General features: G+C 48.7%; 69 protein-coding genes and 4 non-coding genes across 73 annotated transcripts in view; 32 read left to right on the top strand and 41 right to left on the bottom strand.

The window, feature by feature from the left end:
- Window positions 1-2,631: 2,631 nt before the first annotated feature.
- Window positions 2,632-3,787, bottom strand: FMAN_00322 (uncharacterized protein; the record flags this gene model as incomplete). The annotated part of the gene is made up of 2 exons (XM_041822160.1): window positions 2,632-2,866; window positions 2,925-3,787. The coding sequence occupies 2 exons, from the start codon at window positions 3,785-3,787 to the stop codon at window positions 2,632-2,634; spliced, it is 1,098 nt and encodes a 365-aa protein (XP_041687867.1).
- Window positions 3,788-12,536: 8,749 nt separating this feature from the next.
- FMAN_00321 (uncharacterized protein) lies at window positions 12,537-14,351 on the bottom strand (the record flags this gene model as incomplete). Its single annotated transcript, XM_041822159.1, has 3 exons — window positions 12,537-12,652; window positions 12,715-14,091; window positions 14,189-14,351. 3 exons carry the CDS (start codon window positions 14,349-14,351, stop codon window positions 12,537-12,539), a joined length of 1,656 nt encoding a protein of 551 aa, XP_041687866.1.
- Window positions 14,352-15,007: 656 nt separating this feature from the next.
- Window positions 15,008-16,338, top strand: FMAN_00320 (uncharacterized protein; the record flags this gene model as incomplete). Its single annotated transcript, XM_041822158.1, has 3 exons — window positions 15,008-15,643; window positions 15,692-15,888; window positions 15,939-16,338. The coding sequence occupies 3 exons, from the start codon at window positions 15,008-15,010 to the stop codon at window positions 16,336-16,338; spliced, it is 1,233 nt and encodes a 410-aa protein (XP_041687865.1).
- Window positions 16,339-16,975: 637 nt separating this feature from the next.
- FMAN_00319 (uncharacterized protein) lies at window positions 16,976-20,026 on the top strand (the record flags this gene model as incomplete). The annotated part of the gene is made up of 2 exons (XM_041822154.1): window positions 16,976-17,309; window positions 17,364-20,026. The coding sequence occupies 2 exons, from the start codon at window positions 16,976-16,978 to the stop codon at window positions 20,024-20,026; spliced, it is 2,997 nt and encodes a 998-aa protein (XP_041687864.1).
- A 779-nt stretch (window positions 20,027-20,805) lies between these two features.
- FMAN_00318 (uncharacterized protein) lies at window positions 20,806-21,925 on the top strand (the record flags this gene model as incomplete). Its single annotated transcript, XM_041822153.1, has 3 exons — window positions 20,806-21,070; window positions 21,121-21,682; window positions 21,730-21,925. The coding sequence occupies 3 exons, from the start codon at window positions 20,806-20,808 to the stop codon at window positions 21,923-21,925; spliced, it is 1,023 nt and encodes a 340-aa protein (XP_041687863.1).
- A 377-nt stretch (window positions 21,926-22,302) lies between these two features.
- On the bottom strand, window positions 22,303-26,216 carry FMAN_00317 (uncharacterized protein; the record flags this gene model as incomplete). The annotated part of the gene is made up of 3 exons (XM_041822152.1): window positions 22,303-22,822; window positions 22,871-23,191; window positions 23,242-26,216. 3 exons carry the CDS (start codon window positions 26,214-26,216, stop codon window positions 22,303-22,305), a joined length of 3,816 nt encoding a protein of 1,271 aa, XP_041687862.1.
- Window positions 26,217-27,169: 953 nt separating this feature from the next.
- On the top strand, window positions 27,170-28,774 carry FMAN_00316 (uncharacterized protein; the record flags this gene model as incomplete). Its single annotated transcript, XM_041822151.1, has 1 exon — window positions 27,170-28,774. One exon carries the CDS (start codon window positions 27,170-27,172, stop codon window positions 28,772-28,774), a length of 1,605 nt encoding a protein of 534 aa, XP_041687861.1.
- Window positions 28,775-28,869: 95 nt separating this feature from the next.
- Window positions 28,870-30,676, bottom strand: FMAN_00315 (uncharacterized protein; the record flags this gene model as incomplete). Its single annotated transcript, XM_041822150.1, has 3 exons — window positions 28,870-29,937; window positions 29,982-30,303; window positions 30,348-30,676. 3 exons carry the CDS (start codon window positions 30,674-30,676, stop codon window positions 28,870-28,872), a joined length of 1,719 nt encoding a protein of 572 aa, XP_041687860.1.
- Window positions 30,677-31,224: 548 nt separating this feature from the next.
- tRNA lies at window positions 31,225-31,306 on the bottom strand. Its single transcript has one exon. It is a non-coding gene; the product is annotated as a tRNA-Ser (tRNA).
- A 4,058-nt stretch (window positions 31,307-35,364) lies between these two features.
- Window positions 35,365-35,763, bottom strand: FMAN_16204 (uncharacterized protein; the record flags this gene model as incomplete). Its single annotated transcript, XM_041822149.1, has 2 exons — window positions 35,365-35,581; window positions 35,645-35,763. 2 exons carry the CDS (start codon window positions 35,761-35,763, stop codon window positions 35,365-35,367), a joined length of 336 nt encoding a protein of 111 aa, XP_041687859.1.
- A 4,674-nt stretch (window positions 35,764-40,437) lies between these two features.
- Window positions 40,438-40,731, bottom strand: FMAN_00314 (uncharacterized protein; the record flags this gene model as incomplete). Its single annotated transcript, XM_041822148.1, has 2 exons — window positions 40,438-40,491; window positions 40,546-40,731. The coding sequence occupies 2 exons, from the start codon at window positions 40,729-40,731 to the stop codon at window positions 40,438-40,440; spliced, it is 240 nt and encodes a 79-aa protein (XP_041687858.1).
- Window positions 40,732-48,114: 7,383 nt separating this feature from the next.
- Window positions 48,115-48,781, bottom strand: FMAN_00313 (uncharacterized protein; the record flags this gene model as incomplete). The annotated part of the gene is made up of 2 exons (XM_041822147.1): window positions 48,115-48,696; window positions 48,749-48,781. The coding sequence occupies 2 exons, from the start codon at window positions 48,779-48,781 to the stop codon at window positions 48,115-48,117; spliced, it is 615 nt and encodes a 204-aa protein (XP_041687857.1).
- A 1,338-nt stretch (window positions 48,782-50,119) lies between these two features.
- Window positions 50,120-51,250, top strand: FMAN_00312 (uncharacterized protein; the record flags this gene model as incomplete). The annotated part of the gene is made up of 1 exon (XM_041822146.1): window positions 50,120-51,250. One exon carries the CDS (start codon window positions 50,120-50,122, stop codon window positions 51,248-51,250), a length of 1,131 nt encoding a protein of 376 aa, XP_041687856.1.
- Window positions 51,251-51,531: 281 nt separating this feature from the next.
- On the bottom strand, window positions 51,532-52,927 carry FMAN_00311 (uncharacterized protein; the record flags this gene model as incomplete). The annotated part of the gene is made up of 2 exons (XM_041822145.1): window positions 51,532-51,971; window positions 52,021-52,927. The coding sequence occupies 2 exons, from the start codon at window positions 52,925-52,927 to the stop codon at window positions 51,532-51,534; spliced, it is 1,347 nt and encodes a 448-aa protein (XP_041687855.1).
- Window positions 52,928-54,085: 1,158 nt separating this feature from the next.
- FMAN_00310 (uncharacterized protein) lies at window positions 54,086-55,216 on the bottom strand (the record flags this gene model as incomplete). Its single annotated transcript, XM_041822143.1, has 4 exons — window positions 54,086-54,228; window positions 54,278-54,391; window positions 54,439-54,634; window positions 54,680-55,216. 4 exons carry the CDS (start codon window positions 55,214-55,216, stop codon window positions 54,086-54,088), a joined length of 990 nt encoding a protein of 329 aa, XP_041687854.1.
- An 856-nt stretch (window positions 55,217-56,072) lies between these two features.
- FMAN_00309 (uncharacterized protein) lies at window positions 56,073-58,303 on the bottom strand (the record flags this gene model as incomplete). The annotated part of the gene is made up of 2 exons (XM_041822142.1): window positions 56,073-58,041; window positions 58,092-58,303. 2 exons carry the CDS (start codon window positions 58,301-58,303, stop codon window positions 56,073-56,075), a joined length of 2,181 nt encoding a protein of 726 aa, XP_041687853.1.
- Window positions 58,304-59,454: 1,151 nt separating this feature from the next.
- FMAN_00308 (uncharacterized protein) lies at window positions 59,455-59,734 on the top strand (the record flags this gene model as incomplete). Its single annotated transcript, XM_041822141.1, has 2 exons — window positions 59,455-59,514; window positions 59,657-59,734. 2 exons carry the CDS (start codon window positions 59,455-59,457, stop codon window positions 59,732-59,734), a joined length of 138 nt encoding a protein of 45 aa, XP_041687852.1.
- A 921-nt stretch (window positions 59,735-60,655) lies between these two features.
- Window positions 60,656-62,677, bottom strand: FMAN_00307 (uncharacterized protein; the record flags this gene model as incomplete). The annotated part of the gene is made up of 1 exon (XM_041822140.1): window positions 60,656-62,677. One exon carries the CDS (start codon window positions 62,675-62,677, stop codon window positions 60,656-60,658), a length of 2,022 nt encoding a protein of 673 aa, XP_041687851.1.
- Window positions 62,678-68,910: 6,233 nt separating this feature from the next.
- FMAN_00306 (uncharacterized protein) lies at window positions 68,911-69,211 on the top strand (the record flags this gene model as incomplete). Its single annotated transcript, XM_041822139.1, has 2 exons — window positions 68,911-68,933; window positions 68,989-69,211. The coding sequence occupies 2 exons, from the start codon at window positions 68,911-68,913 to the stop codon at window positions 69,209-69,211; spliced, it is 246 nt and encodes an 81-aa protein (XP_041687850.1).
- Window positions 69,212-69,728: 517 nt separating this feature from the next.
- Window positions 69,729-75,995, top strand: FMAN_00305 (uncharacterized protein; the record flags this gene model as incomplete). Its single annotated transcript, XM_041822138.1, has 1 exon — window positions 69,729-75,995. One exon carries the CDS (start codon window positions 69,729-69,731, stop codon window positions 75,993-75,995), a length of 6,267 nt encoding a protein of 2,088 aa, XP_041687849.1.
- Window positions 75,996-77,528: 1,533 nt separating this feature from the next.
- Window positions 77,529-78,825, top strand: FMAN_00304 (putative mitochondrial phosphate transport protein MIR1; the record flags this gene model as incomplete). Its single annotated transcript, XM_041822137.1, has 4 exons — window positions 77,529-77,689; window positions 77,901-78,320; window positions 78,382-78,727; window positions 78,787-78,825. 4 exons carry the CDS (start codon window positions 77,529-77,531, stop codon window positions 78,823-78,825), a joined length of 966 nt encoding a protein of 321 aa, XP_041687848.1.
- Window positions 78,826-80,092: 1,267 nt separating this feature from the next.
- Window positions 80,093-82,427, top strand: FMAN_00303 (uncharacterized protein; the record flags this gene model as incomplete). The annotated part of the gene is made up of 3 exons (XM_041822136.1): window positions 80,093-80,139; window positions 80,199-80,234; window positions 80,288-82,427. 3 exons carry the CDS (start codon window positions 80,093-80,095, stop codon window positions 82,425-82,427), a joined length of 2,223 nt encoding a protein of 740 aa, XP_041687847.1.
- Window positions 82,428-83,906: 1,479 nt separating this feature from the next.
- On the bottom strand, window positions 83,907-84,512 carry FMAN_00302 (uncharacterized protein; the record flags this gene model as incomplete). Its single annotated transcript, XM_041822135.1, has 2 exons — window positions 83,907-84,311; window positions 84,369-84,512. 2 exons carry the CDS (start codon window positions 84,510-84,512, stop codon window positions 83,907-83,909), a joined length of 549 nt encoding a protein of 182 aa, XP_041687846.1.
- A 2,543-nt stretch (window positions 84,513-87,055) lies between these two features.
- On the top strand, window positions 87,056-88,599 carry FMAN_00301 (uncharacterized protein; the record flags this gene model as incomplete). The annotated part of the gene is made up of 4 exons (XM_041822134.1): window positions 87,056-87,288; window positions 87,341-87,558; window positions 87,605-87,832; window positions 87,881-88,599. The coding sequence occupies 4 exons, from the start codon at window positions 87,056-87,058 to the stop codon at window positions 88,597-88,599; spliced, it is 1,398 nt and encodes a 465-aa protein (XP_041687845.1).
- A 101-nt stretch (window positions 88,600-88,700) lies between these two features.
- tRNA lies at window positions 88,701-88,782 on the bottom strand. The gene is given in 2 exon segments: window positions 88,701-88,735; window positions 88,747-88,782. It is a non-coding gene; the product is annotated as a tRNA-Gly (tRNA).
- Window positions 88,783-91,085: 2,303 nt separating this feature from the next.
- FMAN_00300 (uncharacterized protein) lies at window positions 91,086-92,915 on the top strand (the record flags this gene model as incomplete). The annotated part of the gene is made up of 3 exons (XM_041822132.1): window positions 91,086-91,550; window positions 91,604-92,669; window positions 92,722-92,915. 3 exons carry the CDS (start codon window positions 91,086-91,088, stop codon window positions 92,913-92,915), a joined length of 1,725 nt encoding a protein of 574 aa, XP_041687844.1.
- A 507-nt stretch (window positions 92,916-93,422) lies between these two features.
- FMAN_00299 (uncharacterized protein) lies at window positions 93,423-97,105 on the bottom strand (the record flags this gene model as incomplete). Its single annotated transcript, XM_041822131.1, has 3 exons — window positions 93,423-96,054; window positions 96,106-96,423; window positions 96,474-97,105. 3 exons carry the CDS (start codon window positions 97,103-97,105, stop codon window positions 93,423-93,425), a joined length of 3,582 nt encoding a protein of 1,193 aa, XP_041687843.1.
- A 2,127-nt stretch (window positions 97,106-99,232) lies between these two features.
- FMAN_00298 (putative flavin-containing monooxygenase) lies at window positions 99,233-101,263 on the top strand (the record flags this gene model as incomplete). The annotated part of the gene is made up of 5 exons (XM_041822130.1): window positions 99,233-99,397; window positions 99,449-99,928; window positions 99,975-100,215; window positions 100,269-101,048; window positions 101,103-101,263. The coding sequence occupies 5 exons, from the start codon at window positions 99,233-99,235 to the stop codon at window positions 101,261-101,263; spliced, it is 1,827 nt and encodes a 608-aa protein (XP_041687842.1).
- Window positions 101,264-101,816: 553 nt separating this feature from the next.
- FMAN_00297 (putative translation initiation factor 3 (eIF-3) zeta subunit) lies at window positions 101,817-103,594 on the top strand (the record flags this gene model as incomplete). Its single annotated transcript, XM_041822129.1, has 2 exons — window positions 101,817-101,905; window positions 101,959-103,594. The coding sequence occupies 2 exons, from the start codon at window positions 101,817-101,819 to the stop codon at window positions 103,592-103,594; spliced, it is 1,725 nt and encodes a 574-aa protein (XP_041687841.1).
- Window positions 103,595-104,667: 1,073 nt separating this feature from the next.
- FMAN_00296 (uncharacterized protein) lies at window positions 104,668-105,161 on the bottom strand (the record flags this gene model as incomplete). The annotated part of the gene is made up of 2 exons (XM_041822128.1): window positions 104,668-105,054; window positions 105,105-105,161. The coding sequence occupies 2 exons, from the start codon at window positions 105,159-105,161 to the stop codon at window positions 104,668-104,670; spliced, it is 444 nt and encodes a 147-aa protein (XP_041687840.1).
- Window positions 105,162-114,880: 9,719 nt separating this feature from the next.
- Window positions 114,881-115,635, bottom strand: FMAN_00295 (putative Arp2/3 complex subunit ARC18; the record flags this gene model as incomplete). The annotated part of the gene is made up of 3 exons (XM_041822127.1): window positions 114,881-115,057; window positions 115,120-115,515; window positions 115,630-115,635. The coding sequence occupies 3 exons, from the start codon at window positions 115,633-115,635 to the stop codon at window positions 114,881-114,883; spliced, it is 579 nt and encodes a 192-aa protein (XP_041687839.1).
- Window positions 115,636-116,668: 1,033 nt separating this feature from the next.
- FMAN_00294 (uncharacterized protein) lies at window positions 116,669-118,039 on the top strand (the record flags this gene model as incomplete). The annotated part of the gene is made up of 1 exon (XM_041822126.1): window positions 116,669-118,039. The coding sequence occupies one exon, from the start codon at window positions 116,669-116,671 to the stop codon at window positions 118,037-118,039; it is 1,371 nt and encodes a 456-aa protein (XP_041687838.1).
- Window positions 118,040-120,032: 1,993 nt separating this feature from the next.
- Window positions 120,033-121,787, top strand: FMAN_00293 (putative triacylglycerol lipase V precursor; the record flags this gene model as incomplete). The annotated part of the gene is made up of 1 exon (XM_041822125.1): window positions 120,033-121,787. One exon carries the CDS (start codon window positions 120,033-120,035, stop codon window positions 121,785-121,787), a length of 1,755 nt encoding a protein of 584 aa, XP_041687837.1.
- A 792-nt stretch (window positions 121,788-122,579) lies between these two features.
- Window positions 122,580-122,670, bottom strand: tRNA. Its single transcript is given in 2 exon segments — window positions 122,580-122,615; window positions 122,635-122,670. It is a non-coding gene; the product is annotated as a tRNA-Pro (tRNA).
- A 368-nt stretch (window positions 122,671-123,038) lies between these two features.
- Window positions 123,039-126,437, bottom strand: FMAN_00292 (uncharacterized protein; the record flags this gene model as incomplete). Its single annotated transcript, XM_041822124.1, has 4 exons — window positions 123,039-123,648; window positions 123,693-125,621; window positions 125,677-125,844; window positions 126,199-126,437. 4 exons carry the CDS (start codon window positions 126,435-126,437, stop codon window positions 123,039-123,041), a joined length of 2,946 nt encoding a protein of 981 aa, XP_041687836.1.
- Window positions 126,438-127,439: 1,002 nt separating this feature from the next.
- FMAN_00291 (uncharacterized protein) lies at window positions 127,440-130,478 on the bottom strand (the record flags this gene model as incomplete). The annotated part of the gene is made up of 1 exon (XM_041822123.1): window positions 127,440-130,478. One exon carries the CDS (start codon window positions 130,476-130,478, stop codon window positions 127,440-127,442), a length of 3,039 nt encoding a protein of 1,012 aa, XP_041687835.1.
- A 2,029-nt stretch (window positions 130,479-132,507) lies between these two features.
- On the bottom strand, window positions 132,508-135,521 carry FMAN_00290 (putative protein-tyrosine-phosphatase; the record flags this gene model as incomplete). The annotated part of the gene is made up of 2 exons (XM_041822121.1): window positions 132,508-133,533; window positions 133,587-135,521. 2 exons carry the CDS (start codon window positions 135,519-135,521, stop codon window positions 132,508-132,510), a joined length of 2,961 nt encoding a protein of 986 aa, XP_041687834.1.
- Window positions 135,522-140,016: 4,495 nt separating this feature from the next.
- FMAN_00289 (uncharacterized protein) lies at window positions 140,017-140,306 on the top strand (the record flags this gene model as incomplete). Its single annotated transcript, XM_041822120.1, has 2 exons — window positions 140,017-140,145; window positions 140,220-140,306. The coding sequence occupies 2 exons, from the start codon at window positions 140,017-140,019 to the stop codon at window positions 140,304-140,306; spliced, it is 216 nt and encodes a 71-aa protein (XP_041687833.1).
- A 1,910-nt stretch (window positions 140,307-142,216) lies between these two features.
- On the bottom strand, window positions 142,217-142,792 carry FMAN_00288 (uncharacterized protein; the record flags this gene model as incomplete). The annotated part of the gene is made up of 1 exon (XM_041822119.1): window positions 142,217-142,792. The coding sequence occupies one exon, from the start codon at window positions 142,790-142,792 to the stop codon at window positions 142,217-142,219; it is 576 nt and encodes a 191-aa protein (XP_041687832.1).
- Window positions 142,793-144,001: 1,209 nt separating this feature from the next.
- On the bottom strand, window positions 144,002-145,225 carry FMAN_00287 (putative 26S protease subunit RPT6; the record flags this gene model as incomplete). The annotated part of the gene is made up of 2 exons (XM_041822118.1): window positions 144,002-144,936; window positions 144,991-145,225. 2 exons carry the CDS (start codon window positions 145,223-145,225, stop codon window positions 144,002-144,004), a joined length of 1,170 nt encoding a protein of 389 aa, XP_041687831.1.
- A 1,774-nt stretch (window positions 145,226-146,999) lies between these two features.
- Window positions 147,000-150,456, top strand: FMAN_00286 (uncharacterized protein; the record flags this gene model as incomplete). The annotated part of the gene is made up of 3 exons (XM_041822117.1): window positions 147,000-147,186; window positions 147,250-149,978; window positions 150,028-150,456. 3 exons carry the CDS (start codon window positions 147,000-147,002, stop codon window positions 150,454-150,456), a joined length of 3,345 nt encoding a protein of 1,114 aa, XP_041687830.1.
- Window positions 150,457-150,914: 458 nt separating this feature from the next.
- On the bottom strand, window positions 150,915-152,042 carry FMAN_00285 (putative pectin lyase precursor; the record flags this gene model as incomplete). Its single annotated transcript, XM_041822116.1, has 1 exon — window positions 150,915-152,042. One exon carries the CDS (start codon window positions 152,040-152,042, stop codon window positions 150,915-150,917), a length of 1,128 nt encoding a protein of 375 aa, XP_041687829.1.
- A 1,462-nt stretch (window positions 152,043-153,504) lies between these two features.
- FMAN_00284 (uncharacterized protein) lies at window positions 153,505-154,941 on the top strand (the record flags this gene model as incomplete). Its single annotated transcript, XM_041822115.1, has 1 exon — window positions 153,505-154,941. One exon carries the CDS (start codon window positions 153,505-153,507, stop codon window positions 154,939-154,941), a length of 1,437 nt encoding a protein of 478 aa, XP_041687828.1.
- A 1,244-nt stretch (window positions 154,942-156,185) lies between these two features.
- On the top strand, window positions 156,186-157,190 carry FMAN_00283 (uncharacterized protein; the record flags this gene model as incomplete). Its single annotated transcript, XM_041822114.1, has 1 exon — window positions 156,186-157,190. The coding sequence occupies one exon, from the start codon at window positions 156,186-156,188 to the stop codon at window positions 157,188-157,190; it is 1,005 nt and encodes a 334-aa protein (XP_041687827.1).
- Window positions 157,191-158,093: 903 nt separating this feature from the next.
- On the top strand, window positions 158,094-158,513 carry FMAN_00282 (uncharacterized protein; the record flags this gene model as incomplete). Its single annotated transcript, XM_041822113.1, has 1 exon — window positions 158,094-158,513. The coding sequence occupies one exon, from the start codon at window positions 158,094-158,096 to the stop codon at window positions 158,511-158,513; it is 420 nt and encodes a 139-aa protein (XP_041687826.1).
- A 1,164-nt stretch (window positions 158,514-159,677) lies between these two features.
- FMAN_00281 (uncharacterized protein) lies at window positions 159,678-161,063 on the top strand (the record flags this gene model as incomplete). The annotated part of the gene is made up of 1 exon (XM_041822112.1): window positions 159,678-161,063. One exon carries the CDS (start codon window positions 159,678-159,680, stop codon window positions 161,061-161,063), a length of 1,386 nt encoding a protein of 461 aa, XP_041687825.1.
- Window positions 161,064-161,936: 873 nt separating this feature from the next.
- Window positions 161,937-163,619, top strand: FMAN_00280 (uncharacterized protein; the record flags this gene model as incomplete). Its single annotated transcript, XM_041822110.1, has 1 exon — window positions 161,937-163,619. The coding sequence occupies one exon, from the start codon at window positions 161,937-161,939 to the stop codon at window positions 163,617-163,619; it is 1,683 nt and encodes a 560-aa protein (XP_041687824.1).
- Window positions 163,620-164,386: 767 nt separating this feature from the next.
- FMAN_00279 (uncharacterized protein) lies at window positions 164,387-165,805 on the top strand (the record flags this gene model as incomplete). The annotated part of the gene is made up of 6 exons (XM_041822109.1): window positions 164,387-164,524; window positions 164,625-164,677; window positions 164,735-164,986; window positions 165,036-165,468; window positions 165,526-165,610; window positions 165,660-165,805. 6 exons carry the CDS (start codon window positions 164,387-164,389, stop codon window positions 165,803-165,805), a joined length of 1,107 nt encoding a protein of 368 aa, XP_041687823.1.
- A 1,556-nt stretch (window positions 165,806-167,361) lies between these two features.
- On the bottom strand, window positions 167,362-168,204 carry FMAN_00278 (uncharacterized protein; the record flags this gene model as incomplete). Its single annotated transcript, XM_041822108.1, has 1 exon — window positions 167,362-168,204. The coding sequence occupies one exon, from the start codon at window positions 168,202-168,204 to the stop codon at window positions 167,362-167,364; it is 843 nt and encodes a 280-aa protein (XP_041687822.1).
- Window positions 168,205-175,752: 7,548 nt separating this feature from the next.
- Window positions 175,753-179,022, bottom strand: FMAN_00277 (uncharacterized protein; the record flags this gene model as incomplete). The annotated part of the gene is made up of 7 exons (XM_041822107.1): window positions 175,753-177,096; window positions 177,142-177,477; window positions 177,522-177,755; window positions 177,802-178,449; window positions 178,500-178,619; window positions 178,673-178,924; window positions 179,011-179,022. The coding sequence occupies 7 exons, from the start codon at window positions 179,020-179,022 to the stop codon at window positions 175,753-175,755; spliced, it is 2,946 nt and encodes a 981-aa protein (XP_041687821.1).
- Window positions 179,023-180,307: 1,285 nt separating this feature from the next.
- On the bottom strand, window positions 180,308-180,778 carry FMAN_00276 (uncharacterized protein; the record flags this gene model as incomplete). The annotated part of the gene is made up of 2 exons (XM_041822106.1): window positions 180,308-180,395; window positions 180,516-180,778. The coding sequence occupies 2 exons, from the start codon at window positions 180,776-180,778 to the stop codon at window positions 180,308-180,310; spliced, it is 351 nt and encodes a 116-aa protein (XP_041687820.1).
- Window positions 180,779-182,239: 1,461 nt separating this feature from the next.
- FMAN_00275 (uncharacterized protein) lies at window positions 182,240-182,692 on the bottom strand (the record flags this gene model as incomplete). Its single annotated transcript, XM_041822105.1, has 1 exon — window positions 182,240-182,692. One exon carries the CDS (start codon window positions 182,690-182,692, stop codon window positions 182,240-182,242), a length of 453 nt encoding a protein of 150 aa, XP_041687819.1.
- A 919-nt stretch (window positions 182,693-183,611) lies between these two features.
- On the top strand, window positions 183,612-184,027 carry FMAN_00274 (uncharacterized protein; the record flags this gene model as incomplete). The annotated part of the gene is made up of 3 exons (XM_041822104.1): window positions 183,612-183,674; window positions 183,728-183,736; window positions 183,797-184,027. 3 exons carry the CDS (start codon window positions 183,612-183,614, stop codon window positions 184,025-184,027), a joined length of 303 nt encoding a protein of 100 aa, XP_041687818.1.
- Window positions 184,028-184,441: 414 nt separating this feature from the next.
- Window positions 184,442-185,697, bottom strand: FMAN_00273 (uncharacterized protein; the record flags this gene model as incomplete). Its single annotated transcript, XM_041822103.1, has 2 exons — window positions 184,442-185,562; window positions 185,664-185,697. 2 exons carry the CDS (start codon window positions 185,695-185,697, stop codon window positions 184,442-184,444), a joined length of 1,155 nt encoding a protein of 384 aa, XP_041687817.1.
- Window positions 185,698-186,433: 736 nt separating this feature from the next.
- Window positions 186,434-189,117, top strand: FMAN_00272 (related to dna mismatch repair homologue (hpms2); the record flags this gene model as incomplete). The annotated part of the gene is made up of 3 exons (XM_041822102.1): window positions 186,434-186,665; window positions 186,719-188,854; window positions 188,906-189,117. 3 exons carry the CDS (start codon window positions 186,434-186,436, stop codon window positions 189,115-189,117), a joined length of 2,580 nt encoding a protein of 859 aa, XP_041687816.1.
- A 464-nt stretch (window positions 189,118-189,581) lies between these two features.
- On the bottom strand, window positions 189,582-190,597 carry FMAN_00271 (uncharacterized protein; the record flags this gene model as incomplete). Its single annotated transcript, XM_041822101.1, has 2 exons — window positions 189,582-189,729; window positions 189,813-190,597. The coding sequence occupies 2 exons, from the start codon at window positions 190,595-190,597 to the stop codon at window positions 189,582-189,584; spliced, it is 933 nt and encodes a 310-aa protein (XP_041687815.1).
- A 1,676-nt stretch (window positions 190,598-192,273) lies between these two features.
- On the bottom strand, window positions 192,274-192,345 carry tRNA. Its single transcript has one exon. It is a non-coding gene; the product is annotated as a tRNA-Asp (tRNA).
- A 2,823-nt stretch (window positions 192,346-195,168) lies between these two features.
- On the bottom strand, window positions 195,169-196,858 carry FMAN_00270 (uncharacterized protein; the record flags this gene model as incomplete). The annotated part of the gene is made up of 4 exons (XM_041822099.1): window positions 195,169-195,429; window positions 195,481-196,511; window positions 196,566-196,693; window positions 196,743-196,858. 4 exons carry the CDS (start codon window positions 196,856-196,858, stop codon window positions 195,169-195,171), a joined length of 1,536 nt encoding a protein of 511 aa, XP_041687814.1.
- Window positions 196,859-198,380: 1,522 nt separating this feature from the next.
- Window positions 198,381-199,450, bottom strand: FMAN_00269 (uncharacterized protein; the record flags this gene model as incomplete). Its single annotated transcript, XM_041822098.1, has 3 exons — window positions 198,381-198,965; window positions 199,105-199,308; window positions 199,367-199,450. The coding sequence occupies 3 exons, from the start codon at window positions 199,448-199,450 to the stop codon at window positions 198,381-198,383; spliced, it is 873 nt and encodes a 290-aa protein (XP_041687813.1).
- Window positions 199,451-200,517: 1,067 nt separating this feature from the next.
- Window positions 200,518-203,028, bottom strand: FMAN_00268 (uncharacterized protein; the record flags this gene model as incomplete). The annotated part of the gene is made up of 1 exon (XM_041822097.1): window positions 200,518-203,028. One exon carries the CDS (start codon window positions 203,026-203,028, stop codon window positions 200,518-200,520), a length of 2,511 nt encoding a protein of 836 aa, XP_041687812.1.
- A 1,493-nt stretch (window positions 203,029-204,521) lies between these two features.
- Window positions 204,522-205,641, bottom strand: FMAN_00267 (uncharacterized protein; the record flags this gene model as incomplete). Its single annotated transcript, XM_041822096.1, has 2 exons — window positions 204,522-205,075; window positions 205,122-205,641. 2 exons carry the CDS (start codon window positions 205,639-205,641, stop codon window positions 204,522-204,524), a joined length of 1,074 nt encoding a protein of 357 aa, XP_041687811.1.
- Window positions 205,642-206,546: 905 nt separating this feature from the next.
- On the bottom strand, window positions 206,547-207,643 carry FMAN_00266 (putative cellulase precursor; the record flags this gene model as incomplete). Its single annotated transcript, XM_041822095.1, has 3 exons — window positions 206,547-207,222; window positions 207,272-207,408; window positions 207,455-207,643. The coding sequence occupies 3 exons, from the start codon at window positions 207,641-207,643 to the stop codon at window positions 206,547-206,549; spliced, it is 1,002 nt and encodes a 333-aa protein (XP_041687810.1).
- An 857-nt stretch (window positions 207,644-208,500) lies between these two features.
- On the top strand, window positions 208,501-208,925 carry FMAN_00265 (putative ribosomal protein S19, mitochondrial; the record flags this gene model as incomplete). Its single annotated transcript, XM_041822094.1, has 4 exons — window positions 208,501-208,543; window positions 208,595-208,610; window positions 208,660-208,842; window positions 208,892-208,925. 4 exons carry the CDS (start codon window positions 208,501-208,503, stop codon window positions 208,923-208,925), a joined length of 276 nt encoding a protein of 91 aa, XP_041687809.1.
- Window positions 208,926-209,149: 224 nt separating this feature from the next.
- On the bottom strand, window positions 209,150-209,761 carry FMAN_00264 (uncharacterized protein; the record flags this gene model as incomplete). The annotated part of the gene is made up of 2 exons (XM_041822093.1): window positions 209,150-209,554; window positions 209,600-209,761. 2 exons carry the CDS (start codon window positions 209,759-209,761, stop codon window positions 209,150-209,152), a joined length of 567 nt encoding a protein of 188 aa, XP_041687808.1.
- A 612-nt stretch (window positions 209,762-210,373) lies between these two features.
- FMAN_00263 (putative ERD2-ER lumen protein-retaining receptor) lies at window positions 210,374-211,184 on the bottom strand (the record flags this gene model as incomplete). The annotated part of the gene is made up of 4 exons (XM_041822092.1): window positions 210,374-210,867; window positions 210,917-210,983; window positions 211,036-211,094; window positions 211,157-211,184. The coding sequence occupies 4 exons, from the start codon at window positions 211,182-211,184 to the stop codon at window positions 210,374-210,376; spliced, it is 648 nt and encodes a 215-aa protein (XP_041687807.1).
- Window positions 211,185-213,340: 2,156 nt separating this feature from the next.
- FMAN_00262 (uncharacterized protein) lies at window positions 213,341-214,141 on the top strand (the record flags this gene model as incomplete). The annotated part of the gene is made up of 2 exons (XM_041822091.1): window positions 213,341-213,887; window positions 213,942-214,141. The coding sequence occupies 2 exons, from the start codon at window positions 213,341-213,343 to the stop codon at window positions 214,139-214,141; spliced, it is 747 nt and encodes a 248-aa protein (XP_041687806.1).
- Window positions 214,142-218,690: 4,549 nt separating this feature from the next.
- FMAN_00261 (uncharacterized protein) lies at window positions 218,691-219,533 on the top strand (the record flags this gene model as incomplete). Its single annotated transcript, XM_041822090.1, has 1 exon — window positions 218,691-219,533. One exon carries the CDS (start codon window positions 218,691-218,693, stop codon window positions 219,531-219,533), a length of 843 nt encoding a protein of 280 aa, XP_041687805.1.
- Window positions 219,534-220,334: 801 nt separating this feature from the next.
- FMAN_00260 (putative histone H2A F/Z family member HTZ1) lies at window positions 220,335-221,194 on the bottom strand (the record flags this gene model as incomplete). Its single annotated transcript, XM_041822088.1, has 3 exons — window positions 220,335-220,523; window positions 220,579-220,710; window positions 221,084-221,194. 3 exons carry the CDS (start codon window positions 221,192-221,194, stop codon window positions 220,335-220,337), a joined length of 432 nt encoding a protein of 143 aa, XP_041687804.1.
- Window positions 221,195-222,708: 1,514 nt separating this feature from the next.
- FMAN_00259 (uncharacterized protein) lies at window positions 222,709-224,406 on the top strand (the record flags this gene model as incomplete). The annotated part of the gene is made up of 1 exon (XM_041822087.1): window positions 222,709-224,406. The coding sequence occupies one exon, from the start codon at window positions 222,709-222,711 to the stop codon at window positions 224,404-224,406; it is 1,698 nt and encodes a 565-aa protein (XP_041687803.1).
- Window positions 224,407-232,269: 7,863 nt separating this feature from the next.
- Window positions 232,270-234,241, top strand: FMAN_00258 (uncharacterized protein; the record flags this gene model as incomplete). Its single annotated transcript, XM_041822086.1, has 3 exons — window positions 232,270-232,623; window positions 232,671-234,129; window positions 234,180-234,241. The coding sequence occupies 3 exons, from the start codon at window positions 232,270-232,272 to the stop codon at window positions 234,239-234,241; spliced, it is 1,875 nt and encodes a 624-aa protein (XP_041687802.1).
- A 1,667-nt stretch (window positions 234,242-235,908) lies between these two features.
- FMAN_00257 (related to NADPH quinone oxidoreductase homolog PIG3) lies at window positions 235,909-237,047 on the top strand (the record flags this gene model as incomplete). Its single annotated transcript, XM_041822085.1, has 2 exons — window positions 235,909-236,059; window positions 236,110-237,047. 2 exons carry the CDS (start codon window positions 235,909-235,911, stop codon window positions 237,045-237,047), a joined length of 1,089 nt encoding a protein of 362 aa, XP_041687801.1.
- A 350-nt stretch (window positions 237,048-237,397) lies between these two features.
- On the bottom strand, window positions 237,398-238,524 carry FMAN_00256 (uncharacterized protein; the record flags this gene model as incomplete). The annotated part of the gene is made up of 3 exons (XM_041822084.1): window positions 237,398-238,142; window positions 238,212-238,440; window positions 238,488-238,524. 3 exons carry the CDS (start codon window positions 238,522-238,524, stop codon window positions 237,398-237,400), a joined length of 1,011 nt encoding a protein of 336 aa, XP_041687800.1.
- A 2,500-nt stretch (window positions 238,525-241,024) lies between these two features.
- The window catches only part of FMAN_00255 (uncharacterized protein), a gene marked incomplete at both ends in the record, with an annotated part of 4,823 nt that continues 3,753 nt past the window's right edge, over window positions 241,025-242,094 (bottom strand). The window contains 2 exons of the mRNA XM_041822083.1: window positions 241,025-241,240; window positions 241,291-242,094. The exon at window positions 241,291-242,094 is cut by the window's right edge and continues 3,753 nt beyond it. Of these exons, the coding sequence (XP_041687799.1) occupies window positions 241,025-241,240; window positions 241,291-242,094 (1,020 nt within the window). The remainder of the gene's footprint in view (window positions 241,241-241,290) is intronic.

The following is a 242,094-nucleotide window of genomic DNA, read 5'->3' as shown; positions in this document are numbered from 1 at the left end:
GCCACGGGCTGTTATCCACTGACATCGTATATAGTGAATCACCATATGAACCACGACCCAAGAGACACCACTAGACTCTCGAGATAATGGAGACACCCTGACGCCCCATGCAAGTGACCCCTAAACGCCTCAGTCAGTACATACAGTACATACTGTATTGGGAATCCCCTTCCCCTTGTCGGCACGGACTCGATCATGTTCAGCCTCATACAATGATCGACATTGATATCAGATCATATCATGGTCCCCTGTCTCTGTGCGAAATGTGAATGTGTGCATGTCATCATAATTCCCCAATTCTGTCTCCTCCCTACCCATCTCGTCCCAAACTAGTTGTACTTGTAAGGCGATTCTCACTAAAGACATGGCCGTAAACTGCCTGACCCAAGCCGCGATGGATGAAACTGGCTGCATACCTCTCCCTGAAGAAGACTGTTCCTCCCTCACTAATTTTATGTATTGGAACTATTTATGCAACCCTCCTGATGCTAAACAACCCCTTTGACACTCGGAAACTCTAATATTTTCTCCTTGAGGGTGTTGTTCTCTTCCGATGGTCTGCCTGTAAGTGTTGGCATTATCTCCTCTAGTAGAGTCTTCCTCTCCACCACGGCCCGCGTAGTCTACAATGGGCCCCGGTCGAGTCCAAGAGAGCTCTTTTCCAAATGAGGAAATACCTGTATCCGCAGCTTTTGTTGAACTAACGTTAAATAGTAATCTACTCCGCTGCGGATCGTGTCCAATGGCCTTTGCCTATTACATGTCGTTGATGTTAGCATTCCTCGAGTCGGGAGGCAAAGACGGTTGACATTCCCTCTGCTAATATTGCAAATCAGAAACCGTTTGACATGTGTCTTTGTGCCACCCGCAATCTGAATCTTAATATTGTTAGATCCAGACTCTCAAAAAGTCTCTGGCCGGACCTAAAAGCTCCAATCACATCATCCTGCTCCCGTCTCAGCCACTACCGTTTGAGCCTCTTGTTAGCTCAGAAATATCATATATCACATCCGACGTCCATCGGAGTGTCCGCCGAGACCCCCAGAGGAACACACCACACCAATGCCTTGTCGACCCGTCTTTCTGTCTCTCTCATGTATGTACAGCACATCAAATCTGCCAGACCCAGAGCAACGGGTGCTGCTACGCCGTATCTTGCCATCTCATCTCACCCATCTCATCCTAATCTAGCAGAAGCAATGAGCCTGTGTATGTACCTTGACTCTGCTGGGACTAGGGTGCCAGGGTGACTCGCGGATCGGCAGGCTGTCCTACCCCGAGATCTGAGACATTATGGAGCTGTCTATCGGAAGCCAAACCACCCATCCCAACCCATCCACAGTCTCTTTCGCTCAACTGTTCGCTCTACCTGCCAGTCCGTGAAATGCTCTAATTCCGCTCTCTCGCTCTGCGCTCGGGCCAAGAGGTCCCGGAAACTCCAAGGCCTGCTGAAGCTGAAGTTTTCTCTGTCGGATGCTGTCTTTGTCATATCTGATATCTTTTGGTTTCCTGCTTTTCTGGGTATAGGCCACCTGAAAGTCTGCTTCTAAAGACAAACTACATATCCCCAAGCCAATCAATCAACACGTGAATGCCTCCCATCCTTGCCCTGCACTATGTAATGCAATCTCCAGCTTTCTCTGTCTTGTCTCTCCACGAACAGGCACCACTATGTCCAGGCCAGCAGTGTTCCCAGGGCCAGCTCAAAAAAAGGAATTGCTAATTGATATGTCACTTGCACGGAGATCATTATGGAGAGAGTCATGACGAAGGTGTTCATTTGAGAGAATTTCTTGTTTCATTATTTGCTGCTCCAATCCTATGTCCGCCACCATATTGTCCCAGCCATTCCTTGTCTAGAATGTGGAGGGTAATAGAAGAGAAAAGAATAGCTAACCAAAGAGTAAAGTGAGAACGAATTCGACAAAATTCCTCAACACCGAGTAAAAGTAAAAGAACAAAGTAAAGCAGAAAGCCTCCCCCCCAAGAGTAGAAACGCCCTTGCACCTTTGAAGTGGACCTGGTTGTGTGACAACAACTCCATAATGCAAAATGCCACCCAAGTAAAAGTAAAGTCAAGAAGTCAAGTCAAGTCAGGTAATCCTTTTCCGCGTCTTCTCTTCAGACATAGTAATCATACAGACCATTACACCCTCGTGTTTCCTGTAATTTCGTTTGCTTTCCAAAAGAGCTCACTTGCTTGAGTCTCTAATGCAGCGGCGTAGACCAGATGACGGTCTGGCTGCAGGATTGCTGCAATTCCTTTCTTTTTCCAGCTCCGCCTTTTCCGTATATGATGATAGTGTGTAGATGCGAATGTGTGTGGACGAGACAGACAGAATATGTAAGTAGTGGTTTTTTTTTTTTAGGTATGTGTGTCTGAATGTGTGTGTGTGTATCTCCCCAATCAAGTTGAGCGAGTGCGCGGGTCTTGGTCTTGTTCTGCGTGTCTCATATAAGTGGCGCCCTTTTGGGACTCGACTCTTCCCTCGTCTCGTTATTCCACCAGTGGCGACTGACGGAGTTCTCAGGTAAGGTACCCGGGCCAAGATATGTCCATCAGTAAAAGTAAAGGTAAGGTAAAAGCAAAAGTAGGTAATGCCAAGCAGTCAATGGCTGTGGAGGCTCAGCTTAGTATTCTGAGCCCCGCTTGTCAGCAATCTTGGACTTTGAGGGCGCTCTTCGCTTCCTGCTTCGCTCCTCTTGCTCAATGACAGGGACTGCAGCAGGGATGAACTCAACTCCGCGGTTGCGGCTGTTGGGTCGTGCGTGAAGCTTGCGGTGGTTGTTGAGGTTATCTTGGCGGTTGAACTGGTCCTTTCCACAGAACTCGCATGAGAAACGGTTAGGTCCTTCGCCGTGGAAACTGCATATTGTCAGTGGAAATGTTCATTTTTTTTTTATGATTCTCAGTAAATACTCACGTTTGCTTGTGACGCTTGAGATGCTCGTTTCGTCGGAAGGCCTTGTGGCAACCAGGGTAGTCACACTTGCACATGGCTCTTCGGACAACATCAACTTGAGCAGAATCAGGCTTGATCGATCGCTTCCTCGATGATCGAATCTGAGCTCGCTGAAGTTCAGCACTCTTCTGTTGGATCTCATGCACCATCAACTTCCTTTGAGCACGCATGCGGTTGGGGGAGTTGGGGTCATGAATGTGGTAACCAAGAGGTGACTGAGAGTGGCGGTCCATATCAAAAGTGTCAAAGTCACTTGAGAGCTGTCTGTTGGGGAAGAACGAGATGGGGCTATCGTTGGCACAAGACCATGATGAGCCGGTCTCGGCAGCCTCAGAGCCAGAGATGCTTTGGGTTGGTGTCATCATGAAAGAGGCGGGGCCCATTGAGGCATCAGGAGAGTATGAATACATGCCAAAGGAGTTTGATGGCGTTAATGAGCCCATTGATCCGTGATGTGCCATGTTCATGTCCATCATGTGCTCGTACTCGAAGCCGAGTTGCTCTCGCTTCATGGGGGTGTTGGGGAGAGAGTCGGAGAATGAGATGTGCTCAGGCTCAGGCTTGACAGGGCCAAACATGAACTTGCCCATTGCTGATGAGGGAGGGGTCAGCTCTGCCCCCCGGTGGGAGACAGAGTTGTAGGGGCCATCAAAATCCATGTTGCCGAATTCATGAGGTGTTGATCGTCGAGATGTAGGAGTGAATGGGTCGTAGGCTGATGAGGCGGAGGAGAAGCTGGTGGTGGTGGAAGGGCAGGACATGGGCTGACTGCAGAGGCTGAAGGAGTCGTCCATGTCGAACCGGTAATCCGACTCGAACTGCATCTTGAATATATGAGAGCAAAGAGTGTTAAAGAGAGAATAGATGGGGAAGGGAGGAGATGTATGTGAATATGTCTTGAGTTGACCTTGAATGAAGGGTGAGAGTGTTCAAGGTTGGTCTCAAGAGGCTGTGAAGAACAATCAAGAGTTGAGCGAAGTTGTTCAGTTGTCTGGTGAGTGAGTCTGATCGGGAATGTTTTTTCATCTCTCGAGGACGGACGCCCTTGAAGATATAGAGATGAGGTGGAATGAGGTAGGCAGCATCGAGCTGTGGGTCCTGAGACAGTCAAGCTGTTAACTCAACCACCCGTAGATCCTTGAACACAGCCGGTGCAGCTAGTAGGGAACCCGCGAGACACAGCTATGATCCAATACCCCCAGGGCAAGAATGCGAACAAGGGTGTTCAAGAGAACTCGAGCAGCTCAGATCGAGATCGTTGCTTGAAGAGGAACAGTCCAGGTAGGGCGACGGGAGAGGCGTGATAGATCCACAGTTGAACGAGTGGGTTTATTGCTCGCATAGAGTGAGTGCAATGTTTTGGATGAAGTTGTGTCAGTTATGATCAAGCGTCCCTGGGGATGTTTCGCTCGGCCCTCAACGCCCTCAGCTGGACTAGTTGCCGACTAGTTATACAGCAGCAAGAGGAAGTGACCAATACAGACTTGGAACTTGATCCGAGAAGTTGAGTTTATGAAATTGAAGAAAGAAGAAATACTACACTGGCATTGAGTAATGCAGGACTCGGAGAATAGGGACAAATTGAAGAACCAGAACAAAGGCACGTATAATAGCAGTCGAGAATATGCTTGAACCAAGGGTCGGCATATGGGGGGTGCGGTATGGACTAGGATGGGTGGGCGTGGGATTAGACCGCGTCCCTGACTCTGGGGCGGTTCCTCGCTCGAAGCCACAACTTTATAGACACCCCTGCAGCCGCCGAACCATGACCATGCTGCGGATCCCAGGGAAAATAAAAGAAAAAGGGTGTGGGTGTGTGATCATGCATCGACTCCAACTCTCACTCTCCCATTACCTGAAAGTCTCGAGGCGAAGTTGAGTGAGTGACTATATCGGACCCTGCATGAGTGCACGAACATAACCCCCGGGGTGAGAAAAGGTGTCACTGACTGGACTGACTGACACCAGCCCTCCATGTCCATGTCCATCTCCATAATCTATCCATCTCGCACATGGGCCACAGGACAGGGCTTACCTGTCAATGTCAATGTCCATGTCAAGGCGAGTATGGGTAAGCCACGCCCAGAGCGTGGGAGTTCTCTCTGAGGTAATTGTGTGGGTGCCCCAGATCTAGTGTAAGGATGTACGGATGTACGTACTTCCACATCGTCCCGGCCGGTCTCTTCTCACTCAGAAAACTGTTAGCTTTCTTGCCTCCGACAGTTATGGATATCATCACTAGGAATGATCAGGGCCTGGAATGGGAGAGAGTGGAAATGTCGCTCAGAAAGGCCGTCAAGTGAGACAGTGTCGGGTCGAGGGGACCCGAGCCAAGACCATCAGAAGGTTCATGTTCCTGAGCGTGCCTGGATGTGTTACCTCTTGGGCGAAACATGCCCCATCCGAAAGGTCTTTTTGGTTTCCCCATATCTCGACTCCCTTGAGACTGAACATACAGTAGTGTCGAGACAGTTCAAGACAAGACAAGACAAGAGAGCGGAACGATTTAGTGAGATATCTCTCACTCGAGAGTCAAAGTGAAGATGTGGGTCAGCAGGAGAGAAGGTTTAGCAAAGGAGTAGAGTGATTGAAGGTAATCTGGCCCTATTTGTGAAAAGTAATCACAGGCGTGGTGCAGGTCTCACCCAAAACGAAAGGGACCTGCGGGTGTTCCTGGCGATGGATGGGGCATCACTGCAAGAACACGGGAACTGTGTGCTCGTATCCGCACACTACGGATAGAGTTGAGTGCAGAGAGTGAGTGAGTGGGTGAGTGAGTGACTGTAAGGAGTAGACTGTAGGAGTAGGTCGAGTAGAGTTTCTTCGTGGACCCTGATCCGATAAACGTCTCAGAGTGTTGGTTTTTTTCGGCTGATGCTGACTCTGCAAACCAACGACAACATGGTCTGGCCATACTGTGCCTACCTAACTAGGTACCTACAAACAGGAGGAAAACTCCATCAGAGGAGGGCTTCTTGTGATGTCATTGGACGGGAAGAAGAAGAAGAAGCTCTGTTGGCCTGCACATCCACCCACTCCAACCATCGGAAGGTCTGCTGCGGATGCAACTCCAACTGCACTGTAGAGCTGCAGAGTCGCATTGCAGCTTTACAAGGATGGCATCGGCAATTGTTAAAGGTGTAAAGGTGCCGGGTGCTGGGTAACTCAGCCATGCCAGGCCACACCAGACCCAAAGAAGAATGTAACGTCAGAGCGGCTAAACTCAAATCTCCGTCATGATGGGAAAGGGCTCGAGTTTGACCTCGAGAAAATGGAGATATCGGACGGTAGCGGAGCAACCACGGTATCTATCCTTACAGTCCATATGCATAGAATACAAATTAAGTTCCCATTGACAGGTGAGCGTGGTCAGTCAACCTGGTTAGGGCCCCTGCTTCGCCTATCGTAACAGGAAAGGAAATGCCTTGCCTTGCCTTGCCTTGCCTTGCCTGTCAAGTTTGCGCACTAAAACTACCTATTCTATTGTAGCCGCGCACGGTTCTCAATATGACAAAAGAGACAAGAGAGACTTGCCAAACTGACAGACGCAGACACAGACACAGTCACAGTCAAGAGAATGGAACAAAGGGCATCCGTTTCGCTTACAAGTGAGGAGCCTCGGTTGACCCTGAAAACTGAAAAACAGGGCCGAACTCAACCGAATTCAACTGGCTCTATTGATAGAGTTGAAACTCCTTGATCGAAGGAGTTGTTCAAGGAGAGGTAATATCGTCAATAGTGTGAGGCTGCCCTCGAATTCTTCATTTCAATGTCTCCGAGTTTATTATCCGTCGGCCATTGAATTATTCCTGCTGAGGAGGGGTCAAATCGAGTCCAGTTGGGTTGAGTGACCCCTCTTACTACCCCATCTTAGCTCTACTTGGCTCATCAAGCCAAACCGAGGCGCACTATACTCTTGCTCCCTTAGGAGGTAGCCCCAGTAAAAACGCGACCTGGACGCGTTCCCAGGCGTGATAAGGGAAGCTGGGACACTGAAGTCATAACAAAGGGAAGGGAAACAGCCCGGCCTGTTCAGTTAGTGCATCGCGCAACTCTCTGGTGCAAGCACTAACGCGAGGCTCGGGACGGTAGCTGCGGGGCCCGCGCCCACTATCGCTCGCTACAACAGGTACCTTACAGTGATTGCCCAGATAGAGGGCACCTCAGATAAGAGCGCACTGCCTTAAGCCAGTGTCAGCTCTCAAAGCGTCCCTAGTGCCGGGCGATCTTCCCGGGGAGCGACCCAGCGATCCTCCCAAGAAATCAAATCTAGGAACGGAGAGGAGGACAGGGGCCTCTCAGTGGAGGGAGCCATTGGAGGGAGAGGCTGTTTGGCGCTGGCGCTGGCGTTGGCGTTGGCGCTGGTGTTCGTTCACAGATCTGACTTTTTCTTCTTCTAATCCCCACTGTAAATCAGTCCAGGTTAGACCAGACCTATCGGTGCGGTAGCATTACACGCCCCCCATCTTGCAATGTAATGCACTCACACATACACTGCTGAAGGCTGGTAAGACACCTGAGATGGGCTGGGCAGGGTTTTTCAGTTTGGTGATATATCGTTTTTTTTTTCTCTCTCTTTCGTTTCTTTCTGTTCTGCTCTCACTTTGGAAAATGTGCAGTAATTCAACCTAACGCAGGTAAGGTACCTAGTCGAAATGGATGATGTGAGCCCGAGTTACTAACGCGATACGCAATGCCTCGGGTCCCTTGTTTGCTAAACGAACGGAAGATGCCAGAGTAAGGTACTGTCCATAAGATTTCACCATCATTGCCCTTGCAGTGTCTGAAGCGGATGTAAGTAGAGTCTCGGCCATAATGAGAGACAGAGTGTTCATCATCATTTCTACTATACATATGCATCCCATGTTAAGAAAACGGTGCAGTATTGGACAGTGAACGAATAGTGCGTGCAGCTCGTAGCATCATCTCATCTCATCTCATTTACACCTTGTACAGGGCCATTTCAACTGGATACCCGACATCTGCAGTTCTTTCGTCATACGGCATCGTAAGTTACTTTTTTCGTCCTGTCTCTTTGCCAGGCCCTGCCCTGTCCTGCCCTGTCCTGAGCTGAACTGGGCTGGTCATACCGAGCAGCGTAGCATCTCATACGGGCCCCCGACGGGAATCCGAGAGCTCCCATGTTCCTATCCACTTCTTCCCGTGCCTAGCCTCTGTCTAACTCAGGCCCAGGGGCCAAGAGAGCGAGAGTCTGAAAGAGGGGAGCACTTTAGGCATGCGTACCAGGTTTTCCCCTGCTTCCCGTCTCCGCTGACTCAAGAGCTGAAGAGTCGAGACCCGTGATCTGACAAACAAAGAGCTCCTCCTCAGCTTACATACACAGATGGGAATGGGTCACGGAAGAGGCCCCTCCCCCCGCCGAGGAAAGGCCAAGCCCGTTATCCCAAAGGTAGATCCATCCCCGGCCCGGCTTTCCAGCGCCGTTGCTCCCGTAAAGTATACGAGCTCCCCCAAAGTGAAAAAAGAATACTATGTGCTGTGCCAAGATGCTAGTATATGTGAAGGATTTTCGTACTGTCTCGTGTGACGAGAGAATGAGAATGCTGAATTCCCCTCATGGTAGACCGTGGAGCAGATCTGCTGTTGGAGCTTCTTCTTCATTTCTCATAATGGCATCATAGATTTATAACCTCATAGTCTCACCTGAGCTGCGGGCATGCTTCCGCAGGTTGTCCTACCAATCAGAGTCTTGAGTGTCATATCAAGCGCCACAAGTCCCAGCAGCTGTCGAGACCTTGTGTTGGGGCTCTTAAGTGATCTATCATAAAATGCTGCCCACTCTGCATACTCCATAGAGGATGGTCTAATCAGACAAAAAGTGGTCTTGCGCAGTAGAGTCCTTCTCCGCGCACTCGTCGGCGTCCCTCTGGGCTAGTGCCCTTGATGTACAGTTGGATCGCTGGGTTGGTAATGCCATATGCGAACACTAGGAGGCCCAATTGGGTGCATGAGGTTCCCTTGTGTAGAGCTCTTTGCGGGCACTGGGCCCAGGAATTGCCGAATTGACTTGGGGACTATCACTATCACCAACTTATCAACCTGTCAACTTGCCTTGGCCGCATCCCTTGACTCCCGTATCGAGTAGACGATGTTACATCTGCAGCCCATTTGGTGTTTGTCTCCCTCTGTTTACGGCAATCATACGCTATTGTCCTTACTCTCCCTGGTTGGCAATCTATCTATCAGGCTAGTTATCAGACGATTGTAGCAGTATACCACGCACACTACTGTACCTCGATCCATAAGGAGAATAACGCTTCGTGTCTTGGCTGACTGACTCCTGTAGCCATGTCAAGATTGCCTGCTGTGGCTATTATTGTGTGGCTTTTGGAGGCTGCAACAAGGTAATTCAACTGGCAGTGGATTAATAACGCCAACATATTTTGTCAGTACTGAGAAATGATTGACGGGCCCGTACTCTTGCCGACGGCAAATTGGTAAAGTCCACATCTGGTTCTCACTGTGACGAGCCCGTGGGCGAGCGAACCCACTCTCAACTCATCCAATACAATGCTTGGGGGAGACCGGCAGCGTTGGTTGGAGTGAGGGACTCGGCCGGCCGGGGTCTACGGCTTCTGGGCCACTGGGCCACGGGTCCCGAAGCTGTCAGTCTCCGCTGACATAGTTACGTTAGCTTCTGTAAACTAGGTATTGGTATTCTGCCCTACATTGATCTATGTGAAGAATGTCATCCAAACTCGGTGGTATATGTTAGTGCTCTCTATTTGGATAGCTCTCAGTCCCTTGACTATTCGTGGTCCACTTCCCTCGGTTCTCTGCCCAGCCTATATATCATACCAGGTGAGCCCAGGCCCCATGAGATCGCCGATGCACTCGACTTTTCACGATGCGAGACCGAAATGCCATAGGGCACTGCACGTTTTTTCTTTTTTGTTTCCTTGGGGTGCTCTGTGCTTCCCCCCCAGATCGAAGTTACACCGCAGCCGCTGTTACACCCGCCGTGAATCTCCCGCCAGCTAGGTTTGTGATCTGACGGACGGCAGGCGGGAGAAGATCACCATACTGGGGATAGTCAGGGGTCTGGAAAGCCAGATTTCAGGGCCTGCTCCCTGTAGCAGTTCCTGTTCCTGTTCCATTTGGAGATTCTGTGGTCTCCCGAAACCTTGGCCCTGCGTCATCTGCAGAATCTGCGGCTGCATCTGCGTCTGTATCTGCAACATGAGAGGCACATCCGGGTATAATTAGTTGGCCCTGATACTGATACTGAGACAGAGACCGAGATTGAGACTCTTACACAGCATAAAGCAAGCAAGGTACGGAGGTTTTCCCCCGCCACAAACCAATTTGCGTTACTCCGTATTCTGATTTTATTCCCTGACTCTCTCCCTCAGAATACTACCATTTGCCAACAGGTGTCATTGACTCTCTGTCGCTACCGTTTCTCGCCTCTTGACGAGACGGTCATGCTTACGGTGACATTCGCATATCAATAGCACCGGAATGCAGGCTCAAAACGACCGTTTTGACCGTTGGTAGCGCGTGGCATTGCTTAACAAACCTACGTCGGACCGGCAGCTAGTGGACGGTAACGCAGCCTCAAAATAACATGGACCTTTTTTTTTCTCACGGTGAATGGCACAACAATTGCATTGCCCTTGACTGTTGTTTTGGCGGCAAAGCTATTATCCACTGGCCAGAACTCGTGGATTCGCGGGAAGCCAGTAATAGAGTTTCGCCCAGAACCGGAGCCGTGGTTACGCTTGGCTGTATTAGTTCACTATCCACGACTTCCATTCCCTAAATGGAGTTTAGCTACCCGCAAGCCTAGTAAATGTGTAAATCGCTCTCGCTAAATGGATTGACAGTTTCCGCGGAGCCCCTCGATTTCACGATGTTGACATTTGCGATTTTGACTTATGCAGCTCATGACTCTTGGCCATGGCCTTTCAAACACTAATCCTCGATATTTCATGTTCTAGAATGCGCCTCCTTCATTTCACGCGATCGATCGATCAGTAGGAGATTTATTCTACCAATGAGGCTATAGAATATGTAGGGTAACCTAGGGCTTAGAATGGTTTCAAGACTTACTTACTACCTTACACTTCGTAGGGCGTATGTTAAAACAGATAAATCTCTTCTAGGCTAAATCGTCCCATACGTTTGGGCTTGTGTCAGTAGCTTACCAGACTTTTGTCATCAGTGACCTCGTTGGTGACATAATATTGTTTAACTTACTCAGTATGTGCTATGTCAGTCTCCGCGCCACGACACCTGACACGGCTCGAGATAAGACAAGACGAGACGAGGCCAGACCATCCAGATCCAGACTCGACTCGAGACCATTGAGAGACCATGGGATTCTGCAGTTGAAGAGCGAAATAAGCATATCTGACGTCTTTCGGACAATAAACAAACATGGGGAAGTTTGTAAATTGGATGGGAATACCATCAAACGTGGCTGTCAAAAGAGTGGCAGATTCTATCTATAGCAAAAGCCGTTATGAAGCCACTTTGTTTTGTTTCAACATGGCAATCTAAACAATCACAGCCCTGTATGAAGATCCACGAAACTCAATCTATGCATATTGGACCCTACTTTTTCTTTACTTTCTTAGTCAACAACAGCCTCTGCTTCAGCTTTCGATCTCAGTATATTCTCTCGATCTTCGGCGGGTGCGGCATACTACCTGACTTTACGACAAGCTGTCACTCTCCAGCCATAAAGAGGATACGCGGTCAGCCGGTCGCTTCCCACGCCCGCAGAGTGGACATTGCGATAGTCTTACGTTTAGAATGTCACTGCAAGGCTGGAGTACCCGTCTGTCGTGGTTCGGTTCCGAATTCCCTAGATAGGCCCACGCGCGCTTACGCGTAGAAGGGAAGCGAACCAACAACAGTGACACCTTGTTCGGTCAGCTACATCGTCAAAGCGCGGACAGAGAAAGAGACAGGGACGATATCTGAACACGCCCTCGATGAGTTAAGTGAAGTGACTTAATTAGGGTGACAGTGCATTAGTTTCGTCCCGTCTTACGATCGTCGATCTTATCCCCAACCTCGACAGCGCTTCACATCTAGGTTAGTTAGTGCTGTTGCTATCGAGAAAGAGATATCCCAAAGTTCTTGGTAAGAAACATCCCAAAGTGCAAAAGTCGTACGATTTCCCGATCGACAATGCTCTCCTTGCAGAGCTGCTGCTGTCCGGATGAACGTGAAGCGAGACATGTTGGTAAGCTGCCCCCGAAGGATAGCTCGGCACGGTTGGTAGGTGACATCGTGGGTCTCAAGTCAGACGTTTCCCGTCAAGCGATATTGAATCCAGCATTCGCCTGTGAATCCATTCCAACTTATCGTATTCCCCAGGTGGCGATGGCACTTTGACGGGCATCCATTCGGCCTAGACGTACCGGGGCCTCGATACTACCATGCGATGTAAGGAAAAGTCTCGAACATTCAACACCACACGTGAAATGCAACCATAGTGGTGATATTGGAAGTGAGGGGAATAGCAGAGAGTTGGGTCGAAACAAACAAGCGAATAACTCTATTGAATGCTTCTCCGTTTACGGTTACATCCGAGATTCTAAGTTAATCCATCACTGCTTGCTCGGCGTCAGCCTCCATGTCCTGGAGGACTTCCTCCATCTCAGCTTCTGTGGCCTCCAAACCCTCAGAGCTCATGAGCTTGTTGTCCTTGTCCTCAGCTGTGCAGGGGTGGGTTGGTTAGCGTGTCGATCACCTCTAGGGTAGGGAGACGGGAACTCACTTCGAGCTTCAACGAGCAGATTCTCCTGGACCTCACAGTCGGTCAAAACAGACCCGTCTCCGATGACTGCTCTCTTTCCAATAATACAACGTGTCAGCTTGCATGCCTTTCCAACAACAACTCCTTCCATAAGTAGACACTGAGAGAGCTTGGCACCCTCGTTGATCTGCGAACCGGCGCCGATCACAGTCTCTTTGATAGAGGTCTTCTCCTCCACAGTGACATTTTCCGCAATGAGGCTGTCCTTTTGTGTGATTGTCGTGCGTGCTTTAACGCCTTCAGGGTAAGCGATCTTCTTTGCATGTGCATATGGTGATAGTGACTCTCCGCCTGTCTCCTCGAGTGATGGAAGCTTGGCCAGCTGAAGTGAAATAGCGAGCAACAGCTGTGCCGTGTCAACACGGCGAATCAAAGGAGCTGAGCTCCCGCCCGGGTGGACATAGGCAACGATCGGCGGGACCTGGAACGATTTTGACTTCTCGGCAGCTGATGGTTCGTCATCAACTGCAATACTCGGCACTGATGTCTCGGCAGTCGCGTCTGGGTATGGGTTCAAATCACTTTGGATGTTATCGGGGGTGGAAACCCGGGAAGGCGAGCTGGGTCGTTCATCGTCCTTGGTCTCCTCAACCCGACCTTGGGCACAGGCACTCTCCAGCTTCAACTTCTCGGCAAGACCAGATTGCCAGCCAGCCTTCGCCCACCATCCGACAACATCCTCACCAATACTCTCCATTCGCTCGTTACCCTTGACAAAATCGAGAACCCATCGAGGGAAGATGTAGATGTGGGCATCTCGGTGTGTCGTGAACATTCGTACACGAGAATGAGCACGCAACAAGCCGTGTCGAATGGGAAGTGAGCCCTTGTCTTCTGTCAAATCTCTCAAGGAGTCGGTTGGCATGGAGTACACCAGCTTTGACAAGTTTGAGAAGAGAGATCCCTTTGATGGTGTAACAGGAGATGAAGGCAATGGGGTTGTCGCAATGAAGTCTGTCTCCTCCTTCTTGACAGGTGCAACTGCCTTTGTGTCGTACCAAACGCCAAGTGCGCCGCTGTGAACTGATCGATGGCCATTGGAAAGCCTGGCAGTTCCAAGCATGTCTGTCAGACTAGCTGACTTGACCATCCATGATTGTAGAAGCTTGTCTCCTGCAAGTTCGCAGACCAAGTCACAAGGGAGTACTACAAAATCACCAGTGATAATCTTCCTAATCTCTGGCAGCCGTAGGATCTCAGCAGTGCCTGTGTTCTGATCAAGGTCTACTGGTGAGAGAATGTCGGGTCGCGGCAAAGGCAGCGCAGTTAGATGAAGGTTAGTGTTCAGAGCAGTTGAGATAGCCTCGGATGCTGTAGGAGGACAGACAAGATTTATGTCTAGTAGTTGTCAGTATGTATCCTTTCATAATGGAGAGTGAGGAGATATCGACGGATATACCCAATGAGTCACCCTATAGCTCCAAGTTTGACTGACCTGTGATGCCCATTCGATAGCAGAAATCAAGCGCGTACCAGACCATAGGTCGGTTTGCAATGGGGAGAAGGGCCTTGGGGCTCTCATCGGGGTTAGAGGTGAATGTCGGGAATGACGAGCCAGGCCCGCAAAGAATAAGGGCTTGAAGCCCAGTTGACGGCATCGATACAGCGTGGGGCATAACACCGCGGGGTTCCTTGTTGATTTACTGATACAGAGATGAAAGATCCGAGATAGAATCAACTTTCGGTAGAAGTCCGCTGTGGCCTCAGAGTGTGGGTTGGTTTGTTAATGCCAACGCGAGGGCCGTGGTTGCTGTATGAAGCCAAGTATGAAGTGAAGAGTCACTCAAATCCATTGCCAAGACATCAAAAATGTACGTTCGTGGGGTGCTGTCCCGCCTGTGGCTGCAGCTGCAGCTGTGGCGGTCGCAAGGCACAGCCACATATCTTATCCCACACGGATTCACGTGGACGGACTGGACCCGACCTCGGCACGGATTATTGGATAGTCCCCCGCAATTGAGCCCCTGAAACGCTGCGCTGAGCTCTTTGTCGGCCCTCGGGATGCTGACCCCGTTGTTGCTGGGGGTAGATGGCCTCAGCTCCACTGGCTTGTTGACGCCGATTACACCAACCACCGCGTATCGACAAGAATCGGATCTGGCCCCAGACTTCGCTACTTTAACGGTTGCGCCAATATCACGCAATTGCTCAAGAGTCACAACTCACGACACTCGAATTGCACGAAAAGGCCCTTTGCGCCTACAGCCATTGGCGTCATCACCTCCACCTAGCAATGCGACAGTGCGCCGCGTAAATGTCGCCCGATCACGGATCGTCGCGGTCGCGACGGGGAGTTTGGAGCCACTGGGTCCCTCTCGCAGTTACACTTACAGTTGCTACTGTGGGCGTGGCTGCTTGGGTCTGGAGCCAGCGAAAAGACGGAGACGACGAAGACGACCACTACGGCCTAGACTACGGCAATCAAGCTCGCCCGGGTGATAATCAACCCCACGGTTCCCGAGATATCAATTCGCGCGATATTCAGGGCCCCGAGAAACCACCACGACCTGATGGCCAGAGCCATGGAATTGTGCCCGCGGACGAAGATGCGGCCGGCGGAGGCTGGGGCTCGCGCATGTCTGGTGCTCTACGGCGAACACCGAGCCCGCAGCAGTTCTTTGACTCGACAGGTAAGACTGTGGCGGCTGGTGTCGCAGCTGCGAGTGCAGCTATGGGCAAGGCTCTGGCTAGCATTCGCGAGGAGGACAAGAGCCCCTTTGACGATACCAACCCCTGGCAAGAGGAAGCAGATGCTAAGAAAGAACGAGCGCCCGCCGATACGTCGTCAGCACTCGTCGGCGGCAATAGGCGACGCAAGACGGTTGCGATTGTGGTGTCTGCCGAGACAGGCGCCGTGCCTGAAGAGGAGGATTCGTTCCACGAGCACGCTGTAAGTTGATCAGACTGTTCTCCGAGGCCGCGCACTAACACGCTCCAGTCTATCCTCTCCCACATCCCTCGAAACATCGATCACTCCAAGGTTAAGCTATTTGTTCTGATTTACGCTCCTGGTTTGAAGGAACCTGCTATGGATACTGCTACTAGTAACCTTCCGCCAACTTCGCTGAGCTCTTCATTTTCTAACATTGGACACGATCAAGTTCAAACCCCAGCTGAAGAGTCAAAGAACCAGCTGTATGCTTTAATTTACGCTGTCGAATCGTACTGTTACTGACAACTCGTAGTGAATCCGCAAGCCCTTCTTTTAACTCCATCTACTCACAGGCTCTAAGTTTGGTCGAAAAGGAGACAATGGTTCTCCCTTTCACTACACCCAACGGCCACGTTCATATCCTGCGACACCTCCAGCCAGAAGTCATCTACCTCCAGAAGGCTCTCTCTGGTCAGGACGGCAGCATCATCACCACCCTCCAGACCTGGCTTCGACATGACGTCATTCTGGTTGTTGGAGCTGATGGTGGCTCTGGTGGATTGGCAGATAGCGAATCTGAAGCTGAGAGGGCTGGAAAGAGCCAAGAATGGTGGCAGCGTCCTGAAAGAGTTGGACGAGGACGTGGAGTTGTGGTTGTCGATAGTATGAGGCTGAATGATGATTGGGCGCGTCGAGTTCAGGGCCAGGAGTGAGACTAACGCGTCTTGCGCAATCTGGCACGAGATACCATGAGCTTTGAACTTTAGTATATGCTATTAAGGGTTATTTACAGACACGAGCACGCGTGTATTTATTCAATTATTTCATCTACCTTATTTAGAAGATATTGAATTTTGTGTGTAAACCTTTTATGCCTCTTACTTTTGCGACGATGCGCTTGTTCACGTCTCATCACGTGACGTGATCTTCCGTAATCGAGCCGACTTCATCCAAGGGAATGCACCCGTGATACGGGCGACAAGGCGTGAACCATCATCCAATTAATATCCGACCCCAGAGACCACGCAACAAAACCTACAAAGAAATCGACGGCTCTGTCCTATTTGAAAAACCTCTCATGGACCATTTTCTTTGTTCTCGATTTGCGGTTCTTTGAGATACTCGCGCCCCTAACGTGAGACTACCGCGGCCAACTCCGCATCATCCATCAAGTCAACGTGCGACCAGCCTATTCTCATCAAACCAACCTCGAATCCCGCATCGTGCCGTTTCGCTTCTACCATTCATGTTTGCGACCTAAGCAAGTATTCCACCAAAGTCGAGCGGACCACATCGGCCGAGATATCGTCATAACCGCTAGCCCCCACGGCGCAGCGCGACCACAACACGATGGCGCCAGTTGGACCTATAGTCCATCAAAATGTCGCCAACAAAGTGAAGCGCCCAGTACCTCCTGGCATCCAGACGAATGGCGCTATAACATCCTCAAAATCATCACCATCCCCATCAATGTCGGCAAAGAAACCTCCGCCGAGTGCCAAGCAACCGCCGCATTCGGCGAGCGACAGGGCCATTACCGCATCAACCGTCCGACCTGTTAACAGAGCCCGACGAGAAACCGCATTGCAGTTGCAGGGCCGGCACTCTAGGAATAGTGCTGGCCTGCGATCAGCGTCATTAGCGGCAGACCACTCTGGCCACGACGCGGAACCTCGACCCTATAGTATGCGATGTTCTGACTTATCGTGTTGTTGTGTATACACTAACAGTAATGAAGTTGTTACAGACTCCTATATCCTGAACAAATTTGCCGGTCGACCTCCCTCTCTTGTCTGCCATCTACACACAACACATTTCCGATTCGATAATCAAGATGGCGTGTTTCCGTACAAGTCACCGATGAAAATATTCCTCGATCACGTCAGAAGCCGGACGATCCCCCATGATCTTCTCTCCTACTTCACCGATGCCGGTGTGCCATTCTATGATGGATGTCTCATTGTTCAAGTTCACGACCACAAGTCTCTTGCGCAAGCGAAGAACGTTGCCAAACCCACAAAAGGAAAGGGTTCCATGATGCCGTCTTCCATCCATAACTATAACCAATGTCTCACACCATCGCCGAATGTTCCTTTTCCTAAAGAGAATTTGTCAAACGGAGATGGAAGCTCAAAAGGGAATGACGTGGCTGAAAAGGAAAATGCCCCCGTCATGCCAGCGCCTGAGGAGCAAAAAGACAAGGCGACCAAGCCACGGGTCTTTACCATGGTGCTCCATCCGACGCCCGAAAGTTTACAGATGGACCTGTTAATAAAAGCTTCCACCCCGCGAGGACTGGGTGATGGCCTTGGCCAACCCCCGTCCACACCAATGTCACTTATTCCCCCGACACCTACAGCTGGTACCATGCCGCCACCCGCAAAGCGCCAGAAACGTGAAAAGACAGAGCTCGACAGCAGCAATATTCATGCTGCAGAGGGGCAGATCCTGTTGGCAACAAACGCGCCATTGGTGCTTGAGCCTACTAAGAACCTCGAAGAAACAATTATCCTAATGGAGGCAATGAGTCACCCCAAGCATGCAGAGGCTCCACCTCAACCCAAAACACGAAAGCGAACTGTTGCCGAGATGGCTGCGGACGAAGCCGCTGCAGCAGAGACGGAACGCTTCATGCTGGTTGCCGACGAGCGTCTTGCATCAAATGCGAATGGAGCGCAGAACGGTGGCGCAGCCGATGGTGATGCCTCAGGCGGTGCATCAACATTCGAACCTCGATTCGAACGATTCAAGCTTTTGGCTACCATCAGCCAAGAACATTCCGAGAAGAAGGAACAAGAGAAGCTCAAGCAGTTGGAGAATGACAGGAAATTGCAACAAGCGAAACAGCAACAGCAGCAAGATGCGGTAGCGCTGGCTCAGAAACAAAATGCTGAACAAGAAAGACTCCGACGGGAGGCCGCTGCGAGAGAAGCTCAGATGCGACAGGCAGAAGCTCAACGACAAGCTCAAGCTCGCGCCCAAGCGGCGAATCAGAACAGTCAGAACAACCAAAATGCTCAGAGGGTCAACGGGAACCAACCACAGCACGGTCATCCTCAGAACAATGTCGTCACTAACGGAGTCAATAACGCAGCTGTGGGAACGCCTCAAATGGCTAATAATATGCCTCCGCAAGCACAACCCCGCTTCCAGGCTCAGATCACTCAACCACCGGCGTCTTCTCCAGTTGCTGGCCAAGGTACACCTCAGCATATGTCGTCTCCTATGGTTGCCAGCGTCCCAATGCAACAGACCAACTCTGGCATGGCAAACAGCCCCCCTCGGCCGTCTTCTGTCGTGCAAAACGCCGCAGCAATGTCTGTCCCTATGGCTCATAACATGTCTTCCAGGGGCAGCCAACAGAGCCATCCCTCCGGCACACCAAGAATGCCTCATTCAACGCCCAACATGGCACAAGGTACTCCGATCAACAGGCCTGCCATGGTGGCAACTCCTCGCATGAGCCAGGCAAGCCCTCCACCAGCTATGATGGCACAGAACTCGCAGCCAGGTCAGGGCATGATGATGAACGGCCAGGGCATGAACCAAATGAACCCACAATATGCGGCTCAATTGGCACAACAACGTGCTGTACAGCAACAGCAGCAGATGGCCATGCAGAACGGTCTTAACAGTGGCAACATGAGCCATATGAGCCCTCAGCAACAACAGCAGATGATGCAAGCAATGCAAAGGCAACTGATGGCTACGCAACAGGCACAGCAGCAGGGTAACATGATAAGCCCTCAACAGCAGCAGCAGTTGGCGGCTCAATATGCTCAGCAAATGCAGAACATGTCGGGCAACCAGATACGACAGCTCACCCCTCAAATGCAGGCACAGTTCCAACAGATGATGCGCATGAACCAAGTTAATGGCCAGATGGGAAATAGTCCTATGCAGCGTCAAGTCAGCGGACAGATGATGCCCAACGGCATGAACCTGCAAGCTTTCCAGGCGATGCAGCAGCAACGGCAGCAGCAGGCCCAACAACAGGGCAACATGATGAGCCCTCAGCAGCAGCAACAAGTCCAGCAGCAGCAGGCTCAACAACAAATGGGGCAGATGGGACAACAAAATCCAATTCAAGCGCAAATGCAACAACAGGCCAGGCTGATTTTTAGTCGGATGGTGCCAGCAATAGCTCAGAAGTATGGTGGCCAAGAACATATTCCGCCAGACGTGATCGAGAAAATGAAGGCGCAGAGCATGGGGCAAGCTCAGAACCTTGTGCAAGCGTCAATGGCGCAGCGCCGACAGCAACAGCAACAGCAGATGATGCAGCAGCAGCAGCAGCAACAACAGCAGATGCACCAACAGCAGATGCAACAGCAGCAGATGCAACAGATGCAGCAAATGCAGGGGATGAATGGAATGATGGGTGGCCCCCAGGGGATGTGATGTCGCGAACGAGACCTGACAAGATAATAGTGGGCAGAATTAATGTCACGGCAGACACGATCAGAGGATGAACCAGGCGGTTGATCATCAAAGGAGTTCAGGCAGGACCAGCACGTTATTTTTATACGGTTTATGAGTTTGGGCAGATTTATACCCCGAGGAAAGTTTTCAATCCAGGTTCAAGGGTTTCTTATGCGTTTGGCTGTTTGGTTCTGGACAAGGTGATGCAGTGACAGATGTCGCTGTTCTTGGTGTTACGGCTCAGGTTGGAAGAAAGTATTGATTTATTGTAACATCATGAGGGATGGTCTATTATAGCGTTATCTCTTTTACGAAGCCTGAGAATTGACCACGAATAAAAAGAAAATAGTTATGTATTACCCCGGGATTATAATGATATTGCCATGTGGTCTAGCTAGGCGACTCGTTGAGCTCCAGAAACTGTCACGTGCTTGTGGAACTGGGCTCCTACCTTCCATTTGGGCGCAATGACACAACCGCCAAGACGACAGGAGCTTCATATGACGCTAGCAAACCCGCGATAGCTCGAGGCAACGTGACCAATCCATCACATCACACAGCACAGCACAGCACAGCACAGTTTGACTGCTTGTTCTAGGCACGCGCTCGTAATCTGATCTATCGAGTCTCTTCTTTCTTTTAAGCTTACACGGCCCTTTCCGATACTACCACTCCATCCGTAATTTCATCTCCATCCTATCGCTAGCAACCACCTCTTTTTTATCAAACTTCTGCGTTCTTCTATCAAGGTCTTCTCGATGCATCGGCCGGATCTGTTGGCTTTTCTACTGCCTCTGCTGGCAGCTCCAGTTTTCGCCGCGGAAACTCTAGACTGCGGAAAGATTCGCGCAGATGGCCATACTTTTGATCTTTCTAAGCTCGGTGGACCTCATTCGGTCCTGACGACGCGATTCAAGCCCAGTCCTCCCGAACATTACAACACAACTTATACGTTAGATATCTGCAAGCCTTTGAAGAAGAAGGGTGGCAAGAAGGATGAAGAATGTCCAAACGGCACTCGAGGTGCGTACAAGACCTACAAGCGCTAATCGAGTCCTGACTAACAAATCTAGTTTGCGGTATTACACACCTTCTCAAGTCTGGCGAGAAGGAGACAGATGAGATTACGAATGTCATCGCGATCGCAGGAAATCTCGAAAACGTTGGCGGCTCTCGATTCGATGCTACACCTACGCGACTCAAGACAAGCGACTCAACTTCCGATAAGGATAAAGAGGGCGTACGACTAGTCCTCACAGGAGGCAGGGATCCTCTCAAGGGCGATATCAAGAAGACCGATCAAAAGGCCATCATCGAGTTCCTATGCGATCCTAAAAAGGAGGGAACAGAGGGCGAGTGGGTTACTTCAGACCAGTACGAGAAACGAGCGGACGACGATAAGAAGGAAGGGGATGGTGATGATAAGGATGAGGGCGAGTCTATGATTGAGCATCAGCTGAAGCATGACAATGCGTCGCTTATCTGGAATAGCTTTGATGATGAGGAAAAGGTCAGGGTTCTGCGCTTGACATGGTATACTAAGTATGCCTGCGAAAAGTCAGAGGACAACGGCGGTAGCGGCGATGATGACAGCTCAAGCTCCCACTGGGGCTTCTTCACCTGGTTTATCATCATGTGAGTAACACAAACCAGTTTCTATGACGAATTTCTAACAAATTTAGTGCTTTCTTGGGCATCGCCGGCTACCTCATCTTCTCATCCTGGATCAATTTCACGCGCTACGGCGCCCGCGGCTGGGATCTTCTCCCCCACAGCGACACCATCCGCGATATTCCTTACCTACTTAAGGACTGGATCCGCCGTGTACTCAACACCGTGCAGGGAACAGGAAGTCGAGGAGGATACAGCGCGGTCTAGGCGTTTTTTGACAGCAAGTGTGTATCGTTACAGGTCTGGGCTGGGCTGGGCTGTGTGAGGAATTGGGACGGCGCTTACGCTAGTTGTATCTAGCTGGAATTGTATACATAGGTTGAAATTCGCGGGTTTCGGTTTTCGTAGTAGTGTTTAGATCAGGATGCTATCATGCAGTATTACTAATTGGTTCTGACTGACGTTCTATGCCAGTGTTGCTTATTATCATGTAGATATTGAGTGATTACTGAACTAGTATTCTCATTATTCATTATCATCGAACTCTCAAGCCAGCTCTAACACAACTCTTACAAGCTCTCATATCTCTCTGTCCAGTAGTCTTGGTATGTACCACATCTCACATATGACCTCGTGAATCTCAATCATCGTATGGGAAGTATCATCCCCGCACCGCCTCTCCCACGTCCTCCCCGTCCTCGTCCGACACCAGCAAAGCCTCCTCCAGCGCTAATCTCCATCTTCCTAGCCAGGTTATTCAGCTCCTTCAGTAGACAACAAGCCGCCACGATTCTGAAACTCTCCAGCTCGCCCGTTCCGTGGTACACTATCGGCGCAAATTCCTTTCTGATACATGCTACTGCTACACACGCCCAGCATAGCTCTACGACGTCTTCTCTCCATCGCGAAGGAGTTGCGTCTGCGTCGGTGGCTGTGCTGAGAGTTTCTGCGCCGTCGCCTACACCGCGATCGCGGATCTGCTTGACGATCCATGTCATGATGCGGTCAATTTCTTCTTTCAGTTTGATAGATGAATCACCCTGCCGGCGTGTTTGGGCACCGCGTTTGTTGAGGATGAAACCGCAGAAGACTTCGACTTCTGTAAGCGGTGCACGCGGATTTTCTGAAAAGTGCCACATCTTGTCGGTGATAGTCGACTCGTATCTGAGGTTGTTAGCATGTTGAAGCAGTCAGAGGCATATTTTAACTCACAGGCCTCGGATCTTCCACGCCTCGTCGGACCTACGTGTCCAATCGACGTCAAGTTTATACTTGTTCACCTCGCTTTTAACAACGGTTAGTAGTTGATCCCAAACAGATGGCCCAGCTGTGTTGATAATCCGATGGATATCTTCATCCCAAATCTTCTTCTCATCCACGTTTCGATATAGACGACCGAGAATTTTGTCAGACTCATAATATTTTGCTTTGTAACGAGCCATGCCATCGTCGGCGTTGTCATCTTCATCTTCATCATGTAGATGAGCGATCTGACCCTTTTCGTACGTCTTCAGGGGCGGAGCTGTTGCAAGGCTACAAGATAATTTAGGACATCTCTGCAAAGTGTTGGGGGTAAGACTTACAAATCAGGACGGAACGGGGGGTTCTTAGGCAAAGCTTTTACGTCGACTGGAATGCCTGTCTTGGAGAAGTCGACCGCTGTAGAATGCATGCCCGCAAGGGAAATGCAGTAAGGGTGTGTTGTTCCCTCTTCATAATAATCAGCCAAGACGACATGTCTTGTAGCGATCATGCCCAAGATATCAGTTCGCATAAAGTTAACAAAAAAGTCGGCAATGTCTTGGGGCTTCACCGGGCGATCTAGTGGTTTCGGCGTAACTCTTGGGTAGTCTGCCGGTAAGAAATACTTGCCTGGCAATGCTTCTGGGTCCCAGATAATGTTGTAGAGATCACCATCCAAGTCTCCTCCACTTAGCATACTGGGCAAGTCACGTTTGCCTTTCTGGCTGAAGACGATGCAGTTCTGTAAGCTTCGTAGAGGATGTCCCTGTGGAGGTGTGACTTGGTTGACGATCTGGATGTCTCCTGGGTGAAGAGCTGGTGAACGTGTGACAATGATCCGGCCATCTTTCAGCGTGGAGTTGATGCGACGCCCTCTGTAGACGCCGTGCGTTTTGTCGTAGGTGACAAAGACTTCACCAGCATTTAGGAATCCCGTCTCATCCATGACGCCAAAAAGAGTCACCCCTTGATCAACGGGAATGCGGGCTTTGTGCTTCAGCAGTCTCAGTTCTCGCAAGACGACGTGTTCGACCGCTGACTTGAGGAACTTATCCCGGCGGTAGTCAATGCCCATCTTGTACAACTGCTTGACCAGCTTGGGCAGCCCCATATTGACACCGATGGCTTGGTAGTCCAAGAAATAGCTCGTGTTGGTCGCGTCAGCTGTGACATTGCGCAGTATGTCAAGTGCGTTATTCTGCAGTCTGAAGAACCAATCATTAGGTGTCCCCATATCTTCCAAGATCTTGATCATCTGGCGATTGAGAACGAGTCGAAGAGGTTTGGATGAGGCGTCGCAAATGCCGAGCTCTCTAAGATCGTCACTTGGAAACTTCATCATAGACTCTTGTCGAATACAGAAGACTTTCCCCTTGAGTCTAGTGTCGAGAGAAAGCATTCCCTTACAACCGCCCCATCGAATTTGAAGACATGTTGGTGCTGCAGCTCGCATTGAGAGATAAGGCCAAATCTCCTCCAACGCGTCCTGGGAGATCGTTCCAACACCGTCACTGAATACACGGGTTCCATCTTCAGATTTGACATCCGGAATAAACCGATGGCTGATACCAGTTTCAAAAATCGGGATTGCATATGGAGTTTCTGAGAAAGCTTGTCCAATTCGTGCTGCGCATTTTGCCGGAACTCGAATCTCGCTGAAGTCTCCCAGGGCTTGTAGAATAGCTGCAGGAGTCTGGCGCTCAAAGTTTGAATCGGTGAAAGGTGCAGAGAACCAGGCGGAGTGAGAACGAAGAGATGAATGGGAGAAACCTAGGAAATCAAACTTTCGGCCGACAATTGTGATGCCCTCGTCCATGACGTGTCGGAACCGGGCAAAGATTGGTTCGTTGTCAACCTTGGGATGAAAGTTGAGGTCCTGTCCATCTTCTTCGCAGAAGAGGACGCGTAGGAAGTAGTCATTGTTCTCGTGATACTTTCGCAACACCCTGTTCTTGCTGTCGGGCTCGGGGCCAGAGAGAAGAATACGCGTGGGCGTCACCATGGCTTTGAAGATATATATCTGATGATCTGGAATCTTGGCTCCATAGATTCTGTCACGCTTGGGGTTCTCCGCCCTGGCCTCATACTCTTCATCCATGATGCTGGCCATCAATGCGACAACGTTCAACTCATCAGGATCCGTGCCAGGACAAGGGTAGGGAATCTTTTGAAGAAGGGTCTTCATGGCATCTGTGGTGACGGGAGCCGCGACTTTCTTCTCTTTAGCATCCGTAATGACTTGTTCGAGGATATGTAGCAGTTCTATGCCGCTCGCGGGATTGATGTAGTTGTTCCAGACCAAAGCCTGGACTTGGAAGAGAAGAGCGAAGTGAACATTTCCTGATGCCAGAAGGCGCTTAGCCTTCTCTGTAAATTGCTGGCGACCGAGGAAATGGTTGCTCTCGGGTTCCATGTATGACCACAGAACGGATGGGAGATCATGATAGGTGACGGCGAGAATATCTCGGTGCTTGACAGATCGGAGGACCTCGTTCATATCGTTCAAGGAGGTGAAGAAGATGCGATAGACGAGGCAAGATGACGAGTATTCGCGAATCAGCCCCCAGTTGACCAGACCCTGGACTCGTTTCCACGCCTGATTTGGATTGTCGGATTTGTGAGGTGTGTACATCTTTGGCGGTTCAGTCAACACCAAAGTGATGGATGCATCATTGCGACTGGCGATAAGATCCTGGATTGTGTCGTTGTGGAAATCCATACGGTACCCAGCTTCGTCATAAACAGTTAACCACTGCGGCGTGAACTTGCCAATAACGTCTCCGAGCAGGATGAGACTGTTGTGCTCAACGAATGTAATGACCTGTTCGGGACCACGGAATGTGTTACCGCCACAGCTGATACTGCTGATAATGAAGGCTTTAACCGGAGCTTGTCGGTCCTTGGTAGTGGCAGCTGCAGCAGCAGCGGCGGCAGCCTTTTGTTGCTCCTTGGCACGTTCATGCTTGAGATGTGCGATGGAATGCTTGTCGAGTACGCGAGTACTCTTCTCAACAAACACAGCTGTCTTGAGAATATGGAGACGCGGGGTATCCTTTGGCCTGAAGTTGGTCTTGAAAGGATATCGCGGGTTGATGTTCTCCTTCTGTGGTAGGTCGTGACGCTGTTGTTTGCCATGTCTTTCAAGAAATGAGTAGCCATCGCCAGGATTGAGGAATTTGACCCATGCTTGAGGTTTTCTCTTGGGCTTGTCGCAAAAGAAGTCGGTGATGTTCAAAGCTTTCATAAACGGGATGAGTTCTTGCTTGAAGCTCTCTTCTGACAAGTCCTGGGGGACATTGCGGCAAAAGACCTCCATTGCTGCGAGCGAACAAGGCCGTCAGCCTTGAGTGATTCAACAAATTTGTACGCCAGTAGAAACAGAAGAGCAACAACAAAGGTGACTCGGATATATGTGATATGGGATGCGAGCTCTACAAGCCGTTAGCTTTGTTGGCACGTCCGCATGTGGCGGTTGACTCTCACATGCACTTCTTAGCGCATCACCATGGACATTGTAATGTTTCAAGAGGCGGACAACGGAGTTGATTGGCGGCGATATGTACGAGATCGAGTCCTCAGTGTCGCTCGATGTGGATAGATGCAGATTGTGATATCCGATGGGAACAATAGATTGGATGAAGCGGGATGCTTCATGCGGGAGGCCGACTGCTGATATATCCTGGTATAATATACAGTGCCAGACAAATTATTGAGAAAGAAAATCGAGAGTATAAGAGTGAGAAAGAGAAAAAGAAGTCTGAGTAATACAACACAGCACAATGAATGGCTTCGTAAGAAAGAAAAAGAAAGTGAAGAGAGTCAAAGCACTGCTCAGCACTGGCGTAGATAATGTGATAGCGCAGCTGCAGGCAGAGGGCTATGTACAAATGCCTTAAATGACAAGACACAATATGGCGCTGCCAGCCCTTGTCTTCACAGTGTTCGCACAATACAATGACATGATGCTAGGTTAGCTACCTTGCAGCTCACTCTGCTAGGTCGTGATGACTTCTCGGTGTGCTCCGTGTGTGGACCCCGTATTCACGGTGACCTTTCGGTGAGTGGCGGGGKAAACATTTATACCTACAGTGAAGTACACCCCGCTACGTTCCCGATTCCATCTGCCGAGCCGAATCGCAAACTCCCGCTCCACCTCCCGTCATGTAAATCATTCTTCCGGAAGGCCTGAGGGCGCTCTATAACAACTCGACAACCGCTCATTGAGCTTCTCTTCCTCAATTACAGCTCTCAACTTGAAGCACGATCACAATGTCTCCTCCCGGTAACCTCTACGTCACGATGCAGCCCAAGCCTGGGCTGTCTCTAGACCAATTCCACGAGTGGTATAACAACGAGCACGGCCCGACCCGACTTCGTCTTCCTCAGATCTTCTCCAACGGTCTTCGATATAAAGCCACGGATGGTCAAGAACCTACCTACCTCGCTGCTTACGACGTCACGTCCATGCCACACCTTGAGACCGAGACATACCTCACACTGCGTGCGAACCGATCTCCTCGAGAAGCCGAGACCATTGGCCAAGTTGACGTGAAGCGATATTTCTGGGACTTGGTTCATTCCAACGAGTCTGACAAGTTCGTGCCCTTTGAGAAGTTGACCGACGAAGAGGCCGAGGGCCTGCAGACTACTGCGGTCACAATTGAGCTCAAGGACGTTGAGGGTGCTGCAGAGGAATATCAGAAGTGGCTGGTCGAGGAGCATATCCCCATGTTGGCCAAGGTTCCTGGTTGGTTGCGCTCGCGCGCCTTCAAGACTTCGTATCTTGAGGGGCAGGGCAAGACGACTTTCCTTGCGCTGCATGACTATGCTAAGGAGAATGGCCAGGGTGGAGCGGAGCACAAGGCCTCGATGGACACTCCATGGCGCACCAAAGTCTTTGACAACTTTGTTGCTTCAAAGGGTCGAAGGACATATTCTCTCTTCTATGTGTTTGGACCTGCTCCTCGAGAGCTGGAAGCGCTGTCAAAGTTGCCCTCGACAGCTGCTTTCACCTCACCCGATTCCAAGCAATCTACAACACCTGGACCAAACGCTGCTATCAATTCTTTTATCACAACTTCAGATTCTCTGGTCATTCCCTATCGACTGGAGGGTAACCCAGACCCCAAGGCTCCTACAATTGCTTTCACCAATTCGCTGTTGACTTCGCTGCACATGTGGGATCCCCTCGTTGAGATCCTCAAGCGAGAGCGCCCCGAGTTCCGAATTCTCCGATATGATACCCGTGGCCGACATGCCGTGCCTCAGCCTCCTGTAGCTGCTACAGTGGATCGTTTGACTGACGACATTCGAGAAGTGCTTGATGCCCTTCGCATCACCAAGCTTCATACTCTTATTGGTGTTTCATTTGGCGGTGTTACTACCCTGAACTTCGCTATCAAATATCCTGAACGTCTCCAGCAGTTCATTGCTTGCGACTTCAACCCTACATCAAGCGCTGCCAACACACAAGCGTGGAAGGACCGCACAGCTCTGGCTGAGGAGGATAACGGTAAGGGTATCGAGAAGCTCGCTGGACAAACCGTCCAGCGATGGTTCCATCCCTCTACCAACGCTGAGACTGTCAAGTGGATGACAGAAATGGTCGCCGCTAATGACGTTGAGGGCTTCAAGTACAGCAACACAGCACTCTGGGATTACGACCTCAAGCCTAAGATGGGTGGCTGCAAAGTCCGCGGCTTGTTCGTCGTTGGAGAGGAAGATGCCAAGGGTGCCCTTGTCAAGGCTATGGATGCAAGCAAGGGACTACTTGGTGATAATGGTGCGGAGTTGAAGATCGTGCCTCAAACGGGCCATCTTCCTATGGCTGAGAATCCCCAGGCTTTCTGGGAGGCTGTCAAAGAATTCTTGTGATCTTGAATAGGAGATGGGTAATTAGAATACAAAGGCCTCAGCCGGGCTTTGACAAAAAGAAAAATTAGATATGATTACGATGCCTCTTCTTTCTTCTACTCAACGGGTGCTTTCTCATCCAAGCCGTACTGTGTATCCAATTCTTTTCGCAGAGGAACATCCTTCTCAAACAGAGAGAGTACCCAAGCAAGCCCGCCAAACGCTACAGAAATAACATAGACTTTGCTCAACGACAACATGAATACATGTCGAATTTGAGTCTGAACGACCTCGTCAAATTGCAGAACGAAAGCTCGTGTCGCGCTCTGATAAGAATCTCCCGAGCTGAGCATTTCTCGCGCCAGTCCATTATCAATCATATGCGAATACTGCTTCGTGTACGTGTTGAAAATAGATCCAGCGATGGCTACACCCCAGACCGAGCCGAAGGAACGCATGAAAGTCCAATTCCCCGTCGCAGCAGCTTGGTCTTCCTCATCAGTAGCTGCCTGGAAAGCAGGCAATAGGGTATTCAGAAGAAAGCCGGAGCCAATAGCTGGAATGAATTGCAGCAAGATCCAAGCTGCAGGGGGACTATCCTCGTGGAGAAGACCGAGGAGGCCGACCCCGAGAGTCATGAGGAAGAAGCCTGATACGTGAAGCATTTTATACTTGCCCCATTTTGAGAGGACGACCGCAGAGAGTGCAGCGCCTGGGATGGCGATGAGAGCAACGGGGAGCATTTGCACTCCTGACCGTGAAGGTGTCGATAACCTGACAGCTTGGAAGTACAACGGTAAGAAGAAGTAGCACCATTGGATTAACAACATGTTGAGAAACGTGTTGATGTAGATGATGTATGATGTGCGCCCTGGGAATAGGCGAATTGGCGTAACAGGTTCCGAGGGAATTCCCGAAGCTTCATATACGACGAAACCGACAAGACCGAGGAGACCGACTATCAGGGGAGCTAGGATTCGAGCATCGGACCACGGATAAACTGGACCTGCCCATGTAAGGGCGATGAGAATCGAGACACTTGATGCGATGAGAATAGCGTTGCCAATGTAGTCAATGCGACGGAGTTTATCCATAGTCGACTGAGTTCGATCGTATTGGAGGTTGAGGAAGAAGTATGTTACGACAATAGCAACACCTCCGATGGGAAGATTGAGGTAGAACACCTAACGAGTCAGTATATGTCTGCAGATGTCATCGATCTACTTACCCATCTCCAAGTCGTGTTCTCAACAATAACACCACCAAGAAAAGGCCCAACAGCGAAGCCAATAGTCGCTACTAATAGAAGGATAGCGATGTAGTTTCCTCTGTATCGAAGTGGTACCAGATCGGAGATGATCACATCATTGACCATTGTAACTCCACCACTACCGATCCCTTGAATAGCACGCCCAGCGATGAGCATTGCGCCGCCGTTAGCACCACCTGCGATACCACTTCCAAGTGTGTATGTAGCAAAGATGAACATCATGACTTTCTTGCGGCCCCAGAGATTACAGAGTTGGCCGAACAGAGGTTGGACACAAGCTCTGTATCATGTCAGCTACGTGTTGAAATCGGAGGAGGGACTTACGTGGTGAGGAAGAAGACATTGGTAACCCATATGTAACTACTCCCAAGATTGAGACTCTCGACGATGGTTGGAAGAGAAGTTATGACGACTGTTGCTTCGAGAGATGCAAGGAGTGTTGCCAGGACTAAAGTAACCACGATCATCCAGAAGCGATAATCTCTATTGAAAGCCGGCTTTGTCTTTGCAGTCACCGGTACTTGAGCTTCTTCATCTTCTTGGGCTGTTTTCGTCTGGTCTGACGAGTTGACGGAGGGTGGCGATGAGAGTATCTGGTTAGATGCTTCCACCTTGTAAGGTGAGGCAGTATCTTTCATTTCTGCAGAAGCCATGATAATCACTGCGCAACAAGTCTTCTTGACTTGGTGCGTAACATCCTTAGAGGAAGAATGCCAATTTATATGAGAAATCCATGAAGTCACGAAACAGCAGTTGAGGAAAACCGGAGGCTTTATAAAATGAACTACAACTCTCACAGGAAACTAATTTCTGACGAAATGCTCCGTGGTATGAGATTTGTCAACTGAGCTAACTTATATACGGTAGCTTGTGTGATGTCCTATTGCTGGAGATGGGCTTACGTTCGGATGCTTTCAACAGGAGTAAGCCTCCGTCCTATGAGACGCGGCGAATGTTTTACTCCGTCTTACTACCAGTCTAAGGATGTTATGAATTTTAGCTATCCGGACAGAGAAACCTTTTACTGGATGTGCATTAGTTGGAATAATGAGTATGTCAACTGCAGAAGTAAAGCTCATATATATCAATATCATCCGAACCTTGATTTGCATCAAATCAATCCAAGCTGTTGTCAATCAATATGACCTAATAAAAAAAGAATGTTCGAGACAACAAGAGGCAAACGACAAAAAATACCAATCGACGCAGGCCTGATTCGAACAGACGCCTCCGAGGAGAATAGATTTCTAGTCTATCGCATTAGACCACTCTGCCACTGCGCCTTCTTATTGGATGAACTCTATGGGTGCAGGGTAGTACAAGTAGCCAGCACCCGCTGGAATGAGACGAGCCCAGAGTAAGACTCTATTCACAACAGTCACCAAGGGAGACATGAGTATGAGATTTCTTTGCATTTTATGCTATGTCTCATTAACTAATTAGTACCCCATTAACTCTCCTCTATTTATTCCTGTTTCCAAGTATCTATTTATATGTAGATATCAGTTTTTAGTTGAGATGGCTCGTGTAATTAATGGTTGAAGGTTTGGTAAATCTTGACGAGGCTTTTCAATTCAAGCCTTGGTGAAGTTGAGGATGTAGCTCGAATTGCCTCATGCATGATGCAAACTGTGATGCTGGTCTTGAGGCTTGATTTCTTGACTGAGATCCAGGTACTCTGAAGCAGACGTGGTTCAGCACCTGACGAAAAGCGAGCCACAGTCACAGGATATGACAGTCTGTCTATCGATGTCTGTCGTAGCGCTCCGGTAGATTTAGACGCGTCATGATATCATCCAGCCGCGAGAATGAATCGCGAGCTCTCAGATCCCTCAATCGGCGTTATACCATCAGTTCTTTGCCAAGAGTCAAAAGATCAAGAGACTGGCCATTAGATCGGCCATGAGACTCCTGGATGATCCCCATAGTCCCGAAATCCAGTCCTACAATAGCGAGTTGCAAATTAATTGTACGCCTGTCCTCTGTACGTGGCGTCTTTCAGGTGACGAAGAGTGAAGTGCCGGAGGGGATATCGCGATTGAGAGAGGAAAATTGTTCGGAGAAAGGTCTTAGAGAAGGCTCTATTGCCTACAGGAGATCGTATGACTTGATCGAATCTGGATTCTAGTGTTGGGATTATGACTTCGGAGTCGGTAGTGTCTATCAGGAGGCAAAATATGATTGCCCCCTTTTTAATTGTCAAAGGGGCTTAATGGTCTACCCTTTTGGTTTGTCGAAGCATTTTCTGAGTATCTGTCTTTCTTGAAGGAGACGACATGTCAATCTTGTGCGATCCAAGAAAAAAGGATGTTTTAGTCGCTGCGAGTGTTGGCTTGGAGAATACTTTGGATGCATGCATCCCTCAGCACCATAGTCAACCGTACTCCAGGTCATGTTTGGAGTATGCCGTCCTTCCTCGTGCCTCAGAAATAGTATGCGCATGCTCTACGAGACATGATTCCTTTGCAGTTCCAATATGGTTAGAACAAAAGGCCGGTACAAGATAATCGGACGAGGTTAGTCCAATGGGGTCTCAAAGACCAGGCTCTTCTGGCGCGATATCTCTCACAGCCTGGATCATGACTCTCCAATTCTGCGACACCCTTATCAAGACGAACCTTGGTGTCTGTCTTGATGATTGAGCCAGCATCTTTGATCTCGACATCTGTGAGACTCCTTTTGTCGTGCAAGCCACGCTTCAGCCTCAACGATGCCATCAGTCTGGAAGTCAGTCGTAACGTCCCATGATGGGGGTTCGTTATGTCCGTCGATTCCATCAAACCCAGCTCCGTGGCGGCCGTCTTTCGTCACTGGCATGCTGGGTAGTTATGTATATGTCGCGGAATATATCATTCGACATGGGGGTTTGATGTTGATCGTGTGATCGAGTCCGAGGGTATCAATCCAGCTGATTTTGATCAATAATCACACGGGGTTTTCCCGTACTTTCTTCAGTCAAACTGCCCTTTCCTTTTGGTGTCTTTGGAAGGCAGGGCAATCGGAGCACGGCCTTCTTCGGATGGGCGGCTGAAGTCATGGACGTGTAATGGATCTCGGCATGTCAACCAGGCCAAAAAGGTGTCAATTCCCTTGGTTGAGTCGTTTGTGTTTCTTCCTGCCACATGGATCATCTGTCCGGGTCTGTTAAGCATCAACACCAACACCAAAATCAACCGCGGACGTAAAGCGAGATGAAGGATCCCGCTCATTCACGCAATGGACCAGTAAGTTCTTTCTCTAGTCTGCTGATCTTGTACTTGTAGTCAGACCGCATGATCCCATTCAGTCCTCGATAGAATTTCTGCTGCGCCTTCTCCTGAAGCACAACAATCTCCCGCTCGATCTCACTGCATCTTCTCGCCTTTATCAGCTCTTCCAAGTGGATCAGATGAACCTGTAAGACCATGAGAATATACGGATATTCTCAAAGTGTTGATTAAGAGCGGCAGGGCCACTGAGCTCTGAAACATCGAAACCCGCAGTAACATGCCCGGTGGCATCCATCGTAAGGATGGGTTCAGAATATGAGTCAAAGAGAACTTCAGATTCAGCGGTTTTCTTGAACCGCTTCTCAATAGAATTGTGAGGATTCCATGGTGCGACGTTGGTTGGCTTCCTCGGTGATGTATTCATCAAAAAGATTTCCGTAAACTTTTGATCTTTAAAAGGTTGTGTTTAGAAAGAGATAGATGTAAGACGGTATCTACTCATAGGAGGGTATACCACATCTAGGGGGTATGGAAAACCAGCAGGCAGATAAGGACGGGAGATGAGCGAGTTTTTGGTGCATGTGGAGTGGCAAGTTGTTCTTCCTTATACGACTGTCGCGCATCATTGGTCTTTTGGTCAGATACAAGCGGATGTAATGTGGAAAAACGTGTGAAACCAATTTCTTGGGTGGCATAATTTTTGTGCAGATCCAGGGAGCTGACAGTGGTGTCTGCTGACCCAGTCTCCGTCAACGTTCTGGAAGCGGTACCAGAAGTTTACGGGGAAGGGGTGAGAAGTTCGTTTCTATTGCGCTGGGAAGCAGTTAGTAAGGGGAGAAAGGCTCTGGTAGCTGTGCGTGGCGTAACTTACTGTTGGAAACGAAGTTGATGGAAATGCTCAGTACACTGGGTTCGTCACCAATGGCGAGGGAGAAGGTTTCGCCTTGTTATGGCATTTCTGCCTTCGGCACAGTCGCCGAGGACAACATCAACTGGGGAACAGGATCGAATTACGATGTTGCGTGGCTTAATGTCTGTGTGAAAGAGTCGTTTCTCATGCAGATACTCCACGGCCTGCCCAACCTGGAGCACGACTCCTCTTTGAGCCTTGGATTTCCATCTCGAGCTTGCTGTTTTCAATATGCAGCTGCTGACAGGCGAAGAGCCATTAGATTGTCTGCGTGGCTGCAGATTTGTTAGCTCTATTCCCCGAGGTGATGAACCTCCCTGTTTTGCACCTTGACTTGGTGCCGGAGAGTAGTGATGGGCTTATACACCTGGGGGACTGGTGAATAGCTGATTAAGCACATCGCCCATGCTGGCTCATTCATATGGTCGTAACCTCAGATTGAGGGGGCGTCCTCGGCGTGGGCGCCAAAGGGGAGTCTGTCGTAGGGACAGGTGGTGTTTTTGCAAGGAGGGACAACTTCATTGGGGATAGAGAGTGCTGCCTGCTTCCCCTCATGTACGTGACTCCGTAGTATTGCTGTTATCAGGTCGTCATCTACAGCAAGACTTGTGATGGTAGACTTGTTGCTCATTTATGAAAAGACCCGAATCTGGTGGACTATATTCGGAGTATCCTCAGAAACAAGCCCGAGCCTCTCTTGATAACTACTAGCAACAGAAAGATCAAGCTCTTTGCTGGTTGCTTCCAGATAGTCGACTGGGGCGTATTCATTGTCGGGTTCGATGTAATCTGGAACGTACGTCTTGAGCTGGTTCTGTATCCGCAACTCCTCTCGGCTGGTCTGGTGGCGGAGCTCTTTCAAGGACCAGTTCCGAAATGTTGAATTCGAGTGCCTGTGGCCGATCGTAGCCCATGGGTTTGGGAATTATGTCTCAAACTGACTCCTGAGGGTCATGTGTCCCAGAATCGCATACACGTAGTATTTATCCAGTTTTGTGTGCGAAGACACTGTTTTGAGATAAATGAACGTGAACGGAAGGGCCGTAGTTAATTTTGTTTTCTACTTTCGCGGATCTTATCATTTTGTTCTTTCTTTTGCTGTTCCGAAGCATAGCCTTGATCGCTGCAAAAGGCTTTTGTGGAAGGCAAATTAGGTTGTGCGAGTTGTACGTATGCTGAAGGTTGCATAGTTGTTTTCGAACTTCGGTAGATCTAGATTCATCTATCCTTGGTTGTAGCGCCGGGAGTTCTGGTCTTGATGGTCTCTAACCATCGAGACCGAGGGTTCCGCTGGGCTTTGTTCACCATGGTCTTCCGCCAGCGTTACGTTCAGTACATTTGGCGGAGGGTTGATAATATCTTGGAACTTGTTGGTCGTGGGTGCATTTCCGTCAGATTCTGCAAACTCATCCAAGCCCGCGATCTCGGACTTGATGATACTGTAGATGATAACCCACTTGGTCGTCTAATCCCTGCAAGGATTGCAGTCGTTTGATATTGACGCGGCAGTGCTTGAAGGTTTAGTCTTTCGATCCCATTCGACGGGGGTTGTGACAGCCCGGGTCGTGGGAGATCCAGGGGTAGCTTTGGGAAGGGAGACTGTGATAGTAGGCACAGCCATCTTGAAGAGAGTATTTGAAGATTAGAAAGGGTTAGAAGTTGGAAATGATTTTGTAGTGATGTTGATCACTTATGCCGAAAGACCTCCTCTGCTGGAAGTCCCTGGTGAAGGCTCCCACGCAGACAGCCGTGTTAGAGCCAACCATATGTCAACGCCAGGTCCGCCGATTCCAAACATTCGTAAGAGACTTTGCACGTCCTTAGTTTTCGATGCCTTGTTGTCGAGTTTCAGATAGTATAAACCTTCGCGAATACCATATCTTGACGGGTAAACTGTGTACTTGTAGAGTGAGGGCGGGCTTGTGCAGCCTGGTGTTTCTTCCCTGATCAGGCTGTATACATCGCAAGTCTCCAGAGGTCCTTGTGATAAACAGAATAAGAGTAAAAGGCTTGAGGAATCTGCTAAGGCATGAGTTCATACATTGGTGACCCGCTGATCAGGGAAGACCCGTGACGTTTCATGTAGGCAGGCATGAATATCTTGTCGAATTTAAGAGATAACAACCGACGCTTGGAGGAGCCATCGTGTCCGTCATGGCTTAGAAGGTCTTGCTTGCAGTAGGCTTCTGACCATGTGTCCCTGGGGGGATTACAATCACCTACCCCCGGGTGAGTCTGGCCCCGAGGTTGAAGGTTACCAACATGCTGAGTGTGGAGAGAATCATGAGGTGTTGCATGACGTTGACTGCGCCATGCAGGGGCACTTTCAGATCAGCAACTTTGCTTCTCTCCATTCACCCGAAGTCCAACTGGCTCCTTTCGCCTGTTGGTAACCCTGCCTATACAGATCGCTTGTATGATACTGCCGAAACTATAGTAAGTCTCCAGCGTCTCTTCAATTCCTGATCTCAGGACAAGATGTATTGCTCGTGGGCTGATCCTGTGATGAGCACTGTACTTGTAGACGAAGTTGCCCAGTTTGCCGAGGCTGTCAGAAAAATATCCAATTTCGAACCTCTGACGGTCAAGTTCGTCAGTAGGCGCGTCTTCGAACTTGCTCCCGTTAGTCTTTGCATATCATAAAACATGTCAAACTGCAGTAGACAAGCGAAGAAAGAAACTAAGACATAGCCTTCGAGGGGATGGTACAATCCCAGGTGTGTAGCTTGACATAAATCGAGAAGGTGAACTCATAAAGCTCAAAAGCACTCTCTCGATGCATCCTGTCGATCTCTATCTTCATCGACGTCACCGCTTCTTCCATAAGAAGCAGTTGACAGAATCTTTGATCCTGTCCTTGTCCTGCATCCCGCGCGGCCTGGCCCCATAGGATGCCTCGACTCCGTTCCAGCGCCTCCCTCTAGCCGTCAAATTGACCTGGGGACTGTTTTTCAGGGATAGAGGATGTAACTGTAGAGGAAGCTCGTAGCCCGAGCCATCTTCCAAGTTGCCGCTAGTTGTCTGACACTGGCGCTCCTTGAGGCTCTCTTTGAGCTGGCTTGCTGCTAAACACCCCGAGTTACAAACATTCGAAGTTGAAGTCAAATCAGTAGCCCAAATGATGGTAGCTAGATATGAACTCTCCAATGGAGTGGAATGTGGCAAGTCTGTAATGCGCTAAACAAGGGACAGCTTGTGTGGGCAGCCCCCAGCAAGGACAACTTTGCCCTTGGCCTAGCATCCCCCCCATTCTTTTCCTTTTCCTTTTCCTCCCCCATTTTCTCCCCTTTTTTCCTTTTTTCCTTTTTTCCTTTGTTTTTTCTCAGCAAGAGTTTGCCGATCTGCTCAAACAGTAGTCAGGCCAGATCGACAAGACTTGCTGCGTTCCACATGCTATGCCCGTTACACGTCGCAGATCTCGTTGATTATACTCGTCATGGGACGGGATCTCCACATAAGGAGCGTTCCTTTCATCCTCTTATAGAAGGGGAACAGTATAAGACCGATCAGTACAATTCCGCTCACTGCCAACTCTTCTCTAAATATTTTGTGTAATCCTAGATCTGCTGGATTCTGCCATCTTATACTGTCCCTGGGGCTGGAGAGGGTTCAGCATGTGTGGAACTCCTGAGACACGAGTTTCTTCAATGTTATTCTCTGGCTGGGATGACTGATTGTAATCCAGCCAGTACGGAGATTACCCTGATGAAATGTTAAATATATCGCGGTTGCAAAGTCGTCGTTGACATGCGACGCGGTATTGTTTTCATGTTCCCTAAGAAGCATGGTCCTTGTCTCTATTGCTGAAGAACTCAGATGGACTCATCTTCAGTGTGAATTATGGCGCACGAGATATTGTCACCGAAAAGATATCATCACCACAAAGACGAATTCCCGTGGTGGTAGGCGTCGCATTGTTCGACTATTTATCAGAGTCGGATGGAGGATCAGGTTCGGGTATTGGCTGCACGCCCCATAAACCAAGCCGAGATAGTTGTATAGCATTATTTTGCTCAGATTAAGTTCTGCTATAGCGGGGATGGCAGGAATAGAAACCCCGAGCTGTAGCAGGGGCTTGCGCTGAGGTGACGGATGTGACCAGAGGGGCCAGCTGCAGATGATGAAGATGTTCGTTCCGAGCTCGAACTTGCAGGCCAATTGTGATCTAAAACATTAGCTTAGCTTGTAAGTAAGCTGCGCCCTGACTGACGTTGGGCTACTGAGCAGAGGCTGTAGTCATGATGAGATTTAGGTGAATCTCGGATGTCTTCAGCTTTTGGGGAAGGAAACCGGTCGTTGATAACCAGATGTCATGTAGTTCGGCATGCAGCTTGGTTCAGTTGTTGTTAGGGTCAATTGGCTTGGTCAAGACATATAAAGCCCCTACGCGGCCATCCAGCACAGGAGCATAATATTGTCAAAGCAGCAACGGAGGTTCTCTAACTCATCGTATGCCGGAGGGTTTGCTTTAGGCGCTCGAGAAAAAGCTTGAAACAAGAGTCAATGCTCAATGGTATCCCGTGTTTGAGACATCAGACATTTTCACCGTTCTGATGTGGGTTTTGTCGTTTTGTCGTTTTGTCGTTTTGTCGTTTTGTCGTTTTGTCGTTTTGTCGTTTTGTCGTTTTGTCGTTTTGTCGTTTTGTCGTTTTGTTGTTTTGTTCGCCCTTCGCCAGGGGAGTAGATAGTTGTTATAATGGCATGATGGTTGCCAGGTTTTCTTGGTCAATAAAGAAAGACAGATCCAATAAGGCGCAACTAATCACCCCCTCAAACAGACTCTGCCCGAACTCGGATACCGTTCAGTCCGAACCACCAGTTGAATGTCTTAGGACTCCGGGTACTCGTAGCTGTCTTTAGGGATCTGGCAAGGGATTTGGTCGTCGTTGTTGAGGCGTGCTGCCCGCGTTGTTCGCGGGACATGACTGACATTCGGCGATCGCCATCGTTTTCTGCTTGGGCCTCGTCTCTTAGGAGGCATTTTGGAATGATGTGTTTGGAGGTTGAATTGTTGACTGCATGTAAATTTCAACCAGGCAAAACATTGTCCATGGTTTCCATGTTGAAGACCACTTGGAAACTGCGTTGTCAGAGTTCATTGTTTTCTTCCTTTTCGGGCCAACTGAGGTATCATTACCATCTTCTTGGCAAGGCATATACAGTCATACATCGCTTACGGACAAGTCCATGAATGAATTTGTTGATGTGCCTCTAAGACATGCTTGCCATTGCCTACCATGACTAGTTAGCTTGTCTTGACTTCTGAATCGTTACCTGCCGTGCCATTTCCAGTAGACTGTCGCTTCGGGGCGATTTCTCACCATCCTCACGCTCTGCACAATTAGAACTTTGATCTCTATGTCTCTCATCATGTCGCTTATTCTTGAAAATTCAGGATTCAAGGCAGAGAGATCTATGAGTGGAGAGGGCAAAGACTTCAGCCCAGCCGCACCTGCAAGTGAAATATTAGTGATGAATCGAAGCGATACGTATGGGCTTACTTACCAGAGGCACGAGCGGTGTAAGAGTTGGTTGAAAAGCGCCTTGGGAGTGTTCTCATGTAGTTTCGAGTGAGATTCGTTATGCTGTAGAGAGGAAGCGGGCTGTGTAATCTTCTCGATGTGGCGTCTCTCCCATAAAGAAAGCCATGCTCTCTTTTTCTCTGGTCATAGAGACAAATCTCATGTTTGAATACTGTAGAGTCTTTATTAAGCACCGAAATACCTTGCGCCTTCAGCAAACCTCTCTTCGATCATCTTGATGGGTACCTCAAGAACCATAGGTAATGGCTTCTGGTTGACGCTATATTCATACGAGGCTCCTGTCGGAAGATGGTTGGGTTCTCCTTCAGTTTCCGGATCCTCTTGGTGGTACGAGATTGTCCATCATGAACGTGGACGAGACTCCTTGAACGCCTGACCAGAGAAGTTTGAGCGCGACAAAGATGGCTTGAAGGAAGTGAGACCAGGCATCTTCAGTAAAGCCAGCCCAAGCTTCGATGTCAGGATCCCTTTCTACCGGCGACTCGATAGAAATGGTCGTAGCCATGATGAGTAGATGATTATGTTTGATGCTTGATGTAAAAGATGAAGTTTGAACCGTCGCTTTGAGGAACAGATAGTGTCGAGATGCTAGTGAACTCAATTAAGAAATCTTTCGCATTGTATTAAACCATCGACTGGCGCGTTTGCTGGCTGCTGAGTGTCTGGGACTGGCAGGTTATTTGTAGGCTCTGGGGGCGGTGTTGAGTGGTTTGATTTCGCAGTATCCATCTGGCCCCCTCTTGGGCCTGTTGTCAAAGTTCTCTCTGCATGAGTCGCTGTATACTTTCATCCTGGATATTTAGGAACTATTATAATCAATAATTAGTATCACAGACTGGTCAAAAAGAGCATTTACTTACCTCCCTATATAGGAGTCCCTCTTCAAGGCACGGAACACATTTGTCAGGACCATCCCAACATTTCGCCTTGGGGTACAAGGCCTCTCGCTCTTCGCATTTAATTGCGATTTGGCGTTCACGTTTGTTCTTCGCAATGCCCTTGAGCTTTTCCTCGGCATCGTCGCGCTCCGAGGTTGCATTTCTCATCGCGGTCCAGGCTGAATTGAGCTCTCAGCCACGAGTCTCAACTGCAAATAACACATCTAGCTCACAACTTAGGTATAATGATTCGTTGGCCTCTTTGTTTCCGGTTTATTGTTTATTTGAGATTGAAACATGGCCTCTTGATCTGGAAGTTGGTGGCGTTAGACATCCACTTAAGCCATTGTCATCACACGACTGAGACGACAAAGATTGCGAGTCATCCGAAGATACTCACTGATGAACTCGGCGACGGATGGTCGGTCCACAAGAACTGTGGCTTCCGGCGTGTTTTGGAACACAACAAGGCAAGGTTCTTCCCGCGAAGCCTCTTCTTGAAGCAAGTATCGGTTGAAGAGCAGTGGAGCTAGAACTTGGTATCTGACACATCAGAACTTCCAATTTCATCACGTCGAAGAATCTGAGCGGCACAAGTTTGTGGCTCTACAGAAAGCTAAGACTTGAGCATTGTAGGTGTGGGCCGCTTTTCGAGACATGTATCAAGTATGCGCGAGAAGGCACAGATGAAGAGTTGAAGCCAGGCCAGTTCACGTTGGCACGCGTATGGCCTGGGAAACCAAACACTGAGAAAATCACAGAGTCGAGTGAGTTGAGGGCTCTATCCTTCTCAGTCATGAGACAGTAGTAACATGAGGAGAGCCATGTGAGCATCTCCTCCGCCCTAATCACCGCCATGCGAGGCGATGTTCGGAGACACTCGTGACATGTTCAAGTACATGTTGAGAGGAATAGCATGGGTACATATTCCTCACAAAACCCGCACTTGTGAGAGGTCAGAGGCGTCGTATATATCATCAGTCCGCTGCTGACTGTTGCGGTTTGGTGCAAGTGAAAGAGACAGTTTGGTTCTACTGGTGTTGTCGCTCTTTTCGACAGTCGCGCAATGACCAGCAGCCATAGCTTCCGGTGTCTCCAGTCTTTGTATAAAGGAGACACTGCGGATCATTCGTAGTGCTGTAGTTGGGACAGGCCTCTGGTACCGAGCAACAGCGCACAGAAACAGCAGGTTTTCCCGCTTCTCAACCACATTCTCTCGTGCAACGCCGATGAAGTGACCCCAGTCTTGCTGTTGACTCTCATCTGTCATGCCTCAGTAACTTTGGAGGAAAAACAAAGCTCCATGACGACAGCAACAAAACAAGATGAAATAATATGAGAGTCAAAGTAAAGACTCACGACAAGCAACTTCATGGAGCTTGATAGGCGTAAGTAGACGAGGGATGAGTTCAGGAGTGGCATCGCCAGTCGGTGCATCGACGAGGTAAGAAGCCACTACGACATCATCTCATAGTTCGTCAGTTTCTCATGTTCGTCATGTTTGCATTTCAAAGTACTGTATTCGTTCTGTTTGTGCATGACCTCTTCGATGATGAGCTTTCTTTTCGAGACGAGTTGTTTTTCTCTAGCTCCATCGCTCTTAAGCCTTTTGGAGGCGGAAGATATGTTTATCTGAGATCTTATCATTATCTTGAGCTGCCGCACAGAAGGCCAAGGTGATATCCCGCAGATGCACCGAGTACCAATATATGATGCCTATCATCAGACAGGTCTTAATAGTAACTGGTAAAGCGTATTCGGAGGCTAACTACCGATTTGGGCGCCACTACGTCGGCTGCGCAGGCAATTCGTTGCACCGCTGCGTTGTAGGCTCGGTTGACCGTGAGCTTCACGGTGTTTTGGTGGACACATACGTCGTTGGTTTGGGCGTGTTCGGTCGGTCTCCAACCCTGAGTTGCCCGAGTTAGTCATCTTAAATGTTCGTGCTGGCCAAGCAAGTATCGCAGGGCTGATCCGGGCGTTGACTTTGGTGGGCCACAAAGGATTTGACGAGGGATCCGAGGAGACGCGGATGATTATCTTGCGTTCCGTGCATGGTGTATCCTGGATAGATCGGGCCGCCCCAATAACCGCCATGCGAGGCGATGTCAGCGTCGATGATAGTGTAGGCAACGCGCTGCTCTTCCAGACTCACTGTGCACGCTCGCAAGTCTCGAAGTGCTTCTGAAACCCTTCATATGAGTAGCAAGTATCACGGCTGTGACACTACTATAGACAGTCCCGTTGCAAATTGCCTGCATGCTTCGTTCTTGAAATGCTTCCTGGCAGCCTCTGCATTTTTCAGCGTTCGGGGTCGATTCCGGGTCTCTACCAAGCATCTTGATTCTCTCTTCTACCGTCACCCTGTCTCCCCCGGGTTCGCTGGAATCAGTGATTCCGCGAAGTTTTGATTCTTGCTTCTACAGAAGAGCTCACGATAGATATGTGTCTGTCAGTTTTCGAAAGTCTGCTTTGTATGGCAGCTTCGGCGAGGAGGGAGGGCAGAGAGGACCCTCTTCCCCCTCCTTGTCCTTGTCTTTGTCTGTGGTTCGCTCACGCCAATTCTTTCAGCAACTTCTGCTTCAGTGAGCTTGAACAAAGAGGCCATATCAAGAGACCTTGCTTGAGCTCATAAAGAAGTATCATTTGAATCCTGATTCAATTGGTTCTTGTCAGCCATCTTCGCAAAAAGCACGACAGCTTTCTTCAGGCGCTTTCCGACAATGCGAAGAAACTCCTCCCCTTGATCGCCTTGACCAGCGTTGCCTCGTTTATGACAATAGCGGCGAACTCACTCCTGTCCCACTCATCTCGGGTTTGGTGCATTCTTGCCGCTATTGTCTGCCTTCCGTTCTCGGTGAAGCTCAACTCAGGCTTTGTGGACTTCGAGTGCTGCAAATCTCTCGTCTTTTGAGGTTGAAGGGAATGAGGCGGACTGGGGCTGGCGATAGTTTCAGGGCCAGCCGGAGCCGGCGCTCATTTGTTCCTGGTGATAGGTCTGGGTCTGTTCCTCAATTTGAGGGAGAAGCCTCAGCGAAGGGTCATAATGCTCAAGGGTGAAGGAACTTTGAAATATCTGAACACCCGCTGGGGGCCAACTCCTCGCATATACGTAGTGAGATTGGGGTTTGGGGGGCTCATGAGGTAAGGGTTCGCTTGATTGCGCCACATGGGTTCGTGTATACTGCCATGGGTTGGCTTCCTGCGATATGTTCACTATAGGTGCAGATCTTGGCGACGACTAAGTTGGAGGATGGACACTAGTAGCAACTAATATCCTTTGAGGAAATATCACTGGCCCGCCTGATCTGATCATTGAGATTTGCAAAGTCAAGTCTATGCTCGACGCTCTCTTCTTAACGGTGAGGGCGCCTCATATGTGTGAAGAGAATTGCATCTTCTTCCAAGTTGCTGAGACAAGCCCCAGCTGCGCTATCCTTGCTTGGCCAAGTGTCCCTCTATGCGAAGGCCATGATATCGTGATATGGAATCTCTGGTACCTCGATAGACAGATGGAAGTCTCTTCAGACTCTTCGATGATGCGAAAGCTGAGTTCGGGGGGAAGAAACGGGAGGCTTCGACGTGGAGTGCCACCCGTAGGCTGATAGGAGACAAATATTATCTTGATAATTCTCCTCCCCCATTGCATTATGCTGCTTCTGTTATTTGAAGAACATCCGCCGCTGTTTCTGCTCAATCAGATACATGCTTTGCTAGAGAGTGGCCGTCTCATCTATGAGCTCGTTGGACTCATATGTTCTTTTTGTAAGAGCTCTTGAATTGTGATGTTGAAGCCGATTCCACGTGGTTAACCCTAGCCTACGAAGCTGGGGTTTGCAAGACGAAGGCGAGGATCAGGACCTCCAAAGATGAATGGCTCAGCGAAACCATCACCACAGCGAGGATTTGATACCTGAGTCATGAGCTTACCTCAACTTCGAACAACCTATTCCTCAATGACGCACATTGGGAAATCGGGCAGTGGCCGAAGCACGTGCCGGGGTCTCTCCAACTTCATACATTCTGAAATCCACGGCGGTTCATCGAACTCCGCTTCAGCCTCCTCAGCGCCGTTAACAGATACCGCAGAGCAGTCTCTCTTTGACCTTGTCCTCAACTTCCTTCAACTCCGCATCACACGCGCGCTGCAAGCCCTTGCCTATCAGTCGGGTCGTATTGAGGTAGATTGACAAAGGAATAGCATTCAAGATGATCCTTTCGCAGGCTCACCTGGAGCCTGTCTCTCGTCTTGTTGATGGTGAAACTTTGCTGTATGTTGATGATTGACATGAATTGTTCATCTTTGGAGCCCTCAACATCATTCTCAACATCCGCGGCCACAGCCACATTGATGTATGTCAAGGCAGCTGGGTGAGAGACTGATAAAGAAGCGATTCTTCAAGCTTGCCATTATCAGTGCGCAAGAGGTCTATCAGCTTGTAATCCATCTGGTCTGCAAGACATGCAGGAAATGGGTTATCTTTATAAATGCCGATATTCAGTATATTGATGGGGTTGCTTTTGTTGGCTCTTTTGTAGCGAGCGATTGCCTCCTTGGATGCTTTTCTCTCTGGGGTGCCTGGTTTCTCAGTCTGGCGAATCTCTTGCCGTCATCTGACTGGTCACGAACGAAGCTATCGTAGAACAGGATGGCAGTTGAATCGCGGAGATGAGGTTTCTTTGCAGGTGGATTCATTGATGAACAAGCCAATTATATCGTGCCCAGGTCAAGACAAGCAAGCTCATTCCTGATGGAGCGAGGGTTTTGTCCATCCTGACATGGCGGGCGTACCAGCGTGGGCCACCGCAGCGTCCTCGTCCTGAGAACTCTCCGAGTCTGGACTAGACTAAACAATCCAATATAGATTTATTTGGGCGGGCGTATATCTTGGAGATCTCGACGAAAGCCGCCTGGAGGGCTTCAATCTCCTTTTCCATTGCCATTTGATTGTGATGATAGGTGAGCGCTCGCATCATCCCGAGAAGTGAAATCCCGAATGCCCAGATGTCGTCGCTCTTCCCGGGGATTCTGTACCTCTCTCTATATGGCAACCATTAGGATGGTTTTCCGTACGGTCGTTTCCGTGGGTCAATATACTCGACCTTCATGACTTCAGCGCAGTCGCCGAGAGGTGGGAGTGCTCATTGAGGGACATGCTCTACTGTAGAGCCATCATCTCGTCAATGAGCTCCTTGAATTGCTCCTTCGTTTGCTCCAAGGAACCAGTCCCAAGCTTCGATGCACCTTTGACACCTTTTGGGGAGAGGGCCCGCGAAAGGGGTGTGTAGAAATATGACTCTAACTACCTTTGACACTCAGCTGGTAACGACTGATTATTGAACGGATGATTTCTCATCGATCTCAACGTCGCTGAGATCGTGCGGTGACGACAGTTGAAGCGATGTGAGACTTGAAAAAGTCATCGATCGTCTCGAAAAGCCTCCATTCGCCCGTGCTGATACCATTTCCTCACAGTTAGGACACGAGCCTAATCGGACTCGCCGACTCTCAGTCTGTTGTGCAGGGTTTTGAAGGGGAATACCTCAGGGAAGGGCAAGCATGGGCAAAGAATCTCCCAACGATCTTGCCGGCAGGCTTGGGTTCGGGTACTTTGCAGGGCCTAGGTACGAGAGACAATACGTATGCCCGTCTGGAGAGTTGCAGCAATTCGTCTTTACCAGATTGGGATCCTTTGAGCCACGGATTGTCAAGATTACCGAAATCTTTTTTGTCCCATTTAGGCGTCCATCGAAGTGCTGGTACTTCCAGCGACCGTACTGTAGGATGGCGAACCTGGTGAGGCGGACAGCATTGTGAATAAATTTACACGGTGGCTGGGATCATGTCTTCTACACCAATGACAAGTCTTCCGAAACTGTTGAGAAGATGTTGTAGACTGTTGCTAAGACGGCAGAGAAACCCAGGCTCTTCAGCGTTTTGTTCGATGTCAGGCTGTGGACGAGCCTCGCCGCCTTGTTGTGTTTGAGGTTGTAGGAGCGGTAGATGGGCAGGCTCTACTCTAATCCGCACCCCGGCTCACGATTGGAGGCAATAAGCTCTAAAAGAAGAGAAATTCCTTTTCGGAGAGCCACTGGTCTGACCTGAACCTAGGTTGCTCGTGAGGGTCTCCCCAAAATGCAATTGATGGAGCGTCCCGAAGTGACAGCTTAGAGGACGTTTGCTGGGGAAGACTTGATAATCTCTACATCCTCGTCGTCAGAGGTAGTATCCAGATTCTCCCAGCCTTAATGTCATCGATGCGTTCCAGGACGTGTTCGTAATTCTTCTCGACGTTCCATTCAACCAAATTGTAGGGTCTCCTGTACGTCCATGTCTTTTGTGATGCCTTTCCGAATGCTGTTCTCAAGGTCTTGAGATTGAATTTGGGTAAACCATTGTCCCTTCTTCTGTGATAGCAATGCAGGGTGGGCTCATACAACATGTAAGCAGCATCTATTCGGTAACATTTGTGCTGCTGAGAAATGGCTGGAATGGGAGGAGTCTTCAAGGGCAGCCTTGCGACGCCATGCCGACCGAGAAGTGCCAGACTCCGATCTCGTACTCGTGCTAGTCGTTATCGCCATTGTATACTTGTCCTGATGTTATGTATTGCATAAAGTCGTTGTACTTGATACTCTCCTGTTGCATGAGCCTGTGGCGTACTTTGAAACTTTGTGCTTGCGTTTTCGTATCACGTAGGAGCAGCTCTCGTACTGCGAGGTACCGGGCACGAAGTGCCAACGTTGGTGTCGGTGTCTCCGTTGATCATGTCGACTATCAGAACTTCAAATTCCTCGATCTGTCTGATCATGTTCAAGAAGACTCTTTGACTGTAGCAGCCCAGGGTATGCCTTATACATCCGCTGAAATTCGGACTTTTTGAGTGCTCGAGCTTGCAGGCTCATTCTGGTCTGAAACAGGGGCTTCCCGGTAAGCTGCACCGTTATGGGTGTTGAGCTTGATTCTCCATCATGAAACTGCAGACTCATTCTGGTCAGAGGGGGATGAACGCCCTGAGCTTGACGAGAGGTTGTGCTCACCGAAGAGCTTCAAGGGGTCAGAACCGGCTGCTGTATATTTTTGCTACTTGGCCCGCTGGATTTCCGCTTTGTATCTCGACTTGATCAAGATGGATCGCTTTGGTTCCTCTTCTTCCAGCGGAGGGATCTTGTTTTGCCGACACTTAGTACACAAATCGATGCCTGCGAGGTACTTGGATCAGATACCGAGGGCAGTGGTGCTTCTCACAATCTCTCGTGTCTTGGTTGCCTTTTATCAAGGACTCACGGGCCGGAAACGGCTCTGGGATTCATATCCTTCGATGTAAAGCTTCATCAACGCCACACTGGTTAAAGCCATATTGTGGTTTCTCATATGATATGTAGACGAGACTTGGGACTGCGGCGGTCTTCTGTCCATGCAGTAGGTGGCATAGCCTTGAACGGACCAGTGTCCCTCACTTGAGAAGTAGGCATCCCTTCGGCAGCTGAGATCTAAGTAGTGAACTGTGAAGTGGCCGAGGCAGCAATGCAAGGACCGACAAAAGCAATTCAGCAAGGGAGAGACATGGTGGATGTGCTTGGTCGGTAGCGGTGCTCAGTACTGGGCTGGGTTGGTGAGACTGTTGACGAGACTTCGCCGACCCAAGCCAACAGTACTTCGTTGCTGTTGAGGTCTAAATAGGGCTTGGCGAGTCCCAGGGGCCATTTGGTCGTCTCCCCGTTGTGGCCACACAGTAGAAGGCTATGTTTGACTGGGTGCCAGAGGCCACTTGCTGCAATGATAAGCTGGGACAAAACAACTCCCAACGCCCATGCCAGAAAGTGTGTTGCTGGTAAACTTGTGGTGCCCGCACTCCCGGTGGTCCAGGTGCGGCATCGTGCTTCTTCTTGAGGTCCAACAACAAGAAGACTCATCAGATGCTTACAAGTACTGGACACTGTGATCCATGTGCCCATGCCGTGGCTGTCTGTATGGGGGCCGGTGTTGTGACCACCTTGGGACATGAGCGCCCAATCAGTAACAGTTTGCCACTTTCCAACGTCCTCGGCCGATCTTGCTTGTCGGTAAGCATCAAAGGTCTCGATACTTGTCAACAGGTAGTTGAGCCTAGTCCGCCAGGATTCTGGGTCCTGTGTTGAATTAGATATTGTGAATGCAAAGAGAGTAAAAGTTTTAACATACCATGATTTGTCCCTGTCGATGGCAGTCTGTCATCTTGTAAAGTCTCTTAATCATCCGTCTCAGGCATGGAACGCATGGAGTTCCTGACTTGAAGGACGATATAGACAAGTGACATTACCAGAGTGGGACTTGAAGAACCTCAGCCTTACCAGGGTGAGTGATGACAAGGAGTTGAAAGCTATGACAGAGCATAGTCCCCGTCATCAGTGTATCTTCGAGGGTGATGGGCGCGTGAAGTGTGTTCGGGGGCTGAATGAACAAGCCCCCTCACCCCATCCCTCAAGAAGAATGGTGACTCACCTTGGCGGAGCTAAACTTGTCAGGTCAAAAGATGGAAACTGGAAGAAACCATCAACGAACCTTCGGGTGGTCTCTGGAGAGACCAACAGCTTTCCGCAGCTGTCTTTCGTCAACCGTCCGTGTTAAACTTTAACTCCTCTTGGTAGAGAAAGTCGCAGTTGAAACATCTGGTAAAACAAAAGACTCAGCACCAAGGTCAGAGACCGAGAGCATCGTCACAAGGGGGTTACCCCAGCACAACCGCGAGGGAAGCCCGGGGCGAGATAATTGAAGAACAGAAATGAAATCGAGAAGAAGAAGAGGTTATATATCTGGGCAACAAGTCCGGGCTCTCTATTACATCATCAATTTTTGATGAGCCAAGAGAAAAGAGAAAACATCATGTGTCCTAAATGTTGAGTTATGTTTGATGAGGTGGCATACCTTGCCGTGGTGGCGGAGTGTTGTGTCGGCGGGAGTTGTGGTGTATTCAAGCACGCTCCCGTGAGGTATCAGATATGATATCGCATCTATCACATCACAGCCCGAAAACTTCAACTTTGGGCAATTCACACTCCAGTCTCTGTACACGTACTTGGAGCAGTGAGAGAAGAGAAGCAGCCAAACACACACAAGTTCTGTTTTCCAATTTTGAAACGACCGCAGATATCAGAGATCACAGTTCAGGTTGCCCATCCGCTTCCACTCATGCCCAGTCCTCCAAACATTCACACCGACGGGAAATGATGCACTCAAACGTTTGAACAACCGTCAGAACTCAATTCTACCAATAACTCACAGCTCAACAACTCTCAGCCGTCCTTGCCACGTCAACAACTTCCTCACGCAAAGACCCTTTAATGACGGATAATGTGATAAATCCAAACACTCACATCCAAAACCGCCATCTAATTATGAATCGAACAAATCACATCCCAAGCTTAAACACCCCGGCCCCGCCTCCCTCCCGTCCCTCCCGCATCTCCACTCCTCAAAAGCCTCCGGTCGCCCCACAAAAAGCCTCCGAGCCCGTTTCCTCCATCCGTCTCACTCATCAGCCCGTTTTCTCAAAACTCATCACCAAAACAAACAATGCACACGCACCCGAACCAAATTCGCTCAGCATGTGAGCGCTGTCGCCGGCAGAAGCTGCGCTGCTCACGGTCCCTCTCTTCGCCCTCATGCGCCCGCTGCACCCGTCTCGGCCTGACATGTCAGGCTGGCCTGCAACGACGCGTCGGCAGACCGCCAAAGAAGGACATGGTGCTTCACAGGCCTGCTGAGGATATGCAGTTTGTTCAAGCGCTACTGGACGACACAGCTTGGGATCTTGATCCGTTTTGCGGGTATACGCCTGAAAGTCTCCCGTTTCCCATGGATGCGTGGCCTTCTGTGTCGGAGCTTGATCCACCCGAGATCGAGCAAAAGATCATAGTCCCCAGTATGCAGGTTTTCGAGAAGTTGTCGAAACTTAATGTCGATATCCACCGGGGATGGGAATTCGTGTCGCAGCTTGAGAATGACTTTCGGTTGAGTGCGTTTGTGTGTGAAGATCGGGAGAGGCAGAATGGGTATCAGAATATCCAGGTGGTTTTGAAGGCGGCGCAAGAGTACCTTGTTGTCCTCAAGACACTGCATCGGCAGCTCGGTATACGGACTGTGTATTGCCAAGGTCGCAAGCCACATAAAAACAGGATGATGCTATCCCTGGAGGCAAACACGGAATCTCCTGAGCCGATAGCTTCTTCGTCGGGTGAAGCGACACCAACATCCGGAAGCACTACACCCGAGCTTCCCCCTGTATTCGACTCACCGACTATGTTTCTGATAATATCTTGCTACGTGCAGCTCATCAAACATCTTGAAGTTGTACTCAAGATCATATTCAACTCAATATCAGATCCACACCAGGATCTCATCGATGCGGCTCCCATGTCGTTTGCCGATGTACCTCTGATCGAGCCGTCAACCCAATTCGTCCTCTTTTCCGAGATGTTTCGCCACATAATGAGTCAGATGAATCTTCTCATGGGACTCCCTAGTGCATGGTCAAGTAAAAGCGCTTGGACAGGTCTGTTGACTAATCAGCGGTATCGGGATATGCTGAATACTGAGCTTGGAGAGGTGGAGGATGGGTGGACGACGCGGCCAGGCAAATTGATGGAGATTAATAGGATAACAAAGGATATGTTGGACGAGTTCACCATGATGGGGATTTACTGAACATTTTCGAGCGGGCTCTGCAATACAGGTAATGAGGAATTACAGAAGCAACTTCGTAGGGTAAGTCGTAGACGTAGAATTCGGATTCAAGGTGCCGGTTCATCGGGGAAATTTATACTCTAAGTTAATCTAATCTCTTTAACGATAATTCATGGCTGAGCACTCTGGTGTTGATGTGCTTCGTCGTCCTCCTGTAGCATCAAAGCGCTGGCTCTTGTAGCCCAAATCTCAGTGCTAGCCTCAACTCCTCGCAAAAGCCAAATAAAAACCATGCAAAGTCATTATAGGGACATAGAAAAGGTGAATTCAAAGTTGTTGCTGCCGGCTGCGTCAAAGACGAACGGGAAGTTGATAGCCACGTCGAGTGGGAGGCTATCGGCAACAGGACGCGATACCGTTGGCGTCGATCCTCGTCGGTTCGTCCTTGATAAAGTGTGCTCCTCGCTATTGGCTCTCTTATTTCTTCCTTTCTTAACCGGTGTCGCCAATGCCTTCTTTGGCTCTGACGGTGGTTCAACATTCCATTCGCAAGCAAGAACACTAAACTCGACCTGCTCTGGGTTCTTGTGAGCGCTCAGGTTGCTCGACTTGGCGTATTTGACAAAGTTCTCCTGTAGCCAGGATTTGACTTCAAGAACTCGAGAGCTGATAGTCCAATCTTGCGTATCCGCTTCGAAGTAGCTTCTGTTCCCGCCCTCGAACCTGCATGTGCCTGCTTTCGCTTGAATGAGGTCAGTCGTTGTCTCAAGCCCCTGACATTTATCGCTTACCTTTCAAGTCTCTTTGGAACCCGTAGCGATCTGTGGCAGCATTGAGGTCGGATTTGCGTAGGATGAGGTAATCGACAAAGAAGAACTGCTCCAGGTTGGGAAGATATTGAGCCAAGAACCTGTACAAGTGTTTCGGGTACCTGACTCTATCAGGAGTGCTGTGGATTAGGCCGCAATTTGGACATCGCCTGGGCGATTGTTTCTCATACCATTTGTGGCAATATCTGACCGCGACCTTTCGAATTTGATCAAGCCCTGAGCAGTTCAGAACCTTGTTGAAGCGTATGCTGTCTTCGTAGACTTCAGGTGGGACGTATTCAAGATAGATGACATCCGAGAGGGAGTTGAGGCTGACGATCCGGCCAGTGTTAAGGCGGAAAGTCGTAGACCTATTTGTAAGGGACTTGGCTACAGCGGCAGCTTCATTGCATGTGACGGAAAGTTTGGCGAGCTGTTGATGGAGATTCGTGTAATAAGAGATGTCGGCTTGGGGAGTGGGGTAGAGAGGCTTCAGTGTACCATACACCTTTGCAGTAGGGCGAGCTTCCTTTCTGACCTCAAGCGCCATAGAATCAGCCTCATCATCGTGATCTTCAGCACTTGCGTGGAGGAACATCGGCTCTTTGAGCCACCATTTCCCAAGCCCTGTTGCCGGGTGCCAGTCGGTGTCGATTTTGAGAAAGTGCATGCCGGGAGTCTCCAGGGTAGCTTGCCATATCTGGGCACGTATCTCTGGCGGCAAGCGAGGAAAAGGCGAGAAGGTGCGGCAATCTTCAGGTATTCGAAACTTGAGAGGAGTCTCTATTGATTGTATAGGAGCCTCTGTAGAAGGCTCTGTGTCCTTTGATGCCGGGGGATGTTGGATGGTGACGCCATCGTGGGTATTATCAACTTCGGGAGCACTCATGATAGCCGTGGGCCATGAGCTTATCGCTATCTCGCGATCATGAAGGAGGGGTGTAGATTAGAAAGACGGACGATCAAAAGAGCGAAGACGACGCAACAAAAGCGATCAGCGGAGCTGGATGAAGTGAAGAGAAAGTGAAGATACAGAGTATCGATGGTGTTGCAGAAACAAAAATGATGGAGTGAAGTTGGAGAAGTAGCGGAAGCCTCATATCAGTGGCCAGTGAGTAATCGGGACGGGATGGGCGGGGAAGCAGGCAGTCACAGCCAGTCTGCCACCTCCCGTCAGGTCAGGTTGGAGAAGGTGCTGGGTGCTGGGTGCTGCGGCACTGTAGTATCTTATGCAGAGCTCAGCCGCTAAACAGGCAGCTCAGCGCCACAACGCACCAGTATCAGCGCTGCCTGGGCTAGGTAGTTTCAGCGGACGAGGGACTGCAATTTGTGAAATATCATTAATGCATATTGCTTGAGTTGTCAAATTCATTTGCTATGCTCTAACATGGATGCCCTGCGATATCTCTTGCCTCGTGATTTGGCTTGTGTAAAGCGCTTCACCGCATTTACCCTGATGATTCAATGCTTCCGAAGATGCGCCAACCAACGCATGCCACCGCACCTTGACGGGTCATATCGAGCTGTCAGGTGAGAACCTAATTCGATTTTATTGCCTACAATTCGTTATTTCACTTGCTGAGACTTATAGCGTCATTTTTCACTGTTTGAATTGAATTATACAGCTTAGATTGGCGCAAGGTATTGTTACTGCATTTTGAAGCTATACGTCAGATCTCAATCTGCGTACGACATGAGATCCATGGGTGGCTTTTTGTGACACGCCATTATAACCGCTGAGAAGAAGACACTTTCCTCAACGTTATGGATGATGAAGTGAGCAAAATAATCAAAAAATCAAATTGCGCAATCTTATGCATTAAAGTAGTTTGTCTGCAGCCTTCCACTTTCAAGGCATCAGAAGGTAGAACAAACATACAGATCACAAGTAAAAAGTAGAGGATGAGGTAGTTGATAAGAAACGAACGATCATATTAAGCAGCAATTACGATCATCTAACACAATTGTACTCCGTCGTCTACCTATACCTAATTCTAAATCCGACCTCTGCCGTATTGTCTCCAAGCTAAAAAGCAATCTACAGCGATTAATATCCAAACTTCTGCCCAACAAGCTCCTCACTCAGCCTCCACAACTTCTCGGCCTCAACAACATCTCGCGCCCAAGCCTTGACAGTATCAACAAAAGGATCAGCAACCCTCGCCTCTAAGAGATAAGCGCCGTTACTTGCTATTTAATATTAGTATTTGTTCATACACATTTGGAACTGACATGTCACCTTTGATGTTGGGGTCGAAAGCAGCGAATGCATGGGTCGCAGCGCCGACTTCTGCGGGAACAGGGGGGATGGCTGTCCACCCTTCAGAGTTACCACGTGCGCGATGAGATTTTACTGGAGTCTGTTAGCTAGAGAATTAGTAGAGATAAGAGTCACCTTACTGAATGTGCCGAGATCAGCGTCCATGCTGGCAAAGTCCAGATGTGTGCCAAGACCAGTTGACAGGATGAGGCCGGGGTGAACACTGTAAGATTGAAGACCACGGCTTCCAAGTTTTTGGGCCAGAGATACAGAGAATAGCATGTTTGCAGTCTTGGATTGACCGTAAGCACTCCATTGGTCGTAAAGCTCGCCGTCCTGTTGAAGTCAGTATGGTAGAGTGTGCAAAGCTGGATGACTTACACTGAAGTGAGGATCAGCAAAGCGAATAGGACCAAGACTGTGACCATTGCTCGAGATGTTGACAACGCGAGGTGACTCCGAAGCAAGAATCTTATCCATGATCAAGTTCGTCAAAAGAAAATGTCCAAGGTGACAAATAGCAAACTGCATCTCATAGCCATCCACACTCTTGGTATACGGAATGGTCATGACTCCAGCATTGTTAACAACGACATCAATGCTAGGCACATCATTCCAGCTGTTGACCTCCTCAGCAGCCTTTCGCACCGACGCCAAAGAGCCAAGATCTACTACAAGAGAGCGAGTCTTGACGGAAGGGTTGGCTTTAGTGATGGCTTCAGACATTTCTTGGAGTTTGGAGGCGTTGCGGCCTGCGAGGATGAGAAGAGATGGGGATTTGGAGGCGGATTCTAGGATGAAGGTTGCGCCGAGACTATTGGGCGTGACACCGGTTGTGAGAATTGTTTTGCCCTTGATTACGTCGGCATATTCGTTGACGAGATCGTTGGTGGTGGTTGAAGCAGAGTGAGGAGACATGGTGATTGAATTAATAGCTGATGAATGCTCAAGTTGTGTTTTGTAGTGTATTGTCGAGTGTATGTTTTGAATTGTGAGTGTCGATGGTGATATGTCTGTTCAAGTGGGAATCTCCCATGATATTTATACTAAAACCCATTTCTAAAGTCCGAAATTGATGTTGTTGAGATTGTATGGTGCATACGAATAACATGAAGTGCGGTGTTGCAGTACATCGCGGCTGGCGTCAGCCATCGGCGTAGGAGGGGCCGATGCTGACGCTTTTTCGCCAACATGTCCGAAAGGCCAATCATATTGTGAGTTGATTGAGACAACCTTCGCTTTCGGACTTTAGAGCAAGGGTATTATCGTACTGCATGATGACGGCAAAGGTGCATCGATGCGTCTATAGATCCCTTTTTGGACTAGAAAGTGCATAGGATGAAAGGCCTGGAGGAACCATTGAAGCTGCCCGAAAGTCCGCCAATGAGGTTCACGAGCGGTTTCATCAATCGCATCGGAGACACTGAAAAGTACCAGATTTCTATTACAAACTCTCTCTCAATTTCAGAGTAATTCCTCCGGTTTCTCGGTCTATTGCTACTAAGTTTGCTGCACCGTCGTGGCGTATGCCCTCACCAGAGGATAGGCAGAGTAACTGCCCCAGAACACACTGCACCAACATCTTACATAGGATCCGGGGAAATATCGCTTTTACTTCTTTCTTGATTTCTGTGGAGGAGATCTAGAGTCCCTATATGTACAGTGAAAGCAAGTCTATACCTTCTTTTACCATATAACACCTAGGTATCCGCTTCTATCCCAACGCCATCCCATAAGTGCAAACCCCATATAGGCAGATATAACCATCAACTCTTCACATCTCATCGCCTAAGACAACCTCCCACTCCTGCAGTACAGTCGGTTCTTGCACCGCACCTCCCGAAATCCCACTCAGCCACGCCCTGCACGCTTCAAGGTGCGCATACTCTGCATCATCGTGACCTCTTAAACCCTTCATCTTGACATCCGCGACTTCCAACACGCTTCTGCCTGCTGCATCACGAACGTGAACACATGCGCCACTCTCAACGAGTTGTTTGACAGCGAGTTTGTGACCGCAGCGAACAGCTACGTGCAGTGCTGTTTCGCCCGATCGATTCCGAGCGTTGACTTGTGCGCCAGCATCAATAAGCTCTTGAATGATATCGGGACCGATTTTGTAGTCATCATCTTCGGGGAGTTGAGCGACGAAGGCCATTAGGGGTGTGTTGCCGTGGATGTCGTAGTGGTTTGGATCGACGCCTGCATCGAGAAGGTTCTGGAGGAGAACAAGACGGAATTGTAATCTATCGGTGCACGAGTCCGAGTTCTTAACAGTCTTGTCCCTTCTGCGTCTTCGGTCGATTGGCGCGCCGTTCTCATCGAGGTAGTACTTTTGCGTGATACTGGTTTCACTGAGTGTGGCGGCTGCGAGACAATGGAGTCCATTACGACCCTGATTGTCTTCAAGTCGGGGGTTGAGTTCTGCATCATTGATGTACTTGAGGAGTTGTGTCTCCTGGTGGATATCGTCAAAGTGCCAAGGATCAGCGATGCTAGCTTGTCGAGACATTGGTACTGGAGCGTCGACATCCATAGCCTGTGTGCTGGCTCTACTGATACCCAATCCAGGCTCGGGGATCGCTGCGTAGGTAGGTGTTACGTTGAAGGCGTCCCTCTTCTGATAGCTAGTCGCACTGCACAGTCCCAGTGCATAATTGCGTAGCTCAGGTGGTGTGTCCCGCAATAAGAGAATATGCGAGAATGAGCGTCCATAGCAGTCGCGCGAACTGAAGTCGAATCCTTTGTGGGCGAGTGCATCCAACAACTGCTTTAGCAACTCCTGGTTTTCAGGTTGAAACCAAGTAGTGTGCAATACGTGACAGAGTGTCTGGCCCGCTGTATTCTGCACATTCAGGACATCGTTGGCCTCAACCGAGATGATCGCTTGAAAAAGGTAATCCGACAAGAATCGTGCAGCCATGAGATGAAGTGCCGTATGTCCAAACTGATCGCGCTCTTCAAATAAACTACCATGGACAGCTGCTGATAATGCATTGGTGCCAGTTTGAGTAGGGCCATGTGCTGTGATCCAAGCCGGCTCTTCGATCTCGTGAATCGGGCGGCAGAAACAAGCCAATTTTTGATGGATCTCATCTTGCGGAAAACATGTATAGTGGGCAAATTCGTCGAGGCAGAGGAAGTTTCCGGGGAGGTAATAAGGTCCCATGGGCAAGTGAACTGGTGCGTCACGATCGTTGAGCCATGATGCTACACTTGGCTCCTCGTCTGAGATGGGAGATAGACTGGCTCCTCGACGGTTGAGGGGCGCTGTATATCGCTTTATGAGGCGCTTAACAGTCTTGACGTACGGATGTGAATAGTCATTGAGTATTTGCCGTAAACTCCCGGTAGTGCAGTCCGTCGACGTAGTCATGAATGTAGGTCGCTGTAAGAAGTTTCGAAAAGTGCTGTTGTCCTCCTGATTTTGTTGGATCTGTCTTTGAGCGGCCGTTCCATTATTTGGGACAAATTGCTGCGGATATTGGTTAAAGGGAGGAACCTCGAGCGAAACTCTGGTACCGGGATCTCGAACAAGATGCGGCGTTGGGATAGCGTTGAGAGCTGGAATAGGTCCAGAAGCTTGAGTTGGAGATGCGACAGAATTATGGGTTGAGCTGGTGCGTGTAGGAGAAAGAGCCAGCTCTTCTAATCGACGAACCATGTCATCTTCGGTCTTGGGGTGAAGCCATCGTGGCTGTTTGTTGAGCATCGCATTGAGTGTCTTGTGGGCGGAATCTTTACTATACAACTGTTAGTGTATATCCACAGCGCAACGTCAAGAAACACATACCCAGGCGCAGGCGTATCGGGAGATTTAGCATGAACGACCGCCATAATCTTCTCCAAAGGGAGCGTAGTATAAAGATAAAGCCGTGAGACTTTTCGTCGCGACGAAGGCGTCCATAGTGGCGGTCTTCCAGTTGTGGTATTGTTAGATCCGCTAGGCGAAGCAGATGATATCGGAACTTGGAGATTAAACGGCGAGGCAACGTTATTGTTCATTGCGCCGAGCTTTGATTCACAATCAACAACAAATGGAAAAAAGGCAATCAGAGGAATTCCGATGCTGCTTTTAGCTATAGTTCACGAGGCTGTCATGATGCTGATGGTTGATACGGGAGTTGCAAGCTTATAAGTCAGCTCCCTCTTAGGCCAGAGTCATAAGTCAGGTCGCTAGAGGGCAGTGGTGATGAGAAAAAAGATGGCCGCCAGAACAGGCCGGCGGGCCACAAATAACCTGCAGCAGACTGTGGAATGGGAGAGGTGCTGCGCCTCAGCGCTCGCAGGAGGCCTGTTCGGAAAGAGGTTGCGAGTGCTACAAATGGATGTTTGCGTGAGACAGAATGTGCTGTAAATGGATAGGTAGCTAGAGAGCATAAGTCCGTAGGAGGTCTGAGTGCCGTGTTCCCGATGCATTGACGTTTGTGATCTGGAGATAGACGAGGGAGATAATCTAATCTGCAACTAAGACGCTGAGGCCATTCCCGTAGACAGCTATAATACAGGCTGTTCGATAGTGCTACAGGGTCTCCAAGTTATGGACAGTTCCCACCAATTACTGCCAATATGGGGCATTTCAATAGTCTGAACTTGAATACAGTTACGTCAAACCTCTTAATCATTTGATCAATTAAATGATGAAATATTCAATTCTCCATCACGGAACTAGAGCCGAACCTGTCAATTCAGAGGGAACCTAGGTCGCTGCCCTGGCATCAGTGGAACACATGCAGAGGCGCAGATCACGGCTGTGCTTACTGTGGCTCCAGGCACAAAAAGCCTTGCGCCACACCAGCGAGGCTTTTCGGCATCACCACCAACATCTATGCAGTATTTCAACGAAATGCTGCTTCTTCTTTTATCAATAGCGGGGAGGAATGATGTCAATATGGTTGAAGACAAGAATAATTTCTGAATTGATACTGACGATGCTGGAAGTGCCGAGACTGAAGAACCAACTGAACGGCTAGGGTTGGATTAAATTGAACGGACATTACGGAGTAGACATACAACGGATCGGGTGCTTCATGTATTTGATTATCGAATGACTTCTGTTTAACAGAGCTCACCAAATATTCCGAGTTATTCAATTATCAAAAAAGGTTCCCCTTGGCATCCCTTCTTTGAAACGTCTCCCTCCAAGCGCGCCATGTATGTCATCATCCCTTGCATTCGCCGCCTCATTAGTTGAAACAGCCGCGCTCGACATCTCTGTAAGTCATCCGACCTCAAAAACCAGACAGTTCCACCCCGCCATAAATCCAGCTACCATTTATCAACTTTAGCGGTAGAATCGGTTGGTTGTTTGTAGCCACGACGTCGTTTCTTCCATGGCTGACTGTTGAAACCTTGAAGCCATCAACGACACCATATCCTCCTTGTGATAGCTGGTACGTAGACACTATGTCATCGATCGAAACGTTGCGGGTGTGACGGGACAAAGGGAGAATTGAGTGATGGGACATCCTCAGACGACTCATGGATCTCATTCAAGAAGTTGTTTGCTTCCCTTTGTTTCGTTCTGAAGAGCCAATCACGGTTATTCTTAAACCTCCGAATGTTTCTATCACACACCCCTGCATAGCCTATACTCTTCAAAGAACTTGACAACAGTTCAAGACAAACCTCTGCCAGTCTGGCTCTCTATCTCAACCCATTATCTGGCACCCTTTGTCACTTTCTCTCTCTTTGCCATCCTCACCGATATTCTCTCACACCGCAATCAAAAGCCACATTTCCATTCAAAACACGCCTATTTTCTAGAACCCTTCCACACGCCACTATCTACTTCCCGCATTCCAGAGCAGAGACATGTCTCCCCTTTTTCTCCTCAACGGCCACAAGCCTTTTTGACTTTCGGGAAAAATCCCGCCCTGCTTCTGTTCCCAACGATCCGGTTAAAACGGTCCCCTAATTTGTTTTGCTCACCCCCTCCTCTTTGTTCTAGCGCTGTTCCACATGATGAATCGAAGGAGAAAGAGTTTGGGAAAACTGGTATCACATGGAGACACTAGTAATGACAAGGGATTAAGTGAGTTCACGTGATAAACGGCCGAGCTGGTGAGCTGCGAGACATGGACTTGGACATAAAGCAGTCAGTAAGTTGTTCGAGTGTTAGTAGAAAAGACATTTTGGGAATCACGGGGAACAAAGACGTATTAAGATATGTCTATAATTGATGATGTGGTATCTTCAACAACAAAATTACACAATATTATCCAAAAATCGTAACCATTCTTTCTACCACTACTTGGCCGAGCCAAGATCGTCTAAATCATACTATGTACATAGTGAAGCTTATTATGTTTGTAATAAATAAACAGCAAAGGGAAAGTTTTATGTTCCATGATGCATTTACAGAAGAACGGCAAAGATACCGGCGGCAGCGACGGCCATCTCGACACCGAAGCGAGAAGCACCGGCAGTGACCTCGACAGCGGGGGCAGTGCCAGTGGGGGCGTGGTAGGGGAGAGTGGCAGAAGGCTGGCTGGGAGCGGGAGCCTGGTAGGTCTCGGTCTTAGCAGGAGGAGCAGGGTAGGCAGGGTGCTCAGGCTGCTCAGGCTTGGCGGGAGCAGAGTGCTCGGGCTTAGGAGCAGGGTACTCAGGCTTGGCAGGAGCAGAGTGCTCGGGCTTAGGGGCAGGGTACTCAGGCTGAGCGGGGTGAGAAGGCTGCTCAGGCTTGGGAACGACAACGGTAGGGTAAGAAGGAATCTCCTTGGTACCGGTGGCGTAGACGGTGGTCTGCTGAACGGTCTCAGTGGTGACAGAGCCGTAAGGGCAGTTGGGGACCTCAGGACCGCACTTAGTAACGGTGTAGACCTTGGTGAGGTAGGCGGTCTTGGTGGTGTAGAGAGTGCTGTGGGGAGGAGGAGCATAGCCAGTGGGCTTGGCGGGGTGCTCCTCTGTGACAGGGCAGACGGTAGTAGAGACAGGGACGGTCTCAGTAGTGACGGAACCGTAAGGGCAGTTAGGGACCTCAGGGCCGCACTTGGTGACAGTGTAGACCTTGGTGGAGTAGACAGTCTTGGTGGTGTACTCAGGAGGAGCGTAGCCGGTAGGCTTGGAGTGCTCCTCGGTGATGGGGCAGACAGTGGTAGAGACGGGGTAGCTCTTGGTGGTGACGGATCCGTAAGGGCAGTCCTTGACGGTAGAGGCGCACTTGGAGATGGTGTAGACCTCGGTAGAGTAGACGGTCTTGGTGGTGTAACCAGTGGGCTTGGGGTGCTCCTCAGTCACAGGGCAGACAGTGGTGGAAACAGCAACGGTCTCAGTGACGGTGTAAGGACCGTGAGTTCCGTAAGGGCAGTCCTTGACGTAGTCAGGGCACTTGGAGTAGGTGTGGACAGCAGTGGTGTAGACAGTCTTGGTGGTGTAAGGGACGGTGTAAGGGACGCTGGCCTCAGTGGTCTTGGTACCGTGGGATCCCTCAGTGGTGGAAACACCCTCAGTCTTGGTCTCAGTGCCAGTAGGAGCGGTCTCGGTCTTGGTCTTGGTGTTGACGGGAGCGGTCTCAGTCTCAGTACCAGTAGGAACAGTCTCAGTCTTGGTCTTGGTGTTAACAGGAGCAGTCTCAGTCTCGGTGCCAGTAGGGGCAGTCTCGGTCTTGGTGTCAGTGTTGACAGGAGCAGTCTCAGTCTTGGTCTCAGTACCGGTGGGAGCGGTCTCAGTCTTGGTCTCAGTACCAGTAGGAGCAGTCTCAGTCTTGGTATCGGTGTTGACGGGAGCAGTCTCGGTACCAGTAGGAGCAGTCTCAGTCTTGGTCTCGGTGCCGGTAGGGGCAGTAGCAGTCTCAGTACCAGTGGAGAGCTCCTCGGTGGTAGAGTCGCAGTCCTCCTCCTCAGTGGTGGTGTTGGTCTCAGCAGGGGCAGTGGTGGTCGAGGCAGCCTCGGTGGTCACACCAGTGGCAGTCTCAGTAGACTGAGAGGCAGTCTCGGTCTCAGTCTCAGAGGTAGCAGTGCCAGCCTTGGTAGTGGCGGTTCCGGTTGTAGCGGTGTCAACCTCAGTGGTACCGGTAGTGGCAGTCTCAGCCTCAGTGGTAGCAGTAGTAGCAGTCTCGGCCTCAGTGGTAGCGGTTGTGGCAGTACCAGCCTCGGTGCTAGCAGTCTCGGTGGTAGAGACAGCAGCAGCAGTGGTGGTAGTGGGGAGGACACAGGTGCAAGCCTCCTGGAGAGTTTGACGGTCAGCGCAAGCTGAGGGGAGATTACAGCTCTCGATGGCTTCGCAGAAAGTGGCACCGACGGCGTGGACAGCCTGGTAGCAAAGGTCATCGGTATCACACTCGCATGTCTCCGTGGAAGGAGGGAGCTCGTTGTATCGGGGGGAGATGTTGGCAGAAGCCAGGCCAAAGGCCATGGCCATAAAGACAGCGCTCTTCATTATGTTGGAAAGAATGTACAGATTCAGTAATGAACGAATGGACTGCGGTAGAACTCTGAAGAGTTACTTATATTCCGCGAAGACTTAATAAGAGAGTGACAAGAAGAGGAGTGAGAAGGAAAAGAATGCCCATGTAGGTCGGAGGATGGTGTTTATATGCAAGAAACGACCGAGTGAGCCTGGTCCGCCCATCCATTCATCCCCTACCCTGCCTCTCTCCCCCATCTCTCTCTCTCTCTCTCACTCACTCTCTCTCTTCTCATCCTCTCGCGGGCGTGGGCCGTTGGGCGTGGGTGGGTGACCCATACCCAGATTTTGATAGCGGGCCTGAGCTTCGCGTTAGTTTAGGGCGCTATTGAGCAGGGCTTCACACCCATGTGAGAGATGAGCAGATGGAACTAATCCAGAACGAGAGCCCTGCTCAGTGCAGTGCTGTAAATAACGGGCTCTGGTGCCGTCAGCCCGGCCTTGGCCGTGAAAGGCGCCTGTTGGAAAAGCAACAGTCGGACAAAGTGCGTGCGGGTCAAAGAATGATGAAAGTCGTTAGCCACTTGGGTAATGGTGCGCTGAGTCGGGTCTCCACAGGGGTGGTCCCCTGACCCCTGACTAAATCGTGGCTAAACTAACCGCCTTGGGCGTTGTTAGCGGGGGTCGCTAAGAGGCAGTCGCCGAGAGCTGCGGTGGAGCGATACGATACTGGGATTAACATACAAGGACTTCTGTCTATCTGAGCCGGGGAGACGTTTACAAACATTCAACCTTGCAAGGCCTAAAGCTGTAATAGCTAGTAGGGATGAGTCGCCGAGCAATAGTTTTGCGTCGGATGTCGCACCAAATAATCCGGTTCTTCGATGGTTGACGCTATTGCACCTCGTTATTTCAGCTCGAGGCTAGACCAAATCGTTCGCGATAACCTTGATTAATACGAATAACCTCCTGGAGTATCCCAGCAGCTGAGGCTGTCTATTGCTTCCTAGTTGCTGTTACCGATAGGGGTAGTGTCCTTCATTTCCTGTATAATTCCATGCAACTGTAATAATCGCATGTTGTTAGTCATCGGCAGTTTGTATTGTTCCTCTGGGTAGCCTTTGTCGGCCATTCGATCTAGCTTCAAAGAAGGTTTGTTATTTTTAGCGTTCAGTGATTCACTCTATCGTCTTCTCCGGAGCAATATGGAGAATAGGAAATTAAGCAACCCATATCGGCTTTGTTAGTGAGGGGCAGTGACAGACAATACGTTACCCTACGGAGCGACAACGACCGAAGAACCACAGATTCCGAGTTTTGGCATCTAGAATTTTCACTGATCGTCATGACGATCACCGAGATCTTTGCTGGAATCTCATCGATCGTGATGATAGCCTATGAATGGTAGCATCATAACTCCCAAGGACCGAAGAAGCCGTTGGTTTTAGTGGGAATTGTTTCCTTGGTCTGCTTCAAAGAAGCCCCTCATGATGACTTGTCTGTACTCCACCAACTTACAGAGCCGACGTTTTGTCTTCCATTGTTATCTTTCTTTACTCTCGATCAAGAGTATTTTTAGAGCAAAAGAGGTAATATTGTTTAACTGTTGAAAACTCTTTCGTCTTCTTTTGGTTCTTTCATCTTCATCAAATGCCGTTTATAGCATTGTGCAGCCTTCACATGCTGTTTTTGTACCACACTGGAACCAAAAACGTCCATCTTGTGTGCCCGTTGATTTCTACCAATAGCCATCGCACGATCAACACTGAAAGTTCGGGTACCTGACAGCATGCAGATTTTAGCGTCCGCAATCTCCAGAGTGTGTGGATGACACCGACACAGGGGAGGAAACACACAGAAACACAACCAAGCGTCATAGACGGTGCATCAAGGCTTGCATTAACCCAAGGGGGAGATTAAAGAAGGATGAACCCAATTGCCACGAAAAAAACGGGCATCCAAAGATCCGGTTGTTTGGTGGCTTGGGCACTTTGAAAGAATCCATGGGAAGCGCTACGAGAGCGTGCAATTTGCATCATTCGCGCTGTGGCGTCTTCTAGAGTCCAATTAGCATCCGTGACTCGCCCACTTGGCGTCAAGCCGTCGCAAGCAATTGCGTGCATGCGAGAGGGTGTGTTTTATGCATCTGCATAAATGAATATTTCCTTTTTTTATGGGTAAGGGGAGGAGTTGATGCGAAAGCGTTCCTGGCGGTGGCTGTCGTGCTACCGGTATTTATAATCGTCTTATTTACGGTGGCACTGATATTATACTGGGGGAGACTCGTTGACGATAGATAATACGCAATGATCCATGATTGATAGGACCCTTTGTGTGTCAAGTTTCGACATCATCTGGTCATTCGATTCGATTGAAACTCTTTGGCATGAATAAACAGTCAGTGCTTTCGGATCCATGCGCCGAGGTTGATTCGCAAATTCTCCAACAGTCTAGTTCATCTCATTGGACCATTAAGAATCCCTATCCTTGCCCCTGAGTTGTGCTCTTCCTTGTTCATAAAATAATACCTTGCTGGTGATAATTGGATAAATCGCGATAATGCAAGGGACATGACCTACGAGGTGACATTTTGTCGCACAAGAATCGTAAGGGTTCAACACGATCTGAGGAATCCTTGCCCATTACCACGCGATAGCCCCAGGGACCAATCAATATCCTCGTCTTGTCGCTCTCCTCAACTGAAGTTGATTCAACGACTTCAAGCCTCGAAATGTCCCAGCGGCTGCGGGAGTGGAGAGTCATCTCCCGCTGTGAGACAAGACGATACAAAACGACACGTTCTATCGGTTGAAGCCGCATTCCAGTGCGAAATAACCTCAGATCGCATGTACTTATTTCCTATCGCGCCTCTTCTGTTCCCCATATAAAGCGTAGTCCACTTTCTCGTTCTGCTTTGCCAATGCTGCCCCTGTCACCGGAGACGATTTGTGTTAGCGCACCACGCCAACGGTGATAGTTCCATGCAGGCCTGTCACTCTCAAACCGCGCCTAAGTCTGCTTTTTCCCTTCTTGGTGAGCTCTTCGTTGGCCGTTGCTGTTGTGTTGGCCTGCAGTATGGAAAAGGGGAATCCTTTCGTCATGGGAGCATGCTACCGATGCAGAGGCATACAGGCATTCGTTAACAGGTCTTGGCCTAATGCATTACAGTTCAGCGACTATCTCCATAGTGATGACTGATGCACGGAGACACTGAGTTTTCCTATCAGCCCATTATGCCTTGGCAACCTGTGCTCAGGCCCCGTCGTATAGTAAAAAAGCAATGTCATCTACGGAGTAGTCTAGTCTAAATGTCATTTTCATATTCACTCTTGCTTTCGCACGCACCGGTGCCTTGGACATTTTTGCCACAACTGGAGCCGAGAAGGAAGCTCTGCTCGTCCCGATGATCTGCCCCAGATAGGGGAGGGGAGCCCTGTTGACCTCTAGAGGTCGAGGCCAAGCTGAGCGCAGGGGTTCGGCATAGTATGGTCGAAGCGTTGAGCTATCGAAACTTGGAATTGATAGTTTTGCGAATAGCTTGTCTTGGCCAAGCTCACGTCTATTCTGGGCTTTTGCGTTGCGCTTGCGAAGCTAGTCTTGGGATTTGCGGAAATGAGGCTCCTGAGTTTGCTGTTTTGTTTAATGTGAGTGTGATGGTGGTGTGGTGCTGTCAAGCTTCGCTGGAGGTGGTGCGTGGTGAATTCTAAGTTAAAGAAGCTGTCAGTCCCAGCAGTGTTGTTGTTTTGAGTTATTCTGACTGTTGATGTTCATCACCTTGTCAACGATATGCTATACCTTTCGAGCTTGGATCTATTTTCCCTTGTGACTCATACTAATGTTATGCGCTGATCCTCCTCGCCCGATAGACTTTCCCGCCTCAGAGGCAACAGAAAGGCTATCTCAACAACACAATGCTGACCTCGATTGATAGTGCTCTTGGCATAGAAAGCTGCTCTCTGATCTGGCCTGCGTTGCTCCTGGCGTTACCATAGGTACCCCAATTCGCGTCAGAAACGGGCTGCATTGCTCGGGTTTGTGCTATGATCGTTTCTCAAGTGGCCGTCGACCCTGTCGCTTTCGTTCGACCATGATAGAAGATCTCATTCTCCTCAGGCTATCCATCCTAGACTCAGCTACACATGATCTTTCCGGTTCTATCCTGAGGCCCATTGCCTCAATTCTGGATGGAGTTTCGCCGTCAATGGTATGCCGAGCTTGACTCACGACTTGAGTGGTGAAGGTAATATGCGTGGATGATGAACTGTCGATGGGAAATATAACAGGAGCTTAGTCAACAGCTCCCAAATTTATCTACATGCATACTCGATATGTCTCAGATAAGTCCCGGTAGTTGTAAATAGGGCTGAGGACCGTTGGAATGTAAAGTTTCGATTGCCGGTGCACTGGAATGTTGATGGAGCTCAAGGTTTAAGGCTTCAGCGGTGGGACAATGAGGCTCTGCATTGGCTCCATAACGCTTCGAGAATGATTTTGGGATTCCGAAGTCTTACCAAGTCTGTTGTTTGATTAACATCCTGGCTCAGGTAAAGGGTGTAATTTTTCGCAGAATGTGATGATGCACCCAAACCTCGTAATCAAAATATCGATTTCGACTTCACATTTCTCGCACCTAATTACTTTAACGTGAAAGCACGAGTCAATGATATAGGTTCAAACCAGACCATTTGGCTTTTTACATACGCACTGGAACTAAATGAGATCAGTCAGCCTAGATCGAGTATTGATCATGGTCTAGTAAACATGTGTGAAATCGCGAAATACTCTACTTGTGTGCTTTAGGTGTAGGGTAGTAAAATACCTGCTGCAAATAGACAATCTGTTTCTATAACCTCAAATTGACCTATGATGACAGCCATGGATACACTTCATTATAGAAGTTTGAGGTTTGTATTCAAACTACGTTTAGATATGCTCAAACAATCTGTGCCTGCGGGTATCCCATGATCGCGATGATGAAACGCTGGTAGCATTGTAAGGCTAGCCCTATGATGTGCGATGAACATGTCAGTGATGCGCTTCGACCACCCCGACTCAAAGCGATCTGTGTCAAACTGACATCGCTCTGAAAGGGCGTTGGCGTCATGGCTGCACTGAATAATAATCTCATGTGTCCCCGAAGTACCATTGAGCAAGCTTATCAATCGAGCCTAGTCACACCCTTGTGCGGTCATTCTCCTGCCGAAAATGATCTTTCGTCAAAATTGCAAGTTCGCAAATGTCATCTTGAGAGGGTGGCAAGTGACCGAAAGCATGTAATTAATATGGCCTTGATTTCCAGGGATGTATTGAGCTTCATGACGGCCGTTATGAACTTGTCAGCATCGTGATAACTGCCTCCCTCATAGCCCATATGTTTTGAACCGATTCCGCCCTGAAACGTGCAGCAAATTGTCTAGGAAGGCCTCCAATAAGATAAGAGCATTGGGAACTGAATTAATTGGATTACACTGATGATAACCGCCCGAGACTGAAACTGTGGCGCAGCTACACTCTTCTTCTCACTCAATGACTGACTATCAGTGACGATATGCTGAAAAGCGCTCAACTCAGGGCCTTTGATCATTCGTGAAGACAATGTAACATGCTGTCTGCAAGTTGCCGCAAATGAGTATCAAAACCCTCACCGAAGTACTTCTCATCCTCAATTAATTTGCAGCCTTATCTTTGGGGGCCGGCTGGCCGGCTGAGCCACTATCTTGGCTACCTCTGTGGCTGATGTCACCGGGGGTTTCCAACGATTTGAGGTTCTGCGCAATTGCGGGTGTTACATACCTAGTATGAGACGGGTCCCATTCCCGCCAAACGTTGAGTTATTCAACTTTCTCTGAACTGTCAGCGGCGCAGTCTCCGTTTCAGTTTGCTTTTTCGCCACCGTCCAATTGAGGCTTTCGCGGTGGTGTTGATGGCCTGGCGATTGACTTTGTTGCCTTTACGCTTCTGCGCGACCGTGGCTTGATGGGGGCCGTTTTCTTTTGCGGATGCTGGAGTTGAGAGATGTTGATGGTGGTGTTTTTCCAGTTTGAGACTGCTCAAAGTCCCCTTTCTGCGAGTTTGCGATTGAAGCGTTACTTGGTCTTGACTTAAATAGAAGATGTTTTCCTTCCTGGAGTAGAGATTTTGATATCATCATCAATACATTGACTCGTCTTCTTACCTTTGAACCTATCACTGCAACTTGAGCTTAGAGCAACCATACAACCAACCAATCAGTAGACTATACTTCTGAACCAACAGAGCAAACCAACATGTCGTCTTCAACTGCCAACCAGTAAGTTATTGATAACTAACATGTCAAAAATGATCCACTGACAGTCATTTCTCAGATCATACAACACCGTTTACGCCAACACCAACACCAACACCTCTGGTGGCTCGACTTACACGGGCGGCCAGGCCGCTTCCACTGGCACCATGCTTAATCAGTGGGCCACCACTCCAGACCGTACAGAGCGGTTCTACGTCACAGGCCAAAGAACCGGTCACGGTGTATGGGAGGGCATGGATAAGATTATGGCCTTTGACAGAGCTTACAATCAAAGGAAATGAGCATATCAATGGATAACGTTATGTGTTGTAACACTACAGGATCGGGACGGTTGTGTTGTGGCTGTGAACTTTTAGCGTGGCGTTGCGGATAGAATTGGACTGGGAGCCTTCAAGTTGTTTCCTTCTGGGCATTGTATAACAGAATCGGCAGTTCAACTCTCATAGAATACCATTTTACTCAATCAAATTTGGCTCTATCCATCACATAAATATCTGAATTCCGAAGTCTCATCATTATGCTTCTCATTTTCATATGGTTTATTTAAGAAGGCAGTGCCTGAGGTTAGTTGGTAAGTCCTACGGACTTCGGAGTCCTTTCGCTGGGATCATCAGGTGAACTAATCCATGCCTTTTGCTGACTGCAGCCTAATATTCCTCCTCACCTCTTGCAACCTGCGACGATCAATCCTTTTATCATGTTGTATTAATCTGGAGTTTACGTTGATGAGCATCGGCAATCTCTGCAACCTAACGAATTTGATCATTTCCACTCATACTCTCCACCCCAGCGAGCAACATGTCTGTCGAGCGATCGCCGTCGCCCGAAGGCAGTGATATTGTGGTTATCGGTAGAGATGACACCAGCAATTATAATTCTGGAAATATCTTACCACAATCTGAAGCTACTATTGCCCGTATTCGCAAGTGGCTACAACCTACAGAATACGATATTGAAAGCAGCGAATATCGCAAACATTTGGCATTCCATCTTGAAGGTACTGGAGAATGGATTCACAGATCAGACAATTACCTTAAATGGCATGAGAGCCAAGAAGATGGCCTCTTGTGGATCAAAGGTGTTCCAGGCTCCGGAAAGTCTGTCGTTGCAGCCAGCATGATTCACAAACTCTCCCAAGAAAAAATCCCTGTTCTTTACTTCTTCTTTCGACAAATTGTTGATGCCAATCATCGACCCATCAACCTTCTCAGAGACTGGCTGGATCAGATTCTCGTCTGCTGCCCTTCATTGCAGGCATCTCTAAAGGCTTATGTTGACGAGTGTCGGGACCTGGGTAGTATATCAGTTGATGAGCTATGGAGACACCTGAGAACAGCTCTGGCATCTGTGCCCAAGGTCTATTGTGTGGCAGACGCTTTGGACGAAATGGACCATGGCAATAGCGAATTCATCAACCAACTGGCTGAGCTTGGTGATTGGAAGCCCTCATCTGTGAAGGTCTTGTTAACCAGCCGACCCACTTCTGGCGTTGAGGCCGCAATGAGAGGCACGAAATTTCTTCACATCAGAATGGACGAGAAGGCTGTGGATGTCGATATATCTTCTTACGTGAGATATTGTCTATCCGGAACTTCTATTTCTGAGCACGATCAACAGCTTGTCAAAGAAGCGGTACCTGGCCGAGCCAACGGTCTATTCCTCTACGCCAAATTGGCTATGAAATCATTTTTGGAGCCAGGAGCCGATACTCATGAGACAATCCGTAAGCTTCCGCTTGATTTGGACGCTATGTACATCGGAATTCTACGAGAACATGCTTGGAGATCGGGCATTTCAGAGAACACGCAAGTGTTAATACTGCAATGGGTGACTCACGCAACCCGTCCTCTTCGACTGCTAGAGCTTGCCGATATGCTCAAGACAGCCGGTGGAAGCAGATTTTCAGATGGCTTGAAAGAGAACAAGGATCTGGTCCGGGCTGCATGTGGCCCTCTCATCGAGGTCTTACCAGATGAGACTGTAAGCGTCGTGCACCATTCACTTACCGAGTTTTTGGTTGGGACATCAAGAACAGTACATACCCCTATTTATCCCATACTAGACTCCTCGCCAACTCACTACGATCTTGCTCTCGCTTGCCTCCGATATCTTTGCGCTGGCTGCCTTCAAGATAAAACTCCTACTCCGTCAGAAACTATTCGTCGCGAACACAACCGCAATGTGGATTTTCCGTTCGCAGCATATGCTATAAAGAATTGGCATGTGCATGCTGCAAAATCTGAATGGTATTGCTTGCCAAATGACTTATTTTATCAGCAAATCGAACTGTTCTTGGGCAACAAGGAGACACGAAACAATTGGCTGACAACATACTTCGATGTCCCTGAAAGAGTGAGGATTGAAGATGACATCATCTCCATGTCGGATCTCCATGTCGCTGCATTGTGTGGCCTAAAAGCGTGCATCTCGACCCTGATTGATCGCCTGGGTCAGAAGAGCATAGACCAGCAAGACGCAAGAAAGAGAACCCCCTTGTGGTGGGCTGCTTCCAGCGGTCACGCAGATATCGTTGAGCTGCTTCTAAACCGGGGGGCATCGCCTAATACCCATGACATTCAAGGCCGTCAGGCGTTGCATATAGCTGCAAAGAAGGGTAAAGCACAGGTTGTAAAGCTACTCATTGAGAAAGGAATAGCTCCTACAGTCCCCCGTCTCCCAACAGACACCGAGCCAACCAGAAAGTATGCAGACACACCATTGTCATATGTAGCATCATACGGCCATGTCGACAGCTTAGAAACGATGCTTCCATTGCTAAGCACTACTGAGAAACGATCTGCCTTGCGCATCGCCATAAATAGCATGCAGCCCCAGTTCGTAAAACGCCTTCTTCAGGAGTCTGATGTCAATCCGAATGATAAAACAGGATTTGAGACACCCATCTTCCTGGCTGCTAAAACACGCTGTGTTGAAACAATTGAGGTCTTAGTGAATGCTGGTGCAGATGCTTCTATTGCTTGCAGGGTGGAAGCCGATGCCTGGGACAAACAAGAAAATGTGTTGGAACGCCCCTGGTCGACTCCCCTGGTAGAGCTCTGTGAGCGACAGTCTCATTTCATACGTCGGCCATACATATCTCCCCACTACATGTCGGATCTCGACTGTTCAGACTTTGATCGTAACTTGGCGTTGCTTATCCAAGCTGGTGCAGATGTCAACGAGAGAGATTCTCTGGGTCGTGCTCCGATACACTCCGCGCAGTTTTCTCACGTGTTGAGACGCCTGCTCGCAGCGGGCGCTGATCCTAATGCTGAGACAGAGGATGGGAAGACCGCGCTGCACTGCCTGCCAAAGAACGCCGATGAAGGATACTTGAAGCTCCTGTTGAAAGAGGGGAATGTGGACATCAACAAAAGAGAACACATCAATGGCAGGACGCCACTTCTTTCCGCCCTTTATCATGATTCGGCCCTTGCTTCTCAGATGCTGAAATATAGCCCCGATTGTACTGTCACTGATTTCGAAGGAAATGGCCCTCTCCATTACGCATTTTATCGTTATGAGAGGGTGTCTTCGCCCATGAACTGTGGAGGCGATGATTGCAAAAGCAGAGACAGCACTCTGCCGTCAGTTTTGAGAATGCTTCTAGAAGCTGGTTCGGATCCGAATCTGACGAATATTGATGGAGAGACGCCTTTACATATTCTTGTCGCCAAGGGGTTCACTCACCAAGTGGAATGTCTGGGTATGCTACTCGAATATGGAGCTGACATCGATGCCAAGGACGTCAGAGGCCGCACACCCTTGTTTCGGGCCGTGGCCAACTCCCCAAAGCAACCCATGATAACTAATATTCTTGATATTCTTATCAAGGCTTCCGCAAGTCTGAATGTCCGAGATAATCACGGGCGAACCCTTCTTCACGAAGCGATCCACAGCATTACCGACCTTCAACATGCACAAAGGAGACTCACCGAGGTATACCGATACCTCCTTGACGCTGGTGTTTCACCTTGTGCCGTGGACCTGCACGGCAACACTCTATGCCACGAGCTGGTTCTCGTCCCAAATGCTATAAGGCTATCAGGTAAAGGAGAGATGTTCCTTTCACTTTTTGAAAAGGCCGGGTTGGATGTTAACAGGCCCAACTATGCTGGCACGACGCCTTTACATCTAGCCTGTCGCATGCGTCTGGATGGAAGCCACGGGGTCAATTACCATGCAAAAGATTGTTTGAAATGGCTCCTTAAACGATCAGCCGATGTCAACGCTTCAGATACCCGAGGATTGAGAGCCATCCACTTCGCCGCCTCCACCAACACTTACACTGTCGACCGCTTGTTGCGCGTCGGTGCAGACCCTTTCGTTATCACAAACCAAGGCATGAATGCTCTGCATATAGCCTCGAGGTGCAAAAGAAGTAACAGTCTTGGCCTTCTACTTCAGCGCATGCACGAGCTAGATCCTGACGCCACAAAAGTGGCACTCGACCATAAGGATATTTTTCAATACACGCCATTGCATTACGCAAGTCGCTCTGGGATCATCGAGTCTGTGAAACTCCTAATCGAAGCAGGAGCTGAGGTCAATCCATCTTTTGATGAACTTCGAGGGACTTGTTGTCCCGAACCCTGGTTCCCTCCAATTCTTCAGTGTGTGTTCTTTGACCGTGAGCAACGTCTCTGGAAGCGCGGGCCACTCAAGAAAATACCTCGTGATGACGAGCTTCCCTTTTACCAGCTGAGAGATCCCGACACAGACATCGCTGCTGGTTATACTGTCGAGAATAAGGAAAGGTGCTTTGATGAGATCGTATCGGGGCCTCAACTTGAGTTCCTCGATCCAGTGTATGAGGCCTCGCGATATGATGAGATCATCAACGCTTTGCTTGATGCAGGGGCGGATGTGTTTCTGGGATCACACGGTCCAAGGTCGGCTCTGTATCGTGCGATGCTGTTCGCATCAGATGAATGGCAAGATTACATCACGAACCTCCTCTGGAACTGTCAGGAGAAAGCTGGGCATCTTGAACTCCCAACTCCTCTTCATATTGGAATATCAAGAAGCAAGGCTCTTCGCCAAACGGAAATTGCGGTATTAGGTGAGTCACTTGTCCCACGTGCGAAAGAAACAAAATGGAAGAGGGTGGCACGATTACTGTCGGACCGCCACTTCGCTTTGGTAGCGAACCTGTACAACGCTGGTGCGGACTATACTGCTGTCGATGTCGATGGTGTGTCGATCCTTTCGCGACTCGTCGAATATGGTTACTATGAATTAGTCAATGACTGCTGCTCTCCAGAAGAGGCAGTAAGGTTTGATGATGCTCAATGGGTAAAGAAACAATTCGCGGAAGAGCTTGAGCCTTTGCTTGTAACGGCTTGTCGACGCTCTTCTCCCAACATGGAAGTCATTCGTGTCTTGGTAGAGGAAAAGGGAGTCGACATAAACGCACGAGGTCGTGACGGTCTTACTGCTCTTCATATTCTAGTCGCTGGCAGGGAATGGTGGCAAGTCTTTCACGCAATGCCTTACCTGCTTTCTAAAGGGGCAAATATGGAAATTCGAGACGACAAGGGATGTACACCGCTGCTTTATTCTTTCACGAAATGGGGCCCCTTCCGAACTGCAGCGATGAAGTCGCTGATCGATAAAGGCGCTGACGTGAACGTCGTCGATTCTGAGGGTAACGGATGTTTGAACAAAGCAGCACACCAAGAAGAGTTTGTTCGACTCTTAGTCAGTCATGGAGCTGAAGTCAGTCCAACCACCATCATTTCTGCGATTGAGTCCAAGCACCCAAACATCTTGAGTATTCTGCTGTCTGGCCAGAACTCTTCCTCCCTCGCAGCGTCTTGGGAGATGACAATACATTATGCAAAGCAACTGGACCCTGATACAAACCCTCAAGAAGCCCAGATGATACGTCAGGGCCATCCTCTGCTCTTGGCAAGCTCCGCGTTGGGTACGCTTCGGGGCGGAGTTGAATTCGATCATGATGCTGCTGCCAAACAGATGATGGAAGCTCTACTAGGAGCTGGTTTCAGTCCTTATGCCAATTGCCTAGTCATCGTTGAAAAGGTTCGGTTGCCAAACAGACCTTCCCTACCGATGGCTATAGCAACCCATGCGTGGCACAAGAAAGATTTTACGGTTGAGTACATCCCATATGCCAAAAGTCCTCACATTTTTAGACCACCCTTCATGGCTGAGAGGGTAGTTGTGCACGAAATCCTGAAAGGAAAACGTGTCTATGGGCCGATCTTAGAGTTGGCCAATCTTGATATGGAGTTCCGCGATGCGTCTGGAGCAACTCTACTCTTAGCTGCTTGTGAGCGAGTGTCAAGCAGAGGTCGCAAGGGTGCTAGAGAAGACTATTTGACTCTACGACTCCTGCTTGACAAAGGGGCAGATGCATATGCAGTGGATAATTTCGGCAGAAACGCACTGCATATTAGACTTGGGTCTCGAGCTCTGAACGATGATAAGTTGGAAGGACTGAAGGACCTAGGGGACGCTGTACCAGCTCTCATCAACCAGGCTGATGCTGAAGGGTATCGACCACTGCACTATGGCCTAGCTGCGCTGGCGCATGGCGAGTTTGACCAAACTGAGCCCGACTGGCTTGACTATATCATAACACAGGGTGCCGATATGCTTGCCACTGATGGTCTCGGAAATAATGCGCTCCATTACCTGACCCCTGGCCTCTTTGGGTGTCTCTGCTATGATGGAAGTCACACTCGAGGCCCTTTTGAGCGCTTCTTGAAGTTGGGACTGGATATCAATGCGCGCAACAACGCTGGTCAGACACCAGCGTTCTTCCTTGCCGTGAGAGGTTATGATGATGATAATGCGGATGAGGTGGTGGGTTGGTTGGATGGATTGGGAGTGGATTGGCAGGCGAGAGACGATAAAAGGAGAACTATTCTTCATGAAATGGCAGACGAGAAGGAGTATCTGTTCAAGGCTATTATGGAAAAGGGAGTTGATCCTTTGGCGGAGGATGTTGAGGGGCGCTCTACTCTGGATTTAGTGACGGCTTATGATAATGAGAATGTCTTGAGGCTGTTTGATCGGGATGGTAAGGATGACAGGGAATGAGGGATCTACGATAGCAAGATACTGCTACGGAGTACACTGATGATTTATGATGGCACCAAATTTTCTTGCACAAGCTCTACGATAGGCATGTGATGCAACACGAACTTTAAACAGAAGTCGGGCCATTAGTGATGGTGCTCTGTTTTTGTGAATAGCCTCAACGACGTCACCATAAATAATCGAACCAATCATGTTAATTCAATATCCAAATCAGGAAAGTTTCTAAACACCAATTGACCTCGGGAAAGAACGATAATCAGGCGTTCGTATAAGTTGACAAGATGACCTGGTCTGATGTAAGTCAAGGCACTAATTTGTGATCTTCTTCCACTGAAAGACAAAGGAGACGTTTCCATCGGCAGTAAGCTCCTTATCGGAGATAAGGAAAGAAATACAAGGTTAAGCTTGGCTGGACAGGGATGATGGTTTTGGTGGTTCAGCGTCGGCTCAAGGTGGTGAAATCGGCGATTGGTCTGAGATGCGCCTATCAGGGCTGCATGATACAGGCTGGATGCATGCCGAAGTGGCTGCCAGACAGAAAAGGAAATATTGAGGAAAAAATTGTTTATGAAGGCATTGAAAACTTTGATAGCCTCCAGAGTCTTCTATGTATCCGAGTATCGTCTTCAGTGAGGGTATGACGTCGAATTTCGAATAGAAGAACGAACGCACTATCGCGAACTTGATTAACCTCCGAGACCGAGTCAAGCAGGGGCGAGCAGAAGAGACATTGCTTATCGCGCAATATCCATTGGCTGGCCCGGTAATAAAATAAACAAGCACGCAAGAAAAAACTTGTCTCTCTTTGTCTTATCCAACCAATGCCGTGGACACGTTGGCGAGCAACGGTTAGTTACTGGTGGGTCTGCCCGAGGAATTCTCGGGGAGCCCAGTGTGTGAGAGTTCGCCAAATCTAGTATTTTCCTCATTTTGTGAGAGTAAGATGAAAAGATTTAGAAACTCACTGATGTCTAGGTCTTGGCGGGGTATGGGAAATGTCAGTCAGTTATCAGGTTACATGTTGCAACTCATAAGATCCTGTAGCAAGCTGATTACACCGAAAGAGCGGTCTTTGGAATAACGTCACTGGCCAACTTTGCTTCTGGGAGGCTAAACAGGGGGGACATTCCCCAATCTCTACTGTTACCCCGGGTCTTGCAAATATTCATGATCTGTTGGCCGCTGTGAGCCAGTGGATAGGCATGATATGGGGGCATCATGAGTGCGAAAAGCCAGTCTCTGGGGCTTTGTTTGTTACCTAACGGACACAAATTGCGTAGCATCTCCCCTTGGCCCGGTCCGTGCATTCGCCGGCGCCGATTATCCGAGTCTTCCCGAGCTCTAAAAAAAATCAATGGCAAAGGAGGCATTATTTTTCCCTTTCCCCAGCTGCTCCGCCGCGGGACCAAGTAAAAAAAAAAGTCACTCAAAACACCAGAAGCTCTCCCTCCCTTTTCTTCTTCTTCCTTTTTCTCACTCCACCATCTCCCCTCAGTCTTTTTTTGTAAACGTCTGATCACATAACCATTCACAATGGCTGCCTCTACCGGTTCCACAAAGGTCGACGCCGTCGTCCAGAACATCAAGGCTGAGACCCCCGAGAAGAAGACTGGTCTTGCTCTCTACTCCCGATTCGCCCTTGCCGGTGCTGTCTGCTGTTCCGTCACCCACGGTGGTCTCACCCCCGTCGATGTGTATGTTTGAATCGCCTCTGCGCTGAGTTTCTCGTCGTCAATTGCTTGAGAGGGTGTTTTTTTGTGGTTGTGCGGGTTTTGTCTCGGAGAAACTCCATTGGGACCCGAGATGGACACTTTTCAGTACTGCAAACCTCGATAGCCATGATGGAGAAGCAAAAGCGCACCAAATCGAACCGGAAGAACAAGTTTACTGATTTTGAAATCACAGCGTCAAGACCCGTATCCAGCTCGACCCCGCTACCTACAACCGCGGCCTCGTCGGCGGTTTCCGCCAGGTTGTCCAGAATGAGGGTGCTGGTGCCCTCCTCACTGGTGTCGGCCCTACTTTTGCCGGTTACTTCCTCCAGGGTGCTCTGAAGTTCGGTGGTTACGAGTTCTTCAAGCAGCAGTGGATTGACGCTCTCGGCTACGAGACCGCCTCCAAGAACCGAACTGCTGTCTACCTTGCCTCTTCCGCCACCGCTGAGTTCTTCGCCGATATCGCCCTCTGCCCTCTTGAGGCCACCCGTATCCGTCTCGTCTCTGAGCCCACCTACGCCAGCGGTCTCGTCTCTGGTTTCGGCAAGATTGTCAAGAACGAGGGTGTCGGTGCTCTCTACGCCGGATTCGGACCCATTCTCTTCAAGCAGTGAGTATTCCCGCTGTTATACCGCTCAACTGAGTTTCATCAAGCTGACTTCCCTACTCAGGATTCCTTACACCATGGCCAAGTTCGTCGTCTACGAGAAGGTCTCTGAGGCTGTCTTCCGCAAGTTCCCCAAGAAGGACCTCTCCGACGGTATGCAGACCGTTGCCAACCTTGGCTCTGGTCTGATTGCCGGTTTCGCCGCCGCCATTGTTTCTCAGCCCGCCGACACCATGCTTTCCAAGATCAACAAGACCCAGGGTCTCCCCGGTGAGGGCACTGTCTCTCGTCTCATCAAGATCGGTAAGGAGCTCGGTCTCCGTGGCTCTTACTCTGGTATTGGTGCCCGTCTCTTCATGGTCGGTACCCTCACCGCCGGTCAGTTCGCCATCTACGGTGATCTCAAGAAGGTATGTCAATTTCAACCCCCTTAACAGCTCCGGACATCATTTTTAACGCATTTTCAAAGGCCATGGGAGCTACAGGAGGTGTAGAAATCGCTGCTTAAGCGCGTTTAAACACATCTAGAAAGATTCGCGAGGTGCGAGAGGTGATATGAGAAGTCTGGGGAGTGTGGCCCAAGTATTGCCCAAGAGCTGGGCCTACTTGTAACAACAGCTGCTGTTAATGCCAAAACAGCTTAGCAGGAGCCTACGGATGACATCCAGATTTGCTCTCGCTGTCTGGGAAACAAAAAGTGATCTTTTGGTGGAGGGGGGATGCTCGTGTTAGACTCATGTTTGCCTATGATACCTTTCCGCATTAATGGGCAGCAGACGGGTGATACCCCGCCGAAAGGTTGTATAATAGTCTCTTTTTACGCTGAAATCATAGACTGGGAGTTTGTGGACTCTTATATCTACTTGTTTGTTCATCATGACTATGGAATGTGAAGCTATTCGCAACTGGCACCAACGACGCCCTAGGACCAATTAAAGGAAATGATGTTGATTAAGCAATCTACTATCTAGTAAGAGCTTATTAGAGGACTACTCACATATAAAATCAATGTTCGCCTTGAACTGTTAATGTTCATCATGACATGTCGTTGTAATAAGGCTGAGCATCAGGCTACCGCACCTTCCTTCTCCTCACATCATGCCAACCCACGAGGCCCGCACGTGCCGCCCATTTATACCTTATCCAAAAATAGAAACACCAAATGGTTCGATCAAAGATGATCAATGCCCTTTATCTAGTGTCATCTTGAGATCACGTTGTGCTCATTGTGTAGGTAGGTTTGGGTGAAACTCGTGCTGAGTACTCTCTCAACTCACTGGCTACCTCTCCTGACTTGTGAAAAGTCATCTCACCTCACACGTCAATGGCACTGACTGCTCTTCCAACGAGCACCAGTAACGAAGTCGCCAAATGCTAAAGCTACAGTATGAAGGCTACGGACAATCAAGCTTCCCATTGCTCTAAGATCATGGTCCAACACTGACAGATGTGGGACATCAGAATAGACATAGAGTAGACTTGGTCCTCCACACTAAAAAGAAAACATGCATATAATAAGCCTATATGGGCTCATCCTTTGCTCTCTTCAATTTTCTTTATAATATTATTCTTCTCAAACTTACAATTGCCTTTCTGTTGTCAGCTTTGAAAGTTGAGGCCTAGAACCGCGGTCCAATTCCGCGTGGGGATGAGCTTATCTTATCAGCCAGAAAATCTCCCAAATTTTCTTCGTTTGCAGACAAAGTTCAAAGGGACCAATCCCCCACCCTCCCGCTCTATACCAACAGATTAACAGCGAGAGCCTCAACGTCGCAATGGTCAAACGAAAGGTCGCTGCGCTCGAGAAGCTCGATGCTGACTTGTGCGTCAATTGCGAAACAAACCCGATTGTTTTTGACCATTCACTGACATTTTCTACAGCGCGAGTCTGCAACAAAAAATCCGTCGCGATCCCAAGTGCGTCCCTAAATTACTCGTTACTGCGATTAAATACTGATACAAAGCGCTAGGTCGTACAAGGAGGAGTTTTTGAAGCAATGGGAACAATATGAGGCTCAGCGCGAGATCTTCTTGGTCTCTCCTGGCACCGCGACCGCCGATTCTGTCGAGTCTTTCCACAACATTATCGATCTAATCGCTCACGTTGCCGATTGCTACAAGGAAGAGACTGCTACTTTCCCCGACGATTTGAAGTCTATTCTCACACAGCACCATGTCATTCTACACCCCGAGCTGCGGGAGAAGATTGTGGGAAGTCTGGTCTTGCTGCGACGAAAGGAAGTTATCGACTCGACCAGCGTCCTCACCACGCTTTTCCCCATTCTCGTATCGTCGCCCAGCAAAACTCTGCGTGAAACCCTGTTCCAGAAGATCTTGAGCGATCTGCGAAACTCGAACACGAAATCTATCAACCACCCTCTCAACCGAACCGTTCAGACCGTTCTTTACAACCTTGTAACCGCCGATCGATCCTCTCCTCGAGCTATCTGGGCCATCAAGCTCACCCGCGAGATGTGGAAGCGACAATTCTGGACCGATGCGAAGCCTGTTGATGTCATGAAGGAGGCTTGTCTGTCGGACAACGAGAAGGTCGTTGTCAGTGCTGTTCGCTTCTTCTTGGGTGGAGACAAGGAGCGTGAGGAACTTGAGGACGAGAGCAGTGATGAGGAGGTTGATCTGAGCCAGGTCAAGCATCAGATGGGTATCAACAAGAAGACCAAGAAGTCGAAGAAGCAGTACGACAAGGCTGTCGATAAGGTCAAGCGCGCTGAGCGCAAGAAGACAAAGCCTCATCCTCTCAACTTCTCCGCTCTTCACCTCCTCCACGACCCTCAGAACTTTGCTGAGGAGCTATTTTCGAAACATCTACAAAACACCAAGGCGAAGCTATCTCTCGATACGAAGATCTTAGTGACACAACTCGTCACCCGACTTGTTGGTCTGCACAAGCTGACCATTGTGGCGCTCTACTCCTGGTTCATCAAGTTCCTTACTCCTCGACAACAGTCTGTTACCTCTTTCCTGGCTTCATTGGCGCAGGCAGTCCATAACTTGGTGCCTCCTGATGTGCTGGAGCCCCTGATTCAGAAGATCGCAAACGAGTTCGTTTCAGAAGCTTCGGCCGCTGAGGTCGCAGCTGCTGGTCTGAACTCTATTCGCGAGATTTGCGCCCGTCAACCCCTGGCTATGACTGATACTCTACTACAAGATTTGGTCCAGTACCGCAAGAGCAAGGACAAGGGTGTTATGATGGCTGCCAAGGGTCTTTTGTCGCTGTACCGAGAGGTTGGTGCCGAGCTTCTCAAGAAGCGAGACCGTGGTAAGAATGCCACTATCAACCTGAAGGCTGGTTTCCAGGCCCAGCGCAAGTTTGGTGAGGAAGATGTCGGCGGTATTGAAGGTCTGGAGCTTCTGGAGAAGTGGAAGGAGGAGGAAAAGAAGAAGAAGCGACTTGCCAGAGGTCTTCCCGAGGATGCTGCTACTGATGAAGAGGACGAGGGAAACAAATCCGATGAGTGGGAGGTTGCTTCTGATGACAGCAGCGAGTCTGGTGACTGGATTAATGTCTATCATTCTTCCGATGAGGAGGATGACGAAGACGAGCCTGCGTCAAAGAAGCAAAAGACTGACGAAGAGCCTGTTATGGACGAAAAGACCAAGAAGGCTCTGGAAGAGAAGGAGGCTGAAATCGACCGCATCTCCAAACTCGCCACCACAACCATCCTCACACCCGCCGATCTCGCCAAACTTCAAGAACTCCGCATGTCCGCCTCCATCGACAAAGCAATGGGCAACCGCCGCAAGCGCCAGCAAGAAGAAGACCGCCACCGCGACGACGGACTCACCGCCGAGCAGATCGAAGCGCCCGCGCGTCTCCGCAAACTCACCAAGGAAGAGCGTGTCGCGCTTGCTAAGGAGGGCAAGCCAGACCGCGAGGAGCACAAGAGCACAAGGGCTATCAGCAAGTCCAAGATGCAGGCCCAGGGCAAGAGCACGAGTAATAGGGAGAAGCAGCGCAACAAGAATATCTTTATGACGATGGGCAAGGCGAAGAGCAAGCATAAGAGGAGTTTGGTGGAGACGAGGAAGGTTCTTAAGAGACATGTTGATAGGAGTACTAGAGGTGGACGAAGAGCAAACGGTACATAGTTTTAGAGTTTGGGTTGGTTGGATTAGAGATAGATTCACTTGTGCTATTGACACAGCGCGCACTAAAAGAAAGACTTTTATTTTGTTCTACTTAATCACTTGGAGGTTCTCTTCCCTGTGCCTTTTGATGAAGCAGCCATCATTCTTGAGTTTCCCGCTCCTTACCTCTCTCAAACGTCGATGGATCAGCCATTTGTCTTAGTCCGGATTACTAGCTCACCTGTCAGACTATATCGAGTCAGCATTATTCCGATCTTCGTTTTTCCGAGCCTTGGATCGAGTCGAGTACTGGTGCCTGTGAGAACGAGCGCGAGCGCGAGCACTAGCACGAGCCTGACAGGGTTTACAATAGAAAGAGGTCTTGACTAACTTTTTGCAACCGGAGGTTTGGCAGTGTTGCTTGATTTCATGAGTGCCGCGGGACATGGCGATGAGAGTGAAGCAAGCCTCGATCGTTGCGGCGTCGGCGGACATGTTGATGAGGTCTGTTTGCTCGATGTTTTTCGCCTTAGCGATGAGGTTGGTCTTGTTTTCCTGGATAGAAGGCATGATGTCGGTTGGTTAGTTAGTTTCGTACTTTACTTTGCTTTGTAGTCTGTATGTTGAAACACTAGGTTCTTGAGATGGTTGAAGTTTTTAGGAAGGGAAAGTCGTGAATTTGTAGCATTTTGAGATGGCGCTGGCTGAACATGTCAGTGAATGAGGGTTCATGTTCTGTATTTGATGTTCTACCAGTGCAAAGAGATGTTCACGGTCGAAGGCATTGTGAACAGTATGCGGCAGTTTTGTTGCTGTTATTCATATGTCCGATACCCGAACATCCCATTGCTGGTCATTCATAAATTTGTGAATGTTCATCCCCTTTTATTTTTCTTTCCCCATCTATCCCACAACCTGCAACGCTTGTGATCATGAGAAAGCAGAGTGGATGTCATCAAGCCCAAGTATGTAAGTGAGTTTAATGTCAAGCCTAACTGCTATAACTAGAAACTATTGACTCATTATTGATGTTGCGTTGCTATTCCCATGTGTGCCTGTATTCTGCGTATTTCCATGGGCTCTTGTCAGGTGCGATATTCCATCCTTGAATGTTATCCCTCGTGGAATAGCTGGCTCCATCCGTAGTCATGATATGCTTGAGATAGTCGCAGTCAGACTTCGTCCAGAATCGAAGCAAAGCAAGATGAAAGCTGATGGCATCCCTCTATTGAACCCTACTTCATAAGGTATTCCCGCTCGAACCGAGTGCGAAACATATTCAGCCATCTGCTCTCAGTCGGAGAATCTCCTGCTCAATACCGACTATAATGGAGTCCAGTTGCCAGGAAAGGGTTGCCTTATTACCGGCGAGTAAACACGCGTGGATTGAAGCCAGCTGTTCCAAACCGGCGCGGAGAGCGCTGACATCAACCACATTCTTGAGTTGTGCCATTACATCATCGATGGAATTTGATAAAATAAGCCCGTGTTTCTCGGTTATCAATTAGGCGCAAGCGCGCGTTGAACATTGGATCGTTCTAGAGGCTCGCATACTGCCCCCAGCCAGTCCGATACCTCCTTGTTTGCACTCGGTTCTTCCTCGTCATATTCACTCCCCGGGATGTCAACCTCGGAAACAGTACAACGCACGGTTGAAGCAGTCTCTGGGGTGCAAGTCGTGTAGTTGGCATGCACTTGCATTGACGTGAAGATAGCTCGGACCTTGGTGTTGCCATCATCGTCATCAGGTTTGATCTGCAACTGGCAGTTTTCGAGGAAGTAGAAAAGACAGTATCGTGAGAAAGTTGCTAGCATCGGCAAATCGTCTATTTTCTCAATCCAAAGAACTCGACGAACAGCTTGAACGATCTCCTGGTGCAGGTCTGTGTGCGTAGGGCTGGCTTTCTGCGTACCGGTTTAGTTAGACGTATGTATAATTACTGCATAAGGAGAAGCACCCACCTTGAACTCGGTAACCAGGCTTGAAATTGCTTCATCGGAGAGTGGTTCGTCCTTCTTGTCGTGGAAGAAGGCAGTCTCTCCCGAATTGTTGTACTGAGGGGAGTACAGTCTGTCTGCATTGAACTGAGTGGATGAGTCCAACATGGGGTTCAGATAGCTGACATCGTCGGTTTGTTTCCAGAGGCGATAATTGATTGATGTTCTCGTCAAGATGTCGCCGGTGTGTATTGACAAGGGGGAAAAGAGAACTTGACATCTTGATCCCAAATAATAAAAAGATTTAGGTATCTTGTTATAAAGTTTGTATGAACTTAGGATGAGTTTAGGGTAGATTTAGGATACCTTTCCTTAGATCTGATGTTTCTCTTGTGCTCTCCTGGGGCGCTCTCTTTGGCTTCATGCGGCAATGGCCTTGGGCTTCGGAGGCATCTTCCGGATTGTCGCGGCATAGACCCTGCATGCCTTGCTCACGATGACATCTCGCGTCTTTGTCTTTGTCTTTGTCTTCGTCTTCGAGATATCATGGCCACACTAGAACTCATGTTGCTAGAAGATCGAATCCTTGGTTATCTTGACAGCATGCAAGTGTCCATCTCCGAGTCTACAGCCAACAGACACTTTGCCTGTGGTTGGATGTACTTGCTGACGCGAATGAAGGCTCGTATCGCATTTTGACTGCGGTCCAAGACTCCTCTGGCTGTTCGTTCTTCTTGTCGTCCTTTACCCCGGGCCCACTCTGTCGGTCTGTATTTGCCAGGTTCTTCGCCAATGACCAGTCCGGCTTCAAGGTGTTAGTCGGCCTTACCGTGTGGCATGAGTTCACTTTCGATAGGGAGACACCTTCATAAGCCTTTCTGGGGACCATCGTCTTCGACTTTGTAACAAGCGTTCTTCGGACCATCAGACGTGCTCCATAGGTAGCATTTACCAAACCGCCTTCGACCAGGTGCATCGACATTCATTCGTTCACCATGAATGGTTGTAGCAATATCTGGTTCGTAAGGTCTGACCACCTTGGTTGGGGATCAGAATCATCTGCTCTGCCTGCCGATTGCGATGGCACAATGGGCGTCATCCTGCTGCGAATGTTGGAATACGATAGGCCTGGGAAAGAATAAAGCAGGGGGGAAACGAGCATTGTCTTTGCGCTTGCAGTGCGACATGCTGATGATAAAGCGTCCCATTTTGACAGAATGCAGATTGTGCTAGGCTTGAGGTGATGAACAGAGAGTGAAATGAAGGGCATAGGCTAGGAGAGGGAGAAAACCTAGGACTTTGATCCTTTATAGTAAAAGGACTTAGGTAACTAAGTCTAAGTTTATGCTAAATTTAGGATAAGTTCAGGATATCTTTTACTGAAGTCTGGTTTCTTGCTCTTTCATGATCACTCGGAATATAGTCACGTGATGATTCAAGATATCATTTGACACCATAATAATAAACAGAGAGGTAACGAATGTTCATGGTAAGTGAATAAGACGACTGTTCTCGTACGTGACAGTGACAGAGTCTAGAACACTTCTCGATCATGGTCAGGGGAGTGAATAGACTTTAACTTGTAGCCTTCTGATACAACATCACCTCAACCAACGATTCACCACGTCAAACCTTCAGGTCCCCCTAAGAGCTGTAAGAAAACTCAGGACCTCTATCCTAAGGGACTAAAATATTTAAGCAGCTTCTGCCTAAGGTTAGGGGGCCCTTTGCTGAATTGCTTTTAGCATCCTCTTCTCAAGTCCCAAGTTTTCTTGCTCCCTGCCCTGAAGTCCCCTTGTCTCATGTCTCACGTCGCATCCTGAGACACAGCACTTTAACAAACTTCCTCGCAACCAACAGAGTAATGCGATTGGCCATCCCAGGTAGATTACCATTCGGCATGTGGGTTGACCAAACCGAGAGCCCAGAGGGAAAATAGTCCGATGATAGACATGGAAATGGCCGTAACAAGAAGGCGCTTTATGCACGTAAGTTGCGTGCGTGCGTATCACGAGCGTAGGATTTAGCTCTTGTGTTTCATTTGACGTTCTGCCCCGCGTTCTTGGGGATTGAAATCAAGGAGGAGATTGTAATTTAACTAAGAGGAATAGACGGGGACTTGCCGATGGAGAGTGCCGTTGGGAATTGACGCTATTGCCAGCCACGTTCGGCAGATGAATCCCTGTGAAGTTGGAGTAATTGCTGGATATGCATGAACAACATTACTTAACAGCAATGTTTGTTGCTAGACATCGCCCTTTATCAAAGCTCTAGACTTTAGAGTAACGCTTAGGTATCTCTACAAACTCTTCTAGAAGTGTCACCCAATGCATCATCCCCTCCCACTCGGTCCATCATTGCAACGATCACCATCGGATGGCTCAAAAACCTGAATCATGTCCCCGACCAAAAACAACCATAAACCATGCTTATCACTCCATCAACTAAACCCATTCCAGACCCTTCTCCCCCTTCCCCCGCAAATCCCCAGGTTTTCTTCTCCAACAAACATACTCAAGCTACTGGAGCCTTTTCCCTAATGAGGTTACAGCGCAGGAGAACCGTGATGCCACACTTTCGATGACGGTCAATGTGTGACGCCCGCCCCCTTGCTCGAGCCGATAGAGAAAACTGTAAATAGCTTGCTCGTTCCCCTTTCGCCTCCTCGAAATTGTAGTTCTTCCTTTTTTTCCCCTCGTAATACATTCATCATGGGCGCGAAAAAGTTCTTCAAGGAGCGATCGCTCAAGGTCTCGGATAAGAAAGTCACCAAGGCAGCGGAACTCACCCTGCGAGAATCCATCTGGCCTATCGCGCTTGTTACTGTTCTCTTCTTCCTCTGGGGTTTCAGTTATGGACTCCTTGATACGCTGAACAAGCACTTTCAAAAGGTGCTGCATATCGATCGTGCGCGATCGGCAGGTCTTCAGGCTGCGTACTTTGGGTATGTACACCACTATCGACGAGTGTTATAGTAGAGCTGATAGAGGTCCCAGTGCTTATCCTCTTGCGTCGCTGGGACACGCAGCGTGGATCCTTCGTCATTATTCGTACAAGGCTGTGTTCATCTGGGGTCTTTGCTTGTATGCTGTTGGCGCGTTGATTGCTATTCCGTGTATCAAGGCAAAGTCGTTTGCTGGGTTTTGCATGTCCATCTTCATCATCGGAAACGGACTTGGTTCTCTTGAGACTGCTGCTAACCCATTCATCACTGGTATGTTGACTCGTCCTCAGTTTGTGTCCGTCTCTGACATCTGTAGTTTGCGGTCCTCCTCGATACTCGGAAATTCGCATCAACATCTCCCAAGCCTTCAACGGTATCGGCACCGTCATTGCTCCCGTTCTCGGCTCATATGTCTTCTTCAACAACCTCGATGATAACGCAGCGCTCGCCAACGTGCAATGGGTCTACCTCTCCATCGCCGTCTTCGTCTTGATCCTGGCGTGCCTCTTCTACGTCTCCAAGATTCCAGAAATCACCGACGCTGGTACGTTGAATCCCCTGCACCGGCACTATCATTACTGACTATTTCCAGACATGGCCTTGCAAGCTCAAGAGACACATTCAGAAGCCGATGATAAGCCCTTCTATAAACAGTATAAGCTCTTCCATGCTTCATTCGCTCAGTTTTGTTATACCGGCGCGCAAGTTGCTATCGCGAGTTTCTTCATCAACTACGCGACTGAGATGCGCAAAGGAACATCAGACTCAATGGGAGCTAAGCTCTTTGCCGGCGCACAAGCAGCTTTCACCGTAGGCCGTTTCTTCGGAACGTTTCTCATGAAGTTCTGCAAACCGCGAAAGGTTTTCTTCGTGTTCTTGACTATGTGCATTGTCTTTATCGGACCGCCCATCGTTCATCACGGAACAGCTGGTGTATCATTCCTCTACATCGTTCTCTTTTTCGAGTCTATCTGCTTCCCTACCATTGTTGCATTGGGTATGAGAGGTCTTGGTCGCCATACTAAGCGAGGAAGTGGTTTCATCATTGCTGGTGTCATTGGCGGTGCCTGTGTGCCTCCCCTGACAGGAGCTGTTGCAGATATGCATGACGTTGGTATCTCAATGGTTGTACCCATGATGTTCTTCGTTGCAGCCTGGTCATATCCCATTGCTGTCAACTTTGTCCCCTCTTACAAGAAGGTGGTTGACGTTTTTTACGAGGCAGACATTGGTCTTGGAGAGCGAACTCTCGATGAGGAGAAGATTCAAGGCACACAGCATGAGGAGAAAGATATGACGGCACGCGCTTGATGTATGTGTTTCCTTCCAGAGTAGGTAGCGTAGTTAGTAGTCGGAATACCACGATTTCAAAAAAGAAACAGATGCTCAATACGTAGAAACGGCAAAAGAAATGCGTAATCTGGGAATCGAACCCAGGGCTCCCCGACGCTGCTCGAATGGCAACGGAGAATTTTACCACTAAACCAATTACGCTTGTGGTTCGTTGAAGAGTCGTATGGTAATGGAATTCATGTTTCGTGATACCGGGCCTTGTTGGATGTATTGAAATTTTTCCGTGGGGCAATTATGGGGTAACTAGCCGAGCCAATTAGAGACAGATAGTGCAACTCCCGAAGCGGCAAGCTGTCACGTGGCCGATCCAAGCCTCATTGTTCAAGTGTATTCTAGCTGTGTCTAGATATCTAGCATGGAGACTCAAGATCCAGAAGAGAGTGTAGCTGCTGAAGCACGAGACTTAGTCGCTCAGTCACTGACCTCAGATGCTCTCATATCCAATGCTTCCAGCTGTGAGTGTCTGCAACAACTATCCCTGCAGTGACATACTCGCTTCGTTTCGATGAAACAGAACACGCAGTGACATATCAACTACAAGAAACACGTACAGTCAAGCATTGAGTTGCCGTTTCAAAAACTATAAGATCATCAGCAAAAGGTCGAAGCTTTCCCGCGTGTAATAACCGTTTCACGTTTATTTTTACCATCAACTCAAAATCCCGAGATCCTACCCTGTATCTCGCCCGGGACGTTAACTGCCGATACCTTAATTCTAACCTTATTATCTCCCGGTTTCATATGACCATAAACATTCAGTTTTTTACCAAATCGCTATTCAACCTCAGCCAAATTGTGTGAAATAGGCTATTCATAGCGTTGTGCTCTGCTTGTGAAGCAGCCAGTGCTCCAGCTTGACTCGCCTCAACTCCGTGAAGATCGCGAGTGGGTCAAAGGCAACGTCTCTCTGAGCACTGATTTACATTCGTCGTGGCAAGGAAGAGCCTGGGATCAATACCATAGCCATCATCGACGACGGAAATCCCACGTCCCGGCTTTACGCCAAGAGTGCTGTCTTATTGCCTCGGTGACATTTGAGAACAAATCCCCATGGCAATTGTTTCAAAAACCACCTCACAGACCATATTTCCGCGTGGGATATACTCTTTTCGGATACCGATAGAATCATCCGAGAATATCCTCTATTTGCCTCTCTCTCTCTCTCTCTCCACTATAAAAACATTGACCATCATAATGCAGCCCCAGTAGCCAATCTCGCATTGACGTCTCACACGTGTAGAGATCCTTTCTTCTCATTCGCCGCGTTGAAAGCTTGGTTCGGACAATACCCGCAGATCTAGCACAGAAAGGAACAAGCTCCTTGGCTTTATCCACGATAAAGTTGAGGGTCCGTCTACCATGATCCCTGCCTGCAGCATTTCTCGTTTAGTGCACCGACGACTTTTGAACGCATGGTGCCTGTTTGATTGGTCGCTTTTTCGTTGCGTGTTTCGAGCTTTGGAGGTTTTGGCTGAAAAGAGTATCGAGTCGCGTGTCTGTGCTTCAAGCACACGAGGGCTGCTCAGAAGCTGAGGCTCGTCGAGTATCGACGGTTGAGAAAGTAAGAAGCATTGGGCTCTCTCGAGGGGGCTGTGAAGAGCTTGTCTACAGAAGAACAAGTGAGCAGCTCAGTTCTAGCAACTGAGTTCAGGAAACCTTCCAAGCTCAACCTTTGCCATCTCTCCCGATCACCACAAGCTCCCTAGCTCGTTTCCCCTCCAGGATTCGTCAAGCCATGGCTCGCCTACAGCTTGGCATACACCCCCCTAGCATTAGCCATCTGCATCACCATCTCAGACGTCGGTGACGCATTAGGAATCATGTCGCATGCTCACTCCTCTCCCACCTCAAACCCATCGTATTCCCCTCTCAGCTCATGTGTCGCGTGCTCTATTTCCCAAAACCATCACGTCTTCCTTTCCCGCGATCGCCAGTTACAGCCTGAGACGTTTTAGCACTGGAAACAAGGTTAGTCACAAGCTTAAGGTAAGCTTAGTTCTTCAAGTGGAGAGGGTCTCCAGTTTCTTCAACGCCTCTCGGATGTGTTGCTACCGTCCAGAGAAGCCAATTGCTTGCTGTAGAGCCGGTTCGTGCATGTTCCAGCCCTGTTCTGTGTTACGCAGTCACACTCGCACTCTGTTGATCTGACTCTTGGCGTACAAGAATTTCTGTGGCAAGCCCGGGATGTTTGATGTTAACCCTAGCTCGAGGTCCTTTTCTTCGGTGGAATCGTCTTGGCGATGTCTTGTCTTGGCTCTTCTCTTGGGGGGCGTGTGAGTAACTCCATAGCCCACGTAGAACAATTCTTTCTTTTCTTCTCCACCAGCTGGAAAAAACTTATATATACTACGGAAATGTCTCGTAGAAGCTGAAATCTCCAGATCCCTCACACATCCTCCCTTTCCTTCTGAACCTCTTCTTTCTATTCGTACTGCACCGCTGAAATGGCAGTCTTCGCTCAGTACGACTACCTCTTCGCGGTAGGCACTATCTTTGCCTTCCTCGATGCCTGGAACATCGGTGCCAACGATGTCGCCAACTCGTGGGCTTCATCGGTATCTTCACGATCTATTAGCTACTTCCAGGCTATGATCGGTGCTAGTATCATGGAGTTCACTGGTGCTCTTGGTGTTGGTGGCCGTGTGGCTGATACCATCCGAACAAAGATTGTTGATGTCGAGGCCTTTGACGATAGCCCTGCTCTGCTTATGCTGGGTATGGTCTGCGCTGTCGTTGCTTCTGCTAGTTATCTCACCTTCGCTACCCGCTTTGGTTTCCCTGTGTCTACTACCCATTCTATCCTTGGTGGTGTTTTGGGTATGGGTGTTGGTGCCCTTGGCGGCTCTGGTATTACTTGGGTAGGCTACAAGGAGGACGGCTCTCTTGATATTCAGCAAGGTGTTGTTCAGGTTAGTACTCAACCACCATCTCACACCCACATTCACTAACTCATAACTCACAGGTATTCCTCGCTTGGATCATCGCCCCTATGCTTTCCGGTATCTTCGGTGCCAGCATCTTCCTCTTCACAAAATACTGCGTCCTCCTCCGCAAGAGCCCCGCTATCAAGGGTCTTATCCTTGTCCCCTTCTACTTCTGGGCTACTGCCTCACTCATCGTCATGCTTCTCATTTGGAAGGGTGGCTCTTACGAGGTCAACCTTACTGAGGAGCAAATCCCCGGTGTGATTGTCGCCGCTGGTGCTGGCTGGGGTCTTCTCATGGCTATCTTCCTCGTCCCCTGGTTGTACCGTATCGTCATCAAGGAGGATTGGCAACTCAAGGCTTACCACATCTTCCTGGGTCCTCTCCTCCTCCGCCGTGGTCCTGTCCCTCCCACCCCCGACAACTTCCAGGGCGTCGTCCGCAATTTCTACGAAGGCCATCTTACCCGCGAGGAGCTTGAGGAGCGCCGCACTCAGCGTGCTGCTGCCCTTGGTGAAGACCTTGAGGCTGGTGGCAATGACAAGAAGGTTGTCACTGAGCAAGCTACCGAGGAACCTGCCGTCAACCCTTACCAGCACAAGTCCATGATTGGACCCAAGCCTGATGCCCCTTGGTATACTGGTGCTTTCATGTGGTGGGCTTTCAAGTTTGCCATTCTCCACGGTGTCGATAAGGATATTGTCGGCTCCCAGAGCGAGAAGTCTGTTGTTGCCGGCGATGTTGAAGAGATTCATGCTCGTGCTGAACATTTCGACAACCGCACTGAATTCCTGTATACTTTCCTCCAAGTCATGACCGCTGCCTCTGCCTCTTTTGTTCACGGCGCCAACGACGTTGCCAACGCTGTCGGCCCTTACGCCTCTATCTACCAGATCTGGCAGTCCGGCGCAGTCCCCGGAAGCAAGGCTCAAGTTCCCATTTGGATTCTCGCTTTCGGTGGAGCTGGTATCGTCCTTGGTCTTTGGACATATGGTTACAACATCATGCGAAACTTGGGTAACCGTGTGACACTCATGTCTCCTGCTCGTGGCTTCTCCATGGAACTCGGCTCTGTTATCACTGTCATTCTGGCCACTCGTCTTAGTAAGTTAGTCCACAGACAACTTTTAACAACATGCACTAACAAGTTTTGCAGAGCTGCCTGTGTCTACTACTCAATGTATCACTGGTGCCATTGTCGGAGTCGGTCTCTGCAACGGAGATTGGCGTTCCATCAACTGGCGCATGGTTGGATGGATCTATCTTGGATGGTTCATCACTGTTCCTACAGCTGGTCTGATCTCAGGTTGCTTGATGGCTTTCATCACATATGCTCCTAACTGGAACTAGAGAAAAGATTGCGATAGAACTGTTATGATTTTATGTTGAATGGCGTTTGGGAATACGATACAGAATATACCAATTTTATGATTCCAAATTGAACACATAAGCGAAAGGGGTAAACCTTTGGACCTGTCTCCTTCACGATGAAAAGACTTGGGTGAATTGAGGCAAGTTTAGTATAGTTTTAGTATGTCTTTACATCAGCCTTCCTTTAGCGCTTTGGCTTAAGGTTAGAAGTTTTGTTGCTCCTTAAGGGGCTCTTTGAAGTATCATCACATCTTGACTGTGCAGCTCATATAAGAGACAGGTTACTTTTATTAAAGGAATGGCTATCTTAAATGATGAAACAATGTACCTAATCCCTCCTCAACCTGTCAACTAGACACGGCACCAAGTACTGTATCCTTATTATGTACCCAGGTCAAGTGGTTCTCTTGTGTCCAGTGACACTGGCCTTCAGATTGTTGTATTCAATCTCATGCTTGGATGGCCTTGCCCTCGTTTGGGAGCGCATCAGTTGTAGAGTCGGGCGAATCGCACGGAGCGCTTCAGGGGCTTGTGCTTCTTCTCATCTTCCTCGACGTACTTAGCAGCCCATTTCTCAACGGTCTTCTCAACAGCCTTCTCGACCGTGGTGTCGTCATAGGGATCGGAGCGCTTATCGTGCTTACCATGCTCGGTGGATTCAGTAGTCTCAGCGGTCTCCTCCTCCAACTTGAAGATGATTATGAGGGCCTTGCGGATTTCTTTGTCGATGACCTCATCGAGAAGCTTCAGAACCGTCTTGATGGCGTGTTCGACCTCCTCATCTGAAGGGCTATCGCCCAGATCCTTGATGGCCTTGACGAAGATCTTGTCGGCAATCTTGACGGTATCCTGGATAGCAATAGTAAGAGTATCATAAATGAGATCCTCATCAGGCTTTGCAACACCCTTAATCTTGACGATGCGGCGGACGATCTTGTGGAAGTTATCTGCGAATACCTTCTCGATGACCTCCTCAAGCTTCTGGAGGAACTCGATGATAGTTTCAGTGCTAGGGTTCGCACCGGTCTTCTTGATAGCTGTTCGGATGGCCTTCTCGATTCTGTCCAAGATTTTGTCCTCAGCTTCCTCAATGTACTCTTCGACCTTGGCACTGTTGACGTCAATCTCAGTAGCCTCGCTAGGCTTGGACTCAAGAGAGCGCTTGTGGGCACCCTTCTTGCCCCAGTGGCCGACTTCAAGGAAGAAAAGCTTCTCTTTGAACTTGCGCTCATGAGTGATGCGGGCATCCCAAAGCTTCTCCAAAGCCTCGTGTTTGGCCTTTTCCTTCTCACTCTCCAAGCTCGCCTTCTTGGCGGAATAGTGAGAGGACTTCTCGAACTCGGTGGTGGGCTCGTGCTCATGCTCATGCTCCTTCTGCTCATGGCCGTAGTGATGCTTCCTTTCAGGCTTGTCCTCATGTTCTTCATGTTCCTCATTCTCATCATGATGGTACTTCTTGGGCTCATGCTCGTGCTCGTGCTCATGCTCCTTTGGGTGCTTGTAGTGGTGCTCTTTGTGCTCTTCCTTAGGCTCATGCTCCTTATGCTCGTAGTGCTTAGGTTCGTACTCCTTGTGCTCATGGTGACCAGAGTGGTGTTCCTTTTCAGGTTCCTCATGCTTGTACTCCTTGTGCTTGTAGTGACCAGAGTCGTACTTCTCCTCAGGCTTCTCGTGCTCATAGTGCTTGTGCTCCTTCTTTGCGAAGTAAGCGCGGTAGAACTTGTTGAGAGCCTCTTGGAAGTGTCCCTTCAGAACCTCTTTGACCTCCTCCTTGGACTTGTAATCACCATGCTCGGGAGCAGACCTCTTATCATGCTCATGCTCATGCTCGTATTTGGGTCCGTACTTGTACTTGTGCCCGTGCTCTTTCTCATGCTTGTACTTATCCTCTTCGGAGTGATACTTGTGCTCAGGATCGCCCTTGTGCTTGTACTTGTACTCGTCCTTCTTGCTGGCCTCTTCCAAAAGCTTCTTGTGCTTCTCGGCCTCGAGCTCACTCTTGGATGCCTTTTCCTTCTTGGAAGCATCAATGTGAGTGCGAGAGTGATCGGACTTTTCCTTGTAGTAGATGGTAACTGGATCCTTGTGCTCAGATCGCTTGTAGTGGCCGTAGTCGTACTCATGGCTGTAGTGATGCTTATGAGGATCATGGTGGTGATGACCGTGGTGACCGTGGTGGCCATCATGATGACCATAATGGTACTTTTGAGGATCGTGATGATCATACCCATGGTGGCGACCGTCGTGGTGGGCATCGTCCTTATAGTCATAGTAAACATGATGCTCCTTATAGTGGACATGGTCGTCAAAATGCTTGTGACGGTGCTTGTGAACATGGTCATGAGCGTGGCTGTGGTTATGTCCATGATGATGTCCGTGGTGGTGCTTATGTCCATGGTGCTTCTCTCCATCTTCCTCGAGTAAGCCGCGAGCATGGTGGTGGTTATATCCATCATGGTGCTCACCGTGGTGGTGCTTGTGACCGTGATGATGGTTATGATGCTCGTTGTGACCGTGGTGATGGTTGTGGTGCTCAACATGATGATGCTTGTGATGCTCATTGTGGTGATGCTTTCCGTCGTGGTGCTCATAATGGTGGTTTCCATCGTGATGCTCGCCGTAGAGATGCTTGTAAGGATCATGGTGGTGGTGACCATCGTGGTGACCATGATGATGGCCGTCATGATGACTGTGATGGCCATGGCGATGACCGGGATCGGCGTGGTGGTAGTGATAACCGAAGTGCTTAAAGTAGTCGTCCAAGAAAGCATTGAAGTCGCGGTGGCTGTTGGGATCATAGTAGTGATGGAGCTTGTAGTGATCATGACCATCGTGATGACCGTGGTGACCGGGATCGTGATGCTTGTGACCATCGTGGTGGTCATGATGGTAATGTACAGGATCGTGGTACTTATGGTGGTCATGATGATCATAAGAACGAGCATGATGCTTATGATGAGGGTCATGATGATGGTTCTTATGGCGGTGATCATGATGGTGATGCTCCTTGTGAAGATGACCGTGGAGGTGACCGTGTCTGTGTCCATGACGATGAGCATGGTTGTGACCATGGTTATGGTGATGCTTGTGGTAATGCTCATGATGATGCTCCTTGTGCCTGCAGCTGTATTAGTACTGGGGAAACGAAAGGATGAAGTGGGGGTAGTACTTCTCTTCTTCCTCTTCAGCTTCAGCCTCCTCCTCTTCCTCCTTCTTGTATTTCTTCTTCCTTTCCTCCGCCTCAGCCTCAGCCTCGGCTTCCTCCTCTTCCTTCTTCTTCTTCTTATACTTCTTCTCCTTTTCTTCTTCAGCCTCAGCTTCAGCTTCTTCCTCCTCTTTCTTCTTCTTGTACTTCTTCTTAGCCTCCTCGGCCTCTTCCTCAGCCTCTTCCTTCTTCTTCTTGTACTCCTTTTCTTCTTCAGATTCTTCGGCCTCGGCCTCTGCTTCTTCCTTTTCCTCAATCAACTCGATCTTCTTGTGCTTGTACCTGCTTGATATTAGGTGAGGTGAGACATGCTGATTAACGGGTCGACTTACTCCTTGCACTCAGCGCAGGTGTAGCTGACAACGAAGTACTTCTCGTTGATATCGGGAGAGCGGCTGTAGAGCTCGTACTTCTTTTGCCCGTGGGAAACGGTGGCCTTGACCTTGATGTAAAGTCTCCAGCCTCCATTGTCCTCGAGGGGACAGAGGTCGCTGTAAGAGCCGCCATCCGAGAGGGAGAAGAAGGGAACCAAGCACTTGGCCTCCTTGTAGTCGTTCTTGGCTTTGCAGTGGTCGCTCTTCTTGTTGTACTTGAAAGAGTCCTCTGTGGGAGGCTGACCACGCTCGATGTAGACGGCTACATCTTCGTACTTGTAGTGGTCGATATGCTTGAAGTTGAAGACGATGCCGTTGTCCTTGAAATCGAAGGACACCTGAGTCAGGGCCTCGTGGGGGGCGCAATGAGACGTGCCGACACAGAGATCCCAGGAGTTGCCGGGCTTGTAGTCGTTCTCAGGGAAGACAAATGTCGCAGGGTCGGGAACCCACTTGTGCTTGCCATCCTTTGAGCATCCTTCAAGAGAGTGATGCTCTTCTTTGCCGGATTCAATCTTGAAATGGGCAAGCGACTCGTGGGCGACCACCCCGAGGGCCCCGTTGAGGGCGTAAAAGAGGGACGTTCTCATCTCTTACTCGAACAGAGTGCAGAAATGAGAGGGTAACGAATGAGGTGAGAACTTGATCGGTTTGATGAGACTCATCCTTAGAGATCCTCCAACTCTTTTGTACTTAGAGTCATTTCACTTGCTGAATCTCACATGTGTAAGAAGGAGGTTGGAAGCATGATGACGCCGTATTCATGGCGATATTCAAAGTTTTGAGGCTTCGGCGAGAAGTATGTCAAGCTTCAGAATGAGGAGATACTGCATCGAAGAAGGCTTTGTGGATCGATGACGCCCCAGCAACGTCGCCAATGAAAGTGAGGGTGAGGAGAAGGGCTTCAACAACAAACCGTTCCTGATGTTTATCCAAGCTGTTGAATGAAGCAAGGCCATGAAGTACCTCTAATTGTTTTCATGAGCTGCTTCGTATTACACTACTCAGGTTGACTCACTGAATTGTCATGTCCGTGATTGAACACCATGATATTAATTGAGGCACCAGAACAGATCCTTTAGGGACTCTTCTGCTTCGATTTGACGTTGGGACGATACTACAACAGATTCACCTATGAGTTCAGTCTCGAGGAGAATGAGGCTTGTGTCGAATATGGCCACGATGTAGGTGAGTATCCATCTTGCCATTGGACGAGTTCCACATCGTATGGCCTCTGAGTTACTCAGGAACTGTAGGTCGATTCCATAGGCTCTCATCCAGTCCTAGTACCAGTTTCCGTCCCTTCGTGTATGCGTGTATGAGTTCCATGGTTCGCTGGTCACGTAACTCGATCGGAGATTGCATGTGAGAATGCAACATGAGGTGATCTCGAGGCTATGTTGAGCACATTTGCGTAATTGACGATGATAGGTCGTAGTCAAGTGACGAGGTCGGTCCGGCTCCAAAGCTGGCTGCAGGATGCATATGCATATCGTCTTGCGAAAAAAAAAGTCCAATAGTTGTTTGACGATACTGAAGAAAGAAGTTGTCGAGGATATCGAAGGACTTTTTGCGTTAGTTCCTGAGGCTCAAACTGAGGAGTCCTTTGTTGGGAAAGTTCAATAGGCCGGAACAAGGGCAACATGCAGGAACGGAGATAACCTAACGATTCCTTGGTCTAGAAACGGTAGAAAAAGTTACATAAAACGAAGGATCAGACGATGGAATACGAAATTTAAGCATCCTGCTGGTTCGCGATAGGCTTTAAGCTTGAACGAGTGCCGAGGCTTTTTGTCATTGAGTTTGATGGCAGATCGACGATCCATTGTTTTCCCCACGGAGTCTTTGTCAATTCTTGCGGACTCAAGTAAACAATGAGACAATAGCTGCAAGAAACAAGGATCAGGGAAGTCCCAGCCGGTGGTCATGGGTTCCCTTCATAGGAGGCCTCATCTAGGAGGGAGTAGGTAGCACTCACAAGTAATGCTCTGGGTTCTATGTCAGCCAACGTATTCAACATTTACGTGAGAGACAGTAGAAGAGGTGCGAGCGATAACTACCTGTGTAAGAATGTTCGCAGTTAGTGTGTAACGTTATGCGGGAGTGAGCACCCATGGTTACAATTGAATGAGCTGCAATGCGATGTTCAGGCATCAGATATATAAACAATGGAAAAGGGTTGAACACAAGGCTTTGACGGTGAACATTCAGAGAGACTGTTAAAAAGTTGTGTGCCATGGAATGTCTATCGTAAACTATCCAGCCGCAGGGCTTTTCAAGCCATAGAATTTACTACCACACGAAACTCGCGATGCCCTCACTTTTCTCGTCACTATTCCTCTGTAATATATAGGATATCCATTAATTTGATTAAATGTCCTTCAATAATGAAGAGTATTGAAATGTACCAGTGGATTGACTTGCATACTGTTCAACTCCACTCCGGAGTGAACATGTCGCTGTGTACTAGCACTCTCCATTTGACACTGGCAGTGGCAGCGTCCAACCTGATTCACCAGGAACACCGTTTGTAGTATATTTACTCTTCCATGGTTTTATTATCATTCTCTTGTCTGAATCTCCCTTTCATCTGTCTCTTCATCCTCCATCAACAGTCGGACAAAATCTCATTGTTGATCATCATCATCTCACTTTCTATCAACAACAACCATCTCACAACTCTTTTGTATCATCACTACCTCCCAATACAAGTCACTATGAAGGTAGCTGTCATCGGCGGTGGTCCAGCTGGACTAGCTACCCTTCGATTTCTCGCTCATGCCCATGAGTACTTCCCCATTCCCCCTATCGAGGTCCGACTCTTTGAAGCCGAGTCCCAGATCGGCGGCACTTTCTCCTATCGTGTCTACGAAGACGCTGAGGTAAGTTCTCACCCCTTTCCTTTAATGAAACATATGCTAATAATATCATAGCTCGTCTCTTCAAAGTATCTCACTGCTTTCTCCGACTTTCGTCTCCCAGACGATGCTCCTGACTTCGTTACCCCTGAAGTCTACGTTCAGTATCTCAAGGACTACGTCACCAACTTCGAACTCTGGCCTATGATCGAGTGTAACACGAAGGTTGAGAAAGTTCGTCGTGGACCTAACGATATTGGCCATGTCATCTCTCTGCGCAACAAGCGAGGTTCCTCTGATTGGGAGTGCGATGCCGTCGCTGTCTGCAGTGGAATCAACGTCAACCCAGTCATGCCCAACATCGAGGGTATCGAACGGGTTCCCAAGGTCCTTCACTCATCCCGTCTCAAGTCTCGAGATCAGTTTGGTGAAAACACCAATGTCTACATCATGGGTGCTGGCGAGACCGGCATGGATCTTGCGTACCTCGCTGTCACTTCTGGCGCAAAGACTGTGACACTCTGTCATCGCGATGGCTTCTTTTGTGCACCCAAGGTATGTTATCACACTATCATTGTAAGAATCAGCTAACGGTTTATAGATCATCCCTATCCCTCAGGCCTTGGGACGTTCCACACCCACTGCCAATAAGCCTGTCGACACCTCTGTCGCCAGCCTGTTCGACACAGCCTACACGCATCCAAAGCTTCAGAAGAGCCAGCTTCTTTGGACTTACTACGACAGCTGGATTAAAAATATGCATAAGTTCATCTCAGGTACCGAAGAGGGTCCTGATCAGTGGGTTGGCCAGATGAGCCCTGACCGCAAGTACATGGATTCGAGTAAGTGCCCCCCTTTTCCACGACTCATAGACCAATGGCTAACGTATTAATAGTCCTCCTCTGCAAGTCCGACAAGGCTCTACCTTATATGAGCGTCGGCAAACGATCCCAGTCCTTGGGCAACCGTATCCGATCTTTCTTCATGAATGTCAAGATTGAAGACACTAAGGGCAAAAAGATTGATGTGATGACTTGGCCTACCAGCATTGACCGAGATGGCAACATGCAGTTCGACAACAAGCTGCCGAGTGACTCGACCCTCCCGAAGGACCAGCTGAAGCCCGATGTCTTGGTCTTTGCAACTGGCTACACTCGAGATTTCCCTTTCTTGGACAACAACTACCCAACTGTCGCCCAGACCAACATTCGAGAGATCTACAAAGAAGGAGATGTGACTCTTGGCTACATTGGATTCGTCCGTCCTTCCATTGGAGCCATCCCACCCCTTGCCGAGCTTCAGGCTCAGCTTTGGGTTCTTCACCTGCTCCAGCACAAGTACCCTAAGGAGGTACCTGCTGTCCGAGACTCAAATGCTCTTGAGTCTTATGACCTCGACTATCGTCTTCATCCCCGAGGCAACTACAGTTTCTATGAAACCAAGCGAGCTGTTGACCATGAGAGCTATGCTTACCAGCTCGCTCTCGACATTGGTTCCGCGCCCAAGGCCCGTTCGGTCATGAAGAAGGGTTGGAAGGTCTTCTACACCTGGGCCATGGGATCCAACTTCAACACTAAGTTCCGAATGGTTGGTCCCTGGAAATGGGAGCAGGGCGCTGAGAACATCATGCGAAACGAGTTGTACAACATTGTCAAGCGCTCCGGCGGCTTTGTCTGTAAGTATTCCCCCATGCCCCCCTATTTGAAACATGTGCCAACTGATTTCACAGATCTTGCGACCTACACTCTTGTGCCTCTGTTTCTTTTTGGAAGCATGAGCATGGTCCTCTATGCCTGGTACGGTATCTGCAACTATTTCGCCTCTCTTCTTGGCGGACACTCTGGATCTGCCACGAACGAACGGAACGCCCATGACGACCGACTTGCGTGAGTGGAAATTGCCATCAGATTTTGACTTTGAGTATGAAGCCACGAGAAGTTTTGCGCACATGAAAGGATAGACCTTGGGTCTTTTGCAACGTCGACTTACACCGAATATGAGGGGTTGGTTTGAGTCTTGCAAGTTGTTATTGGTTTCCTGTGGACTAGCGAGTCTTTAGCACTACGGAGGAAATCTTTTGTAGAAGAAACCAATAAACAGATGAATAACTTGGGATTATTGACGGCTGCAAGACATGCAGCTGATGCCTTACAGTTTCACGCTACTCAGTACCTTCAATCCAGTGCGTATTTTCAAAACAGGTGCCATTTAACATGAATTTCCATCCTATAAGTTCCTCGTCAGAATATAATGAACTGGTCTCAAGGCCTGGATATACTAACTTACTATCTTTTCATTACTTAGACGAGGTACCCTTGCTGCCGCGATCTCGGTGAGGATCGGAGTGTGGGGGCCGTGGCGGGGCTCACCGAGGTGAGGCTGGCTTACCTTAGTTTTTTCTTCTTTCCAAGGATCGCAAATCATACTCGCTCCAACAAACGCAATGGACAAGGAGACGGTACAGCCCAATTCGTGGGTAGCCCTGCGGCTCCCCAACGAGACATATCGCGTACTACAGGTCGTACCAAATACGTAAGCCAATCGTCATTTTCCCACTCCCTCCCTGCACGACTGACTTGCGACAGGACCATCTCGCTGGGCAAGTATGGCTCATTCCCAACAAATCTGATCATCAACCGCCCGTACCACTTCACATACGAGGTCCAAGACAAGCGCGAGGGCGAGACATTTGCGCGCCTGCGCGTCGTGCCCGCTAAGGAGCTCAATGCCGACGACTTGGCCGACACCAGCGCCGAAGCGACAGAACCAGCCGAGGGAGACGATGTTGTTGCCGCTGCAGATGGTGAGGAGCTCACTCTCGTCGACGAGAGCGGAAAGGTCCTCATCCGATCGAATCGCGAGATCATCGACGACTCGGCCCGACAGACTCTCAAGCCGGAAGAGATCGAGGAGCTCAAGCGCAAGGGCGCATCGGCGGGCAAGGAGCTGATCGCCAAGCTACTGCTGTCGCATACGGCCATTGACCAAAAGACGGCGTATTCTCTGGCCAAGTACAAGCTCCTCAAGACGAAAAAGTATATTCGACGGTTTACCGTGCTACCTCTTGACGTGCCGATGCTAGCGCAGTGGTTGCTGGAGGACCGCGATGCTTCAAAGATCCTGGAGATGAGGCAGGAGATGATGGCGCTGGTCGGTTGCTGGGCTGATGTTCACTACGGAGGTGTTGCTACCGAGGATAATGGTGCTTCACAGGGCGGGAGGTGGCTGGTGGTGGATGATACGGGTGGCTTGCTGGTGGCATCTTTGGCTGAGAGGATGGACATCCTGCACCCCAAGCTTGAGGAGGAGAGCACGGAAGATCCCGCTGCACCAGAAGTCACAGAAACCAACACTGTTCCTACAGACGAGATGGACCAAGACCAGCCCCAGACAACAGAAGCCACAGACCCCGAACAAAAGCAGGAGAAGAAGCGATCTTCTAAACGAAGCGACTTCAACGTTCCCTACGTCAACAAAAACACCCTCACCCTGATCCACGGTCAGACCCAGCCCAACCTCGCCCTTCTACGATACTTCAACTACGACGCCGCAAACGCCAACCCCTCTCCGCCCTACCACCCCCTCGACACCAACCTCATGGATATTTCATGGCTGCAGCTCCTGTCACCCGAGGAAGACGACGCATACAACAACAAGCCACCCGAGGCAACACCAGAGGAAATTGCGACATGGAAGACGAATCGCAGAGGAAACTATCACCGCAAGAGAAGAAGGTGGGCGCGTATTCGGCATGTGGTCGACACAACACGCGCCGGAGGATTCTCTGGTCTCGCAGTCGCAAGCACCATGGATCCCATCTCCATTGTCCGCAGCACAGTACCTTTGCTAGCGGGTGGCGCCCCCATCGCTATTTACTCTCCTACCATCGAACCCCTGACGCAACTGGCCGACTGCTTTAGTGTGGCGCGTCGAGCCGCGTGGGTATCATCGCCTCCCCCAGAGGTCGAAAGCAAAACAGCTGAAGAGCTTGAGCGCTGGGAGGGCAGTGATGAGTTCCCCATTAACCCTACGCTTCTGCTGGGTGTGACTATTCAGACTAGCAGGGCACGACGATGGCAGGTCCTTCCTGGGAGGACACATCCTTTCATGATGGGCCGTGGTGGTGCAGATGGATTCTTACTCACAGCATGGAGGGCGGTGCCTGTAGAGGGGAAAATCGAGGCGAGGGGAAGGTTCAAGAGGAGAAAGCTAGATACCTGAGTTGAAGAGAGGCTTTGGATCAGGGATGTCTTGATAGCGTTTGTATAAGTAATCGTCCAACTGGAGCATATCTAGGTTGACAGCCATCACATCCAGTTCACAAATCCATTCGGTATGATTAAAGCATTTTGGCTTCTTTTAGTTGACGTTCTAAGCTTTTCTGGCATCTATTTACTGCTCATTCCGTCAGGGCCATCAAGGTAGTATACCAGGGGTGAACTTGTAACAATCAATCAATATTTATTGAAGAAGCTGTTGCACTGCGAACCTCTTGTTCATATCATTGAAGAAACAGAATTTTGAATGGCAATGCGATGCTGTCGCCCAACCCAAGCTCATACTGCTATGAATACAAGCATCTCTTGTATGTGTGCCTGTAGTGCCTTGCAATCGGACGCGTTTTTGCGATACTTAAGGGCATCCTGCCACTCACTCTTATTCTTGTCCAACTGCAAATTCGAATAGCACGACCCATATGACTGGAAACAGGACTTGATCTCGAGGTCTTGTTTTATCTTCTCATTTCTGCTGTTCATGCTTTGACGGGTGATGGCACGTATGGCCATGGCCATATGGAATTCCGGCTCAGGAACCTGCTCCTAGTTTTTCTCTTCAAAGTCGATAGCCAACAATCCCAAATTCTCGGTTATTCGGAGTGGTTTCGAAAGAGATTCAAGATTGTCGAAGTCCCGATAAGGGTAGCAAAAGTGCAGAGTGACCAGGGCTGCCACCGGGAGCTTGCAGAACTTCTTGACGGCTCTCATCCAATCATCATAATGCTTATAGGCCAACGTCCAAGAAGCAGGGGGATCTTGGTCAACGCCAATTTTTTGCCAAGCCATCAGCTCTGGTGCTTGAGGAAGACACGTGGGGTCGAAAATGACCAGTTTGATTTGGGCCCATGGCACGATGGGCAAAAGGCGTGGTACAAAAAGGGTTGAAATTAAGATATTCGTAAATCGAAGCAGTGACTCAGGTGAATAGAAAATGAACTGCACTCCTTGTAGGAGCTGTAGTTTCTGGAAACTGGGGTGCTTGGCGGACACGACATCGAACGGAATGGCAGTTCCGTTCTATGGTACAGTGACTTCGAGCATGCCGAGCTTTGTTTTCCTTGGATAGCCGTCTTCATCTTCCTTCAAACAATAATTTCTATAATCCACGTAAATATGCTCAACTTGATGTAGGAGCCAGAATCCGAATACTTGAGAAGTGCGTGGCTTCGGCAACGTTCTCAAGACTTCGGGCGTCATCGCGGAGACTACTGCTCCAGGGGGTGTATGCTCATATGCTGTGGCAGAGACTACGGCCCCCGGGGCCACATCATGCTTCTTGCGTGCTGCGGTAGGATTTTTTGGACTAGAGGGTACCTCTATGCATTCTGCTGTTTTGGTGGGCGTGTCTGGCCGTTTTTGTTGCCTTTGCTTGTGCTTCTTCGTGCTAGGTTTTGCAACCGCATTCTACTCGATTAATCAGATATACAAATGCGTTGATGAGCATAATGACTTACCGAGTAAAGCAACTTACTCGACGGCTTCCTGCTTCGTGTAGACCGAGCAACGTACATGGTATTGAAGAGTCTTGGAAAAGTCGATGGGCCAAGATGAAGCGATGTCGAGAATCGTTAGTTATCAATGAGGGGATAGCAAATGGAGATGAATCCTGTGATGATGAGGTTTTGGAACCCAATGAAGAATGCTGTATTGTCTTAAAACTGAGAAAGTGCAAGAATGAAGTAGATATGCGTATCGAAAAGTGAAGGAGAAGTAAGTGCAAAGGAGCTTCAGGGTAACAGAAGCATCAGTCGGGCTTGCTTCCCAGACTCTACAACATCAATCCTGAGAATCATCAAGACAATGGCATTTTTAGAGAGGCTCTGGGTATATTTACAGCGCTGAAGCACCCCATTAGCCATTAAAGCACTCTTAGTTTCATGTATGTACATTGTTTTAACTCATGTTTGCTATTCTTCTCATAGATATCGTCCCCTCCTTCATAAAACGTCGACGAACTCGTCTTGTTTACATGCCATCCTTGCCTTCCATGGTTCGACATTGGGCATAAGTCCCAAAGATACATGTAAGGGGCTCCTGAGACTCTTGTCACATAAGCGCCTTCCGTCCGATTTTCAACCCAGCTTCTTGAACTCTGCCATGAATTGTTAGCCAAGGTACCTTGCTGGGAGGAGACGTAGCCATCAAAACTAACAGAGGGTAACGCCCAGAGAAATACTCTGATAACTTAGTATATTAATGGTCTACGTTTATCCAGATCAAGGTGTGAAAAAAGCTAGTCTAAAGACCTCTTAAGTCGACCCTAAATTTATGTAAAGATCTTTAACACTTAGGATAGAGACCCCGAAGTCCAGTGCACCCTGAGACCAACGAGACAAATAGCCTGAGAACTGTATATATAAATTATAACTAGTTGTGAATTACGTAGCATATCATCAGAGTTAAGCCAGAAGAATATGGATATAGGGCCTTCTTAGGAACAGATGGAGTGCTACTAAACTTGAACCGTTCTGCGGCTATATATAAGTGTTTTACATTGCTTCTTTTCGAGGTTTTTCTTAATATAAATATCTATTGATGTTGCAGAAAGACTTAAAGGGGCGACTTTGTGGGAGTAAAAACAGTGATGAGTGGGATAATAAAATCTTTCATCGATGGAAATGACACTATCTTCTCCTCTGTAGCTTCTGGGTCTTGGCCTCTATCTCGGCGGCTAGGCCGACAAACAGGGACTGTATCTTGAGCTAGGGTGTGATCTCAACGTCTTATAGCCCCATACATCCGTTAATAGCCCCCAGCTCACATTCTTAGGCCCCGTGCCCGGAAACCTAACCCACTGTACCTTGACCTCAAGACTGACCTCCAGGTCTTATACCTTGGCACCTAGGACCTTGAAGATGCGGTACGGATGGAAACCAGTTGCAACATCCTGACCTCCTGGTCATGCTAATAAAGCAACGGTTTTATGATAGTAAATATATGGACAAGGCAATATCCCCCGTCCAACAAATGGCCTCGAGATAGTCTAGAAAGGAGCCTAGCTTTCTTTTCGTCCATCTAATCTCTCTTTTTTCTGATCCTGCTTGAGTATCTATGTTGTTTCCAGTGGGATAGGTGATTTTTTAGCCTTCAGAGAGATTGTTTTCTCGGATCATGAGATATACGCTTGATCTTCTCGCATGCCAGCTTTTCATCGTCTGGGCGCATGATGCCGTAGAAATTTAGTAGAGCCGGGTGGATAACAAGGCATAGATGCCGGACGAACTGGTCACAGACCTTGGTATCCTCAGTCAGGCCAACAGATACTTAAACGTATGCTTCAAGTCATCATTGAACTTTTCTAGGTTAGTTAACCATATCTTCTCTCCACATAGGCCAGCGTTTGCAGATCGCTCTGCTAACCCTGGTTGTAGATTGCTATACCTTGGGGATCCTTGCAGCTGTCTAATTCAGAGGAAATGCTGTTCGTTTCTCTCTTCCAAGGGCGCGCCTGAAGTATGATGGCATCAGTTTATTTTTTTTGGACATTCTGACTTGGTCGTCATTACAGAGATGATTCTCTGCGACAAGCCATGCGCTATGGATGATAGATAGCAGCGCCTATAGCATCCGGCTGAAAACCCAGGGGCTCAGTTTCCCAGGTTCGGGGAGTCCTGGGCTCCCCAGTCAAGTAAGACTCCCCTAATTAAGGAAGTTGGCCCTTCTGTGGGCTCAACCATGAGTTTGCCAGAGGTTTGTTAACACTCAAGATGGCCAACTCAATTCCTGGTTCATATAGGAATCCGTGTTCTAGGATACAGGCCACATGCTAAAGGATTGTATATTGAGAGCTTAATGTTGTGTCAAGAGGCTTCCAACGACTTCTTTAACCCTAACACTAACCCTACGATTTGGATATGATCGGAATGGTAGGCCATATCAGAGCCCGAGCATTCTCTTTCGACAATCCATGCGTAGCGGTTGAAAGGCTGGTGCCATTGAGCCTTGAGGCACTCGCATAGACACATCTTAAGAAGCTCGTGCGATAGCCACCCTGGCAGACCAGACTCGGTCGAAGCCTGGATCATCCACTTATCTATGAGGATTCTCTCTATATTGTCTATGCAGGAGTTCTTGGTCTTGATGAGGTGCTACCTTACCTGCTTGGTCTGCCCGAGTTGATCGAGCCGAAAAATGATCTGTAATATTTAGGTCATAGAGAGGTTGAGGCAGAGAAAGATTCCGTTCTAGCAGTTGTGATGCAAGTTCAGACCAACATTCTCGAGACCGGCGACTTTAGCCGTGATAAGTTTCGCGGCTTTATCAATGATTGACTTGTGACTAACAGTGTTGGACTTGGAGATCCTTCCAGATAGTCTTCTGGGAGTAGAGGTATGTGGATCTGCTTTTGGATATTCCTCTCTTGTCTGTGTTTAAATATCTTCTGCGTCTGTTGTGTTCCGTATTGAGGAAGAGCAAAAGGTATGGCAGGATAGGGAGCCTATATCTCGGTAGGTTCTGGGATTGCGGTGCCATGCTTCGTTGACGTTTTGGAGGTCGTCCTTTGTTATAGCCTCGAGCTCAGGAATATGGTTTCGTCAAGGTCGGTCCATTTAAAGCGTTATCCCAAGGCGTCCTTGAAATGTCTGTCGGCGAGGGCATTCAAGATGGGAGACTGCTTAGCGATAAGGGCAAAATGGATGGTATATTCGGTTTCGTCGGGGCCAATGACGAGGGTGAGCATCTTATATGCTGCGATACTAAGTGGCTATAAACTGATGCAGTTGAGTATAATATATGACGAAGTTCGCCGTAGGGTTGGTAATTTGCAATTGCGAATTCATCAGAGCCCCATGACCTGCGCGTCACATAAACTCCCTCCACGTCTTTGTTTCGGAATACTCAAGAGGGAGAGTATGAGTATCTCACGATAGGGCCACCTTATTAATGTTTCCAGGTCTTCATCTGTGACGTAGGTACGGAAGATATTAAGGAAGTATCTGCCATCAACGATGTCTGCTGTAGATTTATACTCTGGGTTCTTGGAACAGGTCGTCGATTTGGTGGATGATATTCAGCACCATCAGCAGTGCCTCGACACTCCAACCGTGAGCGGTGGCCTCATGATGTCGAAAGGCATAGTCAGCTTTCCTTGATTGTCCATAATGTCAAACTCGGTGCTAGCGTTTGCTGACCCTGAATGCCTTATGTTTCGCCTCAGGACCTCTCCTGGCTCTCTCACCTGGTGTTTGGCGGTTTTCTGGAGTCGAAGTCATGGTCTATGCCTGAACTATGCTGAGTAGATATATATTATAGAACGAAACTTTGCTTTCCAATCAGCTTTTGATGCTTCATAGTGTGATCACACACTCCATCCTATCCAATTTAAGTGGTAAAGTGAAATGAGAGAAGGTAACAGTCGAGAAAAGTGAAGACCATACCCGACATCGTCATCATACTCTAAGTCGAAGACCCTGCCATACGCTGTGATAGCCGATTCGGAGCCTAGCTTGGCATTCAAGGGTGAATGTTCTATAGAAAATTTATATAGGAATTGGAGTCGGTGGTATGCTTGGATGTTGACGTGATGATAATACGTGCTCTAGAGCATACTGTTGGCGACTGAGCTTTATCAACTCTAGTTCTTCGTCTGGATTGGCATGCAGAAACCTAGTGACGACTTTAGACTCCTCCTGGCCTTGGATGAAATCATTAATCTGGTCGTCAGGAAGAAACTGCCGACATGAGTTCTCGCGAGTTGTCGTATGGGATATATATGCTGCAGTATGAGATGTTCTGATTTCGTCACAAAAATGGTCTGCAGTATCTGAGTTGCAGATAAATTGAAACAGAAGAATATTCCATTCTAGCAATCGCGGTGTAGGTTTAGCCCTAAGTTTGTCGTGCTCATGTTCGCGACAAAAACCTGCACTGACGATTCTTTGTCGTTCCATTCGTTGATGACCTCGCTGCGTTCCGCTTGGCTGTCCCCTGAGCGGATTGTGATCGCCTCATACCCATATCATGTCAGGATAGTAACTGTCCACCTATAATATAGTTAGTAATTATTTCATCTAGGTTAAGATAAGAGATAGAATTAATTACAGTAAAACTTAATCCTAGGCAAGATATACCAACAATTTATAGTTAATCCAGCCTAGGATCAAATTCTCACTGTGAGCACTTACATCTATAGCCAAGGAGGGTCGACTGTCTCGATCATTATCCTTTTGGCCCTTTAAGGAACTGTATCATAACTTGCTGAACAATATCATACATCCGCAGAGACGCTCGAGAGACAGGGGAAAGACTGATTGACAACCATGTCTCTATTCCAAGTCAAACCACTTCACCTTGAAGAAACGTGGACTCCTATCAGTATGATACGTTCCAGATCTTTACGAAAGTTAGCCAGTCTCGGGTTGGCATTTGACATGCGTAGTCGAGTTTCTGAAATGTACCACATGAGAGCGGCTTCAATCTCTTTACAACTTGGAGAATATCTGCCAAGTCAACATCTGTATCTTCTGCTGGCTCGGCGGTAGTAGGATGGTGTCGAATTTCGAAACTTTCCTTATCATCTCTGCCTATAAAGCCGACTACTGATGTTTGCGGAGTGTCCGCAAAGTGGACACGCTTCCGTCCTTGGATGGGTTCAAAGTTCGTAGTGTGGGCGAACTGGGAGATGGGCATTGGCATTGTGGTGAAGAAGGCACGGAGGTAGTACATCGCGAATCGGGAATAATTCGGGAATCTCTTCTGTTGATCTCTCTGGATTCACCAGGTGGGCCATGTTGATTGTATAAACCTTTTGTTGTAGGCCGTCAAACGGGCCGTATATATATGAGATTATAATTTGCCCCAGTATCCCAAACTGAATAAGCCAGTTAACGACTTTGTATCAAAGTTTGTCGGTTTTACCGTCTCGGAGAGTGCGTCAGGCAGGATGGAGTAGCGTAGATGGTGTTCTCAGAGCCCAGACTTGTTCAATCGATTTTGCAAGACACAATGTCCTCGGCTGTCGTCTTCAGAGGTGGGAAGGCCCTATTCCAGGACATTTCAGTCGTAAATGACATGTATGGGTAGATACCATAGACTTCTTTGCGTGTTGTAGACTATCCTTCGTAGTCCACACAGAGTTTGAATTGTCTTCTTCTGTCGTGAGCTTCTTGTCAAAATAACAGCTCTTGTATAACACAGCTTGGTTCACTCTCATTTTTGTTTAGGGATTTTAATACATACATGTCGCTGCCCGGTTTCTTTACATATGTTGGCCTGTGCCTGAGGGCTGTCAGGACTTGAGGAGAGAGTGCTTTTGGTGATTCCAGCCTGTAAATAGTATAGTTCTGGAATACACCAGCTATAGTTGATGTATGTGTTCAGTCGAGTTTTTGCAGATAGATACTCAATAATTGCGACCTCCCATGGTTGACGGGTGACTATAGAGAATTCTGTGTCGATGGTAGGAGGGTCAACACGAGACAACGCCTTCTTAGTATATATGATGGGAGCGGGAAGGAAATCTCAGAGCTGGTGATAAGAGGGTTTCGATAGAATGTCTCTGGTGCTGAAGAAGATGGTTTGGAAGATGCTTGAATTGGTCGATTCGTTTGAGGTTGGGTCTTTCTGCTCAGCATTTGGTTCAGACACTGCTGGTTAAACAGCTCAGATAGCTGCACAGGCACACCGTTTCCATTCCAGCCCTCATCGATTTCCTGCATGGAGTAGCCATTTTGAGCAGCTATGTTGTTGAAGTATGCCTTAGGGTCTCTGATATAATCGCTATGCTTATGAAGGATTCATCGTGACTGTTGCTCAAGAACCGCTAGCTTGTGGATGCCCGTGTCTGTGATGACTCCAGCAACTGGTTTCGTGTCAGTTCACGAATCCCCCACGCGACCGAGTGACCATGTCAGAAAGACCTCCTCGTCTCGAGCAACGACGAGCAGTTAGGGATGTCCTCCATACCCTTAGCTCCAGTAAAGATACACAAACGGCAAAAGGGATAGAACAATACTTACCCTCTCTCAATGTAAAACTGTGTGATAACTGGTCTTTCATATGACGAATGGGGGTCAGGGAAGGTGATACCATATATGATTCTGGTATTAGTTACGTGCTTCCTGTCTCGCTTCCTTGCGAAAAAGCCGTTCATGGTCGCACTCTCGTAGAAAACGTTGAAGACATACGTTGTCTTCTGTTGCCCGTATCAAGAGATTTTTCTTCCCGCTTTGCATTTCCTCGAGACTTTCCACCAAGATCCAAATCGAATCAGCACATTAGCAATTTGTAGATTTAGACGTTGGCCTCCAGCTCCCCGACTCGCCAGAAGGATGTGAGGACGAGGACAGGCATTGAAGTTCATGATAGTGGCATTCCCATCATCTGAATGTAGTCGTCCACCATAACGGAAGATGCGCACCTCATGGTTTGGCTCCTGGATATAGGCGTCAAGCCTAGCATGGAGGATATGATATAATAATAAGGAAGAATGCACTAAGGACTTTTTCCATTTGTGAGTTTGGTTTGGTCTCCGCTTTGCGTCAATGTGTCCTGCTCTAGTATCTTGAACAGTGAACGCTCATCGAAATGGCCCAAAGCGGCGCGGTAGCGAAGCCCTGCTTGCAAACAACACTGCAGTAGCTACGGGTCTCTTTAACAGTAGCAAGGTATGTGTAAGAGCATCGGCAAGATCGTAGAACTTGGCACGGGCGAAAAGCTCAGGTATAAGGACTACTGTAGTTTATATCCTTGTGCCGACGAATCCCATCTCTCGAAATAGTTGCATCTGCATGCCTGATTCAATGGCTTTTCAGGTGAGAGAGCAGCTCTTGAGGTCCTGAAGTTCCAGGTGACCCCCAATCTCCCCCAGTATTTCCATAGGCGGCATGTGGTTCTTGTCTAGCCAGTGGATGTGGAGGAACTCTAGTAGGGCGTCTCGAGTTTTGTTGGCTAAGAGACCTCTGGAAAGATGATGTGCGCGATCTTATCTTCGATGGGCACAAATCGATATATACGAAGCATTCGTGGCCCTACTCAGGCTGGTAACGTATGAAACTGACGAGATAGTTGCACGTTCTTTAAGGTCCTGGCCAGCAAATAGCTTGCTCGGTCGTCTTCTTTCTTCCCAATCTTGCTTTTCCGGTCTTGCTGACTTCGATGGAATCTCTGCAAGACCTGCAAGACCTGCAAGACCTGTAAGGTCGAAATGGTGGTTTATACTATTTTTACACAAAGACTGAAGAAGGTAGAGGTTGTGGTGTGCGTAAACACTGGTGAAACTTCGTTTAACAGTTTCGGGTTCCTCCACCAGAACTCAGCTCGTAGGGCAAGCATAGCATCGTCACGGTACATCATGTCCGATTCCACGGATTTGAGGAGGCTATGAGTATCCGCCGCGATGTGCTGTTGCAGTCCCAGTTGAATCTACACAGCCGATCCGTGTAGCTGTCCACCAGACTGGTGAATCTCGATCGACTTTCATGATTCTGGTTGGTCTCGCCCGATGCCATATCGGTTGATAATTATGGTCGGCCGCTTTAATTGCTTCATCAATTAAGTTGCCCATCTTCGTATCTTCTTATCAGCCCATACTAAGAGAATCTGCAGGGCAGATAGTAGGGATTGCTTATTATTTTAAAGCTAAGGTTAAGCGCCTTTATGATAGAAATTGACAATAAGAGCTGATAGATCGTCTCAGGTGTCTATATAACCGAGGTCCTTATCATTATCGGCCATTTGCAGGTCAAAACTTGTCTAGAGTTCATCTCCCAGTTCATAATCGAGGAGGCATTGTACTGTACAACATCATCTCGCAGACCATGGGCGTAAGCTATTGGGTTTGTCTTTGGTCCTACGACAACGAGGGGTTGGACTGAAGAGTCAGTGCACAATGTTCGCAATGAGTGAGAAAGAGATGTGTTCATAGCATACCGTATAGCTTAAGAGAAATGACGTGAACAGCTGCTTGAGTGGCCAGGCTTTGTTCGAATATTCGAAAGAAAAAATGACCACGAACCAAACTGTCATTTCTGCCCATGCTTTCTGGCACGTCCTTTTAGATAGCTGAAAGACTTTTGCTAAGTATCCTTGTCGTTAGATTCAGTCGTCTGTGGCTTATTTAGCCATATGCTTTTGCCGTCGAGGCCACGAATACTAAGCCCAGTTCCGGGCGGTCGGGCTGGAACGGGTTTATTGGCTCGGAACATCTGAGCACAATGCTCTTCATGGCTTTCAGGTTGAAGAAAGCTTCGATTCCCGCATAATTTTCTACGTAGGAGGACGACGCGATAGAGCCGATACCTGCGTACTCGTCGAGGCTGATATGAGTTGAAGTGCGGGCCCTGGAGACTCCGAGCGAACTATTTGATGTGCTACGCCCTCAGCCTAGTTGTCCGTGGTGACTTTGCGCAAGTAAAGCTGGCAGAGTCTCTTGACTGGGGGGTTGACGCCGAATTGTAGTGCAAGCCGCCTTGGTTATAAGAAACATCTCCAGGGTAAATGGAAACAGCACTTGCTGTTTACTTGAGGTCCAGCTGAGGAATGTAGCATCTCCGTCGCTCACGGTTGAAAGCTCTGTAATAGGTGCAACCGATCCCGAGGGGCTGCTTCTGGGGGGTGTGGGAAAGAGGCGAAAGGTGTCATATTCATCTGTCTGGATATGAGAGAAGAAAGTTATATAGAGACGACTAAGTATGTGTATGTATGTATGTGTGTAATATACGGTCGGATGTTATGTGGTGAGATAAACTCTGTCTCGTGGTCGGGGATTTGGGAGAATTTATAGTCAGAATAAAGGCCATGATTGCTATCTTTTTACCCAATATGAGGTCATTCAATAATCAATTGCTGAAGTAATGGTAGAGGTAAATAAGCTGCCTAAACAATCACATGTGTTATATTGGAAACTGGACAGTGGCATTGATGTTGGCAAACACCATATAAACATGTCGCCCCTGATTGTCAATGGCACACAGCAAAGGAGCAGTGCCAAATAACAAAGGTATTCAATCTCAAGTCATAAAACACGCGGCTACGTTTATGTTAACTTGTATTTATGATACTTTGTGATAAAATAATAAGTTATGGTGACTATGTGGTAAGTTTGACAGGCCTGTGTAGGCGATTCATCTTGTCACTTGATTGGGACGTCTCAAGTGTTCCGACTCTCCCATGGCTGAGAAGCGGACAGCAATAGTTCAAGTAAGTACTGAAAATGTATTTTGTATGACGCCAGCTCCTCGATTTGGTGATAGTCTTCTAAAATGCCTTCTCTTCCCCCCTTGCCAATACTCTACAGAGACTTACCCATGAACTTTCTCTTGGTAAAGCTCAACCACCACTTGCTAGGCTTAGTCTCGTCCTCATCATATACCCTAGCGAGTAATCGTGACGCGAGCTCCTGTCGAACCTGCGACATATATTGCTTAAGCTGCTCCGCTTCTTGTCTGTCCCTAGGGGCCTCGTACATCTACACTCAAACATTAGCAAGCCAGCCACTTTGTCGTGCAGTTTGAGTTTGGCAAAACACACCTGGTTGAGAGGCCATGCAGGGTCTCCGGGAATAGCAAAGTTAAGGTCAAGCGCCAAGTTCAAAACATCCTTTTGGGCATCACGCAGAGAAGCCTGGGGTCGGATCTTTGTCAGACAATCGCTGACAAACCAGATTCCATACACGAGCAGACGGTCGGCAGGGCCCTGAATCTCAAAGTTTCGGAAGAATGTGTTGGCGCGGAAGAGGGCGAGGACCTCGTCGAGGATATCGTAGCTCTCACTGTCGGGGTCGGGAGACTCGTTGGCCGGCAGAGGCGGCGAGGGGTTGGGGAGGGTGTAGGCAGGGCCTCTGGTCTTGGTACGGAGAGGGAGGAGAGGGAAGTTGCCGATTATGCGGGGGATGTTGGGATCATTGTTGAAAACGGAGTTGTATGCCTAGAGAGGTGTTGTTAGCTTGGTTGGTATCGTGAGATGCGGTGATGCGATAGGAGATGGTGGAGAGTGTTTGTGTGGTTATTTGTGAAGTTTGGGTGTTTGGTTTGGACATACCGGCATCTTGAACAGCAATTAACAGGCCAACTCCAGTATATCAAAGCTGTTTGGGAGGGAAATGGACAAATCGGCGCAAGTTACGGGCTTAGATGCTGAGTTGCGCTTCGCTTCGTCACCGGCGGGGCTACACCAAGCTCACGAAGCTCACTCACTCGATTGATGTGGGGCAAGGCTGGCAGCAGAGCAAAGTTGATGCCTTAATCGGAAGATTGTCAATCAGGCCACAAGAGATGATGTGGCGCAGCACGTGCGCCTCCCTTTATGGCTGCCTAACGCCAGGGATTGCTCCTCACGTGAACTCGCTACTCATTCGCGCCGATTAGCTCCGCGACGAATCACGGTGGCGACGCGCTTTTTTCCTTGTCCCTCGTGCAGATTCTTCCTGGCGCAGATGCAGGTCGTATCCACTAACAACTCATACCTAAGAGTGAAAAAAGAAGCCTTGCCTTGGTTTCACGCCCTAAGTGTGATTCATTCAGTGTCACCGATATTTCCTCTCTCTCTGATCACTCCTCCCTCCTTCCACCTTCTTTTTCTCTTTCACTGAAGAGTCTGCTTTTTAACACAAGTTGCCTTGTTCTTCTTTTTGCTCATTTCCTATTGGACGCTGGAAAATCTCCCCTTTTTTTTACTTTTTCCGTCAATCCTTTTTGACAAGGGCGACGCTCGTGCCAGACGCTAGCGGAGAGCTTGTCACTGGAAAAGACTGGAGATAAACAGGCGACAGGGAATCCTTAAGGGCGCGTCGCAGAACCAAGGCTCTAACTTACAACAAATACTGGAGAGAAACATCCGGCTACAGGCAACCAACAAGCGCTGAAAAAGTCATCCAAAGCGAGGCAAATACAGATCGACTATTCAACCATCGGATGCTTGCATTTGAGTAAGTTTACGCTATTCTTCTGTTCTTTTCCCTCTGACATCAACGATATCCTTCCTCCCCCAACCCATTTACACGCAGTGCTAATCAACCCTCCGCGACAGTTCTTTCTTTGGAAACGGCAGCTTTATCGGACAGCTGCGCAGTTTGGTGGATATGGCGACTTCACAATCTTCTTCTTCTCCCTCTTCGACTTCACCGTCGCGCAACGGTAACGGTAACGGTGTATCACTGGACACAACGCCTTGCACTTCACAGGCGCCCACTGCCGCCCCGCGAAAAAGGCGTCCGCAGCGCATCTACCGGCCCGCAGAGAACTCGCTCTACGATATCTTTCAGCAGCACGCCGGCACATCGCTCTTTGTGCGACCCATTTGCTGGACAGATTTACACGCTCAGCTACTCGGCGCGAGATGGGAGGAACTGCCGCCATGCGATACACCTCAGCCGTCAGCGGCCCCAGGCACGCCACCATCGCGAGGACATTTGAGTCCATCGAACACCATCATCAGCCTTAGCAACGCGCTCACACAGATCCTCCTGCCCGACCCATTGCACCCTATTCTATCCTCAAATGCTGTCAAGTCGGTTCTCAACACGCTGTGGCCTACACCTTTCAACAAGCCGCAGTACTTGCCCGAACTCCATCTATACTTTGGCGGTCGCGTTTATCGTGATGCTGTACGCGCGCAGCTTATGTGGAATTACCCATCTGAGGAGGCAAAGTCTTCATACTCTTCATTCAAATCAGTTTCAACGCGACCCGCTGAATCCTTCAACATTTCGACACAGTCTTCGCCAAACTACAGCCCCGCCAACCTACCCATGATCTGTTACATTGGCAAGACTCAATTGGCTTCAGTCCGAAACAACCTTTTTCGCGTCGCTTCTGGACCTGGACGAACATGGAACGAACCCGTGTTTCGCCTCCAGCAACTGCGAGCTCGTATCCTCGTACCTTCAAATTCCGACCACGATGCTCATTTTGTGGGCGTCTTTCTAGGGATGGCGCAGAAGCACTTCTACCCTACCCCACCTATCAGTGGCAGACGCGACTCGCGCATTTCACCAGGGCAGGGCATTCCTCCAAGCCCCAACTTCCACGACATCAAGTTGAAGATCCTGACACACGACATTGATACATCCGAGTTTATTGTCTACACTGGTCACATCACAAAGGAGTTCTTGGAGAAGTTCCACGATCCCTTCAAGGCACCAGCTGACGATGACGATGCTATTGTGTCTGGTCTCAAGATCGAATACACAAGAGTTCCCATCTGGCCAATTCTCGGACTCAGAGAGAGACTGGGCAAAGCTCTAGGCCAAGAGATTGTCGGAACGTTCAACCCAGATGAGATCGAAACATGGGAGAAAGATCCTGAGAAGCCAACTGGCGAGAAGCGCAAGCGAGATGTCCTCACCGAGGTCGTCAGCAGTAGCTACGAGGAAGAGACCGAGGAAGAGCCAGCAATCGTTTCAAAGAAGCGCTGTCTAAACGAGGGTACACCTGTGGGCGTGGTGATGTGAAAGCAAACTGCATGCAGTGTGTGTATGATATGAAACTGAGATGGGATGGATATACCCCCACGGTTTAATTTTGAGGGCAACAGGACGCATTCGGTATACACAATACACTTGGTTGGGCTGGGCTGTCTTTGGGATTGCATGAAAACTCAATCTGCCTCGCAGGCACGCATGACATGGGCAACGGCGCAGGATTATCAGATAGTTGACGGCGCAAGGTTAGGTTATCAGGGCATGTATGAGCAACAAACATCATTTGGCTTTTGGGGACTGGTTATGAATTGAATTGAGCTTTCAGAGGGACTGAAGTGAGGGACGGGTTTAGGACATGTACATATGCCTTTCTTGTGGTTTTGATCTTTCTAGCGAGATGGTCTGCGTTTGATCACGAATTCAATGACATTTCTTGAGCATTGACCTTGACTCTTGGTCTCAGTTGCTGTTTGGGTTGTTCGCGGGGTAGAGCGTTTCTGACCATTAGTAGGCTCGACACAAGTCCTTCAACCCAAAGCCATCTCTTACAAGGAACTAATTGGCAAAGAGAAACACATGTCTATTCATTTCTCTTTAACCTCACGGACGACGACCGAGCCTCGGAATGCTGCTCGACTACACCATCTTCTTCAGCTCTGCTTACAAGAAAGCGGAGATATTTGGGTTTTTCTCCAGACCTTGATCCGAACTTGCACCTGCATATCTTTAGTCTTCTTTTAGGAATAGCATCTTGAGAGCTTCCTATTTCGAACATCGGAGAGTATGTAGTTGTGCGTGTGATGGGTCAGCGATTGTTAGTTCAGGTGAAACCATCCCCAGGTATCGATCGCAAATATTACCATTTTTGCACTGGCATGGTTATAGTACCTTGTCTCTGGATAAGGCTGAGCTTTGCTGGGTTGGGTTTGGGCTTTTACCCGGTAATTAACAAGGTTTTTTGTTTCTACCGCTTAATTTGTTTCAGTGGTAACCTTTTTGAAAGGGCTGGGGTTGTTTATGTGTGATGACGTTCTTGATGCGAATGTGAGAACAGGGGGATGTTGGATCTATACGCGGTATGGAAATGGCAGATAGTGAATAGATTACTCGAAAAGGACATTAATCCCTCATAAGAACAATAACATTCCTCGTATTAACTAGTTACAGACCGACATTTGTAATGCTCCCCCGCATTCTTGTTGCTGTATTCCCCGGACTTGAGAGAGGTCACCAGGGCCCGAATGAACTACTTTAGACTACGGCAGACAAGGATCTCATTCAGGGTCCGGGGTATGAACTCTTTTCCGATTTACACCAAATGCCAATGCCAATGCCAATGCCATCTTTGATCAACTGTGCTGTGCTTCCCCGCCATCTATTCTCTTCTGTCGTTCCTCCGGTACCACCATCTTTTTTCCACATCTCCACCAACCACAGCAAACACACTATCACAAAAACCATCCAGCTGATCGTCGATCCCTCCCCCTCTCCACGTGGACTACAGGGACGACATTTTCTGCCTCGGTCTTGTAGAGTCAGAAAACTGGGAAGATACTGACATATAACCCTCTGGCAGCTGATTTCCCCACGGGGAAGCGGGGACTTTCTTCGGCTCAGAGACTTCTTTCGGGCTGATACAGCTGCTATGCACTCTTTGAATGCGGCGATGGCTTCCTCTTCTGGGGGAAATGCCTATGAGAAAAGATGCAAGTTCACCGTCGACGTCGAACCAGGGTTGAAAAGAGGGAGGAAAACTCAATATATTGTGTGGATATGTCAAAGCGGGATGGGACGAGCACGGTGTTGCTCGAGGTTCAAATTGAGCTCATTTCCCGTGTGAAAATAGGATCAGCAATTCAACTGAGACAGCGGGTTCAGTGTCTGTTAACTCGTTGTTCTGACCCTTGAGAGGACTTAAACTTTGTTGTGTACGGCTCTCTCCGTGGTGGTTTAGTTCAGACTTTTGTTCCAACCACTCCTACATTCCAGGCTCTATCAGTCTTGCAATTGGTTGAGCTTCACGATGAAGTTTACAAGTCTTGTCTCTGGCTTCGGCCTTCTCACGGCTGTGTCAGCTGTTCCAGCTCCTTTCCCTGCACCAGATGCAATTCCGGATCTTCAGCCTGTTGAACCAGCCACGCCAGCTCTTGAAGAACGAGCTGCCAAAGTCACGGTTGCCGTTCCCTCTGGAACTGTCATCGGCTCAAGTTCTGGCAAAGTTGACTCCTTCAGAGGAATTCCCTTTGCTGATCCACCAACGGGTTCTCTGCGACTGAAACCACCAAAGAAACTATCCAAGCCTCTGGGCAACTTTGACGCTTCAGGACTTGTTGGCCCGTCATGTCCTCAGATGTTTATCTCGTCTGGTGCCCAAGATGTCATCTCCAAGTTTCTATCAGACTTTTTGTCTATTCCCTTCCTTACTCCCATAACTGGTCAGGAGGATTGTCTTACCATGACTGTTCAACGACCGGCTGGTACTAAGGCTGGTGATAAACTACCTGTGCTATTCTGGATCTTTGGCGGTGGCTTTGAACTTGGTTCGAGCGCTATGTACGATGGAACCAGTCTCTTGGGTACTGCCATTGATCAGGACCAACCGTTTATCTACGTTGCTGTCAACTACCGCGTGGCTGGTTTCGGGTTCATGCCCGGTGCTGAGATCAAGAAGGATGGTAGTTCGAACTTGGGTCTTCTTGACCAGCGCATGGGTCTTCAATGGGTTGCAGATAACATTGCTTCCTTCGGTGGTGATCCTGACAAGGTCACTATCTGGGGAGAATCCGCTGGTGCCATCTCCGTGCTCGATCAGATGGTTCTCTACGGTGGTGATGCCGACTACAACGGCAAGCCCCTTTTCCGCGGCGCCATCATGAACTCTGGTAGTGTTGCCCCCGCGGAGCCAGTGGATAGCGACAAGGCGCAGGCTATCTACGACGCAGTTGTGAAATCGGGTGGATGCTCTGGATCTTCTGATACCCTCGCTTGTCTTCGTGGTCTGAGCTACGACAAGTTCTTGAACGCAGCAAACTCTGTTCCCGGGCTCTTGTCGTATAACTCCCTCGCTCTATCATACCTCCCTCGTCCAGACGGTACAGTTCTTCCTGATAGTCCAGAAGCACTCATCGCCTCAGGTCGTTACCACGCTGTTCCCATGATCAATGGTAACCAGGAAGACGAAGGCACTCTCTTTGCTCTCTTCCAGCCAAACTTGACCACCACAGCCAAGTTCGTCGATTACCTTCAGCAACTATACTTCCAAAAAGCCACCAAGGAGCAACTGACTGCTCTGGTGAACACATATCCTACCGCCCTCAGCGCAGGAAGTCCCTTCCGAACATCTCTCCTCAACGAAGTCTTCCCCATGTTCAAGCGCCGCGCCGCCATCTTCGGCGACTTGGTCTTCTCTCTGACCCGTCGGATCTTTCTCCAAACAGCAGCTGAGCAGAACCCCGACGTCCCAGCATGGTCTTACCTCGCAAGCTACAACTACGGCACACCTATTCTCGGCACGATGCACGGTTCTGATCTGCTACAAGTCTTCTTTGGCATCTGGCCGAATAACGCTATGCGCAGTATCAGGACGTATTATTTCAACTTTGTGTATAACTTGGATCCTAATAAGGGTGTCACCAAGTATGCGAATTGGCCAGAGTGGAAGGAGAGTAAGAAGCTGATGTGGTTTGAGACGGCGAATAAGAATAGTATCATTGATGATAACTTCAGGACGGCACAATATGATTGGATTTCGAAGAATGTGGATGTTTTGAAGGTATAATCAAGGATATAGTTAGGAACTCATTAATGCATATGCTTTTGCTTGTTCAAGATGAGAATGCCTGCATATCACTACATCACCTAAAGATGCGCAAGGGCTGATGAGCATGCACCATCCATGTCTAGTTTCACTGTTGTCTATGATGTTCCGAAAGTCCTGCCTATCATCTCAAGTCTATTCAAATATATGGAAAAGACGAATACCTCGTCCTTATCTGGCCCATCACATAGACATGCTCCAATCAAGCTATGCTCAAAAGCCTTGCCATTTTCATGACCTTTAAGGACATTCCTTCTAGGTATGAGGATACTTTTTCTTTCGTCGACTTTCGCTCGTCAATTTGAGACCTTGCGTCATTGTCTTTCTCATATCTACAGAGCTCCTCGTATCTTATGGTTCTCATCACCTGTCGAGTCACTGTCTCTTGCGTCAGTTACCCATCTATTGGTACGTCGACAGCTAGATATGCTCGGTGGAAGGCCCGCCAAGTCTCAATGACTAGCATAAACTGTCTTAGCATTCATTGTTTTTAAGTTTTCTCTGACTGGAGACTCCGGCTCTATCCAGAGAATGTATGCATTTGTTAGCGAAACATTTCCTCACTCTTCACCCAAAAGTGACAAGTTAGAAAACAACAGCAACACCTATAACCCTTTTTAAGAAACGCGCCTCAAAAGGAATCACATTCCAGTCAAAGGCAACATTCTGAAGTGGAAACACGTTACGAATGCTAAAAAGAAACAGTCTCTCTCTCTCTCTCCTGTTGAATTAACGGTCAAAATGCAAAAGAAAGGGTCTGGCCGGGGATTGAACCCGGGACCTCTCGCAAGCTATGCTGTAGGGTTTTCCCTAAGCGAGAATCATACCACTAGACCACCAGACCGAGCAAGGTTCCAAAGAACCTGTTGTGGAAGCGTTGAGATTGGGTTCCGAGTTTGGTATTATATTATGGAGATCTACACCTTCACTGCGATTTGGGCCAAAACACCAGGATGCTCAGGGCCATGGTCAAGTGATATTAGAGATCAGTTGGGATACTGTGAGAAGAAGTTGTTAATTTTGATCTTTTGACACAGTCGAGAGGTTCTGTCGTTTCAGGTGCGCCAATTTTCAGATCCCAGCAAAAACTGTCAACGGTTCCAGACGTCAATACAGCCTTCGAGCCAAACTTTGAAAAATCTCAACAGCGTCATATTTCAGTGGTATTTAACTTTTGTTACAAACATGTTTCCAACATCATAGTTTACACAGTCAAGCATATCCATGAGCGCTGAGCCACTCCTTGAGCTTCTCAGAGTCACGCTCCCGGTACGCAGCACGTCCACGGATCTTATCCTTGACAGTCTCCAGAGTTCGGTTGAAGCTGCTGGTATCCTTGTCGGCCATGAACTTCTCAATCTCGTCAACAGCAGACGCGTTGGTAAAGCTGCCCAGACTGAGCTTCATGTATCGGTCGACAACGACAGGGTTGCCAAGCTTGGTGATGACGGCATCCCAGTTGTCCTGCATGAACTTCCATTGCAAAGGACGGCCAATGACGTTGCTAGCGACAGAGCCACCGAGGACGTGCATGTCTCCGGCAGGGACGGCGTTGGAGGGAGGAGACTCGTTGAAGTTGAAGGGAATGACCTCCTTGGTGAGGAGCTCAGCGTCCTTGACAGTGCCGAGAACGCTGAGGGAGAGAAGCTTGCCGTCGATAGACTTGGTGTTGAACCACTCCTTCTTGAGAATCTCAACAGTACGGGCAGGCTCCTTCATGATGGCAGCGCGCCAGATAGCGGTACGGATAGGGGCGGGGATAGAGCCAGCCTCGGGGTTCTCAACCCAAGTATTGAAGCGCTTCAAAGCCTCCTCAGTCACACTACTCATGTTAGTCCAGTCAAACTACGGATACAAGAAACTTACGCAGGGTGGCCGCAAGCAACAGCAACACCAATAATCTCCTTTCGCAAGATACCGGTGAGGTAGTCCTCGCCCTCAGGGAACTCCCAGCCAACTTCCTTGACCTTCTGGTCAATGAGCTTCAGGGTGAACTTATCCAGAGCCTTCTTGATGAACTCATCCTCTCCAAAAACAGACTTGACACCACCAATGGAGTCAAGTACCTGGCGCCAGACCAGAGTGTGGTTCTCCTTACCGAATCCCTCGAGGAAGGTCAGCAGAGCAGGGGTGGTGCCGTTGCCGGCAAAAGCAAGGTCGGCGGTGGAACCAATGATGGAGATCTTGTCCTCGGTGCTGAGCTTATCCAGCTGATTGCTAAGCTTGGCGAGGCGCTCAGGGGGGTAGTTGACTCGGTAGAAACCAGTGGCACCGCTGTTGAGCTTGTAAAAGTCCTCGTCGACGTCGCGGATGGTATCCTCCTTGGTGGTGAGAGACAGAGAGGCGATACCGGCATGGTCCTTCTTGCCCTCGAGGCCGAGAGGAACCCACCAGGTGGTGGTGTCATCCTCAGGCTTAACATCTCCGGTAGACAGGAATCGAGACTGCTTGACAGAGATCTGACCAGGCTCTTCAGCAACAGTAAGGACGGGGTGACCGATCTTGGAGATCCAAGGGTTCATGAGCTCAGTGACGTTCTTGCCAGAGGCCTCGCCAAGAGCGTTCCACAGTGCAGTAGTCTTAGCGTTTCCATAGGCGTGAGCCTTCAGGTAGTTAGAAACACCCTTGAGGAAAGTCTCGACACCAAGGTGGTTGGCAAGCATGCGAATGGCAGAGCAACCCTTGAGGTAGCTGATGGAATCGAAAATCTGGTTGACGTCAAGAGCATCCCGGACAGGAACGTGGATAGGGTGACTAGCACGGATACCATCCAGACGGAAAGCAGCCTCCATACCCTCGTTGACAAACTGAGCCCAGACTTGCCAGTCGGGGTGCAGATGATCAACAGCATGCCAACCGACCCAGGTAGCGAAACCCTCGTTGAGCCAGAGCTCATCCCACCAATCCATGGTGACGAGGTTGCCGAACCACTGGTGAGCAAGCTCGTGAGCGACGACATAGGCGACAGCGTTCTTGAATCGAGGATCAGAGGTCTTCTCATCGTACAGAACCTGGGTAGTGCGGTAGGTGACGAGACCCCAGTTCTCCATGGCGCCGTGTGTGAACTCGTGAACAGCAATCAAATCGGACTTGGGCAGAGGGTAGTCGATGTCGAAGATCTCGGAGAAGAAGTCAATGATCTTGGGAGCGTGCTCAAGAGCCCACTGACCCTGCTCCTTGAGACCGCGGGTGGTGTAGACACGGACAGGAATCTGCTTGCCGTCGTACTTGCGGTCGGTGAAGGCCTCGATGTACTCAAAGTCACCGACAGCCCAGGCCAGCAGGTAAGTGCTCATGACAGGAGAGGTCTCGAATGACACAATGTTCCAGCCATCCTTTGAAGGTCGAGTCTCCTTGACAGGCATGTTGCTCAGAGCAACCTGGTCGGAAGGAATCTCAATATCGAAATCAAAAGTGGCCTTGAGGTTAGGCTCGTCGAAGCAAGGGAAAGCTCGGCGGGCATCACAAGCCTCGAACTGTGTGCTGAACATATAGTGCCATTCACCATCGCTAGGAACCGAAGCAGAAGGAGTCTCGGCAGGCTTGTACTTGCTGCGGTAGAAACCAGCCATCTCATTGTTGATGATACCCTCGAACTCGATGATCAGGGAAGCCTTGGAAGCGACGGGGAGCTCCTCGTCAAAGGTGATGGTAGATCGCTGAGCCTTGGAGTCATAGTCGAACTTTGTAGATTCGAATGTCTTGGAGTTGACGGAGACCTTGGCGTGAGAGAGCTTTAGTTCGAGAGTGTTGACGATGATTTCCTTGGTAGGCTTTGTGATTTCCGAGTCGATACTATAGAGCTGTTAGAGCTAGCTTCACGATGAGGGGTAGAGGAGGCGTGACGTACGTAACGGTTCCCTGGTAAGTCCAGTTGGTGAACTCGAGATCCCTCAAGGAGAGATCATAGTGCTTGGGCTTGACATTGTCGGGGAGAACATCGCGGTCAGTCATTGTTTCGTTGCGGGCAAGTCTGGCGTGGGCGGAACAAGCTCGGTCAGAGATCTTGGGAACAAGACTATTTGTTGTGTTAGCAAGCTACAGCTCTGAGCTTTAGCTTAGCGAGTCTCGATTTGTTCACAAGAACAATGGGGTATAATGAGAATAGAGAAGAAATTGCAGGAGACAGATGATGTGAGAGTGGAACAAGCGGCAAGATATAGCTTGACAAAAGGGCAATGGACTAGTAGGTAAGGTAATGTAGGTACCTAGGCAGAGCAAACAAGAGCGTGATGATGCGTTGCCGTGTAGAAAGGACCCCGCGGCTGGTGGGGTATGGGCCGGTTTCCGTTAAGATCCCAGCTGCCCCTCCCTTTCTATCTCCAACAGAGCCACAGGAGACGGGAACTCTATCATGGAAGGGATAACGTACCTCCGAATACCGATTGGCATAGGCCGTCCATTATCACGGCGACTATTCAACGGCTTCACTTGACCATTTACAAGTGAAGCAAGACCTCTCGAAAATATACCACAGTTGGCGATTCCTTGAGAAACAGAAACAGATACAGACGGTGCCGTCTGCCGTGTAATCACCGATAGTGGGCTACTATTGCTCCACAGACGTAGAGGCAGAGGCAGATGTCGCAAAAGGCCCTTCGAGGACGACATTTTGGCCCGGATCCTGCACCCTTTTCAGGTGTGATGCGCCGTCGCAATTGGGCAGGTCGTTGATGGGTGAACTCTTATGGGATGCCAATGATATCCTCTTTTAGCAACTGAGAGCCCCCATTGATGGCACTTTTGTAGCGTAGCTGCCCCCAGTATCGTATCAGTATTAAGAGAGTGTCGATGCTGTGTCGAAATTTTCGGGTCAACGTAAGGCTCAGGGCCGTTTGGTATGCCGTATTGCCGGCGACAAGCGAGATGGCCGAGCCGTGTGTATTGTGTCATGACATTCATTTTACACTGTACATCATGAGATAGGGTAACTACCTACCTAACTTAGGAGGAGTGAGAGAAACCATAATCATATCGAGTCGGCTACTCATACAGAGATCATTCAAGTCTATATCAAACAGTGGATGTACGAAATTGTGACATGAAGCGAACTGGGAAAAGGCTAACGATAGCACAATCCTTCCAACCGTAACCTGAAAGACCGTAGGATAAACCTCAGGTAAGATAGATTATCCTAAAGTTTTGTACAATTTTCTATTATTTTATGCCTACTTATCCTTTGAGGTAATTATTTTCTTTCTTAGGCACGATGTTAACCAATTCATAGTGGTCAAAAGTGCAATTGCCACTATGCTTGCTGTTACTTTCGTATGATTGAATTCTGAAACCAGATATAGTGTACGCTTCTACCGCTCAGTTGAAATAACATTCTATCCATTATTCCAGCCAAAGTGCAATTTGCCGATCCCATGAGCTACCCATCAACACTGCCACACTTCTTTGAAGGGGCAAGCTTGATCCAATTCCACCAAGTAAGCCGCTATATTGGCTTTCCATACCAGTACGCCATGCAACCCAAGTTCAAAAGCGCTTCCCAGTAAAAGCAAACCCATTCCTGCCTGATTGAAAGAATCAAACGCTAACCTCCAAATACCATGCATCCTTATTGCTCATCATGCATAATCCCTATCAAAACAATCCAATCCATTACATCTATGTCGACATCTCTTCTTGCTCAACTTTTGTCGCCACGGCATCCCACCAAGGCCCATGGGCTGCTCTGTCAACTGTTCCAATCTTCTCCAGTAAGTTCGAAATCTCTCTAACTCGATCAACAAACTCAGAAAGTCCGAGACTGGCTAGCTTCTCGCCAGCCGTGTTGGCCGCCTTAACCTTCTCGCTTGCTGATCCTGCAGCGAGGCGAGCAAGAATGTTGCTACGAAGGCGGGTGAGCAATAGTCGCAAGACAGGTTCTCTAGGCTCGTTTCCGTTCTGGGCCATGTCTTGACTGGCAGTCAGAACCTTGGTGACAAGAGCGCGGAGGTGGCTCTTGGTAGCCGTCGGCATAGAACGTCCAGACTCAAGGGCAGCCATCACGCCGTCCACAGTGGCTTGGAGGGGATGGCCAGCCTCGAGAACAGCCATGATGCGAGTTGCTTCCATCTTCCATGAAGAACGAACATCCCGCTTCAAGAGGTTCTTGCACTGCAGCAGAACAGCACCAGCGGTAATAACCCGCTGGATAGTGGTAGATACTTGACCGATGCGGTTGTAATCTAGACGAAGCATCTCTGGAACCTCCTCAATGGGCGGAGGAGAGATCCTGGTAAAGATATCCACGAGCATCTGCGCATAGAACTTTCCAGCATTTGGTCGCGACCTCGGATGGTTGATTCCCTCTGGGTCCCTCTTCTGAACTTCTGCAAGAACCTTTGCTCGCGAAGCCTTCCATGTCGCCTCGGCTGCAGCGAGGCCAAGCTCGCCTTTCTCAAAATCCTCAGCGAACCTCTTAGCTTCATATGGTGCCGCGGATTGGATAAGCTGAGGTGCAGCAGTTCGCAAAAGATAGTTGATATAGTCGCAGAGCATTACATCAATAAATCCGTTGAGGGCCTCAACTCGATCGATGATGTCGCCATCTGCAAGTTTGTTCTGGATCAAGTCCTGAACCTCTTCATCGCGAAACGGGGCACATAGTTTGGGCAGGAGTGACGACATCGCAGTGAAGAATTTCTCATATGAGAAGTTGCCTAGGGCGAATTGTCGCTCTGCCATCTCGGGGTCCAGAATTTCACCGATAAGGTTATACATGGAGTTGCCCGGCTTGAGCAGGCGCTGGAGCCTTTCCTTGATGTAGCTCGCGATAAGAGCAAAAACTTGGAAATTAATCCCACTGTTGTCATCTGTCATAGTGGTCCGCATCTTCATGTATATATATTTCGAACGCTCCGATTGCTGTTCTCGGTATTCGTCAGGCGAGAGTTGATATTCCTTGTTGATGGCCAACTCATGCACCACAATCCTGTTGTTAGGCAATAGACCATTGAGGCCTGTCTTGGGCGCAGGAGCCTTCTCCTGGGCTTTGCTGGCTGGTGTCGCAGGAGGAGTCAGTGTTTGAGACTCAGATGAGACCAGACTTTTAGCTGTCTCAGTTGCTTCCCCGGGTGCGTGCTCAGCCACACGGGGCTTTGTGTCTCCGGTCTTCTTCTTGGCAAGTCGATCTTTGCGGGCTTGAGCAACCGCCTTGAATATCATATCTTTGCCCTTTTCTGCACCTGCTAGTTTCTTGATCCGGACTATGAGCATCAACTGGTTGTCTTGGATGCTCTTCTTGTAAAGAGCTGTAGCAGCATCGTCAGTTGTATCCTTGACGGTATGGTAGATCGCGTCAAGTTCGACAAACTGCATAAGCATGACCTCAATCAATGCATTAGAGTCCCGAGATTTCCAAGCAATGAAAGCGTTGTAGAAAGTGGCATACGCCTCAGGAAGTTTCTTCTTGAGTGCAGGTGGCATGGTGTATTTGTTGGCGGACGTCAAGCGAGAGAGGGTGTTCTCAAAAGAAATGAGCAAGTCACGCGCCTTGCCCACCAAGCCTTGCAACTGAGGATTGGCCAGGTCCGTAGAAGGCAATCGGTGAGAATTGAGTACATCAACGACGTCTTCATCACCATTGTCGTTTTTGTTGCTGAGAACTTGATTGGGATGACCAAGGATCAAGAAGGCACTGAGAAACGTGCGAACGGCTGTCATCTCCCCAACCGAACCAGTTTCACCCTCCTCAAGACCACACAGTCGAAGCAACTGTGCCGTGATGACAAGAACCCGCTCCTGAGCCAGGAGCTCAACGACAGTATCGAAGTGTGTATCTCTAATGCCATCCACGGTCAAGCCGAGGTTGTTGAACTCGGAGATGGCTCTCTTTCGGAGGCAGCCACGCCACCACCATTGGATGCTCCTTGCGGCCTCATCTTCCGTGGGCTTGCGTCTCTCTTGCTCGGCATCAGGCATGGGATCTGTGGGCTTCCTTGCCATGATACTCTGCCCGCGACTCCGCTTAGACGCATTCTTGGTCCGTAGTTCTTCCCTTCGTCTTTCTGCCTCAGCCATTCGCTCCTCGATCTGAGCCTTCAATCGGGAAATGTCCTGCTCTCGCTTCTCTTTCATAAATTCGGCAACCTGCTTTGCCTTCTTGACTTCATCCGCACAATTGGCGACAATCTCTGCCAAATTGCGCTCCCTGGCCTGCTGTGCCGCTATGGCTCGCTCCTCCGACAGTGAAGTATCTCGATGAGTCGCTTTAGCCAGGGCCGCTCGAAGGCGAACCTTTTCGGCATGCGCCGCTCGATCGGCAAGTCGCGCCCTGCGGTCCTCAAGAAAAGAGGCGCGGCGAAGATGTTGGGCGACATGCTTGCTCTGTTCACCTCCTCGGTGACTTGATGGTTGAATAGAAGAGCATCGCGAGTGAGCAGACGAGATTGAATTGCGGCGCGACGAGGCAGCCGAATCTCTGCGACGAGCCTGCGTTGGGCGATAAAAGCGAGCGGCAATGTGGGGAGGTGGTGTATAAATTCTGGAGTCGTCATCTAGGACATCGTCTTCCTCATCGGGAGGAGGCATGGAGAGATCGAGTGTATCTTCCATTTCATGGTCCGACGGCGCACCGTTGGACTCTTCGATATTGCGCGACGGCTCCGCAAGGTCGTGGGAGAGGCGGCGCATCGTGTCGGCGCCTGATGGCAGATGTGACATGGCCACTGCTGGATGATTGTGTTGTGATGTTACCAAAGAATAAATCAATGGTAAAAGTAAAGTCAATCCCAGGTCGGGATATTCGTCTTGTCGACGCCCAAACGGGGGAGGCCGGTTTGAGGTCGGGCTGGGCGCTGAAAGCGTAAAGCAGAGTCGAGAGACTAGGAGTGTTTCGTCTGGGCAACTCTGGTGGCGCAGTGGGATCCGTGGGTGGTTCTGAATCAGCAGCGAAAGGCTAAAACGGGGAGGTCTCAAATCCGCTAAACGAGCCCACCAAAGAATGGATGAAGGGTTGAAATAAGAGAATGCGCAACAAGTCGCGATGAAAGCGTATAATAAAGGCGCAGATGAGTAGAAACGAGGGGAATGCGGAAGACAAAATATAAGTATTGCACAAGCCGTTTATTAAAAGCTTACAGAAGCGTCAGGCTATTGTGAATAAAGATAAGATGGAAAGAGAAAAGAATGGAAGTGAGTGAGTGAGGTTGGAGGAGGGAAAACAGTAGAAGACACCAAGTGCCAGGTGATGGCGGGGGAGTCAAGCCAATGAAGTGTAATTCCTTATCGTTGGACTCGCACTTTCCCGTCGTTGCAGCTGCAGTTGCATATGCAGTTGGTGGCTTCCAAGTGCCGCTCTTTCCACTGCTTGCGACGACGATAGGGAAGGCACCCGTTTCAAGAACGATGAGATGGATGCATGCGCCGCGACTACCTTAAAGGGATATGTAAAGAGTGGGAGGGGGGGGAAGGGAAGTGGGGGGTTAACAAGAAGGAGGGAAGGTTCCAGTTTCGAGTACCAAAAGCATGGACGTTTTTCTTTTTCCTCTTTTGTTGTTTGTTATTACTTGAGGGAGAATCCTTTTTTCCTTGGAACATTGTGAAACTTTGACGCCCCGGCTTCGTGGACACTGGACAATGGACAGGGCATGTGTCAAGATCCCTGGGCTGCCCGGAGAGCCTGGGGTTGGACCACTAAACTCCAGTGGACTCGCTCACTGGCTTACAGCGAGTCCACGATAGCGAGTCGAGTCTGGTTAGGTCAGCTTATTAGATGAGCTCTAATCCATCCAAAGAACCCACCAGAACCATGTCTCCACGATTATCAATCACATCAATTCTGCAAATCACCTAACCTTATCCGTTTCCTCTTCTACATACTGTCACTAGGTTAGTCGACGATTACTGAAACGAGGCCCTTTCCCGCTGTACCGAAGCGCCCCCAGGCTGGCCAGCCCGGTCATGCCCGTCTCGTCTCGTCGCATACCCCAGCCATGACATTTCTATCTTTGGTTTACCGAAAAGCCCATCCCTCCCCAGATTCATGCATGTGTACTCGATACGACGTCATCACACGTGTTTCCCCTCCCGTGACGCTTTTTGGAGCCAAGATTGCGATTGTGCATTGTGCCATTCTGGGTGATTTGCTGCAATTGGGCCCAGATGCGCCTCGACGTCTCGCGTGATGGATACAATGACCAATTAGGAAATCGATATATTTGGACTACCAGCATTTTCTATTGTTGTTGTATCGATGGGCTCACATAACTCCACGATACTATGTAATAGGTTCAGACGTGGCTCCATATCTTCAGGACAATAGTGTAAGTTTTTACACTGCAACTTTACTTGACTTATTCTGTTATCATACATCTCACATAAACGAATCTCTCGCAATGTTAATCGCACACGCAATGTAGCCTTTCATGATCCTACTATGCAAGTCCAATGATTCCAAGGTTGCTCCGTTCCCCTTCCATCGTACCTTTTAGTTCTACTATACAGAAACCCCTAAGAACCAATCATACTCATAGTAAGTATCAAGTCAAGGTCCCCCTTAACGCTGATTTTTTATAATGTCCCTTTCGTAAGCATTGCATGCTCGCCGCGCTAGCCTCCTTATAGAATTGTACGCAGCTGAACCATTAAACGCCTGTACCATCCATCCAGTTTCCGTGTGTTGCATTATTCCATGTGCCCTATGCAGATGTGCTCCATAATAACCGTTACTTATTCGTCATGCGTCCTGATTTTAGTGGCGGAGGCTGCCACTTCGTAGTCGTCCATTTGGAGCGTTTGACGCTCGCTCATTCATCCTCGTTACCCATTCGAGGACCGTCTCATAGCAGAGAACATATTGTCGCAGGCTCTGCACCATACTGAGTCGTTGTTCTCGGAAATCCTCCACCGTCTTCTGGATGAGATCCACGCTATCGTCGTATAGCCAGTCGATGTTGATGTTTGCACCGCCTCGAGCCACCTTTCTCTCCATGTTGGATCGCTGACCAGGGGTGAAAAAGTTAAAGTGCTTGGTAGAGCGGGGTGACATGTCCCCGTTCTCGCCCATATTGACATCTCCGTCATGATCACGAGATCGTACCGAATCCATCTTGGCCTGTCGCTGACGCTTCAACATATCAATAACACTGTCGACAGTGCAGAATGTTCCAGTACGACCACATCCAGCGGAACAGTGTACCAGCATTGGTCGTGCCCGAGAGTCGGCCTCGGGCTCATCGTACCATGTAATAGGGAGTGACTCAAGTGACGTAATCTTGGATCCCACCACCGAGGAAGTCTCAACAGGCAGAGCAGATCGCTGCATGACATTGGCCAGCTCGACCAGCGCCAACAGGTGCGATGGCTGTGCAGGTGTACCAAAGTCAGGCCATGATGGGAAATGCAAGTGAGTAATCTCTCGAATAGGCGCAAAAGGATGAGCGGTATGAGAGAGTGCAAACTTGCGAACAATTACGTAGGGGGTCTCTGCGGGGCCTTGAGTTGGTCTCGGTGTAGGTGTCGAAGACTCGAATGTTGTCGTGGTGTTTGCGCGCTTACGTCCTTGTTCGCTGGCCGAAGCCGATGGCGTGTGATGGGAATCGGACCTATGCTTGTCGATGTCTAGAGATACCTTCTTCTCAGACAGAAGCTTCAGTCTAATGGCTCCAAAGTCTCTGCCCTTCCAGTAAGGATGACACTTGAGCTGCCCGCCTTCAGACTCTGCAGTCAACATGACGACTACACGCACATCTTGCTGCCAAATGACAGACCAAAAGTCCTTGAATAGACGTTAGTCAAATTCTCGCATAGTGTAAGTGGCTTGCGACATACCTCGAAAGTGGCGGGGAGTGGTCCTTGAGTGGCGATGTACTGCTTGTTGCTTCGGGAAGCTTTGAGGTGGCTTGCGTTGATGTAATCACATGAACCTTCAGGCTTCTCTTGCAACTTCACTCGAGCATGCTCGAAAGGCAAGATATCTTTGTATCGATTCTTGACACCCTTTTCAACGCCACAGAGTTGAACCTGGCTTCGCTTATCCTTGTTTTGAGGGTTGAAAGCCGCATAGGCCGCCTTCATTCGAGATTGCTCGTCAACCTCGATATGCAGGAACTTGTCCGAAACCTTCTTTCCGTGGTCAGGCTTCGCGGCGGCCTCTCGTAGCCAACGGGGAAGAGAGGGTGAGTCAAGGGCTGAAGGTCGCGATACATCCAATTGGCCAACACCATCAGCCAAGTCCATGTTCTGGCGAATGTTGGAAAAGAACGGGTTCACGTCGCTGCTAGTAGTGGGAAGCATGACTCCGCCGATGACAGGTGCAATACCTCCATGACCAGGACCGGGTTTTCCAGGAGATCCAGTTGCAGATTGGTGATCGACCAAGTCAGGGAAGTTCTCCTGAAAAGAGTTGAAGCCACCCTTGAGAATACAGGTGCCGCCGGCATACCCCTCACTCGTGAACTTCTTGATCATGTTCTGAGCAGTAATAGCATCGCGCTTGTCGGAGGCGTGGGCATCATAAACAATGATGTAGTCAGTGTCCTTCCAGGTAGAGAACTTGTCAGAGTCAGAGCTAGTCTGGAAAGTCTGCTTGAGTTTCTGAATGTTGAAGGTGGCTCGCTTAAGAAGTGTAGTGGGTATGCAAAGGTTGAGAGCACCTTGAATTCTGGACTGGGCGTAATTCTGTGATGATCGAAGGTCAAGAATAAGCAGTCTTTCTGGCTTCACACTCTGAAGAATGTCCCTTAGCTGTTGACCTGTGATCATGTGAGGCTGTCCTGGTTCCAGTGTTGCTGGTAATGTTGCCGAGCGTCGAATATCTCGAGAATCAGGAGGATCCGGGCGATGTTCCATTACAGATAGCCGAGGGTCGCGATCTTCAGATCGAGTTAGACTCGCTCTTTGCTGTGAAGGGTCCATTGGTAGTGGAGAGTCGAATCGGGGCATGTTAAGAGCTGGAACATGGCCGTAGAGAGATGATTCGGAATTACGCTTCGAGTCTGATGACACATAGGCCGAATCTCCTAGGCTATCCTGGTCCACATCCATCCGGCTAGCTGGTCGAACATTGGCAGAGCTCAAGCCACGGCCAAAGGGCGATGGACCGCCAGTGTCACTTCCGTGGGTGTGCCATCTGGGAGGTCGAGGGCGCACAGGTGCAACTCCATTTGATGTCACTGATGGCTGAGCATAGTGACTGGTGGAGAGAGCAAACGACTTGCCTCGGTTGAAGTCAGCTTGTCTCTTGAAGGCCTCGAACTCGGGATTGGCATCAAGAGGGACCTGCTTGGGAATCGCAGCCTGGAAGGATTTCACTGATGATGAAGGGCTCCAATTCTCGTTAGGGAGTCCTGAGGAGGAGTCTCCACGCTCATTGGCTGATTCGACGATGAGGCCAAAATAGTTAGGACTTGGTGATCTGTTGTCGGAGACCACGCGGGGCGAAAGCTTGGGTGGAGGGTGATTCTGACCGACTGAGTAGGGCATCCGGGGAGAGGCGAGAGGAGTCGATGTTTTTGTTGACTTGGTAGGTCGGAGTGTCTGAGAGTGAGAATGGGAGTGGTTGATGTTATACGAATTAGATCGTGAATGGGAAATATTATTAGAATGAGACTGTCCGCCAGGAGAGTGTCGTGCGGGAGTCTTCATTGTATAGTGTAATGGCGTCCGGTCGCCAGTCCTGGAATCATGCATAGCGAAGGCGTTGATCGGAGTAGTCGACGTCATCTCTGGAGACGCAGGGGTAAAGAGAGGCTGAGCGAGGCTCATAAGGCCATGATGAAGAGGTCGAGAATTAGATTAAGTGAGTAAGTGATGGATGGATTGGGAAGAAGGGGACCTGGAGTCGGTTATATCGAGAATAGTAGTAGCTAATGGAAGTCTAGCTTCAGCTAAATAAGGGTCTCGGGGGGCGAGGGGACCTAGGACCGAGAAGTGTAGTGCGAGTGTAGTGTAGTGTGGGAGTGAGTAAGGCGAGGCAAGGCAAGGTTGATTAAAGAAATGCAAATGCACCAAAGATAAAGATGAATGAATGGATGAACGAAGGCTACCCTCTCTTCCTTTAGGCTAGGCTAGGTCAAGAAGAGAAGCGGGCAGTTGGTGGGGTCTATGAATCCGATCCCTGGAAGACTTGGAAACAAGCCAAGAAGGGGGGTGAGGGGGCCCTGGGCTGGCTGGGGGTGTCAACACCGGTAGGGGTCAGGGGGTGATGGCCTAAAACCCAGGGGGAGGTCAGAGGCTGCGACAGTAAATTAGACGGTAGCCGAATTTCAGATTCGAATGGTCCTGACGTACGTTACTGAAGGTGCCCCAGACTTTACTTAGTGCTGCCCAGTCTCCAAGTCGGTGTAGAAGAAGGAAAAGAGATGTTGCTGAGCTGAGGAGAGTTGAGATGAGTTCAGGGAGCACAGCAGAAAAGGCGTGTTGTATTGCTGTAACACACGTACAGGGCGTTCATAAGAACAAATGCAGCCTGCAGTGCTCGAAATGGTGATGAACGGTGGCAACAAGTTTATGGGTACACACACTCTCTCACTCTCACACGGCCAGTGGTACAGTGAAAAAACGCCGTTACCGTCGGGGTCAGTGGGATGGCGACGGTGGCGTCTCGCGGACGATGACGTGCGGTGGAGAAAGGAGGATCAGAGAGAGGGCAATCAACAGCCCAAAGGGGTGATAGAACGGAAAGAAATATTTTATTCTATGTTTGCCTTCTTAGATAATACTTATTAGACTTTAGAACCTCATAGACTATTCTGTCTTGACTCTCCTATATTAGAAATAGCCGCTCGCGGTTCGCATCCGTGGCGTTTTATAATGTCCGAGGACACAGGTTTGTAATCCAAATCTGCAGCTGTCAAAATGAATACGGTTCCCAACTCTCCTGTACGTACCCTGATCCTACCGTAACGTCCCCTGCAACCTACCGTATCGCATGTCCTCGTGCGTCAGCGTTGCAAGTGGAGTGAGTCCTCTATGGGGAGAGGGGAAAACGGACGGTACAGAAAAAAGAAAGCAAAGCAATCCTGCATCAATCAAAACCTGGGAAACTCGCAGCCGAATCGTTCGATTCTACGATAAGATAGAAGTTATCACCAGATTCTTTGCCAGGGCTGAATGCAAGAAGGGACCTGGTTATCCTGAAACCCCAAAGGGCTGAAAGAAAGCCAGAAAAAAAAGAGGCACGAAGAGGAGCATATCGTTACAGTAGCCTAAGCTTTTTAGTCGGGTTACAGTCAGTCACCGACGTCGATCATGGCTACCGTACACCTGCACGTCAAAGTGCATAAACACTGACAACTTCCAAAGGGGTCTCTCTTTTCTCCTGTGTCATTTATTCTCTTGCTGAACCGACGATCTCATAGTGGCATGTTTCGACTAGAACTGTGTGGGTGGTGCAAAAGAGAGAGGAACCAACCAGTTGAACAGATACAAGCGGTTCTGATAATACTGCAGAAACAGCTCCCGGTGAGAACGGTCGTTGGGGGTTAGGGGTGGTCGCGTGTGGTAAAGATCATCCAAGCGAATGGACGCTTGCTTTCTGGAGAAGGGGGGGAGGAAGAGAGAGAAGACGCCGGTCCGGATTTGTTTGTGTGTGTGTGTGTGTGCGGTTTTTTGTTTCTGGTGCTGTTCGTGCAGGTGGACAGAAGGACCCTTGAAGATCATTGATTTCGCAATTGCACGCTTGCCTCTACTTGTTGAAATGTTTGGTTGATCTCGGTGGTTTCTGGCGGTGGAGGTTGAGGGGGGAGAGTCCGTTGGTACAACCTGGCCAATAGTTCAGGACATTGAGGTTCAGTATAGCTTCAGGTGATAAACTCTGACAGGTGTAATATAATTCAATCCATTCAAGGTATCAAACTCTTTCTGTTGACAATGTCGTAGCAACTGCAGGTACTAGCCTGACTGGCCTGATAGAATATGTATTATTGAAGCTTATTACGCAAGCTTCAACCAACGACGGTATCTTTCCCTCTCGTATTCTTACAATTGAGCACTATAATAGAGTTCATTCGAGCATGCAGATGCCATCATCTCTTTCCCCTGTCCCACGATGATCCAGATCATCTTCACACTTTCATCCCCCGCTGATGCTCATGCTCCCCCTCTCGAATCTGTCACCGTCTCTCGAGTCTTCCCCCTGACTACATCGTCATTGCAGCGTCAAGGGTCCCCACCTGGAAAGAAATAATGGAACGGTGCGCATGGGGGCGTGTGTGCATCTGTTTGCCTGGGCTTGAACCAACCAGAAATCCGCGTGGCGCCATCGTCAACGTCACTGGCCCGCATCGGTTTTTTGCTTCTTTTCTCCCACTGATTTATCTCCGCCCTTTCGCTCTCTGCCCATTTCGACGTTTGCCAACCTCCGCCTGAAAAGGTCGCTAGAGTCTAGAACGAATCTACTGCGAATCATGGTTTGTTCTGTGCCTTCAGCTTTTGGAGAATTGCGTGTTCAGATCTCGCGTCAACGGTCGTAAAGTCTGATGCTGAGTCTCGACCAGGTCTTTACGAAATTAAATGCTGCGGCATGACGTAGTTGATGAGACGTTGAGTAACCATCCCACTTACGCTCACCGTTTTGACAATTACTGTTGTAACGTCTTGATAGCCCGCTCAGTAACGGAGTTTCAGCTGAAAAGCCATCTGCCCAAAGGCAAAAGCTGAATCGGAACCATGCCATATCCCGGCTTCGGCTAATGTCAAAAAACGGCTGCTCCTCCGCTAAGCGATTTGATCTTGTGTCTATGATTTTGTTTCAAGGCTGTCTGGCTCATGCTCTCTCCCTAGTTGCGAGCTGATTTCAGGGACCGCTGCTTAGACTACGTTAAGGCAAAGCTTGACACAGACATCAGAAACGCAATGCTCAATTATAAGCAGGGGACTCAGGTTTATGCGAGGATTGCCTGATGCATGTCACTCCGACGCCCTTGTCCGAGTCGCAGACGAAGCTATCCAGCTTTTCGGTATTCCGTATTCCACCGGCCGAAGCTTAACAAGCCTCGATTATCAACCAAGCCAAGCCCTGCGAGAATACAGCAGCGACCAGTAGCTGCCGTTTCCTTACGGTTTCTGATTAGGGTATCTAACGGACGCTAAGAGCACACCCTTGCAGATGGAAGCCTCAGACATCAGACATCTTTTCTCACCGTCACGTATGTACGTCTTTGCTTCAATTCAATCCACATCGAAGGGCCTGGACCCTGAGATCATCCCCTCCATAACGGATAGATTATCAAATCAACTCTCCAACTAGGGTTGCACGCGAGTAGAGCAATTCATCAGCGGCGCTTGCGATTATTTCTAAACAAAGACTCAACAGCATGGCCTCAATCTCGAAAGGGCCAAGGGGAGAACAATCTCACTCATGTCTTTGAGGACAAAATGCTCTCAGAGTGGAACTGTTTGAGTAGGAATCGAAAACTTTAATCGCTTACCGCTAGTTGTTCGCAGAAACATGGCGTTGACTTTCAACTTCAGCCAAGGCTGTGTGCCAGCGAGACGCCGCCTTACAGTACTAGCCTCATCGAACCAAGGCGGACCCTTGAATTTCTGACCTTTAGCATCTTGGGCGGGAGGGGCACGAGACGAGACTGACAACAAACTGGTGTTTTAGCCAGGAGATGCCTGACAGAACCAGATTCATCCCACTTTGACAGTTTGCCATGTTCGCAGAATCGTTCCCACGGGAAATGGATATCCAAAGATCCACTCAAGTCTGACTGAGTCCCGAACGCTTTGTGCGCCTTGTACGATAGAGGCCTATGCTACCTCAGTGACGTATGATGGACCGTTCTCGATGCTCAGGCTGTGCTTCAGCTGAGCAACAACGCATAAGCCAATATGTTCTAGACACTGGGTATGACATCGTCGACTTTTGATGAGCCTCGTTCTTATGGGAATTGTCATTGTCGATAATCAGTTGTGGTTCTGTCAAGACATAGTATCCCTGCCGTAGATGCGTCCAGGCATGCCGATCATGCAAGACGGTGTTGACACGAGGCAGTTCGGTTTCTAAATAAGGCAGGAAGAATTAAATGCATTTTTAATTGATTACATGGCCTTTTTGATAGCCACTCGGGTGGGATGTCGGAGTTGAGGGTTCTCCATTCCGACTGGTTGTATAACCTCGAGATGGGTGGTACCCTGACCTTAGTTTTGTTCTCTCAAAATCAGGGAGGACAGAATGACTCCAATGGTATTTTTTTTTTTTTACGGTTGATGCTTTTCCTATGTCTGTGAGAGACGTCATGGTGGAATGTTGTAAATGATTTGTACCGTTTCGAGTGCTCAGTCCGAGAGCCGTTTGTCCAGCGTCATTCGTGCCAAAGCTATCCCAGAGCTATCCAATATAGGAACTATCCCGATATTATGCTTCGATTATACACTTGAGCTTGTATGTTTTCGAAAAAGCTAGTCTATATCGCACACTTTGTTCCTGTCTGGTCCAGAGCTAATTCGGCCCGTCAGAGTCACTACATCACCGATGACCAACTGACTCGTAACCACCTACTCGACAGTCCGTCACAAGCACATCACCAAAAACACCTACATTAAGATCACGATTCAACCCAATCCCTCAATCCCCGATCCTTGTCACCGCCGGAGAATCAACTAATAGCAAATGCCCAAACAGCCATTCTCATCTTGATCACAAAATAAAAGCATCGGGCCTCACCGGTTGAGCTATCAGCTGACCAAAGCACTTCTACACGTGTGCTGGAAATACCTGTTTTTTGCTGGAAATACCAAGCTTCGATCGTTGTTCTAGACTCGAGCATGAATCTGTTTAGCGTGACACGCGACTCGAGCTCTTGAAACTCTGGCAGTTGTCGGGGCGCCCGAGCGGCGTTTGATAGAGCTCAAGTGGGACGAACGACACGTCTTGATCGTTAGTTTGGACGCTTTAAAGGATTAAAAACGCTATGGCTAGCCACTGATATGTAGGGGGAATTAGTAGCGCAGCAAAAAGAGAAAATAGTGGTTAGTCTCCCTGAAATCATGTTATTATATGCAGGCTAACTAGTTGTGAATATCTTTACATGACTTCAGTGAGGATGAAGACCAGAGACCCAAAGCTTGAACTTTCAGGTCAATAAATCAGCTGTAAAACGCCTCAACTGAATATCATGCAATGTTTTGCATTTCTATAGGCTCTGTCATCTGAATGATCCCATCAGTCCCAGCTGAAAGCTGAAGGCTCACGTTCTTGTTCTTGGCATTATAAGCCCTAGTTCTTGAGCTATGGTTCAAGCATAATTCATATCCTCGTGCTCGACAGGTCACATCCGGTACCGAGACGAGCTGAAAGCTTGTTGACAAGAACTGCTCCCCTCATGAGTCGTCAAACCAACCACAGAGTAATAAGCTCAAGCCACAAACTCGAACACTTCCTCCAACAACTCCAAAGTGCAAAACTGAAACATATCTCTAAAGCTGCCCCTCGCACCATGGCAACTACCTTCCTCCAGCATGACTCTTTCCGCCAGGTCTCATCATTTGCTGACTTCCAACCTCGCTTTTCCCTGAAAATCGTGCCTTGGCTAAACTAAGACTTACACGCGATCCATGTCTCAGATGTCAGCGGAGCTATCGTTCCGACGCAAGGGCATGCGACTGCGAAAAAGAAAAGTCAATCGAACAGCTGATGCTATTCGAGACCATTCGCATGATTTTGTGTGTTATTTACCGTATTCGCCGTATGCGGTTTCAGAAACCACCGTTTTGCTGATGCAAGGGCGAGGAAGGGTTGACTCTCATCCACCAACTGGGGCAACATGGCGTCTTAGACCATATATAAGTCTACTAAATTGATCATCATCCAGCTCTTCATAACCCTAAGCTTAAGACTTGGGTTGCATAAACTCATCATAAGAGTCTATGTGCACATTTCTTGCATTCAGGTTAATTGGTGGTTAACAACTTGGAGAGATTGGTGTCAGCCTCCAGGCAGCTGAACTTCTCCTCTCCAGACGATGTCTGCCGTTGCTCGTCTTGATACGACGTTATTTTAGACCAGAGGGGGTACCTACCAGGCTTCTATCAAACGTTTCGAAGTTATTGTAAGCTCCATCTAACACTTCTTCCAAGGCCAGTGTCTTCAAAGCTTCACCACCTTCTCAACTAAGAATCACTCACTCAAGGTGTGTATTCGTACTGAATGTAAGCTCTATTTACATACCAGGTTCAACCTTTGAGTGACCGAATAGTGGTGCTGACTTGTTCACATGCTATTCAGGAAGCATTCACTGTACATCCCATCGTAGAATCCAAAGACATGCCATATCTGTCATCCATCCTGCCGTTGTAATCGTCTTTTTCTTCACAGTCGAATGAAGCGATGAGGTCGTTGGCGCTCATCTCTTTCCATCAGCTTTCCCAAGATGCTTCTGTCCGCGAGGTCGGAGTTACCTAATGAGTAGTTAGTACTTCGATTCAACCTTTTTATCGACATTTTGAGATTCTTACTAAACATTTCGAATGTCGGCGATTGTAGATGTGAGGTCGAGGATATCGTCGGTTTCTGGGGGCACCGCATCATCTGTCAGATTCCCCTCTGGGACGTTTTCCTTGATTTCCACAGTCGGCTCCTGTATCTTTGTTTCCTGGGGATGTTCCGTGTGCTTTTTTATATCTTCTTGTTTTGATTCGCGCAAGGCTTGAGCTCTGGCAAGCTTGACAAGATGTTCTCGTTCAGCCTCGAGTCGGAGTGCCTTGACAAGTCGGAATTCCTCTTCGATGATTAATGCCAGCTCTTTATCGGGATCTTGGAGAGCGGCATCAGTCAAGGGTGTTCCAAGTCCTTTTGCCCTCTTGGATTGTGGAGATGCCTCCGAGACCTGCGTGCTTCTATGACGCTTCAGTCGTCCTTGGTTTGGAAGTGTCACTCGGTTGGGAACTTTCTGCTCCTGTTTCAGTAGCTTTGGGGCTTCTGCCTTCTGATCGGTCTCGAAGATTGATTCAATTTTGGGTGAAATGTTCTCAAGGCTATTGTTCTTGGGAGACGTGTTCAGCCCAGCCTCTTCTTTGGGTGGGCTGGACATCGTGAAACGTCACGGACGATGTTGCAGGTAAAATGGGATGTTCAGTGGCAGAACAAGAGATGGAAGAATGGTGTAGCGATGATGAGGGATGAAGAATACTTTCAATGTGTTGGGTTTAGAACTGGCGCGGGAGAGAGATAGAGAGCCAGTGATTCAAGGGGCGAAAGGGCGGTTATGTCAACACTGGTCTGGAGTGAAACTGCACAATGAATCATAGCCTCGCATGAACAGGTACCTATCTAGGTAGGCAAATAACTTCTCAATGAATATTCTCCCTGAACCATGTTATCTATAGCCATTATCTTAAGCATCCCTCCAACTAATGTCCCAACTTCTCTTCACACCCCTCCCTCTCATGCGTCTTCAAATGCCCTTACCTGGTAGGTCACGTCAGTATTCCTTTATCTACTGACTTGAATAGAATACCTCCTCCCCCAGCATCGCGCCAACTTCATCATGCCGGCGACAAAGCAGATGACTTACGGTGCTGACGGTTGAACCAAGGTGATCTGAGCAACATGAGTTTGAGATCATGATGAGATTTAAGAAAATCCGAAACTGCTGCGTAAGATGGCTTCGGCTATTATCGAAGATATCTAACATGATGTAACTAAATTTATGACATTCATTCAAGATTTAGGTTCTTCACCTAAAGCTTATGCTATATCATCATAAATTCGGCATATGAAACCCTAAACTCATCATAAGCCCTCATTCAAAGAGCGATATGCAAGGCTTCCAAGTTCCTGTGCATGTCGAGGAGCATCTGGAAGCTGACAAGGTATGCAACATCTCTCCAGTTGGAACGCAGAGGAGCCAAGTCCCAGGACACGGGTTAGTAAGATCGAGATCAGACAGACTTCATTAATGCTATTTCTGTTCCAAACATCGGCTTCTCAAAAATCACGTATGAACCCTGCCAGATCAAACCCGCCTATAGACCAACTAGATTATTGTGTGGCTATCATTCACGCGTATTGACTCATGATATATGCACAAACTTCACAAATTACGAAGATCATACTTGTGTCGGCTTGAGATCGTTGTTTCCATTATGGTACAATCTTCTATCCTTACAACTCCGCTCCCGCTGTCATGACCCAACCCATCTATAAACGACCAGGCTCTGTTGCGAACCCAGCAGGTTAACCAGCAGCAGAGACGACAAGAATATGGATAAATAAAAGAACGCCCCTTGTTGCAGTTTTCTCACTTCCAAAGCTTGCCAAGAGACACCTCCTTATCGTCGTGCTTGTTGAGAATCTTTGCCGTGGCAAGCTCGAAATCTTCTTGTGTGACGTGCACTCTTCGCTCTCGGAGAGCGTACATGCCTGCTTCCGTACACACACCCTTCAGCTCAGCACCAGAGCACCCGTTCATCTTTTCCGCGATCTTGGTGAGGTTGATACCACGGGTGAGGTTCATCTTGCGGCTGTGAATGCGGAGAATATCCGCTCGAGCCTCGACGCTGGGCGGGGGGAATTCGATCTTTCGGTCGATACGTCCTGGGCGCAGGAGGGCAGGGTCGAGAATATCGAGACGATTGGTGGCCATGATGACCTTGATGTTCTTCGTGGGTTCGAAACCATCGAGCTGGTTAAGCAACTCAAGCATAGTTCGCTGGACTTCGGAATCTCCTCCTGAAGAACCCTCCACTCGTGAGGAACCAATACTGTCGATTTCGTCCATAAAGATAATAGATGGGGCATGCTCTCGAGCCATGACGAAGAGTTCTCGCACCATTCGGCTACCCTCACCAATGTACTTCTGGACCAGTTCGGAACCTGACACTCGGATGAATTTACAGGCAGTGTGGTGAGCAACAGCTCGTGCCAGTAGTGTCTTTCCAGTACCGGGAGGGCCGTATAGCAGGACACCCTTGGGTTGTGCAATTCCAAGAGACTCAAAAAGCTCGGGGTGCTTGAGACCAAGTTCGATAACCTCCTTGATCTCCTTGATCTGCTGGTCTAAACCACCAATCATGTCGTACGTGCTGTCGGGAACCTTCTCCACCATCATGAGAGAGACGAGAGGATCGACGGAGGAGGGGAGCATCTTCTCGAGTTTGTAGCTGTCGGACAGGAGTGTGACTCGCTTTCCTGGTGTGAGCTTGCCGATATCAACACTATCCGAAACGTCGACCACTAGAAAAGCGTTAGCATTGAGCATTCAAAGCTATATGACCTAGGTGAGCATACCATATTTGCCTTCCGGGTGGACTTTGACCAAAATCTTCTTGGTGCTCATGACCTTGACGACTTCTCCAACATAGGAACCAGGCTGTTGCAGCAGACCCAGCTCTTCCCTCAACAATCGCACGCGGGAGTTGTAGTCATTTCTCTGAGCTTCAAGACGACGAAGCGCGGCTTGTCCCTTGAGAATCTCAAGCTTCATAGCCTCGATCTTGTTGTGGTAGTACTCGTCGAGCGCCATGTTTGGCGAAGCTCCCTTGACGTCAGGGAAACGGGCTGATAAATACTGTTCGGGGGTGTAGATATGTATAAGTTGGCACGAATTGCCAGATTCACGGGTTCGGGGTGGAGGTGGATATAGTGATGGGTGTCGGGGATTGGGTGTGTTGGCGATGGTTTGCGATGAGGTTGAAGCTCGATGACAAGGCTACAGCTTGTCTCGTAATCCTCCAGAGCGAATGGGCGCACGGGCCAAGCAGGTGGGAGCTGCCCTCGAAGGCCGGCGTTATGTTGTGCCGTCGTCCGGGAGATCGTAGGTGTAGGGTAGGCTTTACAGAAGGGTTGGTTGGAACCATTTTGATGGAACCAGCCGAAAGTTACAGATTGCGTGTTCTTTATGGTGTACGGGACTAAGATTATGGCCTGTGGTAGCCGAGCGTGGTTTCTTTGCATACAGATTCTCCGTGTGAAATGTCGAGTCTTTTCAAGGGTCGTTTCATTGTATCAAGTTCTCATACGGTTCACGACGTCGTCAAGTGTACAGACTCATGGCTGCCATGACAGTGGAACTCCACCACCCTCAACGCTCTCTGCCGCGTTACCCCCACTGAGACACACTAGACCGCTTAGGAGTTGATGCAAGGCTCATCGAAGCTGACATGACATCGGCTGTTAAGGTATCAAGATATGGTTTAGGGAAGAAGATGGATCAGCACCCGGCTAAAGCGGATGAGTCTCTCCTCTTGGCCCATGACCATCTTCGGAATTCTTAGAACTTCGGACATCTCATCGATTACCTTCGGTACCCCTCTGTTGATCAAGGTCAACTGTCGTGCAAAGAGCCGCCTGTCTGCTACCAACCAAGACCCTGGGGATGCATAATGACGTCGAATCATTGGACGAGGTTGAACACGCGCAAGGTGCGATAAGACACACTAAGCTGTCATGGGGAAGGTTGGTTGATCACGAGCTGCAAGCTTGGCTAAGGTGGACCAGGCAAAGGAGCTAGACTAGGGGCTGATTCTGTCGATGTTGATGGCCTAGCTTGTTTATCGTCTTATGTACATATCCAGAGTCGATTTGTGAGAGTGCAGTGCTCCATCGATTTTGAGTTGGATACGGCTACAGTACTGTAAAGTTTGTATCCGTAGACCACAGTAAACTTTCTTTGTGTTCAGCTACGGAACCTGAAAACTCATTCCTTCTCCCCCCGTAAAATAACAAGAGTCAATTGTGAGCCTTCACGATTTATTTGGCACTCTCTGCCTTGACTCCTTCTTTGCGCTTTCTGTTGCGCTTTCTTGGAAAGCTCACTGCAGCTCGAGTAACATCATTTTACCAGATACTTACTTGCTTGCTTGCTCGGAGACTCCGTCCATCTCTTTTCCCTCATCAACTCCCTCTCTCCCTCTCTCTTAACCTTGTCCAGAAAAGAAACAAATTCCAGCTCGTCTCAGTTGTGCTCATCTCAATTTTCAATCCCAACTGAGCACAGTCCAGTCCCGCTGCCCAATCCTTCGTCGCATCGCGATTCTTGGTTGCTTGGGCCGTTTTGATCATCGCGTCGCATCGTCTGTACGACTTTCTCGGCGCTGCATCGTGACATTGGCATGCTCGGCATTCCCTCTTTTTTCTCGAGTATAGAGATAGGTGCAGCTTACGTCTGGTCGCATTTGTGAGCTCGTGTCTTATTTATTGCCTTCTCTTGTTTGTTCACCTTTTTGCATCAAACAAAAGTTTCTTGTGATAAAAGTCGCCTATTACTCGACTGTTGATTGCAGTACCACTGTTCCACTATGGATCCTTCGAGACGGGAGAGCTCGTCGACTGGGCATCAACTTGGCGACTCGTCTGGCAATGCATCTCCATCGGATACGCGTCATCCGCTTGCCCAGGCCGAGTCTGCCGTTCTTCGCGAGGCAGAGAGCTTGTCAGAAAGCTTCCAGTCCACTGACACTGTGCGGCGGAGACCAGAGGGTTATGGTAGGTTCCATGCTCTATGCCTTTTCTTGGCGAGAGACCGGGGTTAATTTTAAATATTCCTAGGCTCGATAAGCGGTCCAGCTGCTTCAGGTTCAGCTCAACAATCAAAAGAGACATCTCAAGAGCGCAGCTCGGCTCGCGCTACCCAATCTTCACGTCCTGCGAGAGGCCCCGAGAGAATGCGATCTGCCACTCGACTACGAAAGCCGCCAATGCCTCGACGCCCATCCTCGAACACGCCTTATCGCGGCGGTGTTTTCTCAGCCGATGACGACGTACACGAGGTAGAGGCCGATGCCGCCGAACGTCAACAATCATATCGTCGACGACCTCAGCTCTCGACCCAACTCTCTCGAGTTCAGTCGCACACGAATGAAGACGATGAAAATGACGACACCAACGACGATAATGGCGAATCGACCGAGAGCCCTGCTGAAGCACAAGGGGACGAAGAAGAGACTACTCCAGTCGAGGGCCAGGACGACTCAGATAGCGACGTCAGTGAAGCCGAGAGCTTCACCCTCAAGGACAGACAGCAGGCCATCAACCAGACCCACCCTTTCGGTATTCGTGTATGGAAGCCAGCATTGTACAAGAAGGATCGTTCAATTCAGAAGTTTGCACAAGCAGACATTCATTCAGCGCCTGGCGGAAGAGTGAGCAGCTGGCTTCTCGCGTTCAATCTGCTCTGGACCCTTCTGTTTGGTTGGTGGTTGGCTTCGTTTGCAGCTATTGGCGCCATCGTATGCTTGCTCTTTTCTGCTGCTCCTAGTGGAAGAGAGTATGGAAGAGTTCTATGGGGTCTCGCAGGATATCTGTTTTACCCCTTTGGCAAGTTTGTCCGTCTGGAAAAGGACGAGACTTATATGGACGAGGACCAAGATGAAGGACGCAGCATTTCTGAATATGAGCAATGGCAAAGCGGAGACCTCGAGTATGGCCGATTGTTCTTTGGACCTGATCGCAATCGCTCAATTGTCGGTCGTTCGAGAAGAAGTATCGATTCTGAGCCCAGCGAGACAGAGAGCTTGCTTGGACGTGGCCGACGTGGTGAACCCTCAGAGCTCCCTCCACGAATCAAGAGACGACTTTTTGGCCGTGGCCAGTGGAATATTGGCCGTGTCATCTTTTTCATCTTCTTCTACTGTCTCATTTCGCCTTTGCTCCTCCTTGTATCCGGTATTTGTTGGTTCTTGGTTTTCTGGATCCCCATGGGCAAGGCTACATTCTTGCTGTTTGACCACCTTCGACGACATCCTCTGGCTCTGTCTTTTGAGACCGATATTAGATATATCCGTGAAGACGATGGTCCGAGCTCCTCAGTCCTCCTCTGCACATACCGTGCTGTAGGAACTCGATACTGGAAGTATACTGTTGATGGTACCAACATCTTCCTCATCAACCTCATGGTTGTCGTCGTCTTTGTTATCGCCGATTGGATTGTCCTTGAGGGCATCTTCCATGTTGAAGGATTCATTACATCTCCAGCCTTCCTCTTCTGTGCTGGACTCCTGTCTATCATCCCTCTGGCTTATTTCATCGGACAAGCTGTTGCATCTATCTCGGCCCAGTCTTCGATGGGTGTGGGTGCCGCCATCAACGCTTTCTTCGCCACTGTTGTCGAGGTGTTCCTCTACTGTGTTGCTCTAACTCAGGGTAAGGGCCAGCTCGTTGAGGGAAGTATCGTGGGAAGTATTTTCGCAGGTATCCTATTCTTGCCTGGTATTTCCATGTGCTTCGGTGCTATTAAGCGAAAGACGCAGCGCTTTAACGCCAGGTCTGCCGGTGTGACATCAACCATGTTGCTGTTTGCCATTGTTGGCGCCTTTGGCCCTACTCTGTTTTATCAGATTTACGGCACCCATGAGCTCAACTGTATGGAATGCGAGGACTACAACACCGGCGAAAATAGAGACTGTCGTCGCTGCTACTTCAGCCAAGCTCCTTCACTCAGTGACAGGTTCTACTTGGAGGCTGTTCGTCCTTACTGTTACATGGCAGCAGCCATGTTGTTCTTCTCATACCTGATTGGTCTATGGTTCACTCTCCGAACCCACGCTGCTGTCATCTGGAACGCCGAGGTTGAGGAGAAGCGACACGACGAGCATATGCACTCATCAAGTCTTCGCACTTCTCAAGTTCACAGCCATCCTCATACTCACTCTCAAAACACCGCTGAAACCAGTAGTGCTGATGTTCGCGATACTCAACTCTACAAGCGTATTCTGGGCCAGTCTCTTAAGCAGTCTGGTTACACAGAAGACCTTTCTCGTCAGAGCTCTACAACCGGGCAGACCGCCCCTACCAATGGCTCAGCTTCGACCCCCCATGTTGTGCCTCCCAAATCCAGCGGCGGTGAGCAGCCTCGCTCTGCTCTTCATGTTCCCGGTCTAAGCGATGCCGACAACAAGATCCTCCAACGTGAGGTCACTGAGATTGCTGCAGCGGCCGCGACCATTGCATCCCGCGAACGCATGTCGCGAAAGCCATCAACTGTGCCCCCCACTCATGCTCCCGGCGCTCGTCCTTCAGCGAGCCGCCAACACACCCACACGCATGCCGAGACTGAGGGCCCTGCTACTGAGGCTCACCAAGCACATGGCGGCCATGACGCGCCCAACTGGAGCCGTGCCAAGAGTTCCATCATCCTTCTTGGAGCAACTGTTCTGTATGCAATTATCGCTGAAATTCTGGTTGATACTGTGGATGTTGTTTTGGAAAGCTTCTCGATTGATCAAAAGTTCCTTGGTATCACCTTGTTCGCCCTCGTTCCCAACACTACCGAGTTTTTGGTGAGTAGTTTTGTTCCCTATTTAACTGATAATTACTAACCAACACCAGAACGCCATCTCTTTTGCTATGAACGGAAACATCGCCCTTTCCATGGAGATTGGTTCGGCTTACGCTCTGCAAGTGTGTCTGCTCCAGATCCCTGCGCTCGTCTTCTACTCGGCCTTCTGGCCAGGTGTCCCTGAGGGTGGTGACCCGGCGCTGTATACTTTCTCACTTCTCTTCCCCCAGTGGGATCTTGTCACTGTCATTCTGTGCGTGTTCTTGCTGAGCTACATGTACGGTGAAGGAAAGAGTAACTATTTCAAGGGCAGCATTCTTATGTTGACCTACTTGGTTGTCGTCATTGGCTATTACTTCAGTGGATATACGGATGATGCTATGGGCATGGAACGATTCGACGTCATGGGAGCTGATGGTAAATACCAGAGCTACAAGACGATTGGTAGATCGACGAGGGGCATGGCATTCCCAGCATGAGTTGCTGGTTGGCGAGAAAGGGGTTGAGTAGTTTTCTGGGAGAATGTGCATTTACATGGACTGTTAATACTGGACGAACATAAACTACATCATACATAGTACATTCGATGAGCCCTTGATTCGGGGGTCTGCATTGTTTGGTGTTTAAACTTTTAAGAAGGTTGTTTGTTTTTGGGGGGCCATTGAGTTATGAGCATTGGGAATGCGATGGATTTCATTATGGACTGGTCATTGTAAGGTGTTAACATCTGGATTTAGTCTTTCCTCACCATTGTCATTCTATCACGGTAACTTCCAGCTCTGGTGACAGCGTGATTAAGTCAAGATATGTTACTGGTATTGACAAAGGCCTGATATGTATGGCCAGATAATATATGTAAAGATACTATGTACAAAGAAGTGACATGCTGCCAGATGTGATATTATATCAACGCCTCATCTCGAAAAAGGTGTTTAGTTTAGGCCATGCCGAAGCCAGCGGAGGTCATGACGTTCTTGGCGCTGTTGTAGTCAGAAGCACTAGCAATGGTCTTGCCCTTGAAGTTGCTGAGGAAGCCAGTGTTGGTGCCACCGAGAGTACCAGAGCTGCCGAAGCCGTTGAGCTGACAGTTGCGGCCAAGAGAAGCAGCACAAGGAGAGCCAGAGGTGGGTACACCGAAGAGCTGGCCCTGGTAACCCTTGGAGTCGACGGGGTACTTGACGTTCTGGAAGATGTTACCCTCAGCGAGGACAGAGCCAGAGTCGATCTCGAAAGCGTGGTCAGGGACATCGTGGAAGAAGTTGTTGACGGCGTGGAGGAGAGTGTTGCCGGCGACCTTGGGGCCACGGCCGGAAACGCGGTAGACGTAGTTGTTCTTGAAGGTGACGAGATCGTTGGAGCCAGCAAAGTAGAGACCCCAGTAGTGGTAGTTGTTGCAGCTAGCAGACCAGCTAGTAGTACCGTCGATCTTGCTGTTGGAGATGGTGACACGGTTGCAGGCGTTGTTTCCGAGGACAATGTGCTGACGACCGATGAGAGAAGTGGTAACATGGTCAATCCAGACGTTGTCAGTGTTGTCGAGGGTAATGGCATCACCACCCCAGACGTATTGAGGGTTGAGCTCAGTGATGTGAACGTTCTGGATGATGACGTTCTTGGAACCAACGATCCGGAGACCCTTACCACGGATGACACCCTTGGAGCCAACGCCGATCAGGGACTTGTTGGAGCCAACCTTGATACCCAGAATACCGGCCTTGTCATACTTGACGTTGACCTTGGGGGCGTTGGGCTGGTAGTTGCCGCACCAGTTGTTCTGGTTGATGGCAGTCTGGCACTTGGATCCAGTTCCCCAGGGGGCACAACCAGTCTCGCTGGCGGTACCCTCAGTGCCAATGAAGTTGATGGTGCGGTCGAGGTAGATGACTCGGGCGGAGGAGTCACCGAGGTACGAGACGAGCTCAGCGGCGGTCTTGGGGTAGACGGCTCCAGCGCTGCCTCCTCCTGTGGTGGAGGAAGCGAAGCCCTCGGCGCGGGTGGGAAGAGCGCCGAGGACGGAGGGGATAGCGGCGGCGACCGCGAAGAGGGTCTTGAAGAGAGAAGGCATGTTGGTTGATATAGGGAGTGACAGTGGCAGTATGTATGTGTGTAAGTGAAGAAACCAGAGACCCAGCTACTGGTTGAATGAAAAAGAATGAAGGAGAGAATACCGAGAAGCAAGTCAGAGACAGAGTGAGATATCGTGAAGTTCATATACTAACCATCTCAGTCCATCGTGTAAGCCAAGCTAGGCTGCTCCTCCACCCTATGGAGTGAGTATGATACTAGCATCGGAAAAGCCCCCTTGGCAGACGGGAATTCGGCGAAGTTGACGATTGATTACAGCCTTATTTCGGGGTGTAATGCTTCATCGAGCCACGGACCCTCCCGGCCCATGTTGCCCTATTCGGAAGCGGCCCAGGATGTGATTCGTGGGAATTCCGTTGATGTTTCGGCGCTGTGGGTTATCTGTAGAGCCCACACGCCCCCCTATCCAATGTTAATATCTCCTTCCAGTGTCAGGACCTTTTATTTAGATTGTATATTAAATCCTTAAAGATAAATGGATCATGGATATAAGCAAAGATGGGATGATTCTGATCCCGCGTATTCGAGTGGAGCGCTTCGGTAGATGAACGAGCTCCGGATCCGACGCCGTGGTTCGGACGGCTAAAGGAGAGCCCAAGATGGAAGGTCCTTCATTTATCACTTTGCCAAGGGTTCTAATATGATGGATTGATTAGGTAGTAGCTGCAACGTTAAGTCCATGCATATCCGTAAGGTCACTGTCCGGAAGTATTCTAGAACTTTAGATTTAGCCTCTTTGTGACAGGCACTCTAAACAAATAGTCTAATATTGGGCTGCTAATCAGTCGATAGCTTGATTTTAGGTGTTTAACCATTCCCCTTTCTTCAGGCCTCCGATTCACTAGCTGCTAACTAGCAGATAAACAGAAAACAAAGCAAAAGTCCTGTGTTTTCAGCTCGGGCTTCTTCTGGTGAGGTTTTGTTTGACAATCAGGTGGTAGAGGGAGGGGCGGCACTAGGCCCATGTGGTGATGGGGCTGTTCAAGCGTGGTTTGTAGCTTCGTTCTTAGCTCTGTTGGTTCCTTGACTCGCGAGTGTGTTTCAAGTTGATGATTTTCTTTATCTAAGCTTTGATGTTTTAACCATTTGACTGAACATAAGCTTGTATTTGGCTAAATTGCCCTGTTCGAGTACCCTTTTGGTATGTAAATGTCTGGTGCATACTCTGTGAAGAACCTCACCGTAGAATGGACTGAGAGCCAGAGAGGTGTTCATCGACTCTCGCGTAGATTTTGCTTAAATAATAGAACAGACTTTTTGCCATGGTAGATGAACGCCTCTGTAAGTTATCTCGAACATGAGTCTATATAGTTCAAGACATGGATATAGGTATATATTGCATGTATCTGAACCTGAAGCGATGGTGTTGATTTACACATCACCACAGTAGCAAGCACTACACTCCGCACATCCTGAATTCTTCAACATTCCACTCTATCAGCATGTCATCCCCATCTAACAATACGAATAGCGAACAGCAGGGTGCTCTGACCGATCTTCCAACTGAGCTTCTACGTGAGATACTCGGCCAGGATCGTCTGAAATGGGAGGACTACTACAACCTCCGCCGTACATCATCTCGGCTATTCCAGCTTGCTCGCGAGCCCATGTACCAGGGAGGAGACTACTGCGTCTTTCGAGTGGCTTGCTTTCGCGGTGATCTCGATATGCTAGCTCTTTGTGCTCAGTATAGCGCCGTGCCGACGAAGTTCAGCTGGGAGACCCTGTCCGAGGGTCATTTGGGTCTCACCCAGCCGGGAAATGGCCTGTACGGAGGGCAGGCTGAGGATAACTACCAGGAGTCTAGGCATTACAATGCCTGGGGCAAAGGGTTTTACGGGCCCGGCGACATTGTTATACTAGGATTCTACGAAGGTAACTTTTCTGCAGAGAGATTCATCAAGGTTTGGCAATGGCTGTCGGACCAGGGGTGTGAACTCTTCACTTTCATGAAGCTACCCTCCGAGATCATCATGGGCTTTCCTTGCTTCTCATCTGCTCTCCTATCCATGCTTCCAACTGTTACCGACAAAGCACATCACCGATGCATTTGCGACGTAATCCATTTTCTCTATAGCAAGGGCTTGAGAATCCCTCATCCGGACAAGAGACTTTGGAGGAGAGGAACGTGGCCAGTTTATTACCCTTTAGCCAGGGAAAATCGCCCAACCATGCTGCAGGCTTTGCTGCAGACCAATTGCCCATCGTCCATTCTTGAGCTCTACTTGAGACAGGTCAATGATGAGGGCCTTGTTTTCGATTATACTAACACATGGCATTCATCCTCCCACGGACTGGGAACAATCTCGGAATTTCTTTCCATCCTGTTCGATGACATATTCGCTCCCTGGATCTTCAAGGGTGACAGTACCCGCAGTATGAGCGATGATCTCCAGGCAAAGATCTGCTTACTAACTCAACATCAGGGTACCAATGCTTTCGAGCTGTACATGCTTCGGGACATTGTTACCGCATTGCGAAAGATTGATGCCAGAAAGGTAAGCCAAGGTGGTCTTGACTTTGAGCGTGATGGCTTATGGTGCTGGTATGAGCTATGCACAGCAGTTGCTTATATCTCTGATGAGGACGTTCAAAAGGAAACCGTGAATCTTCACTTCACCGACCCGGGAGACTTGGAGATGATTAACCCATACTTCAGTAGAGGGTGGCTCCCTCACAAAGAACTGGCGTATGCGAGGAGAAAGGTTCTCGAGAAGAGAGCTCTTGAGTCTGGGCAAGACCCCAAGGACGTTGAGCCACAAGGAGATGAGCCAGCCGGACGTAAGTGGGCCCAGATGCCACTGGATGCTTGGGATTACATTCCTAGCCACTCTATGATGATACTCTATGAGGCTAAAATGAAAGGTGGCAGATTGTAAAGTAAACCGGCTGGAGTATTCTCCGCTGGAAGCAGTAGCCAGCAGTCCTAGATGTAAGATTTGTAGTATCATAGACTGAAAATAGAAAAAAGGTTGTGGAAAGTATCCTGATGTTCCTCACAAAGACGATCCAAGAACTTCATCTGTGGAGTATATGTCTAGTTGAAAAACTCACAGGCTTATTCATCAGCATGGCCCAAAGTCCGGACAAGGGGAAGCAAAGAAAACTTTGGTCTAAAATGTGAAAGGACTTGGGAAATTTAGGTAAACTTAGGATAATTTAGGATACGCTAAGTGGGACTTTAGACCAGATTATTGACCTCTTGATTCAATATCAGAAGTCTAGTAGCAGATGTCTTCTTGCTCCCCAAGGCCTTGCGAACTTTATATTGAACCTAGCTTTTATATGAGGCCCCCCTCCCCTAACATGGAACGATAGCCTAAAATGCTTAGGTTACGGGCAAGTGTCTATTGGAATTTGGCCGAGTCCTCTTTAAACATATGCTATCTCTAAGCTGTGCCTCGTGTGATTCGAGTCCTTCTTTGTTGTACAATGGCTTTGTAAGAGGCGATAGAGCAAAGATTGTGGCGACCACACCTTTCCCTTTGTTTCTTTCCTCCTCCTTAATCATACTCATTAAAGACCGACTGAATTACTGAGGTTGGACTTCGAGAATTATGGTAGAATTCGTGATGAAGGACAGCTGATATGAGCCCATCGAGGTGGGCTGAAAAGCACCCACAAGGTTGGAGCTGGTCACCTAGAGTAGAGCAATGCAGCCCCTGCCCGGAATCTGCTACCAACAGCAGTTGGAACTAGTAACTAGCAATGATATGTTCAAAGTTCCAATTGAACCGCATCGGTCGAAGTTCAAAAGAAGATGCTGTTTCGGAAACCCCTGACTTGCGCTGGTGAGTGACTGTTTGGTATGCCAAGTTCTTAGTAATCTATTGTATTTATTCTATGAATGCCAATGAACAGACATGATATTGTGAAGCCAGTGGCACTGTTCATATGCAAGTTAAACAGCGTACTGATGCTTCTACCTAAGTCTGCTTCTCACTGCCAGTGACAGTCCTGCTCTGTGACGGGCTGTGAGATGTGAGTATATATTGAGAGTTGTGGACTATTGCCCCAAACACTTGTACCTTTCAAGCAACAGTAACTTGAGGAAATGCTTCGCAGCGCAGAATCTTTGAGAAATTGTCGTTAACTTTGCACAAATCAACCTTCAAGCAGCAACATGTCGGTGACACGCAACATGACCCAAAGCCGCCTACTTCGATTACCTCCCGAAGTCCTTCTCCTCATGACGGAAGATAATTCTCTTAAGTGGGAAGATCTTCGCAGACTTCGCCACGTATGCTCTTTCTTCTTCCACAGTCTGGGTAGGCGAGTGCTCAAGGCCAGAGACTTTTTCTTCTTTCGCAACGCATGCTTGCACGCCGACGTGGATATGTTGATCGAGTGCCTGAACAAAGATGCGACTCCAACTGGTACCGTTTGGGAGAGCCCTCATCGTTCAGCAGGGGACTATGTAGTCGATGGATTCCGAGCGGGTAACTTCTCTGTTGAACGATTCAAGCAAACCTGGCAGTGGCTGTCAGACCATGGGTACGAGCTTAGTTACTCGGTTGAAAATACTGGTGATACTCCCGGACATTATCGTCCTTTCTCTGCGGACCTACTGTACATGGTATGGGACGCCACTGATGCTGGACATCTTCAAGCAATTTGCGATGTCATCCACTTCGTCGTCGATAAGGGTATGATGTTTCCAAGCTTTCTCAAATACTCGTTCAAGGCAGAGCGGGTGCCAATGTGTAGAACTTTGATAGGATTTATGATGGCTATTCACTGCCCGGCTCCCATCCTGAAGCTGTTCTTGAAGCAGCTCCATGACCAAGGCTTGACCCTGAAGAGTCTCACCAACAATCAGGTTTACAAAGGCGAAATCACGGAGATCTCCGCGTTCCTATGGGAAATGTTTAGATACATTTTCGATTCAATCCCCCCTATGTTAGAAGAGGATGACGGGATTATGGCCAGGGTACTGCTCAGACTTGAGGATCCCAACGGAATAGCAGACAATTTCGGGGACAAGGTCAAGGCGCTGATCGAATACGACTCTGTCGATGATGGCGAAGCGCGGGTCTTGAAAGATATTTGGCGAGGTCTTCAGAAGATGGCGCGCAAAAGAATCGAACGAGGCAGCCTCGATTTTGACCAAGACGGGCTCTGGTACTGACGCGAGCTAAACATGTCGATTGCATATCTTGCTATCGAACGGACAGTCCTTACACAAAGGCCCTTGCACCGTCAGGATCCCCGCCCTATTCACGCATTTGAACTCCATCACCGAGTTTGGTACCCCCCAGAACAGCTAAGCTGGATGAGATTGTTTCTTGCAGAACGCAGAGGGAGAATTGGAGCTTCAAAATTCGAGGACAGAAGTATAGGCGACTGGTGGACCATGCCCCTTTGCGACTGGGACTTTTTTGTCCCACCACCCAAGTTTTTCTGCAAGGGTAATCGTGAGCACATGGCAACTGAAGAAGCCTGGTTGAGAATGAGAGATGAGGCGCAGGATACCATGCCTTGATAGGCGGGCCGTGAATGGCATTGTTGGTACTAAGGGGTGTTCTATGAGGTGTTGTCGTCAGGGGGCTGATGAGGACTAGTAAATTGGGTAGTAGTTTGTGATATTGTTTTTGCTTTAGGAGTCTAGCTGCGGAGAAAACGAGTTTATCAGGAGATTGAGGAACTTATAATTCAACATTATGCCTCACATTATTGCGTCTATAAAATTGTAATTATACTTAAAGGTGGCCATAAGTGCTTGTAGCTGACATCTATAGCTGACAACTGACACCCATGACAATGATTCATAGTCAAATGCATATTAGGGAAATGCGGCAGTGATTCATAGTCAACCTCGATCCATATTCTCTTACTCTTGGGTGTATAAACCTCCACTCATTCTTCTTTCTCTTCTCCTCATCCTTCACCTCTCATCTTTTTGTCTTCTATCCTCAATCAAACTCGGTTTCTGGACAGAAGATCTGTATATCATTCTTCTACGAGACCGAACAAAATGGAATCGAGTTCAAAGGTAAGCACTTCGACTTAGCTTTCTTTTGAGTGACCACTGATGGAGTTGGACAGCCTCCAAAAACGAAGCTCAAAGAAGCGCACGACCCCAAGCAACCAGGAGCTCAACTTTTCGTTCTTGGAAGCCATCTTCTTGCAATGCACACTCTCATTCAAATCACCCGCTTCACTTGATCGATTCGCAGCAACCGCGGCATCTGCGCTCCCTCAGCCTGGCTCTGGCGAGGCGATGACAAGACTTTCGATCGAGTTGGATATGTTCCGCGATGATCAACTCCCTAACGCATCGGAGCTGGAGGAATGGAAGACAACTTTTATCCCTCATGGATTTCCGCAAGATGCGCGCGAATATTTCATTAAGTGGATGGACGCCGTACAAAAAGCTTTTGGACCTTGGGCTCACGCTCCACGTTACCATCCGGTTTCGAAAGCCCTACCGATGCTATTTGGATCTTCGTGAAGTTTCAAGCGAGCTACGAGACTCCAAAGTTACCGTGCAGATCGATCTGGATAAAGGCGCCTGGAGCCAGGTCCCCCAACACTACAGGCCACTTCTAATGGCCATGGTCGAGTTTTCCATCACTGGTGTGTAGCTGGACAAGGAACTTGAGGATCAGAGGGTGGGCCTGGCGAACGAGAAAAATATGTATCTCAGCTGTCATGGATGTCATACAGTTCGAGCGCTGAGGGTTATACACTATCGACAGACTGGAGATACTCCACAACAGTGAGAGATGAGAATATTGGGATCAATCAACGCATACCAACAGGCTTCAGCTATGGATGGACAGCCTCTATTTCTGAGATGGGAACGCCTCGAAAAACGATATGGGAAGAAAAGTCAGCGGAGTTAGGAGGGTCAAGCTCTACTGATGGACAGTGTCCATTGGAGAAGGGGAAATTGTTGCCAGATGATATGTCCTCAGGGGTTGCAGACTGCCTTTCCTAGTAATGCTATATTTTAATGCACTTTAGAGAAAGCACCAACTGATTGTCTCACGTGAGTATAGTCACTAAAAGTCACCTAAATTCCTCAGACTTACCGAAAAGTTGGTGTTGGCTCCAATCGTCTATTTGTGTAACTTAACTTGTCGCACTTCCATTCTTCGAGCACAACTAACCTAGGAAGCATTTCTTGCCGTTAAGATCTGTTATTAAAGTAAGGTTCTTGAATATGTAACAAGCGAAGTCTGTACATGATACCCGCTCTCTTTGTCTCTTCTATAGTCTGAACAGAAGACTGCCGAAAGACAAGAACAAGACTAACATCGATTTGTTTCTCAGTATTTCTTACTTTCAGTCTCGGTTAACAAAGAGATAGGCCCAATGTTGTTGCGTCCTTGGTAGTCGGAGCAGGCCCCGTAATACATCATTTATCATCCTTACCCCTTTGCCTGGAAACAAGCTCTAAAAGAGACAAGGAATCCGTGAGAGGGCAATGCACAGTGGTCTTTGATTCTTTTGAGCATTGAGTAACCGAATGTAATGTTCAGAAGTCAAAGACCTACGGAGACTGGCTGTTCAGTAGAAAGAGATCAGTATAAAATAAGGCCCTGGGGCATGAGTAACAATATTCCGTACACTTGAGCAAACACTATTCAACCACAATAAAAACGACGACAAAATGTCTCTTACTGAAAGCAAGACCAAGTTCCAGAAGCTTGGTCTATTTGATCTGCCCGATGAACTCCTCCTCTGCATCTTTGAAGCTGAGGGTTTGGAATGGAGAGATCATCTCAACATTCACCACGTGTCATCTCGACTCTTTCAATTGACGCTCAAGCACGTTTACAACGGGAAGCGAGAGATTTTCGAACATGCCTGCTATATGGGCAATCTTGATCTCATAATTGAGTGTCTCAAGCACAGAAACGTTCCCACGAGTCGACTTTGGGAAACGACGGGGCGCCGCGAAATCTGCTGGACACCGCTTGATGTCCTTTCATTGGGGTTTCTGGATGGGTACTTCTCGGCTGATGCATACATCAAAGTAGCTGAGTGGCTATTCGCCAACGGATATCATACCGGGCAGGTCGAAAGGATCGAGGGAGAGTTAATAACTTCTTCTGTTTTCCCTCCCCTTGTGCTGACCACGATCCCAACGGCAACAGATGTAGATGAACATCGTGGCATCTGCCAGGTAATCGAGTTCCTTATAGACAAGGGCTTGGGATTTCCGTCTGAAAGGCTACGCAGGGTGTTACCCGCGAAGAAGGACGGACATCCAGGATACCGGGAATTTGCCAAGGGATTTGACAGCATTATGCAGATAATGCTGCAGTCGGCTGTCCCCCCCGCTCTCTTCGAGGTTTTTCTTAGCAAGATGCTCTCCGATCGGGGACTGACTCTCAGGTCTCGCCTTGCCCCTGGCCATCGAGTTGACATTGACTGGCACGAATGGACAGGACTCCATGATCTAGTCCACATCCTTTTCGATGACCTATTTGCTCCATGGATATACAAAGGAGACAGCCCGAGTTACTTTTCCGATACCTTTGAGGCTAAGATCAAGTTGCTTATCAAATATGACGGGATTGATGGCAATGAGCAGTCGGCACTTGAAAATATACTTGAAGCTCTGCGTAGGATCGAAGCAAAGCAGAGAGGCAATGGCGGTCTCAACTTTGAACGAGACGGTACATGGTGCTGGCGCGAGATCTACCTCTCCATCTATCAGACCCCTTTCCTAGGTCGGAGGGTAGGCAATCGATATTCTCAAGGAGACTATGCACGAGCAATTAACCCCATAGTCGAGAGACGCGTGCATGAGTTCGCAATCCCTGGTATGTTATGGTACCCCCCTGAGATCCTGGTCGATGCTAGGTCGACTATTTTTGAGCAAGTTCACGACAAGCTCGACCCGTCCTGGCTCGAGGATAACACCGAAAGAGATTGGGTCAATATGCCCTTAGACGCCTGGAACTTTATAGGCGTTAAAAAGCCGGGGATTGCTTTTATGACAAAAGGGGGCCGTCGCCATTTTCTTAGCACCGGTCGGATTCTTCGATGAAGATGTAACTGGAAGCGAGGCAGACGACAGAGCTATCGTTGAGGATTTTGTTACCTGTTTTAGGTAGTTGTTCTTCTCTGTTAAGATTTAGATTCGTAGACCAGTTAGAGCGTCAATCTATATTAGACCATAAAAAAAATAAAACAAACTCTTTGCTTTGTACCTACACCCATAGAGATGTATGATGAGCTATTGCTGCTGTTCGGACCAGAACCTCACATTTCTAGCAAATTTATAGCGTAGCACAAGAACAAGCTATGGCTAGAAGCCAGGTGTACCAAGCATTTTTGGAGCAAGAGGTGCTTGATGACAAAGGATAGGCATTTGTTTGAGGTAGGGACATGTGGTTGTTCCAGATAGCACTAGAATATGAAGAGAGCTACGCTGTATGTCTTCGATCTATAGAGGCTGTTGAGATCGTTGAGTGTCAGACCTAAGGCTCCCATTATGCTCTGACAGTATTACCGCTGTCATGATTGAAATAAACAGATAAACAGACTAGCAAACATGCGCAGAAACGAACAACCCGTAGGACCCGGGGATGGAAAGATGAAAGCTCCCACCTGCATAATGTCACTGATCATATTCATTGAAGGGATATTAGATTATTTCTTCCTCATTTCAATATTACTGTGTAGTTGATGTAGCGAACAGCAGCATTGGATGTCCTAGTTTCTCATTATGTTCCCGAAAAGCACTGTTCGTCTTTGCGAGTATAAACTGACACTCATCTGCAGTGTCAACTAGAGATCAAACCTCTCACACACATTCTTCTCATCACTTCGAGAAACCTAAACGACCTCTTCCTTTCCAGAAATATCATCTTCCTTCTCGAAAACACTATCTCTGTAGCATTTCGTTGCCAGGACAATCATGTCCTCACAACAAAACTCACCTCCTCCCGCCTCGGGCTCCAGCTCTGAGCTCATCCCGCGCAACACTCTTCTCGGTTTGCCGGAAGAGCTTCAAGATCTCATCGCTAAAGCAATCAGCGAAGACAGGGACGTGAGCGTCGATGCGTTGTGTAAGCTGACACTGGTCTGCGAGCAGATGCATCGGATTGCCCGTCCGTATGTCCTCCGCGCCACAAGCTATAGGGCGTTTCGGCGGGCTATTGAGTCGGCCTGCCTTCCGATAATGCGTCTCTGTGGTGAGTGCCGCGCAGCCCCAGTCGAGATGAGCTGGCCTGTAAGACCGTCGTGGAGGGAGTATCGACCGATCGATGCTCTACTCCTCAACTTGGACGAGCGGCATGATAGTCCGCGAAGCGAACAGTTGCAGAACAAAATTCGAACAAGTGTCTACGAAGCTCTTCAGTGGCTCCTTGAGAAGGGTGCCAGCGGGGAAGCAAATCTGGTAAGTGAATCCCTCAACGGGTTTCGATATCAACGACTGGATATGGGTCTTGGACACATGCCGACGCGACTCCTGAAGCAACTCCAATTTGACATTGGTAGACCTGGAGTTGAAATTTATCTCAAGATGATTGAGCTGTTGAGTAGTTATGGCTTTCCGAACCCAACTCGATCCAACGCCCTCGACGGCGTGGTGGCCACCGACAAGTTACCTTTCTACCATCCGGCGTGTGACTGGGCGGACACGCAGCCATACCCTTTCGTCAACGGTGCGATAGCAGACACGTATTTCACGGAATCTCCACTGGACCTGGCACTCAAGTCGCATATTCCGCCTCGTCTTCTGGAGTTGATGCTGAAGGAGTATGCCGGTCGAGGCGTCAGCCTGCTCACATCTTACAAAGAGTGCCCGGAAGGTCTCAAGAAGACATGTAAGGGAAAGAGACCTCGCATAAATGATGACTGGGTGGGTGTAAGTTCCGTTGGCACTCTTATCGGAACGCTCCATGCTGATTTGCACAGCACGTCGGTGACCCGTTGGAGAGCATCGTATCACGGTGAAGTCGCTGACATTTTCCGGCAGAAGCTCGACATCATGGTCAAGTACGAGATGATTGACGTGCTTGAGAAGACTCTACTCAAGAGTATTCTTGGAGCTCTGGATGCGATCACAGCGCAAATCACTGCAGCAGGGCGTGTAGTGCCCATGCAGTTCATGCGCTCGTGGGTGACGCTATGCGAGGCAGTTCGACCCTATTGCGCCAACGAGTATGAGTTTCTGTACGACATAAACCGCACAATTGTTCGCAATGGACCTGGACGCGTCCATGAGTTCGTCATTGATACTGAGTGGAACCCATGGTACATGTGGTTCATGTGGTCTGATGCATGCAGGCGTCGTGACCTGACAATATGGAATATCGGTAGGGCCGAATTCCACAAGAATAGAAGATATTTCTGGCAGAAGCATCACGGGTACGAGATCGAGTATATACTCGGGTACTTTGACCGTGATCAGGTCCAGCCTTGGTACGAGGTTGATGTGGTTGAGTGGTGTCAGCAAATGCTGGGAACTTTTACTGAGGACGGGGTTCCTGACGAGTTGAAGTATGATTTTCAGACATGGTGTGAGTTCATGGAAGGGGAACTTGACGAAGACTCAATTCCCTTCGAATGGTGGAGCCAGTTCACGAGAACATAATGAGAGGAAGCTTGGTTTGTTTGGGCGAGAAATACTAGGTCTAGCTGGGTACGGGGGTTAGCATTCGCGATACTGGTGGATAAGTAGGGACAATTGCTTTTGCTGAATTGAACGAGCGCGAGACGCTCTTGCATTGATTGGATATAAAAGTTTCCATTGAAGCTATCGCGAGTGATGGTTAGAGGTTGATGTGATGTAACGATCAAGGTTGAGGCAAGAGGGCACTAGACTAAAAGCAGCGCCCCACTGAACCATGGCCTTGCCTACCTAGTACTGAGACACCGCTTACGGGAGCGACGGGATCTACTGCTCTAGCAAACAGAACCAAAAGTACAAGTAACTTTTGCGTTTACAGCCCGAGGCTCTAGTTAGTCTAGTCTAGTCTAGTCTAGGTAGTCTGTCTTGATTACCTTGGGTTCCATCGAAGGCAGACGAAGGAGGGGTCGGTTGGGTTCTGTTTGCCTCTGATCTTTTTGTTCTCTGGGGGTAATCGAGGTTGCTTTTTGCTATACCGACCTTTTGATTTTCAGCACTAGGCTCTAGGCTCTAGACTCATCTTCCCTCTTCTCTTTCTTCTTTCTTCTCTTCTCTTTTTTCCTTTCATCATCTATCGGTATTGAAATTGACTCTGATATACCCTGTCCAGAAACATCTCCACTCTTTACAAACCTTGGATCCCTTCAACCAACAACACACCCACTCACCCCCCATATCACTCACATAAGAGCACTGACTGTATCAAGTAATCCTATGGATCGCGATATATCATGACAGACCAACAGCTTCGAGACACCCCCACTGCTACTGCTACTGACTCTCCTCCTCCTCCTGCTGCTGCTGCAGCCCCCGCTGCTCCATCTTCCCCCGCTCCTCAGGCTGAGCTCATCCCCGCAGAGGACCCTGAGGTGCGTTGTACCCTACCGAACCTCTCTCTCTTACATAAAACCTGTAGAGTAATAAGCATTGAGAATTAACATCTTATGTCTTTTTTTGCTGTGTTTGTAGGATACTTCCGATATTGATCATTATGAAATTGATTCAGCTCTTGGATCCGATGCGTGAGTTTGTTCCATCGTATGTCTTGTTGTTCCGTTCAACTCACATATCCCGCTCAGTGCCAGTTTTATGTACCCGGACTCGGTGACGGCGAGCATTCTTGAGTACAGAACTATTCAAGGGAGAACATATCACAGCGATCGATATGCTCATGAATATGTCATGCCGAATGATGAGCAGCAGCTTCAATCGGTTGACATCACCCATCACTACCTCACTATACTGCTAGATAACAACCTCTTCTTGGCGCCCATATCGCCTCATGTCCAGAGAGTTCTCGATGTCGGAACTGGTTCCGGAATTTGGGCAATGCAAGTTTCCCTCTCCGCCTATCACTTTAATTGACTGACCTGTCTTCAGAGACTTTGCAGATGCATATCCAAGCGCTCAAGTAATCGGCTCAGACCTCTCACCCACCCAGCCCGAATGGGTTCCTCCAAACGTGCACTTTGAGATAGCAGATGCAACTCTCACCTGGCCCTGGAAAGATAACTACTTTGACTTCATCCATATCCGCTACCTCTTTGGAGGAGTCCAAGACTGGCCTGCCCTCTTCCAAGAAGCATATCGCTGCTGTGCATCTGGTGGCTGGGTCCAATCATGCGAGGCTGACATACATTTCTACTCCGATGACGGAACGACAGACAGCGAGCCTGCACTCCAGAAGTGGGCGGATCTGTACGAGAAGGGCGGCGCAGCAACGGGGAGGACGTTCTTTCTTCAGCAGGAGGCGCTGCAGGAGAGGAGTATCACAGAGGCTGGCTTCACGGATGTCAGGATATTTGATTACAAGGTACGACGGTGGATTTGTTTGAGGTGGTGATACCTGCTAACGATGTTTGGGCTGCAGCTACCCGTGGGAGGATGGACCAGTAATCGGAAGCTCTTTGAGCTGGGCGAGTACGTCAGGTTGACTTTGGAAAACGATCTCGAGGGTATGTATCCGCCATCGCATGTCGTCTCGCGCTCTCTGACTCGTCCCAGGATATACGCTGTATCTTTGGCATAACGTGCTGAACTGGCCGAGGGAGGAATACCCGCAGTTTCTCGCGGCGATGCGAAAAGCGATCAGTAGTCGCAAGGTTCATGGATACATGATGGTGCGGTACGTTTACGCGCGGAAGCCTTGAGGCGACGAGGTATCAACGAATGCGACGAGTGATGAGAGTATTGGGCGGTCGGGCGGGCACATAGAGCGGGAGGATCGTGGGCACATGGTAACGACGGAGTGCGTGGGCTTGCTTATCGGAGATCAAAGGCGTATTTCGGGCAGGTCTCTTGGGAGAATATTTAATCTGTATGACATTCGGGAATAGACATGCAGTTGAGCAAGACTTCTGCGCATCAATGCGACGTGACGGCATTCGACAGCAATGCCCAACCATCGCGCAAGATTCTTCGTCGCCACGGCAACACACGTAAACATCACAGCTTCTTCTTCACTCCCAGGGCAAGCCCCAGCAAGCAATGAAAAAGAGAAGAAAACACGCCTGTCAGACGTCCATCAACACCCACCCCGACCGCGCGCCCGAAGGCAAGACCGCAATCAGGGTCGAGATCATCAAATACAACCATCTCTATACAGCCACCTGCACGAAGCAGGCAAGACCGCCATCCTTGCGGACAGATCGAGAGGACCAAGGTATTCACTCTAGGGTGTCGAGGATATGCACTCATCAACCAGGGTGGGATCTGTGGCTCTTTTAGGGAACCAAGAGAAGGTCGAATACTATAGAAATGATTCTCTGAAGTATTGTCGACATGAAGAAGAAAAGAAGAAAAAGTCTAAAAGGTCGGAGGGAAGGCGCGCTTTTATGGAGTGCCTGTGGGGAGTGGGATCACTCGTGCTTCACCGCCTAAAAGTTGCTGGCAGAATCTTTTTTTTTTTTGAGCCTCAGGGTTTTGAGGGTTTTGAAGGTCCTGATTGGTTGAGGCGATGTGGAACTGGTGGTCCACCGCAGACGACTTTGAGCTGCGCAGCGAATCACAGCGAGGGAAGAGTGGATGCTACAGTGATTTTTTTCTGCGCGATGCGAGAGCTTCGATTTTTTGAAGTGGATCACTTTGGAGGTTTGCGCCGAAATTGAGATCAAATGCGGAAGCAGAATGCGACTGCATGAATCATTGCGCCGAGACGGTAGGCCGTGCTTGACTCTGACACTCTGTGATGCTCTCGAGACTTGGGTTGGAACGGGTTTCGGAGTTGATCTTGTCAAGATCTGCGTTGTGTATCATGTATAGCATCTGTCTCGATATGCATGCACGGGAAAATGTGAAGTCTTGGCTTGTGTATGTGCGCATTCATGAGGTTGATGCTGCGAGCTGAGTGTTAGGTCTTTGTTCATTGCTTGTATACAGGCGAATATACTTCTGTTACGATGTCTCGCCTTGATGTACCAAATTCGAACTGAGTATCACTTCACCTTGAAATAGCTACGGAAATAAAACCATTCACCAGAGACAGGGTCTCACAGTAGCTGAGTCGCAAAGCAAGATGTTGTGATTTGACTTTTGGCTTGCCCTCTACCCTGCAGTGCCTGTGCTTGAGAGAACCGCTCGGGTCACAACCCAAGAACGTTGGCAAGCATTTCCAACAATCTTCATGAGTTTCTCGGTGCACTTGTGAAACTTTGTATTGCACTTATGAGATCACCCAGCGGCTATTTCGAATATTGCTAATATAACACTACAGACTCTCATCGCGCTCCCTGTACAAAGCCTCCCTCTCAATCCACCCTCCAACCTCTTCTCCAACCAACCCTTGCAAGCTACCCTCACCACTCTTTACAACTTCTCTCACACGTGAACTGCTCACATCACCATCGCCTTCCCTTCCCTCGACCATTTCCACCCTCTCAACCCAAGCTTCATTACCTCCGACATCCCTCACTCTCTCCTTCGTCAACCACGCCCTCTGCTCATCGACTCCTCCCCACGTCTCATCCGGCCTCGTCGTGACTCTCACCTTGCACTTATCGAAGAACGGTCCTAGAGCATTTTGGATACCTTCGCTGTAGTACTTTGGATTAAAAATGCGGACTATCGTGTCAAAACCTGCGAGGAAGGTCTGTACCGGTTGACCTCCGTCTTGTGTAGCGTAAAACCCCGATTCTGATATGGCTTTCGCTTTATCATGAAAGAAAGGCATCGTCGTGACCGCAACATCGATCTCTACACCCTCGTCAAGCAGCTCCCGCCCCATCGCTTCCATCATACTCAATCTGATAGGAAAACTCGCCGGCTTCGGCGCCTTATCAGCATTATTCACCGACAGCAGCAACATCAGCCTCTTCTCCCCTTCTAATCTCAACGCAGAACGCGCCATGCTTGCGTGCGCTAACGTCGGCGGATTGAAGCTTGAGTCTAGAATCACAAGATTCTGTAGTGGGCGGGTTGGTCGGCGCGGCGCGGGGACATTGGAAGTGTGGGGTAGAGTACAGAGGACGCGGAATGAGTCTTGCGAGGATTGGAACGATGTGAAGGCGCGAGAGAATGACGCGACGAGTGACCGAGATTCTATCAAAGGCATCTTGGAGTCTGGTGAGTTTTTGGTGCTCATAGGGTAGTGATGTGAGGGAGGAGGCTGTAAGTTGTGAGATCGCGCAGTGCAGCAGCAACGTGGGGCAGCGACCGACTGGGGTGAGCCAGAAATAGCTGGAAGCATAGATGTGACTTTGGGGGGTTCAAGACCTCCTTGTCCAAGAAAACTTGCCGGTTGTCGAATGATACATCCGCAGTTAATTTCGTAGAGTTGTGTTCTTTGAGAACCATGACGAGATCACCTTTGGGGGTGACGTCGTTGTTGCTTAGCATTGAGGACTTCCCAGACATCATGGGCTCAGTGAATATTCTCTAAAAATAAGGGTATTTGGTGATGTGCAGCAAAATTAGATGTTTCCGCGTCACAGATATCACATACCATGATTTATTAAACCTTTTTCTAACATCAACCCAAAGACCTGGCCATCTGTAGCCTCATCGTCGTTGTGTTGGCCCAACGAGATCCTCTTGCCAGTATCGCCAGGGGCAAGGGAGCTATCATAATCACCTTAGCTAGACTATCAGCTCGGACGAGGTGATTAGCTTGTTGTGGTCCAGTTCGAGGTCGCAACAGGATCTGGACACGGTCATCGCCAGTATTCACCTTATGCAACTCGTGTGCATGGTTAAAGCACTTTTTTGGGTATAGCTTCTCCTGCTTCACAAGACAACGAGGCCACTGGGACATGGCCTAGATCCTTGTTGCCAAGGGCCTGCATGCCATCAGTATCAGTTGGTATTGTAGCCATAGGTAAATGGCGAAGTGAGGTCCTCTCAGCCACAAGACCTGGGATCCTCCCCTCAGGTGCTTTAGGAAATCGTGAAATGGTGTTTTGAAGTTGACCCGAAGTTTGCGAATGTCCGGACAGCTCTCATTGCTCGCAATAATCTGTGGTGCACTCACTTGGGCATATTGGGTGTGCGATGTGCGTTATGCAGATCCACGAAAATAGGAGGGAGGCAAGTAAGGTGCCATGGTTTCTAGACTTTCTGAGTCTGCACCCAGGGTTTCCATGTCGCGGTGCTTTCCCTTCTAAGGTCACGATCTGATATACATAGGGGTTGGAGTCTAGGTTCGATTGGCATGGATCTCCTCCACTTCAGATGCCTTTTGAGCTCCAAAGAGTAAATATTTTGCAAGCACGAGATCTCCCTTCCAGAAACGGGTGTCTGTCAGTCTCTTCACATTTCTTTGGCCCCGCATGGCCACAGGGCCAAAAGTTTACCTGCAATTTATATAAGAATGGTAAAGACACTCCGAGTCTCGACCTGCTTGCGAGGGAACTCAACCTGGGACTGGCTGCCTAGAACGCGACCAGTGATGCTTTCACGACTGGGTGCTTTATTCTCCCCACAGGTACATAACTTCTGGAACTGTTCCAGTGGGCATTCTGGCAAGTCAAGAGTCCCTTCGTCCTTGGAGTCGGGGTCTTTGTAGAATCGTTCTAGGGTCTTGGTCATCCTTGGCCCCATGTCCTGTCAAAATCTGCTCACCACGGACAATTAACTGGTCCAAGAATCCAGTAAATGGTTGCCATTTGATGATTATTTGGGTGTCTTGAGAGAATGTTAGCAGGCAAGTCACCAACGTCTGACGGCATTAAGCAATAACTTACGTTTATAGGTGAGGTTTGTAGGTTTCACTTTGAGGGTTCCTGCGCGCTGGCAGTCTCGGCCTTTGTTGCCTCGAGCTCCTTCTTCAGGTCATCGGTAATATCGAGGCTAATAAATCCCAAGGGACTACTGCTGTGTGGCCAGAAAATACCATCTTCCGGAACAGGTCCACCTGCATGCATATATCGAGAGCTTTTCAGGTCAGAGAACAGCTCCGGAGGTACTGAAATTGCAGGTGACCTCCAATCTCTCCCAGCATCTCCATGGTGAATGAGATGAGGGATGGCATGGTGCTTCTATATGTAACTCATGGATGCAATAGGGCCAGAGGTCCCTTCAAGAAGGAGTTTGATCCGGGGACAAAATTAGATCTGCCGGTATATCACGTGTATGTAAAGCGAGGAAGCCAAAGAGAAGATGATCGTGCCATCTCTGAGCTTAACTCTAAAGTCACCAAGATAGTCATCTTCATGCAAGATGTGCTTGAGAATCTTGACCGGCCAGTTGCCCTCTATTGTAAGGTCACAGAACCTTCGAAGTCTTTGGTTTTTGCTATCATCCCCCTTCAACTTGCCAGGTATGTCTTCTGATTGCTTCTTCTGTCTTTTTTCTGGAACATAGTTGATGATGGAGCCTGTGGAGAGCTTCCTTATGTTTTCTGGTCTCCATTGTTCTTCTCGATCCTTTGGCTTGCAGAGCTCTGGCACAGCCAGGCTTTGCCGTGACTTATTGGTGTCGCATTTGCTGGCTAGTGCAGTGATATGTACTCTGAGGATCCTGACAAGGTCGAGACGCACACTCGTGCTATGTATTGTGAGTGTCGTTGTATTGTGTGAGACTTTACTGTAAGCGAATTGCATCGTTTACTGTGGTCTGTATATCCTTTGATTTGGCCGGCAGGCCATCTGGTATGGCGATGCTCTGATGTGAACCTATTCTTGATGATGGAGGCTTTCGTATTGCCCTGGTCGCTGGAAGTCCTTTTCATAATGGTTTCTGAGGAGATGCCAGATGGCAGAGGTGGAAAGGCACCATTAGTATCGGACCTTGATACTATCTAATAGTTACTGTCTCTGGGCGGGCATATTGAGATTCGTCCATGACTGCAAATCGTTGAGAATTTAGTTTTCAATTTCATTGTTGTTATCGATGACATTGGAGTCGCCAGTCTGTTGTGAGGTCTGTTACGTCCTGGGCGGGTGAGAACCAAGAGCCTGGCCTTCTTCGCCTTGTTAGCGGTCGACTTGGATGCTTCACTTATCAAAACACGGACATACATATATCTCAACTCTTTATCGGCCATGTTTGAGGTGCCAAATTCTTTGCGATTCCCTTCTGGTACTATCTCCTCGGAAGGAAGGTTGAAGTTTATTGAGAAGGAGAAGGACTGGTCATCTCCATGAAGGGCTTGGATGTCCCTCTTCAATTGCTCTGTGAACAGTCGAGCGATGGTAAGGTGTAAGGAACAGTGAATAGGATCGGTCTCGAAGAGGATTCGTGCTATTTCAAAAAAGGACGACCGAGGGCATACAGTAGCCTTGCTCACCTGGTACATGTCCTCTCCTCAAGTGATGGTGAGATCTGAATAGCAGACCATCATGTGGTACCCGTAGGGTCTGATAAAGATCCAATCGCCCTTTATTTGGACCTTGATCTTGTGCTCGGAGCACTGTTTTGAGTTCTTCCTCGGCGTCCCATCCAAGTTTGTCCAATTGACGTAGGTCATCGTCTTCTTCCTTACATATATCGAAAGGGGGGGGGGTTCCGATCCATATTCTGTACTGGCAGGAAGCACAAATTGGTTCGTAGGCGTAGATAATGTGTTGTATCGAGTATGATGATTGTTATCAATCAAGCAGTCCTCGCCTGGACGATTTGTTCGTACAGAGTCTCTCCTAGGGTATGCTTGAGGGGCTGGAGCCACTTGCCCTCGCCTTGCTCCTCCACAAGATGTTGTGCTTTGATGATCTCCAAAACCATGAGCATCACAACTTCCGCGTTGTTCTGCTCTGAAATATATAATATCTTGGGCGATTTCGGCCTCTGGAGGCAATGGAAGGCGCCTGTTTCGATGAAAGTTGGCAAAGGTTTTACGCAACCCATTGTCGTCGATGATCCAGAGGAAGAGGCTAGCAGTAACTGCGGCGGATCTTGGAAGTATCAAAGATATGATGGAATATATATATATAGGTTTAGGGGAGAGGGCGCCATGCTCGTCACGAAGAGACTCTCCACAACCGTAGGTGCGGACTGAGCTCAGCGGTGACGAATGGTTCCTCAAGTTTCTCCAGACGATCCCTGGCCCATTCGCTTTCTAACCAGGCCAGCTCGCATTTCGACTGCAAGTCTCTTTACTCGGGCTCTGTGAGAGACGGGCCATGGCAGCCATCTTTTGACTCATGGCTTTGAGAGTTTCAGCCCACGGGGAAATTATGTCGCTTTCATGCTCATCATGCTCCACCTGAGGTCTTTTCCTCTTCTGTGATGATGGGAGGTAGCCTTTTGAGGCTGATCGACCAGAATCCTTTCCGTAGAAGCATATATAACGTCCCTTTTCGTTTGACGAGACTCCAGCGGCTCTATGCTGGGCTGGGCTGAGCTTTATGGTTTATATGCACTGCAGAGGAACCGCAACCCCTGCACGCTTGACAGGCTAATAACTTACTTCTGGTTGAAGTTTGAAGAGTGGGAGAGTGAAATTTTCGTAGAGTATGTCCCGAACCATCTTCCAGGTTGTCGAGATCTGTTCAACCGACTCATGGTCCCCAATATCAAGCTAGGGGACAAGCAATCACCAGGCTTGCTCGTTGTGACGTTTGTACCAAGTTTTCTCACGCCCCGGTTGAAACCGTTCTGGCTGGGTCCCACACACCATAGACTCCAAATTCCTTTGGATAGTAGCCCAGACAGGGCCGTCTTTTTCGTACTTGAGCCCCTCGAAGAAAGAAGGGTGTATGTATCTCCGAAACGCCTTTTTGACAGCTTCGTCAGTGCCATGAGTCCAGGCGTATCTTACCCACACAACGTGGTGGGCATAGCGGTTTTAGGATTGCAGGAGCCATCTCCTCTTTGAAACCGTTTACAAAGCCGAAAGGATGTAGACGTTGAGTGCAAAAAGCTCTCTGAGGAGAAACTTGACCATGTTTGTGTCATAGTTGTTGTTTGCTTCCGTAGGGGTTACAACCCGTGGGAGCTGAGGGAGAGTGCCGGCAACCGTGATGCAGTAACTAACTGTTCAACCGTGATAATATAGTCTCAATGGTTGCCAAGGTGGCTGTATATGAAGAAGAAGAAGGCCAGTCTGGGGGGTTAGGGTGTGGTGGTAGCTATATTGACCCTTGCTTGGTGTCCATTGCAAGCCAGTATATCCTTACGTGAGCGAGAAGTAGGATGCCACGTCGCGAGGACTGTTAAGGGTTGGTGTTTATGAGGCAATGATGAATGCGGTAGGATGAAGACGGGAGACAGATTCAAGGTACGGGCTACTGGCGGCGTAAAGGTGATCTCGTTGTTTGAGGTGAGAGTTGGTGTATTGTTGGTAGAAGGAAATGATCATGCACTTCGGCGTCTCAACTTGGAGTCTCCAAATCATCTGCTTCTTCGGTCTCACTCGTAACTAAAGAGCCTTGAAGGGCACTCTCCTATTATAGTTAGTAAATGGAAGAATTTATTCAGTATTCGAATCACATACGGAAGTTTCTTTGTTTTCGGTGCACAACGGCCCGTCATCAGACTCGGCATCAGCCATCTGAGCGGCAGATCTGGTGAGAGATGCCTCAAAAGTCCAAGTATATGATAATACAACAGATGATGCCAACCTTGTTGTGGATGAGTGGGTATCGTGAGTCAAGAAGATAAAAGGGTGTCTTGATGACTAGTGATGAGAAGATGACACTTTAGTGATGAGATAAAGAGGTTGTCATGAGGGAATGGGAACAGCATTGCCCGCAGCCGTTGAGGTTGCGCATACGACTCCAGTAAAGCCTTGTACAAAGGCATGGAGTGGCGGCCGACTCTGCTTCGCTGTCTGTGTTGGATCATTGCATTAGATAACTCTCTCAAGAGGCGGTTTGTTCTGATTGAGACTCACCTTCAACGATGGAACACAACAGGAGCCAAGGTCCTTTTGACAAGAATCTGGACGGTGTGACCAGTCGACACTCTTTATCGTTCTTCTTTTGGGGAACTACAGCCGAGTGGAATGCTTTGTGGTACCATGCGGGCTGGCCTTTTCAGCAAAGCTGTTCCCGCTACCTAAGCCGTTCTTTATTATTCAAGTGCCTTTCGAACACTTCACGGGACTCTTTGCAGGCCACCGTACGCAGTTGAATTTCGACAAGACATATAGCGGAGGAGAGGGGGTATCTTAGAGATGTGATGAGAACTGGGTTCGTAGCTGGGCTCAACCATGAAATTAGCCAACTACTGTACGTATAGGGCAAGCACTACAGCTAACAATATATGGGCAAAATACTGATCAAGTCATGATCCTGGGGTGAAACTCAATATAGAGTCGTCTGAGGTTTGACAACCCTCCCAGCTGGTCGGCAATGAAGGTTAACCAATAAGGGATATCCACCGGTCGGTATATCCCGCCAATGGGCTATCTCTCTGCCGGGCCCTCCTCTTGTACGACCAGCTGTTCGAGGTTTTCCAGCTGGTTTAGCAGTCAGATCTCTAGATGAGAGTCAATGTCACAACTCAACGAATAGGATCAGATAGTACTCACATATATATCTCTAGCTTCTCGGTTATGCCACAAAGCATAGCTAATCAAAACACAGACGTAGAACAAGACTTGTAAGGTGACGCCATCTGATTCCTCGTTGTTCACCAGCAGCACTTGAGCCACGAATCGCTGGCAATATTCGGTTCGTTCACTGATGCCCCAGTGAAGACCCCCATTTGGGCTTGATAATCTCCACCGAACCTTCTCGCGGTCAAAAAGATTTGCGGGTTGTGGATTATATAGGTAAGGGAGTGTTGTGATGGTTGGTTGGGCCCAAGAAGTATATAAGGAAGAGGCCTTTGGGGTTGAAATTCTTATGGGAGATTCAAGAACCTTTGCAGATGTGTTATAATTATATAGTACTATAGTGCCAAGTGGATTGATGAGATGATAGGAAAATAAGAGGGAAAGAAGAAGACAGAGCCGCGGTATTTATACCCAGAATCTCAAGCTCAGAGACAATTCACTCAAGATAAAACTTTTGCCCAAGTGCAGCCTATTTTGCATAGCATTGACGACCAGGCTTCAGTTTGGCCATTTTTTGCCAAACAGAAGAAGAAATCACCAAGCGATTCCATCTGGCACAAAGCTTTAGCTTTTCCAGAAAATAGAACGCAATTAGATAAAAGATTGTCAGATTCTACAGTAGAAATAGGAATGTTGAGTTGTCCCTAAGGCAAATCAACTCAGTTCAAACACCCGGCAGAACGCCATATGATTCTAGCAGCAACTTTTGACAGAGAATAAACAAAAAAAGCTCAGTTTGGAGACAGAAATCAAAGCAGAAACTCAAATCGATAAAACAATCATGTCACAAGAGTGGCCAAAACTGTGATATCACTGAGACAATTTCTGTTTTCAGAGACAGATTGGAAAAGGGGTAAACCCTTGAGGCGGGGTCACCGACAATTTTGTCAAGTAGTACACCAAGAGACCTCCAAACCTATCATAAGTTTACCTACATTTACCCAAGTCTTAGATAAGGCAGCGAGGCATCTGGAGCTCTGTGTCACCAACGCATCGGCAAACACCCGAGCATCCAGAACAACATTGAACCGGTTCAAATAAGAACATTCTGCCTAAACGTTAATTGTATTATCGCCAAAGCCTCACAAAAACAAGGCAAAGACCAAATAAGAACCCAAAACTCCTTTAGACACCATGCATCTCGCCATCACCTCATTCACATTACAGTTACTCCGCACTCTGCCCATCCATAACACCTCCAGAGAACCACTCGGCCAGCGTACTAAATCGATCCTCGCTGTTCTCCAGATCCATCCTGAACAGGTCATGCTTGCCAGCCCGTTCCTTCTGACCCTCGCGCATCTTGCGGATCATGTCGTTCTCCGGTGCACATTTGGGACACTCCGCATCGTCGTCGTTGCCGCCGTTTCGAACGCAACGTTGGTGGAAACTGTGTTTGCAGAGGAAGTGGACGGCCGGTAGGTCAAGGCGCTGGCTGCAGTCTGAGCACCAAGTTGCTTGGAAAACGGCGGGTTTGGAACCTAGGTCTGCAAGCTCCACGCGTCGCTTTTCTGTATCGCCGCGGAGATTGTTGATGCGGTTGCGGTTCGTAGCAATTTCTTTGCGCTCTCTTGTGATTGTCTCGTGAAGGTATGGTTTGATCATGCCCATGGTAGCTACGCCACCGCCTGAAGATTGACCAACAAGTGTTTGGATGACCTGCAAAGGAGCCATGAGCCCATCTTTGTCGATCTTGTTTAGCACGTTGGCCAACTCGTCAGGGCCGGCTTCCTCCAGTACCCTTTGGTCAGAAGTGAGATATGCCAGCGCAGCTGGATACAACTGTGGTTCCTCAGGGCCGTACTTTCTGAGGGCCTTCATGGCACCTCGTGTGTCCTTAGCTGATGTGTAAGATCTGAAAATGTCAAAACGCAGTCCTGCCTGTTCCTTGACAAGGATAGTTCCGTCTTGGAAATTTGCAAGATGCGAGAGAAGTAGAACATTCGAGCTTTCCATAGGCACATGATCACCCTGGATGAGCTTCTTCGCCTTGGCCTCCCAATCCTCTTTATGATCCTGTCCCTTCTTCTCGCTTGCCTTGTACAAGTACATCTCAAAGAGAGTGGTGTAAAGATCTGTTCGGTCACTCGACTTGAGCTCCTTTTCTTCGAGACACGCTTCGAGGAAGACAATAAACTCATCAGGGTGGTCGATGAACGATGAGAATGCGGTTCTTGGTGGAGGAGGGGTATACTTTGGTGCAGGTATATCGTCGTTGTCCACGATAATGTTCCCATCACTAACCACGGCCCTTGTGTTTCCGACTGTGCCAGGAGATGCGACGGAAGATGTATTCATATAAGGTAAGGGCAGCAGGTTGGACAAATTCTGAACAGCGCTGGCCGCCCCTGCCGCAAAGCCACCACTGGCGGGTGTATCAATCTCGTTTTGTACCGTCAAAGTGCGCCGAGGTCGGTAATTTCCCGTATAGTAGTCCACGAATAACTTGGTTGCATCTTGAGGACAATTCTCTATGAGTACTCGGGCGTATTTCTGTAAACAAGGGTATGCCTGGACATGTTAGCCATCGTTCACACCAGAAGCGCTGCCACGTACGATATCAGGATCTTGACGCCAAACATAGTCGAGCGCTTCGACATAGTTCTTGGAGTCCTCTATCAAGATATCCACCACAAGATCGGTCTCGCCGTGCTTTTTAGCAAGATATGCAGCCTGCTCGTAGTATCCGCCTTGACGGCACATGGCAATTGCTGTATCAAGATCAAATTTGAGGTCGCCAGGAGACTTGATGAACTTTTCAAGCTTATTGATGTCTTTCAGCTTTGCATAACAGTTGAGCAGCAGGGTTGTGTGGTCCGCAGTCGCTTTTCGATGATCGTGGAGTTGTTCAAGATATTGAATTAGGTTGTGAATGCGTTGCGTATCAAGGTACTAGGAATATTAGCCTTGCTCATGCGTAGAAAAAAGCTCCTCACCTTGCGAATGACTTGTGATGGCTCAGTTGTATCAATTGCGCGGATATACTGAACCATGGCGCCGTCATAGTCGGCTTTCTGATACAAGTGATCGCCAAAGCGGCGGTAAATAAGGCTTTGCTGCTCATTGTCCATTCCAGATTTTTGCGCCAGTTCGATAGCCAGAGGAAACATGTTCCTCTGATACAACATCTCCAGTCGTTGCTGCAGACTTTTCTCATGATACCGGTAAACCTGGTGAAGTCAATAAGAGACATAGAAACCGGCAGACTCAACTTACCTTGCCATCTTGGAGGACTGTGAAGAAATCACCCCAGATGTCAACAAAATGTCCCACAGGTGACATCAACGTCTCTGTATGGCCGATAACTCGAAGATCCATATCCAGCAACACAAAGGACGACGCATTGAATAGAGAATTAGTAGTAGTATTGCCAAAACGTCGCCTCATTGCCTCAGAATCTTTCGCAGTGCTGCTCGCGGGTGGACACGCAAGCGCAACATATTCATTGTAAACATCAATCTTGCTCTTTGGCGATTCGTACGCCTTGGGCGGCCCTCGACCGTCCAGTGTGTATGTGTAGATAGCATCGTCGCGCGCAACAATGACGCCGTCCGTATTTGGGTCACGCGTCATGCAACCCACTGCACATCCGGCATCTTCGATGGTCTTGGGTGGTAATCCATGACCCTTTTTGGATAAACCGAGCTTCAATATTCGCGAGGTCGTGGAAACGAACAGAGTGGTGAGCTTTTGTGCCGCATCCCATGCGAGTTCAACACCGGTGATGGGCTCTTCTGATTCGAAAACGATTCGTTGCTTCGTGCCGAGATCGTGGACCAGTTCACCTCGGATTACGGTAACTGCGCCGTTAGTGAATCCCACAGCGATTTGTGTAAGATCGTCCGTAGCCGTAAACGCAGATATCTTGAATCTGTCAGTTTCCAACGTCGTATCGGGCTCCCAACAAGACTCACGGGAAATTGCCGTCGGTTATTGCTGATCATGACCGTGCTCAGACATGTCGGTGTGTTGGTCTTCTTAACAAGCTTGTCGAGCGCCCACACCTTGAGAACAGGCTCACTGCTCATATCTTCCTATCAACACCGTCAGTCCATCAACTCGTTATCTAAGCTTCGAAAGCCCGTACCGCAACTGTCAACAAGAGACTTGTCCCTTCGACCTGGCGCATATGCGTGATGCTCCCAGCCTCGTAAGCCTGGAAGCGCTTGACAATCTTCCATGACTTGTTTATTATGCTAACGTATCCTTCGAAAGATCCAAGGAAGAGACTATCGGAGCCTGCGCAAACGCTTGAGATCTCGTTGCCCTCGAAGAGCTGTCGGGTTTCGTCGTCGGCGATGTTTATTTGGACGACGTCGAAGAAGTCAAACGACTTCCACTGCGATTCATTGTCAGCATGGTAAGTCTCGAAGTGCACATGAATGGTAAAACCCTATGCGCGCACGAAAACAGGGCGGTACTTACTGAGATGGCCATCTTGAAGCATTCGGGAATGTCTTGAATTGGAGAAGATGAGCCGCGGCGCGATGACGAAGGTGGGATGCTGAAGCTGGGGAGCTACAGGAGCTTGCCTAGCGCCACAGTGGCTGCTACTCCAGGGGCACCCGACCCATCATTGTAGAACTGCATGCCTTGGTAATCGACTTAAACCTCAAGTAGATCTTAATCAAACAGAAAGTATTAATCTATTTAAGCCTAAAATAATTCTCTTAGAATAGAGATCGGACTGTTGCTATAAACTACCCTGTCCTTTGGGGAGGAAACAAAACTCGGGACCTTGATCCTCAATGATAAAAATACCCAATAACTTGTTATAAGTTTAAGATATCTCTTACTAAGTTTAGGATACTTTTACTAAGTTTAGGATACCTTTGCCAAGTTTAGGATATCTTCTGCTGAGTTTATTTTGACATAGGATGTGATCAACTCCAAGAGTCTGCTAATATCCCGCTGGACGACCCCATTAGAATAACAACCGGGCTCCTTTATCTCCATAAATGCAGAGTCAAATGGCACACCAATCAGCAAATGTCCATGTTGACCTCAATCCAGTCTCGTGCCCCTTTCTATTACCCCAGACTACTGATCCGTAGAGCCTTTGCCTAATTTTCGTCGCTTCATATGGGGCTTATCTCCGTAGTGGGAAACAATAGAATGCGCCTCCTTCAAATGACTTTCCATCCCAAGTCCATTCTCTCGCATAGTCACATTTTTTGCCGGAACATGGGCAGAGCTCAACACCTTCTTGATCTTTGATCTGAATCTGGATGTGATGCTACAAATCCCAGAAGGTGCAGTATGTAAAAGGCAGTTGGTGTGGTTGGATGGTATCGTTATGAAAACAGAGGGTACAGATCTGGGGCACCAGTGTCCGACCAGCAGAGACGTCGGTATACCCAATAGTTGACACAATCGAAAGGGCTTCGTTCAGGTGTCTTCCCGCGTGCGTTCTCCATTCAGTGGGTTCAATGAGCCAGTCTATGACGAGCATCATGTATAGTGTGAGGTTCAGAACTGTGGGCATGGAGCCAAAGGTGCCCAGATACTCGGGTTCGTATTATTTGGATACAATGAACGAAGCATCTTTCGAGCTAGCAGAAAGCTTAGGTTTAGCTTCCGTCGTGAGGCCTTCCTGGATGGCTAAATTGTTTGGTATGAAAGAGCTCATTTGCCTTTGAAGGTCCCAGGGGTTGGACTCGGTTGGATTCTCGCTCCATTGATCACAGCAGGCAGTTGGTATTTCCAATGATAGTGTTGACCTTTAAAGCAGTTGCCAATCTTCCAACAAGAGAGCGTGCCAAGCATCGAGACCTTGGCGAGTAAGAATACATTGGCCTTGATGGAGGATGCTAAAATAAATTTAGCAAAAGGTATCCTAAGTTTAGACTAAACTTATACCAAGTTACCTAAATCTTTTCATCCTTTAGGATAAAGGTTCCGGGACTTCTTTCCTCTCCTAGCAAGAGTACTCTTTGAGAAGAACGTGATCCTGGTCATGGCTATCAGGAGCAAAAAGTTCAACCTGGGCGTCAACTTCAGGGTGCTCATCTTCCATGAACTCAATGAACCACTTCTTGGAGAGTTTCAGCGTATAGAGAGTGGTATGGGCAAGGGGTTTTTGGGCCACCTTCATATTCTGCTCCTTCTGTTTCTCGAGTTCTTCGGATGTCAGACTGTCTTGGGCTGCAGCGAAACGTGCTCGCCGTTTCTCTCGATTGCTGAGTCGGGGCATGGTGACTCAGGAGTTTCAAGGATAACATGAGTGGATTGATTCAAAGTAGCAGAAGTCATTGACCTAGAGGTCCCAGGGTTAGAAAACTGAGAGTCCTTTCAATATGAATGTAAAGACTTACCAGAAATCAAGGGAAAACGCCTCTCTGCTGTTCTCGATGCGTAGAGCGGATAGATAGCTTTGCCTATCGTCTCAAATCGGTCCAAGTTGCATACTGAATCTGGCGCAATCAATGCGAATGATGATGAGAAAGATGGGAAACGATAGAGACTTTTCGAGCAGGGAAGTGCAGCAAGATGATATGCCAGCTATACCCGGAAGGTACAGTATTTGTCATGATGATTTCAACTCGAGGGGAGTAGGAATTCCGACCTTGAGGAAGTCATCGATGTCATTCGCTTATTTTGGATTGAATTTAGTCATCAAGGACGCCGTTCGTTGCTTGTTCTTTCCGCAGAGCTCGAATCTGTGCGGCTGACTTGATGTCGTGTAGCTCCACGAGCATTGGATGGGGTGATATGCGTATTGCCGGGCCTTGACAAGCAAACTCCAAGAGTCCCCATTCTTAGCGTTCCTGCTGACATAGTACTGGTGCATGCTTTCTTCCGATTTCTGAAAATCTGGGTCGATGTCTCTGAATTTCCAAGGGACGGGGATCCTGTGAACGCGTGGTAGTGGTAGGAGCTGATGGTCGGCAGGCCGACGAACTGTGACAGCATTTAATAATTGGATAAGTCTTATCATGAAACGGCCTTTAGGCACTTCATTTGTCTGGTGCGGTCCATCGTTTGCGAATAGCCCGCATGGTGTCCACGGGGAGAGAAAGCAGCGCAAAGCTGTCAAGCCAGGTGTTGTCGATCGGTGTCCCAGACATCATGATGCAGTTTTCAAAAAACCCGGAGGTTGAATATCGCTCTGTAAGTTCGGCTGCGCGTGTTTTTGATGGCATGGACCTTCTGGTAGCCCGAATATACCAGAGAGAAGGCAAAGGCTGCGTCGAGCTGGATATTCACTGCGTTCAATTGATCGAACGAGCGGCTCTGAGCAGAGAGTAATATCTTTGTATGCGACCAAGTTCTGCTCACACTTGGTGATATGATGTGACGATGACCTTGTATTTGTAGAGCTGTGTCGGGGACACCTGTTCACCAGCGAGCAGGAGAGCTGGGAGAAAATCCTGCAAGACGGAATTAGATCCTAGCATATAAGAAATATGATGGCAACAACACTTACGTCTTTGAGGTACTTCTGGATTTCAGACATCCACTGGCGACAACAAGACAGGGGGGCAACGACCACCCATGAACTTATCTAATATAAGACTTGAGTGCTATGATGGAAAGTGCCGAGAGAGTCTTGCCGAGACCATGAAGGTCTCCGAGAATCATGCCTTTGAATATGAATTTCATGGACCACAGAGCCTTTGAGACTGCATATTGTTGGTGGGTTTTGAGAGCGATCTCAGGGCTGAGACCAGGAATTCTGTCGAGTGGTTTGAGGCGATGTTTGGCTAATTATCTTGATGGTGTTGGCGTAATACTTTGCAATGCCAATATGTAAAGCACCCAGCCACCTAACGACTGCGTTCTGGCAAACACCAGGGTCAGAGTCGCTCTCCGAAAAGTCACTTTTCGGAGTCGAGGTCCAGATTAAATTCGCCGTCGGAGTCTTCTGTCGAGTCGCCATCGCCGTCGTCCCCTTCATCCTCATCTTCGTAATCGAGGTTCGCTTCCTCTCGAGATGTTTTTCTACGCGCTTGCGATCCGCTGCGTCTGGATTCTCAAGCCATCCACTTCCTCCCACCAGTGCATCGGCGAGATCTTTCATTGATGGGAATGCTTTTGTCGCTTGATTCTCCATTTCTGCAGTATGTGCTTTCTGTTTGGCACTCAGGCCGGCAAAAGAGGTTGCCATCTTGCCAAATAGGAGACGTCGATGTTAATATTGATTAGCTGTAGATAAATATTAGTTCAAGTGAAATTCGTAAGTCAAGGCTGATATTATTAATGCGATGCGACATACCGATAGAGTTATTTCATATAGACTGTGTATCGGAGAACTGGAGTTCGTAGTGGGTGAAGTGAAATCGTGATGGAGGAGAGAAGTGGTGATGGAGGAGAAAAGGAAATGAGGTAGAGATAGAGATAGAGAGAGAATGAAGTTTTTTCTGGGAGCGATCCGGCGGGCAGTGATTCACTGGCATTCAATTAAATCCGCAGTTTTTGCTGCATTTTCCAACAGTTCAGTGGCATCATCCTAAGTTTAGGGTAATAGTTGTAAAATATCCTTCTCTACCTACATCTCCAGAATATCACATATCCCTCCCTTCTACCTTCTCATCCCTAAAACAGCACGCTCGCACAGCCGGAAATATGTGCTCTATTTACCACTCACCTTAAAGAAGACCGATCATTTGCTTCACAGAGGAATCGTAAGTTATCTCCAACATTCTAAGCGTCGTTCAGGGGGAAAAGGGGCCATAGGGCACCATCTTAGCTGATCATGGTCTCTCACACGACGACCAAACCTCGAAATCTTTCTAGCAGAGATAGAAGTCGTCGAGTGTTACTTGAGCTGGGAAAAGTCTTTCGACCGGCTTCCAACAGTAAACTTGCCGGTCAGTGGCAGTCAGATTCACCGAATAACACCTGGTCCCATCAGACTCTGTCACACGCCATCCAATCCCACACGCGCTACTCGATGGCAACGGAGAACAACGAGACCGCGCTACCTCCCATTCCGCAGGAGTGTCTGGATCGATGGGGTGCGAAGGGGAAGGCAAAGGAGATCTTCGAACCTCCCCATGGTGTCTTGCGGAAGAAGTGGGAAAAGCATGTCGTCCGAGGACTTAGAGAAAGAACAAGCCCACCGACATGAAAAGTTCCTAGCCAAACAGGTATGCTATACTATTGTAGCTCTTAGTCGGGTAAATCTCTAACGTACCAATAGGAGACCAAAGTCGAAAAGTACTGGAAGTAAAACAGAGTTTTATGTATCGGTCTGATGACCTATATGCAGCGTGTCGGTTTGTACAAAGTCCGTCCGGACTCCATCACGGAGGAAATGCTGGATGAGGATGACAACATCCCGATGAATGAAGAAGAAGACAGTGGCGAAGACAATGATCATCACCTCAGCACCGACGATCCTACCATCCACATCCATGGTGGTGAGGCTATCATGAAGGCCGATGTGGATGAAGAGGACCCCTTAAACGTCGCCGACGACGATGAAGCTAACCTTGAGTAAATGGCTCGAACCGATGTCAAGGAGGGCGGCATATGTCGTCGGGAGAGGGGGAGAAGTAGTAGCACCCAGGAGATCTCTCAGAATGGAGATCAGACCCCTGCAAAGCAATACCCGGCTCTTCAGGGCGTGCTAAATCCGGATCGGAAAGATGATGGTTTAAATTGTCACGTAAAGCTAGTCAAAAGCTCGCTCGTCTGGCGCTCATCATAACAATTGTCAGGGTATCATGTATGGTATATTAAGGGACAACTTTCCCTCGACTGCGTGTAGTAAGTAAGCACCGAACCAGAATTCTATATAAGTCAAGCAAAACACCAAATACGCTCTCATTCCTGCCAAACCTGCCAGACCCAACCAACCCAGCACCATAAAGCAAAACAAAGCATCAATCATTCGCAATAAAAATCAACACGCTCATGCCTCCTTCGTTCTAGAAGCCACAGGGGTATCTTCTTTCTCATTCTCGCTCTTCTCGTTGAATACCTCTCGTGGCGTAATTAGAGGACTGCTCAGACCACCAATGCTGCCGCTCACGCTCTCAGCTCGTCCATGACCAAGCAATCCACTTCGAACACTTGCAGCGTCCCCTTGTTTGGCGTAGTAGCTGTTTCGATCACCAGAAATCGCAGGCCCAACACCTGTTGCAGAGTAAATGCTCGTGCGTTCTGTTGCCATTCGAGGATTGCCGTGAATGCCGGGAGTAGTGGGCATACCCATCGGATCGATGTTTGCACTCAGAACACTAAGTGGTAAACTTTCACGGCTGCCACCCCAAAGTGACGAAGGTGCAAGAGCACGCACAGATGCATCGGTATCGAGAGAACGCCTTCGTCGTCGCTTACTTGATGACGCCAAAGTCAGGATAGATGCGTTGTCTGTGAGTAGATTGTTGGCGGTTGCAGACGTGTAAGTCGTTGGGTTGCCAGTTGGCGCCAAATGAGGCGGAATGGCCGATGCTGGTGCTCCTGTAGTGGGGAAGGGTTGGGTGAATTGAATGGACTGCGTGTTGCCATGGTGCTGTGAAGCATGATTCTGAGCTTGCCCTGCCCCATTAGGCGCCATTGACTGTATCGTAGTCAAGGTCGTCGTCAGAGACCTCACAGATGGTGCTGGACTCGAAAATGTACTGTCTCCCCCCCTCCTAGATTCAACTCCTCCACCGACGGTACGGCTCGTTCCAGCGACAGAACTGGCCCTATGGCTGGGTGCCATGAGTGAATGGGAGGCCTCATGATCTGTCAACACCGTACCGGCCACACTTCCACGCCCGATCGTTGGCGGTCCCTGGTCTTCTCGAGATGTCCGAGTGGACCGGTCCACACTGGTATTGCTTGTACCCGTCTGTGTGGTGGTGAAAGTGCATGCACTCGTTCCGTTGGTTACACCATTGCCGACCTGTCCAGATTCCGGGTAGGGGTTGTTCTTCTTGTGGCTGCGTTTCTTGTGCCTCTTTTGACGTTCACCATCGGATGACTTGAAGTTGGTGAGTTTCTTAACCCATGTCGAAAACGGTCTCCTGCGTTGACCTTGACGGTCTGGAATGTTAGCATCAGGCATTGTATTGTGAGCCTATCGCAGAGTGGCGATATCGCGTGATGCTAAATCTCATAAACATGAACAATGCTTCAACACTCACCATGCTCTGGAGGTATCGTGTCGGTCGTCGCCATCAAATTGAGAAGAAGTCGTTGAATTGAGTCGAAACGTTAGGTCGAAGCTACCAGAACAGTCGTTGGGTAGCGAGCGGAGGCGGGGAGACAATGAACAAAGTAGAGAGAAGAGAGGCTCGCTCGGGGTAGGAAAGAAACGAAGATTGATGCGTCAATCGTGGATGAAAGACAGAACAACGAAAGGCGAAAACTAAGGGATGAAGCTAGAAGAGACGTCGTCAGCAGATCAAAGTGTGTGGCATGGCATGTAACAGTACGGATACAAAGGCTGAAAGCGGCGAAGCATGATGGTACGAAGGTCGGGATCGGGATCACGTGATGGATCTATTGCAAGACGAGACACGGACCAGAACACGACGATCCTTCCTATTCGTTCACGGCCTATCATTGACTCAAATGTAGGCACCTCCCAACGTGTCAAGTCCCCTTTATCCCTTATGTCTCCCGCAGGTACCCGTTGAATCTCCAGTGGCTTCGAGCCTGGACTGAGCTGCCTATAAGCTCAAGGCACATCTTTTCTTGGCGCCACCTCCACCTCGCGGACCCTGGATTCGGGGACGGTTACCCACTGTGCCTTAATTAGATCGCCCTAAACTTAGGTGCCCCCTAGCTAGGTAGGTACAGCTCACCTCAGCTTCAGCTCGCTTCGACGTCATTTCCCAACTTGAACTTTGAAACTTTCAACACCACAACCAAAGACCAACTCGACACAAACAAGCATGATCTGCTGTAGAGTATGACCATCAGACAACTTCCTCAGGATGTCGTCGACAAGATTAAATCATCGGTCAATATTATTTCTCTCAACGGCGTTGTCTGCGGTCTTATTACAAACTCCTTAGACGCTGGCGCCTCCAAGATCAACATCTCGATCGACTACAGCAGGGGAAATTGTACCGTTGAAGATAACGGGTCCGGAATTCCACCCGAAGAATTTAAAGATGGCGGGGGTCTCGGGAAGCTCCACCGTGGGTGAAACGATATTACTTACGTGAAGCTATTTGTACTTACGCCTTCGCAGATACATCCAAGTTCCCTTCTAGGTCTTCTGTTCATGGGAAGCATGGTGATTTCTTAGCATCCCTTGCTACCTTTTCCCTTCTGACCATTACATCTCGCCACCAAAGGCATATCTCACACAATTCTATCTCATTTCACAATTCTCGAATACTGGCTAGACATTTGCCTTCGCCCCCTGAATCACGGCTTGTCAACTTTGATCATGGCACTCGCACGACTGTTCGAGATCTCTTTGGCAATATGCCAGTAAGGGTCAAGCAGAGAGTTACGTTTGCTGAAAGGTCTGCTCTTGACAAGGAATGGTCGAGGTTGGTTCGAGCCGTCGTGGCCCTTCTCCTTGCTTGGCCATTCGGTGTTTCCGTTTCGCTCAAGAACACAGGAACCCAGCGCGAATTACGGTTTCGGTCAGCAGACAAAGCAGACATCATTTCTAGAGCCTCTCGACTTCTCACACAAGCTGGCCTTGCCGATTCAGACGATGCAGATACCTGGGTGCCCATATCAGCATCATGTGGGCCGATTTCCGTCAAAGGCGCTATCTCCACGAATCCCATTGCAACACGGCGCTCTCAGTTTGTCAGCCTTGGGATTCAGCCTGTCAGCAACGAGTTTGGCACGGATGTTCTTTATGAAGAAATCAACAAGACATTTGGAAACTCTAGCTTTGGTGTGATTGACGGTGACGAAGACCACAACGGTAACTCGCCGAAGTTGGAAGAGTTTACAGGAAGAGATTTAAAGAGTAGGAAAGGCATCGAGAGATGGCCCATGTTTTATCTCAAAATCAGCACTACAGGGTCGGAGGGCCTCGGCAACCCCGATCGACTTGACAGTCAAGGCCAGACGCTATCTGCAGTCATTGATCTTTTGAAGGCGACGTGTTACGGATTTCTCAAAAAGCATCATTTTCGTCCACAAAAAGTTCGATTAGCCCCCGAGGAATCGTTGTTCTCAACAGCAAGAACGCTGAGCCGGTTGAAAAAGCCTAAGAAGCAACCAGCCTCATCATCGAATAGCTCGAGAGCTAGTTCCGCCACCCCTGTGTCCAGATCTGGTTCACTTGGAGCACGAGCAGACAGCCCTTTTGAGGGATGGCACCGGGTCAAAGTTGGGAGAGCCACGCCACTCAGCGCTACCTCAAAAGCTGCGGATGTTCGTACAAAGATGCGAGAAGAGTCGCCGCTGGGCCGTCTTGTTGGTGAGGGCGGAAAACTGTTGCGCAAGCCGTTTGATGAGCCATTCCCTGAACCAGAAGATGAGAAAACAGGCTTGTCTGCAAACAGTGGTATGATGTTGGACGCATGTACTATTGACGACACAACAGGTGGTGGTGACACAAGCAGTAGTGTTACCTGTCAAGGTGCACAGAAGCGAGACAAGCATCCTAGCAAATGGCTCCAGAGTGTTATCAGCTCATGGGAGAATCCCATTTTTCACCCTGCAGAAACATTGGTGCCGTGTATCGATAGCTCAGCACAAGATCAGTTGCATACGTGTGGACATGGAGGCGTTCATGTTGGCTTCGAAACACGCTCCATGAGCCTCAGTGGGCGAATCTCACGTCACGCGCTTGCTCGCGCTACTGTGATAGAACAGGTCGACCGCAAATTCATACTCGTGAAACTCCCCCTTGAGCGTGCAGTATCTGGGACCTTGGCGCACGAGAAGCAGAGTTCTGCGTTGGTCATGCTCGATCAACACGCAGTCGACGAGCGATGTCAACTTGAGGACCTCATGGCGAGCTATTTCACCCACGACCCATTGACAAACCAAACTTCACCAGTCATAGAACCTCTCAACCGACCCGTAATCTTCGAAGTCTCAAAAGAAGAATGGGCTCTTCTGGAACAATATCGCGATTACTTTGCTGCTTGGGGCATCACATACCAAACACCCATCTCCTCACAAAACAAAATCATAGTTACGGGTCTCCCTCCAAGCATCATCGAGCGGTGCAGATTGGAACCCCGACTTCTGATCGAACTTTTACGAACAGAAGTTTGGCGAAGTGTGGATAGTAGTGTTCCACTTGTGCGACCATCAACCACAACCACAACACCTGACAAGCCGTTGATATCACGTTTCAACGGGTGTCCAAGGGGCATTCTGGAACTGCTACACTCCAGAGCCTGTCGAAGTACGTTTGTTGTCTATCGTTTGCCCCTTCTTTACTGACTTTGTGTACTAGGTGCAATCATGTTCAACGATGTTTTGTCGGTGAATCAATGTGAGGATCTCATCGATCGTCTGTCGCGTTGCGCATTTCCCTTTCAGTGCGCGCATGGTCGGCCCAGTATGGCGCCCTTGATTGATCTTGGAAACGGGGGCAAGTTTGGCGGTTGGCAAGAATCAAAACGACAGAAGGCGATTTCATGGAAGAGCTGGCTAGAGGAGTCCTGATGGGTTATGTGCATTTCTCGATACCTGTGTTACATAGAGCTTGTTTTTACATTTCAGCATAAGTATAGACCTTTATGCATCCAAAGCAACATTTCATTGAACCGTTTATGAAGCAAATATGCAAGCAACTAGGGATATCTTTCTAGGTTTACAGGCATTTGACAAAACTCGGACAAAGATCCCAGTGATGAAAACAGCAGTCATCTCTGTCGTCGACGCCTTAATAGCAAGCCACCATAACCAGCGCTATGCTGAAATCCGCTCTCCAACGCCGTAATATACATCCAACGCCTCATGTGCAGCAAAGGCCTGGCTACCTTCGTATGACCCGTTGTAAAGAGAAAGGGTATGATTTGTGAAATTTAGGTCGTGGCTCATTTCGTTGACTCGCGGCTCTTATGCGATATCGAATGTAAATCAGAAATAGTGAGTTACTCAAAAGTATGAGTATAAGTGGTGAGTGTTTAGGCCGCCCCGGCTTCCTGCGACTCATCAGTTTGTGGATTTGCGGCTGCTTCGGCTAAATGGCGATCAACGGCTTCGAGCTGTCGCTGCTTCGCTTCCTCTTCGGTCTCCTTGATCCAAATCTTGTTGTCATGATCCCAACGGTGTCTGTAAACTGTGTTAGCAAATCAAGGTTTCAGGGGACGCCCCGTCAACGGTAAGACGGTGAAACAGTTATGGTGGCAACATACCCTGCCCAACTCTCGGTGACTAAGCTCTTTGTATCATACTCGTCAACCAAGATCTTATTGAAGTTGAATGGAACACGAGCTTTGACGCCCTCGAACTCGGTGATACGCATGGGCCACAAGTCCTGGCTCTTATACCGATGCTTGTTTTTACAGCTCCATACACCTGGGCGATCAAGCTCGCGCTCACGGAGGCCAGTAATATCAACGTACATGCCATTCTGCATGTCAATCCAACGGGCATCGATAATGTTTCTTCCGTCTGAGCGGTCGATATCAACGTGGTGGGGGTTGATATCTAGGAGGTATCTCTTCGAGATAAACTTCCCCGAGGCAGTTTCTGTATAGTTCCAGCTGTGCTCAGTGCGGTTGAGGTTGTCCCCGATCCATTGAAGGGTATTGTTTGACACTTGAACGTCAAGATCGTAGTCCCAAGGCATGATCTGCCCGTTCCACCACCAACCAAGGAGAGTTCCATGAGCAATCCATGTTTCCACGCCGTAACTATTCATATGGAACAAATAGCTTCGAATTAGATCTCGAAGGACGAGACGGTGTTCTTCATACGAGACCTTTGATTCGAAATAACGGTTGTCATAATGACCAAGCTCGATATTTCGACCGGCTTCGACGAAGTATTTCGGTGTCTTTTCGTCTGCACGTTTGGCAATCGACGACGAAGCTTCGGCCTCTCGAGTTTCGTGGAATAGTGGGGGAAATGCGAGAGCGGCGGTTGTTGAAGAGAAGGAAGCAAAGCTCCAGAGGAGCAGCGACTTTACTGAACGCATGGTTGCTGCCGTAGGGTCGGATTATGCTAATGGTAGGAAGGAAGACGGAGGAGAGGTTGGCAGTCGAATGAAACGTATGCGGAGGCGATGCGCTTGATTTGTAGAGGGAGGAATGTCATGCAACGGGAGGTGGGCGGATCGGATCGTCACAAAGTTGAAATCCTCGATAAGAAAAGTAAGGGAGAGGAGGTAGCGATACTTTTTGATCCAAGAGAAATAAAGGAGAAAGTGCCGAGAGAAAGAGAGGGATACAAATGAGGTATCACAGACAATGTCAACAACACATGATCGTTATTAGGAGAGAAGAGAAGAGGAGGCCCAGAGATAAGAGAATGTGAAGAAGAGACGAGACGGTGATGAGGGTCTCTTTCCTTGAAATGAATGACGGAAGATGTGGGTTCCTTATCCCAGCGGAAGGAACAACCCGAGCAGGGGAAGAGAATAAGAAAGACGCAAGTGCAGGCGCAAGTGCAAGGAAGACCGGCAGGTGGGCGGCGCCGCGACAGTTTCCAGGGGGCGCGGGGCACGCGCCTCCTTGCCTAGAGCGGGATTGCATTGCCCTAGCTGATTGAGTGTAAGAAAATGTATCAGTAACAGTGTGACAGTGACAGACATCCCGTCCAATTGTAAGACACGAGTATCATGTTCATTAATCCGGGCCATATCAGATCTGAAATCATCATGCGATACTCGAGGCTTCGGGCTTCATCGACTGTTAAAGTTTATCTCCCCCCAACGCCTTCAGTGTCATTTCCATTCCTCTCATCAAAATTAGAGCCTCAATTAAACGCCCAAGACTCGACTCTATCCGTTTTGGACAAGATGTACGTCAGCTGCACGGCAACCAGCATCCGAGTACCGCCAAACTGTGTGTATTCGTCGCACGTAACGACACAAAGACATCTTGGCTGTGTAATAATGCGCCTACGCCGAGAAATGCCAATGTTTACACCGAATGCTCGCAGCGACTAGGAATACGCGGACTCTGGGAGAGTGGACATTGTGTCGGTTGCGCTAGGCCCCGCACAGGAAAGAAGTCGTGTGCTGTTGATCATCATGATGGGCTTTGCCAAGCGTCAGCGAAATGAGGCCAAGACGTGCTACGGAGTAAATCCAACTGTAGAATCAAGTTTCCAAACCAACTCGACAATGCATGGATGCAGGCGTTGATAGAGGCTTTGTGTTGAAACGGAAACACGGCATTTATTCTTTGCGACTAATAAACGAAAATGCTTCGAGACTGCAGCCACAGTTTTAAAGATAGACTGACCATCAGCCCTTCACTTAAACTGCGGACCGAGCGAGACTTTATCGGTGGCTCCATCTGGCATGGTCAAGATCTTGGATGCGTCGTCATCATCTCTCCGATCCGGATTTAGCACGCCCCGAAGTGCCGGGTATTACAGTGCATGGCAAGGGTCTGAACTCCATTCTGAGAGAATTCTTTTTAGACTTGACATTCAAAAAACTGGACCACAATTGAACTGGCCTACCATGACACTCCAGAGTTGAATGCTTTCCATTTAATTAAGATTTACTCAAGGTTTGAGTCTATTACTAAGACATGCAACCTTATGTTAGCAGATCCCTACGACACTCCAACGACACAACACACGGCAAGCAAAAAGAGGCCAAAACACCAAAAAGTGATATCACGAGTAGTTCTCGTGAGGCGACTCTCCCGCCGGGAATTGAACCCGGGTCTCAAGCGTGACAAGCTTGCATACTGACCACTATACTACGGAAGACGAAACAGGCTAAAGCCTGCTGTAGCGGGTTTGTTGCAACAATGCTGCGCAACGAGATATATATCGGAAATGTTCGAGTGCAATGCTTTTCAACCTACACTGAATAGGATGAAAGTACAATAGAAGTTTCTGCAAGACGACCACAGGTAGAAGAAACCTATTTGACTCCATTTCTCCACTGCTTCTGTTGTGATGAGAGCAGAGTTTCCGGCTGAAAGTAACACAAACGCAAAGAACGTATTCGCCGATATAGTATGCTTACTATTCCTGCTGCCTGATGTCAAGGTTTAGACTCAAAACCTGGATATCATGACAGCCATATATAAAGAGCTGTCTCCCCAAACCACCGCCAAGACCCAAACCAATCGATCGCTCCCTGTCACTTCCACTCCGTCTGATAGATATCATCCCCTAAAAAAGGCGTTGCCCCACCCCCTGTCTGAAGTTCTAAACTCATCGTAGTCGGCAGCGAGGGAGTCGGAAGTGAAAGAGTCGGCGGCGAAAGATCGAAACCTAAAAACCATCTTCCTTCAAAGTTGACATTGCTAAAATACTCCTCAACAGACAGAATAGGGGTTGCAGGAGGGCTAATTTGTTTGCGGTCGTTGAGGTGTAAGACCTTCGAAAATTTGTGTGTTGAATGAGGGCCCTTCTTCATTGTAAGGGCGAATGCCACGGATATGAGACTTTGGGTACCATTTCTGTAGTGCGCATGCTGTGAAACTTGACGTGTTTGATATGACTTGAAAGATGTCCAAGAGAATGACAAGTCCCTAGCACACTTTCTCATATCGTTCTCCTTTCAACTCTTTTTCCGCTGCTTGAGTGATGTCACGGCAAAAGATGGCCTTTTTGCCGGAGTTGACGTACTTCAGGGCTTCTCCCCATTTATCTTTATCCTCGAGCGGGTCTGCGGAGGCCCAGGTCGTCCATTCGTTCACGTAGGTATTATACGCTCTGATCCCTTCAGCATCTACTCTCTCGCAAAGGGGCCATCCAGTTGGGGGCTCGACGGGCTCGACAGACGGCTGAGGCTGTGAATTTTCCATTATTGATTGCTGAATTAACAAGATGTGCCGGGTTGAGATTTGGATACTGGGGAAGTGTGTTGAGAGATGGAAAAACAAGGATGATGGAAACCTCAGGGACCTGAAAAGAGGATGCCAAAATAAACTTAGGAAAGAGCCCCCTAAGCTTAGGCTATATTCTGCTAAATTAGGTAGGTAATTTTATGGCTTAGGATCAAGCAGGTGCACTTCCTTCCCTGAAACATCAACGTGGTTTGTGAACTGGTTGTTTTCCTCGCTAGAGGATCCCATACGTGACGATGTTCCTACCCTCACTACAACAGGTGATAACCTGCTCTTCTTCCGCAGTAAAGTGGTCAGTACTTGTGACGCTTGAGACCCGGGCTCAATTCCCGGCGGGAGAGATCCAGCTATCTGCGATACACAGATTGTCTTTTTGGTATTGGTGGCATACTTGATTGACCTCGTTCTTCCCTGTTTTGCATTATAGGGCAACGATAGGCAAGCAATGTTTTGATTTCGAGTCTAGCTAAAGGTTGTGTCTTTGACAAAGGTGCTAAAATAAACTTAGTAAAGAATCTCCTAAACTTGGGCTAAAATTACCTAAACATTGTGATTATTTAGGCTTGAGGTCCTGAGTCTTGTGCAGGTCTTCTGCTTGGGGTGCGTCGGATAGGAGTTGGATCCTGGGCGTTGACGGTCGTAAAGGAGGGAACATCTTCATTATAACGAGGCCGGTCCATGATATCGGAATTTGGGTACCAGTGCTGCAGTTGGTTCAATGTACGGTTCCCCTGTCGCTCAGTGGCTGTCGTCAGATTCGCCTAAAACAAGCTGGCGAGAATACAATATCCCCAGCACACTTTCTCACGCCCGCCTCCGTTGTTCTTAGCCCTCAAAGTAACGACTAACGCGAAATAGCGTGCTTGCCTGACGGGGAGGAGTTTCAATCGATCGAGTAGGGCAATCCAGTTTTCCTCATTTTCTGCCGGGTCTTCTTTGGCCCAGGCATTCCACTGGCGCACCAAGGCGTTGTATCGCTCAACTGTTTTGGGATCATCATTCCGGGGGCACCTCATCCACCTATCATTGGGGGGGTCGAGGGCTTGGTTATTTGTACTGTTGTTTATACGAGGATTCATTGTGTAGCCCAAAAGTTGCTGATATGGAGACTGGAGAAGTGTATTGGAGCTGAAATGATGATGGTGAAAGAAGAATAGCTTTTACTACGTACCTAGGTAAGGTATAGTAGGTAAGCCAGGTGGGTTAAGGATCCTTCCTCAGGCGACATCACCTCAGACATTGATATATGGAAGGTAACAAGATGAACTCAGCAAAGGATATCAAAAATTCAGTAAAAGATGTGGTAAACTTATCCTAAGTTACCCAAGTCATTTTATCATTTAGGGTCGAGTTCCTAAATCTTCTTTCTTTACCCAGGGGATGCAGTCAGTAGGAGACATCTCGTGCGCAGGAACCTGTTGGCGATAGGTACCTAGGTAGGTACCTAGTAACAGAAACCAGACATAGGGTACCTACGCCATGCCAGAGGGAAAGAAGATTCGAGGAAGCCTCGTTGCTGGGTACGTCAGCTGTCGGCCAAGGGAAGTTGGTAAGAAGAAACGTGGATCAAAAAATGCAAGTTGAAGAATCATGTTCATTCTTGAGATAAGATAATGATGACTCGCTAATATCCAAAATGACCTGGTAAGTACCTTATCCATTCAAAAGACCCATCGCTAATACCCAATCGTAGCATGCTTATATCCAAAATCCATACCATCCATATCACAGCTTAGAATCGCCACCTGTGGCCAGGGTGCTTCCAGTCCAAGTTGGCAATCTCCTCGGGTGAGAGGCCTGCAAGCTCCTGCTCGACGTTCTTCTTGTCGCGTCGGTTGTTGTCCCACTTCATCCAGAAGTAGCCGGAAATGCTGAGGATGAAGATCATGCTACCAGTGGCACAGTTGAGGCCATTGCCGATAGGGAAGTTGGGGGCGTCCTTGACGAGGTAGGACCAAGTTGCGATGAGACCACCGATATTGCCAAACATGACCTGTTAAAGTGTTAGAGAAGATTGAATGTGGTTGATGGGAGAGAAACTTACGTTCATGCCGATGGCACTGCTTCGTGCGGTGTCACTGACGACGTTGGCGCTGATGTGGGCGTTGGTCATGGTACCAAGAACCATACAGGTACTAGCAATCAGGAAACAAGCACCATATCGGACGCTAGGAGTCTCAGAGGCCAAGAACATGGCGTACCCGATAATGACAGTGGGGGCGGAGAGGATGATGAAGATCTGTCGTCTGTCGAGATACCAACTGAGAGCAGGGAAGGCAACAGCAAAGACAGCTCCAACGGCGTAGGGAGGGACACTGTGAAGCTGCTTCTGGACGGTGCTGTACTCGGGGTAGATGGCTCCGACGATGGTAGGGAGGAAGAAAGCAAGACCCTGGACAGTGATGTTGTTGAAGAGGAAGATGAAGGCGATCTGAAGAGTGACGGGGTTGGAGATACCGCGCCAGAGCTTGACTCGGTCGATACCGTCGATGACCTCGGTTTGAGCAAGACGCTCAGACTTGACACGGGCGATGCAGAGATCCTTCTCCTCCTGAGTGAGCCATCGAGCAGTCTCGGGTCGGTCGGTGAGTGTGACGAAAGCAATGAGACTAAGACCGATGGTGATGATACCCTCGATAGCAAAGATCATTCGCCAGTGGTGAAGGCTACCGAAGTGGGGGAGCTTGAGGATAGCACTGGCCAAGAGACCACCGAAAGCACCGGCAAGAGGAGCCATGACCATGTAGAGAGACAGACGGAAAGTCAACTCAGAGCGCTTATACCAACGGGAGAGATAGTATGCGATTCCGGGAAGCATACCAGCTTCGAATATACCGAGGAGGAAACGAACACCGCAGATGGCGGCTTGGCTGTGGACGAAGGCGGTAGCGACACTGACGATGCCGAAGGCGAGAGAGGTCGCAGGGAGGAACCAGCCGGGACCCATCCATTTACAGCAGACGGTAGCGGGGATCTCGAAGATGATGTATGAGATGTAGAAGACGGAGAGGATCTTGTTGTAGTCGTAGCCTACGAGCTTGAGATCCTCTGTCAATCCAGCGATACGGGCATTGCCTTGTAGTATGTGTTAGTGAAGGTTGATGTGTTGAGAGTGAGAGAGTGACTCACCAATATTGGCGCGATCGATAAAGCAGAAGAGATACAAAACTGCGACGGTTGGGACGGTGTACAAGTCGAGTTTCCATCGTAGTCGTCGCTCAGCAGCTGGGTCGAACTGGACAAGGGAGTTACCGTAGCTGTTAAGCATCAGTATGAGTTTTTATCATAAGAATGTGAGATACTCACGCGTCGGTAGCAGTGTGACCGTGACCAGCAGCATCATGATAATCATTAATGACACCTCCCTTCATCTCAGAGCGCTCATCAAACCCCTTCTCCTGGTCCCTATCAGATACAGCCATGACGGACAAGATCTCACAATCAAGAAAAGAAAAGAATCAAAGTTGATAGGTCTTCAAGCTTCTGCGAACTGATGCTTGAGATACAGAAGAACCAAAACATTAAAAAAGGGACAGGAGCAGGGTCTTGATATAGTAAAAGCCAAGGATGGATAACACCTCGGGCTACCGTGTCGGGACAAGCAACCCCCCAGTTTAAGGTGTCTAGATTGGCATTTCCCCTCACGAAGCTACTGGTACCGAGACTTGCTGTTGCAAGGCAATCGATTTCTTTGGAGTGTGTGTGTGTCAGTGTGTCAGTTCAAAGAGGATTTTTGCCCTAGGAGCGGTTTAGCTTGGGGGGGGACAAGGGGGTGGGTTTGAACCCCCCCGCAAAATGTGATATCTTATTTCTGGCTATGCTTTCATCCGCCGCGGAAACAAATCACCACCCCTGGTCTATTGATATGCAGCCATGGTGATAGGTTGACTCGGCTAAAATGTTGAGAGTGTCCCAGTGTAATTCATTGTCAAGGCGTTGTGTCAGTATCTTGTAAGCGACGGAGGAGATTCGCCGAAGTTGAGAGTCATAACAAGCTTAAAGGTTTACTTGAGATAGACTAGAGAAACTAGTAAATAAGTCTAGATTTCGGGAAGTAGTCTCGGGTGCGGGGAAATTTCACGGGCTTTACTGCCAGAGAGAGAAGAAGGAGGAGGTGGTTTTGCTGCGTTGTGTTGGAGATGGATGAGGTGAAGATCATGACCTAGAGAGTGAGCACAACCAGGTACGTATTCTCACTACCACCACGTGGAAAGGGATAATACATGTAGCATCCACATATTCTCCAACTTTGCCGTATGCATACACTTTTCTGTCCAAATGTAACTGTACATGTCGTTCTGGTTGACTCTCCCCCCGTGTTATACAGGCTTCCCCAGGTTTTGCGAATCTCATCTTACGATAATCCCGCTGCTTCCCCAGATTCTCTCTCTCAATTCCACAAAACCAACGCTCATTACCTAGCAATCGTAAGAGTGAGATCTTTTTCCCCGGATTTCTGGGGTAGGTTTTGCCTGGTTTGAATGGTCGATGCGAGGTCTCGATGCGGAGGTGGAGGGATGAGGGTCATTCTTGGCACGGACCAAGAAATGGTCGGCAATTGGAGTCGGCAACTAGAAATTGGAGACACCAAGAGAGAGAGAGACTCATCATATTCACTGTGTAAGAGCGTGTGAATGAGTGAGTGTATCCATAATTCTACAACAATTACGATGCATTCAATCACTGAGAGTGGCAATATAAAACTCTTATCCCACATACTTGTATCCCACTTGATTAGCATATATCTCGGCTATTATACTCGGTTCTTGTCTATTGCAATGGTAATTATGGCATCTGTCTATACAGTGAATACTCTATACTCTATGACAACCATTCCCTAGTTATACCCATAGCCACAACCACAACCATAGCTTAACATCAACTAGCATCGTCTATCCAGCATAAGCATAACTAACCGTCCATCATACCATTCCCTCTTTAGCCTCACCAAACCCCCGGGATAACAGCCCACCTCCTCCCAACCTTGTCCTCTCCAAATCTCTCCAAGTACCATCTCCGTCCCCTGACAGCCCTCGGAAACATGGCAAACATCTCGTTCACCACAAACGCCCTCGCAGGCGCGCATCCCCAGCCCGCCGCCATCCAGAACCCAGCCCACTCTACCCACTCGCACAGGTAGTGAGGGTACAGCACGTACCGGAACAGTCCCGCCTGCGGAATCTGGTAGTGCTTCTCCACGCTGCCCTTGTTGCCCGCGTGGCCGTCCAGCTTCGCGCGCTCTTGCCGCTGGGCCTCGCGCCGGCGGATGTCTCGTAGTTCCTCGTCGTGGAAGAAGTTGCCGGATAGACCGAGATAGAATATTAGAATACCTGATGAGAATTGCAAGATGGACGATTGTGACGACCACGCTGCTTCAGTGGTAGGTCCATAGGCTGCGAGCCATGAACCAATACATGTTGCGTTGCAAATCTGAAAACTGAAGGCAAGCAGCCACACGGCGATGTGCACCGGTGACATGGAAGGCTGAAGATAGGGGAACATGACAGCGCGGTAGGAATAGTGAATCACCTACATGCCATCCAACGTTAGCCTTCATCACTTACTCACTTACTTACTCCTCATAACGCTACCTCGGGTAGGTAGTTCAAGCCCTCCCCCTCAACGGCAATACGCACGGGAGCATAACGAATTGGGGAAATACACTTACAAACAGACCCGCAAGCACTTTGTTCTGCCACGGAAGATCGTCGATTCCATGCTGTTCAGGAAGAACTTTCATCAGGTACAGCAGCGTCAGAAAACCAGGTGCCTCCATGGTCAACCAGCCAATACGGCCGGGGAGGTTAAGACGGCTTGTGACCGAGGTTTTGCCCATGCCATACCAACTGGTAAGCCATTGCATCGAACCAATCTGAGAGTATTAGGACCTGTATTATTTCACGTGCTCTCTTTTTTTTCATTATGCTTACAATTGGGTAAGATATCTGCCAGACTTTGAGGATCAGGTCGTAGTTCTCCCGAGTGGGTGGTAACCACCCTTCGATAATAGCCATGATGACAGCGTCTGCACCTCAACAACACAGCAGAAAAAAAGTGTTCAATTCGAGTCTCCCGGTAAAGAAGGGAGCAAATGCTGTCTTTTGTAGAAGAATTGATCAATGATGAAATTCAACATGTGTTTCCATGATGTCAACAAGGTTGAAGCGGATACTGTAGCTGCGCAACGGCCATTTTGACACTCTCCACCGCCTGTACATTTGCCCATTACAGTCGGATATTTACTATATCTACCCCTGGTGTGTCACACGAGAGCAACCATGCAGCTATCAGGATGTAGCATCAGCTTCCGTTGGTCTGAATTGGGGTGCGATAGCACTGTAAGATGAAATATCCATATTGATTCCTCTTCAAGGGAGAATACTTAGTCTTACGGAAGGGTGTATACAGCAACATTCAAGTTCCCTCAGTCGATCTCAATCAACTGCCGTGCTCTCCAAACTCAAACAGGTATCAGATATTGCCTGTCTTCCGAGGTCCCTTGTAACATTGAGTAGTTAATGGCATTGAATTATCACATGAAAGAACTTAACAAAGTTATTCTACAGTAGTAGCTTAAGGTAGCACAACATGTGGTGCTGAGCAAGCCACATAAGGGGAGACAAGAAAACTTGACATGTCTATGCTAAATGATGAGAGTTGATATTGGATAACAGGTAAATAGAGTCTAATCTGCCTAGAAGTGAAAAAACCTAATGTGTTATTTTTACCGAGACGCCGAGATCTATCTGATCGAGTGGCAGAAGTTGAGGGCATCATCGATCGATCAATCTATGCGAAATGATGAAAAGACTCTAGTATATTTGTTATGTACTTCATATAGATTTAATAGACCTTAGACCAGATGTTCCTGGTACCTGACCATGAGATCAGAGGCTCTGTTGCTCTCTGGGGACAGATCCAGCTAGACACAGATTCACTCACTTAAACATCCATGAGAGTTACCAGACACTACTGATGAATGAAATTTACTCAGATACACCCGTCCATGCTACAAACACCGCTAAACTCCTAACTCCTAATTCCCCAGTCAAGACTCCGTCTCTCATATGCTCATGAAAAATCACATCACAATACAGTCCCTCTCCCTCTGCCCACCGCCATTTACCCCTACCCCCGGCCCCGAAGGCCGTCTGCCCGCAGACTGCCCAAAGGGTCTCTGCCCCACTGGCATTGACGAATTCACACTCGCAGCAGTACTGGTCTGCCTCGATATCGTAGGGCTGCTGTTCGGGTGGCTCGGGTGTCCTACCGGCGGCTGATACGTCCTGTCGTGCGCCGACTGCTCGTAGGAAGGCGGCGCATCGTCTGCTGCTGCATCTGCTGGTCGTGACACAGGTGGTCGCGGTGGTTGAGCCGGAATGAGGGATCTCACTCTTTGAGCGGGTACTCTGGGCTGTGCGTTGGTTGTGTTTGTGGTGGGCGCGCTGACGGAGCTGTTGCGTCCTGGGACGAGACCAGTGGCTCCTCTGGTGACGCCTCCACCTCGTGGAGCTCCTCTTGCAGGTTGTCCACCTCTTCCTCCTCTACCTCCGTGGTTGCCACGTGTTGCATTCCCTGGTTGAAAGGCCTGTTGCTCGATAAATTGCTCTGAAAGCATGCTCTCTCTTCGTCTTCGGGCTTCCTCTGCTCTATGTCTTTCCTCTTCCTCTTCTTGCAGTTGCAACGCAAGAGCCAAATCTCTATCTTCCTGTTCAGCATTGGGACTCATCGGCGGCTCATCTTCGTGTCTCCCCTTGCCCCTTCGATTCTGTACCGTCGTCCATTCTCCGCCATCGTTGTTGGAGTAGTTGCCCGCACTTGTCGAAGGAGCAAGGCCGCCAGATCCCACAACTCGGAAATCTCCTGAAAGATACTCGGTGTTGCCACCATTGACATCCGATAGTGTCTCCCATACTATTTCATCGTGAGACTTGAAACCTGCGTCCGTCACAAGCGTGACGAGCTGCATCGATTGCGGATGACAGTACAACGTACTGAAATGGTCATTTCGGAAAAGAATGGCAAATGTACCTGGCCGAATGGCTTTACCAATAACTTCAATGCCCCAAGGCGTAAGTTGGGTCGCAGAATTATCCAAGAATTCCTTGATTATGACAATATCTTGGTAAAGTTGCTGCTCATCCTCTGTGAGTCCACCTTCGGGGTCAGACAGCTTCTGTTCGAGCTCTTCTTCTCGAAAAAGCAGATTCTGTGCGTCCTCATATGATGCTGCTTGTCGTTCTAGCGCTTCATATGCATGTTCATTCTTTGGTGGTAACCATCCATGAATCAATGGTATCGAGAATGTGGCATACAACCCCATCTCAGCCGTGTTCTCAAAGGTTCCTGGGATCAAGTCCCCCCGCTCAGCAGGATGCAAATGTGTCAACGATGTACGCTTGTAAGCATTTATCATTCTCTCTGTAGGGACGAAGCGCGGGTTGACATTCATGCCGGTATGTAAACTTTGCAAGAAGGCATACAAATCTCCAACATCCGGCAATGCATCTTCGGAACTGGTTCGTCGTGGTGACATAAGTTCGTCAAAAACAGCGTCCAGAAGCAGATTCAGACTGACTTGTTCCCTCGATCTAAGAGTTTGTACAAGTGCAGTATCTTCGACATCGGCAGGTGTTGTCATGGTAAGCGCGTTGACCAGAGCCACAAGAGGGCAAGGCCCGTTTGCATTCTGGATCAAGATTGGGGATATTCGTGGGTTCTTTGACGAGGTCGAGTCGTGCCATTGTATATTCTTAATCTGGTAGGTCTCCGTCTTTCCGTCGATCGGATCTCTGGATGCTCTCCAACTTGACGGTTCAGTTTGTAGTGTTGGTTGCCTGGGTGGCAAGGGTGGCTTCTCCTCTTGAGCTTCCTTCATGGGGCTCGGTGATGGCTCTGAATCTATCAGATTCCAATCATCGGGTGATGCTGGCCGGGCTTCTCCTGTGGCCTTGGCCTTTCCCTTGTCAGCGCCGCCTACATCGTCCCAGATATTTGTGTCCCCAGTAAGTTCTGCGGAGAGTTTCATAGGTGGCGCAGGAGGTTTGTCATTTCTTCCCAGAGGATCCTCATCCCAAGCAGGTGATTCTCCACCAGAGGGTAGTGATACCATACCAGGTGATCCAGCAGGAAGTGGTTCTGGCGTAGGTGTCCATGCGCCTCGAGGAGGGACATCGTCCATGAGGTTTGGAATCGGTTGCGGGGCTGATGGTGCGTTTTGCACCTCTATCACAGGTTGCCATGGGTTCGTATTAGGTTCCTCGATACCAAGTTTCGAAAATGATTCTGTCGGTGGTGTTTCTTGTCTTGAGGGGACTTTCTTTCGTAGAAAAGGGTTCGTTTCTGGTCTGTCTCCGCCTGGTTTCAATACTGCAGGCGTCTCTTGAGACTGCGGCTGATTATTTGGCTGTGTCCTCGCTTCTCCCCACGCCTGTTGCTCATCTCGATTATCGAAAGCGATTCCAGGTCTGAGGGCCGCAGGAACAGCTTGGGGGTTCGGTCTATCGGTTGAAGATGCTTGTCCATCGCGGCGGGGTCCTACATCTTCCCATCCCGGCTCGCTCCCTCCTTCGGCCCAAGGATTATTCGACATTGCTTTGACTTTGATCGTATTTGAGGTAAGTTGGAACTTGGGAGCTTTGAGTGTCAAAGTAACATGGCAAATAGAGGGCTTCAGTGTTCCGTTTAGCCCTTGTAGCTGATGCGCTGCTACCACAGGCGGGAGACTGCGGGGAAGTGATTCGAAGTGGTTCTCGAAGCGCAGTGAGTTGTATGCATGAGACTTAAAAGCCTAGCAACCAGATCTCTGCAGTAAACGTCGTATAGTGATATTCGTCGCTTGTATATGTTGAAATCCAGCTCTTGAAGCTCCTCTTGATCGCAACAGCAACAGCTCGTGTGGGGAGATGTGTCGTCACTGGGTCCCGCTCTGTACGTGGCGGTGCAGCGTGAAACTGAGCAATTCGCTGAGGGGAGAAGCTACTATCGAAGCTACTATCGCACAAGAAGCAAAATGACTGGATGCCTTAGATTCAATGCGAGTTTGTCTTGGTTGGAAAACGAATAATGAAGAAGGTTAGGCATGCGCTCAGCTGAAAAAGCTGGGCGGGTGGTGCCTGTAATGTACCTGAGGTACGTAGACCGGGGGCGTCAACCTGAAGTCTGAGGTGCCCCGCCCACTTCCATTTGCTTACCACCGCCACGGGCCGCGAACGATGACGTGGGCCTGTCGATTCAAGTATTGAGCAAGCTGAAGAAGAATTATATACCATTCCTGTTATCGCCTCACCGCTTAGAGAGCGGCCTGTACAATTCATGATTCTAAGCCTGGTCCTCGCTTGTCCTCTTTCTTGACCAGATTGGTTGATAAAGATGAAGTCGCTTAAGCTAGCATTGACGATCTGAGACATGCCGACTTACACCGCGACTGAATGAGTGAACATGATAATTTTGGATATTTACCTACTCATACTGGAATAAACATTGCGATACTATTTCCTTCTTTTACTCATTTCTATGAGAATATAAGATCTTTATAGACCGGAGAATGTCCCAGTGGACGGAGTAAGCACTCATTCCTTCATGATCCACCAATGTCTTAGACTCAACGGTCATCCAACGCTCAGACCAAGGGTCCAATAGTCATCCTAGGTGATCCTAAACGACAAAAATGTTTAGGTAAGTCTAGCCTAAATTCAAGGAACTCTTTACTGAGTTTATTTTGGCATCCTCCCCTAGAGTCTTGGGTTCCCTTGCTCCCCGAGGCCATCCAGAGAATAAGGTATCTTGCGGTGGCTGGCAGTCAAAAGAAGCGATTGGTGTGCATTCTAAACGCGCAGTTCAACGAATCTACCTCGAATTGGATCGTCTTTAAACCTCCCCTAGGAAAACACATCCTTAAGCATTAAACGCTGCTGAATAATACATAACTTGATTATGGGCGTCGTCCTCCCCTTGCTTTGCTTGCTTGTCAGTTCCGAGTTCCTTCGTCGCCATGCAGTCCCAGAAATGCCACAACGCCAACTCCTATACAAGAAAAGTATATGATATCCACCTGCTCACGGCGCTATCTGTGCATGTACGTCGTTAAACCTTCACCCCAAGATTTTGCAGCCGCTCGCAAGACGGCATTGTGTATGTCTGTGCAAGTGCCATCTTGTCAGGGTCCTGGTAGAACCAGCCCTGAGCAGCATCCCTCAATCTCCGTTGGTATATCAGCTCGTTCTCACACTCATTCTTGAGATGTCTCAAGAGCTGATGTTCAGCTGTACGGTCGAGCTTGTTGAGCTTCTTTTCGGAATATTGGGCAACTTCGTCGGGGTTAACGTAGTAGTTGACGTTCAGATTTGGTGTCGTGCGCTGCTCGGTGTACGGGTGCAGAGGATTGTCGTAGACCATGCGAGGCCCTGATGCCGATGTTGTTGAAGACTCGCCGGAGAAGAAGGATGTGATGATGGGTAGGATGAAGAACAAGATGATGGGTAATAGACCCAGGAACGTTTGGAAGGCGTTGCCTTCGTTCTGCCGACCACGATCGGCTTCTCGGGGTCGCGTTCTCGGCCTGGCTCCGCCAAACTGATGAACCCTGATTCCAGGACCTCCTCCAAAGTTGAAAACAAATTGAGGGCCTGTGTCAAAAGCTACAACATTAGTACGAATCTCGTCTTGCTTGTCAGTTCTGCTCACCTCCGAATGGGCCACCACCACCAAAGCCGCCTCCGCCAAAGAAACGGGCAAACATCTCCTCCGGAGTCAAGTCATCCTGGAACATCGGGCCACCTCTACCCATTCCACCACCACCGGCTCGTTGATTGAAGAAAGGATTATTCGCCTGGGCGCTAGCGAATCGACTGTCAGGATCTGTGCCGAACTTATCAAACTTTTCCCTCTTCTCTTTATCGCCTAGAATGCCAAAAGCTCTGCTGACCATCTTGAAGGCCTCGTCCGCATGAGGGTGTCCATTCTTGTCGGGGTGGGTCAGAAGCGACAGCTTCCGATAAGCCTTCTTGATCTCAGCCTCGGTGCATGTGTCCTTGACGCTCGAAAGATTTAGGATGTCATAAAACGCAGTGGCCTCGCATCTTCGGATACGAATGACCGCTGCCTCTTGGTCTGGGGTGAAAGATCGTCCTTGGTTACCCTGCTTATGATCGCGAGATCGAGCCGAGCCACCCGTATCAGCTCCGGAAGCCGTTGCGCTGGGCATCGAAATTTTAGTTGTACTGAGGTCGCTAGGTGTCTGTAGGAGTTCTGAGGTACGATTCGTGAGTCGTACGTTGAGTGTTGAAGATTAAATAGGGTTTTAAGTTTGGCCGTCGAGAATGCGGGAAGAGGGAAAGTGGCTTCTTTGGGGGAGAACAATGGCACAGAAAAGGGCGTCGTCGAAGAGGCGAACGCCGTATTGGTCGGGTTTGTGCTATTCGTGACCGAATCGCATGAGGAATATGAAGCAATCGAAATGTGGTTGATATGGTGATGCAAAGGGGGTGCCAGAAATCTGGTGTTTTCCGATCGGGCAATCCCTAGTTGGTCTTTGGCGGACGCCCACTCTCTCCATTGAGTCTGTCCCAAAGTCTCGACTCCACGTGATCCCCCACCATTCAATGTCATTGCTACCAATCAGCTTACCCTGTATCACTTACACGACTATCAGTCAGATCCAAGAACTACGACATCCTGGTGCAATCTGGAGGTCCATCAAGGTGCGTTAGACATTGTTTTATGTCTTAAAAACATTTAGTAGTCACACCAGCTTTAGAAATGCTTCATAGGCGGCCTAGCACTTGGGTCTTGGGATCGTGTGAAGATATATCACGTAGTTAAAAAGCCGACCATCTCATTCTAAAGAACATTTAGCCAGTCAAAAGTGTTGCATGGTTACAGGTGTCAAATTCGAGTGCCTTTTGGTCATAATGATTCGAATGTGTTTCTCATACATCACGACAATAGAGATCCTGACATCCCACAGTCTTCAGGGCCGCATATAAAACAAGAAACATTGATTTATACTCAAGAAACTATTTACGTCGAGTAAGTATTTACAAGAATAGACCACCCAAGTCAAGTCGTTTTCTCCCTCGTTCCTGGTTCAAACCATGCCCACGATATCGCTTAAGCACCGATGAACTGCTTGATCTGAGGAAGAACCTTCTTGTAAGCAGTACCAGTAGTAGGCTCCATGCTGAACATGTAGTCACCCCACCAAGGGCCAGCAGCCCAGTACAACCAACCAGTCCAGACATCAGAGTTGTCAAGCAAGTGCTGCAACTCGCCCTTAAGCGCAGCAATGCACTGGGCATTAGCTCCGCCAGCAGTCTCACCAAGAATACCCTTCTTCTTGTTGGCCTTGAGCCACTGGGTAGCAGCCTTGAGGCGCTCAACACCAATGGTAGAGCTAACACAATTCTCGGAGGTACCAGAGGAGTCGGAATCGAGGTACTGGTGCATCTCGTAGATGATCTTGTTCTGAGGGTCCTTGAGATCCTTCATAGCAGCGCCGTTGCCGCTGGAAACCCAGCTCCAAGCTCCGGTGTAGGCGTTGCCCTCGACGAAGATGTACTGGGAGGTTGCGCCGGCCTTGCGGATGGCGTTGACGGCGGCCTGGTTGAGAGCAGCGACGACAGAGTTGTCCATGTCGTGGTACTCGTTGTTGGTGTCGAAGATGACGAGCTTGTTGTTGGCGAAGCGCTTGGCTACCTTTTGCCACCAGACGCTGAAGTCTGAGCTCTTGATGATGTTACCGTTGAAGCGGCCGTAGTTGTGAGGGTCAATAACGGCATAGTGGCCCCTGAATGTGTCAGTGAAGTCATGTCAAAATGGGAAACGCAGTTACTAACTTGCTGGTGATGTGGTTGACAGTGTCCTGGAGGCCCTTGAAGTAAGCCTCATCAATGGCACCGGTGATGCCACTGGGAGTCACTCGCTCCATGCGGAAACCGACACGGAAGGTGTTCATACCAGTGCTAGCGAGGGTCTATCATAGTCAGCACCAAGGACAAGTTATGGGTCAGGATACTTACATCAATGGAGCTCGTGGTAGGCCAGATGTAGTCCTTGTTGAGCGTACCAGGGAGGTTACCCTCACCAAACTCACCACCAGACTCATTGGAACCAGTGAAGAGGAACTTGCCCTTGGCCCTCGTAGTATGAGGAGCAGCCAGAGCAAGGGAAGCGCCAGCACTTGCGAGAAGGAAATTTGTGAACCGCATGTTTGCTAGAAGGAGTGGATATTCGTTTCTTGTTTCAAATGATTGTAAGAGGATCGATCAACGAGCCATGCAGAGCAGAGCCAAGAAATACAGGAAACATGGCGAGTATATATACACATTCAGCTTCGGCCCAACTTGCGGTGCTACGCATAGCTCCCTTCGTAGCATGTTCATTAAGTCGGGATGTGACAAGGGCCAGCCCAGACTGACTATTGATCCTCCGTGAGCCCATATAGGAATAGACTCGGTCGATTTGCACGTTTCAATAGTTTCTCCAGATGAAGTGTAGAACATGACCCAGTTTGGTGGTAACTGATTTGCCGATGTTCCCTGTTTGTTTGGCTGAAACAGGAGCTAGGTCCCCCTGATATTTCACTAACACGCCGCGTTGCCGGTACTGAACATAGTGAAGCAAGAAAAGTTGAGATGATTTTCGTGGAGTAGAGTTGTATAGTATTTCTTGGCTGACATTTCAAGACTAATGACAACGGCTTTCATAGTCTATCAAAGCCACTTGACTCGTTTCTGAAAAAGACTTCTTTTTCCTTGTGGTCCTCCTAATAAGGAGTAGAACGCATCAATGACGCAACCTGTCGTACAACTATTAAAATGATCATCTCTTGTTGGAACAAGCATTATTATCTCGTTGGTGGGATTCTTTCTCCGTTTACAACGTCCATATTAAACCTCAGGTGAGAGAAGCACAGAGGTGCCGGTAGCCGTTCTGTGCTGGGGTAGTCACGTGCTGCAAGTTTCGGACTAACCGATCGGAAAAAGCAACCCCCGGCTCGATCCGTCGCATTGAAGCTTGGTGATGCCGGCCTGAAATTTCGAGGGAACGACATGTGCCAGCGATAATGCACGCGACACGGGTTCTTCTTAAGCGATCAGTGTGGAAGGGTATGTCAATTTCTACGCTGTGATGTTGTTGGGTGCTAATTCTGCTGATAGGGCCGCACTTGGTACCGTAAGCCGACGACCGACTCGATTACCCTGACTGCTCTAACATGCGATAGCCTACCCATTGTATGGCCCAAGTCTTCCAGCGATAAGGTGCCTCCTGTGCGAACACAGGCTCGATCAGCCACGATTCTGCCCAACTTTGTCGGTCTCAAGTTCGAGGTGCACAATGGAAAGGATTACCATGAGGTGACCATTACAGAAGATATGGTTGGACACAAGCTTGGCGAATTCTCACCGTAAGTCTCGGCCCAAGCCGAAAGATGGATATATTCTGACTGATGATAGAACACGAAAGCCAAATATCTGGGACAAGAGGTAGAAGAGCAAATAGGGACTTGAATCTGGGTATACCCATGTACAAAAGACTACATGTAACATCACTAGAGCAATGATATCAACGAAGAGATCCATTCGCATATTCAGGCGACCTATTGTAACCAGCTGTGACTTTCCTGGTTTTCATATTTGATATCATGTACGGACCCAAATCCTTCCGTGAACGCCGAACCGTAACGCCTTGCAGTCATGTAACCAAATCCGTACTCAGCGGTAGAACTCGCTACGCTTGACGTTGACACCGTACTCTCCAACAGCCATACCAAGATCCTCCATAGTTAAAACAGTCCTGTTCTGGCTACCGCCCTGTCCACCACCTCCGTAGCCCGGTCGCTGGATGCCCAGCGGTGCTCCCTTAGCTTGATCCTTGCTTCCGGGCTGGCCAGTTGGTTGACCAGGAATAGGGAATCCGGCAGCTGCACCAAGAGACCCCATAGGATTGTTGGTATTGGATGATGCGCGGATTCTGCTGTACTGGTATGCATCTGCGGCGATGTCCGCGATGAACTTCTGGGTTGCTAGGGCGAGGAGTCGCGCAAGGCGTGGATCGGTCTGGGGAGGTGGTGGAAGACCGGCTTTGGTCATGTAGTAGTGTGTGACTGCGTCGGGAATCTAGAGAGTGTTAGGTGAGTTGAATCAGGAGTCTGTGGTGCGTACAATCGGCGCATAGTCATCCATCTTGTTCAGGAACTCTCGTAGCGAGACATCCTTGCGAGTTGGTAATCGAGGATCGGGAATCGCTGTAGCGGGCGCTTCATCAGCTGGTACCTCAGGCGCAGGAGGGGTCTGCTCTGGCTTTTCGGGCGCATCACTAGCCATATTGAAAGATTTGATGATGCGATGTTAATTAAGATGTTGAGGATGAAGTCAAAGCGATTGATGCTCGACGCGTTAAGAGGTAGAGTCACGTGATTCAATGTCATGGTCTAATCCATCCATTGTTAGGCTTGCATGAGCCGCACAATGCCAAGAAGCTTAATGGGACTAAGCAAAGCCAACCAGGCACAATCAAATAAGCATAAACCAGCATTCGAGGTTTCTCATGTTGTATTTCCCTGCCTAATTGTTCATATGCCTCTTCGTTTCCTCATTGTAGAGTGCCTTGAGCTCATTACAAATGACAGAAATAGCAGCATTCAACGCAAATAGACTACACTCTATTTTGACTTGGTACAGCACTGAAATCAACGATCCCTTTTCCCCAAAATCTCCAAGCCAAGCGGCGACGCCATTGTAATTACCGCCTTTGTTGACCTCCCAAACCAACGCCGTGCATGCATCTCCAGAAGCCGGAGTTGTCGTGACCAAAACTGTGGTCTTGTCTTGTCTTGCCTATTGGCTACTTCATCGTTACAGTGTCGAAACGTATAAGACGTGTTTCGAGAGCTTGGTGCTCTCTTTCGTACAGGTATCTTGTGTCTTGCTGATCGTTTAGACGGGGAGCTTGAACTTCTTGCCCTTCATGACCTTGGTGTAGTAGATGTAGAAGAAGTCGCTGTACAGAACCGTCTGGACGATACCAGCAACGATAGCGATGGTGTCGACCTTGTGGTTAGTCTCGGCGAAGTATCGGTAGATCCAGTTGGGGATGTAAAGAGCGCGGTAGCTGCCGAGAGCGAAGAGATAGTGGGTGGTGATGGTCTCGGCCTCGCCGGTGCGCTGAAGCATGAAGAGTTGAGGGAGAATAGCCACAGACTCGAGCCAAATGGAGAAGGCCCACAGAATCTCGGAGATAGTATAGTGATAGGGGAAGACGATGGCGAGAACAGCAGCTCCCGCAAGAAGGTACTGGACTCGGAAGGTGTCGACATTAGGATCGTTGGTAGGCTTGTAGGCGTTGGTCATGAGGTAGATGATGTAACCTTGGGAGCCAAGGAACATGATCTTGAAGATGAAGTTGTAGATGCTATCGGTTTTGAAGAGATCTGGGGTATGTTAGAATGCGCTTCTGGGATCTGCTGACGGGAGTCGTACCAAGATAGCGGGTGATGTAGACAAGCATGTAGAGTGTCTGCGACTTGAAAGAGATACCTGAGCAGCTCTGAAGTCGATTAGTATTGCTGATCCACAGCGTCTGACAAGGGAGGACCAACGTTGAGCTGCACCATCTTGTGAAGCAAGATGAAGATGGAGCCGAGATGCGAGAAATCCGCTGTGCGACAAGTCAGCAAATAGCTCAGCGAAACCGTCGATTCCGCATTGTCATAAACGTACCAGCGACTCGGAAAACGTTCAAAGGCATGATTGCGGTAGTTGTCGCAAAGCTAAGATAGATAAGGAATTGGAAGAAGTTGTTATGAGATAGCTGTTAGAAGCGCAGCGAGTGGGAAGCGAGCGACAACCTGTCAAAGGCGGGTGAGTTCGGATACAATTGAGGATCGTTCGGGACGAGGGTTGGATGGTGATGGCTCGAGGGATTGACAAGGGGAGCTTGGGAGAATCATGAATCTTGAAACTGAGCTGAGCTTTGGCTGAAAAAGGACACGACGCGATTGCAAGCTCATTGGGCCATCCAGCTACGTAATGTCTCGCATGTGTCAGGTTGAGCGCCACATTATTATTCTAGCCACAGCTCAGGGGTGTGTGGCTGTTATCATGAAGTTGTAAGTGAATGTAGCATGAACCATGGTCCAGAGAACGACTTGATGAGAAACAGGCTTGGATCTACTCACTACTGAACCGTTATTCATATATCTTAGACATAATTTACTCATGTGAGCCCGCAGGGGGAGGCAAGAAAACTTAGGACCTTGACCGTAAGTGATGAAAAGACTTAGAAGAGGATACCATAAACTCAGTAAAGAGTCCCATAAGCTTAGGCTAAATTGCCCAAAGTCTTCCAGGGTATATTTTCTTGCTCCCTGAGGACCTCAAACAAATATCAAATTCAATCACAGATGTCATGTCACGATGGCTCCGCTTGTTTTTATATACGGTTGCAGTATATTGGCAATAGGCTATTTCGCTCACTTCTTATGAATGACAAGCAGAGGAGTACTCGAGAGCACGGCGCTCAAGCTCAAGTGATCTATTTACCACAGATACAACGACTACTAATGCCAAGTGGATCGTATTCACATACACCTAAATGTTTAAGGTAAGGTCCAAGTCTATTAGAGGTCGCCCAATGCCCCCAAGTAGGAAACCAGTATATCTGCAAATTATTAGCAAATATTATATTAATCTCTAGAGGAATATAAACTTTATTGCGATATTATAGTTACTATATATTAAAACTAAGTTACTAGTTATCTAAATCTATTATACCTAACAGTAATCTCTAGTTACTTATCGCCATCTTAACCCATATTGAGATCATTTAGATAAATAGAAGATAGCCTATTTCTGGCTATATGACTTTAGGTATGTAACCGGCTCCTGGGGCTGTCTCTCGGCCTAGTTTCTAGTCTTCACGAGATCTAATTCAGGATGGACGAACTCTAAAGTGGTCGTTATGTCGACCTACATATAGGTCTTGCCTCTAAGGAGATGCTTGGGGGCATAATTACGAGAAAGCTGTAGCCGAGTATAGGCGTTAAGGCGATCGATAAGATCGTTGAAGCCGATATTTGGCTGATAGCTGAAGCCTATTTTTACCTACTTATTATGGAAGAGCTTGTGGTATGTATTGCGGAATTTGTTGTTAGAGCACTAGTGTTGGATGTTGTTGATTGTAGCTGCGGCTATTTTATGCAGCAGAATCGGACTTCCTTCTCCCTTGCCCAAGATCTTAAACTGCATCTTAGTAGGGTCGTTTTCGATAGGGCCAATTCTGCCATAGGCCATCTGCTTTACGGTCGGTATGGTGAAGCTAGCGTAAGGCCATTCTTAGTGAATCGATTTGTGAGCGAGCTGTTGGACGGTGTCTGACGTTAGCTTGAAATTGTAGAGATAGTAGGTGAGCTTGGTACCTCAAAATGTGGTGTTGCGTCTTGATATAGTCTAAAGATCCAGCCGTAACTGATCTGCTGATGATGCTTGATATCAGTACTGGGCTAGAAGCAGGTAGACGAGTGAATACTGACCTGGCTTGACCGATGCGCAGAGTTAAAGGCACATAAGAGGAGGAGTAGTGAAAGGACAAAAGAAAAATTCGAAGAGAAAAAATGATTTGTTCATACCTTAGGTATGCACAGGGACGCAATTCATTGTAGAGCCCATGATTCATTGTAGAGCCCGTAATTCACTGCTCACCAGTGCCAATTCAATTACCTCACTTTCTCCTCTCCTGACCTCATCTCTTTATCTCTATCCCAGTCCTCTTACATTTTTCAAGATTAGTTTACCATTCGGATCGAGGTTATTCTCCTTCACATCTCGTCACTTTGCCCATATCTGGCTGCATGTTATACCATAGGGACCGAGCCTGTGTGCAAGATAACCAGTGACTTTTGGACGATGTCCAGTCTGTCAAGCGGCGGTGCCGGGCCGAGCAGACCCTACAAGAGTATCCGATTCGAGAACGTCGCAGCCAGCATCGATGAAGTCATCAAGGCCGAAAAGTTAAAGACGCAGCCAATTCGTCCAGGACAGAGACCAGAGGCTCGGAGCAGCGTGGTGACTCTAGAGGAAGCACGACGATCGCTGCATGAAGACATGCAAAATCTCAAGGCATCACCCCATCCACATCGAGCAATAAGACCCCGAATGCCCACAACTTCTGCCATTCATGATTTTATGGACGAGGTCGAAAACATCATCAAAAATAAGACTCCAGCGAGCGAATGCGACTATCTCGACGACATGTACGATGCTGCCATGAAGGACATAAAGTGTTGGGACAAACATGGATACTATACTACCATCTACGGTAAAGGGCGATCGAAAGAGGATGGTGAGGACAAGGAGGAGATGAAGGAACAGAAGCAGGCTGATGGTGAGGTGGCCCCTGGAATCGACGACGTCCAATCGCTCGCAGATGCTGTCTCCAGCATCAAAGCACCCAGTAAGCATCATATACATCAACACAATTTCGATTCGAGTTGCTAACAATCATCAGGTAATCACAACCTCGCAGAAGAACGAAAGAAGCACCTCGGGATCCGGTCTAAAGGTCATTATAAGCATCTAAATGTTGAAGAGCTCATCGGAGGTGACAGTGAGGAGGACGAGGATAGTGAGGAGGGTGAGGAGGACGAAGACGTCGAGGAGAGTGATGTCGAGGAGGATGGCGACGGCGACATTCAGATGGCAGGCTGAAGGTATTTAGAAGACGTCCAAATATCACATTACATCGCGCTGGCTCCACTTGCTTTTATGTACGGTTGCAGTATATTTACTCAACTACCTAAACCGCAGGTTTTTTGTTTGATGTTACGAAGTTGCAGAACACGCAAGATGATCGAGGGCGCAGGTGCCGTTCGCCATCCAAGCAAAGTAAATCCACCAACTGACTAACCACTAGACTATTATGTCTGGCCAATGGTTGTAACATGATACATCCTTTCACATGCACAGACAGTCTTTGTATTCCCAAGATGTTCCTACACTCCTGATGCTTCATTTTGATGCAAAGCAAATCGTACTCGGCAACCCATCAACTTCCTCCACCATCCTCAACTGCAATCAGTAATTGCAGTCGGGACTGAGGCGGGAAACTCGAGCTCCATCATAACATAATGTTGACTCCATACCTAGTCATCATCATGTCCAAATCTCAGCTTTCACAGGCCCAAGATACTCCCATAGCAAACGGTGCCGTAAGGTGTATCAAAGACCATGCACTGTCAGGACAGAGTCTTCTGGCCCTATCCCCCAAAAGACATGCCCAGGGGATACTGGGCTAGGTCAATCGGCAGCTTTTGTTTTCATTTCGTTTTCATCCTTTTTTTCTCTTTTTTTTTCTCAAGACTGATTCAGTGTTTTCTTTCTCGAGCCACTTCAAGTTACCTAGCGAGAGGTATCTGAGGTGTCCACAGACGTCAGGGCGGCACCTGGAATGTCCGAAGGACGGCAGATCTCTCTGTTCTCTGGTTTGGGTGGCCCCTAGAGAGTAATAAGATTTTCCTCAAGCGTCAAAGGTAACATGAAGCGGCAAGTAAAAGACCACAGTTGATGCTACCTGCGATGCAGAGCGCAACAACTCATCGGAACCATGTCTTGCTTTATCCAACATGAGTGATCATATGAAATGTTCATGGCCAAGAATGTTGGGGACTCACTCACAGCACACAGGTCTTAGGTCGCTCTCTGAAAGTGACCCAGGTCCTTAGAGCTATGGTGAAATAACTTCACTGGCTATGACAGCCAGTCTGGGGGTATCACAAAGAAATATAAGAACTGAGGACGCCGCTGCGCCGCCAAATCGTTTCCGTGCTTTTTTTATTTTGTTTTTTCGTACCCCGGGGGGCTATTGTGGTTTTATCTTTTTTTGGTAGACGTCGAAACAACAACAGGGCCCTCCTAATTCAACCCAGTCCTCAAGGAGGCCAGATCACTACTCAGTTAGGTCTCCTGATGGTGTCCCGTGCCAATCTTCTTAGTCGTAGCCGGAGTATCGGCGGTGACAATTTATCAAGTGCTCAGCAGCTGTAATTCTTCCGCAAGGTCTCCAAACCGCTAGGGGAGAACCCGAAGACGTCTGACATATTAAAATGGCAGAATGCCATCATACGATGGCCGATCGGTCCGTTTCTCTCGCAGTTTTGAGCATCGAAGAAGCGTAACTCCAGCAGCTGGCATATGGCATTGATTGCACTGTCAGTCTCCACAAGAGTCGAAGTATTAGTCCTGGCAATGGAGCAACCAGTGCCTGGTACGTTGACTCTCAGCCGTCATCATCTCTTGAAGGCTTCCATCACCTCATGGAAGACATATGAAGAACATTCAACTCTTCTTTGGCATGATGAAAAGCCTTCTGCCCCTCGAGTAGATACCTGCCGCCACTCGTGAGTTTTTGGCTAGGTCATCCCGAGTTGTTGACTTGAGCTGTGTGACATTTGTTTGTGCCAAGAACAATGCCCCTGACAGAACAACAGAGGATTGACTTGACGCTTTGTTCTTGTGTTTTATAATGTTTTTTTCTGGTTTTCTCTCTTTTCGTTTTCTTTTTCATTTTCTCTCCCTCAGCGTCTCTTTTACTTCTGGTGGCCCCATATCATGAAACCATGATCCCGCATAGAACCAAGGAGACTCGAATATGGAACCTGGCAAGTGGACTAATAATAGGGAGGATGATTAATTGACGGTGTCCGGTACCGTACGATTCGTCGTTTGCTAGCGTGGCTACGCCAACCCGCCCTGTCGATATAAGGCGCCCGAAGCAGAAAGGCTTGCCCGAAAAAACACGATGCTGCCACGTCCTCCCAAAAGGCGCACGACATAAGCACATGCGCCTAGGTCGATGACTATTATCTCGTGTGACAAGTGTGGTGAGTACATTGAAGTCTTAGCGCCTGCGTACTGTATGCGGAGCAAGCGGCAGACAATGATAAATAAATCAATAAATGAATGAATGGTATGAATAAACGAATGAAAGAAGGGAAGAAAGTCGATAACAAACACGACATCAAAACATGCTTGAGGAGAAGAAAGAATCATGTTCCAAGTGGGAGGAGCTCGTCCTTATATAGACAAATATTAGACTCCTCAACTCAAATCCAGGGTAGAAACCCTTGGTCTACGTGTCCAGACACTTGTTGTTGTGAATTTGAAGTTTGCATCGTGATTTTTGAGGTAGTCACGCAATGTGAGTGTCGGGGACTTACACCGAGAAAGCATAACCAATGAGTTAACAAAGAGTCCGTGAAAGTTCATGAACTCTCGAGCTTCAGCACCGAAAACGCAAACGTGAAGTTTGATAGCAGCCTACGTGCACCATCCAGGTTGTGATAAAAGCCATAGCTGTTGTACTAAATGCTTCTGAGGGCAATAAACTTTTTTCATTGTCTCAAAGAGGCACTTATGTACCGAGATCGGAGTGTCGTATCATAGAAGCTTTGAAGCCCTTTCTGTGAATTTGAGGAGTGAGTTTATAGAGAGCAAGTTAGATCGAGAGAGAACGAACGAAGATAAGTTCAAGTGCCAAAGTTAAGTTCAACATGATTCCTGTCTTTATTCCACTTGCTTTGACTTATACAATTCTGAAGCCAATGGAGCTCGCTTATACGAAAGCGAGTGCGAGTCCTGAGTACGAAAGTTTGTCCTTTGATCCAGTAGACGATGCTCATACCTACGAGGTATCGAAGTTTATCTTATAGACACCGCACATGTATAAGAAAAGGCCTTGAAAGTAACGTCTCGCGTCCACAAAGATTTACTACAACATCGTTTCCCCAGAACAGTCTACATGGATCAGTAGCAAACCGAGTTCGACCGCAAAATGTGATCATGCCATAAATTTATCCCTCCAAAATCGTACAAATATCTGCATGAGGCGCAACCAGAGCACCAATATTGTGGCTCTCGGCCCAAAGAGCAAATGTGCATGGAAGAAGTCGTTGACCATGAGAATCCCAGAGAAACAAAAAGATCAAGTCATGGAAATACTGGAACCTTGATGGTGTATTAGAGGAACAGAGGCGCCATAGTTTGGCCACATCAAGAAGCCAGAGCCATGATGATCAGTCTATCATGGTATCGGGGTTCTATAAATACCCGAGAATTTCTTTGGCTGGCTTAAACACACTCCCGACTTTTATTGGGCTTTCATAGTATAGACATCTCCAAAGCCTCGTGGTTATCAATTATTAATCGGTCCATAATTCTACTAGGTAAAATGGCTTGAAGTAATTCAAGCTGGTGACGTCGAGATATTGGAAACCTTATCACAGATAAAAGCTTAGTAGATCCAATGTTATGGATAACTCCCAAGATAATCGCTTACGATCAGTAATATGTAACTTGTCCCAAGATTTTAGCGTTGTTTAAATGCACTGAAAACACAGGTGACTAACATAGCTTCAATTGTGAGCCTTGTGATTGAGATAATACGGAGTGTCAAGTCAGTGATGGATTCAAGGGTTCAGCTCTGAAGCATCGGCTGTTTGAGCAAAACAAGTCAATACTGTCGCTTATTGACTCTGAAATAACTCAAGGAATGGATTGAAATAGTCAACTTAGTTGCAATGAAATCATCGATTGCCACGTATTATGCTTGAAGTAATGTTTATACTCGATCTTGACAAGACTCACGGGCTGTTGCGATGACACAGAGGAAATACTTGTTTCAAACATGAAGCATTCGAGCACCACATGAAATAATGTAATACTTCAAACCGGTACTTAAAAAGAAGATTAGTTGAGTCGAGTTGCACTGACATGCCTGCAGGTTGCCCTGATAGTTGACGCAGGGACAAAGACACCAGGGATCAAACACCAATAAAAGCACACGATGGACAACAAATTGTCTCTTGATATCTTATATTGCCTGTTTTTCAGGCATCTAACAAATGATCTCTGTTCACTTATGTCTCTTTCACAACCGCTCTGGTCTCATAGACCGGAACAAAGACAATGCCAATCCTCCCCCAGGCAATTTTGTCGAGATCTATATGTTCGGCACCCTTTGAACTTGATTGTATGAACATCCATTGATGCCTTGGAAGTTCATTGTATGATCAACAATCAAGCATAATGTTCATCACCAAACTTCATATGACCATATAATGCGACATACTACAGATGAGTTGGTATCATCTCAAGCATTCTTACTCACTACAACTCAACAACATAGTATTCCAGAAGTCGTCCACACTAAACTTCGAGGCTTTCGAGTCCGCACAACTTGCACCCAGACACTGAAACAATAATGGACCTCAAGGATAAGCAGCCCATCAGGATGTTTCCCCTCAACTGCATTCCCCCCAAGGACCCCCCTCCTGGAACACCCGAGCCATGTATATGGCAATGTCACAACTGCGGGCAGGACTACAGGATCTCCGTCACAAGCCGCTGTATCAAGTGTCCCTCATACAACAGTAGTCCCCCTTACAAGTACCTGTCAGGCAAAAGCTCAGACGGCGGACCTACCAGAACATATCAAAAGTCTCCCCTCTCATGCAACCATAGTCCAGGTAGCAGCTCTACTACAGAGGCTGAATCGTCTCCCACAAGCCGTAAATACTCAAAACGTCCATCCATAACGCTTTCTAACTACGACTACGAGTTCTGGAATCAATACAATGACTGGAAGCGCTTTCGCTTAGAGTATGAAGCGAGACCTGAGAGAGGGGAGAGCCGCATCAAGCGCAGCTTCGATGGCTTGGATAGTGCACAGCGTCGAGCGAAGCGATACAAATTCGAAGTCGAAGCACGCACTCATCTTACGGTGGAAAGACTGGTACGCATGCTTGAGAGGAAGCAAAACTGCGAAGTAGGCTGCAACTTTCCCGGCCAGTGCCACACAGAGCGCTATGAAGCATTAAGGAAGAGACCCCCGAAGGCCACAGGAGGCACGTTCCACTCCACATACTATGACGAGGATGAAGAAGAAGAAGAAGCAGGTAAGCTGCCCCTTTGTGAGCTTTTACCACAATTCGATCAGGAGATGACAAGTCCTGAAGACATTGATGATTATGAGGATGAGATATTTGCGGCATACAGGAGGGTTGTTGATGCTTGGTGTGCATCGACTCTGGCGAAGTCGAGTTGAAAGGAACAAGGAAGATACCGAGGGGTGATGAGTAGAAGAGAAGTAATTGACGGCAAAGACTGGCCACAGGAGGGAATGAAACTTATGATAATAAAGAAGGGTACCTAAACTGGTCTAAAGCTTGACTAGATAAACTGAACTTACCTAAGTCTTTCCATCACTTAGGATGAAGGTCTCAAGTCTTCTTGCCTGCCCTTGGGTGGCATGGAACAGATATTCAGGGAATATGAGATGATGAAAAGCATAGCAAAGATCATGGATGCAATAGGGAACTATTTTGAGTGAGCGGACCATAATAGATAAACATCATTTGAACACGCGTGATAGCTTCATTAATCCACATTCCTAACACAAACAGATCATAACAAACCACACTGATTTTAACGTTGAACGTTCGATGACTAACCAGGAACTTGTATTTCCGTGTCTACCTAATCCAGTCCATCAGCACAGCGGTTCCGTGTCGCATCTCATACCAGACCAGACCAGACACCAAGGTGAAAACACAACTGTTGTACACAGCTCGCGCAACTCAAACAGCACAGGGCATTTCGTCATAACGTGAACCCTCTCGTCATCGGGTATCGGCTTCTAGAGGCGACCCGAGAGCTCGTCGTGTGCTTATTGAAAGCGCAGGCGCCCTCAGCTATCCAAGCTGTGGTCGTGCGGACGTCCGCTCATATCTCGACGCGACGCCCCCATCGAATTCGAATTCAAGCATTTCTGCATTACCATCCCAGATACCGGTTTACCGCAAGTCCCAAAGAGAAAAAGCAAAATAGAGCCTTATACGATACGTCTTTAGCCTTCAAGTGCCTTGGCCTTCTTCTTCTGCTCGACCTTGAGCAGCAGAGCGCGGTTGATGTGTGGAAGGACACCACCGTAGGCGATTGTCGCACGGATCAGGGTGTCGAGCTCCTCGTCACCACGAATGGCAAGTTGGAGGTGGCGGGGTGTGATACGCTTCACCTTGAGATCCTTTGCAGCATTCTGTAACGAAATGTTAGCGTTAATTCCAGGCAACAACAACGACTCATAAACTTACGCCTGCCAACTCGAGGACTTCGGCAGTCAGGTACTCCAGAACAGCTGTAACGTACACGGCAGCCTTGGCTCCCACACGCATCTTCTGCTGGGTGTTCTGCTTGAGGAAACGCTTGACACGACCGCAAGGGAACTGTGAAGTACCATGTTAGTACGAGTTTAAATGAAACCAACAATCCTTGATAGAAATATTTCCCGAGCCGTCTTTGTTTGCGCATTCCGTCATGTCCCGTTTCAGCCCAACATGCATACAAACAACGTCGACAGCCGCCCCAGAATATCGGTGACCAGTTGCCGAACCGTCGCATCAGCTCAAACGCGCGGCGAGGGCCAAATGCAGGATGCGCTGTCAATTTGAAAAGATTTTCTCGTCGTGCGGAGATGTTCGACGCGTCGAGAACGGATCGCGAAACTTGAAATATGTGGGATGCGGGACATGGCAGGTGCGCAAATCGGTCGACAAAGCAAGCCTATCCTCCTCTTCTACCTCTCAAGTTGAGACTCACCTGAAGACCAGCACGAGCAGAGTGGCTCTGCTGCTTCTTGGTGCCCTCAGCAGCGCTCGTCTTGCCGCCGGAGCTCTTTCCGCCAGAAGACTTTCCCTTTCCACCAGGCATTGTTGATATGATCGCGTAAAAAAAGTCGTAAGATAAAAGTATCAAAAATTTGGGGATGAATCAATACGGGTTCGAACGCGGTAGCCGATCGGTCGAAATGGCGATTGATGTTGTTGATGTGAAAAACGCGGGATCGAGAGTTCGTAGTGGCAGAAATTTAGCGGGCTGCGGTGCGGTGCTGATGTTGTTTCTTCAGGCAGGCTCTGGCCAAGGGCGAGCTTGCGTGAGATGCGGTGCGGGATTGGATGGTACAGAGGTACATGCCTCAGGTAGCTTCTTGCTGCTGGAAGCTTAATTGCTCATTGCACTTGCCGATGAAGAGGCGTTTCTCATTGGCTGAGTGACCCGAGATAAACCCGGCCATCAAGCTGGGCCAGCAAAGGCTGTGTGAGAAGAGGCACTTGGTTAGGTATCACCAAAACAGGGTTTATGGTGCTGCAAAGTCCTCAAAAAGGGAAAATATAGATCAAGGAAAGGTAGCATGTTCAAGAAAGACTTCTTTCAAGCTCCTAGAGGTGTTGGCGGAGGAGCTGTGTTGATACTTACTTGGCTCATCTCATCTTTGTTTGCTGTCATGCTTGGAACGGGTTGCCGCATATTCACAGCTGTGTCTCACCCGGAGATTGTTGAATGCCATAAGGATGATACAGCATGCACTGGCATGGCTGCTGGTACAGAAGCGGTATCTTTTCGGTTTCTGACAAGCCAGGGCATCTTGTTAGACACTTGATGAGATGTCGTTGCGTATTGAACAGTTGAAACCCAGGCTCGGTTTGGGGTTGATCATGTCCCGCTGTGGCTGAAGTGTGGCTGTTCCGGCCCCTGTTAGCCGAGCATTTACCTGACTCACAACCACCAAGCCGAGCAAATGCTATATCTTCCTTGCCTACCTTAGTACCTTATGTTGGTAGGTCTGATACTTGGAAACAAGTTTACATGACCTTTGAATGGACCTATGAGCCGATGTTGGAAAACCACATTGCCTGCTCCCGTGGTGGAATGCATAGAATCTCTCAATCTGAGCAAGCCATCTGGCTAGGTCTTTCACACCTGTCGAAAGCTTCAACTCAAGTATTCTTGCACTTTCGGCTTTTTCCAAGCACTTTACTACCTTGCCTATTCACGTATCCAACCGTGGCCGAGACAGTTATCCAAGGCAATTCCGTCCCAATTACTGTATTCTACTCTCTTATTTGTTTTATGTTGCAATATTTGCCGTTGGCACTGCACTGCAGCCCAGGGCCGCCACTATGAATGTGCCTTCCACATTTTAGAGAGGGAAGAGGATGGCCTTCATTCTCCCATAACATTTCCACCTCTCCCGTTTATCCAAGAAAAAAAAACATTTTGCACCTAGCTTTTTCTCAACTCCTGCTTGCGAACCTTTTCACTGCACATGGCCAAGCCCCCAATTCACTCTTCCATTATCCGAAGGAGAAAAAAGCCCTTGCATGTTCAGCATGGCCACTACTACAAGGATTCATCACTTACCACCAGAGACCCTCGACAATGTCATGTCGTTTCTTCCACCAGCTGATGTAAAGAATCTACGACTCGTCGACCACAGGTTTTCGCCATTGGCCACACGACGGCTATTTCGCCGCACTCGATTGCTGGCCCGAGCAAAAGACAACAATGACCCTCAACGTTTCATACAGCTCGCCAATTCTGAGTTGAGTGGACTTGTCCGCGAAGTCAGCTGTGATGTTTCCAGCATAGTAAACAATGGATATTACTATATGGAAAAGGACCAATTCGAGTTTCTTCCTGTCTTCTGGGATGCCTTGCCCCTTCTTGCTCGCTTTCAAAATATTCAAACTCTGCATCTGTGTTTTGATGCCAGCTTCGCATTGCGAGATTTCAAAGCAGGTTCCAGTCAGTTCAGAAATAAGGTGTTGAAGACCATTTTTCGCGTTTTGTCGGGAACATTCACCGAGGAAGTGTCAAACGCCTCTGATACACTTTCTGGTGCCACAATCGAGATTCCACCTCAGGGCACACTGCCATCTCCGATTACTCTATCCACTCTCATAATATCCAATTTGGGAGATTACCATGATCCGGGACTCACGAACATGCCTGAGTTCAAAACAGCCATGATGAACATCAAGGCCTTGAGGCTTGACATAGCGCAGTACAAGGAAGGGAGGGCAGAGGGATTCTCAGAAACAACCGCGTTTCCAAATCAATGCCAGGAGATGTTCACTCAGCTACCTTATACTTGGCTGTCATCTGCGGTCTCCGCCCATCTACAGGTCCTCTCGCTGCATTATCAGTCCTTTTGGGGTTGGTTTCCTAACATTGATATACGCCTCATCAGTGGCAGAAACGGAATGCCCAAGCTCAGGAGCCTTACTTTGGGGTGCTTTATCTTCAGCCATCAGCGTGAGGTAGACTGGATAACTTCTTTAGATCTTGAGGAGCTTTTTCTCGAAGGTTGCGCCGTCCTATCCAAGCACGTTGGCCATCCAACCACGCAGAAGGGCTTCTGGACTGATGGCCACGAGTTACCTGCAACAACCAAGGTTGGTGGACAGGTGGAGAGGACTGATTTGTGGTGGCATGAGATCATTTGGCAAATTCGCAGCTCTATGCTGAACCTCAAACGATTTTGCATATTAAAGCAGCCGGATCTTTATGACCATTATCAACCTTTTTACGACGTAAACAGCCATCTCGGTCCCGAGCTTTCCCTAGACGAGAGAATGGAGCACGGTAGAGATCTCTGGCGAGAATTCAGAGCCCTCAGCAAAAAGAACTGCCTGCCTTGGAACCCGTCGTTTCAGCACTTTACATGTGCCACGTCGCCCAAGTTATGCCTCGAATCAGACGTGTTTCTTTACTCCCATTCCGATTGTTCTACGAAATTTATTACACGTTCGTCCGAAAGCAATTATTTTTCTCACGGTCCCACATACATGGAGCAGGCCTCATATGATCGGGGTTTGTTTGACGTCGAAGTTGAACCGGTAATCAGGAGCATGAACAAATTGGCGAGGATCGAGGTTGTCATACTACATTCTATGTTGTCCAAGAAAAGGAAAAAGGAGCATATGGGCGCTGAAAAGTTGAGGCTGGCCCAGAAAATGGGGCTCCATGACACAAATGAATATATGGAAGGCGTACTGCGCCCTCTGCTTACGTCTGATGAGCGGATCCTCCTCGAGTTGATATTGCATCTTTCAGACAGTGAATATATCCCAGCAACATGATTCTTAGCAGCCACACATGAGAAAAACGCATTTTGGGCCCAGCCAGAAGGCAAGCAGGGGAGTTCTGATGTCATTGGTCTGTGTTGTCGCAGCCGTATTTTCAGTAATGATTGAAATGGGCATGCGCCGGGCTTGGAGGAAAACGAAATTCAGTGGAGGAAAGATCAGACAAGAGACATGCCGGCCGGATACCTATAATGCAGGACTCCATCAGCCGAGTATGGTTTTTCCATTATATCTAATGTACCAGTCACTCTTTGTAATTCGGTTTGCCAGTGAAGGATGTCATGCAAACGCCGAAGATTGTTCTGTGGGGGAACACATCTCTACAGTATTGAGGGTATACATGTGTCAGAGAGTGTCATGCTAAAAGGTCTATCTCGTGTTCTGTGACTTCACACATGGTGTCAATAGCGAAACTCAGAGCAGAACGCTGATGCCCAAGACGAGTAGCATTTGACTGCTGGTCGCGTTCCGTGAACAGTATGAAGCAATTCAAAACAACACCCAGTCAATCCCAAAGCGGTCGCGGCTTATCGGCATGTTTAAATTAAGGCCGGGATTTTATGATTCCAGTCCATAGACTGCAGACGAGGTTATGGGAGCAAGAGCGTAATGAAGGTGAGGGAGGGGAATGTACGGAACAGACTTGAACACTTCCACATTGCGCTCTGGAGAAAAGGAATAGATTATAGAAGTCGCACAAAGGCCATAATGAGTTTCTGGTGATACTTTACTGACAGCAGTACAAACTTTGGCTATCTATCCCATAGCGAGGATTCCCTAGTGTCTGTCACGAGGAAGTGAGAACTACCTACCGCCGAGGCGGCCCACTCCTCTGAGAAGGATGAAGATTCGACATTTCACTTATCTTAAGTCACTACAATGCGCTCAGAAACAGGCTTTTGTTTCGAAGCTGAAACTTCAAACCCTCGTGGATTGGACCAGTGTCAACTAGTCATGAACATCTAGTGTCGCTTAACGAACAGATGATGTATCAAATATCGAATGAAGCATTTTGCAATTCCAACAAAGGATCTTTTTAGTATACAATATAATTTGTCTTAAACTTCCAATCCTGGGATGTATGTAAATTCAGCTCATGTATCAAGAAATGCCAGTCTCATTCTCCTCATCATCCATACCTTATGCGATTGCCGATTCCAATCAGAGTGAACCCACCTATGGAACCGACGATTGAGTTTCTATTTTCGGCATTCCATCAATAACTCTCATCAGCATGTCGTTGATTCTTGTTTTGATTGATTCAAGTCCCCCGGTGATCGCTCATGTGCGACTCTCAAGGAGCGACACACATGGTTGAGGAAGTTTCTATTCTTGTCATTTGTCAGATTGTCCCTTGTATTTCAAAAGTCTTTATCAATCATTCCCTAGTGACCACGAGTTCAACCATAGTTTTTAAAAAGATACCCATACTGCCTTGGCTCTAATTCCCAAGAATTCCCCAGTAAGTCTGGAGGGTTACTCGAGAAGAGTCCATGTTTTCCGATGACGACTGCATGTTGGAAATCATGCGATTCAAAGAGTGGCAAGATGAGCGCTATATTCGAACCAATGCATCCCACAAAGGTGAAATGCGGAAGGTGAAGGGAACTCAAATGTTGGAAGTCGGTTGTCAGTTGTTGAAGAAGGATGAAAGACAGAGGAGGGAGAAGAGAGGGAATAAAGGAGGAAGAGTGAAAAAGAAGAAGAGTCAATATTTCCTCCACATCATCGCCCTAAGTTTGAGATTCTCCGTACATCTGTGTTCCGCTGGAAATAAAGGATTTGGCGATGAAATCGTGCCAGAACAACACCGAGGTTGTTGACGCTGTCTATGGCCATTTGGGGTCATTCAACACCTTGAAGAACAAGACCATCGGGAGGCCTGTAAAGGATTATTCGAGGCTTGCTCTGATTTGACTCAAAGAATGCAAGTTTCAGTGGGAGGTGATTTGAAAGCTGTATCTTAGAGCTGAGTTACTGGATATCTGAATCCACCACCCTTGATAGCAATGCCTACATACCTATTTCTATTCTATCCCATATCTCGAGAATTCGGATAAATGCAGGGCACCTTTTTTCTTTCTGTATGACTTGGGGAAAATGCTTAGCTCCTGGGGCTGATTTTCGGCCTAATATCCAGTCTTGATAAGGTCCGATTCGGGATCCCCTAGGCATTTAAGCACTTGACAAACTTGTTGAACCTATGATTGGCTCGTAGCTGAAGCATCGCCAAGCCCTTGGTCTGTTTAAAGTAAAAATTATTTCAGTGTCCATTCGAACCTCATCAAATGAACAAAGTCATTAGGTGAGAGCGAAAATGGAGACAGCGGCGTGGAGATGGTGGGTAATTTATACAAACAGTTCAAACATCACACCTTGAACCGCTAGTATCTTATCTAACGCTTCCAACCACACAAGTGATCAATTTAGGTACAATGCGAAGCTTCAAATGATTAAAGAAAGAAAGATGGATGGTGAAGTTGAAGTCAAAGCAATTGATGGGCAATATGTAGATTTAGGAAGCAAGAAAGCTTCAGATGCTCAGCTCAGATGCCAAAAATGGCTATCATACGAAGTCTCTACTAGGTTTTACCTGGATTTACCCTAAGGCTTTTTTGTCATTTATTAAGATAGAGGTCCTAAGTTTTCTTGCTTACCCTTGGCAACGTCGCTTCAACGAGATCCGGGAATAGCTCCGTAGTATCAGCGAAAAGAGGCGAGTTGAGAGCTGAGTGTGAGTGGTCAGTGGTGAGTAGGCGAGTCGAGCTGCATGCTGCAGCTGCAGCCATAGCTGCGGGCAAGAGGCGAGGGCGGAGGCCTGCATATTGGATGCCGATGGAATGGCACTTTGGGAATGATTTCCACGGTACTGTAGATCTAGCGTCAGATCCTGTGTCGCGTTGGTGCCTGACCTTGCCTCCTCTCCCCATTCACTAAGACCAAATCCTCTGGTCCTTACATAGGATGAGGGAGTGGCAAGTGTCATGGTGGCGATATCATGGAAGAAAGCCGTGAGGCTCATCTCATGGCGAAAAGGGAAATGGGGCGTTGCAGCGGCTGACGCCGATCCCCCACTAGGCTTGAATGATGAAACATTCACTTCTGGTTGGTGACTGTAAACATGGGATCAAGACATCAATCAATCCTGAACCTGCTGGAGGTCTCGCGGCATGAGACATCACAAGTCGTAACTGGGCCAACTTGCAATCTGTGGGTGTAGCCAAAGACGTCTCATGACCGTATTTACTCTTGTGCATCATGCTTCAACGAGACACGTGCTCTTACAAAGTGGTGGGCAACAAAAAGGTTGGACAGCCAAAATCATGACTTCAAAACAGGGTAGACAAGAATCAAGCTTCATCTACAGAATTATTGCACATCTTATGCCACATGGATATCATATATGCTTAGATCGGTTCACAAAGGATGCCGCCGCGTGTTTGCGCGGACAGGCCAACAGAGAACAGACCCGGGGAGAAGATCCGTCTGCCGGAGCTTCTAGAGCATTTTCACGAGGGTTCGTTCATCTTAAAAAAAGAGAGTTCAGGGGTGTCGACTGTCGGCCGCGTGATCTATGAGCCGCCATCTCCGGGGGAATGGACAACCGAGCGACGGCGAGATGAGGCTAAGCTGGGATACCTTGAGAAGAAAAGACCCCTCTGTTTTTTGTGCGTGTAGGAGACAGCGGCGAGGCGAAATAGGATGCGCTAGTGAGGCTTCTCGAATTTGACAGGCGAGCAAGAGAGAAAGGAGATGAGGGGCCAAGCAATGAATACCATCTATAGTGACATGCTTTGTTGACCAGTCGTTGCTAGAAGGTGAGGTAGGTCTGCGACATACACGAGCTTCATTTGAAGTGTGATCCACCCAAGTTCGATATAAACGATACGACAGACCAATACAGAAGGCAAACTCAACTTGAAAAAGGTCTGAGAACAAGCTGATCCTCTAACTCTTCGTAAGAGACTCAGCCCCTCCAGCTAATCAACGCTCAATTTCCAGGGACCCGGGTCCCCTCGCTCGTCTCTCCTGTACCATACCAGGGCTTACGGACAAGGGACACGAACGACGACCCAAAGACTGGGGAGTCCCCTGAGATCAGGCTTGGCCCCTGATACGGCCCAGGTGGGCGGGTTAGGATGACCCTGGCTTCGTCATGGGCATTGGGAACGAACAAAGAGGGGCAGAGTTTTGGAAAAAAGGAAGAAGCACTGTAGAAGTAAAAGGGGGTTCAGGAAATATTATCACCTCTTTTCAGTTTGTTCATCGTGAAAAGAATGGGCTTGTGTTTTGTGTCTTGCGGCGCAATGACGTGTATAAAATGGGAATTTGTGAGGATTGGTGTCCCCCAGGTGATGCATGTTTTCTTTTTCCTCTTCTTGTTTTTGTCGAAAAGTTTATTATTCATTAGAGAGTCTTACATGCTTTTTGTACTCCACCACTTGATTGGCTTCCCGTCCGACGGGCCGCTCGCATGTACCTCCATAGACGAAGAGATAGAGAGTCCTGCTAAGGTACTAAGTTAATGTGAAAGTCAAAACAAGCAGTTTGGTCTGCAGTAGAGACAAGTCAGGTGCTGTTATGCATACGCTCGGATAAAAGGTAAAAAGTTATGGACATTTGATGGCCAAAGTGTCTGTCAACAAACAAGCGGTAGACGATAGCGCGTACTAATGAAAAAAGCAGGGCAGCAGGCTGCAGACAGACAGGGTCAAGAAAAGAGCCGCAGCAGCATCATTGCACGTGGCTTTGACGATGAAGAAAAACCTAGAATAGAGTAGTCGAATTTCCGCATGAACATGCCATTCTAATTGAGGCATCTCAAACCTCCCTTGGCAACCCCTGGAAACACGGTGCAAGTCGAGAGAGGGAGTGAGAGAGACATGCCATGTCACCTCGTCGTCGTCTCTCTTGTCTTGTCTTGTCAGTCTCTTGTGTGACGGAGAGTGATTTGACTGTGTGAGGGAGGTGATTACGCCGCATGAGCTAGGTAGCTAACGTTAGCATCGTCCGGGGAGCTTCACTGAGCAAGCCGGCCGGGTGTGTCATAAAGGGGAGCTAAAGATACGATGCGAGATGGAGGATGGAGCAGAATCATTACAAGATGAGACGCCAGTTAGATACGATACAGCCAAGATTTTCCGCCGGTAATGACTATCGATCTGCGGGACTGTGACTGTCTCGTCTCTGTGAGTGTTACAGTTGGATGCCTCACTGACAATGACAATCTCATCTCGACTCTTTTCTCACACCATGGCATCCCCTATTTCCTTTGGGTAATGAAAGTATTGGAACAGTGCTACCCAACAAGCTGAAAGGATCAGAGGTTGTGCTTCATAGCCCACCTTATCCGTACATTATATCCATCCTATTCTATGCTGAACTGTGACCCCAACTGAGTCACTTGCAGGTTCATGCATCACATCGAGTCAGGTCTTGACTGAGAGTCATTTGCTTGGTACCCAACTGAACTGGCAAAAGAAATGCGACACGCAGGCTTGAGCTGCAACCTATACGTGCAGTAGTATACCTCTAAAGAATTAGCTGGTGTTACCTGGCGATGCACGTAATACCAGATCTGAATGCATAGCGGTATGCACAACATAAAAGTCGCTCCAACATTTTCTGCTAGACATAATGAACACTCAATCCATATATGTACGTCTCTCGTCGATGGCCACAGACACAAAGCAAAACTCCCATCACAATTGGGCGTGTCCAATAACATGCGGTCCACTGACCCTGAGCTAAGAGATACCGGTGTCGGGATGACGTTGCTCGCACTGTTGGAGCATCTGCCACAGTTGGACCTCCAGGGATAGAGCATCTGATTTGCTTCTCTACAACCATCACGAGGTGTCATTCTGCAGCCTTTCCACAAAAACATCAGCATCAAACACCCAATACCGTCAGCCTCTTGTACTCTCAGCCTTTCAAGAGACTGACTGTCTTTCTCAAATCAATGCCAACCTAGTTAAAGTGGTGGCTTGACGAAAGCCGGCCAGCCTCCCCTCGTCCCGGGCTCATCACTTAATTTTTTTTCACAAAGCCCCCACCATGAGCTAAGAATTTAGAAGTGCATTTCGATCTAACTTAGAGTAAGTGTAGTAGGGAAAAAAAAGAAAGGCTAATATTAGACACGGTGCTGTTTAAAAAGAGCCAGGCTTTCATTAACGGTCAAGTTAACCGGTATTGCTAGCGAATTAGATACTAAATAAGTTCGAGCGAGTCGTTGAATGAATGATACCCAACAATGAATGAATGGATTGGATGGATCTTGAACAATGGAATGGTAAATCTCAAGGGCCACCTCATGGCATGGGGTCCCAGAACAACCCCTTGACGAGCATCTCAGGGGATGGGCATGCTAGGGTTCCACAGTGGACTTCTGACAGCTGGAGAATAATTGAACTGCGCTGAAAACCCCACCAATTTGCGCCGGGCTTGGGGGTGTTGCTGTTCTTCTCAGGTGGCTCAACACAGTGTTTGCACTGTCCTAACGACGCCGCCCCATCCCACCTCATTCGTTCATATTGGAGGTCAGTCATGGATCCATGGATCCCCAGGAGGGCAAAGAGAGGGAAAAAATCAGGGCCCCTCCACGGCTGCTGGCGCTGCTGTGACTGGTAACTAACTAGTAAAGAGTCAGGACAGAACCTGAGAGGAACCTAAAGTTAAAGGAACCTGAAGGGAAGGGAAACTTGCACGGGAAACTATTCGCCGTCCGCTGTCACCTCCCCAACCACATCCACCCGACACTTAATTAATCCCCTTCTCAATCAATCAATCAGTCCTCTCTCTTTCTTTGGTTACAACACCCCCGTCTCCCGTCTCCCGTCCGCCGTTTTCCCGTTCCAGATCATCCATCCATCTCTGAGAACGTCCCGGACATTTTGCTAACTGGGACTTGTTCCATCTTTTTTCCTCCCCGTCCCCTTTTCTACCTCTGACCTCTCTCTCTCTTAAACCTCATCATTTATCCTCCTCCTCCTTCCCCTCTCTTCCCCCGATTTTCAGTCGACCTCTTCTTCTCTTCCTTCTTCCCCCTCTCGTCTCGTCTCCCTCCCTTGATTACTCCTCCTCCGTCATCCGCAATTTGGTTCGTCCACACCCAACAGCCCTTACGTCTACGAAACCTCCATTCGACCTTTTTGCACCAACGAGAAGACGAGGCCATCACGCGAACCCAATTCCCCCTTTCGCGCGACTATTTCTTGCTCATTAGTAGTCTTTTTATTAGCTACTTCTGAGACGTCGCTGATTTCCAGGGTCATCCGCCTATCACCTTTGGCTCCCAGAAATATCAACTACAACCATTAAGTAACGCTCTTTGACGCTACTCCGCCATTGTCTGCCAAATCTTCGAATACAGGAATTTGGTTCATTCGGCCTCCTTCGTTGTGCTGGCTGTATTTTGTGCGCCTTTATCGCCACCCAGGATCTCGCAGTGCCTTCGTTTTAAGCTTCGCGCATTTGTTGCCCGAGGCCTCAATCTTGTTTTAGGCATCTCGCTACACCTGGCGGAACAAGCTTTTGTGGTCATTGACCCTGAGGCGGAACCCCCGAACCTTGTTTCACCCGACCCTTCTTGAGCACTTTATAGACGGTTTCTTCTGCGCCTGGTACCCTCAACTTTACTTAGCTACACCGCTTTCACGACCGAGACCCACGAGCCAACGATTTGATGCCGCATTTTTAACTGCTTGTTACGCATCCCCCGATACCCCCTCGCGTCTGCATTCCTGACACTGCACATTCTGTACGTGTCAGCTTGATATAAACCTTCAAGGAAAGCAGGTGAAGTCGACTGCTGGGTAAAAACAGCAGCTATTTGCCAAGCTGGATCCCATCATCACAATGTCGCAGCAACCGCACGATATGGGTTACCTTGACTATGGTACATCAACCAATCGCTCCCCGAACTCGAGACAGAACTATGCTACGGCCGGTGGTTTCGCTGGCCTCTCACTACCTCGCCAATCCCAACGCCCTTTTGACGCTCCTCTAGGCTCATCTGCTCTTTACCCTGCCGACAGGATCGGAAGTGGGTACAACCAGCGTGGTATGGAGAACATGGCTGGTATGCAGGGCTACATGCTGGATAATGGCCAAGCTTGGAACTACAACACAACCGGAGTCGCCACAGTGAACGGTGCCTTGAATGGCCCTGGACGGCAACGAAACGTGAACCGACGAGCCGCTCTTCCCCAGGTATGTAAATATGGAAAGTTTATATGACTATGTCTGATTAGAAACAGAACTGGACCGATCACAGCGCGCTTGGTATTCATGGTAACCATGGAGGTCTTCAGCCCTACCAAGGAGGCATGAACAACAACCCCATGTCAAATGGTGGTCTCCGTGTTGAGCACCCCGGATCTCACGGCTCCCCCACTGATCTTCGATCAAACACCTCAGACGCCGACCAGCTTATCCCTACAGCTATTGTTATTAAGAACATCCCTTTTGCCGTTCGAAAAGAGACTCTGGCTTCTATCATGCTTGAGATGCACCTCCCTCAGCCATATGCTTTCAACTACCACTTTGACAATGGCGTCTTCAGAGGCCTGGCTTTCGCGAATTTCCAGTCTGCCGAGGATACACGCATGGTGATTGAGGCGATGAACGGCATGGATGTCCATGGCCGTAAATTACGCGTTGAGTACAAGAAGATGCTCCCTGAGGCTGAGAGGGAGAGGATTGAACGCGAGAAGCGAGAACGACGAGGCCAACTTGAGGAGCAGCACCGTGCTCCCATGCTACACCAGCAAAGCTCTATCCAGTCACTTGGTAGTCTTTCACAGTCTCAAGCCAGGGGCCCATCGCACCTCGGCATGCTCGAGGCATCTCGTGTTCAGTCTCCGGCGCTGACCATGCCAGGCGATGTTGATTTGAACGACCCCCAGACTCTCGAGTTCTACACTGAATTGGTTATGTTCCGTCGCGACGACTCCCGAGAGGTTCTGGTCTTCCCTGCTGGTATCGCTCCTGAGCATCGACGATCCATCCACATTCTCGCACACAATATGGGCCTTGAGCACCAGTCCGTGGGCGATGGCGAATCGCGCCAGCTTACGGTGCTGAAGCGACAACAGCCGTCACCCACCGCCCACATCCACAGTCAGCCAGGCACCAACCTGGACATGCATAAGCGTGGCCTCAGCCGTGCTGCTACATTTGACTTTGCCGCTGACCGTGAGACACGAGCTGCCAGCAGCAATTACTCCCACATGATGGGTCGACAGGGTCCCACTATCGAGCTTCCCGGAAGCCCTGAAGGCAACGGCATTCCCAACAACCTTCGAGCCGCCAAGAGCTTTGCTGATCTGCGATCCTTCACCCCGAGCCCTTCGCAGGCTTCCTCCAGCTACCTCGCTCCTTCGGGAATGAACAACATGGGTGGTAGCTCGACTGCTGCTCGCTTCGGTGACTACATGGGAGGTGCCATGTCACCTTCTGGCCACCCTGGCAACTCTGGGACACCTGGACCCAAGAATGACTCTGCTCTTCTGAGCAGCCTCAACAGCCTGAACTTGGGTTATGACTCTGCCTCCATGCAGAACCAGGCGCGAAGCACTCCTGGCGCTATTGGCAGCCAGCGCCCCGGTAACAGCTCTAAGGGAGCACCCGAGCGACAGCCTCGCGGACCTGAGTGGGAGACCAATGCCGGATTTGCTGGGCGACGTGCTAACGGCCACGCCACGCGCGGTAGTGGTGGTACGTCAACTGAGACATGGAACGATTGAACACTGGCTAATTCACAATAGACTCATCCGACAACGGAGCACGCGTCGGTTCAAGCTCAACCAACGCTTCGCGATATCACTGAGTGTGATTCTTTGGCCACCCCTTGATGGGTTAGGCTTCGACGACCTGTATGTCAGGCGCCGACTACAACTGCGCGTATCATTACGGATTGACGACAATGACCACGACGCATTGAAATTTTGCATCGCATTTGCTTTTATGACTTGTAATACCGACATACCTGGGGAAGTGATGGCAGGAATTTCACTTGTCTTGTTGAACCCCATTGCATATAGTTTACGTGGGAACGGTTTTATGACTTTTGAAGATTGTGGGGGACGACAGTGGCCTAAGGAAGTGTGCGTGTGGCCGACATGATGACAGTTACCGATGAGAGAGAGCATGGGATAGGATATCTGGATACACAAATGTTTTCGACACAACTGGGCAACCAAAGATGTACAAGGTCACAGACTACAGACAGAAGCACTTGGCAGCACGCATGCACGCATAACCTGGAATACCCTCAGGACGTACGTACCCCCGACAAGACCTACGACCACTATCACCACCACCACTTGACGATTATGACGCTTTTACGACGTTACGTCTAGACAGCTATACCGGCTTCTCCTCATCAGGCTGTTCAGCGTCAGCAAATGGGAGGGGTTGCCTCGGCGACTTACAACCTACTACTATACCCACCAAATCAAATAATTTCTGTCTAGGCGCTGTTCCTGGCATGACCGCGACGATGAAGACGACACATTTGGAGACGCCCGAGTCCGGCTTTTGGACCAAGGGGCACTGAAAGGGGCCGATGGACGAGTGCGAACATGGGTGATTTTTGAGTCGAAGGCCCGGCCCCGTTGGAAGGAAAAGAAAAAAGTTACAATATCTGGTTATCTGCATTACAGTTGAATTGTCTTGGTTCATGGTTCTGTTACTGTTACAGTTTCTGTTTATCCTTTATTTTTATCTATTTTTATTTCATGTACGGATTGGACGAGAGCGGTATTATTCTGATCTCACTTGATTAATTCTTGATCTGCCTGGTCGCGGTGACTCAAGGAGAGTTAGAGATGGGTGTTGGAATGGGACGCGTGTGGGCTATTTGGCTATCGTTGACTGGAGATGTTTTGAGGAAGTTGTAAACACGAACAAGAGAACGAGCAGAGAGAGCCAAAGAGAGATGAGATATGCCTTGCGAACAAAAGTGTACTGATCAAGTGGTGATGTGATGTGTTGTGATGTGCTTTGGCTGTTGTTTGAATAGATGATTTGCTGCGTGTCTGTATTGTATTGTATTGTATGTATACCACCCAATCAATGTCTTAACCGCGCATGATGAGAGTTACTTATCAACAACGCATCATCAAGACCCACATCTTTGCACCGTCAAACTCGAGTGACTGCTCATCTTCAACTCTTACTCAACCTGTTTCGAAAAACGTTCAACTCATAACGTTTCGCCGAGCATCAACGAGACTTGATTATTAAGACATTTCTACATCACGGGCGTTGATACCTGAAACGATCTAGTCCTTTCCTCTGATAGGGCGACCGCTTTGAAACCTCATCCACCAAAAGCGACGTCATCTCCACTTTGTAAGAGAAGCATTGACTGATAGTTGACGTCGTCTGTTCATCGTATTTATATATCCTCTCTTTTTTCTTTTTTTTTCTCCTTTCATCATGGCGAGCTTCATCTCTTCATACCTACCGTTTGGAAAATCAAAGGACGAAAATATGCCGGCGCCTGAGAAGAACAGACAGTGGACCACGGGTCAGGATGGCCTTGATAAGCTTGCTTTTAGGGAGGGTGAAGTTCCCAAGCCGAAGGAGGGAGAGGTTTTGGTCAAGGTTCTTGCTGTTGGGTTGAATTATCGCGATACTGAAGGTAAGTTGTCCCTGACGTGGAATAAAGGGGGTGATACTGACTGTTGGAAGTCATCAATGGTGATTACAACCACCATGCCTCTATCCAAGACACAGACGCTCTCGTGCCTTGCTCCGATATGTGCGGCACCGTCATCCAGAGCTCATCGTCTAAACTCAAAGTCGGCGCTCGCGTCATGTCTATCTTTAACCAGACTCATCTCACAGGCCAAGTCACCGAGAAAGACATGGCCTCTGGTCTCGGTCTCCCTCTCCCCGGCGTCCTAACAGAATATCGCTGCTTCTCAGCGGATGCTCTCGTCCCAGTGCCCGATTACCTCTCCGACGAAGAAGCAGCGTGTCTCCCCATCGCAGCTGTGACCGCCTGGATGTGCATCAACGGCATGCGACCGCTCGGGCAACCTGCTGATGGTGGTAAGAAGAAGGAAACAGTTCTTCTGCAGGGCACGGGTGGTGTAGCGATTGCGGGCCTGCAGATCGCTAAGGCAGCTGGGTTGAACGTCATCATCACTTCTTCATCCGACGACAAGCTCGAGCGCGCGAAGAAGGATCTCGGCGCTGACACGGGCATTAACTATCGCACGCACTGGGAGTGGCAAGAGCCCGTAATGAAGGCGACAGAGAACCACGGCGCGGACATCATCTTCGAGACAGGCGGTGCGCGAACACTCCGCAAGTCATTCGACTCTGTAGCCTTTGGCGGGCTGATCAACTGCGTGGGCTATCTCTCCGGCAAGGAAGAGGAGCAGGACACCGGGGGCAAAGTGGGCGTGAATGTGCTGGCTCTGAGGAGGAACGTGACGCTCAAGGGGATCCTGAATGGGCCGAAAGATCGGTTTGTGGAGATGGTGGCGTTTTATGAGAAGCATTCTATTCACCCTGTTGTGAGCAAGGTGTTTGGGTTTGAGGAGGCGAATAAGGCTTTGGAGTTTTTGAGCAGTGGGCAGCATTTTGGAAAAGTAGTGGTGAGGGTTTCGAAGAAGGAATAGAGTAGAAAGTCTACACGGATCATGAGATAGAAAGATACTTGATATAAGTGAGTGTCATTTGTGCTACGTTACGTTGATATCGTGTTCATTCGTTTTTGGCTATGGTTATCATCTGGTGTAACACCAAGATAACGTAGGAGTACAGTTTTACACGGCGGCACATATAAAATCAGCAATTGTGGTTCGAGAGCTGTGTTGAGGTCTCATTATAATTATCATTGCATTGCATTACTTGGTGTCTAGAAACCCCCATGAACCTAGGAGTGAGAACCCTCCTCGTAATGTGCACACTCAGCATCTATTTCTCGTGACTTTCATGTCCATAGAAATGCTTTTGTTCTATATCGTAATTACAAAGTCTTTGGAACAACTCGCACATCAGAATCGACCAGGTCCAGCCTGTTGATCAACGGCGCAAAGATATAATCCTGAATCGGTTTAAGAACAAGAACAACACGGTTGATGCGCCATCCTAACAACGGAACCAGAGCCCCGATAAACGCATCCGTGAGGAAGTGATTCGCAGTAGCGACAATGGTAATGAGCATAGCGGTCGGCCAAAGAGGAGCGAGGATGCGCATGAATCGATGCGGAGAGAATCGACACATGCAAACTGCAAAGAAGAGCGATGTTCCAAAGTGTAAACTCGGCATCGCAGCGATAGTTAATTGGAAACGATTATTGTTCCAGACATTAGCACCCCCAGCTTTACTATGCAGAACATCAACGAAGCCATATTGCTGCGGTAGTAATCGCGGAGGCGAGCATCGCCAGAGCGTCACGATGACGAAAGCAATAGCGTTATCGACGGCGATTGTACGACGAATTCGTTGAAAGGTTGGTGATGGGAGATAAGTGTAGATGTAGATGAGGAAGAGGATGCCGATGCTGATGTGGGAGTAGTATATCTTTGCGAAGATGGGCATGAGCCACGGCTGTTGGTTCATTATGTATGACTGGAAGTATTGTTCGATATCGAGGCCAAAGAAGGATTCTAGAGTGAGGATTTGAATGGCGTGGTCTCGAGCGCGGGTGAAGATTGGTTCGTTGCCCGCGATTGCTCGGGCTGACACTGCTCGAAGGCCTTGATAGATCCTACAACCATCAGTATACACGTATAAATCAGCGTGATAAGAGAAGTACCAGTATGTCAAGTTCCAGTACCAAATCTCTATCAGGAACGGAAACGCATTGAAGAAGCGAGATAGTAGAACGAAGAACAAGTTTGGAGCTTTGCGAACTGGGTGCTCGATGTGTTGGAGGAGAGTGGGCTTCAGAGGAGGCGAGTCAACGTATCGTTGGTCTTCAACATCGTCGGGAGATTCGTTGTACGTGATTTGAGTGTCTCGCCGTCTATTGATGAGACATCCTACGGTGAATGCGAGGACGATGACTTGGAGTTGTCAGTGAGATGTAGCTTGGAGCGTGATGGTGACTTACACACTGGTTCGACCACGTTCTTTGAAGCTACAACCATGATTGAAATGAGCAAAAGGAAAAGAATACAAAGAAATAGAAGATAGTAAACACAATTATATATGATGAGGATGAATAAATACCGTGTCTATGAAAAAGAGGGTGATATAAACTGCCCATCAAGATCTATCCGGAAAAGGTAGGGAAGAAGGGCTGAAGCATTTAAGGACAAAGTGACAGACACAAGATAAAGTAAAGTCCTAGATATAAGTAGGTAGATAATAAAAGAAACAAATCTGCAGGCCAAGCAGGCATAGACAAGGTAACTAAGTTGCACGAACAAGGAAAGTTATTGGGGGGTGGTACCAAACAGGGAATAAAGCACAAGACACAAGACACAGCCAAATATTGAATGATTGCATTGCATTGTATGTCACTGCCATCGGAGAATAGGAACAGAAATACCGATGCTACTCTAATCACACCCGGCGCTTGACCATTTGGGGAACATGTCTATCTAATGTTGTATGTGCTATTCTTTTATTCTATGGCCGTCTCAAGACTTCACATGCAGCAGAATATCCCTGCTCTTACAGTAAAACAAACGTCTGATCAAGAACCCCCCTTGTCCTGTCCTCCAAACCAGTGGATACTATACTATTCTCCAAGTCCCAAAGCCTCCGCGGATGCCGTCGGACTTTATAACATCTTCAATATCGATATTACAAGCCTTGCAAGAATCTCACAGACACAACGCATTGCGGTGGCTGAGACATCATAAGCTCACCTCAGCCATCCCCATGCGGGTACAGCGCAAGTGCAATAAGCTTAACCAACACAACTGTATCTTATTCCCAGTATATTAATTAAAGACCCCCAAGCTTAATGTATCCAAACACCAATCTTGGCCGTCGAGTGACTACAGCGGCACATATCTCCCAGCGTGACGTGTTGCCAAGTGTGAATATGCATGCGATCAACACAGAGAAGGGGTTACATTGAACCCAACATGGCGATAAGTCATTGGCTCAAAGAAGGCACTGAAATTACAATTATCGTGGAGAAGACATTGCAGAAAAAAGCTTGTTTCCTTGACGTCAAGAAGATACCATCATGATTCCCAATTTAGGTCGTTGTCGAATCTTGCCCGTTCGAGATAAAAAACCCCGGCGGTTCGGTCTAGATTACCACCCCGAGATTCTCTACGCTTTCCGTGTCCGAAATCCGGAATGAGCGGAGTTTCTGGGACCGGAGCTTCACTTCCTCTGATCGGAGTCAAAGAAATGGAGTTTGGGGTTTGGAAACCTCGGTATATGGAGACTGGGAGCTTGGTATGATCTGATATGGCACGACCAAGAGGACTATAATCTCATCACCAACATGCTATTCTCCAACATATAGACATAAGGCTCACCACTATTTAACGGAGCCCATATGAATTTTAGGTGAGCATGGACTCCGTGGAGCTTGGTGTTATTTCGACCGTAGTACAAGAGTCAGGATCAGATGCATTGTAGCATCACATCGAACGATAGATCCCGCGCAGAGTCTACCCCTTTTTCTAGGGCTGATCTGATACACGTTAAAAAAAGCTTGTCTGACCTTAAAGGCTTAATTATCGGCGCCAAGTTGTCTGCCGAGAGGCGAGAGGCGAGAGCATGCAGCCTGTCATCACTATTAATATCCGTACGTTCCGGCGTCCACAAGGATCATGACTTCTATCCATCCATATACGTCTCGCTAGTCGTTCCTCGTTCTTCGCTCTCGTTCTCGTTAATCGATTATTGTTGATGTAGTGATCATACTTGTCCATGTTGCTACGTCACAGAGATTATATTGGCGAGTGCCTTGTTCATATATCTGCTTTGCCCTTGATAGGCTCTCGCTGAAACCGCCTCGATACATGATGAGATCCCGTAAGACAGGCCAAGTCAAACCTCACTCAGTTAGACATGAACCATGACAGTATCCGTATCAACTCAAACATTAAATTATCAAAACTAGACCAAAGAGGAAGAAGAATAAGACATGGTCTTCTCTCTCCGCTCCCCCATTTCGTCATTCCTCCGCCATCGCACCATCCTGTCCCTCCCCCCTTTCTCCGGGGTATCATAGCATTTCCATCCCAAATAAGAAGTGAAATGATTTGAAATGAACTAAAGTAAAAGAGAAGAAGAGAAGAAGAGAAATAAACGAGTCAAAGCACCAAAAGTAACCGATTACCCTCCAATGTACGTTAAAAGGTTTCGCACGCCCGCAACATGATCCCAAATCCAGGCTGGCAAAAAACATTACCATGACCCGAGGCCGTAAACATCTGTAACTTCCTGATAATGCACATGTATCTTATGTCTTTTTTGTCGTATTCACAAACCGTGAATGCTTCCGAAATGCTCCCTTCCCAGCGTCATGTACACCGTTGCTGTTGCAACTTCTAGCCCACGTCAAAGCTCCGCGTTTCCGCAGGCCACTCCGTTAGACAAGTCGAAAGGTTGATTGCCGAGCAGTTATCGGCTACCACATTCCTCCACAATTCTATGCTGTACACAAACAGCCCTCAATTACTCGTAGCGTCGAGGGGCACCGAACGTGTCAAGCACGTGCTCGGATGTTCGAATAATCCATTCAAGCTTCGCTCTCTCGAGGTTGGCCAGGAAAGGATCCGTGGGGAAGCCATCCTGGATGCCACCGATGAGAGGCTGGATACGTCCGATAAGGAGCTGCATGGTCTGAGTCGTACTCTTGATCACATCGCGAGCACCCTGTTGTTCCCATTCCTACGACACATTAGTTGATGCTCATTAGACATGATACAGTGTGAACTTACAAAGGCAGGAAGGTTCTCGGCAAAGGCTCGGAGAGCCATTTCGATCCATTCAACTTCCTCCTTGAGACGAGCGTTGGGCTTCAGATCCTTGGAGATTGTGGCAATAACAACAAGCAACATCAAGGGTGGAAGATTCTCGAACTTGGTAGGGGGGAAGCGACTGAGGCAACGACGGAAGATCTCTTCCTCACGTCCACTCTGGATCCACTGGATCATGGCGTCCTGATAACGGCCCTCCTGGATGGCCTGCTCAACAATTCTGATGCGCTGCATCAAGTCGTGATCAGCCTCGGGCTCTGTCTGGTTACGCTGGCTGGCGTAGGCACCAGCAAGAGCACTGACACTGGAGGCGGGAGCGACGTAATCAGAAGCCTGCTGCGACGCTTGAGGGCTGTTCACTTGCTGAGAACCACGGAGGTACTGAGGGCTACCCATATACTGCTGCGCCTGGCTGGCGGCCTGGCTAGGAGCTTGACTGGGGTGGTAGCTACCAGCGTGGCTAGCCTGTGGGTGATGCTGGTTGGAGCTGGCATAGCCGTGATGGGGCATGCTCTGACCGTGCCCAACATTTTGCGGGATCCCGGAAAGTTCATGGACAGGCTGCTGCTTGAACTTGAGGAAGTCGGCCTGGAGCGCCGCCTGAGAGGCAGACATGGTTGTAACCATTTCCGAAAGACGAGTTACATGAGAAAGGAGTTGGTCGATCTTGGCGGTGTCGGAAGCATGCTGGGCCTTCATATACTCAAACTGGTCATGGTACTGCTGGTGAAGCTCGCCTGCGACACGCTGCGACGCCTGAGTTGC

The sequence above is a fragment of the Fusarium mangiferae genome (genome assembly GCF_900044065.1).
Source record: "Fusarium mangiferae strain MRC7560 genome assembly, contig: FMAN_scaffold013, whole genome shotgun sequence".
Lineage (NCBI taxonomy): Eukaryota > Fungi > Ascomycota > Sordariomycetes > Hypocreales > Nectriaceae > Fusarium > Fusarium mangiferae.
The sequence above is the reverse complement of the archived record's forward strand: the minus strand, read 5'-3'. Positions and strand labels throughout refer to the sequence as shown.